Source organism: Seriola dumerili, unplaced genomic scaffold (assembly GCF_002260705.1).
Source record: "Seriola dumerili isolate Sdu_G_001 unplaced genomic scaffold, Sdu_1.0 BDQW01000138.1, whole genome shotgun sequence".
NCBI classification, from domain to species: Eukaryota; Metazoa; Chordata; class Actinopteri; order Carangiformes; family Carangidae; genus Seriola; species Seriola dumerili.
Genome location: NW_019174393.1, coordinates 6,993,044 through 7,281,401, shown reverse-complemented (window position 1 = coordinate 7,281,401; position 288,358 = coordinate 6,993,044). Strand labels below are relative to the sequence as shown.

At 40.3% G+C, this 288,358-nt stretch overlaps 12 protein-coding genes across 15 annotated transcripts; 6 read left to right on the top strand and 6 right to left on the bottom strand.

Moving 5' to 3' along the window:
- Window positions 1–7,500: 7,500 nt before the first annotated feature.
- iqsec3 (IQ motif and Sec7 domain 3) lies at window positions 7,501–85,545 on the top strand. Its single transcript, XM_022749119.1, has 12 exons — window positions 7,501–7,547; window positions 46,382–47,676; window positions 58,212–58,373; window positions 62,617–62,739; window positions 67,175–67,341; window positions 69,987–70,126; window positions 74,309–74,434; window positions 75,788–75,887; window positions 76,054–76,212; window positions 78,380–78,472; window positions 79,449–79,492; window positions 85,304–85,545. Exons 2-12 carry the CDS (start codon window positions 46,388–46,390, stop codon window positions 85,361–85,363), a joined length of 2,463 nt encoding a protein of 820 aa, XP_022604840.1. The 5' UTR covers window positions 7,501–7,547; window positions 46,382–46,387; the 3' UTR covers window positions 85,364–85,545.
- A 4,213-nt stretch (window positions 85,546–89,758) lies between these two features.
- Window positions 89,759–103,518, bottom strand: LOC111224638 (sodium- and chloride-dependent GABA transporter 1-like). Its single transcript, XM_022749194.1, has 16 exons — window positions 103,468–103,518; window positions 102,227–102,293; window positions 100,012–100,390; window positions 99,011–99,142; window positions 97,742–97,842; window positions 96,269–96,378; window positions 95,997–96,129; window positions 93,702–93,836; window positions 93,495–93,598; window positions 93,277–93,401; window positions 92,714–92,826; window positions 92,255–92,386; window positions 91,776–91,878; window positions 91,371–91,471; window positions 90,641–90,808; window positions 89,759–90,466 (listed from the first exon to the last, which is right to left on the bottom strand). The coding sequence occupies exons 3-16, from the start codon at window positions 100,250–100,252 to the stop codon at window positions 90,371–90,373; spliced, it is 1,794 nt and encodes a 597-aa protein (XP_022604915.1). The 5' UTR covers window positions 100,253–100,390; window positions 102,227–102,293; window positions 103,468–103,518; the 3' UTR covers window positions 89,759–90,370.
- An 8,681-nt stretch (window positions 103,519–112,199) lies between these two features.
- On the bottom strand, window positions 112,200–127,444 carry LOC111224637 (sodium- and chloride-dependent GABA transporter 2-like). The gene is made up of 16 exons (XM_022749193.1): window positions 127,384–127,444; window positions 126,935–127,138; window positions 126,159–126,293; window positions 125,575–125,715; window positions 125,253–125,373; window positions 124,045–124,098; window positions 123,185–123,314; window positions 122,143–122,277; window positions 120,123–120,226; window positions 119,887–120,011; window positions 119,001–119,113; window positions 118,780–118,917; window positions 117,405–117,507; window positions 114,919–115,019; window positions 113,468–113,614; window positions 112,200–113,320 (listed from the first exon to the last, which is right to left on the bottom strand). Exons 2-16 carry the CDS (start codon window positions 127,122–127,124, stop codon window positions 113,153–113,155), a joined length of 1,905 nt encoding a protein of 634 aa, XP_022604914.1. The 5' UTR covers window positions 127,125–127,138; window positions 127,384–127,444; the 3' UTR covers window positions 112,200–113,152.
- Window positions 127,445–128,106: 662 nt separating this feature from the next.
- On the top strand, window positions 128,107–133,157 carry LOC111224852 (poly [ADP-ribose] polymerase 11-like). Of its 2 annotated transcripts, XM_022749535.1 has the most exons (9): window positions 128,107–128,381; window positions 128,533–128,657; window positions 129,367–129,487; window positions 129,708–129,783; window positions 130,053–130,125; window positions 130,510–130,637; window positions 131,473–131,624; window positions 131,722–131,984; window positions 132,071–133,157. In XM_022749535.1, exons 1-9 carry the CDS (start codon window positions 128,339–128,341, stop codon window positions 132,269–132,271), a joined length of 1,182 nt encoding a protein of 393 aa, XP_022605256.1. In that variant the 5' UTR covers window positions 128,107–128,338; the 3' UTR covers window positions 132,272–133,157. The 2 variants fall into 2 exon arrangements, with proteins under 2 accessions (XP_022605256.1, XP_022605257.1); XM_022749536.1 differs by having other exon boundaries at window positions 131,722–132,160.
- A 212-nt stretch (window positions 133,158–133,369) lies between these two features.
- On the top strand, window positions 133,370–145,519 carry LOC111224943 (poly [ADP-ribose] polymerase 11-like). Its single transcript, XM_022749649.1, has 7 exons — window positions 133,370–133,555; window positions 133,665–133,779; window positions 133,863–133,932; window positions 134,071–134,134; window positions 144,393–144,526; window positions 144,619–144,770; window positions 144,897–145,519. Exons 1-7 carry the CDS (start codon window positions 133,460–133,462, stop codon window positions 145,190–145,192), a joined length of 927 nt encoding a protein of 308 aa, XP_022605370.1. The 5' UTR covers window positions 133,370–133,459; the 3' UTR covers window positions 145,193–145,519.
- Window positions 145,520–149,900: 4,381 nt separating this feature from the next.
- On the bottom strand, window positions 149,901–206,309 carry tmtc2 (transmembrane and tetratricopeptide repeat containing 2). Its single transcript, XM_022749481.1, is given in 12 exon segments — window positions 149,901–151,741; window positions 155,289–155,352; window positions 157,498–157,612; window positions 159,476–159,557; window positions 162,242–162,363; window positions 163,458–163,536; window positions 163,779–163,963; window positions 164,802–164,887; window positions 165,779–165,893; window positions 166,472–167,306; window positions 177,200–177,815; window positions 206,043–206,309. Coding segments are annotated over 12 exon segments (2,586 nt in total). The 5' UTR covers window positions 206,126–206,309; the 3' UTR covers window positions 149,901–151,537.
- A 6,630-nt stretch (window positions 206,310–212,939) lies between these two features.
- On the bottom strand, window positions 212,940–225,098 carry mettl25 (methyltransferase like 25). Of its 2 annotated transcripts, none has more exons than XM_022749586.1 (12): window positions 224,847–225,098; window positions 223,418–223,612; window positions 223,152–223,258; window positions 222,444–223,025; window positions 221,977–222,124; window positions 219,352–219,446; window positions 219,155–219,184; window positions 218,502–218,575; window positions 216,637–216,730; window positions 216,305–216,379; window positions 215,716–215,787; window positions 212,940–213,442 (listed from the first exon to the last, which is right to left on the bottom strand). In XM_022749586.1, exons 1-12 carry the CDS (start codon window positions 225,061–225,063, stop codon window positions 213,335–213,337), a joined length of 1,797 nt encoding a protein of 598 aa, XP_022605307.1. In that variant the 5' UTR covers window positions 225,064–225,098; the 3' UTR covers window positions 212,940–213,334. The 2 variants fall into 2 exon arrangements, with proteins under 2 accessions (XP_022605307.1, XP_022605308.1); XM_022749587.1 differs by having other exon boundaries at window positions 223,430–223,612.
- Window positions 225,099–225,563: 465 nt separating this feature from the next.
- Window positions 225,564–227,996, top strand: ccdc59 (coiled-coil domain containing 59). The gene is made up of 4 exons (XM_022749635.1): window positions 225,564–225,785; window positions 226,167–226,527; window positions 227,189–227,297; window positions 227,450–227,996. The coding sequence occupies exons 1-4, from the start codon at window positions 225,638–225,640 to the stop codon at window positions 227,612–227,614; spliced, it is 783 nt and encodes a 260-aa protein (XP_022605356.1). The 5' UTR covers window positions 225,564–225,637; the 3' UTR covers window positions 227,615–227,996.
- A 1,377-nt stretch (window positions 227,997–229,373) lies between these two features.
- LOC111224743 (ras and EF-hand domain-containing protein-like) lies at window positions 229,374–238,002 on the top strand. Its single transcript, XM_022749366.1, has 17 exons — window positions 229,374–229,643; window positions 231,012–231,123; window positions 231,571–231,760; window positions 231,920–232,066; window positions 232,961–233,051; window positions 233,165–233,260; window positions 233,538–233,725; window positions 233,999–234,070; window positions 234,303–234,351; window positions 234,467–234,549; window positions 234,836–235,520; window positions 235,670–235,805; window positions 236,330–236,411; window positions 236,751–236,865; window positions 237,282–237,383; window positions 237,634–237,710; window positions 237,904–238,002. The coding sequence occupies exons 1-17, from the start codon at window positions 229,440–229,442 to the stop codon at window positions 237,989–237,991; spliced, it is 2,517 nt and encodes an 838-aa protein (XP_022605087.1). The 5' UTR covers window positions 229,374–229,439; the 3' UTR covers window positions 237,992–238,002.
- A 1,275-nt stretch (window positions 238,003–239,277) lies between these two features.
- Window positions 239,278–249,678, bottom strand: LOC111224745 (protein arginine N-methyltransferase 8-B-like). Its single transcript, XM_022749368.1, has 10 exons — window positions 249,610–249,678; window positions 248,721–248,945; window positions 247,233–247,388; window positions 246,523–246,586; window positions 245,414–245,556; window positions 244,976–245,063; window positions 243,675–243,790; window positions 241,762–241,912; window positions 240,168–240,289; window positions 239,278–239,381 (listed from the first exon to the last, which is right to left on the bottom strand). The coding sequence occupies exons 1-10, from the start codon at window positions 249,676–249,678 to the stop codon at window positions 239,298–239,300; spliced, it is 1,218 nt and encodes a 405-aa protein (XP_022605089.1). The 3' UTR covers window positions 239,278–239,297.
- A 2,568-nt stretch (window positions 249,679–252,246) lies between these two features.
- Window positions 252,247–254,551, bottom strand: LOC111224744 (E3 ubiquitin-protein ligase TRIM39-like). The gene is made up of 2 exons (XM_022749367.1): window positions 254,461–254,551; window positions 252,247–254,313 (listed from the first exon to the last, which is right to left on the bottom strand). The coding sequence occupies exon 2, from the start codon at window positions 254,309–254,311 to the stop codon at window positions 252,689–252,691; it is 1,623 nt and encodes a 540-aa protein (XP_022605088.1). The 5' UTR covers window positions 254,312–254,313; window positions 254,461–254,551; the 3' UTR covers window positions 252,247–252,688.
- Window positions 254,552–258,193: 3,642 nt separating this feature from the next.
- LOC111225051 (tetraspanin-11-like) lies at window positions 258,194–273,054 on the top strand. 2 transcript variants are annotated; one of them, XM_022749811.1, is made up of 9 exons: window positions 258,194–258,332; window positions 260,896–261,003; window positions 262,868–263,059; window positions 265,136–265,210; window positions 266,963–267,067; window positions 267,572–267,730; window positions 268,165–268,251; window positions 269,434–269,558; window positions 271,223–273,054. In XM_022749811.1, the coding sequence occupies exons 2-8, from the start codon at window positions 260,917–260,919 to the stop codon at window positions 269,509–269,511; spliced, it is 783 nt and encodes a 260-aa protein (XP_022605532.1). In that variant the 5' UTR covers window positions 258,194–258,332; window positions 260,896–260,916; the 3' UTR covers window positions 269,512–269,558; window positions 271,223–273,054. The 2 variants fall into 2 exon arrangements, with proteins under 2 accessions (XP_022605532.1, XP_022605533.1); XM_022749812.1 differs by lacking the exon at window positions 269,434–269,558 and having other exon boundaries at window positions 271,223–273,051.
- The last annotated feature ends 15,304 nt before the right edge of the window (window positions 273,055–288,358 follow it).

Genomic DNA, 288,358 nt, shown 5'->3' with positions numbered 1-288,358 from the left:
ATCAGATCTCTGCTGTAAAATTGTAGCTACCATACTTCCCCCTCCTGTCGCACACAACTTGGCAGAAAATCAGTGAAGTATATGCCATTATATGGCTGGTGCAGCTGCCCAAGAGATTGCAGCCTCACTTTATCATTGATAATAGCTATTCGTTGTACAATATTCTGTAATTAAAATAAATACTAATGATTCTGCACTGTGGTGTCTTTGAAACGTTTTTATTCATGAAAATAAATCATGAACCACAGTGGGCCTATAGAGACTGTGAAGCCTGCATTCTTAATGCACTTTTAAGATGAGATATGGGCACCTTCAGGCAACGCTTTACTATTGTAGTGGTGTAAACTGTCTTTGAGTGGGAACATGGCTAAAAGCCATTTAAGCCATTTGTTGACTAACCTGACTGTTTAGTTGTTCGGAAAAAGGCAGACGCTTTCAGAAGAATACTTGGCACGAGATTGGACGAACCATCTTACATCACCGTCTATCAAGGGCTAACTTCAACCAATCAGATTCTGCATCCTTCCCACCTTTTTTCACTACCAGCAGAACCAATTGGTAAATCAAATGGGAGAGAAGCAAAAACATCTTTTCCATTAAGAAAAGCCTTCAGTGCTGTTCTTTGCTCTTTTTCTTTCAATGAAGAAATACTCTCCAGTTCTAACTGATGCTATAGCAGCATCTATGCTAATCTTGCTAACAGTCTCTTCTCGCTGTCATCACACCTGAGGTACACCCGTAGCTGCCAGTAGTTACCATCTCATAGGACGTTGATTGGTCCAAACCACTGTGGTTTAGCCACAAGAGAATAGCTCAGTGGCAAGATGCATTCTCGCTTCCAGCTGCCTCGCAAGGTTATTTGTTGACAACAGTGACAAAGATTTCTGCCAACTCACATGATGATATTAGCTAAAAGTCAAGCTAAATTCGTTTTCTAGCTTGGTTACACTGAGTAAAACTTGCCCAGTAGAAAAAAATGCCAACGCAATGTCAGTCTAAAAACCCCTCAGCTGACAGATCTCTCTCTGACAAACGAACGCCAGGAAATGGTTTACTCCTGTCGCCCCCCCCCCCGGGCTCAACTCTCTCCTTCTATGCCTGATTTTCCTCCTCTACCAAAAGACTTCTCTTTTAAGTTTTATTGGAGGGGGACCAACAGTTGGGAGTTGAGTTGAAGAAACTCAGATGAAAAATGTTGAGAGCCAAGAAAGAACTTCTTTGATTTTAAGTGGATGACATCAAAACCTGACATTTACCATTGATATTTTAGATAAATGTTTCTTTCACAGAACTTGTGTAGTTGCTGAAAATATCTCAAAACTGTTGACACCCTGTTTACCCTTCTATACATTCAAACACAATCTTCAAAAGCACTCAATGCATTTATAGTACACCTGAGATCTCAAGAGGTGAGGTGTTTCTTGTCCAGACAGACATGATGCAGCATAAAGGCAGAGCCTGATAGGGAAATCCAATAGTGTGTGCCGCAGCGGAATCAAGTAGGCCACAGTGAGAGGGAGAGAGTGTGAATAAACTTCAAATGTTACAGCTTTCCTGACACTGGCCCAGTCAGGAGTTTTTTTTAAGGGATTGAATACAAGGACGAAATTCCCCCCCTCCTTTGTTAGCTTTCTCTTGGGAGAATTGGTCTTGCTTTCTTGTCCATCTCCAGCTCTCTCAGTTTCTCCTGCAGAAGGCGAGCTAAGCCGTTTGGGACGGCCCAAGAGTCCATGCTGACGTCAACCCTTTTTTTTTTTTTTCTTTTCTTTAGTTCACTGCGTGTGTGTTAAATTGATATGGTCGGCTTTTAGGGCAGAAAGATGAGGTGTGTTTGTTTGTGTGGAAGATTGCTGCAGCGCTCACACGAGGGATGTTTGATTTCGTTCAAGGATATTTTTTGGCTAATAATCCTCTGCACAATCATGTTTAAAACATCCTCTTCACCTCCCGAAAATATGCGCCCACCACAACAAAGCACTGTGTATGTGTGTGTTGGATTTATTTCTCTCAGAATGCCTTACAGACTTTTAGCCTGTAAAACACAGTGATAAACTAGCACTTACAGCGACTGCCAGTTTGCCAAACGAAAGTGAAGTATTACAGAAACATTCGGAGTGTCTTTTTTTTTTTTTGATTTAACATGATGAAAGTGCTTCTAGTAATACTGCCATCAGATGTGTTGACTTGTGGAATGCATATATTATCCGACCTAAATTAATCTGAAGGATTGTGGTGCCAGTGTCGAGGGCTTTTTTCCCTTTTTTCCTTTTTCTAGGTGTGAAATGAGTTGCTTGGTTTTGAACCTTTTATCAGTGGAAGGTTATTGTGCACATAATTTTCCTTCCAACCCATCTTAGCAGTGCTATATATAAATGTTTTTTTCCCTTTCAAAAGTCTCCTTGTGTATTTGACTTTGACCTCGACTCTAAAATGCATTTAGTCCAAAATGCTGCATCAGAACAAACATGGTAATGAAATAGTGGCAACAAACACTGAGAATCCCTTTTTAAATAAGCAGCCGTGCAACCTAAAACGCCTCCTTTCACCACTACTGTTAATATGTTTGCTTCCTCCAAGGTCAATTGTCTTTGTATTTACCATGTTTGGCCTTCAGGGGCAGACTCTAACACAGCATATTTTTTTATTTCACTGAGCGAACTGTTTTTTTTTTTTCTGTTTGCAAAAGAAATGGTCTGTGAAAACTAATCCGTCAATTATTGTGAGCCCCCCCCCCCCTTTTCTTCTCTCTGTCTGTCCCATGCTTCAAAGTGCATCACTTCAGTGTGCACAGATTTTTTTTTCTGCCTTGAGCGGAGTTGAATCAGCCGGAGAGCTATTGACACTGTAAAGCTGAATTCAACACTAGGAGGAGCGCATCGACAAACACATTAGACACGAGAAGTTAAAACAAAATACAATGACACCATGGCGCGCAGATTATACTCTCCCTCAAACAGACCCAGTGTGTGGAGGGGCTTATAAAAGCTTATCGATTTTTTTATAGGAGGTATTAGCACAGTTAGGCCACGAAGGGAACCGAGTCACTGGTGTGGAAGATCAGAAAGCAGGTCATATGAGTTCAGTTTAATCTTCAGTGCCCGCACTGATCAAGTGGGAGCACTGTTCAAGAGAGGTCTGTGTGTGTGTGTGTGCGTATGCCTGTGTGTGTGTGGGAGAAAGGAAGACGGAGATCAATTAGGAAATTATCAGTGCAACTTGTGTCCAGCATGAACAGATTCATGATATATGGCACGATAGTTGACTTTTATGCAGTTCTTGTCAGGCCTGTGCTATCTCTGTGGCACAGCTGTGCCATTTTTTTGTTTTAAAAAGGTCCCCCCCCATAAACCAAAATTGTTGTAAAGTGCTTGCAAGCTGTTTTTGAGCACAGAGATAGAAGTGATAGTAAAGCTGTGAAGAGAGATGGGAAAAATAATGTGGAGAAAATTGTGAGAAGTCAGAGATGAAAGCAGACAAAGATAGATGGTTAGGATGAATCAGAAGGAAGGCACTTTAAAAGATAAAGCGTTCATTCTCTTTCCAGCCCACTTTATTTTCCTGTGAGGTGTTTTTCTGCTTATGTGGACGTATGTCAGTCGTGTGTGTGTGTGTGTGTGTGTGTGTGTGTGCACGGGCACATTGTCTATAAGTTTTCATCATCAGAGGCAACTAACCCTGCCGCACTGTGCCTCCTCACTAATAATACCCCGTGATTAAATTCAAATGAGCGCTGCCTTTTTTTTTCTCCTCCATACTGAAAAAAAAGCTGACTCAGCAGTTTTGCAGAGTCAGGTTTTTAATCATATACATATACATATATATATATATATATAAACATATATATACATCAGTCAGCACATAAAGTCAGAGGCATTTCCAACCAAGTGGTATGCACACTATTATGATGCAGCAGCTTTTGTACAGTGAATTAAGCAAAAGAATGATCCATAAGCAGCCATGTGATTATCACAGAAGCACAATAACAGAGGATTTTATTAAACGTAATGTAGGTCGGCTGCTGGAGCACTCAGACAGAAACCAGGATACTGTGGCATGTTAACTCAGACTGTAAATTATGTAATGATGATAAAAAAATGGGGAAAGTTTGTCTTTGGTGATGGAGGAGGGTAAACTGTACTGTCACAGAGAGCTGATTTTACATGTGTTGCGTTTGTTTGAAATTAGAACAGTAAAAACTAATGACTTTCAATCTGAATGTTCTTTTATTTTACTGACCTGCGGAATATCCCCCCCGTTATCTGTGTGAACAAGTGGCTGGCCTGTTCCAACGCTCGCACTAATCTGTGTCCCCTCAGAGACCGCCTGTGTTCTCGACCTATTAAAAATGGCCACAGTGGTGTCATGGTTGTTAAGGCAAACACAATTAGAGGAGCCATTAACAATTGAAATTAATTTGCTGTCACACCCTCCCTCCACTGTCTGCTATTGTTGCCTTCAAATAACCAAATACCCCTCCCCCCCAGCATACCTCTCTAAATCCTTCTTTTTTCTGTCCAGAAAGAGACTAAACAATCTTTGCTTTCATGGGTGAGTCATGTTGAGGTTTAAAAAGAATAAAAATAATTCTAACTTCAGTTTCTCAAAGGAGCCTGTGTTATCATGTGAGAAAGTATTGCACTTCAAAGCAGAGAGGTTAGAGAGAACATACTGAAGTGTTCTTGAGGTTTATAAGAAGATATACAGGTCCACTTGTTTTCTCTGTCCTCTCCCAGGGGACAGACAGGAGGGGAAATAGAGAGAAATGAGGGCAGGAAGATTGACTACAGGGCGGGAGATCAAGAAGCAACAGAGGGGTGATAAGAGATGGAGGGGTGGTTGCAGTTGGGAATACTAGCCTTGCTTTCTCATCTTTATGTCTCACCTCTCTCCACTCCGTCCTTCTCCGTGTCCCGTATCCCGTGTCCAGGGATAGGTCGCGCCGTATTGAAAGTGGCCGCTCTCTTTCCTCGCAACATCTTCTGACAGCAAGAATAATTGAGCAAATTCCTCTCTAGCACAACACACCATGCCTGAAGGACCAGGGGGTAGGGGGATGGGAAGTTGTAGAGGATGATGGAAAAATCTTTGTAAAAGGGAGAGAGGGAGAGGAGGTAAGTGGGGGTGGGGTGGGGGATGATGTTGAAGGACGAGATGGATGAAGCCTTGTGAAATCAAGGATGGGAAGAATGTGAGACAGTGTCCAAGTGAAAGAGAGGACATGATGGAGGGAGAAAAGCCGAGGCACTCATGGATTTCTCACATGAACATTAAAATTTTACATCCTTGCTCTTCCCTTGCTCCATTTCACCATCACCTTCCCCTGTGACTGTATACAATATTTTCCAGTAAAATAGGGAACGTGCATTATTAGTAGACTTGCTGCAACCACTCTCTCACTGTCTTGTAAATTGCACTTATTTCTCATATGCCAAACAGAGGCTAAGTTGCTATTAGCTTTGCCCTTTTTCCCATTAAATTTGTGTAAAAGCACTTTTATAGCCGGTGACTGGAAAGACAAAAACTGGACGATTAGAAGACCAGGCTTAAATCAACCCTAGTCTCCTCCTCTGTCTCTGTCCGTGGTGCTGAAACACTTCAACCCTGTGTCTGTCTGAGCAGCCTCTACCTTCTGAGGTAGCTCAGATCTTTTCAGTGTGTGCAGCAAAATGCTGGAGATCTTCTACCAATCTGTGGTAGCAAGTGCCATCTACTGTGCTGTGGTCTCCTCTGGGAGCAGCATCTGTGCCAGACACACCAGTAGGATCAATACACTCATTCACAAGGCCAGGACTGTCATTGGTCGGAACCTGGAGATGTATGAATCAGTGAGGAGCAGGAAGTCACTGAACACTCTGCTCTCCATCATGGACAGTTCATCCCATCCCCTTCACAACACTGCAGAGAAAGAAGGGCTGGGTGGAATATTGAAAATATCAATATTTTCAATACTATTTTATTGAAGATATAAGAAATGACCATTTGTTATATTGAATATGTGTAATATTGGCTAAGCAGGTTACCATCTAGGTACATTTTAAACTGAACACATTTGAACAGGAAAGCTGTGCAGCTCTCTCTCTCTCTCTCTTTTTCTTTCTCTTCAGTGTCACAATGCCTGCCTTGTCAGTGCATGTCGCTGTAGCAAATTTCACCACTTTCCTACACTCAGCCTTACCTCTGAGCATCATGTTCCCAAAGCTCAGCCATTTGGCAAAGAAATACCTCTGTGTCCCAGCCACTAGTTTCCCTTCTGAAAGGGTGTTTATCACCAGTGGTAACATTGAGACATGCCACAGGGCGTCCCTGAAACCAGACACTGTTGACAGGCTCGTGTTCCTGCAGTACAGTCTAGAGAGGCGCAGTGCACATCTATCTGTCTATCTATCCGTCCATCTATCCATCTATTTACTGACAAAATTTTCTCTCAGGTCTGTGGCACAGAATAAGGGGTTTTAAAAGTAAAAAGCTGAATTTTAGATTGAATTCACTACATCTAGTGTTTGTAAGAAGTCGTCCTGGTGCATTCTGCACCAGCTTTACATAGACAACTGCTGCATCATTCCATCAAGTACATAATGAATTGCAGTAGTCTAGGTGAGAGGAATTTAAAGTGTTCAACTAGTATTGACAAACTTCAATAGAAAGGAAGGAAAAAACATCTTATTTGTGTCTTGACCTGTATTGATAGTCTACGGTACCTTGAGGTGCTGCATTTGCTGACAAAATCTGGCATCATCAGTGGCAGCTGTGACTACTTGAGAATGTTAATGAGCACTCTTGCCAACGTCAGAACTCTGTTGGCCCAACTTTGGCCTGATTGTTAAAGACATCTGGTTGTAACCAAGGTCCAGTGTTAGTAGGACTGCTGTAAATTGTGCACCAAAGCTTCCAGTGGCTCAAATCCAGGCTTCAATTGTCTTGTTTTTTGCCAACCTAACCAACACTGGCCCAGCGATTTCATGCTACTAGGGTAATCCTGAAAGTCTCCCTATAAATAAACCCTGTGTTGGGGTTGAGTAAGGTTGTCTGAGGGCTGCTCTGAAACATGGACTCAAAACCCACAGACACGGCATGCTGTGGTTGTAAGACAATAAGTAAAGTTTTCTGTTCTTGTATGGCACTTACTTTCATCAGCAGTTTGCAACTATAACAGTGGCAGATTTACCGAATGAAAATCTTAGTAATTTCTGAAAAAATAAGTCCTTGATTCCAGACAGAGGTAGAATAGGTGAGGTTAGATATGCAGGGTTTCTAGAGTGTAAACCTCCCTCCAATTTAATAAGGAGAAGGACTGACCTGCTAATGTTAGCCCTGCCTGACCTGGCTGAACTATGATTACACAATCGTGGTTCAGGGTACTGGCCAGGAAAATCAGACATAAATACAATATGTGGAACTAATAGAATCAGATTTCAGCTCAGATAGATCTTTTCTATTTACTCTATTATTCTGTTTTCATCACACAGAAACCAAACAGTGCTACACCAGTTCTGCTGCCCGGCCCCAGAGGCCCCAGAGGGGGAGACATCGACTGCCTGTGTCCCCAGGTAAGACGACTGCATCCTTGTAACATCTGCACAATATATTTATTTTTAATATTTATTTATTTTTTATTTACTTTGAACAAATTTATTTTTTATTTTCTGTAAATTTTAATTGCAGCCACTTAATCATGCATCCTGTTAGTAGCGGTGCTGCAGTAGCTACTTTAAGGCAACACAACTACCCCAGTAGTGTCATCTAAGTTGAAGTGGTTGTAAATGCTTCAGGTTCTTCCAGGGGACAATCTCAATTTATCCCGAATAAGATTAGACTCCTACAATCTTAAAATAGCCGCCTCAGTGATTGAGAGGTAGTCACTCCACACAGTTTTAAATGTCATTTGTCAAATCAGCTTGGGTCTTGGGTCTAGTTGAGGCTGTTGTTTCCTGTGTGACTCTAAGATACACTGGATGTGATTTGGTATTTCCACACACGGCGTTTGTCGGACTATCAAGATAAATCCACTGGAACACAGTAGTAATATCCAAATCAATCACATCAAGATCCCATTTACTGGACAGTGTGGTCAAGTCCTTGGCCTGGCTGTCTGTGTGAACACCGAACAAGAGGAAAAATATTACACTGAGTTTAGCAGGCAAAGCAGGGTGATGATGCTGTTATCTTTTTATGTCAGATTGGCATATGACAGCAATAGAGCTGATGCTGCCAGCTGGAAATCTAACTGTGTACAAATACTCGTATATGAATTACAAATAGTCTTTTTTATTTTCCAATAAAAGTTTTTCAAATCGGTCAATTTAAAAGCTCTAATGTTAGTTTGATGTGGTAATTTGCACCCACTGTCCTGGGGAATATGAAAAATGGAACAACTAATAATTAGCTGCCGTAATTACTGTACTTTTGCACAACTACTGGCTTGCCAGGCAGATTTGAGGGAGTGTAATAATTAATAGTGCTGAATAGGCATTCTATAAAATATAGACTTAGATAAGCATGAACAAAAAGAAATAATAAACAGCTATGACATGGTATTATCTTGCCTCTTTCAAGCAGATTTGAAAGCACGACATTTGTTTGCCTCCTGCTTGTATTTACTAAAGTGTGCTCTACCATCAGAGTTTCACTGAAAATTATAGCATTCATCTGGCCAAGGCGTATCAATAGCAATTAAGCGTTCTGGCCCAAAATGGCCTGTTTGTTGTGGACTGCACTTTTCACAGGATTGTTTTGCTGCATTGTCTGAGCTTGGCAGAAAACAGCAGATAAGAAAACACGTATTGATGGTAAATCACAGCCCCCGTTGTGCTGGACAAATGGAAGAAGGCTGCAGACCAACAAGCGCCGACAACCATGCTTTAAACACCTCAGAGGCCTGTGTGGTGTTAAATCAGCCACATGGATAGACTGAAGGATAGACATGTAGGAGGAACTTTGTTTGCTGCTTTAAGACCCAAAAACCAAAATCTTCGTAACAATTTTTATCAGATAAGTTGTAAGACGGCCAAGTGATTAACTCAAAACCCAAGTCTCTTACAATATCTGTTGTCACAAAACTCACTTCACAGCTTAAGTACAAGTGGATATTGCAGTAGCAGAGGTTAAAACTGGACAGGAGTGACTTTCGTAAGATCAGAGCTGGAGGGGAAATTCGAAAAGGCAGGAAAAAAAGACAAGAATCTATCGGAGCACAGCGGCTTGAACTTGATAGAAGCCGTTTGGCTCTGTTGTATTTTGTGATTGCTTTGTGCTAAGGGACCATTAGCTAAAGGTACAAACAAAGTGCACAACAGAAGCTCCCCCACCCCTCCAACTCCTCAAAAACACCCCCACCCCCACCCCCTGACAAATCTCTGAAGCAAACCACTTCAACACAGGACTCTCTGGGGCCAAGACAGAAAGCAGCTTGTGGTTTTGTCCCCCCCTTTTTTTTCTTCTTGTTGCGTCTTATCTCTTTTTGAGAGCTGTATTCTGTTGTTGTTGATTTCTGTATTTCCGCATTGTTGTCAGTGATTTGTTGATCATTTACTCACGTGGCATCACCACATCACATCACAGCGACATAACTCCACACAGCACCCACACCTCATTGCATCCATCATCATTCATGGTCACTTCATTTCGGGCTTGTCTCTCCACTGTGGTCACGTTAAGTTTGAAAGAGTCATGTATGAGTATTACCATGTAACTAAAGTGTAATTATGCAATGTAAAAACTACCATAATGCATTGATGTGTGTACTGTAGGGTCTTTCCCATGCTGGAAACTGGTGAGCCTTCTTGTTGACACATGTAATGCATCTGTGTTCATGTGAAAAAAAAAGTTCTTATCATGTTGCATGCTTTGGCTTGGCAGTGATCAGAACATAGCTCCCTGTCTATCTGTGTGTGTGTTAATGTACATGTGTGTGTGTGTGTGTGTGTGCCAATGTGTCACTACGGTACACACGGCATACAGTAGATAATTTACATACACCAAGAAATCACACAACACTGTGCACAACACCAGATCAGCAGGGAAATCCGTAATGATTGACTCGCTAAAAAGATGAGTGAGTCACAGCACTTTTACTAAAGCCTTTGAATCCTAGACTTTTATTTTTTGCTTGTTTTTATTTCTCTCTTTATTTACAGGCTTTTAGCACAGTCACTACATGTCTTAGCTGGGCATGTAAAATATTATTATTTTGAAATTTGTATATGAATGGATTGAGGAGTGTATTGGGAATGTAAGAACCATGCAACCTTATTAATGTTAAAAAAATATGTATAATGATGATCCAACACTATTTTCACAAAGTTTCTTTAAGTTCTGGAACTACTCCCCTTAATACTTACTACTAGGGGATGTAAACAATGTTGCCATGGAGTCATTGAGTTGCGCTGTGGGCTTTAACTTAAGCCCCATTTTTTAGCCTTTATATGTTTACATTTTGAATTTGATTTTGAATGAACTATTAGATGTTCCTGTTTGCAATGCAACCATGGATGTACAGACAACCCATCAATAGTTTACTTTAGTAATGAAGCACACTTAAAAACAGCACAATTCTTAAGCAAGTGGTGGTGTTAGCAGGAGGGTCTTTTTTTCTTTGACTTCAAAGCAGAGTTACGGACATTTATTCATGATGGACATAATATAATTATATCCCTGGAAAGTGTGAGTCACCCCGAATCTAAGAATACATGAATCGTGTCTCGGTTTAGAGTTTAGAGTTATGACTCTGAAGAGGAGTGCAACTTCTGATGAAAACAGCACAAATTACTTCAAAAAAAAAATTCTACAAAAGCCTCCTATAAAAATGAGAGTGGGTGAATTCTGTTATCTTGAGTGACTGAGGGGCTCCACTTGCCACCAAACAAGGCTTGATTAACATATGAAAAGGACGATTTATTGCTTCTGTGCAGCATCTCCACTTCAGGATGTAATAAAGCCTTACTTCACACACCACACCTGACAGACAAAGTGCAATCACTGATATTTCCTCTGCACTGCTCTTTCTACTGAGAGTACGCCGAGCCTTGGTGTCAGTGGGGGGTCAGCTCAGAAAAGGGCACCCGTGTCATTCGACTAATTTGAAGCTATGCATGCTCTTGGTTTGTATCTGTCTGCACCTGAGGAGCTTTATCCGATCAGTTAGGAAGTGGAAAACAGTGCAGTAATAAGGCTGTGTATGCAGGATCATTTAAATAAGCAGATATCAGGAAGTCGTGAGCTGCGAGGAGAAGTGAGGATTTCACTGTCACTGTATAATGAGGACCCTACGGAGGCTGGAAACTCACCCTGACAGCCTGGTCACTCTTGCCAGGATTTAAGGAGGCACCAGAGGTTTTGGAGACTACGGGGGATTAGTATTCGGGGTCACAAAGTCAGATCTATAATCACTCGTGGAAGGGGCTGATAGCGCGGGATGGCCACAGCCTTTCAATTAGCAGTGAGGGCCATCTTCTGCTGCAGTGTGCTAAAATTGCACTCAGGAGTTTTGTTTGCTACTTTTACAGTTCCATAGAGGACCTTAGTTTAAACTTTCTGCTTTGCAGCAAAACTGAGAAGTGCTGTGGTCATCACACAGGGCCCCAGAAACCTAATAAACGGAGGGAAAACATTACTAGAATATCCTAGCATGGAGAATGGCACAAGAGAAGAACTATAAACAATGGCACACAGGAAGATACCCTGTGGTTACGTCCTCCTTTTGGAGCAAAATAAAGTTTCTCCAGCCTTCAGGGTGAACAGGAGGATGATGGTTTAACTGTATTTGAGTATTTGAGTGTATTCACAAACACGTGCTCATTCATGCACAGTCATTCAGGAAATCTCTGAATGTGACTGCCAGAGTTTCCAAGTAACAAACTGCAGTCTCAACCGCCTTGATTTGAAGTGGAGCACGAATTTATGTTCACACCTTGATGTCACTGTGTGAAGTTTGCCCGGGTGTTTGGGATGACATCCAAATGATTTCTCAAGTGTTACTGGGAAACTGTGGCCTATGCACTCCTGCTTTTTTTTTCCCCAGATGGTGATAACTGCAGTGTTGTTCCATCAACAAATACTGATGTGTACGATATGTGTAAACAAGTGCAAGTACAACACAGGAGACATCTGCTTTCTCAGCTATCTTGTCCAGTAAAATAGTCAATAAATTGTTGGCCAGGGTTGGTTAGAGTTGTCACATAAAATTTATAAGGTCACTGGTGCAATATTTGGCACTGATGCAGCAGCGATGCCCCAGACAAAGAGTAGATATCCACCATGTTTTTTTTCAGTATGATAAGGTGTATATAGGTTATATCTGATGTTTTTACATGTCAGATGCTACTTCTGAAGATAAAGCAATCACATATGGTCAAACCTGTGCCACCTTTAAGGCCTGGTCATACCAGCATTCAATTTTGCTGGAATATCAATTTTCTTTACAGACTGACTTTTGACAGGATGGTAGTATATATTAGTATGCAATGGTGTCCAAAAGTCTAAATGTGATCTCAGACTTTTGGATCTCACAGACACACAGATGATTTTTGCTGAACCACTTTCTGGTGTGACCAGTCCTTCAGACATGAAAAGCAGCAGCAGCAGCAGCAGCAGCAGCAGCAGCAGTAGTTTAGACCTGCAGATTAGAGGGTGGATACGGTGGATACAGTTTTGGTCATGTTGGCTCTTTGACGGTCATTTGCAAGGTGCCCACGCATGTGTAATCAGCGTAAACAGGCAAGCTGTGACCATGGCAACAACTGCGTGACAGGGTAACACAAACTCAGTGCTTTAGCTTACATTAACTGCATCGGACTCGGGTCAGGTTCAGACAGAAATACTCTACTGCAGATGTTCCCATGTAGCCAGTTTGTACCATCCACAAACAACAAAAAGAGGAGCTTCTGCAATTTTAAAACTCACATCACCTGCAGGGAATTCAAAATCAAATTACAGCAGCATCAACATCAGTCATCACTCTGCTGCTACAAATTTTTTGGTTGTTGGCAAGTGTAAAACAATTTTGACAATGACTTAACAGCCTGCCTTATAGAAAATCTGCAGCCTGCTAAATGTAGAGGAGTATGAGAGGAGTTCAGTGAGATGCTTTCCATCTAGACAAAGAAATGCAGCTATAGCACCACCAGTGGGAACCTTATAGATAGGAGCACATTTCTGGAATGAATCACACACATTGGAGACAGAATAGAATAATGTCTTTAATCAAAGACTTTTCTGTCTCAAGTGAGAGCCAGTATGTGTTGCAGTACATCACAATTTGCATAAAAAAGACTTGTGCTGAGTCTTCATACTTGCAGTATAAATTTAGCTTAAACTTTTTAGCACAAAGACAGAAAGTCTGGCATGATATATTGTTTGCACACTTTGAAAGTATGTCTTCATGAAGAAAATGACACAACTTGGGTAAAACGGCTTCCCTTCACGGCTGAGTCATCCCGGACACACAACGATGGGAGCCGATGGGACAGTAAACGCTCACTCTTTTGGTCGCAGAGTTAAATATAAACCTTTGGCAGGTGACGGCACACATTTTTGGCATGAAACTACAGCCTGTCGGCAAATCAGCTGCCAAACCGACCACTTTCCCCCCACCAGCTTCGCAGTGTGCACAGAAAGACTAACATCTTGCTCACCATCTAAAAACCCCTTTAAATGAGTCCTCCTGCTGTGCTCCTGACAAATGACTTGCATACACACAAACCAACACCTTAATGAGGTATGAGCGCACAATCTGCCACAATGACTTACCTTGTCAGAGATGTAATTACTTATAAAGTTCATGAGCTTCTGCTACTTTTTTTTGTTTGTCAGAGAATAAGTTTCACCTTAATGAACAAATGATAATCAAGATCAAGTCATGAAGTTCATTTTTGGGGGTGACAGATTGTTGCTGGGCAGTATATCCACTCATCTAAAAGTTAAAAGTAAGATTTGTATGCAAAATTAGGCTCATTTAATCAGAGTAAATTAGTGGAGACCTGCACTTTTGAACTCCCAGTGTAATTAAAGTTTAGAACCTTATCTTTTATGATGGGCTATAAAGAATGCTGAAGTAGACGAGATGAAGGATTACACACTGTGCTTGGTGAAGCATATGACTTTAGAGAAATATAAAAAAAAAAAAAAAAAAGGACACCTTGGGTCATTGCCAGATCCCATTTATGAGGCTTGTGTCATAATTTTTAATCCGCACCTCAAAAATGTCCTTGATTGTAAACAGGAATAAAATGTCAATAAATGAGACGAGTGGTTAAGATGAAGCTGACACCTTGAGAGATCGCATCGGGAAGAATTATGGCGTTTCTGCAGGAGATTAATTCACCTCTGCTCGTGGCACAAGTGGACAGCTGTGTCATCTCGCCAAGACACCTCTTTCTCTAATTAATCACTGGAATTAATAATAAACTGCGCTAATTAGCAGAGTCATGCTGTCTGCCAAATGGAAAGGTGACGTGGGATGACTAAGGACACAGCTGGAAATACTTTGTCACTTTGGGTAGCAACCGAGACAAATAGAGGTTGCGTGTGTGTGTGTGTGTGTTTGTGGTGTGGGATCATGATGCATTGAAGCAGACGGAGGAGCTGATGGAATGATTGATCCGTTTTGTTGGAGGACATTCAGGGGCATGTTGGAGCTTTTTTTAGGCATTCAGACTTGCCTTTGAGTTGCGTGACAGCCGCACACACACGCACACATTGTACTGTCCTGAACTTGTTGAAGTGCAAGATCACCTCCGCTTTTGTCCTCACGCCAGCTTTAGCCTCACCTGTGCGGGGCCGCAAATGAAATCTCAGACATGTGGGATCCTCAATCACAGTTCGCCAAATTTCTTTCACCCCTTCACCCTGTAATTTAATATTTGTCCTCATCTCCCTGTCTGTGTCTGCGTCTCTCTGGGTGGCGTGCTGTGGTTGTGCTGTGGCGCTGCCGCAGCTGGAGAAAGTGACCTTGTTGGCTTGCTGTTGTGTTGTCATGGGAACAGAGGGCACAGCAGGAGAATACGCCATAACAACCACAGACTGGAGTTAGGAGTGTCTGAGTGAGTGAATCCCCCTCCCCAGATTTTCTTTTATTGTAATAATCGCAGACTGTCATATTCCTATTGGCTCAAAGGGTTATGCCTCTTGGCCAATCAGATATGCGCTCGGTGTCATCCTCCTCAAGGGGTCCATCCATTCAGCTGTTGGTTTTTGTTCTAGCTTATTCCTCTTTAAACACATCCTCTGGGATTTGAGTAGCCTAAATTCACTTGAAATTGAAATCAGCACTCAGCAGCATTGTGAACGACTGAAAGGAGCTTTTAAAGAGTGCGAGTGCTCGGAGTAGCTTCTAATTAAAGTGATGCTCCCACTAATTTATTTTCACCCTAAGGCCCGCTTTGTGCAAGACAGCTACAACTGAACACTGATACCAGATCTGCTCATGCTCAGTTGCATGATCATAGACGTCATTTACCATTTTTTTTTTTTCTTTTGATGTGTTTGAATGCATGTAGACACTGATGAGACAAGACATGCTATATGTAAAGAAGACCTCAACACTCTAATACTTCATGTGTGGCTCTGCTGCATTGCCGCACGGCTTTCCGTCGGCCCGTCTCTCTCTCTCTCTCTCTTTTTAGTGTTTCAGTGTTGAGCGTCAAATGTTCAGATCTGAGAGTTTCTCCTCCTCTTTTCTCTCCGTTCTGCAGCTTATCTCAGCATTGTGAAGCAAGCGGAGGGTTTTATTACAGAGGAGATTTAATAAAAGCACAACGTTTTGATGACTTTGCTGCAGCATCTCCTGTGTGTACGCGATCTGTTGTGCGTATACGCTTTCAAATGATTGTGTGTGTGTGTGTGTGTGTGTGTGCATGTGTCTCAGAATCAGCAGTCTTTCAAGTTTCAGCTGCTTTATAAATGCCAGGGCCTGGTCCTTAGATCTTCTTTAACACATACAAACTGCTGTGAAAGGCAGAATGAAAGCTGTTGATAGAGATGTAGTAGGTTAATATTTTTAAAGGGCCCCTCCAAAGATTTTTACATGTCAAAGTCAGTTTACCAGTCCTGTGAAAACTGATGTATAATGTCCTCTGTGGCCTGTGGCTCTGGAGGATTAGAAACCGAACCCCTGTTATGAGTTTTCGCCCAGCAGGGAGGGTTTAATGAAGAAATGCTATTGGGTTGCATCGTGGGAAATAAAAATCTGTCTCTTCTATTGGTGAAATTTAAGTATAAATACAATTTTTTCTTGTACTTTAGTTTACTTGAGTATTTCCATTATTTAATGATTTTTACATCTACATTTCAGAGGGAAATATTGTACTTTTCACTTCACTGCGCCTGTTTGACAGTAGTTACATTACAGGTTAAGATTTTACATAAAAAACATGATCAACTTACAAAAAATAGTTGTCAAAGATCCCAAAGATCCCAGTTCCCAGCCTTTTTGATTTGTGACCCGCACTGTCTCCCCGTTGGGCCCTTCACCACAGAAACGTTTCCCCTCTAAACTTCCCAGATGGTTTCATCTCAGAAAATGAATGTAAATGTTTACTTTTCTTTCCTCTCCCATTAATCATCTCACAATCCCTAAGCTTTATCTTGTCACCCTCTGAGGGGGCCCAGTCTGTTGCTTGGTAGTTAAAACTAGCTTCACCTCAAGCAGCTAAAATGCTGGTTTACACACTGATGCATCAGTATTAACAGTAATAGTCGCAGATCATAATAGAGGAGCTAGCACTTTTCATTTTGATACTTTAAGTACATTTTGGTGTCAATATACTTCCACCGCAGGTCTCCACAATACCAAGTACATTTTATACTATTTGTAATTCTGATGGTACAAATTGGGATTATGCTGTGCATATGTTTTGAGGTAAAGCCAAGTAAAGCACAGTGACTTTTATTCTGTGAAAAGTGAAAAGCTACAAGCAATACCTAATGCATTCAGTTTTTCTTACTCATTTCTGTTTTTTTTTTTTTTGTTTTTATCCCTGACCACAATATATTAAATGATGTTTTTTGTCATTTAGCTCACTCACTTGTCCCCAGAGGAACAGCTACGGCCATAATATCCGCTGAAATACGCTGCATTGTAATAGTAAGAGTTCATAACTATGCTGCTTTATGCGCTATATTTTTTAAGCAAGGGCAAAATCATAAATACAGCACAGTCATTCTTGATTTTCTGCAAAGGCAGACAGTGAAAAAAAAACTACACAATAGGCCGAATGCATGCAGTTTTTCTGACTCTGTCGGGGATTTCTGATCATTTTTTATCCCTCACTGCACCATGTTAAACAATGGTTTTGGTCATTTCTAGGAACCAGCTCACTTGTCCCTGGAGGCACAGCTACTGCCATAATATCCACTGAAGTAGTGTATGCTGCAGGGAGGCTTATTGTGCAGTAATAACCATTCTGCACTGGCAGACTTACTGCAAGAAATAAAGCAGTAAATGTACATTTTCTGTAATGTTTTCTATTTTTTCAGTGAACAATGAGCTGATCATTGCAAGCTGAAGTTCTATTCTGATTATGGCGCTCTTTGTTCTCAGCCTGAATACAGATCTTTTGATTTGCTAACAGCTCAGATGAATGCTGTACTCTGGCTACAGCCAGCTCGTATGATGATTTCAGATAATAAAGATCTTGAGGCTCGTTGGCCCAAGCATCCTTCTCTCTCTCTCTCGCTATCTCACTCATTCCCTCACAGACACACCTGCAAGCACACATACACACAATGTGCCAAGGTAGTATTAATGCTCCCCCCTTTGTTCCTTTCTCTGGCCGTCTTTAATGGTCTGCCATCTTATTAGTCTCCATCATCTCAGGGGTCCCAGAATACCCATAGACCCGTTCTGCAGGCTGGTCAATTGCTCACCTCCTGCCTGAGTGTGCTGCGATAAAATGTCCCCTGTGTGGAGGTGAGTGTTTACGTATGCAAGAGAGAGAGTGGACTAAGAAAAAAGACAGAGCACAATGTCCAGGGATGTGTTTCTGTTCTTTGTGTGTAGCTGTCCCTCAGTCTAGATTGCCTGAAGCTCCAAAAACGAACAAAATAACTCCCCTTTGAGCAGCAGGGGGAGCTAATGAGGAGCACTGACAGTCAGAGACATCTGTCTGTTCTCATGCTGGCTGCACATTTTGTTCTAACCTTTTTGCTTTGGCACTCAACCATTATTTTCAGCCTCCACCTAGGCATCTTTGCTTTTCCTATTAAACAGTTAAGAAGTCAATGACTGCAGTTTTACGATTGAAGCCCAATGACCTTACTTTTCACACATACAATAAAGTCATGTCAGCTACTGCCAACTTGCTATAGCATGCTTCATTGTGCAAAAAAAAAAAAAAAAAAATGGAGCCAAATGCCATACAGGCAGGCATCTGGTGCCCTCAGCTGCTCTACCCATTAGCTCCAGAGGTTGTAGAGAGGGCAGAGTGTGAGCTGTAAATCTCCTATGGGTTCAAATGGAGGGAAGAAGTAATAGTCTGCTTCAGTCTGCAGTGCACTGCAGGCAACAGAAGAGTTTCTGAGAGCCTGGAAAAATGATATCCGACCTGGTAATACAGTTGATCCAGATCTTTATCACGTAGGAGTTATTTTATGCTGATGTGGGGTTTTACAAGAAAAAAACGTCCTCTGCCAAACAAACAATAGCAAACACAGACAGTGCACTGGTTAAATCAAGCTAGCTTTCAAGAGTGTTTTTTTTTTTTTTTTTTTTTTTGGGTCAGTGTCGGTGATTGAGTGCACACCCTTGTTAATACAACAGCACATGGCTTTGGTAAACAGGCCAATTCAAATGACTTGTGTTGACTGCACCTAGCTATAACTTCGTGCCAGAGGGAGAGAGAGAGAGAGAGAGAGTGAGAGAGCATTATTGGGGAAGATTGGTTTTGAAAGCCATATTGATTTTTTTTTTCTAATTTAATGTGAATTTGGTTTGTATCCGTGGCTCAATTTCTGACTCTTGTATCCATTTTCCGCTACGTATCGGTTCCACCTTACATCCCTACTTGCCCCTGAAATCACAATGTGCTCTATTCAATTATTTGTCAATTCCTGACGCATCATATTTTGTTAAAAAAGTAATTTATTACATGATGGTTTAAAATATCTGTTTGACATTTTGGGAAATACGTCTGCCTGCTAAAAATGTAGCTGGAGCCGGAGTGTTTGGTGAAAAGAAAAAAAAAGATATAATTGTTAATTAGTGAGATTCAGAGGTGCAGGTAGCTGGATTTTGTTACCTTTGGACCAAGCCAGACTAGCTGTTTCCCCCGTTTCCAGTCTTTGTGCTAACCAGATAAGCTAACCAGCTGCTAACCACTCCTTCAAGACAATCACCTCACTCAATAATTACCTGGCTATTTCTGTGTGGTACTGCTTGTTTTCCCTGAGGTTTCATAAATAATATGAACGTATTTCATAAAAAATGTTCCTCTGATGTTTCAGGCAAAGCAGGATCCCGCCACTAGAAAAATATAGACAGTTCATAACAGTTTTCCAGCTGGTACGCCAAATCTTTGATGATTAAATCTTGAGCTCCACTCAAACACAACCATAATTGTGTATTGCCTGTGCTCAGCTTGGTGCAATATACTACATCTGGGTTTGCTGGTGGTGCCACATCAACATTTAAATAAATAACTGCAGGGGTGTGAGAGGTTCAGGGACAGGTGTCACAAGAGAAAAATGGAAAAATGTGTTACCTGCCTTACCTCCTAGTCATGCACAAACTGAACCAGGTAGCGAGCTTACTAGTACAGGTTGTTCCCTAGTGTTCTCTGTGAAGGGACATTAGGTGTCCTGAGCGTGGGGTGACACTGTCAGGTTCAGTGTACATCAGCAGGTAGAGTCCTTGACGTGACAGCTCGCCGACAGCCTCACGACGGTAGATCAACCAGGAAATGAGTGGAGAGGAGGAGGAGGAGGAGGAGGAGGATGAGGTGGTGGTGGTGGTGGAGGAGGAGAAGACGTGAAAAACTGCTGACAAGGCGACCTGCTCTGCTGTCGCCTCGCCCGCTGTAATGAGAGACAGGGATGACGGCGAGGAGAGTGAGGGGGGGTGAAGGAAGAAAGGAAGGAGCGTGGTTGAGGTTTAGATTAGACAATGAAGAAGAAAGACGGAGGGAGCGGTGAGATTTAATGATGTAGGCTGGTAAAAGAGGTATTATCTTCTGTAAATGTCATACATATTATTGTGAAATGTGTATATGTATGATAACAGATTTACATGAGGAAGATATACCTACTAAGAATTGGCTTTTATGTTTCCTCATGACACTAAAATAACTGTCCCACCTACAGACCACTGAATGCTGACGAAAGGAAGGGCTTCATGCCTTTTTACTCTGTCATGCTTTTGTGCACAGCATGCAGCCGTTACCATGACTTCAGCTGTGTGTGTGTGTGTGTGTGTTTTTGTGATGAGTCATCCTTGCAGTGTATGTCAGGCTGTGTCATTCCTTGTCAGCTCCAGCCTTGTTTTGAAGAGGTGAAGGGTGGTCAGAAGGAGTTACTTGTTATAGCAGGCCAGTGGTGCCAGTCCAATACAGATCTTTCCTGTTGAACTGAACCATCGAGAAATCTTCGATTGAAGATGCCTCATGAAACCTTGGACGGAAAGAAAGATAAAAGAAGCTGAAAATTCTGTCACTGACTCATGATCACTCAAAGTTAATGTAGCTTCTCTTTGCAGAGCTTAGATTTGACCTTTTAATGTAAATGAGATTGCCGGTAAGTGAAGTCAGATCTGTTGTTGTGCCTTTGTTGCAGCCCAGGTGTCCTTCTCCACTCTTTCACCTCATTTGGTAACCATAAAACGCACCATTAGTTAGCGTCTGCGGGAGCCCGCTAAACCCATTTGTGATAAACCTGCTTTGACATTGCAAACCACTCTGGTTGCCTTCTTAAGGCCCACACCACCTCCAAAGAGGACCAATGTCAGAGAAAAAAATTAAACGTGAAGGTCCACACAGGCATGGATGGGCTCGCACTCTGGAAGAAAAACCTTTCACATTTCGCTGAGAGCTAATTGAATTTCCCCTGCTCTTATCAGCCCTCGTGATGGGATAACATCTCACCACTTTCTCGTACAGAGTCACTGGAAACACAACGCCGGTCACTGCCTGGCTTAACTTTATTTTTTGCCATAGAATGAACACAGGGAAACATTTTTTTTTTTTTTCACCCTTCCCTTGAAAGCAATTTCACCGATGAGGGGAGAGTGATTTGGAGTATATAAGTGTGTGTGTGTGTGTGTGTGTGTGTGTGTGTGTATCTGAGAACAGTGACTGATAATAGAGAACGTGCCAAAGAGTGAATAGCGTGCCTGATGGCAGACCATGCCTCTCCAGCCTCGGCTCCATCGTTACAATAAACAGCCTCCTCTCTGTAGCACCAAGCGCTGCTGACAAATAAACCCTGTTGGAAGGAGAATAAATAACGTCTGTGCACATAATCTGGAGGCTGTCTCCTCCAGAGAAATTGACAGCATTATTTGTTCGTTCAAACAGTTTAAAATGACTTGTGTCTTACATTCATTGCCAAGGTTGGTAGTAGTGTGATGTTCTTATAGTTCAGTGAAATAAAAGGCTTAGGAAGCTTAAGTAGTGGTGGGCACTGCATATATTTTTGATTGATCGCCACTACAGACTGGGATTTGCATCCTGTCATTTATCAGCTGTTGAATTTGGTTTTCTTTTAACACAAGGCTTTGTTTTTGTAACCTTAAAGGTCGGGGTGGGTGATCTGACAATCTTTTTGGATAGAATCACAATCCACAACCTTAATCACAATCTCCTTCCTGTTTTCTGCTCAGATTTTATTGTGGAAGTCCTTACTGGAAGTTCCGATTGGTATCTTTCTTGTCTCAGATGTTTGCCCACTGGCAGCTACTCTGTGCCGACAGTCTATTACAAATTGTGTCACAACCAATCACACTTTCTGCTTAGTTCAAACTGATTAACTTTTTGGGCAGTGCTGTTATTTATTTATGAGGTGCTATATGTAAGTGTTCTGATTTGAAAGTTCAGTTGCTGCAGACCAGCTCACCACAGGTTACCCACTAACCACACCTAGGGTTACCCTTCCTGCAGGCCGGTCTCTCGTCCCAGACTGCAACTCCACCATCTTGGATGGCAGTGATTGAACTTTCAAAATGAAATATCTAAATATAGCATCTTTTAATGACGCCATCTGTATGATTGGTCTGAAATGAAGATCATATGCTAAAGTAAGATTGTGCACAATATAAGATTGGCAGATCACTCACCCCTTAGAGGACTAGTCTGCCATTTTGCAAGACCTCATTTGCTTTCTTGCCGAGAGTTAGGAAAGCAAATGGGGAAGCTGGCACGGCCAGAGGGACGACAAGAGTTTTGTAAACTGGTTTCATAAGGATTAAACTAACTAGATATACAGTGACATTGGCAGATTTATCGTAATCTGCCGCAGCTTCGAATTTATCATAGAGAGATGAGAGTAGAGAACGACCCTGTCATCTAACACTCAGCATGAAAGCTAATTTTCTATAATATTTCCTTTAGCAAGTGTTGTAGTTCGGCACGGCTCTGCTCATGTGTTCTCACAAACAAATCCTAGTAAGCTTGACGCAGACTGTCCTTGAGCTCAGCAATCCCCCACAAAGCCTGAGCTACACAACATTTAGGTTCATTTGGTGAACATGAACACACACAGTGTTTAGAATAGGAGGCTATAGGTGAGAGGGAGGGAGTTAATTAAATTTCTGAAAGCAGGCAGTGGTGTAGCTGTAAGGTTTATAGAGATAGAATAAACAGCAAATATGTATATGTGTTAGTGTATATATGATTGGTTGGTACATGGTACATAAGACTATAGAACAACTGCCATACCTGCCTGAACCTCCATAAGATTTGTCTCAACTTGGTTCGAGAACTTACTGTAATTTTCACACATACTTCCCCTAATAAACTAGCATTTTTTAACATTTAAGAAAAACGTGATAAATCGAGCAGACTCTTGGTGTAAAGTTGATGCATCATATCATATTCAAGGGCTATTGCTTTATATTGTATTTGGCATAATGGAGTTTACGTAGAGGCTGTGTGGTTGGTGGTACAATACAACTTGTAGTTTCTTTATCAAATGTGTATGTGTGTTTGTCTCATGGTCTCACCGTATTATTATTTGACAAGTCTTGAGCCCCCACGATGTTTGGCAGCATTAAGTATCCTGCTGTGCTGTGTCTGTGTATGAGAGTGTGTATGTGTTGATACACTAAAGAGCTTACAATGTGTTTTTATCAGATGCCAAATGTGCTGTCTTGTCCCTTTATATCCTCTTCAAACTCGGATCAAACAGATCATCCTGTATGTACAGCTTTCACCCTGACAGTGTTATGCATACTTCCTTCACTGACAGAAAAGTGTGTGTGTGTGTGTGTGTGTGTGTGTGTGTGTGTGTGTGTGTGTGTGTGTGTGTGTGTGTGTGTGTGTGCGCACAGCAGCCTTTTAAGGTTGTTGAAGGTGAATTGCAGTGTAGGAGGGTGGATTGATGTACCATACTGCAGTATAAATGTCTTAAACTGTATCAGATTTTACCTTGAATATCACAGTGTATAATTTTTCATGAAGGATTTTATTTCAGTTTAGATATATGGTTTTTGCACACTCACTTTTTATCACTGTGTTTGCTACATCCATTAATATAGTGGGAAAATAAGACTATTCAAACTATAACTATGTATTGCCGGTGCCAGCCACAACCACAATAAATGCCTTACAGCCAGTATATATAATCTTCTCTTGGTTGGCTTTGTGCAGTATAATAAACAAGGACAGCAGATCCCTTTATAAAGTAGAGAAAGAGAAGAGAAAACTGATATTAATACAGTTCTAGCTCATATACTGACCAGAAGAGTCAAGCCTTGGTTGAGCATGGAGTAAGGACAGACTTAAAGCTGCACTAATCAATATTTGTATAATAACAATGCGTCAAATGACCATGTGTAAAGTGAAGAGGGTTGCTTGTAGTGATTAACCCACGTGGATTTGATATTTGTCTCTGCCATCTGCAGCTCTGTGGAGCATTATAGCATTTTTCAGCTTATTGTTATGGTTTTATGTTATTCTCTTTCAACGCTCTGATCAACCTTGTATCCAGCTCTGATAAACGAATGTATTCTACCTGCTCACCACCAAACAGTTAGTAGACAAGGTTAACAACTAGATGGTAAACATAGTGGAGCATTTAGCGACTAAGAAGCCAAATATTTCCTACAGGAGTTGGTGGAGTCCAAAAGAGAGTTATAAGGAGAGTAAATTGGACTAACATTTACCAGGTGTGCAGAAATGATTTAAATGATGGTTATGTAAATAGGCAACTGTTCGCCATATTGAATTCACATGGTAAGCCAGTGTTGTGTTTACAGCTTGTTGGCCACACGCACACAAAAATTATTTAATGCAGGTTTAAAACATCATCTTTAATGACTTGTCCCCCATTAGTATTTTATCTATGTCATATGACAACAAATAGTCAATCAATCCAACATTACAGCGAAAACTAATGGGATCTCCATTAGTATAGTGAGGAAGTACAACAAATTCTATATCAAATCCTTGCTTTTGTCTTTCATTTATATTTTTCACTGGTTTTCTGTTAGAATCTGGTAGAATCTGTCCATATCCTCAAGTAAATAACTGCACTTGATATTTCATGTCAGTGTTTCAATCCTTACATCATTTCTAAATCATTCTGGAAATTGGTGTATTTACATTCCCTGCACTTGCCTGTCCTCTGTTTGTTTTGGATATTATCTCTTTGACAATCCGTTTCAGTGCTGTATTGATAATCCTCTCAAAACTCGTCTTTATCCTCCGTAAAGCAAAGTCATTCCTCAACACCAGGGAAATTTCTCACTCGCATCTTGTTTGGTGCTAATACTTCGGCTGTCGCACCGCCACACTGAGCAGTTTCATTTTCATTTCATTTTCCACGACATGTCTGTGAGCCTTTCTGTTCTATTTGTGAATCTGTCTTTTCTGCTCCGGAGAAGCTTTCATCCTCTCACTGTCCCATTCTGAAATATTACAGTTAGTTTGTGGATATTGTTAAGCAACTTTCAGTGCCTAACATAAATTTGGACACTCATTCCCTCTCTCCTCTTGGATGTAATGAAAGTCTAGATTTATTTCCATGTCAGCAGCTGCCTCTGATTCCCCTGAATTGTCTGACAGCTTCCTTCCATTCGTAGAGTCAGTCTGTATGGGTATTTGTTTTCTGTCAACCAGACCATGTAATATACCCAGTTCATCTCCTTGTCCTTGTGTCCTTCCATGTTTTCATCCTGGTAAAGGTTTATTCTTCCTCTGTTAACTCTTTATCTGTTGTCTGTTCTCCATCACCGCCATATTTGCTGATCTTTTCTCCCTTCGCAAACCTCTATTCCTGTTGGCTACAGCTGCTAAACCTAATAAAGCAATAAAATTGGCAGATTCACCACTTGAAATCATAGTAATGTTCTTTTAAACAGTGGCTCTTCAATTGCACACAGAAAATAAACAAAAGCTGGCAATTTCTAGCTAACAACCTCAGACTTTGTCATTTGAAATGGCGATTATAGCTAGCAGATTTTAGAAGCTGTTGCTAGCACGTGTAAGATTATGCTAACGCTAAAAATCCATGACTAAAATTTTTTTTTTTTTAATGTATCCAGCTGAAATGTTTTAAAATTAGAAGTATGTCAACTCTATTCTTGGCGCCTACAGCTCCTGAACAAGTACTCCTAACCTGTAACCTGTAAGTAAGCTAGTTAGTCAGGCAATGCTAACATTTATAGCTTACGTTTGAGCAAAAGCAGTTTTCAGTTCCTTACATTGTTGCTCTTGTTGGTTTTAAAAATGTAAAACAAAAAAGAAAAAAGACCCTACAAACTCTTCAGATACTGAGTATTTAGCAAACACACATTTCTGATGTCGACTTTCATACAGATTTTTTGAATGCAAGCCTTTACTTCTAATAATATTATTAAGAACTCAAGCAGGATTAAAATGGCTTGCATAAACACTTAATCAGAATAAACTTGCCAATTCCAAGAGGAATTTCATCACATTTGAAAGTGTAATATCTGTTCATGCTCGCCCACATGACTTAAAGTAGCTCCTGGGAGATTCCAGGTCACGGTGAGCGCCGTGGGTGGCTCGTCATCTTCCATTTAATAAATGTATGAGTAAGAAAAGAGTCACTTCAGTAGAAAGCACGGAAGCGTTTGTAGTTAAGAGTTCAATCTTTCTCAAAACTGACTGTGGGGCATAACAGCAAAGCAAAGACTGTTTATTTATGTAAAAAAATTGGATTTGGAAAGACTGGAATTTTTCATTTAGGGTAAATTCATTTACAGAAAGCAAACCGGCTGAACAACATCACTCTCTTGTACCAGCCTTCGTCTTCCTCTGTCTTTCCCTTCTATTTATCTGACACTATATTTTCTACAGATATACAAAACACAACAGTGAATAATTACATAAAGTATACTACCAGTCTTAAAACTTCAATACACATGTACATTATTCCCTTAACTTTTCATAAGTGAGGTCAAATTTGCAGTTAACTCACCACGTCATTTCACAGCAGTGACTTTTTCAACTCTTTTGTTGCACTTAAACGCTTCTAACCTTCTTGAGCGTGAAACCAACATGGACCTGGGGCTGTAAAAGTGGGGTTGACAACCTGCACTTTGATCATAACCACTGTGCCATGAATTACAATGAATCAAATACTATACTGGCTGAATCATCTGACACTTATATGATATTACCCCCTTTTCCTCTCCATAGAGTAACACAGCGGTGGCAGGGACTACTATTTCTTTCTGTCTCTTAGACTCACTTAGACACGTGGCAGTTTGCCATTACCTCTGCAATGTCAAGTTTTATTATCACATTCAGCCTAAAACTTAAGACTTGTGGTGTCCTCTTTTCAGCACAAATATATCAATGCCAAAAAGAGAAGTTTCTTTTGGTGAAGGCAGTTTTAGTTTTTCTTATCTTTCAGGCAGTAATGTTATATCTGAAGCTACCAAGTGAAGTTACCAAACAGAGCAGTTGAATGAATGCCCTCTGTGTGCATAATAGCTTGATTGGCTTTAGATTTTTTGTTGAAGACCTTCTGTATATTTAAAAAATAGTAAATATTAAAAAGAAATCTGTGTTACTTAAAAGAGACAAATTCAAACGAGATTTGTGCATCGGGAAACTGCCCGAGGCAGAATATGTGAAAAAGGAAGAGAGTCAAATAAGGAAGAAACACAGTTATTTCCCCCTGATGGGCCACATAATAGGCAATTAGCTTGTGAAATCATCAGGGTAGGGGGACGGCTCAATTGTTTGTTCCACTCACAACGAGGCGAAGCAGCAGCTAAATCCTTTCTCGAGGCATTGTTGTTCTTGAACACACCCTTCCTTTTTTCCCTCTCTGTCAGGCGCCCATTAAAAGCTGCTTTTGCTACGAGGTATAAAAATAGCATTGTGATTCTTATGTGTAAGAAGATGGGAATAAGAAGCAGGGGAAGTAAGCATGAAAGGACAATGACAATCTAACGCAGGCTTTAGGTACTGGACACAGACTCACTGTACGTGGCAATGTGAGGTTTGACCTCAGCAAGAAGTACTCTGGCGAAACAACCACTACAGAGTCTGCTTTCCAGATTTTCAATTCAGGGTTTTGTATGAGCTTTAATGTCTTACTACTGCAGAGTACTGCAGAAGTGGCAGATGAGCTGTCACTATATCCTTTGCATGCCGAGCACACCATGCTGAACTCCTCTTCAGCCTTTGAACTTGAGTTCAATGACTGGAAATCCTCCCCAAGTTATAAAAAAAAAGTGTGCAGCCAAGAAACTCTTCCTTTTCCTGACAACAGATGTACAGCGCAGCCAATCACATTGGTAGGAAAAAAAAATCATTAAAATTGGTGAAGGGTCCATAATGACTTGGTCTTCAAGACAGCCAAGACTTGAGAGTTACTTGGTCAATGAATGTAATGCAGAGAGTGGTTTTCTTATCTACAAAATATGGCAAAATAGTTGTATAGAAACTTTTTTTTTTTTTTTTTTTTTTTTACAAGGAAGAGTTTATACCCAACAGCACCAGATTTATAGATGTGACACTGAATGATGCTGTGTCTGTCATTTTCCATCCCTGAAGTGCTGCCTATGAGTCTTCGCCGGTGTATATATCTGTTTCCCCGCAGTGCGTCGACCATACGTCTACGATGCAATTTCCCCTTCTACTGTCTCTCTCTCTCTTTTTCTCTCTGCCTCTCGCTGTCTCTCTCTCTCTCCATTTTACCCACATCCCGGGGCATCAGCTTTTGAAGAGATTCAATTTGAAATCCTGTCTTGCATATTTCACGAGCCCAACCTGTTTTTCTACCCTGTGCTCTGTTGTTGCTTTAAAGATGTTTCATTGACATTGCATGGGAATGCCTGTGGTTATGCTGGTCTGTGTGTATATACCTGCTATACTGTATGTGCAAGCAGTTTGTCCCTGAACCCGTTTGGGTGAACATCCTCGTTCAATCTTAAAACTCAACACGATAAATAAAAACCTACACTTTTTATAGCAGGAGGCCAGAAACTGTTTCTGCCATGTCTTGTTTTGTTGTCTGACCTCACACTGAACCCGCTCACCCTGTGATACCAGTCCCTGGCCCTTTATAAAAGAACCAAGTGCCTGCATGGGATTTTAACAAGAGCTGAAAGACTGATTCTCTGCTTTTCAGAGACATAAACCGGTCGACATTGATCTCAGTCGACTCCCGGTGTTCAGAATATATAGATTACATATAAAAATACAGAATTACAAACTGCACCTCTTTCATCCCAGGTTTCTTCTCCTCTCTTTGCCTGCGTCTTGTTAAATAGTGTTATTTATGAGCTATGTCGTCCCGCCCAAGTGAGCGCGGTATTGATTGGCATCTCCATAACCGATCCATCATTTCAGGATTGATCACGCGAGGCGAGCAGAAAGCACAAAGAGGATGCCACCCACCATGCATCACTTCATGTCTGGTCAAGGTGAATTTCACAGGGTGGAGGTAGCCATGTTTGGTATTCTCATTCTTCCAGAGAAGGGATTATTCCATTTTGGACCATTTCCATTAATAATTTGTAAGAGCACACATCACTTTTATGATTGTTTCAAAATGACCTTTCCTCTTGCATGCTGTGAGTCAAGTTTCATGCAGAAGCTTTAACTTTTTTTCCTCAGGGAAAGAAAAAAAAACGCACAGATACAGTCAACCATGTGACTCACCCAGCGCCTGTCTCATGATTTAAACATGTCATGGTTATGTTTGTTAACCATTCCACACTAAAGCTTCTGCCGACGTGGCAAAGTGCTGCTGTGTGGCTCTCTGGAGATTATGCAATATGCAGCAAGCATGTGAAGTGGTTCCTCTGTCCCTCTCTGGACATTATTGTCTGCTTTTAAACAAAATGACAGCTCCTATGGGAGTGATTGCGCTGCATATGTGTGTGTGTAGCTGATATATGTTTCAATTTGACCTTGATCATGGAAAACAGAGACTCAAAGACAGGACATATGGCTTTTCATCTGTTGATGAAGGGAGGCCCAGATGGATATGTTTGATCCTAGAGGGAGAGTGCGCTATCTATTTTATATTTGAGGCTTTTATGCCACAGCTAAGGGTAATTATTTTTCTGTTCTTTGCAGTTCTCTCGTCACGAACAAAGGAAGGAAAGACTCTTTAAAGACTCTTTAAAGTAAAATACATTTATTTAAAGTGCCTCTCCAGACATGTTTTAAACTATGTAAAAAATACTCTGCTATGATTAATATTTTGTTTAACATGGTTTCCCCACAGGAAAAGTAAAAAAAAAAAAAAAATCCACTTACTTCCTCATTGAGAAATACTTGGTCATTCCTTGTGCCCCGCTCGCCACCGCTGCTTGCGCTAGGTTGACCGCTGAAAGAGCGGGAGCGTATCAAGATGGTTAGTGTTAGAGGAAACGTCAGAGAGACTCAGCCACATGTTTGAGCCTCAGTCAGACCCAGACTCAGTGAGGAGTCTGTTGTGACCAAAATCGGCAACTAGCAGACGTGTCGGAATGGTTAGCGTAGTTAGCATCTTTTATTTATTCATGTTGTTTGTTAGCTTGTAACTGGCAGTGGCTGACACAGTCTTATTGGTTGTGCTAATGCAAACTCTCTCTCTCTCTATACTTAAAGGGTTCTGGTTTACCTTTACTGCCTCCATCCCCACATGTTGACAGGATTGGTTCCTTAGTAATATGAAGTATGAATTCCTGACTGTCTGAATCAGTTTTTATGAGAGTGCTATTGGTTCCTGCAGCTCCAAGATGAAATTAATCATGCCGTTGACTGGTTATTTTGCTGATGAATATGTCTTGTATTATATAGAAAATACCATATGGACACGTTAACAAGGTTAAAATTTTGAGGTCTTTAAGAAAGCTAAATCAAGTATGCAGTCAGTTTGTCAGTAATGTGCATAAGTGCGTGGGAGTGTGAACATGTACAGGCGTAAGAAAACCAAAAAATAAATCAACCATAGTCCAACCAAACCAAGAAACCAGCCAAGAGAGGAGCGAGACTGACTGCTCAGGCACCTTTATTCATTCAACCATTCAAAACAAAACAAAAAAAAGTCAGCATCGTCTCTGTGCCTGTCACCCTGGTGCTCTTCCTCATCTCCTCATCCCTACTGCGACACACATCTCACAACCACACACAGTCATACCACATCTCCCACCAGACAGTTCACTCTCCTTACTCACACTCAGGGTCTCTTGCTGTAGCCCTGACCCCTCATGATGTATTTTAAAAGTGACACAAAATAAGTGGAAGTCAGTGGAGTGTCCCTTCCTGAACTACAGTAAATACATGTTCACTGGAAGGTTAACAAGGGGTGAGGTCGCAGATTAGACAGACAGAGAGCGAGAAGGAGGGAATTATTGTACGTACTCTTTTTGATCGCTAACAATGAAGAAAAATGACTCAAATTGACCTGGTGATTAAAGAGAGCTGCTCTTTTTGATGCTAATGTGCTCAAGGCTGACATTGTGCATTTTAATAGCTGGTGTGTCTTTATCAGGGTTGAGAAGTTTTTAAATGAGCTGGAATGAAAATGATTTGTAGCCTGAAAAGAAATGGCGACAGTGCAAAACTGAACTTGTGTCACTGTCAGGGCAGCTGAGTTTTATTGTATCTGAATTTTTTCTTGTGGCTTGGAAATTGAGTAAGATTGAAGTGAATTGACTATACCGCACAATGTTTTTTTTGTAAAATCACACACAGATATTCAAAACCTCCATTCACAATCTGACATCCTTTTCTCCATGGTGCCCCTCACAGTCTGAATCCTCTGGTGTGCATGTGGCACTAAGCCACGTTTTTCCCGCTTGCAGAGACTGAGATGAATTTCAAATACACTCGGGTGATGTATCCAGAAAACTTACCTCCGTATATTACCCTCTACATGCATTGGAGGAAGGAAATATGCTTATTTATGCAGAAGCTTCTGCTCTCCAGTCTGCCCTTGTGTTCTGCCTGATGAAATGATTAATTCTCTATGAGGGATATGAGAAACAGATATAGGGGAGGCGGGAAAGGAAGAGGGATTTAGTGTAAGTGACAAGGTGACTGATTCCTGCATAGTTTAAAAGAGGAATGATTTTGAGAGCAAAAAATAGAAAAGAAAGTGAAATAAATGCTTTTCAGTGACAAATATTTTATATATTTCTATATGGGAAAAACGTGTCTAACACTGAAAGAGTACGACTTTCTCGAGTGAGAAATAAAAGCAGCGAGCAGCTCCTTCAGGGATCTCATTGACTATGACTTCTGCTGATGCAGTTCTCCTCACATAATGCCCTCTTCAGCAACTCCTTGGCTGCAGTCCACCAGAGGAATGACCCTGTGAACCCCACTGGTCACACGGCCCGATATCTCATCACCGCTGTGGCACACCTCCACAGTGATGATGCAGCAAAAGCTGCACGATCAAGGTGAACAAAGGTCGAAGCAGCCCACAGCACCTTAGCACATGATCAGTGGACCTCCTGTATAAAGATAGGTGTCTTCATGTTTGATCTCCTAACCTCACACACTGTGTTGTAACAGATGCTCAGTGGCTGTAGTCAGCACTGGGACTGGATATTGTCATTATTTATTTTATCCTCACTTACTGAAATCACCAAATGAAATAGTTGTACTTCTTTTTTTTTATTTTAGGGTTCCAGCAAATAACCAAAACGCTGGTAAATGTTAAACCCACATCAAAACATCCCTTCAGAAACCTGTGGGTGACAGCAGAGATGTTTTCTACAGTCTTTGATGCTTCATGCCAGACGAACTGAATGACGTCTTTGTCAGATGTCTGTGCCGCTGCCCCGCTGCGCCCTCTCTGCATCAGAAGTCACGGATAAGAATGAGGAGAATTCACACGTCTCCAAAATGCTTCTCCTTGTTGTTGTTCTTTTTTTGCTGGGACTCAAAAATTGGAGCACAACTGCTCCTGAACCACTCAGGGGGCTTTTTAGAGAGAAATAAAAGATGATCACAAAGCCAAAAGAACTGAGGACGTAGATTCTCCGAAAAACAGTGTTTCTTAAAATGATTATTGTCTTATTATTTATTGGCAGTAGCTGGAGAAAGTGATTGTGGAGGAGGCTTGTGTACTTATTTTCCATTTTTTTTGCTGTTCCATACATCCACATCTCAGAGGGAAATATAGCACTTCTAACCCCACCACATTTATCTGACAGCTGTAATTATAAATCACTTGTCAGATTGAAAATTTTCATTAAAAAACATGTATTAACCTTATAAAATGCAACATACTGTTAAAGATTAAACCAGCGGTCTCCAACCTTTTTGGTTTGACCCTTACAGTGTACACTCAAGGTCCCTTGTCTTTTGTTATCTGTAACAAAGTGACATTTCTCCTCTAAATCTCTCATTTGATTTAAACAATTGTTTGATGCCCAGAGAGATAAAACTATCCCATATTATACAAGAAGGAAACATTAGCATGAAGTCAAAAAAAAAAGGCAAACAGATTTATGAAGCAGAACCTTGTTTTTCTTTCTTACCATATTTATCATTTCACAACCCCCCAGATTTATCTTGTGACTCTTTGGAGGGGGTCCAACCTCAAGGCTGGGAACCACTGGACTGAAATACTCAACTGAATCTAAAGTAATTGAAACCAGCTTCACCTCGACAAGCAGCCGTACAACAGTAAAACGCTGCCGACACATCGATGCATCAGTATTAAGAACCTAACAATGTCATAAAGAAGAATCACATAGGGGACATTTTTCTGCAGAGCAAGTACCTTTAAGTACATTTTGCTGATAAGGACTTTTCATGAATTAAGTATTTTTTACATTATTGCATACTTGTGTTGGCCTGTGCATATATACTCATGCATACAGAGAGAGCAGATCAAAAACTGCACACGAGCACTAACCATGTTCATGCATACAGTCATCAGAACAAATGCAGCATTCCATCCCTGAAATGCTGCAAAATGACTCACATGATTTAAAGGCTACATGCATGGAAATCTAGTGCTGCTGCAGGCATAATGAACCCTCTTCTCTCAGGCGTCCTTATTCAATTTAATATTTATGTCCAGTATATATTGCCTGTCTTTATATTCTTAGTGTGCAATAGAAAAACTTTACAAAACTGGGCTTCAATCCACTCCAGTGGACATTTGCTCTGCTGGTATTGTGAGTTGTTGTCCAGCTGATAGACAACATAAATAACACACGGACCTGGACTCATGTCATGCCGTAGTACCAGCTTGTTAGTAATCATGGCAGCGGGAGCAGGAGACGTCAGCGGACACTGTAATTATATTCTGGATGGAACGCACGGAGGCCACTGTGCTCATCCATCTTCAAAACTGACGTATGGAAAAATGAGAGGAGAGGGAGGCAGCATCCAGGGCTTGTCTCCGCCTCGTCAGTCACGATGACACCTGGAACCGCTCAATCTCCTTACCTGGTGGAGGACAGAATGGCAGGAAGACCGTGTGTGCGCGTGTGCATATGTGTGTGTGTGAAGAGAGAGAGGGAGAGAGAGAGAGAGAGAGGGAGACAGTCAGGCAGGAAGCTTGACAAAATGGATGAGAGGAATGAGGATGAGAGAAGTTGATATGCAGCAAGAGTTACAGACTTAGAGGTTGGAGGAAAGTGAAGCTGGCGTTGAGCTGATACACTCATGCTGCACATAAGTACACATATTATTTTATCAGTGACTGCGTTCATTTTACATGGTGATTTATTTATGTTTCCTCTTGCAAATGATCCCCTTTGAACACCTTATCCACAGTGTGTGGAACTTTTTTTTTTCTTTTTTCTTTTTTGGTCCCTTTATCAGAATTTGACTTAAATCCAGCTGCATGTAGCCTATTGGATGTCAGATTATCTCTCACTATAACAAGTGCTCCAGCAAAATGCAAATAGGGAAGACTACATTTAGATACACAACAATGGGCGGAAGCGTTGTGAAGCACAGATGGCTGGGCTACACAACAACTCTCTTCCCTAAAAGAAGTCTTCTGTTTTTCCAGGCAGGTCTATTTTTCGCTCAAGAAAAAGCTCACCTGCAGCTGAGTGTCGAAGCACCAGACTTTATTTCTCTATTCATTATTCATTACTCATACGAGCTCTATTTTAGAAGTAGCAGACCCAGCTATATCCCTGCTAAAGATACTTTCTCAAGCTTATGTGCTGCCATGTGTGATGAAAATGAGAACTGAGCCTCCTGTGCAGGAAGGCGAAGCAGACGGGATTTTGCTGCGCGCAAATCTGTTTGAATCTTTTTTGCAGATTTCTGTCTGTGTACGTGCACACTCTGGGCTGGAACAGGGAATAAGCAGACATATGGACTGATACACACACACTTTTATATAAGACAGCTAATTTTTAGCTACAGCTACACACAGGCATTGGGCTGGGATGTAGGGGTTATATATTTCCTCCCCCCTTTGACTCTCTCCACTTGTCTCTACAACTCTGGCAAATACACAGATTTATGCTGTTTAGACTAAAAGTTTGTTGTCGCTGTGAAGCCTCCTCCTCCTCTGGGGGGAATCATGCTGATTTTCTTCTGCGGCGCTCTGCATATGGCAGACTGAATGTCCTGATTTTATGCTCACTGACTCCAGTCTTATCACCGTATCCAATAAGAGGGGGGAAAAAAAAACTCTTATCTTAATCTGGGTAATAACATGCCCAGCTGTTATCACAACCACTGTCAACTAGTGTGTAAACCTGGCTCGGATTCAAAGGATCTTTCAGGAAAATCTGCTGATACTTGTAATCGGCTGATACTCGCCCTTGCAATACGTGTGTATTAGCAAAACACAGAAAGTGTGACAACACTAGCACGGAAACAGAGGCAGGACTTTATATGTGTACTTTATATGCTTTATATGGGAAAACTGACTTAGACGGTATATAGCCTTTATAAACTTTCCATTCTGCTTCTCAAACTTTTCTGTATCATTTCCACACGAGGATGACGCTGTGCATTTTCACACAGTCTCTCCTGGAAGCTGTAGTCTTGTGCTCTTTTGTACACATGACAAAAGTGGCAGAAATAGAGAGCTTCAAGGAGAAGTTCAAGCCCCGCTTACTTCATCACCTCTGCACAGAGCGTTGGTTTCAGAAAGTTACAGTAATGATCCCCGCCCCAGCGTGGGAAATGAGCGGAGGGAGGGGGTTTCCAGAAGCCGTTCGACCATCTGACAGACACTTCTGATGAAGCCTACTGGCAGCTTAAGTACAACCTTACAGCTCCTGCTAACATGGCCGTAGACTCTTAATCTTGTTCTTGTGGCTGTCAGCTGACAAGTAGGAAAGGACAATATTGCAAATGGTTTACAAGATGCTGACAAACTGGAGATGAGAAATGACAGTTAAACAAGTCAATAGATCAAGATGCTCCCAAACAGCTGACATTTGTTGTCTCTAAAGCTTTGGGCTAGAAAAGATTTGTTGATTTCATACTTCTCTTGTGACGGGCTTTCCTCACTGAAATCACACTTTATATCCCTCCATTGTAGCATCTATAGGTAATTTAACAAACACATGTTTTGGTTGAAAGATGTACAGGCAATTTTGCTCTAATTTGTCACTGCCGCATTCTAATGGCAGAATAACAAGAGACACTGAAAGAGAGAGAGAGCGATCGATGGGACTACAACATCCTTCTTGCACTAAAAACTACAACAAAAGAAAGAAAAAAAGGGGCGTATAAAAGAAAGTAGAGAAGAAGAATCTCTCCAGAAGCAGACCTGCCAGCTCCCACATTAACACTCATACATGCAACCATTCACAAACATGCACATATACAGCCTAAAGGACAGAGACATTTGTATTAGTGCATGACTGTCCCCATGTCTTTGTGTGTATGTGTGCGTGTGTGCGTGTGTGTATGTGTGTAGGCGTGTGTCACTATGGGCTGTCAACTTTCTTGTTTTTTCACATTTTCTCTTCCGAAGATTTTGCTGAAATAAATAATCACTTTTGATTTTTTTTTTCTTTTCTTTTTTTGCTCTCGTACACTGTGGTTTTGTTAGCTGTTCTGTGCTGTATATTCCCCTCGTTTTCATTGTCTGTCAGTGTCTAGACAGACAAGAGAGGCAGACAGAAGAGAGCAGGTAGACAGGTGAACTGGCCCTGCACACAGCTGGTAGCAGAGTGAGTGAGATCATACAAAAAAAAAAAAAGGGTCAACTTCTTACCACTAACCCAGGCAGCCTGGAGAAGAGGTCAGAGCTCACCACGGATGCAGCAGCACCCTCACTCTGCATTTTCTCCTCCTTTCTGCAGCGATGACCTTTCTCCTGACTCGTCTATGGGGGAGGAAGGGAAGGGAGGAGAGGGGGAGCTGCAGAGTGAGGCCCAATCACAGCCACAGCCAGAACCACAGCCAGAACCACAGCCCCAGCAACAGCAGCAAGAGACTCAGCCACAGACTCAACCACCACAGCCACAGGCCCAGTCTGAGCCCCAACCACAGACTCAACCTCAGCCCCAGCCCGAAAGCAAACCTCAGCCAGAACCAGAACCAGAACCCAAACCCCAGCCCGTGCCAGAGCCGGAGCCTCAGCCAGAGGCCGAGCCAGAGCCAGAGCCAGAGCCCGAGCCTGAGCCGGAGCCAGAGGCCGAGGCCGAGCCTCAGCCCCAAGTGGAGGCTCCGAGTGAGGAAGCAGCACAGGACGCCCCTAAAGCCCCCTCGCCTTGCAGAGAGGAGCAGACAGTGGAGGAGCAAGAGAATGAAAAGTCGGAAGAAATTGTGGATGCAAAGAGAAAGCAAGAGGGAGAGGAGACCGAGCGGCGTGAGGGCGAGGCAGCTCAGGAGGAAGAGGAGGAGGAGGAGGAGGAGGAAGGGGGAGGAGCTAAAGGAGGTGGTGCGGGGAGGAGAGCCAGCCTGCACCACACGGCCTCGCCCTTGAGGGTGCAGCGCAACGGGGCCGGCTCGCACTCCGCCACCTCCGACTATGAGCTCTCGCTTGACCTCAAAAATAAGCAGGTAGGGTTGTGTTGGGGATGTGGGACGGGTGGGGGGGGATTGGTGTGTTGTTTGGATGAGGGGAGGGGGAGGGCGGAAAGTACAGTAACTTGGCTTGTGTGTATTGTACGTCTTGTGGTCTGACATGTTTGTGATGTTTAGATTTGTGTCTGAGGAGGAGGACGTTTGGTTTGGAGGAAAAGCTGCTGTTTGATGAGATTTTTATTTTTGTTTTTGGCGTATTGATCCCTATTGGCTCTTTTGGACTACCCAAACTGTATCTAATTCCTTTTCTTCATTATCATAAACCACCATTATCATTGCCATGCCATCATATCATCATCATCCTCACTTGGTTTTGTCTTCCACCAAATTTGGATTGTGAAAGTATGTTTTCTGAAACTTAATCTAACTATCCCCCAGGTATTTTACTGCTGTGTTGTACTTTAGGTTCAGGGCACTGTTGTTTTGACAGTGATGCATAATCACACACACACACACACACATACACACATCAGAATAAACACAATGTACAAGCAAGTTGCATTTGTATCTGCATGAATGAAAATAATTTGTCTTTTCTTTGCTGCCTTATAAAAACACACTGGATGATGAAAAGCTCCCATTTCCATGGAGAATAAAAGCATGTGACTGTTATCTCTTCTCACCTTATTATAGCCACTTAAACTGATTCTGTCCGAAACTGGTGTGTCCATGAACTGTGACTGTATTTGTACGTGTGTCTCCATGTTCTCATGTCTGTGTTCTCATCATTGCTGTTTCATCAGGGGCTCGGAAATCATCTGCATTACATTATCGTCTCCATTTCGAGAACCATCAAACATTTCGCCATCCATTTTCATTACCATCCTTTTAACCGACATCCTTCAGTCCCTGGATCTTCGACCAGGTAAGGCAGCAGAGGTTGTGTGCAAATTGTGGGGCTCCTGATGTGCTCCCAGTCAGTTTTTCACAACAGCAAACTTAGATTTCTATCAAGGTGAATAACATGATTACATTTTAATAATGGATTAATGGTTTAAAGGGGCACTGCACTGATTTTATACCTTCAATTCAGTTTACTCATAGCGAGGAGTAGGATGCAGCCTGAATAAACAGTTGTCCATTTTCTTCTTTGACTCTGGAGGGAGCTTTCTGATGTTGGAAAATAAAATAATCCTGATGCTGTCATAGTGATGTCATCAGGGTTATCTCAGTTTGGGCTTAGGAGCTAAAAGTTTTAACAGAAAGATTGCATCACAAACTGGAGATGTGAGGCTTGAGAAACGGTGCTTTTTAGGAGGGCATGGAGCATCGAATGAAAGACAGATATTAAGTTGCATTATGGGAATTGTAGGATCCAGTGTTTGTGGGACTAAAAGTATATCTCGGCCTCTGCTGCTTCAGTTTTGACAGTTTAGTTTTTAAATTCTGTTCCTAGTGAGTTCCCCAACTTTATGAAAGAGCAATAATGAATCATTGGAGTCATTTTTTAAGGAGAAATCCCAAAGTTTTGCGTGTGAGTCCAGCGCCTCAAATTCTATGACTTGTAACATGTATCTCTGTTTTGTAACACTGTGAATTGGTTATTTGTGCTATGGTATGTTGTTTGGACAAAACAAGACATTGGAAGACATCACACTGAGCTCTTGGAAACTGCAATTAGCGTTTTTAACTCCAGGCAATTACTATTATATCAATTGACAATAGGAGTTATCGTTAGTTGCAGCTGTGAATGTAATAATTGCTCATCATGCAGGTATTTTTCTTAGATAGTTAAATGCTCAGGGATTAATTGTTATGTATAAGGCACAAATGTTGCTGACCTCGCTCCCTCAAATCTCGACTTCCCTTACCATCACTGTAAGTACGGTGCGGCACACTTGACCACACTTAATCAATAACCCAGAACAATCAGTAAACATAGTCACCCTACTGTTAAGTGTGTCTCTGCCTCAAGGCACCAACCACAGACTGTGAAGCTAAATTTATGCAGAGGTGACACGGTCGGTGTAATTTGGATTTTATCCCTCTGTGTCTATATTTGTTTAAAGTCAGTGAATGAGAAGAAAACATACAAATTTGCCGGATTAGCTGCAGGAGCATTATGGTGGATGTTTACTAGGATTCATCTTCCAGGTGACAAACCACTGAAATTTATGCATTTGAGTGAGATGCTTGCTTTATTTCACTCTGTCAGCTCCAGTTTCACTCAGCTTTGACATTTCCTCACGCATCACTCCCCCATTCGAAACTCAAGGTTCTTTGAACCTCAGCTCCTAACACGTGTCTCCCTCTCACCTCCATTTTCACTCCTTTAATCTCGCACCTAAAAGTTCTCCCTCTTTCACTATCTCCCTGTCAACGATGCTGGAGATACGCGATCAGCTAGATTGATCTTCTGTCTGTACAGCCGGGGATGCAGGGGTTTGATGGATCTACAGATCAATGTCAGGGTAATTGGATCTGCAGGGCGATACCTTGATTGCTGGGGAAGAACCTCATGACAAAGTATTTCAGCTTTAACTTTAACTGTAACGTTCAACCTCCAGAAACCCCTGTTACTTTTATTCTAAACTGGTTTAAATTTAGATACTCATTAAATTTTAAATAATGTCTTCAATTAGAATGCTGATAAATCACTGCATTAACATTTTGTTCTTACGCCACAGGGCAGTGTTGTACATTACATGAATATGTATTTCTGTCTGTGAACATTCACGACAAATCCACTAGCTGCTTTCAATGTGGTGGCAGAGTTGAACCGAACACATTCACACTGTAAAAGCAGAAATGTCTGGGTTGTTCACAATTGGCAGTCACACCCTTCCTACAGATAAAGGTTGCATTTTTGACCATGGAAGTTATTCAGTCTTGAGACAGATGTGTGAAATTGAACATGACACAGTCCTCCGGGAAATTGTAAAATGAACATACAGCTTGTGTAAAGCCTCCACATTGAGCACGTAAACTAAACTAGAGTAACTAAATGCAACAGGAATTACTTTCTAGCTTACCATACTAAATCATCAAAAATGAAATCCAAAGAAATACATCATTTAAAAAAAGATACAAAACACGATAGTGTTAGCAGATTACTTGGTCTTTAAAAGGTCCCTGGTTGGTCCTTTGTTGATATGCCTTTGCTTTTCAAAAATGTCCATTTCAGTCCACAGAAAAATGCACACAGCCTGTATTCAGAAACTGAGCCTTAAAACGAGCCATCAGGACTTATGTAACTTTGTGATGTCACAACAAAGCAGTCACCGACCTCAGCCATACCCCAAGCCCCGCCCATCTGGACCCATGGATAAACCTTGCAGCATTTGGTTTGGTTTACCTGAAATCGGCTTTGTTTTTATTTGATCACTCAGAAAACAGTCAGCCAATCAGAGGAGAGGCTCATAGCCTCTCTTCGGATTGGCTCACCGACCGGTTGTTGCTAGATACATATGTCAAAGTTCAGACAAATTCCTATCAAACCCACCAGTCGACAACAGACGAAAATTATATCATTGACTAATGCAATATCAGTACGCTGAAGTTTCCTTTAAATTGTGCGTAAGGGAATCAGTGTTTCTCAGACTCATTTGCAATCTGTACTTTGATTTTCGGAGTCTATTTAAGCTCTCTCAGCCACAGCTTTAGGAACACATCACTGTGTGTTTTCCCTTGTTTATATAGCACCGACAGATTTGTTAAAAAGTTCTTCATCAAATCGAGCGGTAGGTATTGGAAAAGTAAGTAATTGATGCAGACTGCAAAGCCTTTTGTTTAGGATGATGAAGTGATAGGTGATGAGACCTGACTTTGAACAACTGCTCCTGCTCTGTAATTGCTGCTAATCTCTGCTTGAGTAATTTAAGTGCCCAGGAATCAAAAGGCATTTATCTCCTCAAAGTGGAACATTCAGCAGTGAAAAGTTAAATCCAGCAGCTTGTATTCACTCATAATTAAGTGAAATGTGCAAGTTATGTGCAAGAAATATCAAACAAGGCCCGGTGTAGGGTTCAGATCGTCTTTTCTGTCGCACATTAAGGAATTCATTGTGTTTAGTAGCTTGTCTTAAAACTGCTGATGCAAATAAAGGGGAATGGATTAGCAAATGCGATGACTTGGTTCAATAGGTTGCTGCTGTGAGAACAGTAGAAATGTGTCATTCTGATGAGACTGTAGTTTTTTTTGTTGGCGACTGAGACCGGTCAATATAATCCTATTTTTTCATTAATTTTAACTTTATTCTGCGTCAGAATTTGTCTTGAAGTAACTACTGACCTTTTCTCGGTCACTGACTTTGGCCAAGGATGTATCAGCTAAACAGATCTCTATCCTCTGATGACATCAAGTCTTTTATTGTCATCCTCATTCTGTAATACAGTCAGCATTAGTGTCCCAGTTTTGCCGTTATATAATCATCTCATTAATCATGCAGATGTTTCTGTGCTGTAAGACAGTGTGCATGAGCATGAAAGCTAATAATTGCAGCTTTGCATCTTGCCCCTTATTTTTCTGCAGCATGTGAGATCTGATAATCTGCTGTTTTACTTACGCTCATCAGTATTTTCTTGCACATTTAAGAATGAAACCCCATAAATCAGTATTTTAATTTTGATCTATGTATGGGGACAAATTAAGACAGAGGACAGTATGTAATCTCAGTATGGCTGATGTTTAACAGTTAGATGACATTTTCAAGATACACACATCTAACATATCTTGTCCCTGTTATTTCTCTGTAATAATCACTGTACATAACTATCTTCTCTGTTGTCTTCTTCTCTGGCATCAAACAAATAAGCATATTTCTCAGAATTTTGAACCATTTAAATACAATGAAATTTCCTCAAAGTGTCCCATACTTAACCACTTAGCGTGGCTAATATTGTAGCTAGCTCCTGAATGGAGAAATTCTAAACATTGACAGAAGGCAGACGTGTACTGCAAGGTTATTAGGAAATCTCAAAATGCCCTGAAAGAAGAGGAAGGACATAATAATAATGGCACAAACAGCAAAATTGGCTCCCGAAATCACAAAAGAAAAGCTGCCATGTATTGTACTTTTGGTTGACCTTTCATTTTGAGACGTGTCCATTTGAAGCACAACCAGTTCCAGACTAAAATATTTCTTTCCCAAAACCTGAGGGTATAAATATTTCATATGTATACAAAGTCACATATTTCATGCCAAGCTATCCACTGTCACATCTGATGCAGCCGGAGCTCCTGCAAATCAAAAATACTTGAAATGACCCTGGATTTGAGTTCAAGTTTCTTTTAAAATGTGATCATTACCTCAAATTTCTATGGTACCTAAATCCTCTTTTTGTGGCTGTATAGCCTCTTTCTATGTTTACTTTCAAGCCTCATACTTTGAGTTGAATCTCTCATCACATGCTCCAGCTTTTTCAACACATACTGCAGTGTCGTACCACTTTGCACTGCTTTGTTTTCCATCTTTTTCCCCCCTTCATTCATAGAGGAACATGAGGTCAGCATGGTGCTGATCTGCCTGTCAAAATGGATTTAGAGACCCTGGTGGAATAGAGCAGTGCCATCACTGTTCTCTCAAACCACTGCGTCTCCAGAATAATCTCTCTCCATCAGCGCTTAGTGAAGTGATCAGAGGTAGAACTGACAGTTGGCTAATGGGGGGGATACTCAGCAGGGCCACTCGTAGTGCGGTCATCCATCTCGCCACCTCTTTCTATATCTTACCTTCTCCCGACATCCAGAGTCACCTGTTTTCTTGTGTCTTCAGTGCTCTGCTCATCTGTCTTTTTGCTTTTTCTTGACCTTCCCCTTTTCTACATGTACAGATGCTACAGTGGTCGAGTTTAAGATAGTTGATTGGATATCAGACCCACTTCATATGTTTCTTTTCTATGCATCCATTGTTTTCATACATGTTCTGATTTTTTGGGTGTTAATTATTGTGGAAAAACCCCCAAAAATCTATCACCTGCATTCCCTTTATCACACATCAGTCATCAGACTTCTGTGAAGTATTTAGGTAATTTTAGTGTGTGTTCTTTCAAGTTTATGATTCAATCCGCTTGGCTTTAGAGCAAGTATAATGAATATTTTTTTAGATAATGTATCAAATGTTTGGGTTCCAAAAGTTCTAACAACTCACTGTATGCTACCGTCAGCATGCAACACTAGACAAAGTTCGTGAGTAGCTGGAGAACATGGTGGAATATTTCAAAACCAGATATTTCCCATAGGAGTTGGTAGAGAGCAAAAACAGAGCTAAAACATAATAAGTATTTGACTTACTTTTGACTTTTATTTTTATTTTTCTTGAAAAAAGAAATCTCTCTCTAACTGAACTTTACGATACAGCAACCATAAACCTGTCGCGCTTCAGTAGGTCGACTACTAATGTTAGCATAGCGAGTCACGGACACTTAGCCTCTGTCTGAGTGGTAGACAGGTGCTCCTTTGTGGCTAATTAGAATAAGATTGCTAATGAAGACAGGAGGGGAGTGTGCTGTGTTTGTGGTGCCCTCTGAAAACATTGACAATCATGTTAATGACTATAATAGAAGTTGCTGGCATTGTCATCACTAGAAAAACTGGTATAGTGGCACATCTCTTGCTCCAACACAATCCTTGCTAGCCTAGCATCAAATCAAGTTTACATTCCCTACTTTCTTCTTCTTCTCCATTCTTCTTTCCTCCATCTATCGTGTCCCAGCTCGTCACGGTTCCTGTAATTCTATCTGAATGGCAAAGTGTATCAAATACACACACTGATAAAGAAAGCAACGTGACCCAAATGCTTTATTCATCATCCCCAACCCAGCTTACAGAGAAGTCAAAACAAACAAGCTCGACTGCCACATTTAATCAAACGCAGCCTGACTGACGGCCCTTTCTCACATCCAAGGGCACCTCTGCAGTGCAACTCTTTGCAGAATGTGTTTTGATGAGGGACACCTTTCTGAGTAATGAAGTCAATCATATTAGCTCTGTGCCTAAACCTGAACAGCATCTATTTTGGTGTGCAGTCATGGTGATAAGGCTAACCTTGTAATTTCAAGAGTGCACACAGTATATAGTCACAGAACAATCCAGATTAAAAAGTGATGAATATTCAGATTGAGTTCGACCATTCTGCAAGAGCTGTCGGCTGCTGAGAAGTCGCCATCAGCAGATACAGTAGAGCCCCAAACCAGCGTCCTATTCAGGAACCATCTTAATATTCTCAGTACGTCTCACTTTGCTCGCAGAGGCTCTGCAGTGAAATGTAAATGGAGTAGATAAGATGGATTTTCAGTGTCATTCCACTTTTCTAAAGAGCTTTGTATGTGATTCCGTTCCTCCAATGACAACCAGAGAAACTGCATCTTGTTGAACCAACCACTTATCACAAATTGCAAACCCTCGAGGCATTACAGCCTATCAGTGCCTCTGTGCAGGAGTCTGTCCGAGGTGGTTGGGTGACTTTGTCCAGGACTAAAGCAAAAGGAGATTAGCGGTTGAAAGTCACATTTTGATCCTTCGTGGCCACAGGAACCATTTGCTCAATTGCATTTGAATTTATAGGATGGATATTTTACTTGGACCAAATTAATCCTCATGTACACATCACCCTGATACAAGACCCCAGCTCAAATCTTTAAGAGAACACTGAGGGAGGGAGCAGCAAGGATTTCTATTTCATAGAATTAAATGCCGTGCTATTTTTAATTTGCATTTATACGCAGTATATTTAGAACATGTCCGTTTTTTCATGTTTGTTAAATGACAGAATGTGACACTGCTGTTCTTTCAAAGCTCAAACCTGCTCCTCACTCGTGCCCTTGATAAAGTTAGAACAGAAACAGAATTATATTCATTGATTTAGCCTGAATGAAAAGGATTTCAGAGTGACTCGAGAAGATAAGCGCTCTTTCTGGGCTCTTCCAAAGATACCCACACCCTGATTGTTCTGGGAAACTCAATGAGGTTTCATCTAGTGTTCGAGCTGCTGCCAGATGAGGCTGGCTATATTACATCTCTATCTATTTCCCACAGCATTTGAGCAATTTTTCACAGGCAAGATTAATGGCTTGTTCAGTTTCAGACAATTTAAAGTTGTGTGGAGGACCTCTCTATGGAATTCGCAGAGATTATGAGTTCTATTTGCTGAGGAAATGAACAGTTTGTCCAAATACCATGAGTCAGCCTTCACTGGGTTCTCTTTCAAACTGTGGCTTTGACCAGACTGTGTATAGTTTCACTACACACATCACAGGGGCGGTTTGCAAAATACAATTACAGAGCCATCTGAGAATATTATTATTTGAATTTCGAGTACTATAATATCTGAATTTTGCCTGCTCCTCCCAGAAATTGGACTTTACAACCTCTTCCATCTCCTGGGAGCTGCAATTATTTTCTCTTATTTTCCACCACAATTATCCCATTCCTCTTTTACTGTCCAGCCCGTTCATTCCACCTACACTCCACTTGTTTTCTCACATTGCTATTCAACTCATTCACGATATTCATCTTTCATGCACCACAGCGACCAGCAAGAGATTAAACATGGCATGCATGGGCCCCTTTAATAAATATAACTGTCCATGATACAGGGTATTGTGGGAGTCACCAGAGAAGAGCCATCTTTGAGATTGGCAACTTTTTTTCCTAACCCAACTGTGTGTATTTTGTATTTGTTCTTAACTATGTTTTTAATATGCAACTGTCATATATGATTGAGTCCAGACAGTGATGTTTTCACAGTAATTGCAGATTGCTCTGATAGGTTATAAGACGTTATCTAAGTCTTGTGAATTTAAAGATACAACAGAAGTTCACCACCAATTCATTATGTTGTTCTTTCTCGTATTTTCTAGATCGAAATGCTAGAGCACAAATACGGTGGCCACCTCATCTCCCGCCGTGCTGCCTGCAAGATCCAGACTGCCTTCCGCCAGTACCAGCTCAGCAAGAACTTCGAGAAGATCCGTAATTCACTGCTGGAGAGTCGCCTGCCTCGACGCATCTCCCTGCGCAAGGTCCGTGTCCAAAACACGGAGGGTTTCTCTGCTGAACGGGCCCTGGCAGAAGGCTGTAACTTGGCAGGCATCCCATTGGTGCGCTCACCATCTCTGCCTGCCACAGTCGGTGGCACCCTGACCGACCTGGAAGACTCATTCACTGAACAGGTCCAGTCACTGGCAAAGTCCATAGACGATGCACTCAGCAACTGGAGCCTGAAGACCATGTGTTCACTGCAAGAAGGCGGCACTTATCAGTTCAGTGCCGACTCCTTCAGTGCAGCAGCAGCAGCCGCAGCGGCTGCAGGAGTAGGAGGTGGCGGAGAAGGAGGTGGTGTGGGAGAGTCAACAATTCATCAAGGCGTGGTGGACCCAAGTGACCTGTCGAGAAGTGCAAGCAAGCTGATGATGGCGTTTCGAGATGTGACCGTGCAGATCGACAGCCAGAACTTTTGTGTTTCATCCTCAGTCATGGAATCGTCCACTTCTGTCACACTCGGCAGCTGCGTCCAACAAGACCAAGCCTCCACCACTGTCACGACCACCTCCACAACAGCAAACTCCACCCCAGTCTTTGTCCCAGCTGGCCCCTCACAAGAACCCCCTCCTCCCCCTGCAGAGGTCCCAGCTGAACCCATAGATCCCCCACCGCCCCCCCAAGAACCCCCACCACCCCCCCTAGATTCAGATTTTGAAGTAGGCGACCAGGATGATGAATTCCCTGCTCCTCCTCCAAGTGAGGAAGAGCTAGTGGAGGAGGATCAACCCCCCCTAACCCCTCTGGAAAAGATGGCTGCCCTTCAAAGCCCAGAGAAAATTGTGGTGTTGGCCCCACCACCCACAGAACCCCCTCAAGCCCCTCCACCGCAGGAGGCCATGCCGTTGGAGAGCTCTCCTGTGGTGGTGCCCCTGGGAGTGAAGAGATGTGGCTCTGAGACGGCAGATAACAGCTCAGAGCAGATGAGCAGCAGCAGCACGTCCACAGAGGCACGCTCCACATCTGAGGCCTCGTCCAAGGAGGCACTGCAGGCTATGATCCTCAGCCTGCCACGCTACCACTGTGAGAACCCCGCCAGCTGTAAATCACCCACGTTGTCCACTGATGTCATGCGAAAACGCCTCTACCGCATCGGCCTCAACCTCTTCAATGTGTGAGTAGCCACTACATTTTAATTCCTTTGTGTTTAGACAATTCTAATTGAGTTTGAACTCAGGCTGAGTATTGTGTTATCAGTTCTGAATCATTGCTGACTGTTAAGCCATGATTAACTGCACTGGAACACACAATGAATGCTCCCAAAGAGATTTGGGGGTGTGACAGAACAGCGGTTTTTGGTCTAGTAATTTGTTTTTCTTAATTAAGTTTTAGAAGAGTGAAATTAGCTGCTCCTTTTCTTCCTTCTTTCCAAAACTGTAAAGGTAGTACAGCACCCCTGAGAAGGATTTCAAAATTCATTCATTCAGGAAATTTCATGGCATTTGGGAATAATTGGGGAGTTGTCATTTTAGCATTACCCTCAGAGAATTAAAAGTGCTAGTGTTGTCAGCAAATCAGGGTCCAGTGATGTAATTGTTCTATTTTTAAGTTTTCAAATTAATTAACATTTTGAAATTCAAATCTGCTCATATGGACATAGATGAAGAAATTTATTCTGAAGAACATTACAGTTGGGAAGGGTGAGAGAAAAAGGATATATTGGAAAGACTATAATACTGTACAGCCAGATTTATGACACAATCTGTACCTCATGCCGTCCTCAAGGTGTACCTAAAGTTTGATGGCACCCACTGGACTCAAAAGAGCAAAGAAAAGCACTTTCCTCACATGTCCCCATTGTGCCGAAAGAACAAACAGACTGAAGCCCAGGTCCCAAGCTGGATCTGAGGTGTCTTCTGTCTCCTCAGAAAGACAAATTAGCACAGGGGCAAGAGAGAGAGGGTGAATTATTGAGACAGGGAAGATTGAAGATTGATTTGTAGGAGGAAGGAAATGAAGGGAATGTGAGTACCAAGCTGAGATGCACTGAGAGAATTAGGAATAACCTAACATTGGTAGTTACACACCCAGACATGATGTAAATGTCAGTTGGCTGAGCCCCATGCCTTGTACTGTTGCTACGCCTGTCATGCTTTTCTTTCAGTACATGTGCAGTTTACAATGATAACAGGCAGATTTATCACTTGAAGGTCAAACGAGTCTTTGATTTCAGACAGAGGCGGACAAAATCATACTGCTCATTTTTGTCCAGCCACAGCCAGCTGAAATAACCGTTGCTGACAGATTTGATCAGCTCGCTAGCTATTAACGTAAGCTCAGTTTTGAATGTTTTCAGATGACTCATTTGAAAACAAGACTCTCAAAAACGGGGTCTTAAATATGCGCTTGATGGTTACAGATGTCAAGCCTGTTTGAACGTGCTAATTTAACTAGCTTACATGTTCAGATATCATGTATCAATATCATTAACTAATGATATTAGGGGTTACTTCTGTAGACAGTAAGCTAGTTAACTGTAGCTAATGATTGACTGATGAGCCAGTGATCACTCACAGATTATGCAAATTACATTGATTAATTCATAATGACGGCACATGTCAAGGTGTGGGATATATTAGATGATAAATGAACAGTTGGTTCTCGTCATTGTATTAGTTGCAGGAGAAACGGACAGGTTTAAAGACCTGAACAACCATAACGATTGGGTAACAGGGTGACGAGGGACGTCTGAACCCGCAACTCCACCTCACAATTTACAGGACCTAAAGGATCTGCTGGTAACAACTTGGTGCCAGATACATACAGTCTTACATACTCCATTCCTTGGCAGGTTGGAGCAAAGGACCAACAGCACATAGGCAGGGGTGGTCTCATCAGTAGCTCATCGGCGTATTGAGAAATCTAAAGCTTGCAGCCCTGGCATGTGTAGTTATTGCTAAGCTTGTTTAATTACTTTTTTATTTTTACAGTTCTTTTGACATTTGTATCAGTAATAACGTCTCTATCATCTGCTCAAAGTGTGTCTTTAATGTCAAGAACCAAAGTTGTTGATGTAAAACCTATACAGGTAACTCTTGTATTCGTACCACAGCCCAATTACCGCTGCATTTTCCTCTGTGGCTTCACAAATAGTCGGCAGAAGAAAAACATGCTCTCTGTTTTGAGAAGCTTGTTTGTTTGCCGGTTGCGGCTTTTCAGTCATTGTGAATTCAGTTCCCCTCTCCGCCTAGTGAAGAGTGACAAAGTCAAAACCAGATAAGAACTTCCCAAGACGCACTCCAGACAGGTGCAAGGTGGTTACATGGCAGCAAAAGATAAGGGGAAAAGGGGTTGCCATGGCGACAGGAGTGAATGGGGCCAGCGCTGACTGAATCTGTTGATTTGCTGAGACAAACGCTGAATCCTGGAGACGAGTTTGAAGTAGAAACCTTGGTGAATTATGACCTCCAGTCAGTTCTTCGTTGAAATAATCAATTACACAGTCAGAGAAGAACTAAAAAACTTTTTCTTACATGATTCACAAAAAACATGATTGCATTTGTTCAACATTTTGCATTCCCCTTTATAGAAATGTTTGTAACCACATAACTCCTGAAAATGTGCTAAGCAGCCCACAGCGCGCTTGGAAGGAATGATTAAATAGGGAGATTTGCCATATGCTGTATTAGCTTTCCCCCCCAGAGCATACCCTAAAGCACCTAAACACCCCACATATTCTAATAAATGAGCTAGACTCACTCATATATATTACAAGTTGAGCTCAACCGCTGATGGACTAGCTGGGTAACAATTAGTCAGAATACACAAGGGGTGAATCTCAAAATAATGGAAACGATCCACAAGGCCTAAAATTCTCATCAGTCATTCTGCTGTGAGTTGTGATTAAAAGTTCCTTCAGCACCGTATGAACCGCCACCATGGGAACTGGGATAAAAAATTTGTTAACATTTCAATCCGAGCAAGTTTTTTTTTTTTTTTTTTTTTTACACTTGCCACCTCACCCATTTTGGTGAAAGCTTGCCTTTCTTTCTCAGAGTGAAGGAAAATACACCACGTTCCCTTGGGTGCAAAACCACCATAAGATTTTGTTAAGATATTGCCCCAATTAAGCCATCTCACACAAATTTAGACGACTGGAACTCATAAACAGACATTATCTTTTTGCTCACTGCCAAACTCTGCAGCGCCATAAAAGTGCAAAATAAAGCCGATTAACTTTGACTCAATGCTGGAGCATGACAATGAAAACAAGGGAAGCAGGAACGAGCTCTACATATAGCGGAGGGAGGACCTAGAGGGAATAATCACAAAGGGAAAAGTTCAAAGTAGAGGAAATGGAGGAGTTTGGGGCCTAAAAGAGTATTGTCGAGAACATTTGAGTATGGTGTATTTTTTCCATTTTTAGAGACATGGAGGGAGGTCCAAGTGCAATATGGTGTATTAATGCTTATTGCTTTTTATGTATCACACATCAACAGAATTGTTTGGGGAAAAAAGTATTAGAGGTTTATTCCCCAGTGTCAGTCCTGCCCCATGTTGCGGGCATCTCACTCAAACTGTGTAATGTTCTGTAGATCTATGGGTTTAACTGGTGCTGGGGTAACATGAGGTGTTAACATCATCAGCTATTTTAATCCTCTGAAAGAGGTTAGCTTTATCTCCAATTGTATGGGTCCGTACAGTTAATGAATATTGTGGAAGGACAGAGAGTAACTGCAAATGTCAGTGGCCATGCCTACGAAAAGGCAGCCAGCTGTGACCAGATAACACGGGTCCATTAATAAAGTGAGCACAGAACAATCTCCTCACCTGCGAATAAGTGTTACAGGCTGGACACGAAAGTTTACTGTGTCTTCCTTCGCCACGAAAAGATGTGCATGTGACATGTTACCTGTAGTAATATATTATGAGTCGTTTTGTCAAATATAAAGGGGTTTGGTCAGATAAAGGTTTTAATTGTGCTTCAATGAGGAAATTTAAATTAAGAATTTATATAAAAATATTAAACATATTAATAAAGATAAAACTGAAATGTCAGAGTAAACAATCCAAGGTATTTTTATTTGAGACTTAGCCCCAGTTGTTAAAGTTTTCATCACATTTCAGTCGTCAGACTTTTTACCCCATTTTACTTTTAACTGTCGCTGTCCAGTGATAACCACGTATCTCCAAATTGAATTATTTTCAATTTTCCAGATAAAGAAAAACACTTCATTTTTCATTTTGTGTGTTGAGAACATTCTCCTACTTCTTAAGATAAATAAACCATTAAAAGAAACCCATTTAATTATTTGAAAAATTCATTGGTCTCCGAGCTTAAATCGGAGCTAATGAAAAGTGGTTTGAATGTTTTTATGGATGGGTGAGATTCGGGTATAATGGTGCTTCAGCCCTATTGCTGGCCAAGAAAGTCTATTTTGGGTAATTCTGCAAAATCATGAATTTTGTTCAATGTAATCTTTTTTTTTTTTTAAATCCAATGCCAATGTCTTTCAAAGTATCTGGCCTTGGGGTAAGGTTCAGGAAAGTTTGTGGTAACAATTAATTTTAAAAAGGTAAACATTAAATGTAGCCATGTGTAGGGATGCATAGTCATTTAGACTTAGAAAGTCTATCCTCAAAACCCTAACTAGTTACAATAAAGACAATCTATCTGTCATATACCCTGTACATTTAATTACTCAAAATATGCATGCTGTGATAGTGTCTGTCTGAGCGCCAGAGAAAAATTGGACATTTATCTAATTGTTCATATTTTATTTGAAACACTCAGCAGTTTTTTAATACATATTTCTTCAGCAAGGAAGTGAGGATACACACATTTGTAGTGACTGTTAAATGGAAGCTCTCGGTTTGATTACGAGGCTCTGTTACTTTTTTCATAAAGTGACAGGTTTCATTGCAATTTCTGTCTATTTGCAATCCCCTCTTCTCATTCCCCTGATCAAACACCTTGAAAGATAAGCTGACTTTTAATAAATTGGCTGCAAGGGAAGGGAGACATAGAATGAGGAAGAGAGAGAAAAAATGTTTTAAAAAAAGATAGAGAGAGAGAGAGAGAGAGGGCAATCGAGCTTGAGGCTCATTAGTTCCACCAGTTCATATCCTCCCTCTAATACCTGCGCTGTTGTATCCTTTGCATCTTAAACAGGGCTGTTTGCTTTGGGCTAAAACTTGGGTATTGCTTGATCATGCGGTCAAAAAAACCCCACGCATATTCACACGGTTTGGTAATGTAATGTGCAAGTGTGTATGTGAGTCTTGCAGCAGGTGGTCTATGCACCACCTTAGCAGGAGGAATGAGGAAGGAAGCGGAGAAAGTAATTTAAAGAGAGGAAAAGTCAGAAGTTTTGGGTGTGTGTGTATGCGTGTGTATGTGTGTATGCATGCACCAGCCTGCACAAGAATAAAAAAGGTAGAACACCTGAGTGATGGAAATGGAGTGCAAAAGCAAGAGAGAAGAACTGAAAAGAGACACAGAAAGGTTGGGAGGGGGTCAGGTAGGTGGGGGGGTTGAGGGACAGACCACTTGATAAAGTTTCCACCTTGAGAGTGTGGCGGGAATGACAATGACTCCATTATGTGAGAGAGTGTGTTCGGGACACTGCCATCACACAGGGGAGCTGGTACCAAACCTTCAACAGGGAGCAGGGCAAAGAGAGAGGGGAGGACGTGAGGGAGGTGGGACATTAATGACAGATCCCTGAGTAGAGTTCTCTTTCTCTATGCATGACTTTTCCATTTCATTAGCCATGCCCTTGTTTCACTTTTCTCCCTCTCTTATTCTAGTGTGGTGAAGGCATTGATTAGACATCAGAGTGGCTCGTGGTGAACTCCCCATCATGCATGAAAATGGAGCACGATCAGAGCTTTATGAATTAAAGAAAAAGGTGGCATAAGACATGTATAGGTGCTGGTATAAGTGTTAAGAGAGAGAGGGAGAAATCTGAATATATACAGTATGTCAGGGAAGGCTAATTAACACAGTAGATCAACAAAGCTCCTCAGGAGGAGAGAGCTCTATAAAAAAAACTCAGTGTGTGTGTATATATATATATTGGTATGTTCGTGTGGGCTTTCTTATGCAAACACACACGCACTTCCTTCCCTGTATTAACATTCTGCCTTCAGTGCTGAATGACCCGGTACATAATTACAGACTCTGAAATCCAGATGGCAAACAGAGGAAGCATTTCTCACAGAACGCAACACCCTTTTATCCTCACCTGCTCTTGTTAGCTAAAGGATGAGGCTGACCATATTGTACATTATTCATATTATGAACCAGTTCTAACCAGAAAAGACCAAAACCAACAATGAACTGATCCTTGTACTGCCTGTGTAGCCTGAATAGCCTCCATTTGTTGCCCTTATTAAAAAGGCATCAGAGAGCCACGCTCCAGCACTGTGGCATGTTCTTTCATGAACATGGCTACTGTAGTTCATTTTGAGTCAATCCCAGATCAGCAGACACCATCATGCTGCTGTGAATACTCTTTAAATGTGCATTAATCTGCAATTGCCCCAAAATAAATAAAAGCACTATTTCCTGTTTCCTCCTTAAAACTACGGTAATCAGCTGTTAGGAAATTACTGCACTTTTTAGGCAGATCTATCTATTTGTGACATGTTTATGTCTTCAGTAGGAAAGAATGCACTTTTGGCTGGGAGCCACAGACAATGTTAAGTATCGAGAAAAAGACTAACATTGTAACACACTGCTGGCTTTAGTCTTTTCATGAGCTTTGTTGACAACAAGAAAAATATAAAACAACACCGAGTTTCCCAACTGGTACGGTTACCCTGTGGTGTGGTTTTGCAGTTGCCAGGTGGTACATAGAAAAGTTGTAGAGTAGCTCAACTGATTTGAAAGAATGGAAATTACAATTTGATTAAATTATAGATGTAAGCGGTAATACCTGAATACTATGTCTTGCAACTGGGTTAAATTAAGGAGAGTTGAAATAGTGTGGTAATGAAATGAAATTGTGAAATAGCCAAGAATAATGGATTAAAAGTTGAAGTAGTTAGCTTAAAGTCACATTTAAAATAGACAACAACCATATATATTTGGAACATGAGGGCTGGTTCTGATGAAGGGGTTCATCTGAAAAGGTCATGTCACCACTGCTCTAAAAGAAAATGCGAACCTAAGAAAAGGAGCCATCGCAGCCATATCAGTAAATTCTCCCCTCAGTTGCCTTATCAGCAAAAACACACTTGATGGACACGAGCAACGCTTTGCAACAGCAGCTCCACATCAGTGTAATGATTCTGGGTTTGGAAGCATTTACAGTTACACCACACAATCGTGTTTCCACTCAGAAAATTGCACAGGGGCGCGAACCGCCCATCAATCTATCACCGGTTAGTAATGGAAACAGAAATGTGTACATCCGGAGAAATAGGCAACATGCAGTTCTGACAGTAAAGCACTTGTAAGGGCCATAAAACACAGTTCTGAGGTAGGGACACTGAGCACATCTGTCCATTAGCAATAAAATAGAGGGCCAATAAAAGGGGCAGGTGTTCCTGGAAGAGGTGCGGTACGGGGTTGAGTCGAGGTTTGTGAGGGGGGGGGGGGGGGGGGGGGGGGGGGGTGTATTTATGATGCGAGTCCAATATGAGACAAAAAATAAAAAACATAGGTGTGTGTGCAACATGGAGGCAAGAAATGTGTGTGAGGCGGAGAAAGATATCTGGGCATGTAGCAGTGTATTTGGGAGTTGTTATTTTAGCATGACATCTGGGTCCTGTCTGGCACTGCCTCATCCCATCCCTTTCATGTTTGTGTGTGTGTGTGTGTGTGTGTGTGTGTTTGTGTGTGTGTATGTTTGTGTGCATGCGTGTGTGTTTGTGTACGTGTGTGTGTGCGTGCGTGCGTGTGTGTCACCATGTGGTACTCTAGTTCTCTTTTCACACTTTAACTTTGCTCCATTTTTGAATCACATGCTCCATCCATCCTGCACAAATCCTGAAACCTAATGACAAAATAGGTGTATGGTATAAACTGTAGACTGACTGTAAGCAACCCTGTCTGTCAGACATGAGGTTTATACTGTAAACTACCGATATACAACAGCAGTTTTTTAGAGTTTTTTATATACATCTTGAGGAAATGTTGTTAATGAGCATATCTACACTGAATGTAAATGTTCACTGACAACGTATTTTAGTTTTTCACTAACCATATTATCCATTCTTGCAATTCAACACCTGCTCGTTGCAGCTAAAGCATCATTGTATGGCTATGTTTAGGCACTCACAGTACTTGGTTAGGTTCACAGCATAATTGTGATCTCGGCTGAAGCACAAGGCATTACTTGTTTACCTTGTTTACATTTTAACCCAAACCACAATCTTTACCTAAACTCAGCCACAGTGTTTTTGTTACCTAATCCTATTCACAGCCTGGTTGCACAGTGCAAACCCTCATCTCCGGTGTTGTTGAGGTTTGTATAGCAACCATTTACCCCAACTCTCTCCATAGGATTTGCTTGCTGTAGCACATCCTATCCCCAAAAACATGTTGCCTGTGGACATAATCCAGGTGACAGTCACATTACCCATCAAAAAAGAACTGGCCAAAACAACTATTTAGTTTATTGGGGGTTGCAGTATGGGGTAGGTCAGAGATGGGATGCAAACTCAGCCTCCCGAGTTGAAGTTGGTTGACAGTGCTTCCACCTTTGCTCCTGAGAAAGGACAGCCATTATCTGCACAATTACAAGAGGCCATTGTCATTGAAAATGTAAACAGATCAGCATTTGAACAAACAATCCATGCTTGTTATTATCTGATGAGGACTCTCGTCTCGGTCGGACTCTCATCCGAATCTACCCATCTTGCATCCCCTGCATCATTTCCTCCCTTCCCGTCCTGATTTTCACTCCTCCGTCCACTTCTAATTACAAATAATAATCTCCATGTGTGATCCATCTGTTTTTGGGCAAACATCAAATGAGTGATATCTGCCAAATTTGTTTGGCGAGACATCGCCTTCAGCTGAGAGGGTGAGCTAGAAGCTGAGAGTGTGCTGAGGCTGTCACAGCAGATGCTTTCTGGCAGCCCAGCCTGCGCTCATCGTCCTCCCTCTCTGTCCTCACACTCTCATTCCCGCACATCTGCTCTGTCTGGTCCTCTTCCAGCCTCCTCCCTCTATCCTGCCCTTTATCCTTCCCTCCCCTTTGTCCCACCCTCGCCTTACTAAACCCATTAGCTGTGGTACACACACACACACACACACACACATACACAAACACCGCTCGGTTACGTAAAGGTTGTGGTTTAAACACTGTATAGAGACTAGAGAGGGAGAGCTGTGGCAATAATGCAGTAGCCACCCTACAGCAACTTATCTCTGTGTCTAATAGGGTTATAAATAGTTAAGATATTACTCCCGTGTTCATACATAAGTAACTTCTGCCATTCATCTTTTGATAGGCAGGGAGAACAATGATCCATGGAAACCAATGAGATGTTAAGATAACTTTTCTGAAGGAATGAGCATAGAAAAACACCTCATTTCCCCAGACAAACAGATGTTCACAAAGACCACTCACCCGTCACAAGTGAGATTGTAGGTCTCTTGTAGGATCCTACCAATGGTTTTGTAAAGCTTGTAGTCTCTTCTGCTCTCACTATGAGTGTAGGTGCACAGCTATGCAGCAAGCTAGTCACATTTCCAATTAAGGTTGAAGACGGCAGTTGCCCTGTGAAGTTTTTACTAGGAGCGATTATGAAGCTGTGAACGGTATTGAACAACAAAGGATAGTGATTGCTAATCAGCCGACAATGAGATACCATAAACTATAAAAGAGCTTAATCAAGGGAACTGCAAAACGAGTTAATAAAAATGAATTAGGACTGCAACAACGAAACTAGATTCATTCAACTAGCTGGCAACATGAAGTCCACATAAGAAATGCAAGGCAGTAACGAATCTACTAAACATACATACAAGTCAACAAGAGTAAAAAAAAAAAAGAGTCAAATGCATAACACTTAATAACAAGCTACATATCAGAACAAGTTTATGGCAGCAAAAGCTCTGGGTGTATTAAGTTGGGCAAGTTCTGAATTAAACTTGTTGTTTGTTAGAGAGAGGATGTAATTTCTTCTTTCAGAAGTTACATATTCTTGCTGCTTACATTACTGACTGTGTTCAAAACCAGATCACAATTTTTTTAAGGTTGATTTACAGTCTTCAGGCAGCCACTGGCTTCTATTAATTTTGGTACACCAGTAGAATCTACTGGAGAGACTTGGCATAGGTAATGCATCACAGTCACAAAGTTTGCCTCGAGCTAATCTTAGACCTGCTCCAGTCCAACAAAGTCTACTTGAGACTTGAGCTCAAAGTCTGCACATTCAAGCAGGGATTTAGAGCTGCATCCCAAATCAGCCATTATGATTCCAGCAGTATCCTCTGAATTTAGCACAGTGTTGAGCTCTTTAGTAGTTGTTAATGAATGTTGAAATTCAGCATGGGAATGAATACAAATGAGGTTCTGCCCTGTGTCTCCAACCCCACTGTGCAGGTATGTACAGTAAACATCTAGCCTACTGATTTTGAGACAAATAACCTCATCACCACAGTTTGTAATTTTTTTATTTGACTGTCCGTACTGCTCTCTAAGCATTAATTTTCGTTCTTTTTTTTTTTTTTTTTTGTCTTATTTGTCTCAGAAACCCCGACAAGGGCCTTCAGTTCCTGATCTCACGAGGCTTCATTCCAGACACACCCATCGGCGTGGCCCACTTCCTGCTCCAGAGGAAGGGACTGAGTCGACAGATGATTGGAGAGTTCCTCGGCAACAGCAAGAAGCCCTTCAACAGAGATGTTCTAGAGTGAGTAGCAGATGTTATTTCTTGAAACCATTTTAACACACCCTATCACTGCTCATGAAGTTATTCTCTCTGGTAATCCTTCTATTTTCTGGGAGATCAGGTGTCGGGGTAAACTAAAGGACTGGAACTTATAGCACCAGGACAATCCTTAGCTCTATTACTCACAAAATGGTTGGTGGTTGTGGCTGTTCATACAGCCAAGTGTGTACAGGTTTTGTAGTTGACAAATTTTCCAACTCTGGCTCTGAATCAGATGATTCCCTGAAATCTAAATGTGAAACCATAATTATAACATCACTATCTGTTTATGTGGTAGCTGTTAATTTTGCAGACATTGATATTTCGGTCTGTTTTTCATCACAGTAAACAAACTGAAAATAAGATGAATTTGAAGTGTCATGGTCCAACAAATTTATCCTCATCTGATTCTTCAAATTGTAAATCTAGGTTGACTTGCAAGACAGAATTATAGGAAGAATAAAAGAAGCTGATAAGACAAAAATATAATAAAAACCTTTCCTGCCCTTTATTGTTTCTCTGCTTCTTTTATCATATTAATATTAAAACTACAGTTGCTGTAATGTTGACTTTATTTTGTCACTAAAGAAGTAAAAAACAAGCAATTTGATAATGTAAATAATATTTTTGAGCTATAATAATCCATCTCAGCAGAATAGAGGCGCTGCAACTCCTGCTCTTGGTATTCTGCCTGTGGGTTTGGCTGGTGCCATCTTTACTTTATCTCAGTAATTGTCTTTTTTATTCAATTACATTCTCCCCTTCACCAATTAACTCTGAATTTGCATATCAACCAGAGGACGAACCGCAGATCTTTCTTTCATCCTGCCTTTTGTCCAAGTTATCAAACCGAGAACACCCTTTTAGTCTTTGCAAGGTCAGACAAACACAGCACAGCACTTTACCAACTTGTTCACTCTAGGTCCGGCCTCATCTAATATCCATATTTTCTTAAACGGACACAGTCACGTTCCAAATACATTTTAATAACAGGATTATGCTTTTAGGCCTTCAGACTCCAATTCACAGCAGAGATATACCCTGGTGACATTGGGAGAGATGTATATTTTCTCTATTTTACTAAAGAGCAGTCGTAGAGCGGCACTTGGGGTGGAAGCGACGCTGAGGAGGAGCATCATAGGAGAGTGTAAAGTGTGTGAGAGCACTTTGGATAAAGTGTAGTCATGGGAGAGCGGGTGAGGGATTGCAGTCTAATGTGAAAATCACTCATGGTGATTTACTGAGCCTTGTGCATGTGTGTGTCTGGGGAGGGAGTGTATGCATGTGTGTTTTGTTTGTGTTGTATTTGTCAGTTTTCCTGTATTCCTGAATCTTCCTCCTTTCCTTATAAAGCTAATGGTACCTCATTCTCTTCACATTTCTTCCAGCATACATAACAATAATCAAAGTGTCTCAAGTCAATTAAGCCAAATTGTGGATATAGATTTAGGTTCCAAGAAATGTGGCACCCTGAGGACTCACTTGCTGATAATATAGTGAACTTGTTTAGCAGGAAAAATGGGATCTGCTTTCATCCTGTCATCTACTCATTGGCTGCTCAAAATATGGTTCCATCTGGCCTGCTGTTTCTTTTTATTTGCGCGTGTGTGTGTGTGTGCGCGCGCGTGCGTGCGCATCACGGCATTGTAAGTGTACGATTTAAGTAGCACTATGCTCACAGATCAACAAAGTGTATGCATGATAACAGTATGTATGTGTGTTGATGCGTGTTCGCCCATGCGTGTGTGTTATTATGTTTTGAGTGTGTATGGGGAAGAGATGAGAGGGGAAGGAGAGCGCTGATGTACTTAGGGCTAGAGAGCATCTCGTCTGACGTTACATAAACAAGGAGTGACAGCCGGGGAAGAAGGGAGAGAGAGGTGGTGGAGCGAGGAAGTGAGTCATGAAGAGGGCGATCAGAGAGGCTCGACAGTCGAGAGAGTTGATCAAAAAGGGGATCAAGTCAGACTCATTGCGTAGTATAAGCTTTGGCTTTATTATGTCTAAATCTAATCACTGCTAGGAAATAATACACAGTTTACCTCTCTAAGCTGCCAGTGATGTTACAAATACTACTAATTGTAGCAGTTGCATTAATGTGTAATGTGTAATCCACCGGTGACTGAGACCTTGCTGGAGTGAGGCCCTGCCCCCCTGCAACACTGTACAGAATAAACAATGTGGAGTGGATGGATAGTTGTGCAGTATTAGTATTTTAAGTGGTAGAAGTGGAAATAGTAATAACTGTAGAGCCTGTAGCAGCAAAAGATGGAGCAGAAGTAATAATCACAGTGCAAATAGCAGCAGAAGAGAAGTAGTTTCTGTTGTAGACATAGGCCAAGTGGCATTAGTTTCATCCTATTAGCAGCAGTACTGAGCTGAGTCATAGTAATAACAGACATAGGACAATTAGAAGTGTTAGTACTTGTGGTAATTGTAGTAATAGTGCCTCAATTAGTAGTAATAGGAGACACAGGACAAATACTAGTAGTAGCTGTAATAGTATACTGTAGCTGCAGTGGTGGTAGTAGTAGACATGATAAAGCAGAAGGTAGTACTTGTAGCATAGTTATAATAATATATCATGAGTAGGCTGTGCAATAGGAGCTATAGCAGTAACAGCAGTACTAGTTAAAGTAATAGTGACTGGTGTATAGGAATAAGTAGTACACATAGGACAAGTAGTAGAAATGCAAGTAATAGTAGCTATGGTAGTACTTGTAGTATAGCTGTAGTAGCACTGCTGTTACTATGTCTACCAATAGAAGTAGCAGCAGCAACAGCAATGGTGTAGAACTACTACTAGTAATAGTGGTAGTAGTAACACATACAGGACTAGTAGCAGTAGTAGGTGAAGCAGTGACAGTAGTTGTAAAATTCAATGTACTAGTAGCAGTGGTAGTAGTAGTAACAGTGGCAGTAGACCAGAGGGTTGCAGTAGAAGTCAAAGCAGCAGCAGAAGTTCTTGTGAAGTAGTGGCAGCTGTAATAATATAAATTAGACATGTAGTAGTTTAAATAGTAGTAAATGTAGTAGTTATAGCTGTAGACGTAGGATAATTAGTAGTTATACAGTAGTAGGGAATAGTAGCAATAATAATAGGCACAGGACTACTGGTAGTCTTAGCAGTAGTAGTAGTTGAAGTAGTGGTAGTAGTGCTAGTAGCAGACTTATAAGGGGGTTGTAATATTAGTGTTGGTAATGCTAGTACTAAATGTATTAGTACACAGTTCATGGTGTTGTTACTGTGAGCAGGTTTTGCTGTGATCTCATGTTGGGGTACACGGTGCGTCAGGCAGTACTGTAGAGTCAGCTATCTGACTCTTTTCTGCTGGAGCAGCACATGTCACAGTCAAGTACTCACCTCATTAACTCGCTTTGTTCACAGTAATCCATCTTAATGTAGTGTGTGTGTGTGTGTACGTGCATGTACACCAGCGTTGTACAAAACACAGAAAAGATCAGAAGCAAAAGGCGAAATCTTAACACCACTACATATTTTATGTATTAAAGATTTCGAGATCAACAGCATCTTTGTTGCCGTCCATAACCATCAATAGACTCATAGGAACAGAGGCAATGGTTATGTTTATCTTGAACTAGTGTGGATAGGTAAATCACATGAAAGCCAGTGGGAGTGTTAAAAAAGTCCTTTAACTTTATAGTTTGATTATCATTCTGTTTTGTACCTCAACAGAACACTTCACATGAAAGTGAGGGAAACTTTAAAACCTCCCAACTAGTTTTCAAAGTCACCTTTCACTTCAAAACCTCATTTCACCTCCAAATTGCCCACGTTGTATTTATCCCCCCTGAACTCACCGGACAGGATATTTTGCTTTTTTAATTAAAGTCATTAAGCTGGGGTTGTCAGGTAATAGGAGGATTTTCTGCTCGGAGGGATTGCATGTGTGTGTGTGTGTGTAAGTCTCAGCTACTGTGGCACTGAGGAGATAGCCGGGCCCTGTCTTATCCCTGGTGTCTTGTGCGTGGCTAATACCTGCAGCAAGTACAGTGGTGCTGTGCCCGGGAAGCAGATGGGTGGACTTCATCTTTTATCTTGGGTGTTCATCAACAGGTTTACCCATCCCATCACTGAAGAGGCAGCCACTACTATCATCTTGATGTATTGCAGCGAACATATTGCTATAGATTTTCCTTTTTTCTTCCCTACTACTGCTTCTGCTCTTTCCATATCTCATCCCTCCCGCTATGTGCTCCACAGCTGTGTCGTGGATGAGATGGACTTCTCCGGCATGGAGCTGGACGAAGCACTGAGAAAGTTTCAGGCCCACATTCGTGTCCAGGGAGAAGCCCAGAAGGTGGAACGTCTCATTGAAGCCTTCAGGTAATTAGAAAAGTTGCAGTTGCTGTGAGAGTCTAGGTTTATCTTGCAGTGTTCTCACTTGTATTTTACGGGGAGAACATTCACTGCAGTTTCTACAGATTTCCAAAAACTTTGCTTTTCCTGTTCAGATGACCATGTAAGATGCAAAAGTTAGCATGTCCCGTTAACTAGCTAACTACTACAGACAGTAACCCCACTTTACTTCCAAGGTCAAGGGCATTTCATTATTTTGTAGGTCATATTAAAAAAAAAGGACATTCACAACTAGGACATCTTTGTAGAATTTCCCCAGTCAAAGCAGATGTTATCATACCAGAGTTGCGCTAACATTAGCAGCTCTGTTCTGCTCTAGTGGACTTGGGGAAGTTTGAACTCCAAAAACCCCAGCCAAACTCAACTGAGATGGCATTACATGTTGGTTTCTCAACCCCTAAAGCTTTTAACATTAAAAGTGAAGAGTTCTGTTTGAACAATAATGCATAAATCTGTTTTGTTTGTTGTGAGCTAACAAGGTAAACAGGGTTATGTTAGAATGATTAACAGTCTGATCTTACATTTTTTCTTATTGTACAAACAAGTCAGCCTGAAATATTAAAATGTCATATAGAGACGGAATTTTTAACCAACTCATGAGGCTAACATAGCTTAAATAGTTAGCTAGCTACGGCTGATAAAGTAAATTACAGAAATGAGAAGCATGCTTTTGTCTCATCTTTTCAAAGATTACATGATAGGCAAACCTGCCGCCATTCTCACTGTTAAATGCATATGTGCATGAGATTTGACTGTGAATGACAAATATTCAGAGACAGTGATGTGTAGAGAGAATAGATGCCATAAAGGAGGTTGAAATGAATATTTATCATATTGTAGGTTATGCAAAATAACCCTCATTTGTCCTACTGTTGTCATTTATTTTCTGCTGTAATGTCATTTGGGTGTGTTGATACTTGAGTGGGTGTAAAAAAAAAAGAAAAGTGAAATGAAATACTGTCACTCAAAGAATTAGCTCTGGGCCAAATTTGTCTTGCAGTGCTTTAAGATGCAATTCACAGGTTTTTTGATCATTAAATATGCCGACATCAAGTTATGAAGGCGTGCAGAGAGATACAGATGTGAATCTTTGATATTTTTCCATGAGTTGTGAGATCAGCCCTCTGTGTTTTTTTTTTTTTTCCCTGGACGTGAAAGAAAGAGGGAAAAATGAAAACATGCTAGTGTGACAAAATTTAATCAGATGAAACTGACAGGTGGCCGTACACACAGAAAGAGACACGTGTTAACAGCATACTCTATTTCAAAGGTGTAATGGATAAAGCATGGACTGTTAACCTATATAAACATAATATGCACGAGTGCATGAACATTATGTCACTTCTGTAATGTCAGCAGCTGAGTCACACTGCCTCACTCCACCAAACACACATACACACTCTCTTCTTTCCTTTCTGCTTGGCTACAATAAAATGTTGACAATGCAGCCCCCATGTGAATAGCCGAGCAGCATGTAATTTCAGTCCACAATTTGCGACAAGAAGACAATTTGCAGTGCAGCTGTGGCACTGTGCGTTAATGCTAACTGTTTGCTGTAGCCCCTCTGGGGTAACAACCACCTGTCACAGAGGTTGAGGTGCCCAATGAGGAGAAAAACGGCAACATTGTCATAGTCAGTGGGCAGAAAGGTTGGCACTGTTAATGTTTGGACATCAGGCTGACTCTGCGTGTTATCAGGAGCGGGAGAGGGGAGGAGTGAGGGAGAGGGCGAGGAGACACGAACAGGGATAGGAAGGAGGGAAGGAAGGAAGGAAGGAAAGGGGAGAAAAAGGAAAGAGGGAGGAAGGTTTATAAATAACCAGCGTTGCATAACCGCCACTGCCTCTCTGTGCCTGCCTCCTCTGCTCCTGGGCTTTGATATGCCTCCAAACACACACAGACACACACACACACGCACACACATGCACAGAAAGAGAGAAATCTCCAAAGTAAGTGAAGGGGATTTGAAGCAGCAGTGAAAAAGAGCGAGGGGGAAAAGTGAAAAGCAGCCAGCAGCCTCAGTATCTGCTGCGTCAGTGTACTAATGAATGAGCCAGAGAATATGAGAATATGAGCCAGCTCCCAATGCTGCAGATACATTCAGTTTATGTTTTCATTTCTTCATTACAGTGTAGTAACCAGATATCCTTATTTACTCATCCTGCAGTCACAGACAATTGCTGGGTTTTCTGTGTTTGCCCCATATATTATAGTTATTATAGATAAAGATCATGACACTTGCTTCTTGCACCTAAATCCTCCAGGAGTGCATAATTACTGATGGATTACACCATCTTTAGCAATCTGTACAAAAGCTAAATTGGTTTGGAAGACAGCAGCAAATGCCAAATTTGAAGACTGCCAAATCCATTCAGGGAAAAGCATCATGTGCCATTTTTACCCTCTTCTTTTTGTTTTTTCTCCCTGGTTAGTCATTTTTCCGCCTCTTTCTGTGTGAGCGTAAGGGCACACTCAGATAAAAAGCAGCATAAATTAAGGTTTTTCACCGCATGGTGCTGCATTAGGATTCACAGACAAGGGTATAATTACTGGTTGCTGTCGAGTCACGGTTTTCATACACTGAGATGTGAATAAGCATCTGTGTGCAGCCCTGTGATTATCATGCTAAAACAAATACTGTATGGGGGAAGTCACGAACACACATGTATATACACGAAAATAAATGTTATTCTTTTCATTTATATGCATTTATAATAATTACTAATAACTAACTAATTTCTAATAACTAATAATTTCCTTGATTGAAATCTGATACTTTGATAGATATTTTTATTATGTTAGTAGTTTGACAAGAAACCGTGAACCTTTTTAAACTTTATAAAAAAAATGTTAAATGATAATAATGACACCCTGAGTGGTGACGGCAGACTTCCTCCACCTCCACCATGAAGGCAAAATCCAGCGCAAATAAAAAGGTCCCGCAAATCACTTGCCACCACTTGCGTGAGCACATTTTAATAACTGAAGTCAACTTATATGAGCATTTTAATATTTTCATTTTCCAGATCAACTCAAGGGTTTCTTCCGTCTGGATTTCGGTGGTTGGACAGCAGGAGGACAGTTTAGTGGTCTGTTAATGAATGAATCAAACCGAGACAGTAAAAGTACGAGGGACACAAATAGGATTTTAAATAGCGGAAATTACGCCATTGTAAAGTCATATTAAAAAAATGTTTGTCTGAGAAGATGTGGACCTGCTGTTTGCATACCAATATGTGTCTGCCCTCAGTCCCACTGAGACATTAGGTTCCAATCATGCAGCTCAGTGGGTCTGCACAATGGTGCTGCAGCCCCAACCTGGAAATGATGACTGATTAAAGTAACGATTACAATATACACTCCAATACATAGCCCACAGGGTCCACACACACACACAGACACACACACACATATGCAAACACCCAAAGTAGGTGTCCACAGATAGATTCATGACTTCCATAACCACACGACACAGCTTCATTTCCATTCTCCGCCACTTATATTTAGGGGTGTTTTTTTGGGGACTACATCAAATTGAGCTTGGCCTCTGTCACGTTCTTTTACACGGGAAAAAAAGTGCCTGAGTAAGGTTTTCATATTTCAAACTTCATATTTCTTCTCTCCGGCACAGTAACAACCCTCATAAATCCAGCAACCAGGCCCATAAATGTGGGAGAATGTTTGATTATGGCTAAGGACTCGGTGGACTTTTGTGTCTGCAAATAAACAGCACGGGGATTGAATTTTGGAGATTATTTCTTAAACAAAACATGTAGAAAATGATGGTAAATCACAGGAGACAAAGTGTTTTGCTTTTCGCACCAACACTCCCTTTATTTTCTGTGTAGTTCATGATCCATGCAAGCATCCAGTCCAGGGGGACAAATGTGTTTATGCAGAGAGACAGTGTTTCGGCAGAGCACCTGCTGTGAGGTTCAGTGGTGCTGAGGGGCAGCTAACTGCTTCCGATGAAGCCACGAGCAAAATTAAAGCCATAAGTCTTGTTTGGGTGCGACACTCTCATGCTCAGCTTGTGTCAAGGCGTTTACGAGCATGATGTGTGTTGAAGGATAACACATTATCTATGTCTTTTCTTCCATGTATCATCCCTCCCCATCTTTCCTCCTCTTCCTGTCCCTTATATTTTTCTAATCCATCTCTCTCTCTGTACCTATCATCCCCTCTAACTATTTTTTTTAACACCCTATCTTCCTCCTCCTCCCCCTTTGTCATCCCTCCATGTTTGTGTCCTCTGTCATGACCCACATCTTTTACTACTTGAATCTATCCCCCTCGCTTCTACCTTCTTTACCCTCCACCTTTATCACCCCATCTCTTTCTCCTCCCATTTTTTCCTCCCAATCTTCACACTCTTCTTTCTCTGCCTCCTTTAAACCAACAGCCAGCGCTACTGCATGTGTAACCCCGACGTGGTGCAGCAGTTTCACAACCCGGACACCATCTTCATCCTGGCCTTCGCCATCATTCTGCTCAACACCGACATGTACAGTCCCAACATCAAGCCCGACCGCAAGATGTTGTTGGAGGACTTCATACGCAACCTGCGAGGTAAGGGACGCGGCACTGCATTTGCCTGTGTGTGCAGAGGCACATTAATGAAGTTAAAGTGACATAAATTAATTGATTTAATTAGCTCAAGCAGGTAGGTTTGTACTTTAGATGCATGCGTGTCACCTGAGAAAGTGTTTTTTTGAGGTATTTTTTAGAGCCAAGATAATAAAGCATACAGTAAACTGACCCAGCAAATATAAAAAGTACTGTCAACATCAATCTCAGATGTAGAACATATACAAATCCATTGTATTTAACCACTAGTCTCTCACCCTCACCGCTGAGGTGTTTATTACTTATGCCAGTTGATTGTATCAAATTGACTGCTGGTCAAAAGTGGTGTTTCATTAGTTACGACTATTTTCCAATAGTTCCAATAGAATTTTGATAGATGAGACAATACATGGGATTCCTCTCCCTCATGAATATCTCCTGTTGTGGCGGCAGATCCTCACATGAGTCAGTGGAAGTGAGTCAGTTTCCGACAGTGTGTGGATCTGTATTCAAGTCAAACCCTCCCTGCATAAATACAGATGATAAAGATATGGTTACATTTCTATCCCTGCCCGCCGTGCTTTACACATTCACAGCTCATAGCGACACCAACAGAAAGCCGCCGTAATTCTTGTCTCCCACAGTCAAACAGATGCTCGTTCGACAGGAGAACCGTAGTTTTGCTCTCCCTCTGCGGAATCAGTCGGGGAGCACTGAGGTCGATGCAGAACAACTTTAATAGATTCATCCAGACTGTTCCCCACAATTAAATTAAGTGGGAAAATCAATTTCGGCATCTTACGCAAATTAAAATATGCCACTCTCTCTTGGCCTTTGTATTTGTCTTCTGCTCAGTTTACTGTCTCTGTATCCATTCTCTTATGTTTTGTCTCAGTCAGAACATTATGCTGTTTATTCATCTGCCTGTCCTTGTTTATATTCTCCCCGTTTCTCTCTCCTCTTTTCTCCTCACTCATGTCTCTCTCACCCAGTGACAGAAGAATAGTTCACTCCACTAATTGGCTGAGGTGAAATGCAATTATGCACCAGAAACCAATAGTAATGAAGAACCATAGAGCATTCATTATCGCAATTAAAACAGACTGGCAGACTCTGAGCTATTTCACAATGGGCAAACATAATATAAACCAGCTTCCGCCATAAATTAATCAAGGATGCCGGCTCACTGAAAAATGAAAATTGTACTGTCTTAGTCACTGGATCCTTTATTTGTTTTTAGAGAGGATGATGTCAAAGTTGCACAGTGACTTCCCTTTCCCTTTTTTAAGTTCTCTTTGCGGGCAGGCATTCATCAATAGAACTTGTGACAAGCCAACTTTACACTCAGAGATGATGAAAATAAGAGGAGACAGAAAGTATCTCAAGCTACAGGGGAAACGTGGGGAAAACAAGACTGTGGACAAGAGTCTACATCCATGCCAGCGGCTCTGTGAGGCTGCTTTTAGGCACAGCGACGCTTTGAGCTAAATGCTGAATGTCAGCATGCTAACAGTGACAATGCAAGCATGTTGATGTTATGCAGGTGTACTGTCACCATCTTAGTTTGCTAATTTGCACTAAAAACAAAGTACAGCTGAGGCTAATGGTGATGTCATTGGATAAAATGTAATTTCAACCTAATGATGCTGCTACATAAAAAGTTGAGGCATCGCCAGATAATACAATTACATAAAAATAATAATAATACAACAAAAAAATTACATTCATCCATTTCATATAATGAATTCCTAGCATGGATAAAAAATGATAACTCATGGTTACATTAGATTACATAATACTCCCATGACACATCTATATCATTCTGCTATGTCATGCTCGTATGTCATGTGGGAAGAACATTTATGTAAGGACATTTTCACAGTCTTATGCAATTTACTTTCACACCCCGTAACTACTTAATGTGCAACAATGTCTCAGCAGTGTCCCAGGGTGCCTCACTGTCACCGCCATCACTTGTGGCGGCTTCATTTTCTCCAAACACACCCTGCCCCATTGAAAGCTCAATGTACCACGCCGCGCGGTACAGCTGCACAGATATAATGGGGAGCATCTCGAGGGCAACCTTTCAGCCTAATGACATGCAGCTCTACCTGCGTCGAAATGCCACGGCCTTGAACAAGCACTGTGTTCCAGACAGAAAATCTTCTAAGAGCGAGGCGGGGCATTAACCTTTCACTCGCCAATTAACCTCCTTTCACATTGTTCTCTGTCATTACTTAATGGCGACAGTGAAAGACAGAAAGTCAAAGAGGCACGGACAAGGAGACTGAGAGAACGAGCTCTCTTCTGCTCTGACTGCTGAGTTTTTTCCGCTCCCTGCATGTCAAATAATGCAAAAACAAATGTGTGCAGCACAAGCCTGTGCACAGTGTGATGTATTTGAATTTTTTTGTGCTTGCATATTTGTGTGTGTCTCCTCCTGTGGCAGTGACACATCTCCTGCTGTATTAAAGCCAGAGTAGACGCACTTTGGCTGCTCTGCCACTGTTAAAACAGCAGTCACTCCATATTCTGCCAGACGGACAGAACTGTCTGGTAAAATTAAAAGCAACCACCCTGTTATGTGTGTGTGTGCGTGTGTGTGTGTGTGTGTGTATTTGTGTGTAATCAGCCTATTCTCGTCTTAGGCGTGGATGATGGAGCAGATATCCCACGAGACATGGTGGTGGGAATCTATGAAAGAATACAACAGAGGGAGTTGCGGTCCAATGAAGACCACGTCACCTACGTCTCCAAGGTTGAACAGTCCATTGTAGGCATGAAAACGGTAAGCACAGGACCTTCACTGAGATGTTACATTCTTAAGCCCTTAACCACAACTACACTGCAAACCACAACCCTTGCTTAACTTTAACCTAAATCATATAAACCTGCTTAAATCGATGTTTTGGCCACTTAGGGCACCACAACAAGTTTTAAACACGACACCTATCGCCTTTTATACACCCAGCAGATCATTTGGAGTTGTCTTTTCCAGCTGCCGGGCCAAGATTCATTCTTTTTCACCAACTCTCTACCAACTGTACCAATATGTTTGTTGAGTAGCTAAATGCTCCACAATATTTACCAGCTAGTTGCTAAGTCTGTCCGTCTGCCATTTGGTGCAGGGCGGGTAGAGTAGAGTGGGTTTATATTAAATTTTTCTCTGAAAGCAGCTGCATGCTGCGTCTCGAAACTACGCTGAGATCAGTGAGAGTGAACCAAAACAGTAAAGCTGCGGGGCATAAAACCAAAACAATGAGCTAAAAGACGCTAAAAGTGTAGAGCTGTGGGGAACTGGAGCATTGGGTAATATTTGCATGGGTTTGCTTATTATGAGCAGTCCTTTTCACATTACACACAGAAATTTAATCCACTGTTAGAGCAGATTTAACCCTACTGTGAAACCAGATCTAAACCCGAGTCAGCCCTTTGAGGAAGAGAGGACACACACACCTTGAAGCTCAATCCCAGATGGAGCTAAGTTGATGGTACAATAACTTTTTTCCTTATGAGACACTGTAAAACTTTCAACAGCTGTTAGATATAAATCAGTACACAAGTCTTCTAGTACACAGTTTTAAACAGCAGTTGTAATACGTCCAGTGGCCAATTGTCCTTCAACCCTACACTATATTTTTTACAACACATCTCAGGAGATGAGTGAGTTTCCAGAAACCCTGCATGCTGTATTTAATGGGTTTTGTGGAGTAGACAGGAAGAATTTGTCACACAAAAACAGGAATATGAGTAAGTGCACACACACACACACACACACACACACACACACACACACACACACACACACACACACACAGCTGATTTTTGCTAAAGCCGTGCCAAGTCACTCACTCATTATTCAAGGCCTCATCACTATCACCTAGCCTTCGTAGCATTAGCAGAACACATTTATTAGCCATTAAATGTCTCATCAGCGGCTCGATCATTACCTCAGGTCATTACTCCAGCTCGATACGTCATTAACCGCTGCCATCATTAGACTCGTTTTTTTTTTTTTTTTTTTTTTAACTGTTTAAGCTGAAGAGACTTGGTCAGTGCACATGAGTGGTGTAAAGTCTAATACTGGGATGTTTTTTAGTTGAGAGTGAACATGAAAAATGCTTGCTCATACATCCACTTGTTGCTACAGTGTTCATTTGTTGTGTTAATATCTCTGTGCAAAGTTGTCTGTGCTTCAGACTTAACTCTGAGACAGACACACAGGCAGAAGTATTTAGAATTATAATTGACTGATTACACTGATTCATGTGGGAATGTGCTGTCTGTGCCCACTCATAGCACTGAAAGGCTTTTTAAAATACTTAAACAGTTCAGGGAATTCTACTTGAATCTTATCAGCACACCAAGGCCCTCCAATCCTTTATTTATGAAATATAGATAAAAGTTGCAGAGTTTTTCTTCCCATAGACTCTTCGATATTCAACACTGTAACATATTACATCCACATAGATTTCTTGAAACTGAATTATAGAGTTAACATTAATAGTCGTTTGAGATGTTTAGTCATGCTTGCTCTATATGGACGGTGATGTTGGTCAGTCAATTGATCAGTCCTCTACTTTAGCCCTTAAGATTTCAGCAGTTGAATTGAATGGATGGCCATACAATTTTGTATAGATATTCATGTTCCCCAGAGGATATGGAGGAGTTCTAAATAATTAACTTCATGTTTAGTGTTTTCCCAAAATACACAGTTTATTATCTCTCTTCATCGTACCCGAGTTCCACAGGTTGTACAAAGATTTTGAAATTAGAGCTTGATTTAGATGCATAACGATGAGATAATAGCAGCTTGAAAATTACTAATAGCTGGCTGATGTAACGACTTTTTTAGCTACTTTCCATTTGAAAAAAGTTGGCGAAGTGTAATTAAATACCTGCAAAACTAATGACATTCCCATCAGCCACAGCTGCACTTTGTAAGAGTGGTAATAAAAAAACGTCGGCATGCTAGATGTGACACATTGCGTAACTGACCAACTCTTAGCCTTGTTCAACTTGTCACATGCTGCTCCTTGTCCATCCACAATATGAAAGTACTTTTGAATTTCAGTATAAAACTACTTTTTAAATACTCCATAAATGTAATCTCAGTTAACTTCCAGAATGACATTGAAACTCTGACATTGAAAGGGTTGCCAATGTCTCTTTTTTTTTTTGCCCTGTGCCTTTAAGTGTCTCTCAGTGATGGATGAATCGCCATAGGACGGCAGAGGGAGCGTTGTCATAACCAAAACAATGATGGATTGTTGTGACAGGAAGTGACTATTGCTGCCCATGGGAGCTGTCTGCCATAAAAAGAAAGACTTAGTATTTCTAAGGAAGAACTTTATCCATCATAGCAGGAGCAGGTGTCACAGTCCCTGTATTGTGGATTATAAACTTCTTATCTATTATGCTTAGAGGACGTCATCCACATAAGAATGATTTTTCTATAATGGGTTTCTTAATAACAGAGGTTTGGTTGGTGTAAATATTTGATGACTTGATGAAAGCCAAATAACAATTCTTCTTGAATGTGATGAAGTAGCTTTATATCCAAATGTTTCCCCCTGTTCAAAGTCCCTTAAATATTTGATATGGATTGCATTTGTATAATCAGTTTTTCTTTAGTCCAGCAATTAATTTGTTAATGAATACGTTGGCAAACTCTCTCCTGTCAAACTGTTTCTTAACAATCCTGTCAGAACAGGACTGGTTTTTTTGGGGGGGGGTTTTTTGGAATGAGCAGAAGGCATTTCAGGCTAATGATGTCTTTACATGTTTCTGACATTAGTGTAATGAGAAAGCAGGCTGGCTGTGGCAGGCTGGGCGGGAGTCTGTGTACCCTGCAGTGATAAGCGACGAGAGAGCGAGAGAGAAAGAGACAGAGTCTATGCGTGTACTCACTGCATTGCAAATCGACCACAGGGAGCAGAGGGAATAAAAATCATATAGTGAAAACTGAACAGAGGCCGTGTATATTTGTTTTGTATCACAAAAAGCAGGGTTCAAATCCTCATCTACCGACTGCCATTCAGCTCCTGCTTGGATTTCTGCAGTGATCGAACACGGAAAAGCTGGACAAGACAAGGCAGAGAGTGCGAAGAGGGCGAAACCCTGATTAGATCACTTTCTGAAGGCATGAGGCAGTTTCTGCAGTGTAATCTGCTTAAACTTGGAAAAGCACTTAAGTCCAAAAAGGAGACGCCAGGCCTTCAGGGACACAACTGCAGCATTTTGTAAACTTCCAAGAGGAACCCACAGAAACAAAATTCATCATTAGGACACTCTAAAATAAGGTATACAATCATTGAACACCAATACTGATGGGATACTGAAGAGGAACGGCTTGTCGCAGACTATGGCAGCATGCTGGAAGATGAAACAACAGCCAAAGGAAATGGAAATACATAGCTTCTCCTCCATTTCCCATGTACTATCAATACAAAAGAGCGTATTCATCGTTATGCTTGATCTACTGCATCTTTATTATAGTTGAGGACATGTCTATAATCACTGGGAGACTCCAGACATGGTGTAAGACATATACATATAATTGTGTCCAATATCGTTTTTCCACAAGAAAGTTTAAATACCTTGTTAAAGTTGTTGACAGTGAGGTGAAAAAGTACATTTTATGTGCTCTGAAACCAGAATCAATTTATGCCCATCACTGTTATCTGTTGCTCTGATGAACATTTGAAGATCTGCTTAAGACTACTGAGTCTAATGAGCACCTGTCAGCCTTTAGCCCCAGTGAACAATGTGTACTTTAAAACTCAAGCCAGAAGTCATTTGCATTCAAAGTCTCTCTGTTTTCTTACCGTACTTTTCCTCCCACTTTCTCTGGGGGGGAAAGTCGCTTTGTGTCTTCATCTGGTCTTGAATGATTTTTAAGCCTCTCAGTCATTTAATCTGAGTGACTCAAGGTCTCCTTTTACCTGGATGTGTGCTTCTGTCTCTGCAGGTTCTCTCTGTCCCTCACAGAAGACTGGTGTGCTGCAGTCGACTGTTTGAGGTGACAGACGTCAACAAGGCCCAAAAACAGGCAGCACACCAGAGAGAAGTCTTCCTCTTCAATGATCTCATTGTGGTGAGTTAACAAAAACGCCTTCACACCTTCATTAAGTTGAGAAATCGTCATGAGAGATTCAGTGTGATAATTCATATTTGTCTCTGTTGTTTTCCACGTGTTTACAGTTTCTTTTTAAACCAACACTCAAATGTTATTTCTGCTGCACACGTTCCAGTTTTAAAGCTGCTTATTTTGTTGTGACAGCTGCAATGCGCCATCACCTACTTCGACTGTGAGCCATTTCTCAAGGCTCCCTCTCTTCTTTTATGTTGTTTCATAACTCGGGCCCATCCGGCCATTTCTTTTAATAATAGATAGTAGCAAACACAGCGTTGCAGTGCACTCATAAGCAAAGATCTGTCCCCTACAGAGCAGCTTGAAAGGACAGTGATAAAGTGTGTTTTCACTTGGGCCACAGTACAGATAAGTTGTTCAATTGGCCCAAAGTCGTGTAGTTTGGGGAATTATCAAAGGTTTAATGTTGGGTAAATGAATGGGCTCATTAAGAGCCACATAGGGGTCATCTATCCAAAACGTTTAACTACTCTCATAATTATGTCAAATGATGATCTCATGCCAACAAAACACAGCAAAGGGAAAAGCAACATGGCCACCACCCTCCTTCCCTTTCCTGCGGAAGCGTAAAAGTAATTGGTAGCTGCAGGAAAAGGAGGTTAAAAGGCTGATTTTGAAGTAGGAGGCAATAGAAGTTATCTTCCAACATCACAGTGGAATTCTGTTCATTTGGCACTTAAAGTCAGCGGTGCGATACACTCCGGCGAGACGTTTTCTCCTGACAGCTTTGAAAGTGGGGCAGAAATTGTCTTTGAAAAATTTTACTATGGAATTAAAGTGACGGGGACTTTTCTTTGAATTTGGCCCCTGTTCTTGCAGCTCGAACATGTTGAGAAGTGTTTAAAGTGCCGATGTGATGTACTGGTTTAATATGCCTTGCCTGGTAAATTATGCCCCACAGTGGGGCCGCAAAACAGACCTGCCTCATCTTTCTCTGTCTGGAAGGTCATTCAGTGAAAAAGCTCCAGAACATCTTTAATCCATCCCGGTATAACGCCTTGACAAGGTGTTTTTCCTACAAATTAGAGCACTATGCACAACCCAAAACACTTTGAAGATTGTAGTGTACATCAATGTTGACTCCATTGGCTTTTTGAATGTGTTTTAAATTATCAAAGAGTCGCTCTTTCCGAGCTTCCTTTGAGGTTCTTCTGTGATATGTAAATCTCAGTGACAATCAAAAAGATCTCTGAGAAGTATCGAGAAAATAAACCAAAAATAATTTAATGGGCACTGCTGTCGTTCAAAGTTGTTATTTTCACTATAGGTTTCTAATTGCTTTCTCATTGTTTGCAGATCTTGAAGCTTTGTCCAAAGAAGAAGAGTTCTGCAGCCTACACTTTCTGCAAAGCTATGGGCCTACTTGGCATGCAGTTCCACCTGTTTGAAAATGAATGTAAGTCGCGATGTCTTAACTGCAGACGGCTGGCATGAAAAAGATAATACACCCCGAGTTAACAACCCGTTCTGAGGACTGAATAAAGGATCAAACTGCACAACTTTTAAGTATATTTCAAATAACTTTTGTCTCAATAACTCAATGTCCTCTGCGCTCCCCCCAGACTACCCTCACGGCATCACCATCCTCTCACCTTTCGGCTCAGACAAGAAGCAGGTACTTAACTTCTGCGCCCAAAGTGCTGAGGAGCTGCTCAAGTTTGTAGAAGACCTAAAGGAATCAATCGCAGAGGTGTCGGAGATGGAGCAGATACGCATTGAATGTAAGTATCAGCCATGAACCACGTTGTTTTTATCCCCGGGGTAAGACAATGAAAAACTCTTAACATCACTGTTTGTATTTGCCCATGTCCTCTAGGACCTTCCATACACTGTAGTGTTATTAAACAAAGCAGAGATTTTCACAATGAACAAACTGATTCTGTGCCTCTAAGTGGGTGAAGGCAATCAAATGCTACAATTATGGGGTCTCAGTTATGAGTATATCTGACCCCAAATACAAGACAAAAGAATTAGCTAATAATTCTTGTTATTTTTGTCACTCCTAGGGTTTGATTGGTTTATTAACTTGATGATGTCAAGCTCTTCAGTTTCTATTTGACGCAAGTCTTGTGGCTGAATGCATGTATACTTTGCATGTACACAGGTTTGCATGTACTCCACTTGTGGCAGTGCATCATGAAACAGAAGAAGAGTCGACATCCTACAGCATTTTGGACCAAATCAATAATCTCATATCTTGGAAAGTGGGGGACTACATTGAACTCTGTGTGGGAATCAATAGGTCCCTCAGATGGTAGAGGAGTCAGGAGTCGTCCTTTGTTTTGTATCATTTGCTAACTCATAGTCAGCATCCCCTTCGTGTCGGTGCAGACTGGCTTTTGCATTTTGCTTTGGTGCACTGCAGCTCGAACAGACTGCAGGAGGGCAGTGAATTAGAGGTGAAAAGAGGCCAGTTTTCCTCAAAGCAGCCAGGCATCTGAGTTGTTTTTGGTTTCGTGTGCATATGAAATTCTCCAGACAATAAGACGTGCGCATACTTAGACACACATGGAAAACCTGAGTATCCAGAGCCCTGGCTCCTGCCAGTGGGCATCAAAGAGAGCATCCCTGCTGGGATTTGACGCAACTGCTCTACCCTTCACAGAGAGAGAGCGAGCCAGCAGCTCGGGGAGGGCAGCCAACAACATATGGAGACAGGCAGGAGTTGACAGAAGGAAGTTATTTCTCTCTCTCTAGAGTGGAGCGACGACAGACAGCGACTGTGCACAAAACACACACAAACCGACACACATATACAAATAAGAATGCATGTTGGGACATATTAGTTAAAAGACAGACAAACACAAATACAGCTCACAAATGTTCTCAAGACATAATATAGGAACAAAATTTGGAAGAAGAAAGAGGCACGTGCACAGACAAACAGCGCATCTTCCTTTCTCATCTAAGGGCTCTTTTATTCTTATTGTTGTAAACATGCCTGCGGCACTCTCACTTATGTATGGGCTTCCCCTCTTTAGAGGTTGGAAGGAGAAATTACAGTTTCTGTTTATCTGGAGGAGCTTGTTTTCTTTTGCATCTGGCTATTCATATCGAGGAAACGCCATAATGGAACTGATCATTTTAATTCAGCCCAAACTCACTCTTCATCACCAGAAAAACATCTCTCTATTCTGCTCCCTGTAGTATGTGTTTGTAATATAGCTTTAGACATTAACCGTGAGTTCTACAGAGCCAGGGCCAAGTAACTTTCATCAATTCCCATTTAAACAAAATTATTGGAAACTTTATTCTTCATATCACCGTTCTGCAGCTGACTTGTGCACTGACTAAAAATCTCTGTACTCAAGGTTATACTAGCAATTGATTGGAAATCAATACCAGTTGCACACTTCTTTTCTTTTTAATCACCAAAACACATAATTATTGCCAGTAAATTTCCAAATAAATTGGCAAATTATTAGGAAGACAAACCTGTGTCTCACATGCACCAAAATCAATCAGAGGACATCGTGTACTGAAGCCTTAAGGTCTCACCTGGCAGTTTTGAGGTTCAGTATCAAAATTAGAGCGCAGCCTATTCCAATTTTTTCATTTCTAATCACGATGACTAAAACAACATTTAGTCATCAGGACTGGAAATGACATGCAATTACCATCAAGTGTGGAGTTTAATTAGGGAGATGGAAAGTCATGTTTTCAGCTTAGAGAAGAGAGTGGGAGGGGAAGATGCTAAGAGTGTGTGTATGTGTGTGTGTGTGTGTGTGTGTGTGTGTGTGTGTGTGTGTGTGTGCACGCTTTTGAAAGAAATAATTATGCTGGTTAATTTTGTCACTCTTACCTTCACCATCTATCTTATCTATCTACCTCTTTTGCCCTCTGTCACGGTGATTATGATGCATCATCTCTGTCTTCTCTTCTCTGCAGGGGAGCTGGAAAAGCAGCAGGGAGCCAAGACACACTCAGTAAAGAACAATGGCACACAGCTAGAGCTGCGTGGCAAACAGGGCTCCCCATCAGGTGTGTGTGTGTGTGAGTGTGTGTGTGTGTGTGAGAGATCTTGTCCCCAGTAGCATTAATGTGCCCGCTGTTGAAAACAAAGTATGCCCCGCTGCTGTTTTTATGAATCGATCAATAGGAAAAAGGAAACATTTTTAAAAAGGGAGCTACCTCGCATTTTAACATGAAAAAAAAATGCTAGATCACTGAAGCTCTGGAGCCAGTTGCAGTAAATATGACACTTAAGGTTTGACTTCTCCTTAGCTGTGGGAGTTACTTAAGGGTGTTGCACAAAATCTTTTAAAGTTAAGGAAAAAAGTTAAGGCATTTGCAACAGCATTTGCAAAGAGACTGTACAGTGGCAAAATTCTACTGTTTCCATGGAAAATGTTGATTTGCTGATACCCGTGATCACTTTTGGGAAAGCAGGTAACATCAAAGAAGCACTAAGTGATTTCTGAAGTTCAAGACTAAGATAAGGAGAAAACCTTAAATATTTAAGTGAACATCTTAAGGAAACGTTAAAGGGAAGACTTAAGGGTGTTCTGTGTAACTCTTTTTATTTGAAGGAAACTCTGACTCACACTTTAAGGAAAATCTTAACATAAGGTGTTTTGTGCAACCAGCCCCTGTGGTATAGTTGTGAATATTGTAAATTCACTGTTTGCGAAAAACAGCTTCATTTTAATCAAGTGTCACTACCTAGATAGCCAAAGCTGATTCCATGAGTTGGCTGGAAACCATCTTGGGCTGACTTGTTTTGAAATAGAGGCATAAAGCATAAAAAAGTAGGTCTTAAATATGCATGGGATAGCCACGTACATGATATTGTGCTAAATGACTGAGGCTGGAGGCTGAAAGTCAGTATCCCCCATTTGATAAACTGTATTTTTTATTCATAAAAACATTTTATGATGCACTAACAGGAAATTACTGTTTAACACAGATATTTTGCTGCCACTTTTGTCCCCTTTTCTTTCGTTTTTCCTGCCTTCAGGAAACCAGGAGGTAGATGAGAGAAGTGGACACAATGCAGTAGAGGTAAGTGCTTAGTGCTAGGGCCATGTCCCAAACAAAAGGTAAGTCAGAGCAGCGAGAGTCAGTACAGTGTGTTGTTATCAAGGCAGGATGAGATAGGAATCCCCAGGACTAGTGTCATACTGTATATTTAGCACTAGAGGCGTCAAGCAGGAGTGGGTGAAGAGTGCGTGAGAGAACGAGTGCTGCTGGGTAAAATGCTGTGGGCATGTGACGTAAGCCGGCCAAACTAAATATTAGATGAAATGACTCCTTTGTCGGATAAAAAAATGAAAGATGGTGGTTTGGGGAAATTAATAAAATCATAATCAGAACAGGTTCTCCACACTGAAAATGCATCAGACTCAGAAGCTTATTTATTTTCTACGAGCCTAAAAAGGAACAGGTTGTAATTAGTTTCACAGGCTCAGGCAAAAATTGTGACTCCTTTAGGGCCTCCCGAGAAAAAAAGAGAACGCAGCCATTGCTAAAAGTAGATGAAGACATGTGTGGAATACATATACTGTGTGTGTGTGTGTGTGTGTGTGTGTGTGTGTGTGTGTGTGTGTGTGTGTGTGTGTGCCGACATCCAGCACTGAGACCTTAATTAACACAGTAACATGCAGGCGGATAAATTTAACGCTCATTTGACCCGGAGTTGTCACCTCCCCACCCCTTGCCAGACCTCCTGGGGGAGAGGGGGCAGACTTCTCGTGCGAACATTTCGTGCAAGCAAGAGAGCAAGCTGAACTACAGTACCCATGGGGCTTTGCAGTTACAATTCTGGAGGCAACAGACGACCTTTCCTAGTCCTTTCTGTGGCAGCAGAGTTGGGGGCTGAAGTGAAAAGCCAAATACACAGGGTCAATTTGACATAATAAGTGGCTTTTTAATTCCACATAGCTCACTGGTAAGATGTAAGGCTGTAAATCTTTACTCAGGAGCTGGTTAGAGCAGAAGTAATTACATGTACTTCACTTCAACTCAAAGGTTTCATGGCCATTTCATCTTCATAGCCATAAATGCCTGGAGAATGACAATAATTACAGCAGCGCAAACATGCCAAGAGACATTTAAAGACATAAAAATAAAAAGAATCTTTATTGTGCAATGGAATATCTATTTTATGCATACAAGCTCTCCCTCTTTTATCGCTTTGGGTGCTGATAATAGGGAGCTGTGATCAACTTTAATGTGAAAGAGCTTGATAGCCTCTTACACTGTACAATAAGATTGGAGGTTTATAGATCTTAGGGTGTACTGCTTAATACGAAAAGCCACTAACCACAAAATAAAAATGTTATATCTTAGTCTGCATTATAGGTTTAATCAATTCCTAATCAAAAGAGGATTTTTATCTCTCACTTATGTGGGGCTGACTTGAGGGCTTTCCCTCATCACTATTTATTTCACCCATGTTTGCACTTCAGGTCAGTCTTCATGGTTGTCTGAGTTACCTTCACCAGTCATCTTCTCCTCTGCCATGCAGCCCAGAGTAAATGTCAGTGGCTGGTGGGGAGCCATTAGCTGTCGAAACCCATTTATCTTGGAAACCAGGAGGGTCACGCAGAGAAATCCTGCTCACACTAGAGACTTGATTACAGGGATGTCTGAAGATTCGATAAGTTAAGGTGTTGTTATGTTAGATTCTGGCTCAGAGCAGTAACAATGATACGCTGATAGTTTGTGCTGAAGTTTCAGAATGGCTGGTTAGTTGTAATGATTCCTAAGAAAATTAAAAGACAGCCAAAGGTGTCATTTACATGACCTCCTTCATTTTTTTGGCCCCACCAGTTTTTGTAAGTCATCATGATTTTGTTAGGGTTCTAACCCTGAAGTGTTGAGACACACCGCTATCAATCAGAAAACATTGCCAAGGGCGGGGCTTAACTTAATGAGGGCTCATCTCATGAAATGATTTGTCCAATCACCATAAATCTTGGGAGATATTTTCAGGCCATGATTGGGAACAGGCCTACCAAAGAATATTGAGCCCGACTCAAAGGGCGGGGCTTAGCAGGAAATTGGCCATAACTCAAGTTGTTTTAGAACTGGTTAAACTCAGTGGGGACATCCAGTACTGTGTCCTGAACACACACACCAAAGATATACACTTTGGTGTGTGTGTATGGGTAAGCATCATAATGGCATCTTCCATTACATTACTCCTTTTCTCTTTTCCTCATGAACTCCAGTCAAAGTATTTATTTTTGTTAATCCTTTTTGGAGGGAAAAATTAATAAACAGCAATGAAGTAGATTTTTTTTCGTTGTTTTGATTGAGCTGCTTTCCTTCCATTTCGTTGAACAACAAGGTTTGAACCTGCAAATTGCTCCTTGCAGCTATATTTTAAATTGTGATTCATTTAGCATTTTATTTGTGATTCATCTCCGAGTCGCCTTTGATTATTACTGTGAGCTCAGAGCAATTACGATTTATGGGCAGCAATGATTTGGAGGCTTTGTTTGCCTTGGGTTTTGTCTCCCAGGCTACATAGGTTCTACACCCTACTCTGTAATTGGTGGAACCTGAGAGGAGGACTGAAGGTACTGGTCCACGCTAAAAAAAAAAAAATACTGCATTTTACTGCAAAAAAAAAATTCTTCTGCATGTTTATTGGATGGAAATTAAACCATTTCACTCGAATTCTTATTTACAGTCAATATTCTCCTAAATGAATGTTAAAATTAAACATGACAGATAGGATCATGCTCAGTGAAGATGCAAATGCAGTTTTTATCTATAATGAAGTCTCTATCAACAAAAACTAAGTGATTTTTTTCGGTGGAGTTGGAGTGTATATTTTAAGCTTAAGAACCTCTGAATTCATTGTGTCCACCACCTCACTTCTGAAAACCATCTACACACCCATTTAGACTGTTAGTCAAAAATACCATGGTGACATGGTGGAGCGCATGATTTTTTGTTGGTTTATGGAGTGAAAAAAAGCCAAAACCAAACATGAAACAAGCCGTCTTCACAGAAAAGGTAAGGTAGGCAAGCTGAGGCTGCTGTACACTGCAGTGCACCTGACAGATTCTTTCCAGGTGCGACCAATCCTGCTAACGGTCCACCCACTCTGTCCACGAGCGTCACAAGGCAGGAGAGGTGGGTGGCCTCGTCAGAGTAAAGTAATATCAGCTGGTTTCCCAGCTCCACTTCCCAGTCCAAATCTCATGTAGTGGATGTGATTCGTAACCAAAATAATATAAGATAAGAAAATGAGGAAGGCTGAAACTAATAATTATTTTTGTTAGTGATTATTCTGCCGATTATTTTCTCAAATAATTGATCAGTCGTTTTCTATAAGATGTCAGAAAAATTGTGAAAATGTGTCCATCACAATTTCCCAGAGCCCAATATGACTGATCATTTTTGCTTGTTTTTACCTCTCATTAGTCCAAAACCTCCATTTCATATAAAACACAGAACAGCATCAAATCATCACATTTGAGAAACGGCAGTGAGTAATTTTTTGCTAAAAAAGATGAAACACTCAATTATCAAAATTGCTGCTGGTTAATTTTCTGTTGTCACACACACACATAAGACATTTGAAGATGCTGCCTTTGGGCTCTGATGAAATATAATGGGAATTTTTTACCTTTGTCTGATATTTTATTTACAAAACAATTTATTGAGAATAATCTAGAAAATGAACGGTAGATTAATCAACAAGGAAACTGTTGGTTAGCTGCAGCCCTATTATGAAGCCTGACTTAATTAATATCTTCCAGGTTTGACTGTTAGCCAAGATCTGTTTTTGTGGTTAAACTGCTTGACTTAGAGCTCCGTTACTAATGGTATGCCATTTGATTAGCATGCCATTCATTGACAGTCAGCTTAAAGGTATTTTAAAAAATACCAGTTGCTCAGAAAGGATGAAATAGCGTATGGGTTTTTGATGAATTTTAGGAACCAAATAACCAAGTCTGGCTAACTAGACACTGTTTACTGTGAAGGACACTTCATAACCAGCAGTGAATTTCTTTTGATCATCTGTGGAACAAAGTTAGTCTCTATACTCAGAAAATCAAACTTTTGAAAGGCACCAGAATGTCTCAAATATTCCTCAGTCTCTATCTAAAGTGCTTCAGAACTCAGAGATACTGTTCTAAGTATTTGTGCTAAGTTGTCAAGGAGAAATAGTGGTTGGCAGATTGAATAAGAGCAAATGTTAATGGAGTCCTTTCACACAAGCATTACATCGGCTGCTGTAAGAGAATGGGACTGCTGTAAGCCCTTTCGTACTTCAGATACTTCACATTAAAAGTCTATTATAATGCAGGAGAATTAGCGTTGACCCTATTCATACAGTCACCAGTTTGAAGAGCTATGGTGGGAAAATATCTTTTTACGTACACTTGCTGTATAGCAGATCACAATTTAAAACCAAGATCTTTAGTCAGAAATTTGCAGCAGTCTGAGGAACAACCTCGACTGCTTTAAAGTATGGCGTTAGCACACAGTAACAATAACCTACCTAGCTTGTACTGAAGCTAGCTTGTATAGCTATAGCTAGCTTCACCCAACAGAACACTAACTAACAAGAAGATTAATATCATTAATAATCTTAATTTGTTAGAATTTGTTTTGACAACCCAATTGTTAAACATGGCTGCTGTGTGAATGTTAATGTAATATGTAGCTTGAATTCACAAAGTTCTGGGAAATAAGCACAGTGTGTTAAAATGAAGACAAGAGCATCATGTATGAAAAGTAAAAAAAAATGTTTTAATGTTTTCCACCAGGAAAAAATGTATGTGCAGCAAAATGGAAACAGCTCCTGGGGTCAAAATGGTGGATAAATATTTGCCTTTGCCTGATCATAAGCCCCCTAATGCTGAGAATTTTCCACATAAAGTTTGAATTTGAGTATATTTTTAGTTGTATAATTTAACCTAAATTTAACCTTGTTTAAAGTGACAAACCCTAATGCTAACCATAGCTAGCCGTTAACATTTGATAAAAGTAAAAATAGCATGCCCACATGTGCTGTGGTTGCACGTTTCTTACAATTTTTACATTACTTTTGTCTCCCACACACACATGCATTTCACATTGTGCTCATTCCATGAATTTTGATGATACTCCCTGTATTTTTGTTTTGACATATGCTTTCTGAGAAATACAGTGTAAGGTAAGGTAGAAGAGGCTTCAAAAAAAGATTTAAAGGAAAGATACAATAAAGGAGCACAGACAGCAGGAAAAAAAAAACGTTGAAGGAAGGGAACAGAAAATAGAGAGATGAAACAAATGTGACATCTGGAGGTTTGCATTCTGATGAGTGTTGCCTGTGGACGTCTGTGGTTGTCAGTCTGCTCACCTCCACTCCTCCTCTTCTTCCACTTCTCCCTCTTCTTCGTATGACCTTCGTCTATGTTCTGGTTATCCCGACTCCCAAGCCTCCTCGTGTCTGCTGTCACCATAGCGCCACACAGTGGTTTGGAAGGGAGACACAGGGGCCCTCAGTGTCCCCTTTGGAACCACCGGGCCCCTTCTGTAGCGTCGCACCAATTCTCTTATCCCCATTCCCCACCACTGTCCTCCTGACCCCGGTCTAACACTGGTGTTCCCAGCATCCAATCTACACTGTTCCCACTCCCTGTGGGGGTGGAGGGAGGGGAGTGTACAGTAGTCACAATGAATTTACACCTCCACCGACCCCCAACACCTAAGCCCCCACGCATGCCCTGTGTGTGTGTGCTGTGCATTCACCACCCCCCCAAAAAAAAGAAAAAGAGGGCTTGACGGCTTGTAGAGGAGGAACCAGTTTTATAACATTTGATGCTGTTCTCTTGGCTGTTTTCTAAACTAGGTGTCAATTCACAACAGGCTTCAGACGTACCAGCTCAGCAGCACGGCTCGGAGTCCCGAGAGCGTGGCCCTTCTTAACCACCGGGGGGAGCTGCTTTTCCAGCAGGGGCCCCAGGGGCTAATCCAGGGGCCGGCGCCTCCACCTCAGCACCCGCAGCTGCAGTCAGCGGCGAGCACCCCCGCCCACCACCTCCACCTCCAGCAGCACCACCAGCCCGCTGTCAGCATGGCTGATCTGCGGCCTGAGACACTCATCCAGTGTCAACAGATCGTCAAGGTCATCATGCTCGACAACAGCGGCCACGGACGCATGGAGGCATTCCTCAGCCAAACGCCCACACACCACCACTACCAGCATCACCACCACAGCCACCACCAGCTCAGTCAGTCGGCCATGTCCACCCCAGTCCGCTCCCCGGACGGCTCCCACGGCAGCGACGGTCACCAGCCACCGCTGCCTCCCCCACCCCCACCTTATAACCACCCACACCAGTATATACCCCCAGACCCCCGCCTCAGTCTACACCGGACCCCAAGTGGCTCTCGGAGCATGGTGTAAATAGATCAATTAGTATTATTTCCCTAAAACACTCACACACCCACATCGAACCCCACCCCTTCTCTACCTATTTAACAGTACATAATGTACATATATACATACTGAAGAAAGAGCTATAATGAAAAAATGAAATCACACTTATATGCATATATTTAAAGAAAAAATAACTAAATGAAAAATCAAGGTTTTAAAAGAGATAAGGAGAAATAAAGTGCATATATAAAGTTTTACTTGATTCCACATGTATTTTGAAATATTATGTAGTTTTAACAAATTTCTATAACTTTTTGTCAGTTTTAACTCTTGCTAGAGAAAAACTCACAGATGTTCAGTTTCTGGATGGATTCCTTGTAGTTCCAGTATTCTCCACCAACAACAACAACAACAACAACAACAACAACAACAACAACAAGAGAAATAACGTGAATCCTTGAAACCTGTTTTTTTTTTTTTTTAATTGCTCCAGTAATGGATGGACACGCTCCAAGGACCTTCCGCTTCTGTTCGCTTTTATCATCCCAAAGCTCATGCCTACTGTGCTGTATGTGCGCGTGCGTGCATAGCTGACACTTACTGAAAAACATGTGCCAAAATACATACGCCTCCACTAAACACTGACTTCTTTGCACTTGACTAAACGCTAGGGCTAGAAGAAAAGAGAGAAAAAAAAAAAACTCCTCCTTTGCTTTGAGAAATAGTCATTTCACGCTTTTCCCTCAAGGAGCACAAAAAAAATGAATAACAAAACTGATATTTCATTTAAAAAAAAAAAAAGCTATCTCCCCATTTGCTCTGTTGCTGATTTATTTATGTGATGGAGAGCCGTCTCTCTTCTTCTCTGCTCCCCTGGATAAAGAAAAAAAAACAAACAAAAACGACATCCTCCGATAAGCTGTGTTTGTCATCTGCCCCTCTGTTGTGTTGTGGCTCTCTATCATCAGAAAACACTCTCACTCAGTTGTCACTCTCCATAGATCACTCTACAGTGAAGGATGACAGGAAACAAAAGGCAACCAATCACACGGATTGTTGCCAGACCAAAACATCAACCCAGGATGGTTCTGTTTATTGTTGTTTGTCTTTTACTCTTCATATTTAATATTGTTAACGCTTCCCATGACTTCTTGCCTCATTAATCTGCAGATGGAGGGAAAGTTTCCCATATTTTGAAATTTGTTTGAGCTGCTGAAACTGCTGTTGGACTTTTCTAAAACTACTACAATTCAGCGTTTAGATGTAATATATGTGCAACACACAGTGCGGTCATCTGTTGTTTATGAAATGCTTCTTCACTTTTTCAGGAAATCACCATGAATTTCCATGAAGATGCTCCTGCTACAAACGTTAAATGTCAAGATCTGTGTTTGTTTTAATTTGTGTGAAGCATTATTCCACTTTTGTGTGTTTCCCCATCAGTGGATAAACGCAGGACTGAGTCCGCCCACAAGACATCCAAGACGCTGTCTCTGTTATGTCGCTACAACTCCCAGGTTTTGTTCCAGCTCCTTGCTTCCCTCCTAACCTTTCTGTCTGACATTTTCAAAAAGGCAAAAACTACAAAGGCACACACACAGCTTATATTGCAAATGCTGGCATAAATGGTATTGTTTGTGCTGTTGGCTAGCCTGCTTTAAATAAGAATGGGACAAAAAAGAATTCATTATCTGATCTTTCTCTGTCACCCAAGCCTAGATTGTAAATATCACATTCAAGCAGTGTCGGAAAAGAGAAGCGAGCTACCTTTAGCCCCTTCAAAATGCTATTGCCCCGTCATGCGTCCTTCATTCTGTAATAGGTCAACTGCCGCCCCAGCCTGAATGCGTCCATCTTTTAAACATAAGCCCCACCAGGTACTGTGGAATGGATGTTCGGTTAACTCTGCTCCCATCTGACCCCCATCTGTCTGATTTGTTGATTTATAATCACAGAGCCACTGTGGGGAGGTCTCTATCTCATCTCTCTGTCCTTTTCCACTCACGATTTCACCCAGTGGAAAGACACAGGTTGCAGAAAAGAATCAGTCTGTTGTTCTGGCTGGCAGAGACAATGAGTGTGTGTGTGTGTGTGTGTGTGTGTGTGGGGGTGTGTGTGTGTGTGGGGGTGTGTGTGTGTGTGGGGGTGTGTGTGTGTGTGTGTGTGTGTGTGTGTGACCTGCTCACAGTAGAATCTTTATTTACCCTTGAACAAATCCGACCTCTTTTCTTTTTCCTCCCAGTAATTGCTTTTCTCAGTATTATATTACACAATAAGAATTTCAAAATGAATGAAGATGACATTATGATTACTGTCATATTTTTACTGGCTATGAACAAACTTTTGAAGGTTAATAAATTTTAGCACACAACAGTTATGGATTTTACATCATGATGGATGATGATTGCTCGATTATTTCTTTAAATTAACTTTCTGATAAAAAGTTATTCTTTCTTTCATGCATGACATCAGCTCGGAGGCCGATGCTGATTCGCAGAAGTCTTGAATTTATTTGTGCATGACTGATTTTGATGCGAGCTCACTAGTCGGAGATGAAGATAAAAATAATAAGAATAATAGAACGAATAATAAATATATTAATTCATGATAGCAAACACCCGTTCAGGAACAGGAAGTGGATATGTTTCTGTGCCTCATGGTGGCAAATTCGACACATCGTGGCCATTTTTATTCCCCTGTCTTTCATTGCCCTTTGTATGATTGCACAGTTTTTCCTACTTGACAATGTGTTTTTGGGAGATAGACATGCTGTGTGTGCAATAAAGAAAAACATACGAGGCACACTGAAAGTCACAGGTTTATGCTTGAAAGGAAAACCAATGTAGCATTTCTGGAGTGCAGCGTATGAGATGGAAGCGCAGTAGTGGCTAACTTTCATAAAGAAGTCGACAAAAGGGCTCTGCCATACCAGTGCACTGCTTCATGAATGACATGTGGATCTTGTCTGGCTCTTCAACACTGTGTTTGCTCATACTAGTTTAAAAAAAAAAAAAAAGGAAAAAAAAGTCAAAAAGTGGACATATTTAGGGATGGACAAATGGAAACTGAGTGTAACAGATATGATCCATCGCTTCCCTCAGTTGACTTTGAATCCCTCTCTACCTGTCTTTGCAGTATATCAACATGCTATTAAAGATGATTTAAGTCTATTCACCACAACAATTTGCTTTGGTTCTTGGATTTAATCGGTTCTGTGAGGTCTCAAAGCTGCCATCACTAAATATTATTTAGAGCTGAGTGAGAATGATGTTCATTTTGAGGCGGGACGTTCTTATGCATCACAACATTTTAATTTCATACCAGCAAGTATGATCAAAATTTACCGTAAAAACAGCAAGTGAACATTTGAACATGTGGTTCTAAAAGAGTACATTTGTCATGTAACTTTGTCATGGTTAAAGCGGCTGTAATCAGTATTTTTACAGTTGAATCACATGACTACTTGTAACCTGATGAGCCAAAACATGTGACGCAGATGCACTGTGTTTTGACACATTCCTCCCATATCTATCATAGACATTTTCTGCAACTTCGCACCAGCGGTAGGTACTCACTCCTGCTCCGACCCAGTCACCATATGTAATATGTCAATGTTGTGTTCCCAGCCGGTTTCTGCTGCCCCCAAGTGGCCAAAAAAATCTCTTTTTTTGCAGATTTAATGGACTATTCTTTTTTTATTCTTAGCCTATCCTATAATGCTAAATGGTTCACGACATTTTGATGGAGATACTGAAATTGTTTTGAATTTAAGCCTCATAGAAAGAACATGGCATCTTATAAAGTAACTTTAGAGAGAAAAATGTACTGCTCCCTGCCGCAAGAAGCTGATGGAGAATGGAGTTATTAGATATAGATTTGTGTACATTTGTTTTTATTGACATGAGGCAATCTTACATACATGTCATTTTGCATATTCCCCAAACTGACATAACTTTTACACTTTCTCATCATCCACTGTATGAAAAATGCTCATTTCATTTAATTAAAAAAAACATATAATATACTTACTATAGTGACACAATTATATTTACATTTTTTTAATCGTTGAATTAAACAAACCACCATGAAGGCTAATACTTGAGATTATGCAACATCATTTATAACTTGAAGTATCTCAAAGCGGTGTTAACTGAGAAACAGTCAATGTTAAATAGCCTGTACAGCTTTCATCACATTCACAATCACAGTGATTTTGTTGAGAGGTAAAGAAAATTTACAAGTAGGGGGGAAGATTTACATTCACAGTGGTATATGTACACAGATTCAGTGCTAATCTATAGAATAAAATTTGTGGTTAGAGGTTTTACTACAAAAGGATGTACTCTATCTAAATTTATCAAAAATGCCTCCTCATCCTCCTCCTTTAGTCGCCAAATTTTTTTTTGGCACAATGTAAGATGGAGGAAAACGTCATCGTAAAACACTGTACAAGACTCCCATCTGCTCAATTGTCAAATTTCAATGTCAACCACAGTAAATCCTGGCAGACAGGGGAAATGGCAATCAGATTATTTCGACCTGAACAATCCTGGCTAGACCGGAGCTTCGCCCACGCTCCCTGTGTGTGTAAATTCTTCATGCCCCGATGGCTTTTCATCCTCCTGGGCAGTTGTCATCCTCCGCCAACGCTGGTCAAGTGAGGAGAGGTACATCAGTGTCAGATTATATATATATATCGTCTTACGTGCTTAACATTAGTTATTCTTGAAGGCAAGTCTGGAAGTGGACAGTACAAATATCCTTGGTAGATACTTTTTTTTTTACCTGGAATGACTACACATTAAGAACGGGGAGGTTAGTACCTGTTTGATGCTGCCCTTGGTGGTGCAGAACATGAAGATGACGTAGCCTGGGATCAGTACCATAGAGGACAAAGCCATGAGCCAGCCAATCACTTGGCCCCACATTGGGTAGACATACTTCCCCAAGGTCAGAGGGGTCATCTCGATGGCACTGAAGGTAAACACCCCCTATAGTATACAAACATGTCATTAGTAGTCCATTTCAAGTCTGGCAATCAAGGATTTGAATTGTACTAAATGTTATGGCAGTCCATTCAATAGCTCCCAGGATGTTTAAAAATGTGTCTACAAAATTTCAAAGCCATGCATCCAGTGGTTGTTGAAATATTTTAGTCTGGATTGAAGCAGTTGACAGAGCAACTGACTAGGTGTCTGGACGTAATCACTGCTCTATGGGAATGAACTGTACTTCGTCATTTTGGCAGAATACCCTTAATTTTCCATTTATAAAGCTTACTTTAACATTACACTTCCTCTATCACTACAGTAGTGGGGATATAGACGTTTCCATGATTTCCCGGAGGGCCTGACAGTCCATGAGATGAGGTACAAATCACCACGTGGCAGAGGAAGCCAATTCAGCAATGTCATCAATCCTCTACCTATTGGCACCTGCTGAAGCCTGATGGGTTCATAGATCTCCATGAGAGAGAGGGAAGCACATGTGAGAGAGCTTGACCTAGAAAAACGCCTATCGTGCAGGTCAAATCGATAATCATTCCCTGCCTACCAGGCAGATCATCGGCGTGAAAAACATCCAGCAGAGCTTCCACCAGCCACATGGCCGATAGCCGATCATGTCCTCGATGTTCTTATAAAACCTTTCAGCTCCTGTGGCACAAAGAGAGGAGGACAAAGAGGGAGAGATAAGAACTGCGAGAAGAAAGCCGTACGGGGTGAATGAGAGGGAAAGGCGATCGGATGGAGAGTGTTATCACAGAAAGCGGAGCAGATAGATGTAATTTCCTGTTGGACAGCTATACAGGAAAATCTACATGCATGATTCATTTGGTGACTTGGCACAATACAGAGCAGCCCCTTTTTTATCCCATTTCAGCTTTTGTTTCACTCGGTTTCAATCTGCACTGTTTGGTTTCACTCGGCCAGCGTAGACGGTAAAAAATTGATTTCCTACCATAAAACCAGGCTATGGAGATGGTTTCGAAGAAGACCAGGAAGAGAAGACACATCCCACTGGCGGAGTAGTAATCAAAGAGCTTGAACACGTACAGACCTCCCTGGGAGACACACACACACACACACACACACACACACACACCTGCTTGAATGATACTGAATATTAATATTCCTCCCTTTATTGAATAAAATATGCATGATGAGTATACACCGCAGGTTGTTGTGAGATCGTTTTGTCATTATGTATAATGCAGGACTGAATTCTTTTCCTTAGTGTCAGAAAAATGTTTATGTGTGTACTGTATGTGTGTGTTGGGTTTTAAGACAACCTTCTTCAGTCCAGTCTGAATTAGCTGCAGCGATTTAAAACTCATAAAAATCAAACACACAGCGCACATAGTGTAAACAGCTGAGATCGTCTAAATACTGTGTTATGATAATCAACTGGGTTTACGGGCATTTTATCTATAGGAGCACCTGTGTGATGTTGGAGAAGCCGATGATGAAGGAGATGAAGCAGACGATGAGGATGAAGACCTTTTTCCTCTTCCTCAGCACCAGGGGGTATTCATCCATCAGAGCTGTGATGAAGCCTTCTACTGTGCAGAACTAATACATGACATTATGAAGAGCCACAGGTCAGAATGTAACTGCAGGCTGTTATTAAAAGAGGACTTCACAGTTTTAGGTCTAACTCTCACACCCACATACAAGAGTTAGTTTTTAATATCCATTCCTAGGAAAGAAGCAGTCGACATTACTGTAATCTTGGCACACAACATTATAAACAGGACTCATTCTTAATGGACAGTGTACCTCAGTTATACATCAGAGTTTGTTGGTTCAGAGTAATTAATGTCTACATCATCTATTAGGAAGAAATGTAATAAATTACACCATCTGCTCAGCAACAGATAATGTGTGTGCTGTTCATACCTGGCTGTCCAGGCCCAGCATCATGAGCATGGAGAAGAAGAGGATGGCCCATAGAGAGGACATGGGCAGCTGGGTGACAGCCTGAGGGTAAGCCAAAAAAGCCAGACCTGGCCCTAACGATCACGAACAAGACACACGTTTTAATTAATTATATTTTAGCCTCCTGAATTTTAACATATTTATATATCTAGAATACACACAAACAGACACAGACACAAACAAACCTCCAACATTTGAAAGCATTTCCACCGCTGCCAGATAAGTTCACTTAAATGTGCAGTGAAGGACTGAGAGCAGGTCAATTTGTCTGAGAGGACTTGTTCCACATAAAGGTCAAATACGCAATCTGTCTAAAAGCTTAAGAACTTTTCTGTGTTGTTTATGAAAAAGGACATTTCCCCCGGGAGAAGATGATAAATAAACTCCTTTGTCCATCAGAGTACAATCCAAATTATGCCAATCAGTTTGAAGATTTGCATCTTATTTCAGTACGTTCTGAGATAATATATTAAAGACTGTACACAGACAATTTTCACTGTCCTGCTTAACAAATGGGAACATACCTGATGCTGCTAATTCCTGCACAGGTTTCTTAGTGATGTATGACATGAAGCCTACGATGGAGAAGATGACGAAACCAGCAAACATGCTCGTGCAGGAGTTGATGCAGCACACTATGATGGAGTCCCTGAAGAGAGAGGAACAACATGAACAGTTATGAATGAAAGGAGGGGGAAAAAAAGAAAAAGATAGATAAAGCTTGTGATTTTGTGTCCCTAACTTGTAGACGTCGTTGTTGTAAGAGTTGTAGCTTCCCAGTGCGATGAGCGAGCCCAGGCCCAGGCCGTAGGAAAAGAAGATTTGGGTTGCTGCATCCAGCCACACCTGTGAGACAGCAGATACATGGGTGCCCGTGTTTGCGTCTGTTCGTCCGTGACCTGAACATGTTGATGTTGATGTTGTGATTGCATGTGTCCAAACTGTCTACCTCAGATCGGATGAGTTTTTTGAAGTCTGGAGTGATGTAGAAGCGGATCCCATCAATGGCTCCGGGCAGAGTGACCCCTCGAAAGAACAGGATGAACAGCATGAAGTAAGGATAAGTGGCGGAGAAATACACCACCTGAGAGAAAGAGAGAGAGAGCAACCTCTTTTTTTATGTATTCAAATGAGCTTCTATTGAAGTTCTATTGAAGCCAAAAACCCATGTTTGAGCTGCACGCAATTCCAAATTTTTTTCACTGCGTCTGTGTTGGAATTTCATTTTAAAGCTAATCACAACTGCAAACAACTCAAAGCAATCAAGCGAAAAAGAGATGCAGAACGCCTTGTTGTCTCTGTATACAGGAAACGAAAAAGTCCTCAGCTGCTGTTCCATGGCTTTTCTTTGCCTGAAGATCTTACCGGAGCCTTTACAATATGGACAGCAGTTCTGTAGCATAATGTTTATGCTTAATTGGTAATGTCCGTCAAGGCTGGGCCCCAGGGGGAATTCATATTTCTCACCACTCTCAGATACTACACATTAAAATCCAATTATCCCTGACAGTGAATGTGTGAATGTGTTTTCTGCTCACATACATCTCTTGGACTTGCGGTAATCTAAAAATCTTAGGCAGCAGACAGAATAATTTTTTATTCTTTTTCTTTCCTATCAACTCGTTCTGCAGTTTGGAATTCAAATAACACCTTTTAAACTTTTTACACATCTCTACCTTAGTGAAATGTTGAGAGCGAAATGGGATGTGGACAGCTAAATGACAGGAGATATAAACAAAGTTTATATAAATAAATACTAAAAACATGTTTCTATTAAACTGAACAAAACAAAAAAAAAAATAGAATGCAATTTTACTTTAGATTATCGTTGGAGTCAGTTAATTTGTCATCTATTACACTTGTTGATACAACTTTGTTATCAGTAAATACCAATCAAAATTGCCAATGAATGAGTAAAATGAATAAATTATATATTCTAATACATTACATTATAATATCAAATTATGCAATGTGGGTGAAGGACTTAAATGTTATCACCACTTGATTGAAAGCTCTCCCCAGAGTCTGATAAACCATCATTCTTGGACAGGTGAATAGGCTGAGAACAGTGCAAACACATCCAGCTGAGTTACACTTTAAGACCTGTGACTCATCAATTCACTTTCTAACTATTTTTAATCATTTATCCGGAGTCGGGTCACAGTGGCGGCAGGTTAAACAAGGTAGTCCAGCCCGTCTAGCCCTCCGGCATTCATCTCACTTGACAGCTCTGCTCCTCTCTTCACTCAAGTGCCTAAGACATACGGCCTCAATCTGATGACATGACCACAAAGTCAATCATCAATGTCAGGCCTAGAGTGTTCTGGTACCAAGTACACCTTGTTTGTTATGGCCAATCCATGACGAGGGCAGAAGTCCAATAACAAAAAAACATTACATGGGTTCCGATCAAGCACACCCATTTTTCTAACCCTGCAGGTGGTTGGACCCACAAGATGGCAGCCCCATGTTATTTTTTTGGGCTGTGCCTGACAGGGTCTCATGGGTCGACGCCCTGCCACCAGTTGCTCGACTGCGAGACTTGTGTCCCAAGTCTGGATCCCAGAGGGGGGCCCCGCTTTCCTTGGTCTGGGTGCGATGACACAGATGTATGAATACTCTTCACTTTGTGATCAATAAATATATGGCCCATCAAAAAAATGAAAAGGAGAAGGGGTTTAAATGATTTAGTTAGTGATTGAAAATGCACTCTCATCAAGCCTGCGATTTTATTTTCTTGTCTAAGGAGAGACATCTTGACAAAACAGACCCAGTAGAAGCTCATTATTCATGTCAACCATTGGGAGGCCCAATGGACTGATGAGTTGATGGATAAAGGAACTGACAGATAAACCCGTGCTTACTACTTGTAATGGAAAAACAAGGTGCGGTTGAGCTTAATCTAAATTCTAGTGTGGCACCAATCTCACAGTGACAAACGCTTAAATGCTGATGTTTAGCAGGTAGAATGTTTATCATGTTCACCCTGACATTGAAGAATGTCATTGTTTCCCATTTGTCTCTTTAATTAGCTCCACCCATTGACAACTAAACAGGCAACAACATCAGTTCTCTCCTGAGCAGCTTTGTGTCTAGTAATGTTTGTGTGATTAAAACTTTAATATCCAAGAAGATGAGAAAGGGGCTTAGATAAAGCAGACCGTGTAATGTAGCAGAGCCAGTCTGAGGCCAGAGAGAGTAGAGAAAAAAGAAATAGAAGAAAAACTGGAGCACAGAGTCTGACCTTCCCCGTCCACTCGACTCCTTTCCAGATTGAGAAGTAGACAAGGACCCACGCCAGCGCCAGAGTGCCCACTAAGGGCCAGCGTAGCTCTCCTGGCTCCTCTAGACCACCAGACAGCTGGTGCATGTTACGCCTGCAGGAACACACACACACACACACACACACACACACACACACAGAGAAATCAGACGCAGATAAGCACAGATAGCTTCCACAAATAGCTTTGATATTTACTTACACATTGTTATACAGAACATATCTTGCTGACTTACTCCCAGAACTCAGTGACAGCGCTGGTCAAATTGGTGGTGTCTGTCAGACTGTAGTTTGAAAAACATTTCTCCGTGTTCCAGGGGTTATCACAGCTTTGCCAAGGCAGCTCCTGCACACACAGATATACGCATAAACAAAACAGGCTGCAGTAGAAAAAAATATGACGAAATCTCTCTCAGTCTTGCATTCTGTGTTTTAGCAAAAAAAAAAACAAACAATGTGGGATTTATCAGCTGTATCATTTTCCTAAAAAAGATGAAACCAACAAGATTAACAAGAAAAAGAACAACAACATTTGGAATTTTCTTCACACTCAATGAAACAACTTCATGTGTCTCCTTGACTCTCCACAGTCGACTGTTTTGTGTGACTCAACAGCTTCAAAGACCACAAAGACTCTTCAGAACAAAGGACACAGAGACAGAGAGACAACCCATCCAACAGTGAAAATGACATTTAATGAACCCACCATGTTTTTGGCCTTCAGATAAAAACATCGCACAACAATGAACACTAGACTTTTTTCCGAGTCTTTTTGATGCCTGCTTCTCAATCCTCCCATTTCCCCACCACAAGAGCCTCTTGCACAATGCCTGCAAAGTCTTTGAATTTCTGTCACCAGGCTTCTTTGAGCCGACTGGTCACGCAGAGCACTACAAAAGCAGAGGGGGAGAAGCTGAGACAGATAAAGAAAAGGATTGTAGATTGGGATTGGGTGTTTTTCTTCTGTTATTGGTCCATAATCACAACCACCGTAATGAATTTTGTTAAACAAAACGTGAATTTCTCTCTAACGGCAGTTGTAACTCACTCAAAGTGGGAAGTGGTGGCATTTAAATATACAAACTTTTACATTTTTGTTTTTTGAATATTTTTATTTGTTTCATGTTGCACTCGGTAATATGTAGCAGCATTGTAACCACAATTTTAGGAATACTGTGATGAGCCGAAGTTACCCTAACACCAACAACCATCGCAGTCACTGGGAAACAGTTGGACTTTCTGCAGGGTGTGTTTCATGAAAGGAAACTGCTTATAGGGTCAGCGTTAATAAACTCTGACTGTCTAAATGTCTCAGAACTCTAATTAGTACCAGATTGAATATTTCTTTAGGAAACCTGCTGGGGAAGAGGATATAATGACCCTAAGAAATAAATTGGTACCATTTTATTTTGGTAAGGCTGTTTCAAAGTTTCTCCATGGAGCCAGGAATAAAATTCTAAAAGAGACTAACAAAATAATGTTTTTATTTATTTTTATTAGTCTGAAATTTTAAAATAACAATTTAAAAAACCTTTAAATTTCCAGTGAAAATACTGAGGTCATGACCTTAGTGTCCTTGGTGTTAGCTATGGCCATAGTTGGTAGTCAAAAAGGAAAAAGGTAAGCAATGCACACTAACTAGAGCCATAACAAAATGTCTGAAGTGCTTCATGCAGATTATGATCATGATTACTGAATATTCAACGTACCGAACCAAAGGAGTTGAATAAGTAGTAGAGCGCCCAGGCAATGATGATAATGTAGTAGATGTTGAGCCAGAAGGACAGCACCACTGCAGCCAGACCAACACCTGAAGGAGACATCAACATTTTACAGCACAATGCCTTACAGGTCAGCTGACATGCTCAGTGACATGTAATATGTATGTAAGAGGCAGAGTACAAATGCGGGAGCCATGATGTGACACAGAGAAGATTTCACTTAACAGAGAACTAACAGTAGCACGGTGTCACTCAGCATGTTCATTATAATCTTAATCCTCTTCATCATTGTTATCTTGCTATTTGGAATGTTTACTTGGCCTTGGTTTTGAGTATCCGTTGGCACAGAAGCACACTCACTATCACAGTTACTATCACAGTTGCTGTCTGAGCCGGCAGGAGATAAAATCTGCTTCACTCGAGCTCTTTGAGTGCAGAGGCAGTGGTATAATTGCTACCATCGAGCACTAGAGCAGGAAAAGATTCTTAGATGAAAAAAGTATTCTTCTTTTTTTTTTCTCCCTCTTGCTTATGTGTTTCTGCTACTCCTTGCCATTTTTGTTTAAATATTTTTTCAAGACATCAACAAGTGTGATGGCGTATCAAGTGGAAATATTGAACAAAAAGTCAAGTGGATATAGTGGAGAGATCACTGGGCACAAACATGTAAAAGTCCCTTCCACCACAGGCTGAATGGGATACAGAATGACTAGTTATTTGTGGTCTCTTTGTAGTTGCCTTGTCTGTTTGTAGTCATTTTGGATCTCTTTGTTGTCATTTTGGATCTATTTGTGGGCATATTGGATCTCTTTGTGGACATTTTGTGTCTCTTTGTTGTCATTTTGCATGTTTTTTGGGGGTTTTTTTGCAGCTTTTGTCTGGTTTTGGCCATTTTGCATTCCATTGTAGTTGTTTCATTGACTTTCCAGCAAGAAAGAAATAATGACGTCATGCAGAGGCTGAGGTCCAGGGGCCCCTGATTCCTTGAACTCCTGGGGCTTTGCCATGTAGGTCCATTCAGTATTCCATCCATGCCTTCAGGTACCAAGGTCATATCAAGGTGGGTTTTGAATTAACTGTGCCAGACTAAGAAGAGATTCAGCCACTAAAGCAAATGATACTTACTAGTTGTCAAAATGAAGCTTTTTCATGACGCATAATGCTCAGAAAGGGAATCATATCACTCAACTTGTATATGTAAATCTATATCAGACAATATCCAGTACATCCATATCTTCCCATTTATATCAACATTACCTTTCATCATAGGCATGAGTTTCCATACACCCAGCCCTCCCACCGAGGTGAACTGTCCCAGAGACGTCTCCAGGAGGAAGAGAGGTATCCCAGCAAACACCAGCGTCATAAAGTACGGGATCAGGAAGGCTCCTGATACACCACCACACAGCAGATAACAAACAAAAGATGTTAGGACAATGTAGATTGTGCATTGCAAAAGATTTTCAGGTTTTTATGTATTTATTCATTTATTTATTAATTTTTACCATATCTGTTGAGAACTCATTTTAATGTGTCAGTGTAGTAATCATATTGATTTAACTTGGACTGACAGCTCATAATATCATTTCACTTTGCACTGAATTTTCCTTTACCATATTAGAAACTTTATGGAACCTAATATTCGATTTGAACAAATTACATTTCTTTTGCTTCATTTTACACTGAAAAAGAAATGAAATATCAATGTAATATTGCGGTAAGAATGACATTCCTTTCTCCAATTTGTTAAACCATGGCTCCTGCCTGAAGATCTACTTTATTATTAGCATTTTATGAAAAATGCTAGAGGACAGTCTTGTTTAAAATATTATACAATCGACATGCAGGAGATACACACTGATTTAAAAACTTCCCATAAATCTTTATATGTTGCTAAATACCTTATTGCTATGATAAAACGTATTCTTAAAGAGAGGTTTCAGTCAAATCACCTATGAAACTAGGTGGCAGTGCTTTGGGTCAAAGGAAAATATTTTATCATGGTGGTCGCTGCATAAAATGACTCTGCTTTACCACCAAGCACATCATCATTAAAGCAGATAGCCATAAAACTGATTCCCAATTGTACCGTGTATTGTTACCACTATGGTGTACTGTAAGCAGTACTGAACATTTCATTTTCCTTTATCTAACCCAGTAAAAATGTTGTATATCTGCAAAGTATATCATAACAACGGACTTTAAACTGACTGGACCCATGCATACTATAAGATCTTTTGCTTCTGTCAGTCACTTACCTCCTCCATTCTTGCCACACAGATAAGGGAATCTCCAGACATTTCCTAAACCAATGGCGTATCCCACGCATGACAGCAGGAAATCAAACTTGCCCTTCCAGCTTCCCCTGTCAGGTGGCTCCTCTTTTGTCTTCTTTTCGTCTGCAGGTGGTGCCACACCATCCAGTTCCTCAAAGGGAATTGCTTGTTTGACCTCTGTTGGGGAGTTTAAGTCCACCGTACTCTGCCCAGTTTTCCCCATTATGGGAACACTACGGACCAGTGGGGTCAGAAAATCACTTGGTCCTCACAGCCTGTTCAAACTTAAAGTCTCTGCTGTCCGGCTGATTCTCTCACCCTGGGTTTGGATCTTGGCCGGACGAATGAATGTGCAGAAAAGCTGTTGAGGAAGATAGAATACAGGTGTTACAACAATTATCTATGGGTCATATTTCAAGCTTTTTTGTTGTGTTTGACAGTATTTTGTAGCAAAATACTATTGAAATTACAATTTATAGTTGTTGAGACATTTTTATGGTCTTTTACAGCCTTTTTATAGACTTGGGGCAAGTGAGTCCCAAAAGTAAACTTAACATCTGCCTCATAAACCTGCGAGAAAATATAACAATCAAGAGTTCCTGCACAGGCAAAAAGGAGCTAGTAAGGTGTACACAGTTTTCTTGTTTAAAAGGTGATGGTATGATACAAAGAGGATCCAAGTGGACCTCTTGATAAGTAAGACCTTCAGTGAAAGAACTCTCCCAGAGGCCAAAGTAATGTCTTCAAATGTGTTCTTTTATTTAACCAAACCACCAACATCAAAAGTTATTCAGTTTACGCTGAGTTTCTCAGTTTACAAAACGGAGAACCATTGGCCACCTGCCTGCGCCTGATGTGAGCAGGCAGGTGGCACAATCCAGGTCATCCTTTAGACCATGGCACCCTAATCACTACTGACACACCTCCTACCGCACCTTCCTCTCCAGTCCACCACATGCAAGTTTACGGTGAGTCACCAAAACACCACAAGAAACAGGAAAAAGAAAGGAACAACACCACTAAAGTTTCACCACATGCTTCACCACAACTCCAAGTCACGCACCTACCTGTCCTCCTAACACATTGTTGCTATCTATGAAGAATATAATCAGCTTCAGAGCAAGAGTTGGCCTCCAGTTTTACTGTAAGAAAAATCATATTTGCAATAATAATTATTAAACTTTTAAGTCTCTGTGATATTAATCCCATTTCCCACGCCTGGATGGCATCACGTGGTCAGGAAGTCCGGGGCATTGGGAGGAAGTTGCTCATTGATTAACCCAGAAACTGTCCAAATCACTTCACACCAATGCTTGAGGTTATGTACCGACTTTTCCCTGACAAGTTTCCTGAAACAACAACTCAACTCAAATGTGACGTTTTCAAGGAAATTTCCCTGCTTACTTTCTCACACACAGCAGCTTTGAAGCAGCAGGCTCACGCTGAGCTTTCTAACTGTGTTATTCTCTTGCATTCTTAATTGTCAACCATGTTACACTGATTTAAAAACCCTGCTGCACTTAATTTTTTGTGCCTTTTCTGTCTGATCTATTGTTCTCACTGTGTTTTTCAAAATATTCAAATGTATATTAATGTTTAATTGCAATTTCTCATGATGAAAAGCCTTTCTGCCATTTAATAGATGCATCATTTATGCCTTACTAGCTTTTGATGCTGTTGATAAAAAGACGTATTGGGAAAGTCTGCTGTGTGTATATGCAATAGACACACAATCCACATTCAAAATACGAAAAGGAAGTGCAGTGTAATAACAAAAGTTACGAGTCAGACTGACCATTTTAAAACAGTGACTGTGAGCTTTAGTATCATCAATATTGATCAAACAAATTCTCCCCTGTTGTGAAATAACTTCAATTCCATGCTGTGTAAAATGTAATCATCTTCAATTGTGCATAATACTGTGAAATGATCAAAAATACTGTCAAATTGTTGTCTAGGTGAGTACGTGTATCTGTCTCAAAAGCAAACCAATAACATGAAACACATCAGAGATTCTCTTTGAGCATGACATCCATTTAGATTCAAAGTAAATCTCTTTTTGACAATCTAAACTTTTTGGAAAAGTTTTGTCTCTCTCAACAACTACTAACAAAGACTTCAGTCAGGTAATGAAGTATTACTTTTAATGCTCTATTTAAAGCAAAGGAAAGAGGAGGGAGAAGAAGGTGCATCCTACCCGACAAACTTCCAAGTCCTTCGTCAAGTCATCAGCTTCAGTTCACCACACCGGCATCACAAAAGCCCTGGAATTACAATTTAGCCAAAGGAAAAAAATATCTTCTTGTGTCAACTGTGGAAAGCTTAAAGCCAACTCTCCAGGCCCAGAGGAAGCCACAGTGTTCCAGCTGCCCTAAAAGCTGTTTTTGATTTTGCAGCTCTTTCCTGTACACTGTATTTGGAGGACCTGTGGCTGTTCACGCAGCTGCTATCGAATGGTTGATAATAAAGTTCGACCTGTGTGTCTGCTTTGATTACTGCTCAGTTCTGACTACTGAGGCCCCGAGGCCATGAGGGGTACAGTATGTCAATCGCCCAGTTCTGGTGGGGAACTCTAGCGACAGCAGCGGTGTGTGTGTGTGTGTTTGTGCATTATGCATAAATGTTTGTTGTGATGGCTGAGGTCAGCTCTTGCCAACACTGTTGCCATGGTATTTCCCAACAGAGAAGGGCCTGATCAGTGAAAGGGCTCATGGAGTTTTGGAAAATGAAACAAGCAATGACTGCTGGCAAAGACTCTGGAAATGTTTGACCACAAGTGCGATCATGCCAGTATCACACTCTGACAAAATCAACATATAAAGGGATCTAATATTCTTCCTCAGTGTCCTTACTAAAATCATTGATCTGTTCTATATTTCCTTCTAAAGTGTAAGTACATTATTTTCATTTCTCTGTCAAACTTTAAAGATTATCAGTGAAATTGTGATATGCAGTAGGCACGTGGGTGTATATACACAGACACACACACACACACACACATACACACACACACACACACACACCATATGCCTGCTGCTGTGTTCCACTCTACTGTATCAGCTCTGTCTTAAGCAGACAACTGCCTGGCATTTCCAGTTGGTGGCTTTTTGCCTTTAAATTTCCCTTTATTTCCTTAAATTTTTTCTGATGGAGACCCTGGGCAAGAACAGTCTGACACATTATCCCTGTAAAACCACAACGTATTGTTACACTTTGGTTTTAAATGGATTAAGCAAACGAGGTACAACAAGTTAATCAGTGAGCTTCCCGTTTGTAGTCTTTGTGCTAAGCTATATGACCATTCTGGTAGACAGGGCATGCGCAAACCAGTGTAAACAGGAAGCAGATTGTTAACTCTTACTACTGCAGTTGATTAGTTGCAGAAAATACTAAACGAGGAACACCAAAGGCAGCAAAATGCAGAATTTAGCTGCACACCATCTGCTAGGAAAAACATCAAGGTCAGTGACGCTTGTAAGTCATTATCCATGTTGCTTTCATCGCTGGTAGTTGAAGCTGATAAGACCGTGGGTGTCTGCGTCATCGTTTCCAAAAGTCTCAATTTCTGTACATCCAGGCTACAACGTAACCCGGGAGATTTTTCAAAGTAAAACGGGGACAGCAGCGTTTCTAAAAGTTTTTAGGCGCTCGAAAACTTGAGAGTCGTTTGAACGGCAGGCATAAACGTAGCACAGGTGGTGCGTTTTAAAACTAAAACGTAGTAGTGTGGACGTAGCCTAAGACAACCAGCTGCTGGTGGTAGCTTCATAATTACTGTACAGACAAGAGAGTGGTAATAATGTTCTCATGTAACAACAAAATGTCAAGTTGTTGCATTAAGTACATTCCCTCAAATTAAAATTAAGATCATATTTGAAATATTTAAATTCTTCCTAAGATGTTTTGCTCTTTAAATTTATTTCCCCACGAGATTAAGATCAAAGAATTATCTTAAAACACATTATTAAACGACCACTTGCAGGAAACATGTCTTCTATGTGATAAAAACATCATAGTTTTGGTCTGTGACTTGATGAAAAGTGGCTCAAGTAAAAAGTCAACAAATGATTCAGTTAATAGTTACAGCACAAAGCAACGTCTATTGCTCAGTTTGCCAACATTAGCTGTCAGTAGCCACCGTAAGCAACTGGTAGTTTGGTAATGGGCTAATTCACACACCATGCAACCATGTTCTTAATATAAAAACATGTGCACTTGACATACAAAATGTTACACCCATAGTGCATACAGTGGAGCTATCAGTGTTCTCTTTTTAATTACCCTAGTGACAGTAAAACAATGGCTTCATTAATATTAATGGAATTAGATATGAGACAGGAAGCCCTTGTGTTTCTCGTGGCAGGTAACCTCCTAACATTAATATCTGCTCCAGATATTCTATCACCAGCCAATTAGAAAGACTAATGAACATTCCCACAATGGCCTGCCAGCCCCGTTCTCGGTGTCCATTGGTTTGCTGATAGGTGTGGCACTTGGTAGATAGGGGGTTTCAAAAGTGAGAGATTAAATCATATTAGAAGCTTAATTACACCCATAGCAAATCATTCATATCAAGAGCAGATTCAGTGTAATCTCTACTGAGGTTTATTTTCCCTGTGGACCCAAAAGTTGATAGCTGGCCGGATTGGAGTTGTCAAAGCTGGTTTTCATCAATCTGTTTAGAGCGTCCCCCCCAATCAGTGCAGCCTAATTATGATTCCAGAGCATCCACAGCCAAGAATAATAGGAAGCAATAATGTAAATGACAGAGGTAGAATGTCATAGAAGCAAAAGTTCAGTTTGCCAAAGTTATGAAGCTCATGTCAAAATTTGGTTGGTCGGCCTTTCTTTCTTCTTTCTCTCTTGAACAAATGGAAATCATCATATATAATGCAGAGAGTAAAACAAGAAAAATAAAGAATATTTAGAATGAAGAAAATTAGAGGAAAACACTTGATAAAAAAATTGAAGATGATAATATTTCATGCTCTGTCCAAAAGTCCTTTTTAGGAGCTTTAAAGGAGCTTTAAAGGAGCTTTAAATTCTTGAAGTAATTGTTGTTTTCTTGCCAGAACATGGTGATAATTTAAGATCGTCTTTGTAGCAGATCTCTAGTCTCCTGCAGATTTCTTAATACAAAGTGTTTAGGGCTCTGAGACTAAACATACAACAACAGAAACGAACCCATAACGTTTCATCACCGTGACATATAGCTCATTTAGCTGTTTATCCAACATATTTGGACATTTACTGTATATAAATCCCTTTGTGAGGTACGACACGTAACTCCACTGTGATATCTTGTTTGCTTTACTTTGTAACAGCAGCTTAACTTGATATGGATACTTCTGAGATTTGCTGAGTCTGCATGCCCAGAGATTAACTTTAGCAGCATAGTCATTTGTATGCATGAGCTCTGGTCCTGTCACTTCGTAATGAGTGCCTGTAGCAACAACAAAATAATTTCTCAGAAAGCAGAGTAATGGCTCATATTTAAAGTAAATCATGTGTGCAAATTTATAAATGTTAAATTCTGTAAATTATCAATATGCCTTTGGACTTATGTCTCCAAAATAACCTATACGTTTTCTCTACATTTATTGTGGTTGACGTATAATGTGAGTCAAATATATTCCATTTTAATGTTCATCTTCATGATGCTGTATGTTGATAGTGATAATGTCAAATGGGCAAAGCCTTGTTCTGCAGGCACCCTGTTGCCACTGAAGAAAACTGTATTTGATGCATTACATTAGTTCAGGAGTTTAACTGAATTATGATATGAATAATGACTCAGCAAATGTTGTTTTGGTGCAGAAAAACAAGAAAATCATGACATTGGTGAAAAAGCTGAGTAATAGCTTAGAGATGACATACAAAATAAACTTTGTGCACTTTTTAAATTAAAGCCTGGGAGGATTTTTAGCTACCCTATAGCTCTACAACTGTCAGATGGATTGCCATGAAACTTTGTACAGACTTTCATGTTTCCCAGAATGATGAATCCTAACCTCTGACTTTTCATCCAGCATCAGCAGTGAAATATCTCAACATCGACTGGATGGATTGGTACAGAAATTTGAACTGACATTCATGGTGCCGGCAGGATAATAATTCTGACATTTCCTCCCATGCCTCCAGCAGGTTAAAATGTTACTTTGTCCAATACTTTGGTTTATGAAAAAATACATATAGTATTGCATTTGCTCATTTTGGGAGATGTGTTTGTCAGCCTCAGCTATATTTTGTGTTTTGTGTTCTTTATCAGATGCTAGCATTCTAATGTGCAAAACTAAAATGGTGAACATGGTGCGAACCTGCGAAACATTAGCATTGTCAGTGTTAGCATGTTATGCCATGTTCACGTCATTACTGAGTTACTGTAATTACGAGTTTCCTAATTCTTCCTCACATGAATCATCAAGTAATTATAACAGGAAAAGCTCCAAAATACCTGACTTGGTGCTAAAAGTACAGGGCTGCCAAGTCTGTTGTCGAAGCGAATTAAATGCTGGTTTCACACACAGCATTTTTAACCATAACACGTCCAACTCTTCACACTTTGATCACACTTTGTTCAGGTTGAATCAGGCCATATAGTGGCCATTAAGTGTTTCTTAGCAAACAGTTGCTTTCTAGGTATCATGACACTGTTTGAAAAAGCGCAGCTCACGCATGTGTATTTCTGTTTTGTTTTGTCTGTGTTTATTGAATGAGACAGCTAGAATACCCAGTCAGTAAGGCTGACAGCTGCCATCTTGCAAGTCATAAACATGGGAATCTTTACCATTGCTACCTCCCGCATGATGTGAACGTGGCATACTAGTGTAATTTAACTTACGTTTTCTTCTACAAAAGCTTTTCGTCTTACAAAGTTAGTAATAGTTTGCAAAAGTACAACAAAACTGTCAAAGCGGACTGGTGAGTAGACCTGTTTTCATGTTCAGTGTGATGACGTTTAATGTCAACCGATAACCTCTGCAGTCTCATTTAGCCACTTGTCAGCAAACGCCTTCTTAAGACACAAACAAGCGTTAAAGAGTAGGGTATTTACTGATGTATTTTATGCTGTAGAATAACACAACATGCTTCCTGCAGCTCTCTATTAGCATGCTGACATTAGCATTTAGCTCAGAACACCACAGTGCCCAAGTGGGCTACAGCCTCACAGAACCACATGACTGCAATGCAATGAGGCAATTAAAACCGACGAAATGTACAGCACACTATACAGTAACATAAGCTAATGGTGAGTCATTACATCATGAAAGTAGATTTGCTTTTTTAAATTCAGGTTATTAATTTGAAAAATATTCCTCAGTAATCTCAATAACAACAACAACAACAACAAAAAACTGTTGCCTTTGAGACCTCCTTGTGAGCTTCCTTTAATTCACAGCACGTGTCCTGGTCTGTGGATCAAAGCGGTGGTTATTATAAAGCAAAGAACGCCTAAAGGCGATAGGCATGCATAGATAGGAGGCTAATATGACCAACATTTTCGATCAGTAATGCAGCAGGACAGTGCACGCCGCATGAATTTCCACAGGTTAAGGAAAAACGCGGGGTGCACAGCAGAGAGAGTATGATTGTGTTAATGAGAAAGAAAGTGAAAAGATGATGAGAGAGGAAGGGACAGAGAAAATCTCTGCAAAGAATGAGAGAGGGCAGGAAAGGTATAGATATGAGTTCAGTGGCAGAGTGAAAAGATAGTGAGATAAAAATGGGAAATGGTGCTATGTAGTGAGTAGTGCCTGGGTAGATGAGAGGGGAATGAGATGAAAAGATACATAGAAATGGGGAAAAAGATTGTAGGAAACCGAGAAAGATTGTTACATCGCTGGCGATAGAGAGAAAGACAGAAAGGGAGAGCGAAAAACATCAGATAAAAGAAGTGACAGAGGGCATTGAAATGTCTCCATTTTTAGTTTGCCTGATACACGAATCCGGTAGTGTTTCACTGGCGTCACTGCAGAGTGTGTCATTCCTCCCTGGAGATCTAACAACAGCCTCATTCTCCATTTCATTCTGCTCTCCTTCCATTACCCCTGAGTCACGTTTTATCATCATAAGTGTCTCAAATCCTTGCGACCTTGTTATATGCAAAGTCATAGCGCTTTATGTGTCCCAAAATAAATTACGTCAAGGCATTGTCACCATAAAAGCCCCTAAAGAAGCAATCAGGCAGAAATATAATCTATTTAATGTGGAACTTTCTGCAATCTGTTACTCTGATGCATTCAGTGCCTTCATCCAAGTGATTTTGATCAAATGGTTGGCTGAACGATAAGGTCAGACATTTTTCTTTTTCTCAACTCATGCCCTGTGGGAATATTTGCTAAGCGCAGCAGACGGTCAGAGGCTTCATTAAACATTGATGAAGACATACTGTAGGCAGGTACTGACGAGCATAAATGCAACACTGAGTGATGCATGTCCTGTATTCAACAAGAAATGGTCCAGACAGAAGTGTGTTTTTATCTGCCTGTTTTTGTGTATTTTCGATTTGGTCATACAAAAAGTTGATTGGAAACACAGCAAAAAAAAAAAAAAAAAGTTAAAATATTGCAAAAAAATTTTACATCTAGGTGAAGTATTGATAAAAAGAAAATGCAACAAAGTGCAACAGAATCAGACTTAAATGATGTATGAATGTAAATAAATGATGTGCATGAATCACATGTCCACGGCAGCTTCTGTGCCACTGGAGAGACTAAAAATAGAAGTTGAGAAAACATCAGATGATTGTGGAGCAAGAAATTAATACATGAAACAAACAAATTGCATTTCCATAACGTTTTCGTTGTTCATTGGACTGGTGCTGCCTCTGTTAATCACGTCATCTCGTTCTGTTCCCTGATTATTGTCCAAAAACCAAAAGTGTCTTGACCAAATAATCTTTATCTGAATGCTAAACATCTGTTAATGCATAGATATGTTCAACATTCAGTTTCCTTAAATCAGACTGCCTTCTGTATATACACAATTAAAACGGTCTGGTTAAGACATCAATAATTACCTGACAAGATAACGATTACCATTCAATCACAATAATGAGCCTGTGATATGACATTGCCCTTAGAAAATCCATCATCTGATTATGAGGAACACGAAGCCAGTGTGATTTTCTTATATTATAAGCCCTTTACCAAAAAGGGGGAAATAGTTAGTATATAAATCATATATAAATATAAACCAGACAAAGCCTGACATCAGTATCAGAGTAGAATTTACACTGTAAAAATCAGATACAGTACATATGTGATACAATATTGTTAGGTGGTCTCACACCACTTTAGAATAACCATCTTTTTACTTTAAATGTAACTTTTTTCAAGCAATGTTTGTTAATCTGTAATCCAATAATGTGACATACCCAAGAGAAAAAGTAGTATTTTATTTCATTTCATTTTCAATTTTAATTTTTCTTCTATTAAAAAAAAGTGTTATATTTATATAGGACTGAATATTTGAAAAAGAAGAATTAAAAAAGAAAAAAATTATTTGCCTAAGTAGAATTATGTATAGTTCACAGTGGTTCCTGCAGGAAGCTTTTAGCCTTCTATGAGAGGGCAGAAACTACTCTACATCTGTCAGGTTGTAGGGATCATCAGCAGCAGAGGTAGTCCAGTGGTCAAGATTGTTGTTTATAGAGTTGCTGGAAATCATGAAAAAGTGTGGTCAAGTCCTTTTGTCTTTTGGTTATAATAAGGACTTCTGGCTCATATGGCTTGATGCTTGGTTTCTCAGCTTTTAGATTCACAATGTTTTAGTAATTGATCAAATTATAATTACACGGAGGATGTTCTAGCTGACTCAATAACAGAGACAATCTGGTATTCAAATTAAAATACATCTGTTACGTAGAATGTTCAGGGAAGAGTATAGAGATCTACAGATTCATACAGATACATTTTTTCATGTTCAGTGTGCTCCTCTTTCTCTGGTTTCATTCATTCATCTGCACTGAAGATAATTGAGACATTGTCGCAACATGGCTTTACAAAGACAACATATGAATTGTAATGTGTAATTGTAAATTAATCTTACTTAATTAAAAGACAAACTAGACTAGTTTCAGATTACATCCCTGTTCATCCAGAATCATATAAAGTATTAACCATTAGTGAGAAATTTTGTCATAATTGTTTTGTCAAGTGCTAAAAAGTATTTTGTGCAGTCACACTGACCCTGACCTTTGACCACCAAAATGAATTCATCCTCGAGTCCAAGTGAACGTTTGTGCCAAATTCGAAGAGGTTCTGTCAAGGCGTTATTGAGATATTGCATTGACGAGAATAGGACAGCTGTACATACCGTCACACATCACACATACTCAATCACCCTAATGAATCCACCCTCCAGGCTCTGGCAGGGAAAGTTGAGGGAAACCTGTTAAGAGGGTTGTTACAGTTTAAATTATGTTGCATGACATGAAAGCATGTCAAGCAACACACTAATAATACCAGAAAAATGGTATGTGGCTGGAAACATCATCTCAGTCTTATTTAACTTACTTGAACGCGGGCTTTAGATTGCAGATTTACACACTTCGTCGTCTTCCTCTCACATTTAACTTAATAGATGAAATGTCCCTCCAGTCTTGAGAAATATCTTCTCAGTTCCTTTACAGGCTCATTTTTCAAATATTCATTTATTCTCCAGCAGTGTTAGCATCACTCCTGCTCCTTTCACTTTCCACTTTCGTGAGACAGAATGAGGGAAGGTAATACAAAGGGAAAGTATCATTTAGGGGGATCCCAGCTCATTACGGAAGTGAACTAATGATTAACTCTGTGCAATATCCCAGCATGCTCAGATATGCCAGTTGATATTAAATCTTCGCCCAAAACACTGACTGTCGGTCCAACTGCAAATGTGTTCACCTGCTAAATCTGATCTTCAGTGACATTTGATCATTTTCTGTCATATTGTTGTTGCTTTTGAGAGGCCAAGTGATAGAGGCTATCAAGTTGCATTAAGGGAAATGTAGGCTCCGGTGTTTTAGGGACTACAAGTCAGGATTTCTCTGCTTCTGCCGTTACGATTTTGATCGCTCTTTCTCTAATCTGTCTTGTGCGAGTCCCCTAACTTTCAGTGTGATTCTACATTGTTGGAGAAGCCCTTTAATGTAGAGGCAGAAACAACTCTTAAGGTATTGTTGGGTAAAAGCATAAGTTAAAAATGACTGCGTCAAAACTGCCCATTGGTAGAAAACCATCTAACCGGGTTCTTTTGACCCAGTGCTGGTGTTATTTTGAATATTTCTGTTGGGTTATTAATCTTTAACTACAATTTGATATTATAGTCTACGCTAGCTGTTGTTATACTTACTAATGTGGTCGAAGCAACCCATTGGTTCTGGGTGGAGTAACTTAGTACTGTGTTTGTTTTAACCCTGTCATTTTAAGTGCAAAGAATGAACGAACCTAAAAAACCTACAGTATATTATTTATTTATGTCATATCATTACTGTTTCCATGATGACTGTTAACAGCCTACTGGGCTTATTTTGCTCATCTGTATTTGTGTGATATGTCAATTGTTGGTACCCGAGCCAGTGGTTAGGGTTTTCCATTACAGTAACTCTGGCTGTGGCTGGTTATGTAAAGGCTGATGGATACATCACTCTAATTATAAATACGGGACATGTTGCACCCCTTGTTAAACCTATAGTTCTTTACCCTCGGGAAACCTGCAGCTTCTAATATAAGCACAGAGCCATCAATATACAAAATGGGGTCGTGACCTTACATATTCCTGCCACTATTCTCCAGCACTTGTGGAACATTAAACTGCCAGCAGCTTCTTAATGTTGGTTTTTATTTTCTCATTAAGATTAAAACATACACCAGTGTTAATTTCCTTTCGCACTTTGACCCACCTGATCCTGCGGCGGGCTTTTTGGCTTTTAAGGCCATATGTGTTCAGTGCTGAGGGTCATTCTGTGTTGTTGAGGGAAAGGTGGAGGGAGTTGGGGGTGAAGGGAGCTGGGAGGCTACTGGGTGGAATTGCCTGTTAATTGAATGCCGGTTTGGATTACACAGATGACTGAGCTTGACATTACAATGGAGCAAGTTCATGTTCACCAACCACATGTATCCTGTGACACCTTTTCATGTTTGTGTATGTATGCCTTTATTTAAAATTATTATTATTAGCATGTATGACAAAAAGAAAGCAGGAGACACACAGAGCTGTGGAATATTTTTGTTTTCCTGCTACAAAACAGGAAACAGGAGATCCATTCACTGAACTGACAAGCTGACCATCATGGACTTTTATTGAATGTTGATCCTCTCTGGTCAGAAATCAATATGGACAGAGTCAAAAGAGGCATATTGCAACAGCATATTTAGCATATTGATTCATAAAATTTATCATCATCCGTACATGGTATAGACACATAATGGATTGAAGATATTGGGCACATTCTGAAACAAAAAAGTGGTTGTATACAACAGAGATATATCATTCATAAACACGATATTTATCTCAGTAACAAAAGAAGCGAGCTAGCTTGTTCGATGTAACATCGCAGTAAAACAACATAATTCAGCAACCCATATTTACATTTGATGCTAACTGAGATTAACATTGTAGTTTTGGCTGCTTTGATTTGATGGCAAACAGCGACTACAATTTAGAATTGCAAGTAAAATATCGTAATAACCCAAATGTGCCAGATTTATGACCTTATAAGCATTTCAAAGGGAAACGCAATTGATTTCATACCTCAAAGTTGTTTAAAGGCTTTTGTGTCTCCAGAAGGAGCTGCGTAACATCTGATGTCAGTTTTAGTTCATCAATTTTTCCATTGAAACTGTTAAACGATGTTAAAGGGGTGTTAAACCAGAGGAGTACTCTTTAAAGTACTTATGAAGGATTATAGATGTATAGGCGTATGTGCATTATATTGGATTTTTTTTCTTTATTATTCATTATAAACAATAGTAAGGTAAAGACTAATGTACTAACAACAACAACAAAAAAGTTCCTGATTCATCAATTTTGTAAACATTTGTAAAATTAAAATGTGTCTTTGATGTCACCGATTTGGAAAATTTTGATGCCATCATGCACCATACTTTGCTGCAGGTCTATAAAGTGTTAAAAGTAACCATCACACCCTACAGCGTTCCGCCATCATCAGTTTCTCGTCTCTTTCCTCCACACTCCTGATTGGCGGCCCTTGTGCCTTGTAAATGACGTATTTACACAGTGTCAGCACTGGCTTGTGTGGCTGAGCCTGACGCAGGTCGCTGGATGGTGTAGTCATGTTTTGGGGATTCTGATTGGTTAGAGGAAAATACATTGTAAACGTAGCCACATACACATCACAGTATAATAATACGAGCTGAGAGAAAAGGTGAAATTTAGCTTTATCTTATTAAATTATATTTGAAACTGACCAAATATAAGTTTTGAATTCACTCACCCTCCACAGTGCTACCAAAATGAATGCTGGGATGCATATCAGTGGAGCGGCAATTAGTACACTGCACAATGTGGTGGCCGAGGTGCTGGGTACATAATCATACAGGTAAAAAGTGTCTGGGTATGCCAGGTGATACAGCACTGTGAGCTAGGGGACAAGAAATGGTACAGTTAGAGAAAAAAAGAGGAATGAAAGCTGACAGTGAGAAAAAACACTCAAATAGTAGATAAAAAGAATTGACTGACTGAAATGACAAATGTACAATTGACTGGATTTTGTACTATATTTATGTATTTTTGGCCACTTTGGGGTAATGAAACAACCTTAAAACACAACACTGATTTCAAATTAAACAGTTGATATGCACATACATATGCATATGGCAAAAGTGTTAGCAAACAGTTGCCTATTTAGACGTCCAGAAGACACAGAACAACACTGGGAATTATTTCTGGGAGTTGTGTTTCTGGCCAGTTGGCAAGTTCATTCGGTTTATTCCCTCTTAATTTAGCTTTGTTTTGGTTTTTGGTAACTGCCATTTGTTGGTGGGCACTGTGGGTTTATTAGGGTTTTAATAGGTTTTTTTTGGGGTGGTCAGGGTGGATGGAGGAATATCACACAGGAGAGCAGTGATCGATTCCCATGTGAAAGTAGCAATTTATGTTGTTTCTTTTATCCATGAGCTATTGACAAACCATGTTGTTATTGCTGTAACCATGACAACAAAGATTGTCTAATGTTAAGGAAGTACTTTTTTTTAACCCAAACCACAAATTTGTCCTAACCCTAACCAAGTAGTTTTTGTGCCTAAACCTAACCAAGCCATGAGTATGTTTATTATTGTAACCATGACAACGAAGGTTTGGTATGCTGTTGAAGGTATGCTGCTGACGGTAGTCTGCGTGTTTATTATTGTACCCATGACAACCAAGGTCCGCAGCCCCTGGTGCCGGAGGGGCACTATTTTAGGAGACTCTTTGGGTTCTTATAGTGTATGTGGTCTCTGTACATACAAGAACACCAATATAGTCCTTTAACTGACACCTTGCAAGAATTAATGTGCCTACTGTACTTTTTGTTCCTGTACTGATCATGTCTGCAGTGAAGTACGTTTAAAAGAGATGAGTCCACATTTTCAGGTAAAGGCAGCTTCTCTCTTCTTCATTCCCATATGTGAGCTGAAGAATAATTACTGATATGGCAAAATGAAATATGTTAAAAACTCAGTAAAGATGAAAGGCCTGAGAGAGGGAAACGGAGAAGTAAAGATAAGTGGCGATGAAGGGCAGCAAAAGATCTGTGCTCAGACGTAATATGAAGAAAATAATGAATACAAATGAAAACATGAGAGGAAATAGGTATTAAAGCAGAGAGCCAGCGTGAAAGCAAGAAAGAGACACAAGGTGAGAAGAATCAAGTGAGAGAGATGCGACCCAGGTGTGAGGACTCACCCCGCAGATGAGCGGCGTGACGAACATCCAGCAGTACTTCAGCACAGGGAATGGCTTGTACCCGATCATGTCCTCAATGTTGTCATAGAAACGGTCCGCACCTGCATGGAAGTTGTGGACAGGAGGTGCTGGTCAATAAAAGGGGTTGTTTTGTTCTTGCAGAGAATACAATCAAATGGCATTTATTTAACAGCTATAGTTACTTTTTAGATTAAGATTCCACATATAAATCTAATGTCAATCTAATGACCAGACCTACTGTCACATATGGTGCTGATTTATTGTTGGGAAACATGTCTATGTTATGTTCTTATACACAGTGGAGGATACCCAAGCTGTTAGTGAGGAGAAGGGGGAGAGGGGGAAGAACAACCTGCATATAAAACAAATAGGTAAAAGGTGTACAGGGAAATAAAACTCAAAACTTAGTCTCAGGAATACAAAAGGAAGACTGGTGAGGCACCAGATGTGGGCAGATGTGTGGAATGGGAGATGAAGATGACAAAGCTGTTCACCTTCACCTGCCAAAGAGAGGAGGAGAAGAAGAGAGGAACTGTAGAAAATACAATAAGGAAACTAATGTGAGATTGGTAAAGTGCATGGCCTGACTAACGGAACAACAGCCACAGCTTGCTCTCTGCAAATGTATAACAGCAAAGTAAGTTGCAGAACCTATTTAGGAAAGCAGCTCCATAAATGATACAGAAAATCGACTCTGAAAACTAACTACATGTTTGTGGAGGAGGTAAGTGAGTGGCCTCATTTAAATATGGGTGAGGACACATCCTCACACCTTACACAGACTCAGTTTGAAGAGGCAGAGAGGTTGAACGAATGGCTTAACAACTCAAAATGGGAGGAGGAAGCAGCTGCAGAAACTGATCATTATCTTACTCTGCATCACTTTGCAGTAGAAGATGTGTGGTTGGATTGTTACGTGGAAATGGAAATGTGCTTGTCGAGTCACAGAAACGAATTATGTACACATGGCCAGGATGTTTGTGAGAAAACGTCTAAGGAATATGTTTCTGCAAGTGACACATAGCGTCAGTTTCATTTAAGAAAATAATTTTTTTTGGGAAAAGTATCAATACTAATATGAGAACAGAGGAACTCGCCACCCACATGATGTAATTTAGCCAGTAATACTGCTGATAATGAAGGTGTATTTAATGGTGGAAGAAGACTCGTATATGGACATGAGGGATTAATATTTGTGGTATAGGTAATGGTTGACAGACAGACACATTTATGGTAAAGAAATGTCCAATGAAAAGGGCATTACATACTGACATATATATATAGAGTGAGAAAAGGACAGGAGTTGAACATCAAAAGAAAAAAAGAAAAAGAAAAAAAAAGAAAATGTAAGGTGGTTTGTGCTTTAATGGGACAGGAAAGGCCTGTTCCAGATCTTTGACTTACAGCTGAAGCTGCTGGTTTCAGGCCAGTAGGTGGAGCACTGAGCCTTCTGGTTTGAGATAAACTCTATAAACCAACTGCTCTCAGTTGAGAGAAAAGCCCTCAGTTGAAGCACTGAATGATTTGTGCTGGTAATACGCTGACAGTGTAACACCTAATTTCTTGTCTACTGAACTCTCCCGACTCTCCCGGGTTTTGTAACAAATACAGATATCAATACTGACAAAGGTCAACAGAAATCGAACAAAGAGAGTTTGTAATAACTGTACAATACCTTGCTTTATGATCAAATTACTGCAACCTTTGTAAACATTAATGCAATAGTTTGAAATTTTCTGAAATAGATTTTACTGACTTTTTTTTTTAACCTTTGAACAGAGCAAGGCTTGTTGTTACCCCTGTTTCTTGTCTTTTTGCTAAGCTAAGATGACTCTGCTGCTGTCTGGAGCCTTATGTTTATGTGTATGCTTTTAGTACTCAAAAAATATCAAAGGTTCACACAGAGCAAGGGCCCAATGTATTTCAAAATTGTTACATCTATAAATGAATGCAAGCTAAATATTCTCAAACATAAATTGAGACACAGTCCTGTCATCCTTTCAATCTCATCAAGCATCTCTTTTCATGTTGTTGGTGGAGCTGTTTTAATTTTACTCAGGATAAAAATAAATCGACTCTGGATTTCAAAGTTTTTTTTATCTGAAGCTTTTTTACAGATAAGATTACACAGATACAGATTAATTGATTATACTGATTAAAAAATGCTGCAGTAGGAATCACATAAAATGAGGAAAAACAATGAAGCTCATTTTGGCAGCTGCTGTGAATGTAGTGCACCACTGATGATGCTGATATTGTGAGGATAACAGACTACATAATTCATACACTAAAGGTTATCCAATATGACTGGCATCATACTAATTTAGAGCTGAATTAGTATACCTTATTGTAAGAGCAGTCTGTTATTTAGAAGAAACTCATTTTCAGAAACGTTTTAGAAAATATTGGAGGTTAGTAAATCACTTTAGTGTTGGTCGTGTAATGCACTAGCCATACATACTTACCATACACCCAGCCAATGACAATAGTCTCAACACAAACAATGATGAGGAGAGTGATATGACTGGCACCGTAGGCATCAATCAGATGGAAGAGGAGTATCCCTCCCTGAAACATGAGCAGAAATAAAACATGTGGAACAAAAGTCAGGTAGAAAGAGAGATGTAGCTGTCAGAAGTCCAGACAGGCTGTGCTTTTCTACCTTAATGTTTGATCAATAACCTTTACTTTTGGTTTCCCGCAGCCCAGGGCCTGAAAGCAGGGCACAACATTCTCGTATCTGAAATACCATGATATGAAATTAAATGTTTTTAATTAACAAGACAAATTATTTACGGGCAGGTTAGCGGGTCTGCAGGGGTTGTAGATACTTAGGCTTTGAGCTAAATGCTAACATCAGTATGCTAACATGCTCACAATGGCAATGCTAACAATCTGATATAATGCTTATTATGTTCACCATCTAAATTCAGTGTGTAAGCATCCTTTTTTAGCACTAAATACAAAGTATAGCTGTGGAATTTTAAAGGTAGGTACTACTATGCTAACATTTTAGCACCAAACACAAAGTATAGCTGAGGAGTTCCAAAGGTACTATCATGCTAACATTTTGGCACCACCAAGAGTTCTAAAGGTACTGGCATATATTACTACAGTATAGTTTTAAAGGTATTTGATAAAAAAACACAACAAAGTAAACTATTACACAAAATTCTGACCAGCTAATGGTGTCAATTGAGAAGTACAATTCATTCTGAACATGAATTTCTGTACCAAATTTTATGGTAATTCATCAAAAAATGTTGAAACATACCATCAAATTCACAAATGTCATTAAAATACATCATAGAAACCAACCACGAATCTGTAGTAAATTTGTGCCAACCCAAGACATATTTCACAGGATAAGTGAAAACTTTGACCTGCTAGTGGCACTAGAGGAAACATCAGTGGATCACCAGACAGATTTATCCTCTGGGAACCATGAATGTAAATACAAAATTTAATAGAAACCAAATAACCCTTTATTCCACTCTGTAGCAATAGTGGACTGACAGACAGACCAACACTGCCATTTGTAGACAGCAGGCTTCTGCTTTTTTGAGCAATCATTGCAGAATCTCTTTTAGTATAGATGAGTTACAGGAGTGATTTAAGTCAGGTTGTAGGAAAGTAGTTTGGCTGGAGTTGGGAAAACATAATTACATATATTATTTTCCATAATAATGTACAAATACATCTACCTGTTGTCACCTGACAGTTAAGTTGATTTTCACCACTGAAACAGCCAAGTGGTTATGTTTTTTACAATTGCATAACTTGATTTTATATTATCTACCTTCACAACAGCCTTTTTCTGTCTGTCTTCTTGCACTTTACCTCAGAGATGAACGGCAGCCCCAGCAGGAAGCAAATGATAGCAATGACCAGGACCAGTATCTCTCTGCCTTTAGGCCTTCTCAGGTAATGTGGGAACAGGTCTGTGATGGCTGTGGCCAGGCTCTCCACACACACAAACTGTGGGCACAGACTTGGATATATTTGTAACTAGAATATAATCCTGAGATGCTGTATACTGTATGATGTATTACCTACAGTACCTGAGTGTCTAGGCACAAGAGGATGACCATGATGAAGAAGAGCAAAGCCCAAAAAGATGAGCCGGGCAGCAATGACAAAACCCTAGGAATGGCTATGAAGATCAGATGAGGACCTGTAGAAAGCCCATGAATACATCTGTTAATATATTTTTCTGTTCATTAGTCTTGAAGTCAAGGGGTTCAAAGTCCTTTTAACACAGTGATTCCCGATTCACATTTTGGCATGTGATCCCTTAAATTGAAACTTCAAAGGCTTCAGGATGGGCATGATTTGTGAAGAATGGGGCTTAAAAGTGTTTTTATTTTTCTTATCTGGGTCTTTCATTTGAAGGAGAGACAGGAAGAGTTAAAACAATACAGCATTCCACAAGAAGAAATAATAAATGATAGGAAAGTCAGAAAGAAATAAACATAATTTTGTGTAGGATTATTTTTTTCTTATACCCTTAATGATTTGCTGACCTCTCAAAATTTCCTATGACTATTAATAATTAGTTTAATAACTTGCAACCTTTAACTGTATAGTACTTTCCCACAGCGATGCACTACAAGATGCTTTCCAAGTGTTAAAAGGAAACAACAAACTCAGGCAGAAAATTAGAACACAGAATAATAAAAAATAAATTAAATAAAACTAACAGCAATAAAACATGAAAAAGAAGGTTCTAGAAGGTCAACATAATTTATCATCATATCACTGGCAACAGTAACTGAAAAGTGAAATGCTTTCAGCTGTATCTAAACACAAGATGCCATCTTGTGGACATTGGTGGTTGTTGTCAACACTGCCAGCATTAAACTCACAGTGCATAAAAATTAATACAGCAACTGTTTTAGGACCTGAGCAAAAAAGTGCTGAGGGAGAACAAGTGGGGAGTTAACTCACCACTAGAAGCAACGTCTGCAATCGGTAAGCCAAGATCTTGAGCCATGAATCCCAGCACTGAGAACACAACGAAACCAGCAAAGATACCAGTACCAGTGTTCAGACAACATAGTGCCAGACAATCCCTGCAACAGAACAAGAAGGCAAGCCTGTACTGTCAAAGAGGACACAAATGAAAGACTGTATGTGTAATGATGAACCGAGAGAGCGACACGTCTGTGAGTAAGGACACTGACCTGTAGCAGTTGTTGTTGTATTTGTTGTAGCTTCCCAGAGCGGTCAGTACTCCCAGACCCAGAGCATAGGAAAAGAGTACCTCATTCCCTGCATCAACCCATACCTAGAGAGGGCCACATATGACAGTTTCAGGACCTTCATTGTTGAAATAACCTAAAGCATATTCTTTCCATCAACTCCTTTCCTAACAAAGCAACAGAAAAACTATTTGTCAGCTCGATACATACCTACATGATTTTTTTGTGTTTGTTGTGTCGTTGTGTTAACAACTATGTGAGTGTCCCCCATATGTGTGTTTGTATTTGTGCGCATTCAGGCCTGGGAGGGTGTTGGCGGGTTTGTTTACATGACTGTGTGTCTGCAGGCCATCGTCCTGACAACATCTGGTTAACATTAGAGGCGCCACAGCGCTGTGAGTTGGCAAGGCTCCAAAGCAATATACAGTCCCCTCCTCAGGCCCCCGCGATGGGTCTGACTGACACCCAGCCTCGGGTCAGAAATGGAAGCTTCAAGTTCGTGGCAAAGGGTTATCACTTCTGAAACTGGACAAAGAGGAAGCTGTTGTGTCCTTAGAAGCATGCATTCTATTTTGAAAGTCGTCTTGGAATGCTCTGCACACATATCATTCATGCACACTGACACACAGACAAAATAAGACACGTTAAATAGAGCCCAGAACTACGCCAGAACTCCATTATGATTTCCTGTCAGTTTGAACAAAGAACACAAACTTGCACGCTAAAGCAAGACTCATTAGAAACAGATCTGTTGTCAGTTTTTAAGAGCATCTGGCATTGCATAACTCTGCTCTGGCCCATAACTGCTTTCACCTGCTTTCGACATTACTCCAAAATATATTCTCACAGCTTTTCCCTTTGCGTTTATCCACGAGTATGGCGTAAGGTTCCCACTGTGTTTCATAGTTGTTTTGCAGAGGATACAAGACATCAGTGTCTGATAAGAGCAGCCACATTTTGTCTTCCAACTCTAACAGGCAAAAGTAATATGATCAGATGTTTCAATTGAGTGGCATGTTGCATCCAAATGAGATAGTAACAAAGGAATCCAGTTATCAGACGAAGACTGGAGAAGAAACAAATAAAGCAAATATCAAGGGGCTTCTTCTGATCTTTGTGCAACATCATCCCAGATAAACCTAGAATATTTTCATGTGGACACTTCTCACAGGAATATTCATACAAACATATGCATACATGCAAATATACATGCCAACATGGGAAGAGGAAGTGACTCCGCTCCACCCATAGACAAATGTTGAGGCTTAACCCCTCAGTGATAACATTTGACTCCTGAAGCTAAGAGTCTTGCTGTGAACTGTCAAGAGGAAGAAAGACAGACAAAAGCAGATAGAGGAGGATGTGGGGAGAGGAGTGAGGTGGGGTCCATCCATTTTTGTTCCCCTTTTTTAAGTCATTGCTGGACAGATGCTGTCGTTGTGCAAAAGCATTCCAACCAGAATCCATTGATTGATTGAAAGATCTATTGTAAGAACGTAATGCAGTGTGTTGTTTTTTTATGTAACTAAAAATCAATAGTTTGCAAAAGTCAGCTAAAAGCTAATTATATTGGCTTTTTTGAGTATACCCTCAAAATGTGTTAGAAATTCCCCATCGGAGAGCACAGTCAACATTTTTTTGGACAAACTTCTGAAAACGGATCTTAGTTTGCTTTTCTTGTTAAGTCTCTGTCTTGTGATCGGAAACAAGAGTCAGCGCAAAGAAAAATGGGGGGTGGTGGGGTAACTGGACACTGAATTCATCCTGTTAGAAAACAGAGGAATCTAACAGAGAGAGAAGTGTTAAGGAATAAATAGAGAGAGGATGTTCTTGTTGGTTGTGAGGCTAACACTCTGAGTTGCAACGAAAGAGCACTGACTATTGATTTGAGAGTCACATACTGAATTTCAGATGGCAGCACAGTGGCCGCACGGTGCATTGTGTATGTAAAGCAAAGAAAACATTGTCACAAAAACACTTAATTATGACTTTAAGTTCTTACTGTAGGCACAGCAAGTTTTTCGCAGTCAGGGTAGAGGTAATAAAACAGGCCATCTGCAGCGCCTGGAAGTGTTATTCCACGGAAGAAAAGGATGACCAGTAACAGGTAAGGGAATGTAGCTGTGAAGTACACCACCTACAAACCCCAAAATGCAACAGGTTATGGTTTCATATGTATTTACAGCACATGTCTTTTGTTATAGATACTATACATACTCTCTTTTTCTGCATCAATTAAATTCGTCCCCTTGGTGCTTTAGAAAATGTAAACACAACATTGGTATATTATCACCCTAGAAAGTTGTCATGACTTACATATTTACAAACAGTTGCCAATGACATATCAAGCAAATAAGAGCAACATAATTGTTCAGGGTTCTGGTCACTTGGTGAGTGTAAGTCCAATATTCACTCTCTTTTAGCTTTGGTCTCCGCCAACTCCTGAGGGAGATATCTGTCTTTTAGCTTCTAAACACTAACATCGCAAACTTTGTCTGTCTGCCTTTTGGTGCTGGGCAAGTAGCGTACTGTGGGTTTATCCGACTTAATTTCAAAAACGTGTGCATGCTGCAGTTTGAAACACAGTGAAGTTATGGGCTGTAAAACCAAAACAATTGGCTGAAAGATGCTAAAACAGTATGTAGAGATGAGGAGGAGAATCAGATGATAATTCTCTGTGGGTTTATCACTACAAAAGACCCCTTTCACATAATACAGTCATTTCATCGATTGTATTAAAAGTGTATTAAAAATGATTAACGCAAGAATCATTTACTATGAATCTTTAGTATGGGAATCCCAGAAAGCAAATACATCGAATGGCTATTGCTGCATAAATAAATATAATCAAAAATAAGTAGTTTGATACAGCAAAAATAAGGATAACTTTGAGTGCACCAAATTCTCACTTTGTTACATCTATACCACTAAAAAAGAAGTGAATACAGATACAAAGAGGGGGAGATGAGCTAAAGACAGCTGACATAACAACTATAAATGAAGGGACTGCAACCTAGTTTCCTGTATCCAAACGGAGTACTCGCCTTTCCTGTGGATTTGATTCCCTTCCAGATGCAGAAGTAACATATAACCCAGGCAAGCAGGAGACACAGAGCCAGGTCCCAGTGTACCTTACCCAGGGACATGTCCTCTGACATTCTTAACACACGGTTACTGTGAGAAAGAGATCAGACCCGTTAACACACATATACAAACACAAGCTCTGCAAATAACAAGCAGAATGATGGATGTACAGATGTGCAATGTTCAATGTGTCTTGACTCTGTTACAAGTGTATATGTATATATATATATATATATATATATATATATATATATATACGTATACAGCAAAAATGCCCAAACATCTGCATCTCGAATACAGTTGACTTTGGATGACGTCAGTTCACATTATAAAAGCTGCGAGGAAGAGAGCTCACATTGTTCTCATGATGCAGCACAGATGTATATACAGAGTGATTTGCCAATATCTCCTCTCACACCAAATCAGGAGATTATCATGTGAAGCGAAGCAGTCATTTCGAAATGGCTAAAAAAAAGGGGAGGCAAACAACTTTCTATCAAAGTTGGAAGTTGAATATGGTGGTGTGAGCGGTCTTTCGTGGCCTCTAAGGAATGTAACTAGCTTGTTTTCCCTGCTGTGTGTGGGTGGCCCCAGTTCACCTTTTGTTGATTAACTATTAGCATCATGCTCACTAGGCACCCCAAGAGTAAAGATGTCGACTTGGTATCTGGGAAGCATTAAGAGCTATTGCTGAGGAATGTTCCACCCAAAGATAATCTCACTGGGGACGATGATATTACTGTCAAAGTTTTATTTTATTTATACATTTTTTTTTATGTTTAAAGATGATAACTGCAAGTGAAGCGGGTGTGTTTCTTACAGCCAAAACTCCTGTTCCGGATTCTTCATTATCATGAATGGATCCGTCATATTCCTGGAAAAATGACAGGCAGGTAAGTAAAGTGAGTTGAAATCATAATAATTTTAAATACTTCTTAACCATTTTTTTTTTTATTATTGATAGGCTTAAACTATTATCAGTCAAGTTCTTTCCAATGCAGTCTTTCTAAACAGTCAGACAATATAATCAATATTGTTTTAAGGGATGTTAAATCTGCAGTGCGGAACTTTTGATTCCCCCATGTGGCAGTGAAAGTAGTTACACAAAAACTGTCAAGAGCATGCTTAAGACGTACAAGTTGATCGCCTTCTTTTTTAGACTGTAATCCTTCCTCTGAACGCTGAGTTTCTTTCTTATGTGGAGCACCAGAAATTTTTCTTGGATGCTTCCTAGGTTTTTCAGCCATACTCCTAGTTGCTGTAGCCAACTCCATCTCTGTCACTACGGATGATATTAATATTTGGCAGGTGTTTTTTATGTCTGTGGACAAATTTTGTCAGTATGATAGCATCACAACTGTGTAAGATACAGTCACGAAACTTTACACTGAGGTCTTTACTGAGATCAAAATGAAGGCCGAGTTCGAAGAGTTCAGGTGTGGTCTGAGTACTAAGTCAAGAACATCAATATGTTGTCTCGGCAGGAGTGATCGCAAGGCGAGATGGTCCTTTGGTTTCTTTACATATTATACAAAATGAATGACTTGTTAATAATAAGATTCAGAGTTGCTGGTTTGGGTATTCTATTCTATTATATTAGACAAAGAAAGGCTAGCTGTTTCCCCCTGTTTCCAGTCTTTATGCTAAGCTAAGCTGACCGGCCTCTGGCTGTAGCTTCATACTTATGTATGAGAATTGGTATCAGTTTTCTCACTTAACTCTTGCTTGACGCCCTACTTTTATTACTGGGTGTACTTTTCACCCCTCAACTGTCCCATGGCAGCAATTAATAGTGTTTGTTTTTATTACAGAAACAGATGTAAGACTCTCCACCTCGGAACACATAAAAGCATGGGTGTGTCCTGAAGATGCTAAATCTATGGAAGCCAAGACTAATCACATATTTCTTATTATTCTTTTTATGTATCACATCATCATGATGAATCCCTGCTATGAATTCAGTATGTGTGACAAAATTATACACTGATAGTTCACCAGGCACAGCTCAATAATGAAGATGCAACTTACTCATAACCGCTGTTAAACTGAAAGTCGCTGGGTGAGGTGATGTTGTATAGAAATGACCAGTTGAAGTCAGGGCGAAACAAATCAGGGTTGGCAAAGATGCCAGCATGAGTGTGACATGAATCTACACGGTTGAGGAAAGAGAGATAAAGATGAGATTGATGGTGCACACTTCACAATGCTAAAATGTGTGGGAGGATTCACTTGTGTTTCTTCTGAAGCAAGATTTATAGTGTGTGTGTGTGTGTGTGTGTGTGTGTGTGTGTGTGTGTGTGTGTGTGTGTGTTCAATTCCATACTGCTAATAAAATACAGATGTGCCTTACTAGAGTTCCAAGAGTTGTCGCATGTGGACCAGGGCAGAGGACTTCGAAAGGAGTTAATCAGGTAGAAGATAGCCCAGGCCAATATCACAATAAAGTAGATGTTTATATAGGTCACAGTCACTTGGGACGCAATGCCTACCCCTGCAGGACAAAGTGAGTTTTCACATAGTTAGTGAAAGTTTCTCGCTGCTGTCTTCTTCTGTGTTATGCAACAGTGGCACCTCCCCTGTATTGGCTTGGTTCCCAGTCTCCAGCACTGTTTGTATACGTGTTATAGATGTTCTTATAGATCACTTTGATTTAACATTACAAGCATTTCATGTGAACAATGAACCACCAGAACTGCCCACAATCTACACAATGTTCCCTTTCACTTAGCGTTTATCTTAATGTATCCTCTGGCCTGTTTTTAGATTTAATCTCCTACTATTTTCACATGATTTAAGAATGTGCATGACTGCAAATGCCCATATATGTTTCAAATAACAATGAAGAAAATACAATGAAAAACAGGTATTCCCTGCATGCCGAACGACTAATTATTGCATACTACTACAAAAATCTGTCATGAGCCTTGTTTTTACCCTCAAACATGGGGCATATCTTCCTCCAGGCAGTGACCCCGCCCTCACTAGTGTACTGGCCCAATGCCGTCTCCAGGAAGAACACAGGGATGCCACAGAAGAAGAGTAATGTAAAGTATGGGATAAAGAAAACACCTGAAAAGAGACACAGATGAAGAAGTCTCTCATGTATGCGGTGTGAGGCAGGGGTTCTGCAAATACTGGCATGCAACAAATCCCCTACATATTAAAAGATACTGAGGAAATTGATTATGTAACTAGCTGCAAGTGGAATATCTAAGATCAATCTGTATAGAATGGAGTTGTAGTGAAATTACACCATGCCTACTTGTACTGTGTAAGATAGGACCCCATATACATAATTATTATGTATAATGTCAAACTTAAAGTTATCTTTTGGGGACTGGAATCTTTACAGAAGAATCAAGCTAAGATTTGATATTATTAAAAGTTTGACTATGATGACAACAATGGAAATCCAGTTAGCCATTAAGATGATGAACAATAAAATTGCCTGTTAACTGTGTTTTCATGTAACAGACTTTTAAGACTTTTGGTGCCCTTTGTCTTTAACCTCCCATGATCTAACAGTTTTCCATGTCTTATTTTGTTGCACATGCAAACATGCATATACATGTTGTGTAGTGACATGCAAAGCACATGAGCAGGCACACCCGTAGTTCCAGGATGCAAAACTATTACTCAACCTCAGCAGCCATTTATTTAATGTCTCAGCCATCAAAAGCTCCCGCACATGTCCAAAACATGTTCCTCACCTCCTCCATTCTTGTAGCACAGATAGGGAAACCTGACAACGTTTCCAAGTCCAATGATTTGCCCAGCCATGCACAATATGAATTCCGTCTTGTTGGCCCATTTCTCCCTTGGCTGAACCCCTTCATCAGGAGCCCCTTTGTCTGGCCCAGTGTTCCTAACAGGATCTCCTCTGGCAGTTTCCTCAGCCATGGTCTCTCAGTCTTCTGCATGAACATATAATAAACACTTGAGTGAAACATAAACCATGTTTGCTCCAGCTGTATGCAGATATGGAACAGAAGTCTTTACAATTTTATTGATAATTCTCATATTTATCTTAGTAGCTCCCACAACAGTAGCCTTTTTACAGTCTCTTACCCTGGTTAAAGAAAATAAATGCAAAACATATTCTAATGAGCCAATTAAAATTGTCTAGCCTTTAAAAAAGATTTGAATGCATGTAACTCACCCGTAGGTTTAGGGTGGGTGCCGACCACAAAGTCCTTGACTGAACGAAGTTTGAAGAAAAGACAAATTGTGAAGTGGGGAGTGGCCTGAAGGATGTCTGCCACACAGCCGTTTCCCCATGCACAGGAGCGCGTGCAAAGGTTTGGTGGAAGAAGTCTGCAGATGGTTAAGCAAAAGAAATTACAACATCACAATGTAAAAACAATTCAATAAAACATAAAATAGCTGAGAAGTGAAAATTGTGCACCCCCCCCCCAAAGAAAAACAAAACAAAAAAAAACAAAAAAAAAAACATCTACATCATGTGTTACACATGATTTTCACCACTCCCCAACAGTTTTTCTTTCTCTATCTCTCTCATATTAATCCCTATAATTCCAAAAACCTGTTTGAGTTGCAAGATGGAACATGTTAAATTATCATTATCATTAGGTTTTTCTATGTCCCAGTTACTTTTCTTTAATTCTAGGTATAGGCATTGCATATCATGCATCTTCTTCTCTACCAATAACCTTTTATATCACAACTACTGTACCTGTGTACGACTTAATTTTGCCTACTTCATTATAGCAGTGATTTTATGGATCGTTTCTATACCTGACAGAACAAACTGAGGGTAGTAAAGCTCGGCGTCAAAGGGAGGAGTTACATCATATTGACGCATTAACGTACAGTGCGTGACGAACCAGGAAATAAAAGTAAACAACGCACAGGAAGACGAAAATGTTATGCAGCGTTAGTCATCTATTCTCGTGCCGACTTTGCGATTTTTCTGGTGCTTTATTAATAATGCATGAAGGATTTATTTCCCAATAAGGACAGGGAGCCAATTAGAGACAGGCTGAAAACTGGTAAGACACCCGTAGAGTTGAGAGGAGTCGGGTGCGGCAGCCGCTAATGATAGCTAGCTCGATATGGCAAGTTCCTGTATTATTTGAATTTGTTAACAGGATGAAATGCCCTCACGACCATGGCTTAAAAACATCTCCTTGACGTTAGGTTTGTCCGACGAATAAAACATCATCTTGCCCCAACGCACCCACCCCCCTCACCCTCCCCACACCCCACACCCCCCTCCCCATACCTTCCTTTAATTTTTTAGCTGCGATTTGCCTAAGTGTGTTCGCGTGTTTTCACTTATTAATTGCAGATTTAGCTATGTTAGCCATCAGATCGTCAGAGGAGGAGTCCACTGAGATTGAGGAGATGGACACCTCAGAGCCCAACTGGTGCTGGTTCTACTTGGCTGAGTGTGGAGTGTGGCATATGTTTGAGGTAGTTCACGGGACATGACAATACACTTTCTAACAGTCTTTACACTGTGTATTCCCCGCCTATTGCCCCTCCCTCGGTGATCCTTTCTCCCATTACCACTGCGTACAGTTAAACATCAGCAGAGCTGCAATTTAAGAAAAAATGCCAAACATTTGATGGCTGTCTCTGCTTTTTTTGGTGTGACTTCATTTAAATTTTAATAATTGTTTGGTTTTGAACTGTTGGTCGGATAAAACATTTGAAGATGTCACCATGTACTCTAGGATGTAGTGATGGGCATTTTTTTCTCCAATTTTCAGATATTTTATCAACCATATAATTAATTGTGAGAATAATTGAAAGATTCATTGATAATGAAAATAATCATTAGTTGCCTAAACATTAGACTAGGTCTGCAATTAACAATTATTTGCATTAATTATACATAATTTAATAGATTGTTTTTAGAATGTTAGATAATAAAACTGGTTTCCTTAAGTATAAGATGACATCTTCAAATTGACCCAAATTGGAAGATAAGCAATTTACTATCACATAAAACAAAGAAACGTAGCAAACAATCATAACGGAGAAGCTGGAATGACTGAAGTGATGAACTTACGTCTAATTAGTTGCCACTTAATTTTGTCTCCATCCACTAACTGATTAATTGAATAATCATTTCCGTTCTCCAATAGACTCATTAATTTTTACTCAATTTCCCTGTCAGATTGATCCCAGTGCAGCCTGCTCTGTGACCAGTGCTCAGATTGAGCAGTGCTACAACAGAAACCAACGCGGCATTATGGAATTCTACACGGCAAAGTATACGTACAGACTGGACTTTTCAGGTATGATGATGAGAGAGCAACTTTTTGCATGACACTGCACAGTGCAAGTAGAACTAAAGCTATTTTATTTTAGAATATTCAGCCATAAAAATCTTGGGAGGAAAGTAGTAGTAGAATTTTGGTGAGGATAAGTTATATTGTATTAAAGTTAATCCTGTTTTAAAAATTGTATGTGAATATAAATTTCTGTAGGCCTTATCTGAATTAAATTCCTTGCCAGTTATGCGACAGATCAATGTCACAACTGGGAAGCAGCGGCCAATCAAACGCTCCCTCCACTCTGCGACTGGCTTCAGGTAAGATTTGGTGGTAAAAGTGAACATGCAGAGAACTTTTGCCTTGAGGAAAGCCCTAAATTCCCATCAGCTCTGCAGAGAGCTTCCCTGCTGCTGACCCTCAGTTTTGGTGAAAGAATAAAGAGGATTTCTCCATCAGATACACATACCATAGAATGTGGCTCTCTTTTTTTGCAAGCTTTTCCTAAGTGACACTTGTGCAATAACGTGACACAAATGTTCTCAGTCTTGTGTTGTTGTAACAATCTCTCTTTCACTTAATGTGTCAGGTTTATTTGTGATAATCTTGCCTTGCCTGTTCCTTGTCATTGGGAGAGAATCAATACAGATGAGCCCTATCAGGTGAGTAACATAACACAACACACAATGCTGTGACGTACACTAATTTGGTTCACATACCCGTTGTCGGAACTAGCGTTTACACATACCTTTTCATATATAAGTTTACACTAAATATTTCTATAATTACACAGTTCATGTACAGTATACTGCAACTGTATTAACATGTAAAGCTTTTCCAGTAAGTTCGCTGATCATGGGAACAAAATCTGACCATTGTGACTGGAACTAAAATAACATGAATGTTTCTATATTATATTTAAATTAACATAAAAAACATAGTCTCACTCTGCAGTTGTTTACTACTCCTACATTATTTATTTCAAATTTCCAACCAAGCTTTGGCAGTTTTTGATGTTTTACTCATGCGTGATTGTGATTTTGCAGCTCATCCAGCTTGGTAGAGACACATATGAGTTTAAAGAAGTAGCCAGACTGTATGAAAGGACAATGGACCATCCAATCAAATCCATCCAGAGGATTCAGAACCTGGACTTATGGGAGTTCTTCTGCAGGTAGCAAATTGTTGAACTATTGTGTGTGTACTGCATAGTGTCCAGAGGGCTCTTTTACTTTACTTACTTTATTTATTTATAGAGCGCATTTCATGCACAAGGCAGACACAATGCGCTTTACAGCATACAACAAAACAATAACAAACAATACAAATAGCACAGAGTAGACAAGCGCACACGCACACGCACACACATTCAATCAAACGCTGTTAAGAGGAGAAAAGTTTTTAACCTATTTTTAAAAAGATTGACTGACGGGGCAGTCTTTACTGCCTCAGGCAAACTGTTCCACCTGCGTGGGGCATAAACAGAAAATGCAGCCTCCCCTTCCTGAGTTTTGGTGCGGGGAATGACTAGTGTACTAGTGTTTGTGGACCTGAGGGTTCTTGCTGGTGTGTAGGTAATTAGCATGTCTGTTAGGTACTGAGGTGCAAGACCATTTAGTGCTTTATATTTTGGGTTAGCAGGGGATTCTGCTTTGATGCACTTGGTGATTGCAATCTGATTTGATTCTGATTTGCCGTCCATGAGACATTCTGAGAGAAATACAATGGTACTTTTCTCCAGCAGCTCCACAGTCAAAAGTCTCTCTTCCTTTAAAATAAATAAACAGCATCAAACCAAGGTCAGGGCATTCTTGTCTTTGCAGAAACATTTAATTGATTGTGCTGCAACATCTCAAACCACAAAGTGTGTCTTTGTCTATGAAAGTCAGTTATGCCGTAGTTTTGAGCACATCCCTCTAGTTCTTTGTCGCTTGAAAATGCACTCATCCAGCAACAAAGTGTTGATCAGTGCTCTGTGTTGTGTTGTCATTACTTGGTTCTCCCCTAAGGAAGAAAACACAGTTGCGAAAAGTCAAGCGCACATTGGATATTGAGGAACGAATGCTGTTTCATGGCACAGGACACAGCAACATACAAGCTATATGTACTTTTAACTTTGACTGGCGGCTGACAGGAAGCCATGGTGATGTCTATGGCAAAGGTAGATCCCTCTGTGTTGTGATGTAACATCATGAAACAATTCACTATATTTTTTTTTTGTTTGAGTCTAACATTGTCTTCACACTTCTCTCTTCCAGGGAGCTACTTTGCCCGGGATGCCAAATACTCCAGTAAGTTCTGTCACACCACAGGGAAGCACAACACAACCCTGCAAAGACATGGACTTGCCCCACCAATATTTGCTAGTGAGCCGCCGTATAAAACCATGTTCCTGGCCAGAGTGCTTGTTGGAGAATACACAGTGGGTCATCCTATGTACTGCAGACCACCCTCCAAGGATGCCAGCTTCACCAACTTTTACGACAGCTGTGTGGACGATATGGCCAACCCAAAGATTTATGTAATTTTTGACAGCAATCAGATTTACCCAGAGTATCTGATTGAGTTCTACTGACGCCTAACAAGAAGATATGTGCTTTTCTATAGAGGCTGGATCTCAAACATGGAAATATTTCGGATACAGAATCAGATGACGGGATGAAATTGAAAAGACATAACTGGAGCATGGGTCATCTAAAGTGCCTTTGGGGATATTGGATAATCGAGAAGACAATAAAGACTTTGTGCAGTTTGTATACTGTACAGTCTATTCTAAGACAGGACCTTGTGGCTGGAATGTTTCTGTGACGTAAAAAGTGTGAAAACACTGACCGAAGATGAATCTGTGTGGCAATTTTGTATTAAATGCAGAATCTGTGCTTGCTTGTTCAATATCTGTTGTTTAAACTAAGAGCGGCACTCGCAGCCTGTAGGTTATAGGTGATGTCCTGCCATCAGCCACAGCCCTTCCATTACATCCACAGTGCCACGCATGAGCTTATTTACAAGTCATGTAGACGGAATTCCAAATGACAAAAATCAAAAACACACAACATGTTCCCGCTCACTCATTTAGCACCGTGGTCTATTAGTGACATCAACATCTGTGTGTACCTAGTACAATGTATTATGTAGGCATGGATTTTTGTTTTTTGTTTTTATTCATAAAAACACTTCTACCTCTGATTTTTTTTAAACCATGCATCAGTGCACTTTTCCCCCTTTCCATGAAAGGTTTTGTGATTGTGTCACAATGACATAAACTTAAGTTTTAGCATTACATGTGGATTCATATCATCTGAGTGTGACGTCACCACCACCTGCTAACATCTTTCTATAAGGAATAAGCAGGAAATGTTTGCACCTTGTGTAAATGTATAAAAAAAGAATTAATGTAGCCAGCACATGTATAGTACTGTAATGAAAATAACCACACAATGTAATATTGCTTTGCTGTGTGCAGTTGTTGAGTTCATTGTATGATTGTGTTTGTGTGTTTTTGCGCAATCGAGTCTCTATAAGTTTACCACAAGGTATTGTAACAGTACAAGAATGGATCTTGAGAAACTCTTGCATTTCCTTATTGTAAATGCGGACAAGTGAAGAAAACAACCCAATGTCTTCAGTCATGACACTACAGCTGTGTGTGTGTTTGAGTGAGTAGGGGTGTGTGAAGCTATATGTATGTCTGTAATTTGCACATGTTTGAATTAATAAACTTTTAAACATAAGCATCATCATTTTTTTCTTGTAGAACATCTTTCAGAGAAGTTTGTTAACAATTGCCTTGCAGGTAGCAGTGTCCTCTTGCATTCATAAGTGAGAAATCCCGCCTACCTCAGAAGGCGTGGCTATGAATGATGAGTCATATGAGTAGGAAACACCACTGTCAACTTCAGTAGCTACCTGAGCAAATCAGAGAGAGTAAGGTCACTTTTAAAACGTATTTATTTAGCTTTTGTTGTGATATAATCTAATAAATTCTGTCTCGGGACTATGTGGTGCAATGAGGAAGTGGAATACATGGACACATCAGACATCCCATGGTGCTGGTATTACCTGGCAGACTGTGGAAGGTGGCACAAATTTGAGGTAAATGGTTTGGTACTTTTCTTTAGATCACATTCAAGCTGTTACTTTACAAAATGTATATAGGGCTGATTGTCTGAGAGCAGTCTATTACCTTCTGTCTACCCTGTAGGATGATCCCAATAACCCCCTTCAGAGTGAGGATATTGAAAAATATTACCTAAGAAACTCAAAAGGAGTCTTAAATACATCTTCATCTGACTGTCACAGCAAGATCGATTTCTTGGGTATTTGAGTACATTTTTTTCACATTAGGACCTTGTTTAGATATGAAGAACTTGTATGATGTGATTTATGTGTTTGTATACAGAAATGTTACAGACAGACATCCCCACAGGAAGGCAAAGACGAATCCAACGAAGCTACAACATTGAGAGAAGGTGAAATGAGGCTTAAAACGCATAAATGTAACATAATTCAAACGTACAACACAGAGTTGTGGATAGGTCTGTCTTAAGTATTGTTTCCTGTAAAATGAAAGTGAAACTGTCAGCACTATGCAAACTCTCCTCCTACAGTTGTTCCTGTTACACTGCTGCTCCTGTGTTCTGGGAGATGGTTGATCCTACATTTCCATATCAGGTGACAATGACAGAAATGTGTAAAAAACTATTTAGTAGAGCAAATCATGACCAAGGAATTATGGGGTTCTTTCTCTGGTCTGAGAGAGAAGAAGTGTCATTTAAGCATATTTCATACACAAAGTCAATACATTAGCTACAAAAAAACAAAGAAATGAATAAATAAATAATATATATAATATATAATATAATATAATATGGATATGTTATAACTTTACATCTTATAATACGTCCTCATATAGATGAAAAATTTGGTAACATCTAATTTAATAAATAAGTCATAGTATAGTTAGTCATAAATAAGTCATAGTATACTAAGTCATGAAGAAATTATATTATAGTAAAGCATAAAAATGTCATAGTATGGTGAGTCATGAACACATAATAGAATAATAAGGCATAAAACATCATTGTATTGTAAAGTAAAGCATTACAAAATCATAGTATAGCAAGGCATGAAGTGTCATAAAAACGTCATGGTATAGTCAGGAATAAAATATCATAAAAACATAATAGTATAGTGAAGCATAAAACCGCATAAAGACATCATAGTATAGTAAGGCATAAAAACATCCTAGTGTAGTCAGGCATAAATATCAGAAAAATGTCATAGTATAGTGAGGCATAAAAATGTCACATTACAGTGAAGCAAAAAAAGGTCATAAAACATTATAGTATAGTAAGGCATAAAAAGTCAAAAAGCGTCATAGTATCGTAAGGCCTAAAAAGTGAAAAATCCACCTGATATAATAAGGCCTAAGAAGTGAAAAAAATTACAAAGAATAGTAGGGCATGAAAACGTCATAAAAACATCATACTATAGTAAGGTATGAAAAGTGAAATAACTTCATAGTATAATATGGCATAAAAAGTCATAAAAACAACATACTATAGTAAAGCATTAAAATTGAAAAAACTACATAGTATAGTAGGGCATAAAAAAGTTCATAGTATAGTAAGGAATCAAGAGTGAAAAAACGACAGTATAGTAATGCATAAAAAGTGAAAAAAAATAGTATAGTATGTTATAAAAAGTGAAAAAATACATACTATAATAAGGCATGAAAAGTCAAAAAAAGACATAATATAGTAAGGCCTAAAAAGTGAAAAATACGACTTAGTGTAATATGGCATAAAAGTAAAAGTGAGTATATCAGGGCATAAAAGTCATAAAAAAAACATCCAATAGTAAGACAAAAGTCAAAGAAAAGCGTCATAGTATAGTAAGGCCTTAAAAGTGAAAAAAAAAAAACAACANCGTCATAGTATAGTAAGGCCTTAAAAGTGAAAAAAAAAACAAAAGGGGTATAGTATGGCATAAAAAGTGAAAAAACTACATAGTATAGGAGGGCATAAAAACGTCATAGGATAGTAAGGAATAAAAAGTGAAAAAAAAACGACATAGTATAGTATGGAAAAAAAAGTGAGAAAACATCATAGTATAGTAAGGCCTAAAAAGTGAAAATAAATGACATAGTATAGTATGGCAAAAACTTGAAAAAATAGCATAGTATAGGAAGGCATAAAAAGTGAAAAAAACACCATAGTATAGTATGTTTCTCACTTTTTTTTCCATTTTATACTATGACGTTTTTTTCACTTTTTTCTGGCCTTACTATACTATAACATCTTTTGACCTTCGATGCCTCACTATAGTATGTACCTTTTTTAAATTTTTTTAACATACTATACTGTGTTGTTTCTTTTCACTTTTTTTGCCTTATCATACTGTGTCGTTTTTTTTCATTTTTATGCTTACTATACTATGACGTTACTATGCCCTACTATATTATGTAGTTTTTTCATCTTTCATGCCATATTATAGTTTGTCGTTTTTTCAATTTTTTGGCCTTACTATATTATGCCGTTTTTATGCCCTAATATACTTTGTAGTTTTTTCACTTTTTATGCCATACTCTAGTATGTAGTTTTTTTTCACTCTTTCGGCCTTACTATACTTTAACGTCTTTTGACTTTCGGTACCTCACTATAGTATGTAGTTTTTTCAAATTTTATAACATACTATACTATGGTGTTTTTTTCACTTTTTATGCCTTCCTATACTATGACGTATTTCAAGTTTTTGCCATACTATACTATGTCATATTTTTTTCACTTTTTAGGCCTTTCTACATTATGACTCTTTATGCACTTTTTTTTCCATTTTATACTATGATGTTTTTTTCACTTTTTATGCCATACTATACTATGACGTTTTTTCGTTTTTCATGCCATACTATACTATGATGTTTTTCCACTTTTTATGCCTTACTATACTATGACGTTTCTATGCCCTACTATATAATGTAGTTTTTTGCACTTTTTTATGCCTTTCTACATTATGACTCTTTATGCACTTTTTTTCCATTTTATACTATGATGTTTTTTTCACTTTTTATGCCTTTCTACATTATGACTCTTTATGCATTATTATTCAATGACGTTTTCTCACTTTTTTTCCATTTTATACTATGATGCTTTTTCGTTTTTCATGCCATACTATACTATGATGTTTTTCCACTTTTTATGCCTCACTATACTATGACGTTTCTATGCCATACTATATTATGTAGTTTTTTTCACTTTTTAGGCGTAACTATACTATGGTGTTTTTTTTACTTTTAATTCCTCACTATAGTATGTCCTTTTTTCACATTTTATAACATACCATACTATGTTGTTTTTTTCACTTTTTAGGCCTTTTATACATTATGACGTTTTATGACTTTTAATGCCTTACTGCAGTATGTTGTTCATATGACTATTTATACATTAGAAACGTCATAGTATAGTAAGGCATAAAAGATGGAAAAACATCATAGTATAGTATGGTATGAAAAATGAAAAAACGTCATAGTATAGTATGGCATAAAAAGTGAAAAAAACGTCATAGTATAAAATGGCAAAAAAAATGCATAAAGAGTCATAATGTAGAAAGGCATAAAAAGTGAAAAAAACTACATTATATAGTGGGGCATAGAAACGTCATAGTATAGTAAGGCATAAAAAGTGAAAAAAACATCATATTATAAACTACATACTACAGTGAGGTATCGAAGGTCAAAAGATGTTAAAGTATAGTAAGGCCGAAAGAGTGAAAAAAAACTACATACTAGAGTATGGCATAAAAAGTGAAAAAACTACAAAGTATATTAGGGCATAAAAATGGCATAATATAGTAAGTCCAAAAAATTGAAAAAACGACATACTATAGTATGGCATGAAAGATGAAAAAAACTACATAATATAGTAGGGCATAGAAACGTCATAGTATAGTAAGGCATAAAAAGTGGAAAAACATCATAGTATAGTATGGCATAAAAAACGAAAAAACGTCATAGTATAGTATGGCATAAAAAGTGAAAAAAACGTCATAGTATAAAATGGAAAAAAAGTGAGAAAATGGCATTGTATAATAATGCATAAAGAGTCATAATGTAGAAAAGCATAAAAAGTGAAAAAAACTACATAATATAGTAGGGCATAGAAACGTCATAGTATAGTGAGGCATAAAAAGTGGAAAAACATCATAGTATAGTATGGCATAAAAAACGAAAAAACGTCATAGTATAGTATGGCATAAAAAGTGAAAAAAACGTCATAGTATAAAATGGAAAAAAAGTGAGAAAATGGCATTGTATAATAATGCATAAAGAGTCATAATGTAGAAAAGCATAAAAAGTGAAAAAAATGACATAGTATAGTATGGCAAAAACTTGAAAAAACGTCATAGTATAGTAAGGCCTCAAAAGTGAAAAAACGACATACTATAGTATGGCATAGAAACGTCATAGTATAGTAAGGCATAAAAAGTGGAAAAACATCATAGTATAGTATGGCATGAAAAACGAAAAAACGTCATAGTATAGTATGGCATAAAAAGTGAAAAAAACGTCATAGTATAAAATGGCAAAAAAAGTGAGAAAACGTCATTGTATAATAATGCATAAAGAGTCATAATGTAGAAAAGCATAAAAAGTGAAAAAAACTACATAATATAGTAGGGCATAGAAACGTCATAGTATAGTGAGGCATAAAAAGTGGAAAAACATCATAGTATAGTATGGCATAAAAAACGAAAAAACGTCATAGTATAGTATGGCATAAAAAGTGAAAAAAACGTCATAGTATAAAATGGAAAAAAAGTGAGAAAATGGCATTGTATAATAATGCATAAAGAGTCATAATGTAGAAAAGCATAAAAAGTGAAAAAAATGACATAGTATAGTATGGCAAAAACTTGAAAAAACGTCATAGTATAGTAAGGCCTCAAAAGTGAAAAAACGACATACTATAGTATGGCATAGAAACGTCATAGTATAGTAAGGCATAAAAAGTGGAAAAACATCATAGTATAGTATGGTGTGAAAAACGAAAAAACGTCATAGTATAGTATGGCATAAAAAGTGAAAAAAAACGTCATAGTATAAAATGGCAAAAAAAGTGAGAAAACGTCATTGTATAATAATGTATAAAGAGTCATAATGTAGAAAGGCATAAAAAGTGAAAAAAACTACATAATATAGTAGGGCATAGAAAATGTCATTGTATAATAATGCATAAAAAGTGAAAAAACGTCATAGTATAAAACGGAAAAAAAGTGAGAAAATGGCATTGTATAATAATGCATAAAGAGTCATAATGTAGAAAAGCATAAAAAGTGAAAAAAATGACATAGTATAGTATGGCAAAAACTTGAAAAAACGTCATAGTATAGTAAGGCCTCAAAAGTGAAAAAACGACATACTATAGTATGGCATAGAAACGTCATAGTATAGTAAGGCATAAAAAGTGGAAAAACATCATAGTATAGTATGGCATGAAAAACGAAAAAACGTCATAGTATAGTATGGCATAAAAAGTGAAAAAAACGTCATAGTATAAAATGTCAAAAAAAGTGAGAAAACGTCATTGTATAATAATGCATAAAGAGTCATAATGGAGAAAAGCATAAAAATTGAAAAAAACTACATAATATAGTAGGGCATAGAAACGTCATAGTATAGTGAGGCATAAAAAGTGGAAAAACATCATAGTATAGTATGGCATAAAAAACGAAAAAACGTCATAGTATAGTATGGCATAAAAAGTGAAAAAAACGTCATAGTATAAAATGGAAAAAAAGTGAGAAAATGGCATTGTATAATAATGCATAAAGAGTCATAATGTAGAAAAGCATAAAAAGTNCTATTTATACATTAGAAACGTCATAGTATAGTAAGGCATAAAAGATGGAAAAACATCATAGTATAGTATGGTATGAAAAATGAAAAAACGTCATAGTATAGTATGGCATAAAAAGTGAAAAAAACGTCATAGTATAAAATGGAAAAAAAGTGAGAAAATGGCATTGTATAATAATGCATAAAGAGTCATAATGTAGAAAAGCATAAAAAGTGAAAAAAATGACATAGTATAGTATGGCAAAAACTTGAAAAAACGTCATAGTATAGTAAGGCCTCAAAAGTGAAAAAACGACATACTATAGTATGGCATAGAAACGTCATAGTATAGTAAGGCATAAAAAGTGGAAAAACATCATAGTATAGTATGGTGTGAAAAACGAAAAAACGTCATAGTATAGTATGGCATAAAAAGTGAAAAAAAACGTCATCAAATGGCAAAAACAGTGAGAAAACGTCATTGTATAATAATGTATAAAGAGTCATAATGTAGAAAGGCATAAAAAGTGAAAAAAACTACATAATATAGTAGGGCATAGAAACGTCATAGTATAGTAAGCCATAAAAAGTGAAAAAATGTCATAGTATAAAATGGAAGAAAAGTGAGAAAATGGCATTGTATAATAATGCATAAAGAGTCATAATGTAGAAAAGCATAAAAAGTGAAAAAAATGACATAGTATAGTATGGCAAAAACTTGAAAAAACGTCATAGTATAGTAAGGCCTCAAAAGTGAAAAAACGACATACTATAGTATGGCATAGAAACGTCATTGTATAGTAAGGCATAAAAAGTGGAAAAACATCATAGTATAGTATGGCATGAAAAACGAAAAAACGTCATAGTATAGTATGACATAAAAAGTGAAAAAACGTCATAGTATAAAATGGCAAAAAAAGTGAGAAAACGTCATTGTATAATAATGCATAAAGAGTCATAATGTAGAAAGACCTAAAAAGTGAAAAAAATGACATAGTATAGTATGGCAAAAACTTGAAAAAACCATAGTATAGGAAGGCATAAAAAGTGAAAAAAAACACCATAGTATTGTATGTTATAAAATTTGAAAAAACTACATACTACAGTGAGGTATCGAAGGTCAAAAGACGTTAAAGTATAGTAAGGCCGAAAGTGTAAAAAAAAACTACATACTAGAGTATGACATAAAAAGTGAAAAAACTACAAAGTATATTAGGGCATAAAAATGGCATAATATAGTAAGGCCAAAAAACTGAAAAAAACGACATACTATAATATGGCATGAAAGATGAAAAAACTACATAATATAGTAGGGCATAGTAACGTCATAGTATAGTAAGCATAAAAATTAAAAAAAACGACAGTATGATAAGGCAAAAAAAGTGAAAAGAAACAACACAGTATAGTATGTTATAAAATTTGAAAAAACTACATACTACAGTGAGGTATCGAAGGTCAAAAGATGTTAAAGTATAGTAAGGCCGAAAGAGTGAAAAAAAACTACATACTAGAGTATGGCATAAAAAGTGAAAAAACTACAAAGTATATTAGGGCATAAAAATGGCATAATATAGTAAGGCCAAAAAATTGAAAAAACGACATACTATAGTATGGCATGAAAGATGAAAAAAACTACATAATATAGTAGGGCATAGAAACGTCATAGTATAGTAAGGCATAAAAAGTGGAAAAACATCATAGTATAGTATGGCATGAAAAACGAAAAAACGTCATAGTATAGTATGGCATAAAATGTGAAAAAAACGTCATAGTATAAAATGGAAAAAAGTGAGAAAATGGCATTGTATAATAATGCATGAAGAGTCATAATGTAGAAAGGCCTAAAAAGTGAAAAAAATGACATAGTATAGTATGGCAAAAACTTGAAAAAACGTCATAGTATAGTAAGGCCTCAAAAGTGAAAAAACGTCATACTATAGTATGGCATAGAAACGTCATAGTATAGTAAGGCATAAAAAGTGGAAAAACATCATAGTATAGTATGGTGTGAAAAACGAAAAAACGTCATAGTATAGTATGGCATAAAAAGTGAAAAAAACGTCATCGTATAAAATGGCAAAAAAAAGTGAGAAAACGTCATTGTATAATAATGCATAAAGAGTCATAATGTAGAAAGGCATAAAAAGTGAAAAAAACTACATAATATAGTAGGGCATAGAAACGTCATAGTATAGTAAGGCATAAAAAGTGGAAAAACATCATAGTATAGTATGGCATGAAAAACGAAAAAACGTCATAGTATAGTATGGCATAAAAAGTGAAAAAAACGTCATAGTATAAAATGGCAAAAAAAGTGAGAAAACGTCATTGTATAATAATGCATAAAGAGTCATAATGTAGAAAGGCATAAAAAGTGAAAAAAACTACATAATATAGTAGGGCATAGAAACGTCATAGTATAGTAAGGCATAAAAAGTGGAAAAACATCATAGTATAGTATGGCATGAAAAACGAAAAAACGTCATAGTATAGTATGGAAAAAAAGGGAGAAAATGGCATTGTATAATAATGCATAAAGAGTCATAATGTAGAAAGGCCTAAAAAGTGAAAAAAATGACATAGTATAGTATGGCATAAAAAGTGAAAAAAACGTCATTGTATAATAATGCATAAAGAGTCATAATATAGAAAGGCATAAAAAGTGAAAAAAAACACCATAGTATAGTAGGGCATAGAAACGTCATAGTATAGTAAGGCATAAAAAATGGAAAAACATCATAGTATAGTATGGCAAAAACTTGAAAAAACGTCATAGTACAGTAAGGCCTAAAAAGTGAAAAAATGACATACTATAGTATGGCATAGAAACTTCATAGTATAGTAAGGCATAAAAAGTGAAAAAACATCATAGTATAGTATGGTATGAAAAACGAAAAAACATCATAGTATAGTATGGCATAAAAAGTGAAAAAAACGTCATAGTATAAAATGGCAAAAAAAGTGAGAAAACGTCATTGTATAATAATGCATAAAGAGTCATAATGTAGAAAAGCATAAAAAGTGAAAAAAACTACATAATATAGTAGGGCATAGAAACATCATAGTATAGTAAGGCATAAAAAGTGGGAAAACATCACAGTATAGTATGGCATGAAAAACAAAAAACGTCATAGTATAGTATGGCATAAAAAGTGAAAAAAACATCATAGTATAAAATGGAAAAAAAGTGAGAAAATGGCATTGTATAATAATGCATAAAGAGTCATAATGTAGAAAAGCATAAAAAGTGAAAAAAATGACATAGTATAGTATGGCAAAAACTTGAAAAAACATCATAGTATAGTACGGCCTCAAAAGTGAAAAAACGTCATACTATAGTACGGCATAGAAACGTCATAGTATAGTAAGGCATAAAAAGTGGAAAAACATCATAGTATAAAATGGCAAAAAAAGTGAGAAAACGTCATTGTATAATAATGCATAAAGAGTCATAATGTAGAAAGACCTAAAAAGTGAAAAAAATGACATAGTATAGTATGGCAAAAACTTGAAAAAACCATAGTATAGGAAGGCATAAAAAGTGAAAAAAAACACCATAGTATTGTATGTTATAAAATTTGAAAAAACTACATACTACAGTGAGGTATCGAAGGTCAAAAGACGTTAAAGTATAGTAAGGCCGAAAGAGTGAAAAAAAAATACATAGTATAGTATGGCATAAAAAGTGAAAAAACTACAAAGTATATTAGGGCATAAAAATGGCATAATATAGTAAGGCCAAAAAATTGAAAAAAACGACATACTATAATATGGCATGAAAGATGAATAAACTACATAATGTAGTAGGGCATAGAAACGTCATAGTATAGTAAGCATAAGAATTAAAAAAAACGACACAGCATGATAAGGCAATGATAAGGCAGTATGATATGGCATAAAAAGTGAAAAAACATCATAGTATAAAATGGCAAAAAAAGTGAGTAAATGTCATTGTATAATAATGCATAAAGAGTTATAATTTAGAAAGGCCTAAAACGTGAAAAAAATTACATTGTACAGTATGGCATAAAAAGTGAAAAAAACGTCATAGTATAAAATGGCCTAAAAAGTGAGAAAACGGCATTGTATAATAATGCATAAAGAGTCATAATGTAGAAAGGCCTAAAAAGTGAAAAAAATGACATAGTATAGTATAGCAAAAATGTGAAAAAACGTCATAGTATAGGAAGGCATAAAAAGTGAAAAAAACACCACAGTATAGTATGTTATAAAATTTAAAAAACGACATACTATAGTAAGGCCTAAAAAGTGAAAAAAACAACATACTATAGGATGGCTAAAAAAAGTGAGAAAACGTCATTGTATAATAGTGCATAAAGAGTTATATAAACAACATGCTGCAGTACGGCATAAAAGGTCAAAAAACATCATAATGTAGAAAGGCCTAAAAAGTGAAAAGAACCACATAGTATAGTATGGCAAAAAAGTGAAAAAACGTCATAGTATAGTAAGGCATTGAAGGTCAAGAGATGTTATAGTATAGTAAGGCCTAAAAAGTGAAAAAAACGACATACAATAGTATGGTATGAAAAGTGAAAAAACACCATAATAAAGTATGGCATAGAAATGTCAAGGTAGAAAATGTGAAAAAAATGTTATAGTATAGTAAGGTATAAAAACATCACCGTATATTAAGGTAAAAAACATCATAGTATAGTATGGCATAAAAACGTCACCGTATATTAAGGTAAAAAACATCATAGTATAGTATGGCATAAAAAGTCATAAAAACATCATAGTATAGTGAGGCATAAAAACGTCATTGTATAGTAAGGCATAAAAAGTCATTAAATTGTCATATTACATTAAGGCATACAAAGTCATAAAAACGTCATAGTAAAGTAAGGCAGAAAAAACTTCATAAAAACATCATAGTTCAGTCAGGCAAGGTAAGGCTGTAAGATGTATTAGCATCACCGTTGAGCCAGCTAAACCAATTTCTCAGGAAGAAGTATGTTCATATTCATAAAAAATTAGACACAGGCTTTGCAATTCAAAATATATACCATATGTTTTCATGTTTGTTCTTTTCAACTGAAGACTTTATTAAATGTGTATTCTTAATTTATCTTACAGTTAATCCCTTTGAATGACCTCACCCCTGAGTACAACACTGTGGCAGGTTATGTTAGGGAAGATGGGCTTTTGGACAGATCCATCGTATCAATCAGCAGGATACAGAATTTGGACCTCTGGGAAATGTATTGTTGGTAAGAAGGTCTTTAACATGACCTCTTTCCATTCCTTTCATCATTCCCCTCTTTTGTCACTAAAATTGTATTTTTCTTTGTTTGTGTCAAAGCAAAAAGAAACAGTTAATGAGGATTCAAGGTGTCAAAGAAATTCAAGAGCGGAGACTCTTTCATGGGACGGATATCAAAAATGTCGACAGCATTTGCAAGTATAACTTTGATGTACGGCTAGCTGGACAACATGGCAACGTATATGGCAAAGGTAGATTTAATTATTCAGTAACAACTGTCTGTTCAACAATAAACAGAATATACAATATAAATGATTATTTAAGTTGGTCTCACCAGAATTCCCTCAGCTGATCTGACTTTCCTTGTTTTTATTTAGGAGTATATTTTGCAAAACATGCAACATATGCAGATAAATACAGCAAGAGCAGCACGGATCCATTGCCACTGTATGTCGGAGGAACTGGAAGTGTACTCAGAGACACTAAAATAGTATTTTTGGCTCGGGTGATGATCGGAAAATCAATTGTTGGACAATCTGATTTCCGAAAACCTGATGATCGAAGTCCTGAAAACTCTCACGACAGCTGTGTGGATGTTAAAAAGCATCCAAATATTTTTGTTATTTTTGATTCAAATCAAATATATCCTGAGTATTTGATTCAGTACAGATGAAGTCAGGACAGGATCATGAGGATCTGTGCAATACCAACATGTTTACCTCAGTCTGGTTGAAAATTTTACCAGCAACTCCTGATGGAAGAAGTTTTTGCTGCATTTTTACTGGTTAAAAATAAAACCATTATATCGGAGAAGATTTTTAAAAACAATGAATGACGTACATTTCACTATTTTAAAAAAGGAAGTAGTGCTACAAATGTTACTAGTACTGTTTTTAATGCATTATGATCAGCTAACTTTTCTACATTTGTTTACAAGATTTAAGATCTTATCAAGCACATTTATATTTACTCTCAAAACAGAAGAATTCAATAAATTAGTTAAAAAGCAAACCAACGTCTACATGTGTTTATTCCTACTCCAATTTTTCTACATCTATATTGTTACTGTGGATAAAAGGGCATACAATTACAGAATGTCAGAGAAAACACAACACTTATTAAGATATTAAGCAATTGAAAATAATATTTTTACAAATACAATCAAAGGGTTATGTGTTTTGGTCACTCCCCGTTAACAGGAATGGAATGGAGTTAACTGTACTTGAGTGAAATGGTCAGCAGGGGTCACTGTTGACAAAGGGAACATTTTAGAAAAAGTGGTTGTTCTCTTGGCACAGACCAACATTGGCTGGTTCACATTATGTGCAGCGGTTTCTAATGGCACATTTTTGCCATTATTCCTGCACAAAACTCCTTCAGAGTGAGTCAGCAGCTCATCAAAATATTTTCAGGGGGCTAGCAGTCCAACTCCATGCTGGCATCATAATTATTAGTTCATTTATTCAAGCACTTTATTGCTGTTTTGAGGTACTTGTACTTTACTTGAGTAATTTGATTTCATGCTACTTTATACTTCTACTCCACTTCATTAAGATTTTGCATTGTAACACGTTGCTAAAGATTAAACCAGTGGGTCCCAACCTTTCTGGCTTGTGACCCCTCACAAAAAAGCAGATGTCTGAGGAGTTCCACCAAAGAGACATTTCCCCACTAAACTTCTCATGATGGTTTAATCCAGATTTCAGTTTGAGGCTCAAAGAGGTAAAAGTATGCAATATGTCACAAAACAAGATGACAAAAAAGTTCAAGGAAATTAAAACAGATTTGTGCGGTAGAACCTTGTATTTTCTTCTTTTCAACACCATTAATCAGATTTAATTTGTTATACTTTGGAGGGGCTGGTTGTGAACCACATGACTAAACCACTCAACTGTACATAAAGAAGTTAAAACTAGCTCAGTAAAATGCTTTTCATGTGTTGATGCATCAGTATTAACAATAATTTCATATATAACAGTATATCAGTCACAGGGGCTATTTTCCTTCAGACTCCTTTTCACTTTTACTAGATTTTGATAATACTTCTGTACTTTTACTTCTAATATATAGCATGTAGTATTTTTACATTGTTGCACTGGTACTTTTACTGAAGAAGAAGATCAGAACAATTCTTCCTCCAGTGGTTATTCTAAAATCTTCACTGTCTTTCATGCCCATCTTCTGAATGAAACAGCCATTTCAGATGCCACATAATTACTATTTTAAAAGGTCAAATAAAAGCTGATACCTTTGGTGATAACTATTTAAGGACTTCACATAAGTGAGGCAGCGCTAAATGCTACAGCTTTCAGTCGCTTACCAAAGTTAATGTTTCACCTTGGCATTTCAGAATATTTGTATAGTTATATAATGTTAAGTTATATAGTTATAAAGTTATATAATGACCATTATAACTATCTCACTTGATGCACTTTAATAGCATGTTGAACTATTGATAGCCTCTTTTTCTTGTTTTTGTTTCATACCCAGTTGTATGATCCATAGGGTGAGTGATCGACTGCATGTGGGAAAAGTATCTAAATGTGAACTTCACTACATCTGACGGAAGCCTACAACCATCAGTTCAGAGTTGTTTGTTTGTGTGCCCAGCTGTTCATTTAAACCACATCTAATGTCCCTGAACTTCACTTTGCTAAAACACCAAGACTTAAGGCACCAGCCATATGGTTCCCCTATTCCCTCATGCTTACCTTGCCAGCGTAGTGAAAGGAAGTCTTTCATCTGTCCTGGGCCTGCCTGACTTCCTTCCCTATTGTCTAGTTTTAGTATTTTACTTTACCATGTTAGGTGCAGGTGTTGCTCCCACCATTAGAGGTCATTTCTGCCGGATATGGAACGCCCATTCACAGATGTGGCCACGTGCGACAAACTTTGATCTCCTGAATAACAGAGGCACATTACAGTTAAGTTGGGTGTAAGGTTGAGTAACAAGAATACGACGGATTTCATTAGTTTTCTAGAACAGAGGATCCTGCAGGCTGTTTACCCCTGGGCACCACTCCCTGGCAAGAAGAAGAAGGTTATCAAAGTGTTTCCTTATTGGGTGTCAAGCTAATGTGACCTGGGAAATACAGATGAAAGATGGGGTCGTGTGTATGACTATAGAGGCTCTGTGTCTTTTTCTCCAACAATAGACAATAGTTGTAAAATTGTGGTTGTAGAATTCCTTTCCGAAATGTTATAATCCAGGTTTTATGAATTTTAGTTTATTATAATATTTTTTTTAATTATGAAAGGAGGTAATGATTTTTGTAATTAAGTTAAATATTATATTATTTATTATTCCAGTGAAATTTCCACCAGGAAAAAGATGCAATATTTTGATACATATTTTGTATCATTATATCATACTTCATTGTATTAAAGCTAAGAAAATCAAAATGACTTGCACAAACTCACATAGAGTGCAACATTTAATAGCCCAGTGTACATTCAGTGTATGTGGCTTTTTATTGGCATGATATTGGTAGTTTTTGTCGATGGAACTGTTTTCCAGAGCCAGGCCATCATTTCTCAGTAAACTACTTGAGATATTTGAATTGGTCCTATGGGCGAGATGGACAGATTTGTGATGAGACTTGCAGATGGTGTCTCAAAGTACGCTTCTTTCTATGCATAACAAACACATTTTTTTGAGACAGAGTTGTTATTATCATTACATAACAAAATATGCCTTTGCGGACATATGCCAAGCTCCACCGCAAACTTTGAAATGTTTGAAACTGGGACTTGGAGTTCTTGCAAGTCAATAAGTGAGTCAAGTTTGATATCTTCTTAAATATTCCCGGCCTGGTGTGCTCAAAGTCTGGCGTGTCATTAGAAACTCTTTGATCTCTGCTTGATCAGATGATGTCAACATGTTGAGTTTGTGAATCGACCAAGTCTAATTAGTGGATCCTCCCAGAAAACTGAGTGCGTGTGTGTCACATAGAGAGAGAAGGCGAGAGATAGGCCTGCTATTCTGTTACGTTCAGTATCTGACACAGATGCCCCCAAATGAAACCAAGACTAGGTAACAGGACTGGAAAGAGATTGGTTCCTTTATAAACATGTTTAACATTTGACACGAAAAAATATATTTGGTAATCTCAGTTCAGGAAATCAACTAGACTGCTGCTACAGTACACACACATGACACTATTCTCACTGCAACATACTACATATCCAAAGCAGTCAAACATGCTCTTCCTGCTCTATTGCACTAATTTTATGCCAAATTTAACTTCATGCTGCTCATGTTGCTATGGTGTTTTATATCCCAGATTGCCTGCAAATAGCACTATAAATAGTACTGTACCTTGCCCTGCTCCTAGTAACTCTGTTTGCCATTCATATCAGCTGTTTGTCACATCTGTACAAATCAGTTGCAGGCAGTGTGGGACCTCAGCCGTACTTAGATCCTGAGAACCTGCTCCTCTACAAATTTGTCACTTGTTCTAGCATTAATATCCTGAGTTCATATTTAGGTTCAAGCTCAAGTTTGTGTCCTGTAAGCTATTAGGGCTGCAAAGTTAGTTTATATTAGCTCTTAGGCATGTAAACAACTACTCTCTTGAACACAGTCTATTGAAGCAAATCTGTCTCACCAGATTTTTACATTTAAAAGCCTGTGACATTTTTCGACTCTGAATTAAACTCTTGAAATCTTCAATAATCATCATTTCACTGTTTTTTTTAATGTTCATAAATTTAATGTGAATGTGAATTATACATATTCAAGTTGTTCAAATTTGATAGGCCAAAATCAGATCCCAAAAGTTGGGTAAAAAAATCAGATTCAACATCTGGGATACCAAGGATAAGCAATCGATTCTGTCTCAAATCAAACCAGCCAATCAAGTTACACTCCACTGGTCATGTGACATGTTGAATTGATGAATTTTTTTTTTGAATTTGTGAATATTTAAAAATAACAGTGAAATGAGTAATTGAAAATTTTAAGAGTTGAATTCAGTCGAATTCACACTATTTCAAATTTCAAAATCTGGTGAGACATTTTTGCTTCCATACAGTCCCAATATTTTCCCGTGACATATGGAGACTCTATGCCGTACCTTTGTATTATTTGGCATTACCATCACTCCCCAAGTATCTTTTGGGCATTTACAGAGAGAGGAGAGATGACAGGAAATGAGGGAGAGAGACAGACTCAGACTAAGCCACGGGGTCACCCTGTCACTCCCCAGTCAATGGAGTGACTGGATCACAGCCAAATGTCAAGTCTGTACATACACTGTATTCACATATACAGTATATACATATATGTATGGGCTGGTTGATATTGGATGACATCACTCTGGACGCATCACACAGCTGAGAGCAAAAATCATGTTTTTATTATGGAAAAAGTTTCACTTTTCTTTACAAAACACGACACATTTTCAGCTACACATTTTCTATAATTTAACCAAACATCACAATCATCAAAAACATCTAATATCATTTTAAGAAGCTCTCTCTGTGTCACAAAACCCTTTATGTGACAGGAATCACAACCTGATGTCCCTGAGCAGAGAGAAAAAAATAACAACACATATAATAAAAAACATTTTTAATGTCATTGTCATGTTGCCTATTTTAGCCTATCTATTCGGAGGAACGAGAGTGGGTGGGCTAATATGACAGTGAAACGGCACAGTGTTGGCTTTTTCACATAAAATAACATTTTTTTAAACGTATTAATAAATTAAATTTGATCATTTGATCACATGAAATGAAACATCTTCATTTGACACAAGAAACACAACACATAAGTGACAACACTTCTTGCTTGGCACGAGAGGCGTAAAGACTCAGTACAAGCTTTGGCACCGCTGAGGAGTTTTCTTATGATCTGTTTACATTTTTACAGTCACAAGCGTCTAAAATGCACCTGGTGCAAACCATCTTCAGTGACTCAGACAACAGAATGCGACTGGATACGCGTTATGATTTAACCTGTTCTTGGTACTTGGTGGGAGAAATGTACTATAGAGCACTGTGTTAGAGGGTAGTACCTGAAGATGTCTCAGCACTGGCATGCCTTTAATGCTAAGTATTTACTATGTTAAGAGTAAAGGTTCAAGGCTAGATCACCCTGACAGAAATTAATCAGGGATTTCATTTTCATTTTTTTTTTTAAAAAAGAGGACTCCACCGATTTTGCAATCAACAGTTCAGCAAAAGAAGTTCTTCCTTTCTTCCTTGTAAAAACCTGGTGTCTACATCACCAGTAATACAACTCGACCACCAGCCGTTCGGTGGGATATTCATGTGTTTTATGCTCGCAGTGGCTAATGTAGCCTTGAGCTGTGAACCTCAAGCAGAGATGAGGAGCGGGCTGCAGAGGTCTGGTAAGCTCTTTCTAACCTCCCCAGATTTTTTTGTCATCTTCAGACCAAACTGATGCTGATTGAAGTGACATCACTTGAGGTTTTTGCAGAGCTCTGTCTGGAGCCACAGAAGACTTTACACAACTCTTTTCACATATGCAGCAGTTCTCCCCAAGACCTGCAAACAGACTGATGTGTAAAATCGGAGGAGTTCTCGTCAGTGTTGACAACTTCAAAACCCATTCATCAGAAATAATTTAAATACTTTTGCTACATCCTCATTCAGATTAAGTGCTCTAAAACCCAAGATTTTCATCATAGCTCATATTTAAGATCTTCAATCTCAACGTATTTTTTTTGGACGTTGCAGTTACTTGCCTTTGACTTCACTGTATAATTTAACTGAGCATCACATGATAAAATGCTATACAAAAGATGACATTAGTTTTAGTAGTTTGAGCCATCGTATAGTACCAATGTTGACGCATTGTTTGGCAGAACCTGCCCCTTCAATCCCAAACGTGCCGAGCCTCAAACTGTCTTCCACAAGCATCACAGGCCACAACTCTAAAGGAGTTGTCTTTCCTGTCTTGTACAGAGAGCTTTTAGCTTCCAGCTCTTTCCTGCTTCATTCTCTGCAGGACGCTTCATCACCACTGAGGGAACAGTGCAGTGACTCTCTCTGTTCAAAGGTCGCTCTTGTGCGTCCCAAGCCCATGCTTAGTCCTGAGTCCCTGCCTCTCCATGATGTTCCACAGCTTGCGCAGGTTGGACTGGGTAATGACATCATCTGGTTTGAGCTGGAGTGCACGCAGGTAGTTGGCCTCCGCTTCGGGAAGTTTCCCATTCAGGTGGAGGATGGCACCAAGGTTCATCAGAGCAGCCGGGTACTACGAGAGGGCAAAGGGACAAAACAGTAGAAAAGGAGACTGAGTGGTGCATAATGCTATAATTATAGAGATGTGAGGTGTTGAGTAACAGGATCACTTGTGGCAACTGTGTCGACCTTGAATTTATCCATTCGGGAACTATTTTAAACTTGCCCTTCAGTTCGACATTGAACACAGTAATGTGAGACATTAATGCATTTTAGCTAAGTCTCCAGGTTTCCTACGATTAAGAGAATCAAATATGCATCAATTTTTGCCCCAATGAAATCTCACAGTACAGTAGCAGGCATGGCCAAAGACAAAGTACATCCTTTGACATTGCCGCAGTGAACAAAGAGGTAGCTACAGGTTGTGTGTGGCTGAGTGTTAAGTATTTTCTATCATATGAATGAACAAACCCATTTAGAGTTGTGTTTCTGGGGTTCTATTTAACAAAATACCATCTGGTCCTGAATACTTTACCAGCTATCAAATCCAGGTCATACACATGACTCCCAGCAAGACATAACAAACACACCCAAATGTCATCCTAAAAGTCATCTGCATCTCATCCCCCAGACCTGGCCTTGTTCCCAGCCCTGCGTCCTCACTGCATGACATATGCTTAGCAACTTGGCAACTAATTCACAGATTTTGTCTTCACAAACGCAAGTGTTCGTCTCTTCTTAACCCTGATGTTTCACTCGTCTACATTCCACTTCTTAAGCAGTGTTAAAAGACAAGCCGTGAGGGTGGGAGTTTGTTTTTTTTTTCATCTAATGTTACAAATGAATGCTTTTGGAGATGGAAGATTTCCAGCAAAAGATGCTGGAAAATTAATGAATTAATGCAGTTTTACAGTGGGAGGAGCTGCAGCACAGGACTATCATTCCTTTTTCATTTTTTTTTCTCACCTAGTGCAACAAATTAATGTATTAAGCAGTTTCATTTCAAAGCACTTCAAAACCTTGCTCTGATTTTTTTTTTTTAAACCACTGAGGAGCTTTGTTAGCAGTAGAGACATATTAAGCCAGATAAATGAAGGTCCCTTTGTCATTCTAAACAACTGGGTGAGACACAATACACAATCTGGACTAAATCACACCAGAAGGGATCAGGGGACATTAAAAATGGAGATGTGTTTACATGTGTTCTGTGTATATAAGAAGGCAGCCAGCATAAGTCAGTAATTCCTTTTTTGTGTGTGTGTCTCGTCTGACTGAGATTACTTCTGAGGTTGGGTCGGGCTTGTTCGCAGAGATGAAACAGATGTAAGCTCTTGACCTTCAGCGAGTTGGATATACAGTATTTCTATGTATTATTTAGTGTTTTTATGATAAGATCTGCCTCTGATCTTCAGCTTTTGAGATGCACCCTGCCCTATGAGCCAGTGTGGACCATAAACACACCGGCTTAAGTTAGAATAAAAATATTGGTAGTAATAATGGTCATGTATTTACATTCTGGAATTACCTCTTTGTATTGTAGTTATCATTGTTAGTGGTGGAGTCTGTATATAATCCAGAATTATTTTGTTTATTGCTTTCTCTCTTGACACTGTACTAAGTTACTGATGCTGCTTCAAATTAAAAGCTTGCAACTGATTGTTAGATGATGAGCTGCAGGTGACAGTCTGCACACCTGCACACTCCTCAGCGCAGGAACCAACATTACCATGCCCTGCTGTTGTGTAACAAACTTGCCGTTGTGTGCTGCATGACTCCAGATCTCAGTTGCAATTACTTTTGACTGACTTCATTAAAATGTTTTTTTTTTCTGCTCTGTAAACAGAGACACACCCATTTACTCTTCTACTGTTTTGCTACTGTATTAAACCACACTTGCTGTTACCACGGTAACCACAGGTGTTGCTTAATCAACCAGGACTAAAATCTTTAGCATTAATAACTTTAAACTAAAAATAAAAATGTTATTCCAATGTGAGCTCATCGTGACCAACTGCTCATTTTCCACATTGCCTCTTCTGCTCAGACGACACAGTTATATGTGGGATGAAGCTCTGAGTGCTGTCAATAAAGTGTTTCAGTCTGTGTAAAATGAAAAACTCCCTGGCACCTTCCTCTGGAGGCACAAGATTATTGCCTTTCTCAGCACGTAGAGCCAGCGCTGAATCTTTCATGACCTGAAAGCTGCTGGATTAAGTTGATATTTGAGAGACTGTCATTCACTAAGCAGACGTGTGCGGGGAAAATGTCAAAGACAAGAGGCGCTTTACTTGTTACAAATGACAAGAGAAACCTTCAGAGTGTCTGAATGTGCACATGAAGCCTTCCAGACTGAATTATAATGACTTTGAGGTAGCTTATTTTTCACAGAAGTAAATATAAACACAGCGCTTTCCAAATTAAAATGGACAACCAGCATTCTTCTCCTCTATGTTTTACTCTGCTTTTAAGGCTTAAACGGGATATGAACAGACAGGCAGACCTTATCTAAAAAGAGCCAGATGCTATAAAGCAGTGATCCCAACCAGCATTTATCCCCAGGGGGATACTCGCAGTGTAGTTGGGGGTACGTGGAGAAATTGTAGAATAGCTCCACTAATTTGAAGAAAATTGAAATAAATGCCAGAACACAGTGTGTAGCATTGAGAGTGTGGGAAAGCTAGTTAGCAAGCTAGAAAGGAAGGCTAAACTGTTAAAGCTAGCTAGCAAAGTAATGGATAAATGATTGAAATAATCCTTAAGATCATTTCTTAATTCATAAACTTTAATGGTGTTAAATAACATCCAGTTTAGAATAAATTTGAAAAGAACACATTGGAAGATGAGGGCTGTGAAGGGGTGCTTGAGTTCATCTGACAGGATGGCTGTGGGGTTACGTCAGACAAAAAAAAAAAAAAAGTTTGGAAACGCTGCTATACAGGGTGTGGCAATATAACACTGGTTACCCCAGTGAAGGGCATGAAGATGAAAGTCTAATTCTCTCTCCTGACTGAACTGGCAACATAAATCACAGAGCAGACCGTCACTAGGCAGATTAACATGACAAATGAGTGCAGGAAGCTCCTTCTCAGTCTTGTCTGAAAACACAGGGGTTTCTATGACTCTAAATTAGCCGCTCCCAGACCGGTCCACGCACCCTTTTTCTTTCAAGTGACTGATTCATACAAGGCAGAAACAGGACATAATAGCCCCCCAACTTCCTCAACTGCATGTGTTGACATGGTATCGCATAAGGCTCTGTCTGTTTAACTACACTGTGATGATCAAGTGTGTACTCTGAAGCCGAATGTGTGACAGTAACCACATTTCTCTTTGGGATGTTGGTGTTTGCATAAGCACATCAAGGCTCCGGTTCACAGCCATGAACTATGCACAGTTTCCATTTTATATTCAGTTCAGCTCTATCACTGTTCGCCAGGAACAACAGCACTATAACATAATGTCAGAATGATGGGTAATACATAGTATGTTGTAAATGGAATTTACAGTGAAGGCGTGCGTGTGTGTGTGTGCGTGCATGTGTGCGTGTGTGCATGCGTGTGCGTGTGTGTGTGTGCATTTCCATGATAAGTGCTAACAGGCTCACCAGTCCAGGTACTTACATCTGGTCTGAGGCTGGCTGCTCGCTCATACTGCTTCTCTGCTGCCTCATTTAGACTGGCCTGCCTGAAGAGACAGAAGAACAGAGGGCAGGCAGGGAGAGTAAAAAATCTGCACGTAATAACTCAATTTATATGAATAATACTGCACTACTAAAAACGAGTGATAATTGTACTCATTCATTTTGTACAGTACAACTAATCACATGAATTACTGTAATTACAGTTAGCCGTTCACTAACCGTTAATTGGTGATGTTACTTTTCATTTTCATTGGAATAGTCAGATTCACTGCATGTTAACCAAAGTTATAAAAAGCATATTGTTTTCATTTAAAGCCTCTTCCCTACAGTGCATTACGCTTTATCACAGGAGATAAATTTCTGACTCACCAGTGTGTCTTGTATGTGAAGGTGGCTCTACTGGAAAAAAGAACTGCCTGACTACTTCACACTGCCACATTTTCTTTCACTTGAAACCATCTCTCTTGTGTGTTTTGCATTTCTGTGTGTTTGTCAATATCAATGGGACTAACTCTTTAAATAACAGATTACATAACATAATATAGCTAAACATAATATAAAAAAATAGCATCTTATTTAGCAGGTAACTGCAACAATCAACAAGACTCAACAAGAAAATGTGCAAGAGTAATCCTAGAAGGCATATTCATGTCCAAAATAATTATACTTTACACACTATGATGCATGGATAGTGACAGATTATTTTCTTTAAATCATGATATTATTTTTATTGCATATTTATTGACTAGCTAATGAAATTCTAAGAGTTATTATTACTATTAACATACAACTGTTTCACATCAAACCGTTTAAATCTTCACAGATTTCATATCCTTTTGGCCAATTTGTGTCTAATTTCTAATTAACAACAATAATTCATGACATTATCTTACTCTTTGTTCCTGCAGACAAAGCTAAAAACATGGACTTATTTTATTCAGTAGTCTCTGAGTAAACTAGCAGGTACACACTGTAATACGGTAGCCAATGGGTGGTACAGCTCATTTTTTGACTGCAGCAATGTTTAAATGTTTTTGATATGAGCTTGTAAAATACTTTAGCTCCTAACAGAACCATTAGGAAACAGCGTCAAGTGATTCATTTCTTTGGTAAGTAGCTGTGAAATAGCTGATAATGCAGTTTACAGTTCATTTTGGGGCAACGATTCACCACATTAGGCAACAGTTAATCTGCTCCGTACATTAGATTTGATCAAATCTAAACAAAGAGTCAGGAAGTCAGGTTAAAAGAAATCTTAAACATCTTAAACATGTGATAAAAAATAAATAGATATTGTTGAATCACTCAGCACATCACCATCACTGTATTTACATGGCCCATTACATTTTCATCCTGTTTGTGGGCAGTCAATGTACAAATTTGCACTTAAAAAGAAGCCAAGATTTCTAGCTCCCTTTATTATCAGTGAAGCAGCTTTATCCTTAAATCCAGTTAATGACAGGTGTGTGTCGCATTTATTAAACCCTAATCCTAATCCATTTGGATTCATGTCACAGAGATTCTCAGCAGTCAGACCAGAACACAGCGGAATAATCTGTCATTTAGATTTACTCCTAACGTTTCCAAGAGCAGACCTCAGCCAAACCCCGAGACTTTTAACTTTTTACAAATCCTCTGTGGTGTTGCTTTCATGGTGGATGCTAGAGAGCAGTAATGACTTTTCCAGATATGTAGAGCAAAAAGGAATTAAGGCATATTGCTCCAATATTCCCCTCAGTTGCCGGGAGTGGAGGACATTTCCAGTCTCTTTTGACACCTTTTAAGACTTATAAGATGTCTGCGCACGTGCTTGCCAAACTTTAAGGGAAAATTCTCCTATGGTTTCTTTACAATCCCCACAGTGAAACATCACCATGATGGACTGAAACTGTATTTCTGTTTATATATGTAATACATATTAGCTTTTATGGCAGCTATTTCCAAGGAGAGGATATTTACTATATTTTATAATGCTAGTATAATTTATATTTCAAAGATGGTTATGAAATGGCAGAGGTACAGGATAAACCCCACAAATGGTGAAGCAGCACAGCAGCAAACTCTGGATTTCAAGAACCACAACAATTTCTTGAAGTAAACGCTCAGTCAATTTTCTGCACTGCATGCTTTTTGAAGTAGGGAAACTCCATTTGTAAGCAGTGTTGTTGTATGTCAGCGGTTTAGCCAACCTTAGCATGTGAGCAGCACTGAAGACCACATCAAACTCTGAGCTGTCCAGCTCCGCAGCTCTCTCTGCCATCTCTGCAGCCTCGCCAAGACGAGACTGCTCCAGCAGAAACTGACCTGGAGAAACAGGAAGTGTGCATGTTACCAGGGTAGTAGTAGTAGTTTAGTAGTTTGTTTGTTTTTTAGCCATGCTAGTTATATGGTTTTAGGGCTGGCAGTGCCGATCTGTTGGCCTATTGGTTTGTTGGTCAGTCCACCACTTTAGTCCAGACCGAAATATCTCAACATTAGCTTTAGCAACATACTAACACACTAAACTAAGATGGTAAATACTATGCTTCCTGAAAATCAGCATGTTAGCATTGACATTGTGAGAATATTAGCATGCGGATATTAGCATTTAGTTCAAAGATAGAGGTGCTAGCATGGCCATAGACTCACAGTCTTAGTTCCTTATAAATAGAGGTGTTTTGTTTGCTTTTTTTGTGCTAAGAAACTGATTCATAAAAAATATTAAACATATTAGTTTTAGACTTGTGTTATAACAAACTGACAGAAGTGGTATTCAAGGGAACAAAAGCAACGACAGGCAAAGATGGAGACTGACAGGAAAACAAAGGGAGATGAATGGAAGTGGTGAAAGGGATGAGCACCACAGGAAATGCAAAAAAGGAGGCAGAGAAAGCGAGGGAGAAGTGAGACAGTCAGAGAGCGAAGGATTGTTGTTTTGTTGGGCAGCGGCTGCGAACACAGAGGAGACGGAGGTATTTTCATGTGTTTTCCTGTGGGAGTCTGGCCACCTGGTGTGGCACCCATGAGTGCCTGCCGCAGTGGCTATAAATTAACAGGCGAGCCCGGCCGCAGATGTAACTGAATGTGGGATGAGGGGAATGTGGGGAGGCTCCACTGAGGTGTGTGTCCGTTGGCTTTCTTATACTGAAAGCTTTTGACTGGGTGCAGCCAAAGCCGACTATTTAGAACCGGGTCGTATGAGGGACAGTTTGTATTAAAATGTGTTACTGTGAACAATGGCAGGAAAGGGGGCCTTGCCTCAGCTATCACCCTCAGTGTCCTCACTTCCTTGCACGATCTCATGTGTACCTCTTTGTGTGCGCATCCGCTGTGTTGTAATGTGGACAGATATCATCGCTCTTTACACACTCACACCTGGAGCTCATCCAGTGAACCTAGTGTAGCTAAAGCAGCCAGATTTGCGATAAAAGGAGAGGACCAGACCAAATAAACATCACCTATAGCAAGAAGCTACAAGATAACACAGAAAAACAGAAAATAGTCAGATAGGCAGAGAGAGGGAGAGACTGTAAGAAGGGGAAACAGCTCGGTCCAAAAACAGCAACGCACCCCTCGCCAGGGAGAAAACTAAACTCCAAACCCAAGATATGAGCGCAGAGAAAGCACCAGGAGGAATGGAGAGAGATAAGGAAGAAGAGAAAGGGACAACGCACAATAGTGCTTTCAGCAAGAGAGGACAGATTTCATTTCCTATGAATATCCTGGAGATAGCGACATGGAGCAGCAAGAAGCCTGTTCCTCCTCACTGATATGAAACGCAGCATTAACAACGGCGCAGGAGGAACGTGGTATCATGTGTTACGAATGGTAAACAGTGTACCCTGATCCTGCCTCCTCACTCAGATAAACATAGCATACATGCCTGTTTGTACGTGTGTCTGCCGCCATCTGCAAAGCGTGAGACAGCTCCGACACTCCCAGCACCGATACCAACAGTAAATTAAATGACAGGGCATTTCCAAAATCATTTTTTTTAGGAAACGTGATAAAGGCAGTGACAGGTTTACATAATACATATATTTAATGACTTTAAATTAAATTTTCATTGCTCTGTAAATCACATGAGACATTCCTGAGGATAGAGACGTCCCAATTTTTCAGATTTGAACGTCATTTTCAAACGGGCTTTGTTAAAAAGGGTTTACAATGTCTATAATCTCTTCTTACCATAGTGCATGTAGCAGTTTCCTTTTGTCGGGTCTAGTTGAACAGCTCTCAGAAAGTACTTCTCTGCTTCTGTCTTCTGCCCCTGAATGAAAAAGGAAATCACTGTTTACACCTGATATTTCACTTTTGTGAGAAGATTTTTATGGATGACACATGGCACTTTTTTGACCCACACATTTTTCTTGAACACTCAATCCATGCACAATAGAGATATACCAGATTCAAAGCACCCATCACAACTCAGAACCAGATGCTTGGATGACAAGGAGGGGAAGGCCAACACTGAGTAGGGCTAGAGAGGTGGTGTAGGACCTCAAGTTGAGACCTCCACCAATCTTGGACCGAAAGGGATGTGGAGTCCGGGTGTGCACCAGGACTGCTCTCAATAAACAACTTTGCACCTAATTCTCAGGCGTTAAAGTGTTTCTTAGATTCAGGACCGTTTCTGCAAATATATGTATATGTATAGTTGTAGTAGTAAACTCCTGAGCCAAGTTTGACAATGAAATAATACTGGAAATTATACTGTATAACATAAGAAGAACATATTGTATGGCTGGATACTGTAAAGCTGAGCATCTTGCGACACCTGATATTTTACTGTATCTGCTATGAATTGTGCACCGACATGCATCAGTTGAGACATGGTAACCCTGCTGTTAAGTCTCAGCAGGAACCTGATGCTCATAAAGAACACAGTACCCCTCCTCCCATGCCTGTCCTTTAAAGAAAAAACCTCTAAGGTGTAGGTGGGTGTGTGTGTGTGTGTGTGTGTGTGTGTGTGTGTGTGTGTGTGCGCGTGCACCTGCAACCAACCTGAGCAAGATATTGCTTCTATGCATGAGGCTCAGTTTTCTCCACCTCTTTTCTTTCATGCTTCATCACTGATTGCTTCCACATTGCCATATTGGACTCGCCATGCAACAAGAAATGAGAGGACTGGGCATATTAGGTTTGCTTGATTACCTTTTTCCCGTGCCCACAATCGCTCTAAATGAGTGAGGGAATATTGGGCCTGTATGGCTTATTTCACATTTTCTTTGGCTCTTTTCTCTTTACATTCAATTAAACCTTTTCCCCCGGCTATCCATTAGAACTGAGAGTAGAGTTGTTCAGTCCAGTTCGGCTGGTGCAAGTCCTCATTTAACAGACTCATGAAAAGTCAGATTCAGTTTTTTTAAAGCCCTATGTAGTCTTCTGTTTTTGAATTACTAAGCAGTCCTCCACAATGAGAGGCAGCGATTAGCATTAGTTCTGAGTGTATCTAGATACAAAGCTGAGGTTAAACGCATAAATCAGCTTACTGTTGACTGACCAAACAGCACTACAGCACATGTTGGGGTGAACCACAGTACAAGACTTCAGTTTGACCTTTCCTCCCCATGCCTGTGCTGTTGATTGACTTCGGCAGGACAGCCAAAAACGTAGCTGATGGGGTTATTCAATAAGGAAGCAGAGTAATTGCATTATAAGTCTGTCCACTGGCCCATTGTCCAGGGTCCATCCAATCTCCTGTTCCTTAAGCCCTGTAGTAGTGGAGGGGGGCCTCTCTGTGAGTCAGGGCCCTGCATGGATCTGGAGCCCCGAGCCTGAGGGAGCACAGCAGATGTCCAGCCACACCGGGCGACTCTAATCTGAGCCTGTGCTTTAGGCTTGTGTGTGTGTGTGTGTGTGTGTGTGTGTGTGTGTGTGTGTGTGTGTGTGTGTGCTATGTATATCTTCAAATCTTTCAACAAAGACGGGAAATGATCAGAACTAAGGTTTAAAGCCCATGAAGGTTGCAGCTGCGAGTGTGTCACAGGACAGCGCAGCAGGTTGGTTGCGTCTTCCCCTCAGTACCCGAGGCTGTGGAAGCAAAGGGGTCAAACATCTCTAGAGAGGTTGCAAAAGGGCACGCGGTTCAGCTCCCACATCTAAACTTGACTCAGCTGTGAACACATCTGCTGTCACATAAATGTGTTTTTGTTTTTATGGAAAGGGAGAGGCGGTGGGTGGACAGGAAGTGTGAGTTTTTCCTGCAGAAAAAAAAAAGAAGAAAAAAACATTTGGGAGAAGTTGGGCAAACTTGTGTGCCCTTGATGTTCTCTGACACTCACACGTATATACATATACAGACACAGTGAGGGACAGAAAAACACACACATAACCTGGAACTCATCCAATCGCAGAGAGATAGCTTTCATCTACACCAGACAAAACTCCCCATGACCGCGACCTTCAGACATCAGACATGAATTTATGAAGCTCCTTTCTAGCTGTTTGGCGTCAGTCCTGGATCAGGGTCGATCCAAGGTCACCCAAGAGGTGTTTAATGCAACATTTCTGTCTTAATTTCTCATTTCACACCGAGTGATCCTCCTCTCATCTATTCGAATAGTGGTGCTAGAGGTCAAACACTTTATTCATGAATGCAGCAGAGTTCCTGCTTGACGTCTGATCAGGGGAGAGGGGCGTTTGTTTAGCATGCACCTTTCAGAGTCAGAAGCTCACACCTCATAACAATTATCGCAGGTCTTCAGGCTCCGCTGGGGAATCGATAGGATTGCTTCACCTTGCTGCAATGTCCCATAAGTCACTCAATATGCATTATTCATCACTCCACTCTGCCACTTCAGGCCCCCTTTAATTACACTCCACCAGGTAGTTAACCACTGCAATCGTTAATAAGACAATGCTCAGTCTGGTTTCATGCTTCTTCTTCTGTGTGTGTGTGTGTGTGTGTGTGTGTGTGTGTGTGTGTGTGTATGTGTGTGTAATTGGACTTACAATGATGGACAGGAGTTTGCCATAAGTGAGGTGGGCAGGGATGTGGTCAGGCTTGGCCCTGAGGGACTCTCTGTACCAGTGGCCTGCTTCCTCCAGCCTGTTCAGCCTCATGTAGGCCTCTCCTGAAACAGACCGCACATCAGGAGTTTTTTTTTTTCTTGTAATAATGATTAAAAAACCAAAAGACTAAATTTGCAATATCCTGTTTAAAATTGTGAACTATGGCTGTTTTTCTTTATGCATTTTATTATCGGCATACTGATCACTGACATAATTTTTTCTTATCTTTTAATTAAGAAAAAATGTTTATTCATGTTAAAATATTTGATTTTCTTATTTGACTCTCCCTTCCCTGGTGCACGGACAAATAGTTATTATTAACAGTGTATTTTCTAACAGGTGCAGGACAGATAAAGTGCCTTGAACTCTGCATTCCTCACATGCTGAATAAACCCCAAACACCGTTTTCTCTGAAAGAACAATTGTTGTGTTTGAAACCCTGTGAGATTTTGTTTGATCTAACGACACGCTGTTAGCCCCTGGGGTAAAAACGACACGAGCTTTAACAAAGTATCCCCCTGGACATCACTCTGATATAAACACTGCCCTCCTCCAACCCCTCCCTCCATCTGACAAAACACACTTCCTCTTCTCCTTCGGCTTGTCCGAGGAGTCCATGCAGACATCTCCCTGCAATCTCAACTATGCCATCAGGATGAGCTTCCAATAATGTAATTAGCGTTACAATAACAAAGAGAGGGATGTGATTTATTACATGGATTAGCTTCAATTCTCCTCAAGAGGACACAAAGTCTGTCCACACATTTCTGAGCTTCGGTGCTGAAATCCAACAGGTGGTTCAAGTCCTCTGAAGGTTTTGTTTGGCAGCGAGTTCATGTCAATTTGTTTAATTCAATTCAAAGCTCAGATAAAGTGGAAGAGCAACATCTGAAATGGAAACAAACATGTAAGATTCATCACTGAAGCTCAGGCCAAACTTGACCCAGGACCACACTGTTGTTATAAAAGCACAACGCTCACAGCTGATGCAAATTTAATTACATGCACCATGTGTTCGTATTACCTCATCAAAATACATCAAATTAACATTTCAAAGCAGGTATCAACAAGGTAGTGAATTTTTAATCGTGCAATTGCAGCAGGGGTATTTCAAACAAACAGATTCAGGGTGAAACAGGCTCTGACAGTGACTTACCCATCATGTTGAAAAGGCTGTGTGGTGCAAACTGTCTGGGCATTTTCTGCACCGCTTCCTTATAAACAGACAGGGCCTCCTGCAGTAGGGGAAAAACGGTGAACTTAGCAAGTCCAGTTTTGGTTTAGTGTCAGCATAATGCGGGCCTTGACTTTTATTTTGTGCAAAATAGGCCTCACTATTTACACAGTTGCGTTCTCAGACCTAAATCGCAGAGGTTTTAGTCTGACATCAGAGATAAGTGGTTAAATCATGGAGTATTTTGTTCCCAGTCTGACACTTTCATTTCAGCTGCTGGTCCTGCGAACTACAAACACTAACCTCCTGCTGGCCCTGTTCATGGAGCAGTTTTCCCAGGTTGTACAGGCAGCTGGTGACGGAGCTCTTGTGGGCGTGGGGGTCCTTCAAGTTCTCATCAGGAATGTCGGCACAAGTAAGGAAGGTGCGTTTGGCCTCTTCCAGGTTGCCCTGGTTCATCAGGATGATTCCTGTGTTCAAGTAGGCCTCTGTGACGGAGAGAGAGAGAGAGAGAGAGAGAGAGATGATGGTAAAGCATGATGGGTAAAAAAAAATTCAAAACATAGACACAAGCACATTAGAACCTGCTGTTGCTTGCACATTCACTGACAGGTCTGTTAACACAAACACACTAACACCAGACACCAACTAAATCTAGCTTTATGAGGCTGTTAAAGGTTTTTTTTTATTGAATTATGGTCAGTTGATTAACACTTAACTTATTGATAAATATCAATATATGATATATCAATAAAAATGTTTAATTGAGTATTTAAGAACGGGGAGAGGGTTTATACAGTGGATAGTTGGGGAAGACGGACATGCAATAATATAGCCAAAAGGAAGAAGACAAAGGGCAAAGGCAGATAAAATTACCACGAGAAAAGTAAGTAAGAAAAAGAAATAGAAAATAAATCAGGCCGAAGAGAGATTAAGCTATAGGGAAGCCAGGAAGAATTGAAGGTTATCAAGCAGAGTGGAGACCTGCCCTCTCACAGAAAATTCTCCTTGCTACAGTAAATGACATGTGAGCACTCAAGTGTTACAGTGAATCTCATCATTTCCCCTTCAAGCTGAAATGGCCTGAATACGGCCCTCCGAATGTCCGCGTGACAAAAGAACATGTAATTCAGCATCAAAATTGGAGCACGATGGTGATCCAATAAAAGATCCTTAGCTCATATCTAATTAATCCAAACAAAAACTCAGCCAAACCAGAGTAACATGTGAGAACATCTAATCGCCGATTACTCTTTCCCTCTTCCTGACCACTTGATGTATCAGCTACAAAATCTCTCTCTCTTTTGTTTTTTGGAGTTTACTTACATGCCAGTGTTGGCCGACTCCCAATGGCCAGTTTGTAATAATGCAGCGCTTCAGCAGGACGCTCATTCTCCTGCAGCAGCAAACCTCTGATACACATACACACACACACACACACACACACACACACACACACACACACACACACACACACACACACACACACACACACACACACACACACAAAAATAAAAGCAAAAATATGAGACATTTTACAACACCACCGATGGCAGAGCAGAGGATTTGTCTTGCTGTTTTAAAGCTGTGAAGGCAAAAGCAAGATTTGACCAAAATTACAGCACGTCAAATTGATGAGAGGAATTTGGGTGAAAGCTAAGAAATAAAAACACAGCAGTTTCTACATCCCTTACCAAAAATACCAAAGCATTACCTCAATATACCCAACCATCCATCATGTTCAAATAGCAACTTCGTTTTTTAAAGAACACCAAAAAAAAAAAAACACCATCATTCGGTTTTTCTTTCTCTCTATGTTGCTCTGCCAGCTTCCTGACACTCGTAACTTGAGAGGGAAGAGAGGACTGGGGAGAAAAACAGTGTCAGCATGAGAGCAGGGGACACGGGTCTGCTGTGAGGGTTTGGTGCTTTTGACACCTTGCGTTGCAGGATTGGAAGTGGCTTTGTGTTCTCCCACAAGCCCTTCAAACCACGACTAATCAAATAAGTAGCAGAAGGTAGAAGGAGAGCCACCTGGGACACACAAAGTTACTTCCTCTTTGCCACACTCTTGCATCATGCCTTGCACTGTGTCTCACTTGCGTCTTTCCTCCTGTATTAGATCTTGTTTTTTGTTTTTCGCCTTCTCGTCTGTCACTCTCCTCTCTCCGTTCTTTCTCTCGGCCTTTCTTGTTCTGCCGCTGCCATCTCAAGTGATAGATGGGAGGAATCAGAACTCGTTTGTGTCAAGACTTTGCAAACAGGAGGAAGGAGGAGGCGGAACGGGCATCTTCAACACTTACAGGTTATACAGCATGTCAGCCATGTTCCCTCGGTAGTGCAGAGCGTTTCTGTACGCCTTCTCCGCCTCTGCCATCTTGCCTTGGTTCTTCAGTACGTTCCCCAAGTTTCCCCAGGCTACAGGAGAGGTGTCAGTCAAAAGTTGCACTTTCAGTGGAAAAACACAATGTTGGTTTTCATTTAAAAAAATACTGTTGTTGCTGTCATTTAGCCAAAATAATCTGTAACCAGCTATCTAAATCATAAATAATTGCCATTTACTTGTATACATGCTTTTACTGCTTTACATGCTTTTACTGTCAGTGAAATAATGTGAAACCACCATAGAGATTGTCTATAGTGTTGTGTGTCCTCACAAAGCAAAGCCAGTAATCACTCATAAAGACATTACTAGCGGTCAAAACCTCCACAGGGCACCTTAAATTAGGGAATTAAAGAACATTTTTGGTAATGCCGTCACTGTGGCAACAAGTGACACGAGATAATGGCACATGATGCAGTAGCACAACTAAAGACAAGTCGGCAAACTGACACCCTAATATCAGCTGTACAGGAATATCTAAAAGTTTACCAAAATTAGCCACTATAAGCTAGCTACTGGTCATACCAGTCCAAGAAAGGCTGTTGCAGCAAAACCCCTGTACGTATCAGACAAAGAATTCACTCCCCATTGACACCTGGAGCCCTTCTCTTACCTTTGGCAGGATTTACACTGATCCCAGACTTGTAGAGATTCTCCTCATCGCTCCAGTCCCTGTTTCTTTGAACAGTTCGGAGTCCATTCAGCAGCACTAGTCCCATACAGAGACACAACAGTAAGGCCTTGCAGCCTCTAGTCCTCAGTCTGACATATAAGGTTCTTGCACCAGCAGCAACCAGTAAACAAAAGCCTATACTGGGAATGTATAGGACCCTCTCTGCAATTACAAAACCTACATAAAAGAATAGGTTGGTAGCTGGGATGAAAGGCATTGACAGGATGCTTAATGAAAATAGCACTAGGTTTTCTGTAGGGGGCAGGGATGTCCGTGGAGGGCAGTGGTGAAGTCCAGCTGACCCGTTCAGGGTGGTCTTTGGCGGCCCCTGGTCTGTGTTATGGTTTGTGTCAGGAGCATGGAAACCATTCCCGTTAGTGATTGATTTCCCATTAGTAATATGGGCTTTCCCATTGGTTTCCTTGGCTTTGGAGGTGTGACCACGAAGGCCAAACAAAGCCAGAAGGATAAATCCACCATAGAAGGCAACAGTGTGAAGGTTCCTCCAGTCAGCCAAGGATCTGACCAAGGGCACGGCGTCCATGGACCAATCGAAACTGAGTTTGTCGGGGGAAAGCAGGAGCCAGGCGTTGGCGGCGGGCAGGTGGAGGAACGTTAGTGTTCTCGTGAGGAAGTGTGGCGAGTCAGCTGCAGGGTTGTCAGAGTTGGAGAAGTTGGGAGGCTTGTTGCCCATCCAATAGAGACGAGCTGACAGCAGAATCACTCCCCAGGAAGCCAGCATGCCGAGACTCAGCAAAACACTGATGTTCTTTTTCTGGAAGTGAGGAGAGAAAAAAAAAAAAAAAAAAAAACTCAGGAAAACATTTCAGTCAAAGCTACAGCATTTTGTCTGTGTTCCAGAGCACCTGATGTTGTTTTCATTTAGAGAGCTATTTTTAATTTTTTTTTTATCTCTGTAGACTGCAAGATATTAATACACACATTCCTTTCTTTGTGATATTGCACATCAGTATGAGCATTTTGGGTCTGATTTATCCGCCTCCGCAAAAGAAAAAAAAAAAACTCCCTGATTTATCATTTTGCTGCTACAGTATATAGAAAAAGAAACTAGAAATCTCTGGAATGTTTTTGATAGCTGTCTGGGGCTTAAACCGCACTCATGTACAATTATACAGTTCTCTGTAACACTGGCATACTTCTCAAAATTAAAATACACCACAGCCAGAAACAACACAGCTCTGTTTACACGAAAATAGTAAAATCTGACATGTTCAGACTGGTGAAAGACACACTGGGATTTGCACAGCTGTGCACTGTAATGGATTGTCACTTTCGGTCAGCAACAATACGACTGTTTATATCAAGAAATAATCATTTTAAATGTAATATGTCATATTGAAAGTGATGAAAGATGCATCGTTTTGAATTTTACTTTTGGTTTGCCAGTAAATTCTTAGATGTCAAGAACGTTTTATTAAGTATAACAAGGGAAAATCCCAAAGTTAAAAATCAAAGATAATAGCAGAGCAAAATCAACACATTTCCATATGGATGTGAAGTAAGGATTATTTCTTTAATTTTCCATACATAAGTAATCCTCACTCCCTTCAGTTCTGACCTAGTTGGGGTCAACTTTGAAGTAAATTTGAAGCATGAGAGGCTTTCGTCCTAAGACTTTCCTCGCTGCCTGTCAGGGTTGCAGTGAGTGTGACTTGTAATCAGCTTAGGCTTCATTGTGTTGGTATGTAGATGCTGTTTACATCTCATAAGAGCATTAATTCTGTAGCATGATCACCATTAGGTCCTCTGTCACGCAACACCTTTCACCGAACTGTCACAAGCCACCCGGGCCCTGGCTGCAACTTAAACTGAATGGTCTCTTTATAAACTTCCAAGTTTAAATAGCAAAAGTTCAGAATTATGTTAAACTCCTAATGGCTGTATTGATAGATACTTGGAAGCAAATATAAAGAGCGTTCGGTGGGTGACTGTTTATAAAAAAAAAAAAAGGGAGGAAAATGTCTTTGATGCATAAATTTAATTCAGGAACTATGTGGTATTTTCCAGGGCCAAAAGTATAATTCATTTCAGTTGCTTCACCATGGCTGTGTAGATGTCTGCAAGCCTGGAAGTTGCGTTACGGTTGCTAAGATGTGACAAGATTATATGATGATTTCCTTGACCTGTTGACCTTTGGACACCGACTTGTGAAATTACATGGGAGAGAAATGGGAGGGCGTAGCTGTTGAGACCGATGACAGCGAGACATTTTTTTTTGTTAGGTTTCCTGTCCGTCAGATGCTCTGATGTCATACTTCTTCAATACCACGTTTTGATGATACTTTCTGAAATCAATTACTGCTTCAATCTGATTTAGTGGTGTGTTTTTTGCCCAGATTAAGTAAATTTGATTTCATTTTTTTCATTTAAGACTGATTAAACTGGAATGTCACATCAGCACAGACTTATGGACAGAGACAGCCTGGCGAAGCCTTGACCAAAGAAAAAAAAGTGCTTGTTAATCATGTTCCTCCCAGAGTTTACCAAGTGGACTAAATACAACATAACATCATGAGTGCTGATCACAGAGATGCTGCTCACTTCCTATTTTCTGAGCCCATTTATTCTTTCCGAGCACCACTGTAATATGAACTCTATTTGAACTTGTCCCAGGGGTATTAGAGCTATGCGTGTGTGTGCATGCTTGGGTACAGTAAGTGCTGTTTATACTGTGTAGTATCATTACGCAGGACAGAAGTTTACATATTGGTGGTCAAGTAGTTGTGTTATCAGTATTGGGTTTGATATAACTGATAATCACCACCAGAGCCTCTATAACTCAAAGTGTTGATCCAGCGTAGCCCTACTTTTGCTTTTATCTCTCAAGTGAGTTTACTCTACTATGGTTATAATTTAGACTCTGTATAATCCTCTTTAAATGAATTGCACAATAGGCAGATAAAATCTTTTTTAAGAGCCACACAGCGCACAAAGAACAAGGTTTCATTTGTCTCATTAATAAACTTTTGACTGCAATATTCCCTCTCTTACAATGCATGAATAAGCTCACGTGAGCACTTTGAGGAACCATAATGGAAAACACAAGTTATCCATAACAAACCATATGTTAGGATTAGAATAAGAGGTTTAGCATTGACTCGCCTGACCCTCTGGCTCCAGCTCAGTTATTGATTTCTCCAGATCTGACATGGAACAGCATGTTCCTTGAGGTGGAGGTGGGAAGTTCAGCTAGTTACAGAAAGCCACTTGTAAGTAATAAAATGGAAAAAGACCAGTTCAAGGAGCAACCCTGAGAGGTAGTGAGGAACTGAGAGTGGAAAAAAAAATTGGATATTGATTTGTAAGCTGAAAGGTGGTACACAAAGGATAAGAGAGAGTGTCTTTTACACAAAGAAGGGGGATGGGTGGAGGGGGGTGCGTATTGATGGATGAGCCCATACTGTCTGTCAAGGGAGGAAACTGTCTGAGAAATCCAATTTTGCTTGGTATCAGAGGATAAGCCAATTCCAGCAAGAGAGTCATTTGTGGTATTTAGGTGAATGAGCTTCATTTTACCCCTCGCTGCCTTGTCTATTTCTAAATCGTTCCTTAATTGACTTCCCGATCAATCACACACACACACACACACACGTACGCACACACAAACACTTCAAACCGCAGAGCATAGGCTGGTTCAGCTTTTCAAAGATGTATGACCATGAATTCACAAACTCAGCAGTACAGTTTCCCAGCCAACCTAACACAAGCTTTTTTTTCAATAAGCTTGTTTTTAGAGGCAACAGGTTGCAGGTTGGTCATTTGAAGCAGCCATGAAATGGAAAGATTTCTGTAAGAGTGGAAACCAATACTGCTGAAGTCTGGTGTGACCTTTCCTCTCCACTCAGTAGAGTCTTCTGTGGTCTGTTGAAAATAGGTCTTCAATGATCCAGCATTACTCTTTTATTCCCTACTCAACTGCAGCCTCTAATTGCTCCAAAAAGGTCCTTCAAGTTCTCTACTTAGCTGTTGATTTATTGATTTTCCAAACAATTCCAGCTTTCGTTGTGATTCTACAGTAAAAGGAATATTGGCAGGGCGCTATCCTGACTAATACAACTATTAATATTAGCTGTTTTGTGCTTTTGTGGCAATTCAAAACTGTAGTAATCTCCAACTGTTCATACATTTTGTACAGAAAAGTGACTTAATATCCAAAAATGAAAAATAAAAAGCTACCTCAGGATCTATGAATCTGCTCTGGGAATTCAGTTTGGAAAACAGCTAAACTTTGACAAAATACCGGACACTGCTTAGACCTTTCTAATGGCGTGTACTGGCGGGAGGAGCACAGGTGTAACTAATCACAGTAACGACGGCTCTGCCACTACGCCAGCATGCACAGCAGCCAGGGCAGAGCTAATCAAGGTTATGAGTTACACCTGCGTTTGACAAGCCACGCTGCAAAGAGAAAATATGCTCTGCTTCCTCATGTAAGTGAAAAGAAAAGAAAATTATTTTCCTTATTTCTTCGCTTCAACCACAGAACTTCAATTGAGAAATATTTCTAGTATTTTTCAGGCATTTGTGGACGCTCTGAGACTGAGGGCCATGCTAAGGAAAAATCCAAGTAGGTACCTATGTTGTGAGCAACAATGGCTAATACAGGGAGCTCTACCTTCTGTGCTTACTTTCAGACGGGTGTTTGAAATGATTTAAATTTTATGTGGAAACCTTTATGAGGCTCACTCTGCTTTCTATGACACTTTATTTTATTGTTGATTTTACTTTGTGTGAATGCGCAAACTTAGTGTGAACCATAAGCTGCATCCCAAATCCATACATAATAATTCTATACAGTATGTACTGCATACTAATAATAAAAAATACTAAAACACTTAATACTAATAGAATAAGACATAATATGTGCAGATTTCCTTTGAAGTAAACAGTCCTGGATTTCAATGTCGCATCATATTTACAAACAATTTTAACAGTGGGAAAAATGAAGAATGCATCACTGAAACACAAAACGGCAGAGATGAGAGATTTCACCATTTTCAGCATGACTGGTGTCTGACTTAAATTCCTGGGAACTAGTTCCAGCTATGATTGATTGACCTTCATGAAATCACTGTGTATCCATGGAGGATGGCTGGCATAATCCCCAGCCAGCTGTCAAACGTAACATCCCGTTCGCTCCAAGCCTTTGAACCTAACTCTCTTCCACATATCTCCTCCACTTTGGATCCTCATTTGGAAATTCAGTGTCAATTTCTGTGGCTTTCCCTCAACTACTTCTTATTCTCTTTTTAGTTTATTATCCACTTTCTTTCTCGAATTAACCCCTCTCTTATTCTCCCCATCTCTCTCTTTCCACACATAAACATACACTCTTAAGCTCCCAAGCCTTCATCTTTTAACCGTGCTATTCATCATTAGCTCGTATTTTATTAATCCCAGAAGTGTGTGGTCTGCCTGTTGACACTGTAGCATGCAGAGTGTTTAAAACATGTCTGAAGAAACAGCGGGACATGGCTGAATTCATGTGTGCACTGTTTAAAGCTGCTGTGGACTGACGCAAGACAGCAGGGGAACAATCTTCCGGACTTTCCTTGTTAAAGTCATGTCTAATTTAAACTGCTCATAACTCTTTCCAACATACGAGGCTGATCATGCATGGGATTTTTTTCGACTACTTGTTTGAGAAATTTAAATTAAAATGTTATTCGCCAAAAAAACATGATGGTGATTGATTATAGATGTCTTGGAAAGAAGCTCCAAAATAAAACTTCAACTGCCAACTATTCTTTCAGTTAAAGTTGCACTGGGAGCCACATCAGCCTACTGTGGGGTAATTCTTTCTCATTGACATGTGTATGGAAAGGTCTTTCAGCGTTTGGACACAGTGTGTTTGCACAACACGCATCCAGCAGTGCTCATATTTGATGCATTACCAGTGACATGCTAAACTGTGATGAAAGGTACAATGAGGCATGCAAGCAGTTCTTTTTCCAGCTTTCTAATGTGCTCTCGATTCTGCTGACTTGGCGCAACTCACCCAAGCCATCAGACGGCAGCATGGCCGGCACTAACTTTGATAGACTGACCTAATTACCCCATAGTTCTGCCCATGAAAGCCCTGCTGCTGCAGGCACAGAGACTTGTAATGAGATGGGTCACAGGTTGAAGCCTTGCATGCTGGACAGCTGATCAAAGCAGCGGAGCTGTCTGTGTTTTAATGTGACATTTTAAGAGCATCCTGTTGGAGTAATGTAGGGACATCAGAATCAGAGGGGGTTTAGTGGAACACGAGGATCCTTAATGCTCTTGGTGAGATGTCGTGCATCTGATTTAGCTTAGCTAACCCAATTTTTGGTTACTTGAAAGATTCCATCAATTTTTTATCATATTGAACTATGAACAGCTTCAATGCCTGCTCCAAGTATAGAAACACAATGGGCCTCATGCAAGAGCCAGCGGTACGAACAGATTTAATTAGCACATTCAAGTGATTCAAGGCCCTGTTTACACTCACTCACCTGCTGCCTCACTCATACAGATCATTCAGTAGACAATCAACAGACAAACAGCCTGGCACACCTTCTCTACGATCGCATGTGTTTAAATTGCAGGAGCATTTAGTCACGGAGTTAATCTCTGGAGGAGTAAATACAAGAATCTTGGAGAAAACAGATGCATTTACACCTTTTCAACAACTGGCTAGAATGCAAGCAGTCAGATTTCAATCTATCTCTAAGGCTTCTTGGAACCATTTACACTTGGCTATGGTACACAGGTGACAACGTGTAAACAGGGTCTAAGGGAGCTTGTTGCATTCACCAACTTTGCTTGGGCAAAATGTTTATTGGCACCTAGCTTCAATATTACTGTGGTACATTTCTGGTCCACTAATACCACCTCTGGCACTGCTAAATTTGTTATGTTTTTGTCTGTTGGTTTTCGAGAGCAGGACTCTAATCTCTGCAGTCCTGTTTTACACTCTGCTGACATTTTTGTGAATGAAACTTCCCACAAATTGGCTAAAATCAGGCAGCCTTACATTGGGTGTTGTGGACTATGCTAATGATCAAATCTTACACACTTTTTGGTAACTTATTATTATGACCAAATCTCACAGCGAAAAGTAGGTGGTTTAAGATAAGAATACACGTTTTTTTCGCATGAGACCCAATGTTTTGATATGTCAGACAGAATGAAGACACGTCTTTCTGGCTGGCCAACATGCACATGAATACAAGCTAACTAAAGAGCATCCTGCAGAAGTTGCAACAGAGGGCATCATTTCACAGCCGACTGCTTCTGCTACAGGATAATTGGCACAACATTCATCAAGCTGTCAGCTGGTTACCCTGAACTTAATCTGCGTGCCTGCAGCGCTCATTGAGACAAACGATGACGAGGAGTCTGTAACACTTTAATTGCAAACTGGTAAGGACACTATCAAATCCCTTCATTGTCCGTGTGCCTCCGGTAGAACTGTCATCTTTCATTTGGCTCCAGGTTCACACAATGAAGTGACAAAAATCCAAAAGGTGTGAATGATGGAGGATTAGAAGGAGTGATCTAATCCAGTCTAGTTTTTCTTTGAGGAAGTATATTTAATTTCACACCTTTGATTAAAAGCTTTTCATGCAGGACTTCTGAAAGTTATCATCACTTACATCTCTGTTTTCCAATCAAGTAAATGCTTAAAATCCCAGCGCTCCATTGAAACAAAGGCCTTCTAATGAAATCAATCTTGCCCGCCAAGGTTTCACGGTTTACCTCAGGCAAAGCAGAGATCTTTGACTTTTCCTCATGCAAGCTATTTCCCTGGGCCCTGTCTAAAGCCTGGAGCCTCTTTCATCAAGCAGTTTGTTTTTGCCGCTGACTAAAAGTGAAAAGAACAAAGACATTATGCTCTTATGATCCTGGCGTATAAGACTCATTTTGCTTTCTCAATAGACTGCAGCGCTAACACCACACCTTCCTTTGTCTCCATCTATCACTTTCTAACTCTCCCTCCGTCCTACCTTGTCTCATTTGAAATCTCATCTTGGTCTGATTAGGGCGTTAATAGGATGAGAAATGGAGTGCTGGTCGAAGCGCAGCTGTCCCCCTGCTACACCGGAGCCAATTTGCATTTCCTTATTGTTTGTGGCTTGCTGTGCGGCAGCGGTCGGGTTATGTGATGTGGAGGATTTTTCATTCTTTTGCTTCATCTTCGAATAAATGGAAAATTTTGGATAGAAAAAAAATTCACATGTTGCATTGTTCTCTACTATGAATGTTTGCAATCTCTCCACCGGCTATCCAATTCAATAGCAACTGATAGTGCCTCAGTGGCAGAGTGTGATACAGGAGAAGACAAGTGGTCCAAGGGCTTTCAGGGCACAGTGGGTGAGAAAGACCAAGAGCAGATAAAGGAAAGGAAGTGAGAGCATAGTTTCCCTCTCTCTCACTTATTCTCTCTAGATATCCCTCTCCCTTTTGTGTTCCCATGCGTCCCGAGACGTCTGGCTCATAATCGAGGAAATGATTGCCCTCATGGCTGGCCCCGGCACATAACGAGCTCCCTGCCAAGATAACCGTGACCGGGGCAACAGAGGAGGGCATTGCCAGAGTGATAAACGAGCCAGATGTGTTGGTGGTGGCGGGAGGTGCTGGGGCTGGGGGTGGGGTTGGCACCAGGCTGGCACAGGGATTCTGGCCAGGGCTATTGTGTCTGAGCAGAGAGGTGGAGGCTGCTGATTATATCCCTGCTCTACTGCGTAATAAATACACAGAGAAGTGTGATTTTTCATAAGGGCTTCTGACAAGCGCTGAGGGTGATGAAATCTTTCAGACTGTAATGCAACAGACGGGAGCACGTAGTGCTCCATGTCTTTCAGGTTGTGGTTTCATTTCCAAGGTTTTGTCTTTACTTAGTTTGTGTTTACAGAGGCTGACACAATCATGGGAACCTGTGATAATACAATACAATCCCATCATCCCTATTAAGAGTTAGTAAGAGTTTAATAAGAGTTATAGTTCATTTGATTTTTTTAATCTTTTTCATAATTTTTTGTTGATAATGTGGAGCCTAACTTAAACTGACAAAACTTTACCTTTCACTTATCTAGAAAACAAAGACCTTTATTTGGTACTCTCCATACGTGCTACAGTGATGAAGTAGAAAGTATCAAAAGTATTTTGATGTGTTCAAGTTTTAAGTGTGTCTTTCTTATCTCTGGTTTACAACATGTATTATACATTTGTCTGTCTCCCCATCAGAAAATGAGTTACATCCGCTTTCCTGCTGCGTAGCTACTCTAACATGATTTAGCAGCTTTACTAGACGGCCGAGTACAATTTGAAAGACAGGTGTTGTTTTGCATCTGCTAAGGTCTAGCGGTTGTGAAAGCACACACGTGTGAGTCATTCCTGCCAAGCGCAGAGAAGAAAAAACATCATAACTCCCTCTTGCTCCCCGCTCTGATCTCTCTGGGCTGCTCACTGCAAGCCCTTTAATAAGAGTAGTGGGTTATCACTCTGCCAGAAACAACTACTGGAGAAGCTGCCCCACAGGTACGGTAAAGCCTCGAACATCTGAAGGTAGAACGTGTTTTCATTTGGATGCTGACAGCACGAATACGACAGCCACACATGGACTGGAGTTTGTATACAACAGAAACTTCAATAGGACACTGGTGATGCACAATATAAGGTTATATTGCAAACAGGGGTATTCATAGATGTTTCCACAAACCACTACGTAAAGATCCTGTTGAACAGATACACGCACGCACACACACACACACACACACACACAGCCAGAGTGTCCTTGCTCCGTAAATCCAAGGGGACTTTTTATTACGCTAGTTATGCATTTTACGAGGGCCATCATGTTGGCTAAGGAGCTGTTTCTCTAATCAAATGTGGAGTGCCTGTGCAAGGCTTTCCAGTCAAATACTGATTCCCATAATCAGATGAGTCACTGCAGCAAGGTTGTCCTCCTCAAATAACTTTAGTTTGGAGGAGAAAATGGAGTCCTGCAGAGTCCTCCTGCAGAGGAAGCATAAGGTGTGTGTGTGTGTGTGTGTGTGTGTGTGTGTGTACATTCGTGTATGTTTGGACAGCTTACATGACAAGTGGACCAAATCATTTACCAGAGTAGGCTGTGTTATTGTTTTTCTACACATACCTTTTTGTCACCTTAAAATGAAAAAACAAGTCACCCTGAAAATAGCTTTTCCTGCTCAGCGTCAGTGGCTATGAACGCACATACGTACACATAATGAGGCTGAGATCCTAATCTAGATTTCCTTGCATTAATGTGCATCTATTTACTGCTGCAAATTGAAGTTGGTGGCAGTGTTGCGAGGAAGTGGAAAACTTCCCCGTCTGCATATAGTTTCTTCCTGTTTGCAGATGACAAATGAGAACAGCTTACTTTCCATGCACCAACTGTGTGGTTTGCATGTGCAAACAGCTTTTCTAATTACACTCCTAATGAAAAGCAAACACACGCCATTTCCACACAAACAAAACCATAAGTACACACAAAAAAAAAAAAAAAAAAAAAACTTAATCCACCACACAGGAACCATTAAAAGCTGGCTGGCTGTGGTTTGCCTCTGAGGTAAGGAAGAGGAAACTGGATACGTAGAGACTCCAAAACAAGAGTCAGTGAACACACACCGGCCTCGGCAGCATGCATTCATTTACCTTTCCCAACAGGAGGAGAAGTGCTTGGCGAAATCGAAGTCTCTGGAACACGAAGAGGTCATAAATAGCCGACACCGCCAGCACCGTCACCCCCTGTTCCTTCCACAGCATGCTGGCTGCTGCACACCACAGGCTTCCAAGCATCCAGCCCCAGCACCAGGTGACTGAGCCGCTTCCACATCTCCTTGTCTCGAAGGCCCCGTGCGGATCCCTACGAAGTCCACAGTGTCTCGCATAACAGAGAAGAGACAGCAAGAAAAACAAAGCAGCGCCGACGTCCGCCCTCCCCACCACACCAGCCACTGCTTCGGTGTGAACCGGATGAGAAGCAAAAAGAAGACCAGCCAGCAGGCTCCACAATCCTCCACCCAGGAGCGGGCGACTGAAGGCCGTGAAGAGGGCGGTGACCAGGCCGTGCAGCACCACGTTCAGCAGGTGGTAGCCCCACGGACGCAGGCCGTGCAGGGTGTAGTTGAGGCGGAAGGAGAGGGTGCAGAGTGGACGGAAGGACTTATGGCTGCCGCTGTGGGTGAGCAGGGTGCCCCAGAAGTCGTCATACAGGATGTTGGTCCACGGAGTCTCAGGAAGAAGGTCCTGGTTGGTCTTGATGGCTCGGCTGGAAGAGCAGAAGAAATAAATTATTGTTGACCATACACATCATCAGATACAATATTTCATTATAAGAGAATGAATGGTTTCATTTCTTTGATTGTTTTTCTTAAACATTTCTGCTGATTCACTCCATCCTTTTCATGTTAGTTTTTTTTTGTAATATTGTGTTGTGTTGACAGATTGTTGGGATCTGGTCGGGGACAAATGTAGCTGTTATTTTATAAGGGAGTTATTTGCATATTTAGTGTGTTTTTATGTTTTTAAACCCATAAAGACTGACTAGCTGGACACTTGGGGGCTGCAGGAGAACGCTGTGAACACTGACATGTTTACACAATAAACACCTTCAAAGTCAACTCGCATATTTACAGATCCGGGAGATACAAACCCACATTAGCATTCGTTTGAATTTGTGTCTCTGTATTGGGCAGGAAGCATCTGTTTGCTGAGGATGAAAATGATCAGGGGAACTGCACAGGCAAATGATCATTTCTTTTAAGTCACAATAAGCGACCCCTTTCTTATACAAGTGGTCATGTGATCAATTGGTATTATAAAAAAATAGATACTTTAAGTACTTTAAGTTCAATAAAGAATATATTATAAAATTGAGTATTTTACCATATGTCCACAACAAATTTGTTATTTCCAAATGGCTCATCATCTTGCATCTTGACACACACATGCTGGATGTATATTACAGCCTCATATGGAATAATGTTTTCCACCCTCCTGATCATCCACTCATAAGCAAAATTTAATAGACAAATGCAATGAGCGTGCCAAATGTAATAAACAGGCCACAGAGTATATGATTGAATCCACAAACATGTGCTCTCAATCACTCACACACACACACAGCATGTACATATGTCACAGGTACCCGTGCACACACAAATGGACAGGTGGCTTCACACCCCTGAGGCTGCTGTGGATTCTCATAATTAGCGGATCATTACCGGGGACACGAGCTGCATTCGTGTACACTCACTGACTGCAACAAATGAGTTCACCACAGGGATCGAGAGTGATGAATGGGATGGCAGCTACAACAACGCAGAGCCATACAAGAGAATCCCTCTACAAGATGAAGTTTTTTTTTTAAAAAAAAAAAAAAGGAAAGTCATATCCGAAATTTGATTAACGATAAAGCTGGCATACATATTACACTGTCTGTCAAAGCTAAAAATATCTCTGCTCATATTATTTTCCTGACTCTAGGTCGCCTGTCGGAAGCCAGTGCCAGCGAGAACACTAACAAACACGAAACAAAACAAAGCTAAAGGGAAGTGGACGCAAGGAAAAACAGTCTGCAGTGAAACCAGTGTTTCCCATACATTGTTGATATGTGGGGTTCATTTTTAACACAATATATAAAGCATGTGTTTTCTCACTATTCAAGACAATTTCAGATTTATTTGGGGGGAAAAAACTGGGTGGGTCATAGGCTGAAGATGAAATTCATTAGCTTTAGAGATTTAAAGGCCTGAAAAAGAACAGCATGTCTCTCAGCGGCTGGATGGAAAACACTGGCCTCAGGCTTTATAAAAACTACACTCAGCTGTAGGCAATGCCCCCTAACAAGCCGACACCAGGCTTCAGCACTGAAGTCAAACTGAAATCATCACAAATGACCTTTTGACTATTATGACTATTCTTTTTTATTGTTTAAATTTTTCAATAAGGAAATAAACAGGAGCTTGTAGTTTTCTAAATTTGTGTTTTTCATTTGTCAATGTTTTTTTCAATGTTCTGCAATTTGATTGTTGACTGACAGTGAGACAAAGGATCTCATATCAGTTTCTAGCAGGTATCAGGCCACTCAGCTCCATCAGATTAACTCTTTGGAAGCCTGGTCATTGTAGCAGTTGAAGTATTGGCTGTGCTTAAGCCTGTAGCCCGAGGGTGGCAAACCAGTCAAATATTAATTGCTAAAAAATAAAAAAATAAAGAGCCACATTACATTATGCATAAGCTAGGAGCATGCGATCATCCGCGGCCACAAAATACAAAATTGCAATGCAAAAGCTGAATGTCAATCAAAGGACTATTGTAAATTTTATTTTCCTGAAGCCATGCAGCCCCGTGGAAGAAAATAAGAAGACAAACAAACAATGACAAAACAAAGAAAACAATGGGCTGGGTTCAGTGGTGAAAATGTGTTCTGCATACAACAGCTCATTTTTGACCAACAAGTTCCACAACTATGGAATCACAGGAGCCACTCTCAGGAACTAAAAAGTCATTGATTGTATTTGCTGTTGCAAGACTCAACCACTGTGTCTCCTGCTTCGTCAGAATAACCTAATCACTGCACTGAGTCAATACCTGGGCTTCATTTTGAATGCTGCAATTAATGAAGTCAGTTACAAGTGCAGTTTAAACAAAACAACTGTAACAAACTGGAAGAAGAATTGTTAATAAACTTTCATTTGTGGGCTTCACAGTCGCATTAACAGAAGATAATAGTAACTTGATGCAATGAGATGTATCACAGGCTTTGTAAAGATGACACTAATGAGTACCTTCATGCTCACTCAAGCACCAGGGCAAACAAAGAAAAATCTTCTTTTAAATCACAGTGAAAGTAGAATCCTCTCTCGGGTTCTGATTATCATTAGGAACCGGTTCTGTGTTTGTGCACGTCACACCAGAGAGGGAAAAGGACAGCGACGGGGGGGGGGGGGGGGGGGGGGGGGGGCTAGACGAGGACTTCCTTTGTCTGGAGATTGCAACTTAGAGCTGAGTGCATAGAGCGAGGGAGAGAGACGGAGACTGAGCTACAGCCTGTACATTAAACGAGCAGGCGAGGTAAAAGCAAAAGATTGACAGAGACAAAAAAAAAAAAAAGGAGGAAGATTAAAAAATAAAAAGGACAGAAAGTGGCTCATACAGGTGGAGATCTGCTGTCAAAGTGCTAACTGCTCAATGAATTATTCCTAATTTAATTTCAATGTTTTTTCCTTCAAGCCTGCAGCCCTGTCATCGCGTGAGCAATCATAAATTCCTCCATTTCCCAGGATTGTTCTCTATCGGAGAAAGGCAAGTGTGTGTTTCTCAGGCTCTGAAGCCAAAGTGGAACTCTCCCTTGTCGGATATTTCTAAGGACCTAGCGCATTACATCATTCAGTTTACAAACCTCTTCCTTTTTTTTTTTTACTGAGGTTCCACAGTGAGCTATTATTTATAAAAATGTTTTACGGTCCCAGCGCAGCACATGGGTATGACATGAGGGTGGGAGGACTCGGGATACAAGAGCAATAAACACAAACTGAAATGTAATGATTATCAACATTGAGAGTTTTATTAATACTGGATTTACACTGAGTGTAATGTCTTGAGAGTATGAAAGCCAGGCCAGTCTCACATTACTACACAGGCTCTGTGATTATCCTCAGAATTCACATAAAGATTTTGACCTTTTACTAAAAACATAAATCTTGTGTCCATCAAAATCTGTAACTGTGGCCTTGTTTATTTTTCCCCACTCTCCTGTCCCCACTGGCAATAACATTATCAAATCCAAAACATGGCTAGATTCACCCTGACCCAGCTCCCTCGTGTCCCTTGGCATGCGTTGGCTCTCAATACTCTCTAGTGATAAATAATTTAAATATTCAAATCAGCGCCAGCCACTCATCTCCCTCCCTGTTCCTGCCCAGCACTGGAGGATGAAAAGAATGCATTAGCCATGAGGGTTTGGGAATGGATTGAAAGTACTGGTGTGTGTGTGTGTGTGTGTGTGTGTGTGTGTGAATAAATACTTACATGCAAGGTGTCTGTCTTTGTGTTTGCGAGTGTGTGCACATGTGCGAGAGTGTGTGACAACAGAGCCTGTGCTGATGGCTCCATTGAGGCCCGTCGCTGCAGCGGTGCAGATAGAGTGGTCTCCCGGAGTGATTGCTCTTACAGAAGGGGGTCTTTTGTATTCAGCCATCGTATATGGGGCAGGCAGGCAGGCAGGCTGCGGGGCACTCCATTCACAATCCTCAAAGTACAGGACGGGTTTGAAATCTTTTCAAATTTTTTTTCTTTTTTTTTTTTTATGGGGGTTGGTGTGGGGGGGTGGGGGGTGGGGGGGTAAAATCTGAGGGATTTCCATCAGAGGCTGAAAAGAGACATTAGCGGTTAGGAATTTCTTTCTTCTTTTTGAGGTCCATTTGTAAAAGGGTGAGGTCTTCTTTCACCTGTCCACTGCTTTTAGAGAGGAGAAAATTGGCCGTCTTTCAGTGTTTGGGTATGTGTCTTTTCAGTATGCAAATGCGGCACTCCACCGCCTCCCCAACAGTGATCTCACCACCAGTGATTTGCTTTTTCATGTGCTGTGGCCGCCTATAGAAGCACACTGGGCCTCTTTAAGGGACAGTAGGCCAATATTCCCGCACACAATGTGATGGAAGGGATAGACTGAGATTTTCTCTACACTGTTTAAGTGAATCCACGATGTATTTAATCCATTCCATTATTAAATTTTCAATTAATCAATGAATTGTTTAGTCTAGACAGATAGATGCAGATATTGCACTGTTGTTTGAGAGGTTTTTTTTGTGGTGCAACAGGAGCACAGTCATGTAGCTTCAGCCCGCCACCAACAATTAATGTTAATGAGCTCGTCAGCAGCAGTGAATCAAGCGGTCATCTCTGGGATCACTCCCTGACATATTTTCCTCGTCCAGCATTTTGACTGTGAGTGATGGGATCCCACATAAAAGCACTGTCTTCTGTGTCGTTCCGCTGGTTTGTAGGAGGGTGGAGCTCGGTTAGAAAAAAGCTGATGTCAAGTATATTTCCGTGCGCAAATCAGGTTTTAGCAACATCAGAATGAAAAATCTGGTGATAGTTTTGTGGTTGTTTGCTTATGTTGCCAGGCCACTGTGAGTCACATCTGCTCCAACCACACCCACACAGTGCTGATAAACAGAACGAGACGAATTCTGAGTGTTGAAACCCTTAATAAATAACAACTGGGGAGGCCATTTTTCAAAACTTCAACTTTGATTGTTACTGATTTAGACATAGAATATTTGTTATATATTAAAAAACAAGTTGATTTGAAACCCAGTTCTCGGGGGCTTTAAATCTGAAAACAAGAGTAAAGACACAGTCACAAAAGATTATGTGACCATACTTTGTTGTAGTGCAATTCCTATCCACACACAAGCAAATCTATCTACACATATTAATAAATACCAATGTAGGTCTAAAACAATCCCTAACCAATATAGAAAGCTAAAACAAACAACAACAAAACACTGTGTATTTGTTGTTATTTCAAATTACAAAATCAGGAAACCATGACACTTCCAGAGGACATCCCCTGTTTGCAGATTCTGCCCATTAATGCTCCTAAACACACAACAACATCATGATTTTATTTTCCTAATAAATGTAAGTTCTCAATTAGATGGAATTATAGGCCACTCAAGTGTATCCATGTTTGAAATGTACACGTCACTTTATGGACATTAGTGCAAAACATCACTGCACTCTTTTTATAAAATCTCTCTGGCCTTTTAATCAAATGCATTAAGTTGTTTATGAAATACTCCAGCTGTAGTTTCAATCAGTCAGGCCCTGCTCATTATTCCTCTAATCAACCCTCATGAGGCAGCGGGGCCATAGAGACATCTTAACACACACTCTCTCTCTCTCTCACTCTCTCTCTCTCTCTCTCTCTCTCTCTCTCAGCTAAAAGCTTGAATCGCCTGAGTCAGAAACTGCATCCTATAAAACGAGTTGTTTCCTTAATTGCATCCTTGAGAAGTTCAGTTTACAGATTTCAGATGACACACAAAACTCTACACTACACTCTCCAACTCTCTGTGGTCTTACTGAGTAAACCTACCTCTAGTTGAAATGTTTTGGTGTGCACTTGAGTCTGTTTTTAAATGTCTGGAGCAGCCTGTCTGTCTATGCGCACCGGCCGGTCTGCTCCACTCTAATAAACATCTGCAGTCTAAACTGCCTCACTTAACGTAATCAGCACTGGCTGAATTACAACCTTTTCTAGCAGAGTGCATCTTCCTGCTCCCTGACAGCAGTAATGAGATGGATTAGCCAATCATCATGAAAAAAAAAGAGCGCTATTAATGGATAGTGGCCTTCGCATTATTTCATGTATATCATCACCTCTTTGTTCACTTCGCTCTGTTTCCTCTTCCGTCTGCTCGGGTTCTAGCCATCCACTTCCCCACCTCCATCCATTCTTTGATCTTAATTTCTGGCTTTTATGAAGTTCATCATTTTGTTCTTCTCCTCCACTGCTCGTTCTTCCTTTCTGCTCTCTCTCTTTACCATCTCCCTGACTAACTGCATCAGCTCCAGAAGTCTGCTTCAGCGCCACGCTCTTTAGAGTACACCTCATATGGCCAAGATCTATTAAATTTCCATCTCCTTGCTGAGCAATCTGAGTGCTTAATTAGCATAGCACAGAGCTGTGGCAGACAGGCCTATTCACACAATGCTAATCTCTGGCTGGCGCACTGCTGAAGTAAACACACCGCTGATGCTGCTGGCTTTGTGCAAGAGTAACAGGAACGCAGATGATTAAGACTGTGAGAGGAAAAAGCCTCCGTGCTGAAGGGACAAAACAAATCCATATCACAGCAGCACAGAGGAAAATGTGTTGAGGTGGAGCCACTAAAGATCAATGTGATCACAGAGCTGACACCTTTTTATAAATAAGTAAAATCTTCATGAAGAAAAAACAACCAACAGCGACTGAAGACTTGAGAATAAAGGGTGTCCTGATGTGTATTAGAGTTGGTTGGATGATGCAGTAGACTGGGGTCACAGTGGCAGTCAAGTTCGAACTTACGAAACCCAAAACAATGCTGCGTACGGGTCTTTACAACTCGCTGCACAAACAACAGAACCAGGTCTGTAGGAGGAGCTGTCTAAGGAGAAGCAGGGAGGAGGAGCCGCCTGGTTGTTAAATTGTGATGGACTCTTTTCGGACATTATCTGGACCAAACAATCAATTGATTAATGAAGAGAATAATCTCCACATGAATCAATAATGAAAATCATCAGCTGCTATATTAGTCCTAGACAAATAATGATCAATGTGTTTAAATGTGTTATTTGAAGTACAGCAGCAATGATTAGTTGATCAATTTTCTGTTGATTAATCAAAATCATTAATGCTGTGGTGGTGTGATGGAAAAAACGCCATTGTTTGCCAAACGCTGATTGCAGCCTCTCCAATGCAAAGATTCAATACTTTTCTTGTATACTGAATATCTTCCAGCTTTGGATCCATCCATCTCCTTGGGCTGTTTTCAGTTTTCTGATAATTTACCAAATGATTAATCAAGAAAATAATCATTAGATTAATTGATAATGAAAGTAATTGTTAGTCACTGCCCTAACTTGAAACCATCTAAATGCGAATTCTCTCTGTTCTCCCTCGTTATTTCTGCTAAGCTATAAGACAGCACCAGGGCTTCATCAGACCATGACAACCAGCACACACTGGGACGGTTTGCGGCCGAGAGTCAGCACCTCCGTGTCTGAGACCACGGTTCTCTGTCAGAAAATGGTGGATTGCTCCCTTCGGGTTGGGAACGAGTTGCTGCCTTAAGTGAGGGATTTTCCTAGTATCTCGGGGTCTTGTGTAAAACGGAGCGCGAGTTTGACAGGCAGATTGGTGCAACGTCAGCAGTAACGCAGGCATCGTACCGGACTATTGTGGTGAAGCGGGAGCTGAGCGGGAAGCTTTCAATTTAACAGTAGATCTACGTTCCAACCCCCGGCTATGGTCATGAGCTTTGGATTACCCGGAAGAATGAGATCGCGAATACAAGCTGCCGAAATGAGTTTACTTATAGATAGGGTAAGGAGCTCAGACATCCAGGAGGTGCTGGGATGCCTCCTGGGCTCCTTCCACTGGAGGTTTTCCAGACACATCCAACTGGTAGGAGGCCCCAGGGCAGATCCAGAACCTGGCGAGACTGTATATCTCATCTGGCCAGGGAACGCCTCTGGGTCCCCCAGGAGGAGCTGGAAAACGTTGCTGGGGAGAGGGACGTCTGGACTGACTTGCTTAACCTGCTGCCACCAAAACCCAACTCCCGATGGATGGAGGGAGGGACGCCAGCCACCAATTATTGACTTCACCTTCATTAAGATTCAGTCTCAGCAGCCCTCGCAGTGGGATAAGGGGCAGTGTATTAGCGAGAGAGGGAGTGCATGTGTGGGTGGGTGTCAGGGTCCAGATCACCTCTGTGTTAATCCAACGATAACAGGATTAGAAAGTGATCATAGAGTGCATAGAGTTTCTGAGACATGCATGGAGGTCGGGGGTCGAAGAGTAATCAGATTTAAGGTTCAGTGTGTGTGTGTGTGTGTGTGTGTGTGCGTGTGTGCATGTGTGTGTGTGTGTGTGTGTGTGTGTGTATGCACGCGCGCTCAGGGCTCCACACTCATACTGCGCATGTAAAAGGACACAACATGTAATCTATACGATGCAGCGTCCTAATTCCGTGTGGTGTTGCAGTTGGCAGGAAAACACTGTTCAGGGCTTTGTTCCCAGCGCACGCCACAGCTGGTTGAGGATGAAGAAAAAAAAAAAAAATGGCATAAATTTCACCTCGGCGTTCACTCTAGCAGGGAGCATATTGTACTGCGCCACATGAGGCAACTGAACACGTGGAGATCTGGTCCTGTTTTCAGTCCTAGAGGTATACCTACCCATCCATCATAATGCGAGGTTGAATAATCATGCGTAAAGCCATTACACTTGCTGGCTGGGCCTGAGTGATTCATTCATTGGCTCATTATCAGCTTCTATAATCCTGCCAGTATGTGGCCGCAGCACAATGGCAGGCAATGAGAAGATAGTGATGATGAAAGACAGAGATGTTGAAAGGGACCAGAGCTCTAGCTTTATGATTTCATATCGTCAACCTCAGCTTTACTGTAGGCTACCCGCAGACACAGACCACCGATATCATATTTCCTTTTTTATCAACTCCTTGAATCTGTTTAGTTTGTGTATCTGTAATAGGCTGAAAGGCCAGGAAGTGAGCATTAAGGGTGTGTTCAAACATCATACGTCAACAACACCACTGCAGAACAATACCCCCGACCACAAGTGGCACTGCTACTTTCCCACACTCCATTCCACGCCAAACTGGCAGGAATAAGGGAGGAGAGGAAAAATGCATAAATGTCCAGATAGCATTCATAAAGCCCTGTCATACTGCCAGTGGACTGACTGTGAAAGATTTATGCTCAGTCGTGCTCTTCCCGTTCCTGGTGTGTAAGACGAAATTTGACATTAATTTGGCAGGTTTTATGCACAGCTCAGATGCATTTATTTGTTTCTTTCCACATCATTTCAAATGTGTGAACAGTGATAAACTGCTGCTGGATGGTGTTCAACATAGTTGGGCACTGATGATATGAAAAAAAGAAGGAAAAAGCTGGCAAGATTTTCATCTTCTTTTATATATTACTGAAAATAAACCTGAGACACAGAGGATGAAACTTGCTTTGTATTCAAAGCACTAACCTACATTTTTTTTCCCTCTCTCCTGCTCAGTTCACTGGATCCATCTTTTCATTGATTAAAAATAGCCCATCCTGCAGCTCCCAGCAGTTCTCCCAAGGGTGCGGAATAACCAGCGAGAAGTTTGGGGAAATGAATAGACCAGTTAAATGACTTACTTTAAGTCCTCATGCAGAGATTAGTGTGCAGCACACTAAATTACACAAAGCAGTCTATTTTAGATGGTGGATTTTTCGCTAAACAGCTGCAGCTAATGTAGCAAATGTTAATATTTACAGTTATTTTATTTGTTGCTCACAGATCCATGCACTGGATGCTCGTCTCCTCTGAGGAAACGCTTGTTGATCAAGTGTTTATTGTGAGAATATTTACTGTATAAATGAAGCTGACTTTCCTATTGTAGTAAATATACAAAACTTGCACAAACATTGTCCACAACAGGACAGACTGCCTCTATCTGAAATTCTGCATGATAATGAAAATACTAATGCAATGACCTGAGGTGACCCCCATCATGTCACATTGCCTGCAGTACAAAATTAAAGTGCACAATAATCGATAATGACTTTTGTCATTATCGATTAACCAATTATTCAATTAACCAATTAATCATTTTGTCTATAAAATGCCATAAAAGACTGAAAATATATAGTAATATATCTTGTTTTGTCCAAGCAACAGTCCAAAATCCAAAGATGTTCAGCTCAGTATCATGTGACAAAGATAAACATCAAATTGGAGCTTTTGTATATAATGAGAGGAGGTCTAGATGAATGAGAAGTTACTCTGAATGGTGAAAAATGAGAAAGCTATTGATAGAAATCAGTTTCCTGTCATTGTTAAGCTGCACAAGAGCAACTAAAAAATACACAATGCTCCAAAAATGCAAAATAACATTATTCAACGTGATGAAAGACTGAGGATAATTATGTAAGGCAGTAGTCTACACTGCTAGGTTGTGCTGTTGTGCGTCCAGTTAATCTGTTTAACTACTGTGTTTACTGAGTGGTGAGCGCATGTGTTTTGTATTGTGATGTTGGCTAGTTAGCTGTGCATTGGTCGAGCATTTGTACAGAGGGGTTGAAGCATTAGTTTGTATATTTCAGCTGGTAATTTATTGTCACACAGTAAATCGTCTGCCAAGTGCTGTGGTAACCTAAGCATACACTCATCTTTATTTTAAGGATATATGTTATTTTCAGTTTCTTTTTTATTTTTGCAGTGGAATATGTTTTGTTTACTTTACTATCCCATAAGGTTTTGGAGCCACAGTGCAGCACAGCTGCAGAGATGAGATTTGTCTTTCAGCCAATTTATTGCTACCAAGGTCTCAACCACAATCCAGAACCCCTGTGTCCTTTTGTGTGTTCTTACATACAAAACCCCACCACTCACACATCAGAAACACAAGAGAGTCCCAGAGTGTGTGGAGAGGTGCCTGCAGGCAGAGGCCACGCAGAGCGAGCGGCTTACAATTACAAACATTCCTATGTTCCACTCGCATCAATATCTGGCCCGAGTCCAACTAAGTAATATAAGAATATATGCATTTAATTGCAGTGATCAAAGGGGCACGCTTCTGGATAGTTACTCCTCATCACTGAAATCCAGCTGTTTTACCTTCATCATCAACGGAACCAACAGCTTCAACTCCGAGCTGATTAAGATAAAGCCTCCTCTACATCCTCAGTCCCAATCGAGACAAACAGGTTTCTTCCGGGGGCTCTCGGCTTCAAAGAGGCTGAAACAGTCTGAACTAAGCGTCAGGAAGTTGGCTGTCTCTCTTTTGTCAGGCCATGGACTCGCTTTCATGTCCCCTGTGAAGCTGGTTTCCTGATTAGCCGAACAGCTAACTCCAAAAGGGCCAGAGACAACTCACTGTGCTTACGGTCAATGTGTAATGTGCTTTTTAACAGACATCGAACATGAGTTGAAATCAATAGTTAGATAAATAAATGATATTTATACGCATTTGACGTCCCTTAAGTGAATATCAAACATGGTCTCACTCTCATTAGTCTGAAAAGCATTGACTGAGAGGCAGGAGTTTAGCAGCTGGAGGCCGCAACAATCAGTGAATGGAGAGTAGTTTAAAAGATGTGCAGTGCTGTATTGGGAATTTGTAATGGTCACTGACTCACATCTCTGGACTTCCAAATATTAGGACTGTTGCAGGTCTAAAAATTAGACAAGACTCAATTTCTGTGGGTACTTGACAAATACTTAACAAATACTTAACAAATAATACTTACTTAATAAATCACAGAACAGAAATTTTGCATGTTTATCCTGCAGGAAGGGTTTACACTTCTACAAAGCACAGTACTCCTCAATAACCTGCCGAGTTGCAAACAAATTAGCAGTTCTTAGCCGACTGATGACATCACAAACCCAAGCTACAACCGCTCCAGAAATGCTGGGAATTGCATTCATCCCTTTTCTTGCTGAAAATGAGACGACAAGATTTACGCCAGTCTCATGTCTGTCCGTTTAGCTGGAGCCTGGAGGCGCTTGGCTTAGCTTAAACCTGGGAGCAGATGCAAACACGTTGCCTGGCTCTGTCCAAAGTTCACAATTTTTCCTCACACCTTTAAAGTTCATTAATTAACACGTTATATCCCATTTGTTTTTAACCATCACAAAAACAGCAATGTAAAATCAACAGTGTTTAGCTTTCACCAAGAATTACTTCCCCCCAGCAACCTGTCTTTATGCTAAGCTAAGCTAAACGACCGTCTAGCTCTAGCTCCATGCTTAATGAAACAGACATGAGAGTGGTATCAGTATTTCTAATACCTAATTATCAGTAAGATAATCGTCAGTTGGCTGATCAACTGAGACAATACTTAGTGGAAGTCATTCCAGATCCTACCAGATCTGGAATCAAGTCCACTGTCATTAGGTGAAATATTTTTTACAGAGACATTTTTAGTACTCTGCATTTCAAGTGGTTAAAAAATTATGAACCCAATCATTGAGAGTGCGACTCCTTCATCTATTTTTCAGCAGATTGATTGCAGAGTCTTTATCTCCATCTAAGTGATTGATTGATCACTTCCCATTAGCTACTCGCACAAAATAGAGGTGATCTGACGACTATGCCGACACTGCCGCCTCAGCTAAAAAAAAAAAAAAGAAAAAAGAAAAAAAGAGGGTGACCAAGCCCACCACAGCATTCCCTGAGTGATGGTGTCGATAAAAAGGCTCCGATGAATCCTCAGCTCCACCAGGGGGAAGGCTACGGGAAATCAATGGCTAATAAAACAAATGCTTTACATTCCCCCAGGGCATAAATATAACAGACACAGTGAAGGGGAAACTGGGTTGGAATATAAGGGATTTAACTTGCACTTCAAAAAAAAAAAAAAAAAAATCTATCAGAAAAATGAATTGGAATGACTTTAATTTGATGAACATGACAACTTACTGTACAACTGCAGAGGAACAGTAAGTTGTGCAACTGTTCATGTGAGTATTTGTACCATTGAAAAAAAAAAAAAAAAAAAAAAACTGTGAATGCAGTCAAATTGAAAAACACTAGAAACTTGGGGTTGGGGGGTGTAACAGTTCAATTCAACAGCAAGTTACAGTTTCACACCTCCACGAACACCCCAAAGACCACCGGGAACTGCTTCGGAAAAAGGGTCTTACATACAGATGTTTCCCCCCCACATGCATTAAGATAGGAGCCCTTAATGTGAAATTTATAGGTATTTTAAAAAATGTCTCACCCAGTAAATATGCCTTATGCCTACAGTATGGTACTGTGCCAGGCAGAATTCATAGTGAGAAACACATTCAAATGAGCCAATAACCAGGAGCAGTGGATGCTGAGAGTTTTACAGGGTTTCTTAAATCCGCGTGGCTTTCTCACACATCCAGCTCTTATCAGTGAAACAGCAGCCAACTTTAACACCATCCATCCATCCATCCATGAATCCCACCAGTGGGATCCAGCCAGAAAACCACCTCCAGCGCGTTACAGGAAAACAAATGAGCAGCCAATCAATCTGTCCAAATTCTGCATCTAGAATGGTCTCTGCAGTTAATTACAGTGTCTGACTGTGGACGGGTAATTAGGGTGGCCTCCTTGAGTCGTCTGCATCCACGGTGATAAATGTGATGCTTGATTAAAAGCGGGCTGAGTGCTGTTCTCTGACTTAGCCAAACAATACAAAACTCACAGCTGTGTGCAGGCTGGGGATATGATTTTAAATTCCAGACAGATGTTGCTGTATCTCAGCTCTCTGCTGCAGATGCAACACTGTTGCTTCTACAGGAATTTAAAAAGAATTATGCTATTTTAGTGTGGTCTTAATCTGCTGCTTCCCCGTTTATCTATCTAATCATAATATGCAAAAATATAATATGCACCATATTTCAATTTAAATTCGAAGTGTGAATTTAGGAAATAACTAAATATTAATTCTATAATTGTCTATTGACTATCTGACCCTATCAGGAAACTAGGTTTGTAGTTCCCAAATCAAAGAATAAAATATATCACAGAAAATCAAAGTACATATATACACATATACATATACTGTACACGTGGTGAATAGGGAGTGATTTCAGACAGGTCATAGTTTAGTTTTATGCCACACGTAAAAGTAATTTAAACAAATTCTTTGTTGGTTCTCATTCACTTACGAGATCTCGATCACAATGTAAAATCTTGATTATATAAAGTGTAAATAAAATAAAATAAAAAAATTGAAACTTAATTTTTGGAAAAGGTGGCAGCTCACATGAGCAATCATTTTTCTGTCCAAATATTCTGCCGAGGTTGCTATTACAGCTCGTGGCATGGGTATTTCACCATCAAGCATGTGACCATGATCATGTCTCTTCTTAGCGACAGGTACAACTCCCTCTCCCTTACCTCCTTAATTCATTCTACCTTCTGCCCCTACAATCAATTCAACTGGCCTAGTTCCAGAGAAGCTGCGGGTATTGGCACACTGACCTATAAAAACGCTTAAACTCATGATTATGGAAGCCTGCTCCTTCCTTCCTTGAATTAAAATGGGGGGGGGGGACTCCAGCACTTGGGGACAAATACGGTGCCTGGCATTGATTTATCTCTACAGGGAATAGCTGAATGTCGATGGGTCGTGAAGAGTCACGGCTCAGGAAGGACTGCCAATGTTCTCTGCTCACTTTTCACCTCAGTCCAGCAGTAATAATTTGCATGAGCACATGTTCGAATTTACGCTCACACATGCAGAGCACCAGGTGTGGACCAGAGCATCAACAATACCCTCCCAGTGCAGTATATTCACTGGAATCAACAGCATGGCAGACCTGGACACACCTTGACACACCTTGACTTGTCCCTTTCCCAGGAAAAATGTTCCTTTTATCAGTCTTCATCAAACATCTATGTATCCCTGAAAACAAATTGAACTTCAAGAACTGAATTGTAGTGCTCCCTTGACACACAGGAATAAAAAAGTAAAGAGTACTTTTGAATTGCTGAAGGCTAATCAAATGCGAATATGAGTGCTCCATACTTTGTGGTACAGGTCTGTTCCGCGGTGAGCGAACAACAGCTCAAACTCCGACACTCCTTTGAGAAACCGGATCATTTTTGATCTGCTGCGGAGATTATAATGAGGACAACTTTAATTGCTGATGACAAATCACGGAGCCAGTGGAGGATCTGAGCGGTGCAGTGCGGCCAAGGGAGCAGCTGGAGAAACAAAGCAGCATTCTGTTTCTGCTCAAAAGCCTTCTGTCTCCGATTAAAAAAAAAAAATCACTTTAATGCTCCCAGAATTGGTCTGTAATCCGATCACAAATTAAAAAATGCAGCTATTTTGAGAATGTAGAGGATTTGTGCCTTTGCGTTGTATGTAAAGACTGGCTGCAGGTTGTACAGAAAACACAACACCCTGCAGTGGCACATTCTGGAGCAGTTAGGCTTCTTTTCTGCTTTGAAAGCCTTCAGTGGTCAGATTCACACGCAGCATTTGTAATGGCCAAGTACGCCGCGCTAACAGACCGTACAGGACTGTATCCAATCCAGAATAGGCCTTCCTTTCTTCTGCCGTGACCAGTTGTCACATTCCAGCATTAGCCAGAGAGAAACGGCAGCTATAGAGTGTTACCACGGGGGCCAACCCAGACCAAATCTGTCTTCTTTTCAATGATCCCTGCTAATTATCTAAGATCTTTTCAAATTCTGATCTGTGATCTGTTGAACACGGCTGGTACAACGAAACCATTTGCCTCAACTCGACTTTCACATTGGAACTAATGAAGTCATCCCAAAAGTTCAAACCCCATCCATTTGACCCTTAAATCACGACAAAGCAAAAGTTGGCTGAAGTGATTCAAAGGTACTTTAACTCAAGCCATGTTTTCATTCAACTCTGAAACAACTTAGCAATACAAACTATATCAATGGCACAAAGGCAGGCATAAATAATTATTGCCTATGAATTATGAGACCAACAGAATCCAGTGCAATAATAAAATATGTGAAATGCACTTCCCCACAGGAGGTTTAATATAATCCAAGTTTGTCAAACTATCAGCATGAGTCCCAAAATATATGGCTCTGTTTAAAATGCAGCAGGAAACTCCATTATGAAACCATAAAACGCATCGTATAACATCATAAAAGTACCATATTCCCTTAAGAGATAGACTGGAGGGACAAGCAGACATGATGTCATGCTACAACATCATGACATTTGCATGGAGGACTGGGTTACAAGTGTTTGTAGCCAAGTTGTTCTTCTTGTTTTTCAATACATACATATAAATCACAGCCATAGAAAAGCATTGATGGAAAGAAAGTGAACGCTTCCCTCTTGTTTCCACAGTTAAAAAGGAGTGACATGAGGCTTTGCTCACAGGAACACTTTAATACCCAGTTAGAAAAATCCACATACGATACGACATGAGAGTGGCATCAATCTCCTCATCCGACTCCCTGCAAGAAAGTAGGTGTTGTCCTTTTCCTTTAACTTTCTCCACAGCTGCAAAACAAATAGTTGTGAGCGAAACACACTAGGAAGCCATTTCACTAGAACACAAAAATAATAGCATCCTGCATCCTGCATCCTCACATCTGTGTGTGACGAGAGAGAGAGAGTGTGGGAGGATGGGTCTTTTCATTTCCCGGACGAATGTCTTTTCCCTGTCTGCAACAGCGATGTCACATGGTATACGTTTCTCCTGCTGATAACGCTATCAGTAAGAAGATGCTGCTGGTCATAGCAGGGACACAAAAAAAAGAAGAAAAAAAAGCAAGGCCAAGGAGTGTAGATTAAATTGTCGTTGTCAGACTGCTCAGTAATGGATGGACTGGATGTGGTATCACGGTAATGAGCGAGCCTTGAGGGAAAATGTCTGTCTGTGTGGATTTTTTGATGAGATGTACCCAGTGTGGTGGATGAGCTGGCACCGTGGCACTCAGTGGTGACCTCTAATCTGTGGGTTGCCTCGTCTACTGAGCAGAGATACAAATCTACAACAGGCCAGCGCCTTTGGATGTTTCCTTGGTTCAGTTTCACATCAAAAAGAATGATTGATTGCCCTGGCTACTGAATTCCTTTTAGGCAAGGGGCAACCAATCACAGTATTGACATAGTCTGAGCTCCCTGCTGCATGTTTCTCATCAAAATGAAAGTGAAAATGCACCACAGAGCTCAAACAAACTGGTTATGTTCTTATTAAAAGCAGAACATGCATAATTCAGTGACCTTCAGTACAGTCCACCAGATTAAAAGATGAAAATAATAAATTGAAAGGGTAAACTGTGGAGGAGATAAAAAACTGTGTGATGCATCAAAAATAAATTACAGTGTTGTCACAGCTCTTCATAAAAGCAGTGTAACCATAACATTTCCATGGCCATTGATCCATGAATATCAATATGATGGTGTGAAACAAATTACATTCTGCAGAGAGATAAATACGGCGGCTGGTCTATCTCGGGTATGACTGAGGCAGGAGAACGGCTATTATCAAATGCAGATTTCTCCCATTTATCAAGGCTGCTTTCCAGTACGGGTTTGCCTGCAGCCAGAACTGCCATGTTTACTTAAACTGCGATTCACCTTATCTCCAGCAAACTCCAGGTACTGGCAAAAACCAGACACTCATCCCATGGCGAGACTAGCTGAGTTCAGAGTATTGAGCAGTGCTTAAAAGGGCAGTGCATCAAAATGGGAAAATTGGCTTAAATATTTCCTGACCCTGCCTAGATAATTAAGGAGGATAGTTAACTTGAAGGATGATGTGCTTTATGGTTCTAAACACAGAATAATGACCTTCCAACTGAGCCAATCCTGAATGAACTGGTGTTTCGATTGGGCAGGAAATGATGTACCGCAAAACAAAAAACTGCGGCTATATGGTTAAGCAGGAAATTACAGTCCACTTTCCAACTCAGTGCAGCTTAGCATCAAGCCATGCAGATTCCCTCTAATTGAACAAAGTTAAATTTTTTTTCAACAGAAATTGCCAGTTACTTCCATTGTGCCACAATGTGAAACAACTCTAAACTGGAATTACCACCTCACGGTTGTATGCCTCCACCACTCTAGACTAGTTTCAGGTTACATCCCTGTTAATCAAGAGTCATATAAAATATTAACCATTTGTGTAAAACTTTGTCATAATTGCTGTGTGAATTCTTGAGTTGTGGCTAAAAACATATTGGTGAGGTAACCATCAACTCAACCTTTGACCACCAAAATCGAATCAGTTCATGCTTGAGCCCAAGTGAAATTGCCCCAAGAGGTTACTGAGATATCATGTTCCTGAGAATGGGACTGATGGTCATACCGATTTGTGGCCATATTCTGATTGGTTAGTTGGCCAACCAATCAAAATATAGCTGAACACCAACTAAGAAATAAGAATACAACTACATACCAACCAAACAATCAGAATAGAGCTGCAAACTATCACCATGACCTTGACCTTTGACCTTTATCCACCAAAAGCTAATCAGTTTTTTCTTGAAACCAGGTGAATGTTTGTAACAAATCTGTAAAATTCCCTCAAGGCACTACTAAGATATCCCATTCACAAGGCCAAAACTGTGTTTTGTGAGGTCACCATGACCTTGACCTTTGACCACCAAAATCAAAATCAGTTCATCCTTGAGTCCAAGTGAATGTTTGTGCCAAATTTGAAGAAATTCCCTCACGGCATTACTGAGATATCACATTCAAGAGAATGGGATGGACGGACAGCACGAAACCTTACTGGCTCCGGCCCTGGCTGTTGCCAGCACTGAGGCATAACAACGCAGCTGTACAGAGACTTCCACACTTCCTCTATCTGTATTATCTATTGTGGTTGTCCACTTTTAGGCGCTTATCAGGAGGAAACAGGAAAAGGAGAAAGGCTATCTCTCTCTGCAGAGTACATCAAGTGGATGGGAATGAAATATGAACACAGTATATGACTTTTAAACATTTATAAATCCAGAAACAGTGAATTTGGACAGATTACAAAAAATCTGTATTGAAACTTGAGACATTTTATACATGTACAAATGAGGATTTTGATTGTTGTTGTTCAGTGGCTGAATTATACCCATCTAAAATCTGTACTTTCCATGTCCTCCTACAGGTTCTGTTTCGGCAAACTCCTTTAAAGAATGTCTGATATCATGCTACGAAGACATTGAAGGCAAACAAATACCAACTGTAGCACACTTGAGCGACAAAGCTTCCAGTATAATCACTTCACTCCTCCTACATCACAATAGCAAACAGTATAACTGTACCCTTGAGTAAAGCCAGCAGGGCTGTCATCTGATCTCTCCTGAACCCTAAATCCCTAAAGCCCTCACACCAACTCTCTCAATCTCCGCCTCTCAGGTTTTTATGAGGTGAGAAGCACAAACTGATTTTCCCCCACACACTCTACAGTTGGCCCAATTCTGACCCAGAAAGACTTATGCATATTAGTATATTTTACAAGAGTTAGCTGAAGTAGCCATGCATGAAGATGGAAAGAGTGTGTGTAGTGCTCAGCTAGGGTTCATCACCAAGGCTGCCGAGCTAATGAATCTCTATTGGTTTTGTGAAGCGCCTGGCACTTAAAATTATAATTAACACAGCACAGTCTCAGTATCCCATGGTGAGATGAATGGGAGTTTCATCATGTTGCAAAATGATTTTTACCTCGTCATATTATAGCTATATACCAAAAAATTGTTTGGCAGTACAATAACATGTATTTCTTATTTTATGGAGCAATTTATTCCAACTCAGCTAAATGCACGAGGCTTGTGGAAAAAGTTATTGCTTCAGGTGATAATAAGTACTCTGCTTAAAATGTTAGCGGAGCTCAAACAGCCCTTATCTGCAGACTTTATTCATCATTTGTGAAACTTTAGGAATGGTATGCATTAGCAAAAATTAAAAGAATTGTTTGTATTTTGGGAGTTATGCTTTTTTAACTTAGTTGAGAGGACAGATACCAGTCTCATGTTTGTGTGGTAATCTGGTATCTTAGCATAAAGATTGGAAACAGGCAGAAACCGCTATCTTAGCTCAGCCCAACAAAATTTATTTTATTTTTATCAAAATTATATTTTGTTTAATTCATTCATTCAAAAATTGAGGTGTTAAAACAACAAATTGTGGTTTTATGGGAGTTATGTGTTTGTGGAGCTATAACGGAGTCATTTAGCTTAGCTTAGCATAGAGACTGAAAGCAGGGGGAACAGCTAGCCTGGCTCTGTTCATAGTTAAATGACACAAGCTTCCGACCTCTAAAGCCCACTAACTGAAATTTTCTTGTCTGTTTAATTTGTATACTAAACAAAAATGTAAAAATAACAAGTTGTGGTTTAACAGGGTGTTCCAGTACATGTTGCAACTATTTCTTTGCAACCAATGACTAGCTGGAGCCTTTGCTGGTTTTACAGTGACAACAAGACTCAAGGAAGTCACTATGCCAGTTTTCCCCCTGCTTCCAGCCTTTATGCTAAGCTAAGCTAATAATCACCTTGTGGCTCGAACTCAATAGTTACTATAAGAATGGTATCTATCTTCTCATCAACCTCTCTGCAAAAAAGCAAATATGGTCATTTCCCTAAATGTCAAACTAGTGCAGCCTAAGCAAAACGAATCAGCATCCCATGTCAAAAGTTTCCTGGACCACCTCAAAACCTCAGCTTCCAACCCACAAACACCTTCCAATAACTTCATGAAAGATGCATGCACAACACAGAGGTCATACAAACCACAGACACAAGAGCCTCATCAACCTGATCATTTACACGAACAACTACTGACAGCTTCACCATCACAGAGGAAAGGCTGTCGGTGCACACACACCTCCTCATGTACAAACAGACCACTCAAGATTCAGATCCAGAGTGGCAAATGAAAGTCAGTACTCACTTTAGAGTGCTGTTAACAGTCACAACTGATGCCGGCTGTAGTGAAATATGAGCGCTTTGTCAAGTGTAGCAAAAAAAAAAAAAAAAAAACACGTTTGATTTTCTGTCCTGACAGCTGTTCTGGGCTACAGACAAAAAAAAACTTCACAGTCACTGAAAAATGATACTCAATGGATATTGATTACAAAAGGCAGAAAGGGTAACTGCTTGAGATTCGTGTGATCACCAGCTTGGGCTTGGTTTTATATTACGCCCCAACTGCTCTAAGTTGTTTTAGTCCACCTTGTAGTTTAAAGAGGGAAAGTGGATGCCAGCTTCTAAACGTAATCTAACGCCACAAAAAGGAGCTTTGCTTACAAAGTGAGTTTAGTGTGCTGTGGTAGAAATTCAACCCCATGCTGCTGAAGACAGTTATGAAGGGTCTCAGTTAGAGACGGGCATAATGAACACACATGTACTTTTATCTGCGGTTCTGAGGATTTCACTCTCCCAAATCTAACATGGGTGTTACATGACAAATGTACAGCTTTGGCCTGTGTATCATACAGGATGCTGGCAATGCTGTCTGTGGATACCAGTGTTTTGGGATCCACATATGGTGTGTATACAGGGAGGGTCGTGGGACTGAGGTTTGGCGGTCATGTCTTGGCAGACGGGCGGGTCGACTGTGGCCTGCTAAGCATAAGGGCCAGCCAAGGGTTAGCAACAGCCTCAACCAGCCTCATGCACCGCTGGGACCCAGTGGGACAAAGAGGGACAACCTAAAAATAAACGAACCCGTCTCTCCTCCATGTTGTGTAGAGGGTCCTGAGGAAAATGTTCTATGAAGTATTACATTTATTAAGTCTGTCAGAGGACTGTGGAATTCATCAAAGCTCTCAAACTATGCAACTAACAATTACTATCAATCAATTAATTGATTAAACTCCATTTCAAACACCAGGTGCTATGTATTCTTTAAATTTTTTTTTTGCAGTTTCTTGGTCTTTCTGCCATTCATACACCAAGCTGACAATAATTGAGAGTGCTGTCAAATAACCACTTTGACTAAAATTAACATTATGTTGCCATTCATTTTGGACTTATACATAGATATATAGCAGGCCTTGCTTCAGTTGAACTAAGCATATATCTACAGAGAAACCCTGTGCCTAACCCTTGAAGCTTTTCTGATAATCTGACTATTTCAAAACATTCAAAAACTCCCTGAAAGTAACTGTAGTAAGTGCTAGGAAAGAAGATGCCTCAAAATCAGAATATAAATCCCTAGCCCCATCAGCCTGCATCACTAAAGCAGGGATAGTGAGTGGGAGGAAACCTCAAATCCTCAGCATGTTCTTAAGTCAAAAGTTCAAGGTGGCAGACCTTAGAACTGTACAAGGAGAAGATTCATCTTATTAATAAAAGGGATTCAACTTATGACAGTACCTTTCATAAAATGTTTCTGATAAAGACAAAAAAACTGCCTAGTGTGTGCCTCACTACCCTTTCATTATGAGGAACAAGCCATGCAGGCAGTTCTGTTTGCCAGAGGACTGTTTTTCCTGCCTCTTTAAGGATTGCAGAAGCTGGAGCACATCCCAGCGCAAGGAGATAGGCTTTAACATTTCATCCTGTCTTCAGCACAACTGCTGCCATTTCTTTCCTTAAGCACCGAACTGGACACCATTATAAACCCAAAGAGAACTTCTAATTCACTCTATTCAACATACTGGTTTCTCAAGCCTTCATTTGTGGCTTCCAAAGCAGTTTCAAAGCCACATCTGCAGAGTTGACCACTAAGTGCTCATGTGAATTAAATCTGCTACTAATCAAGACAAGACTCTTTCCTCCCGCCTTCCTATTGTTTGAATGGTAGCCCGAGCCCTCCATCCCAAACCTAAGGAGGCTACAGACAGCAAAAACAAGGCATCAATAGCAACACTCTTTTTATGGCCAATGAATAAAAACATATGTTAATTCTTAAATACATACTATTGCATACAATGGTGACAGATCACCAGATAAGTTTTCACCACCAAACCACATTTTTCATGAGGTTTGCCTGTTTCTCCTCGAAAACACATAATCCTTTATGTACGCAAATCTGGTTAAAAGCCTCTTGCCTCAAAACCATCTCAAATTACTATTCATAAACACTTTTTTTCATTGGTTATCCTCACCACTTTGTTCATTTTAACTTTCTGCTTGTCTTGAGGCGATGTTACTCATTTGTAAAACGCTTACAGTAAAAAATTCCTCCTGACAGGCACAAGCTTTTACACCTCAACAGTATTACTCACTGCACACACAACTCAGTCAAAGACATTTTGCTCGCTCATTTCATTAGCCTACTTCTTCCCTCAATATTTATCTGCTCCAAGCACATAGTGTAACTTAAACAGCCTCAACACAACTAGGGCACATGTTTTAGATAATTATTCCGCAAGAGTCACAGAAATTTCTCCACCATTTCTCTTCTCTGAACCCAACCGGTCGAGGCAGATGGCCACCCACCCTGAGCCCGGTTCTGTCAGAGGTCCTTCATGTTAAAAGGGTTTTTTTCCTCTCCATTGTACCTAAGTGCTTGCTTGCAAGGTCCTAACCTTACTGTGTAAAGTGCCTTGAAACAATGTATGTTACGATTTATAAATATAAGTGGAATTGTATTGAATTCCTGGCAACATTTACTAGAGTGGGCCAAAACGTATCACAGTGAGCCTTGGAAGCGCCAGCCCATTAAAGATAACATGAGCTGTAATCAATCACAGACATGATATAGAGATTACATGGGTGCTTTTGGTGGAACCTGATCAAATACAAGCATCAAATGTACAAAGTGATGTTTGCTAAACTAACAAATTGAAAATTAAATAAAAATCGATTTTGAGGAACATTAAAGTTTATATTAATGTTTTCAATAAAAATGTCATGTAACACTGTCTTGGTCAGTGTTAAGCAGCAGTACATTACTTCTAGTATTAAGTAGTGTAAAAGATTTAAATGTACATGTTTTAAAAAATTAAGTAAATTGAGTAATTGTTCTACTAATCCCTTTAAACCTCAGTTACTTTGAGATTTTGGGGGCAGAAATGTTAGCTTGGCGCAGGAAATCAGCTAGCCGGCCAAAATAAGTGGAACATGCCTTCTGGTAACTCCAAAGTAACCTTGTTTACATGTTACATGATTTTTAGCTAGCTACTGGTAAGCCTATAGTCAGGACAATTCATTTGTCTTTTGTTGAATTTAAGTTCAATGTTCCCTCCCCTTTTAGCCCTATTTTAGTCAACTCCCAAAGGAAATATCTGTCTCTGTAGCTGCTAAATGCTCCATTATGCTCACAAGCTAGCTGCTACCTTTCTCTCTCTGTGGTCAGATGCTGGGAGGGTAGCGTCCAGTTTTATCAGAGCTTTATAGGTAAAAACACAGATTGAGAGCAGTTAGACTAAACCAAAACAGTAAAGTTACGGGCCTGCTTTAAACCAATTAAATGCACTCCTTCTCTTATCTGAGTGGCTGTTGATACAAGCATATATGAACATTCCTGACAACAATGCTCCTTATTAACTGAGGGTACTTCCACATAGGCTACTTGTTAGATTTATTTGTGGGACAAATGGAGGTTGCATACATAACCAAAATAAGGAAGCAAGAAAACAGTTCTTCCCATGTTTTTTACACGCCCTGGGCAGCTTCATAGAGATATTGTTTGTACTTATAGTTACATATTGTCATATGTGTGTTCCAAAGGGTTAAACAATGTGTGCCCCATTAACATTCATACAGGCAGTTGATTAGCACTTCAATTCTAAGCATTATGTTTTGAACTATGATGAAAGGGCACTTCTTTAAGACAATCCCATATTGATGCATTTATCGGTTAACCCCAGAAACCAAGCTAGAGGAGTAACAGATGTTGCAACCAACAGACTCTGTGATCCTCTGCTTCATTGTGGCACTTCTCTTGAGTCACTACTCCATGGCATATTTAATTGTTTAATCCCTGGTTTGGGTCGACCATTTTCTGTTTTAACAATGAGGATATTTCAGATACAGAATGAATCTAAATTTCATGGTGCTTATTAAAGGGAATGTGCCAGCCAGTGAAATCCAAGCTTCACCAATCTCCTCTACACCCAGAGCTTCACCCAGTGATTAAATTGTTTTGCTCTTCTGAAACAAAGAGGGAAGATGTTTTCACTTCAATCCCCTTGGGGACCATAATGCATTTCTGAGTTGCGCGGAGAGACTATGACGTGATTTGGGGTCACAGATTTCTCAGGATACACAACTCTGAAAGCTGAAAACCACTTAGGATGCATTTCATTTCACAATGTCACCCTTTTTTTATCTCTTCTCCTTGCTTCACTTTTTGTGTCTATTGAATAATGCCCTAGTCTTCCAGTGAAGACATCCATTACGGAGTCGATTTGCCAAAAGGTGTTGTTAAAAACCAATATCACTGAAATGTCTGCATCATGCAAAGTCTCATTTGTTAACCTGTCAAAAGCCTCGATGACGGGTTTTCAAAGGCGAGTTGAGAGGTTATGGTAAATACATTTTCCAATCTATAACCACAGTGCCAAAGCAATCAATCTAACAGGCTGAACAAACATATCAACACTGTGAGAAGATTGTTTAAAAAAGGAGCCTGCTTTTACATTTGACTAAACCCAAGAAAAGCCTGACGGTAAACCAGCAGATCACATCTTGATTTTTTTTCCCCCCAAATCAAAAAATGGCCTGGCTCAAGTTCTTTCCCAGCTCCCGTAAAACTTAGTCATCGGCTTTTCATTGGGATTACCATTGGCCAAGACAGTGCCTGGCCAGGCCCTGAGCAGTGCCCAGGAAAAACACTTGACATGATTGAAAAAGCAGAGAGCAGCCAGAACATCCCCACAAGTCAGACTGCACAGACATAGAGGACTTATCAGCTTCGCCATCTCGTCTAGGATGTGAAGAACTGCATGTGACGTGTAACGCAAATTTGATTACAGGGTGAAAGGTCAAATAAGTCTCAGTTCACAGCAAAGGATAAATGTGGAAAAACAAATCTGTCTACAACCAACAACTCCAGAGCAGAATGATGAGTGCAGCTCTCCTCTACTCCAATCTTTCTCTCGCCTTAACCTTTTGCTCATAACTCTCATCTAATCCCCACAGGAAGAGACTGGGAGCACACGACTCTTGACCCCAAGCGAGGACACCGTTTGATGAACGACCATGAAAGGTCAGACCTCTGATTGGTATTCAACCCCCTCCATCTGAGAGCGCTGAACCAAAACCCCACATTTCTGTCCCCCAGAGTGTAAATTACCAGCGTGACGTTGATAGATACACAGCATTGGCAGATACTGAACTTTCACTGAGGGGATGGAGTGCAAGCGTAGGCTGAAGCGGGCAGGGCAGTGCGGCGGGTAATCTGTCACCTAAGGGCTTTTTGACAACCGCGCAGTGTCACGGTCACATGTTCGGATGAGGCTGATGGATGAATAACCACTGGCCGCTTCACGGGGACACTTGGTGAGGTGTGATGTAACTGGAGACGGCATACAAAGCTCATTCCTCCCAGCACTCTATGTTTCTCCACTACATCTCCTCCTCCTTCACCTCCACACACACTCGATCTTGCTCACACACAACACACAGAGGGATCACCGATGGTGCTGAAAAGTAAAGTGTGGGGGGGGGGCTCTTTGACCTTTAAGTGTCTGGAGATGCTTACCAGACTGAATTGTGGATGAGAGGGAGGCGACCTGTTCACTGTCTGTTCATTCTTTTAATCTACAGAAAAATTTACCACATACCTAGCATATCAGTAGTTTTTACTCTGTGATTTAATACTTGATAACGGAAGACCAATTAATACCAGTTTTGACAGAGCCAAAACCCCTTATGCCCATATACAGTACTTTAAAGTCAATGAAGAACTACCTGTCTAGCTCCTCTTTTCAAAAGGGGAACAGCTGTGGTGATGTAAGGCAGATATATGATATATATATATATATATATATATATATCATATATCTCAACAGCCTATTTTTCTATACTTGTAAGACAAAGCACAATGAAGCATCATCTAATCCTCTAATCTCCAAGAGTCAGAACATTTGGAATATTTCACACAAAAATCAGAAAAAAAGAAATATAATTTTATGTCATATTATTATTTTGAATGCAAGAATATTAAAGTTTAGTAGTAGTAAAGTTAAAGCAGTTTCTCCAATGTGGGTTCTATCATTGCAAACTGATTATCTTTGGCTTTTGGACTGTTGGTCTGACGAAAGTAGAGTTTGTAGAAACCAGGGTGGACATTTTTCACTGTTTTCTAACATTCTATCAACAACAATTAATGCTTATTTGATTAAGTGATAAAATAATCAGATAGATAACTGGATAATGACCATACTTTTAGTTGTACATTCTTCTCTTTTACCCTTTAGTCATCTTGTGATCGCCTCAGATTTCTCTTGGGACCCCTCAGATGGTCCCAACCCACTGGCCCTTATGAATCTTACTGATATACATTATATTCACAGTAGCATATCTTAGTAACTCAACTGTATTTTTTTTTTCCTTATGATGATCAATACTTCCCACAGGACCATCACTGTCCTTCAGAGCAGCAGAGGTTTTCTCTAAATGCCCCTCCACAGCATGATGGTGCGTTCACATGTTTATTCAGCAGTTTGCAAAATTAAACTCCTCATCTAAATGAGCTGGATTCCCCTCAGGCCAGGGCATTGTTATAGCAGGCAAGAGTGCTTCATCAACACAAAGAGCATCTGAGGCACATCATGTGCGCAGCAGGCTAAGGGACCCTGGCTGCTCTCAGTTCACAACATGTTGAACTTCACCTCTTTTGCTGTTAGGCACCATAGCAATGAACCATGTGCTGATGTGGACATGCTTTAACTATGCCAGTAAAATAAAATATGGATTCTCTGCGAGCTTTGCAAAAATCTTAAGCATGTGAATGAATATGGGCAATGCAGGATACAAGATATTGAAATGTCGAGTAAAAGCAACGTGAAGTCAATGAGCTGCAAAAGAGCAGTGCAAGTTACAGGACTACACCACTGCTGGCATATTTTGGTTCTATTACTACACTTTCACCCTCCAGCTCTCCCCTGCACTCCCCTTCTCTCCCCCCGTCTCTGTGCCTTTCACTACAGCCTACAAATAAGCAGTGATTTATTACCGGCTACGGACAAAAGCACATGCAAACAAGCGGCCAGGCACAACGTCCCGTCCCCCTCCGCTTCCGTGCGGAGGTAACAAGGAGATGACAAGTGGAGGAGCGGGTGGTGGTGGTGGTGGTGGTGTTGGCAGCAGCACTGCCGGGCTCTGTGGGCGAAACCTACCTGTCATCGTAGCAGAAATCAGCGTCCAGCGTGTTCAGATAGAGACCCACTGCCACGGCGGTGCACACCAGCTCCGTGATCATCTCTCAAAAGCAAAGTGGGAGAGGAGCTGGGATAGAAATGACTGGAATCAGGTCCCCTCCTCTCTCTCTCTCTCTTTCTCTCTCTCTCAAGTCTCTATGTTATTGTGTTCTCAATTCAGCCGCTCGGCAGCGCAGCTTTCCAGACAACGCGAGGCATTTCCCATGTCATGCAAAGTGTGTCAAAGTTTGCCATGTTCCCTCTAACCCATTGTGTTGAGGGACGGGTCAGGGGTGTTGGGACGTGGAGCTAACGCCGGCTCAGGCTCGGAGCTGTGCGCATTTCTGTGCTGCGGTGTCCTCAGTGTGCGCATCTCTCTGCCTTGGCACCGGAGAGAGCAGAGTGGCGAGACGCATGTGGTTTTCAGGGAGGCGGAGCATGCGCACTGGGCGCTGCACTGGAGAGCAAGGTGGAGAGAGTTGGAAGTAAGTAATACTGCTTTCATGCTTACTGATAGGAGCGGAAATGAGGACTGATTGTGAACAGGAAGTCAGGTATAACTTAATGTTTTATTTTTGATATAACAGCAACAGAAGTGATTTACATAAAAGAAAACCACTGTCTGTGCACAGTAATGGTTGCATAGTGACTTTTATGAGTGTATGTTATTGTATAGAATATAAATACAGTCACTTAAATGCGCCTTAGGCAATAATGAATTTATAATCACCTTTGAAGTTTTAGTTAGTTTGAAGTTAGTTTCGAGTTTTATTCATTCACACAAAATCAAAGAAATGACAGAAAATAACAGCTGGAAGTGTTCAGACAGAGGAACAAAGCCCAACCAAAATAATATCAAATAATATGCAAAATGTCAAAATATGTCGAGTATGCTGTTCAAATAAATATAAAACATTTGTCGACGTCTTTTTTAAAACATGTTCTGTAGTACTTCAGGGAAGATGGAATTTTAACCAAATGAGAAAGAGGAGTTTCATAGGCAAGGACCTTTATGTTGCAACAGTTAATCAACAGTTAAATTAATTAGTGTGAAAATGAGATATGAAATAATATGTAAAATGTGCCACACACCTCATATATGAAAGCACATATTCATTGATGATATCATAATTTGTGAAATAAAAGAGCTGATGGGTTGAAATTCTGACAAAACATGAACTTTATTGTTCTTCATGAGCTGATATTGGACTGAATTTCAGTTATTGCTATTATCTTAAATGAAATTGAGACTAGATTGTATTTATTTTTCTTTTCTTTTTTTACTGACTTTGATATCTGACGATCTCATATGTTATAGAAATAAATAATATCCACATCTTCCCTGTGTGGAAACCTTTCTGTGATATTGACACAGCATTCTTCTACAGGAAGAGCTAAGCTGAGTTGGTAACTCAAGTTACTCCTGACTGCAGACCATGTAACGTGAGAGAAATCTGGTGCTTGGTATTCAGTTTACACTTCATGCTGAGGAATCAGCTGGTGCTGCAGGTATCACATGATCTCATTCTAACCCCAAATTAAAAAATATTGATTGATTTGCCATACACCAACACACACACACCCCCCTACTGTGTCCATGGAGAGGCCAAACTGAGGGAGTGGATGTGATTGATGAACTGCCGTACCTCACCCTATGGCGAGGACGCATATGGGTGTCAGTTCGGAAACATGCAGCCTGGTCCCGCTGACTACCAGCTGGACCGACGCCTGTCCCACAGCCAGGGCTCCGAGAGGATAAATCCAGTGCAGAGCAGCAGGGAAAGAAAAACAGATGGTGGGAGAAGGATGTATGGAGCGTAAAGGCCTCGGCTGCCGATGGGTGAGACAGTGACAGAGCTTTACGGAGCTGAGGTTAGAGAGTCATTTGTTACAGTGACCCTGATTCCGAACAAGACATGACCTTGACCTTGTGGAACCTGTTGGAATATTTAGGAAAGCAGGCGGATGTGTTTTTGTCCCTGAGACTTATGCTGGGGTGCTTCCTCTTCTATAGCATTCATCAGGGTTGAGCGGTAACAAATCAGAGTCTTTGTTTGGGTTGTAAGAAGAAACTCTCTTGACAGTTTATCTGTAAGATGACCTTAAAACGTGGCCGCCTTGTTGTTGCTTTTGTTAGATTATGACACCAAAATGATCACAACATGTACCCAAACAAACGCATACTCACAGCCCACAAGATGAACACCGTGCCCTGGCTCTGCCCCGTGGGGACAAGGGGTGCTCTGTCTTGCAGCAGAACAGCGCAAGTGATTAAAGGATTAGCTCAGGAAAAGCAGGACAAATATTCCCGTAGTATAAACAGGCCCAGGGCAAAACAAACACATTACAAGAGAAGAAGTGTTTACTCCCTCTGACTGATTACCTGCTGCGTCCCCACCATGGAGCAGCGTAATGAATCTGCTGCTTGCTCTTTAGGTGTAAACAGGTAGCAGTCCCAAATAAAAACATCCTTAGTTTTTGGTTTTAGATGCAAGTTTAAATTGCACGTGAAGGGGAAGCCGAGGGCTTTGACGAGATGTGGAGAAATCAGCAGGCCTGCGTGCACTGTTTGCCCTTTTTTTATCGACATGTTTCAAAAATAAAGTCTAAATATTTGTCATATTGGATGAATGTATTTTTCTTTTGTCATTTCCTGTTTGGTTTCTTCTGTTTTAGGAAGTGACAATCATTTATAGAGCTTGTAATTGAAAGCACATGGGTTTTCTCATATAAACCACATTTTGTTTTTCCCATCGACAAAGCTAATGCTTGTGTATTTTACTTGAAATGTGTCCAATCTCTTCTCAGCACAAGAGGCAGAACTGACCAACAGGACTACCTTTAATGACAAAGTATATTTCCATTAACTCATATTAAGAGATTTCCTCTGCCTTTTAAGCCATTCTAAGCGAGTAATGGTAATTTCCTCGTGCTATTTACTCCGGAAACACTGCCTCTTCACCCCAGCAGATAAACATCACACAGGAAACAGATAATCACAGCTGGAAGGACCAGGCCCTGGGTACTGCCTTCACATAAATAGCTCACTGATGGTATTAATATCAACACTGAAGCTCAACAACCTAAAGTCAGGAGCCAAATCAAATCCACCCTGGTTTTATGGAACATCCGCATGGGTGTCACCTCCTGATTCTGCCCAGGAAGATCAGAAATATAAATCTGTGTGGAAAAAGATTTGGGTTTGGCGCTCTACTAAGATGGATAAGATAATGAGTGTTTGTTATTTTACATTCGCTGTTCAACCACACTAATGATGAACTGTCAAGTGGTGTGAATGGGGGTTAAAAGGGTCAGTGGATTAAACTGTTTGAGAGAAGAAAACAGAACAAACTGTGAAAATTAAATCAAACCAAAAAGAGATGAAATAAAACACAATGTAAGATACGAATTAAAACGCCTGGATGCATAAAGTGCAGCAGCTCATGACACTATGTATAATAAATTTGATGTGTCTGAAGTTTCCCCTGTAGAGGAGGCAATAAATGCAGAGAGATACTAAACTTGACTGGTGAAATTACCTCAGAGGCTTTTCTACTGAAACTATATGCTTCCTCATTTAGAACCAACAATGAAATAAATCCAGTTTATACAACTAAAAGCATTTTCTTACACCAAGGAACCCAGCGAGGCTTATTCTACACCAAGATTCATATAAATTCACAATCTGAGTGATGTTCCATTTCAGTTTCCCTCCGTCACATCCATTAAACTCAGTTTGTACCATCATGCTGTGACAGGAAATGTGCCTTACAGTATGTTTGGACTGTATGAGTCTTAATGACCCTTAAATCACAGCTCACTGAAGATAATCTACAGACTCTGGATTTATATTCTTCCAACAGGTTATCAGATTTAGCTATCTGTCGCACCATGTCAGTTTAATGACCAACACAAAGCAAGTTCGGTGCTTTAATGACACAGAAATAAAGAGAAATAAAGCGTTACATTCGTTTTCTGATAGCGTTAGAAGTTGGAGTTGTACTTTCTATGAGCCACACATAACAATGTTTCTAGTTTACTCTGGCTGTTTCCTATGACTTGTCAGATGTTTTAGATTTGATATTAATCTGGATAACATTACAGGAGAATGGGCAAGATTAATGGAAAATATGAATCAGAGGGACAAGCCTTGTTCTTCAAAATACATGATGATGTTTCGCATTGAAAGCAGCGGTTGTCCATTCTCAGTCGAGCGCTTCCCCCACAGGGTGACATTGCTTGAGGCTCAGACTCACATATTTTTCTGCACGTGACTTGACGTAGCTGTTTACACCTCCCACCCTGACAGGTGTAAAAAAAAAGGCATTTTTGTCCACGTCCCACTTCAGAGAGTAAATCTGCGGTGACTCGAGGTGATAAGAGTGATTTTTTTTGTTTTTTGTCTTTAATCTAAAACAAGCAGTGTGTGCTCAACGTGACGTGACGTCCAGCCAGATCCCCTCTTTCTCACAAGCAGGGCATCTGGCAGAGAAATGGCACACTGTTCATGGGCATGATGGCAGCAGCCAGGGCGCCCTTCTCTCCGATGGCGGTCTGCCCACCCCTCCTTACCCCCCCAAGAAAAACAAAAAAAAAAAAACATTCGACTTTGTGCTTGGGACAACATGATGATTATGCTCAGATGGAAGACATTAGGATGGAGGTAGAGGTAAAGGTTTGTTTGTAGAGTGTGTGTGAATGTGATGCTGTAACAGACCTTTAAAAGGCTTTTTCACCTCCCTGCTTCCTGACATTCAACAAATGATCACTTAAACCAGCCCGTGTCTTTCTCCAGCTCCTCTCCCTCATTTTCAAGCTGTTCAACCTCATTGACGCTGGAGAAAGCCTGCCACTTCCCTTCCAAATTTTACCCTTTGATTATGTCGGAGGGGATCATTGAGAGCCAGTTTCCCCATTCACATGAAAGGCCATTCTTTCAGTCCAACACATCACATTCACCAGCAGTGAACTCATTACGCAGACGTTATTGGATGAAGTTTAAATGTACCCCCCCCCCCCCCTTCCTGTTTGTGAAGCTGAGATGATTTTTCACATTTAGGAGGGTAAGCAGGAACTTGTCTCATGTCCAAACACCACCGTGAGAAACAGTGATCGCAGCTATGGGGCCCGAGCGTTTGACGTACTCTCCTCGCTTCCCTCCGCTGCGTCTCATTCCTACCTTGCAATGAAAAGTCATCTGAGGTGGGAATGCCTCGCATGATTCCCCACACAGACTATTTCTGTCTCCCAGCATTCATCACATCCTGCAAAACCTTTTTCCTGCCGTCTGTTAAGTGCAAAGTCAGGAAACTGTAGTTTACCTACTGCATTGCTTGGACTGCTTTTTGCTGATTTCTTTCCTGAGTGCGAGTCTGAGTTTGCGTGTTTGTTTGTGTGTGCTGAAAGCAGGCCTTTTATCATGTCATTTTCCCTTGTCCTTCTTCATGTGGGCACATGAAAGACACCGTGCCAGGGTGTGTTTATATACACATACATGCACGCAAAACATGCGTGCAGGCATCAAGAACAGGACGGGTCGGCGGGATGTGACTCACTCAGCCACAACAAAACCCAGTAACATTTATATCCCCCAAAACAAGCTTCAGTCGCATCTTGAACCGGTTGCATTCGTGTCAGTCCGGTTTGGCCACTGCAGTAAGATGTCAGTGCAAAACACGGTGCCGGATCCAAACAGGGTCCAGACACAGCAGAGAGCGTCACCATCTGTCTTTAGCGGGATAAAAATAAAGCCCCGGGACACGGTTTCACCAAGTTGACGTTGACAGCTCTATGGATGGCCTACAGATGTGCAAGCTGCTGCAGTAACAAATAGAAACGGTAGAAGAGGAGATAGCAGGAAGCGCCTTGCACCAGTGTAACATATTCCCTCTGTTTCATTTTTAGTTCCAACACAGTCTCAATAATTTTGTAGCGTGTTTGTTCCTGCGGAGCTCTAATCAGAACTGTTCACACGCACAGCTGCAGTGACTATTACCGACTCAGTGGCAGGTACATTTGGACACATACGTCACAACATGACAGAATTCATGCTCATTATGAAAGAGAGAACCCAACGGTTTTTTTTATCAGGCATATCAACGCAGCCAGATTGCCGCCATCACGCCTCATCATGTTCTAAATGTTCACTTGAACAGATTTTAAACTGAATATTATTTCAAAGTTGATATCGGAAAATATAAAAGCTATTTCAGCAGTTTACTTTTGGTTCATTATTTCAACCATTTATCCATTGCTTCTAGCTAGTTAGACATTCATCCATTACTTTAAATAAACTATTTCAGACATTAATCTTTAAGTTTTAGCCAGCTATGTCTAGTCATCCATTATTCATTTCTGTTGGCTATAATTTATCTTCTACTTTAGCTGGCTTTGCTTTTCTATTTCAACTTCAACTTTTTATCTGTTTGGCTGCTTTTGGCTAACAATTTCATTTTCTTTTTTTTTTTTTAAATAACCTTATCTTTCTACATCCCCCCCCCCCAACAGTTAAAAAAACAAACTTACTGAAACACAATTTAACAATATTGGTCCAAGAAATGCTGCATTCACCACCTCGTGTCTGCTTTCTATCAGTTTGAGTGTAATTCCCACAACGATATGACTAATGTGTGAACTCAAAACTCTAACATTTGTTTTGAAACATATAAAAAGAGCATGATTTATTAAATGACCAAAGACAGAGCAGAGCAGAAGTCAAGATTAAAAAGGGGGATCAAGGGTGTTTCTTGCCTTGTCCCCCAAGCCCCCCACACCCCCATCCGCCCCCCCCCCCCAACTGCCTCTGGCGTGGGAGCCTGGGAGCAATGGGGTTTCCAGACCTGTCAACAGGGTTGATCCCACAATGCCCCAGCATCCCTGGATGGTCCTTAAAAACAAGTGTTTTCTCAAGAGTCGCTCAAACACAAAGACAAAAGGCTGAGATGGATATAATTCAATCAAACGCAGCGGACAGTTTTTCCAGGTGTGTGAACCATGTGTTTTCATGAGTCGTCCTCCGAGCAGACCACAAGGTCAAGGACTGAGCACCGAAAAACATTTCAGATTTGTTTTTCACCAAAATCGCATAAAACAAAGCAAGATGTTAGTGAAAGTGATACAGAGACCACATAAATAAATCACACAATTTAGATGAAATCATACATATGATTAAACAAGCAGGAAATAATACAAACATAATACAACCACGTTTAAAGTATAACTTCTGATCGTGTGTCATCATCACCTCCGCAGTGAGCGCATGTATAAGTTCATCAGCTTGTAACTCTGTTCCCGTACCTCTTCAGTCCGACGACAGCGTAGCATCTCGGCGACAGCAGAGGATCAAAGAGTTGCACCAGTGCAGAGAGAGAGACGTCGTCCTGCAGAGACACACGGAGACACACGGAGACACACACCCATAAAACAAAGAGACACAATAGAACTGAATAAAAAACACATGCACATAAAAAAATAAATAAAATAAAAAATCTTGCTTCTCCTCCCAGTTTGGCTTTGTGACCCTTTGGCATCCTTTGCTGTATGATGTTCTTGCTAAAACAGATTTCTCTACTGAATCCCCCGGAGAAGAAACATCTGTACAAATATTGAGTCAGGTGGACTCCCGTTCATGCGTAAAACAAGTTTGTCTTCCTTGATGGCGTGATGCTTAGTCGAAGATCTACAGCCACGCTACCGGCTCTGTACAGCTTGTGCTTCTGCTGCGCTCATACAATGTCATCATGATGGGAAGAATAGGAAACACTGTTATTCTGCATTATTCCAAGACGGTTACCCCACTGCTCGCCTTGTCGTCACACCATTTAAATAGATTATGTTCTATACTTTTGCTTTGGAGGGGGTCTTTAACAAGTGAAAACAGACACAAACAGTGTATAGTTGCATGTAAATCAATTCAATTGTATTAGTGTTAATATTAAACTGTATTTAGATGCCATTTCTTTTCACCAAGTGGGAGATATCGCCACCGTCAGAACAGATATCTGACTCAAAATTACATGTCAAAGTACAGCTGAGGCTGATGGGAATGTCATAAGTTTTGCAGTTTTGAACTTAAACAACCGGATGTGTGTGTGTGTGTGTGTGTGTGTGTGTGTGTGTGTGTGTGTGTGTGTATGTGCGCTTATATCGGTCAGCACACTTATCATCACATGGATCACATTCACATGCATCAACCACCTCCTCTTTTTCCTCCTCGAGGGAGATCTCTCAAAGACGACCAGCGCTCTTGACGTTGTGTATACTCTGATTGCACGACCCTATTAAGGAAGTCCATCTGACACACAATCTCACATGTAATCAGAACTTCAAAGCCACCGGTGCGTACGTATCTCATCACAGTGACTCAGACCAAAAAATTAGCATGTTGTGCTTGGCTGCAGAGGCAGAAGACGTTAAACTGCGGGCTGGCTTCAATTTAGCCGACACCTATATTATTGTCAATGATTTGAATCAAAACAAGGTTTCCTGATTTCAGCTGAGATTTACACGTGTTCGCTTTCATCATCTGGGATGCAAGACTTCAAATCCCAAACAACAATCTGTCCAAGCAAATCACGGAGACGAGTCCAGCTGACAGAGGAGAGTAAGCGAGCCCTGTGTGCCATATGGCTGCTGGGTGACGGAGTTATGACAGCATGAGTCGCTTCACTGAAAACAGTGAAGCGAGTGCCGACTCGTTTTCAGAGTGGGGTTGAGAGTTTCATTTTTTCCATTACAGTCAAAGTATCTTTTTAAGCAATGATGAAAGTTTGGAATATGTATTTTATTTATTTCCAAAAGATGTTCAAACAAACAAAAATCACATTACTTCAATGCATTTCCACTAATTGCTCAGTTACTAAATTTTAGTGCAAGTAGACAAAACAAACTTTCCCTTTTTTGTTTTTCCATGTTCATTCATATTTTTCCTTTACACATAATACAATAATAACTAAAACTAGTACCTTATATTTTAGTTTCACTGAAATAAGTAGAACACAACAATAGCTTTAATTCTATTTTTTATTATTCCACATGCAGGGTAGATTTTATTTCATTTTAAGTCAGTTTACAGACTTTTATGAAATAAACCTGAAAAAATCTTTAGGCCAATATGTGTGATGAGATGATGAGATGATGAAGATCATATATGATATGATCAAAAGCTCCACAACATCTAAATGAACCTTGTGATAAGACTGTGTTTATCAAAATATTGATGATTGATTATTTATTTCCACTAACTTTTCATAGTTAGTTTTTTTTAAAGCAGCCAAACTAGCTTTCACATTTTTTTCTCATATAAATAATGAACAAAAAGCAAAAACTAGAAGCAGTTCACCTCCTTTTTACTTTTTTTGATATTCTTAATAAAAAAAAAAAAAAAGTTTTGATTTATAATTGCAAGTCAGTTTTAAATGATAACTGTGTTTTCCTATTTAAAACTTGCCACGTTTCTATCATCCGCATGCAAACAGCACCATGTGGCTGCGGAGCCAAATAGTAGTTTATGCCACCACCGATGTTTAATGTCAGACGTTCCATAAACTTCCCACGTAGACACGGCCACAACATAACAACTCAGTGATCCGTGTAAACACATTTGTTTTTTTCCCCTGGCATTCCCCCCCCCGCCTCGATGAAATGATTTTACCTGTTCTTTCAGATAGCACAGGCGGTCCAGGAGAATCAGACCTTCGATACAGGGGGCCAGGGTCACCTTCAACTACACAAACAGGAAAGATTTATTTGTCTTAACGAAATAAATATTCATTCGTATCAATGTTTTTTCACAGTAACAACCGACCTGGTACAAAATGGCACTTTTCCTGTAAGTTGTTCCTTTCAGCTTTCTCCCAGTACTAAGACCACATACCAAAAAACCCACCATGACTAGTGTCTTCTCAGTGACTGGCGAGCAAGAAACCATTCCACTGTTTTATGTCTTGAAGGAAAATTGGTCTGTTGGTTGACACCACAATTAGCGGCCAGAGCTGAAACCAGAGGCTGCTTTTCTTCCTCTTCTGTACAGCCATTCCTGCGTTTCTTTCCCCCCGCAGACTGCAATGACCTCACTTAATGGTCTGCAATTTATTGGCATTATACATCTCATTTTACAGGGTTGAAAATGTTTTACACAAAGCAGAGTTGAAACAGGTTGTTGTGGTGTAACGATATGTTAAGTATAGGATTAAGGATTTAAAGTCTTCTTTCATTTGTGAGAAGATAAAGAAAGAACTCACCATGTTGAAGGCGCGCATCTCGCCCATTCGTGTTCTGTATGTGTCACGGTAACCCTGGATGTCGTCATCGGAGAGCTGAGGAAAAAAAAAAAAAAAGGAAAGGTGTCATCCTTGTTGAAAAGGAGGGCGCTTGGTGTGAAGAGGAGTGTCTGGAAACATCCTGGGTACCGAGCACCTGTTTCATTTATCAACCCCACATGAATTTGGAGATTTTCTAAATAAACACTAGGGAGGAAACATTTTCCCTCTCATCGGACAGAAATAATGAGCATTTTTCAGAGCACTTCCCACAGTTTGTTTCTGGAAGGTGTTGTAAGACGACTGGCCCTGACCTTTGATTCATCCAGTTCCAGCCTGCGTAGAGCTCGACGAACGTAGTCCACAAACGATTTAGCCTTGGAGTACACGTTCCCAACTCGCTTCTCACTGTGGAGCAAACACACGTACATATATATCATTTCTCAGGCCTTGAACGTCTCATTTCTGCCTGATGAGATAAACAACATTCGCTCTTTTAGTCTCATGCGTGTCGCCTGTTTTTGTTTTGTTTTTTGTTTTAAATCAAGCCTTAGCAACCAGAAGCAAACCATTAAACACTTGTAAAGGACTAAACGGTGATGAATAGGTGCTGCTTGGAGAAAACTAATGAATATTCGATCCTGATCTGATGTTAGCCATTAAACTGAAGGTCACAGAGCAGTGACCAGCGGTGCTCAGTGTCTGTTAGGAGCCTTTGATCGTGTCTGCACCGAGCACATCTGATAAGGGCTAATTGAAATCTGTAGCATTTCTTTCTTTCGTTTGTTCGGATGAGGAGAGCGATGACCATCCTCCGCCAAAGAGCCTGAAAGTCTTCAGTCATTAGAAATGCAAAATAACAAACGACCCCAGAAGTGAAGGTTTTATGGGTGTAAAAGCAGCAGGTTTAAACTTTTGAGAGCCAGCAGTTGCTCATGTTTGGAAAGCATCACATAGCAAGTGAACCAAGGCCAAACTGCAGTCTGACTGATGCTGTATTCCGCCTTTTCCTCTGGTTTTTAACTTGTACTGCACAAGAAGAAAATGTTCAGTTATATAAAAGCAAAGACAAGTCCAGTAGGGCTGCCTGCAACTACTGATTATCTTCATTATGAATGTATGTATTGATTTTGTTTTTTTTTTTTTAAAGCTTTGTCTATAAAATACCAGATGAATACCAGTGATAAATGTTCAACAGAATTTGCCAAAGCCCAACGTAACAACTTCAACTTGCATGTTTTTTTTTTTTGCGTCCAACAGCCATAACCCAAAGATATTCAAGATCAATATTCAATTTAGAATCATACAAAAAATGGCCACATTTGAGAAGCTAAAACCAGCATTTTTTTTTTTTCACCTGTCTTGCTCTAGGAATGGCTGTGTCCATCTGTCGGTCCACAGACAGAAATATCTCAACGACTGCTGGATGGGTTGCCATGACATTTCGTGCAGACATTCATGGTCCCCAGAGGATGAATCCTACTGACTTTGGTGATCCCCTGCCCTTTCCCCTAGCGCCAGCATGAGGATGACATTTGGCATTTTGAGTGAAATGTCTCGACAACAATTGGATGGATTGACATCAAATCTGACATCAATCAAACGTTCCCCAGAAGATGAATGGTAATAATACTGATCCCTTCAGCTTTTATCTTCCACCATCACCCTCGGATAAAATTTTCAGTTTGTTCAATACTCTGGTTGTTAGCATGCTAACACGCCATAACGGTGCGCATGATAAATCTGTGAAAAGCTGCGACAATGCTTGCAGTGACCCTGTTAGCGCTAGTCTTGACTTAAATGACTGATTATCACAATTCTCGTCAATTAATTTTCTGTACAAGAACTCATTTCAGCTCTCAAGCCTATAATGCATATGACTTTTGTTGCAGGTCTTGGTTCATTTGTAACCCAAATAAACCAGGAACAAAAACATTTCCGTTCTGGTTCAGAACAAAGAGAAACAAACAGTGAGTGAGATTTCACCCTTTAGATTCCTACTGTTCTGTTCTACCTCATTCCCACAGAAGACACTTGTTACTGTGTGTGGACACTGGGACATACCGTGTAATTCACATTTTGAAACACACAGTGATGGAGCTAAATGTCATGAATAATTGAATGTGGGCTGTAATTTCTCAGAGTGGAGTAATTCCAGATGTTAATGCCTGCATATTACCTTTTATAGGAGCTGTAGTGGTCCCTCAGAATCACATGAAGGACTGCGCGGTAGAACAGAGACTCCATCTGAATCTATAGAAAAGGTCAAAGATAACTTGATTCAGCATAATGCAAGTTATTGCATCTTTCACATGAAATCTTTGCTATTCCTTTGTGGCCCTTCCAGCATGTGTACGAACACTTGATGAATATTTCTGACACTTTCCAAGCCTGATGCAACGCAAGCAGGCAATCAAGCCTGTTTTTGGATTCAGACGCCAGTTCCAAAAAAGTAATCAATCTTTCCGTGATTGCATTAATATTTATAAACATTCCATATTAATGGCTGCTGGTATCGTGTATCAGCTTTGGCCTGGAGCTCTGCGTTCTACATTTCAAATAAATACACTGTGAGTCAATCACGGACTAAAAACAAAAGCAGAATTAACGAGCTGATTGTTTGAATGCATGCAGGAGATCTACGGTGAAGATAAAACAGTCTGGGGTGATTGTGAGCACCCATGTTTGTGGTTTGAAGGAATTTGATGGATTTGTTTTGATGGGCGCGAAGTAATGACAGTGTAGAGAAAAACGTTTAACTCCCATTCTTGTGCAATGATGACTATTGGTTTATTATAGTGATTACAGTGAGTCTGCAGGCCCCCTACTTACCCCCTGGCCGAGTGAGACTCTCTCCAGCGCCTGTTTTTGTTAGAAGAACAGTAAAGCGTTAAAGATGAGTAAAAACTGAGCTGTTGCTGAAGTTGCAAAAAAAAAAAAGGCCACTGCAGTCTAAACACCACATGTTTATGTCAGAAAGATGCTGCTGTGCACATTTTTTTTTTTTTTGTGGTGTCACCCAAACTTACCAAACACGCAGACATCCTGGCGTTTCTGCCGCAGAACCAGGACTGGTCGCGGAGGTACTGACTCAGTGGGAAACCACACACGCCGTGTGAACACTCTGCGAAGAAACGCACACAGATAATAGGAGCGCAGTGATGTATCAGTTTGGTTGAGTAATGCTTTCTTTCTTTTTTCACACAGCTGCAGTCAGTGGATATAAATTTTAAATATTTACTGGGGAATGTTGAAGTTACTTTGATTTATAAAGACATTGATAAAATATTCCATCTGTTCATCTTTATCTTCTAAACTTGACTGACGTGACTGGAATGACTAAATAATTTACCGGCTGTTCGTGTGTTCAGCGTCAGAAGGATTGTTTGACATTATAGGAAATACGCTTGTTTGCTTTCTCGCCTAGAGTTGGATGAGAAGATCAACACCACTCTCGCATCTGTCCATTAAATCTGAAACTACAGCCAGTTAGCTGTTAGCTCAGCATAAGGACAGAAATTGTCCAGAATCTCTTTTGCCTGTTCGCAGTGGATTCCTAGCTAGCTTAGCAATAACATTCATTGTTATTGGTTTTTGTATGGTTCAGACAAACAAGTTTATAGCATCTGTTTCCCCCTGTTCCGAGTTGTTATTCTAATCTAAGAATAAGTCTAAATCTCAGCAATAAAGGAAATAAATATATTAGACTCTAAGCAGAGGAATTGAGAAAAAACAACTTCCCTCTTAAATATTTTGCCTTAAAAAGTCAGAACTGCTGACCTCTGATTGCTGCTGAAAACACCAACATCAATCACATATTTCTTACTGTAGCAGTTCTTTGCATGCGCGCGCACACACACACACACACACACACACACACACACACACACACACACACACACACACACACACACACACACACACACAAAGACAGATTCCCAGTGGGAGGGTACTGAGTGTGACTACTTGACAGCCTGCCATCCTTTTCATGTCACTTCTAAAAGGGTCAGTGACTGAGGCCAAGGCGCAGTGAATCCAGAGGGATACGGTCAAAAGAAGCACTAATAACATGTGCAGCTGGGGCCGGTCGGGCTCTCGCAAAACTGCTCTGGACACGCTAACACGTTAGCAGTCAGGTTAGCTTCCCCTCCGCCCAGGCACGGGCCATCGGGCAGGCGATTGAAGTGGACAAGTCTTTCCTCGGTCTGACGGGTGGATTACAGTGTGCACGCAGAGCTGTTTATAGTCTCTAGCTTCATGTTGACCACAGAGTTGACATCTGAAGTGGCCGTGTACATGCACTGCAATTCAGAAAGACAAATATTTCTGATGTCCTTGTGCGCAAGTGGACACGTACACTTGAATACACGCTGGTTCCCAGACCTCAGACGCCAGAATATACTCACCTCTGAGAAGTTGTTTTTCTTTGTGAGTAAATAGCAGGAGATTGGAAACCTAATGTACAAGAAATTTAAGGAATTGCTTAATTCCTAAATAAGTAGATCATATAAATGTATCACTGCCTTCTATAATGGAACTTTTCAGCTATTTAGCTCCATTCTAGGGTGAGGCAGGCCACCACCGGAGCTGGCCTGCATCCCAGACTGCACTGTAAGGCCAACAGGGGGAGAGAAAATGTGTGTGTGTGTGTGTGTGTGTGTGTGTGTGTGTGTGTGTATGCCTTTGTTCCCTTCCTTAAAAGACGGAGCTGGAGTTTGAGAAACAAGCATGGAAAGGAGTGTTTTCAATCAGCCATCGTGATATCATTTTCCGCTCTTGGCTGAAGCTACGTCGGACCTGATGATGCGAGAGTCGAAGGTCACGCTGTTAACAAGAGATGACGCGATTCCGTATCAACTTCAGCGAGGGATCCTTCGTATAGATGCGAAGAGGCTCCAGTCACAGCATGCGGACACATGTAGACGATTTCATACCTCATAAACTGTGGAGTGAATGGGGATGAAACGGGGATGATATCAGTCCGTTGTCCTGCATTCTGGGACCTGAGCTAACCGTCAAGTTGAGGCGGCAGCAGAGAACGGCAGTGCGGAAGCCAACGCTAACTAAAATAACAGCAAAGATGAAATACTACACACTAGATGCAGATTCAGTCTCTTCCAATTGATTCTCTTCTAAATTGAAAGGTCAAAAAAAAATCTCATTTTCAGCGGCCTTACACAGCCATTCTAAATCCATAAATCCACTCTAATGGCTCTAACAGCGGGTTACTGAAGTCAACTCAATCTCCAGAGGGGTAGCTTGGCTGCGTCTCCAGACTCCAGACGGAACATCTGACTTGTTTACTATAAAATATGAATATGAGTGTTAATGTGGGAAGATGAGATTTCATTTCAGGTTGGAACAAAGCGATGACTTGGACGATGCAGGTGTCTGAGGTGTGAGTGAAAAACAAGGAGAGAGATAGAAATAGAAAGAAAGACTGTGATCTTTGTGTAGAACAGAAACCATATGTGCTCTGTGTGTGTGTGTGTGTGTGTGTGTGTGTGAGGACTCACGGCTTTACGACACACAGAGAGACAGACAGAAAGCACACTAATCCGTATCTGATTGTTTTACTGTCTGTGTGTGTGTGTGTGTTAGTGTGTGTGTGTGTGTGTGTGTGTGTGTGTGTGTGTGTGTGTGTGTGTGTGTACCCTGTTGGGCATGGTCAAACTCCTCAGACAGCAGGTGATAGCAGCAGCCCACGCTGCAGACTGCAGCCAGCTCCGGTTTAGCCACAAACATCCTCAGGGTGCTGGGAGCCAAGTCGCCACACGTGTGCAGGCCGACCATGACAGCATCCTGGAGTCGGGAGAAAGTATGCAGAGAGCAGGAGAAGAAGAGGAGGAGGAGGGGTTTGGAGATCGATGGTGAAATTTATTGATGATGACGCCCTGCACATTTGGCACCGCACTCACATCCCACACTCGCCCCAGTAATGCAAACTCCAGCCCACTGCGACAGACGTGTAATTTTAGGAGCCGCTGTGGGAATCGTGCTTCGCTACTATGCGGCTGGACTCCTATCTGCACCACCACCGCACACGCAGTAAATCTATTTTCAACATTTACTTTTGGCTTTTTTTTTTGTGTGTGTGTGTGTGACTTTTGGATCTGCTCACCTCCAGCTCACTGATGAGCTCTCGCAGCTCCGTTTCCGCAGTAACGTAAGATGTGAGGGGTGAAAACACGACGCTGGCGCTGTGAGTTCTGTTCAGAGCCTTCCTCTCCAGGTTCTCCCTTTTCCTCCTCTCCTTCTCCTCAGCGCTCAGCTGGCTGGGGGGAATTCTGGGGGGTGTAGTCTGTATCACATCCACTGATAGGGCGCTAAGGAAGTGCTCCTCTGTTTCTGGATTTGCCTCCGAATGCCTTTCAACTGTGGGGCTGACATCTGATAACACAGTTGACACCTTCTCCTCTTCCTGTGTCACAATTCCTCCCCCAGCACATAAGACATCACTGTCTCCATTCGGTCCAGACTTTATTTCTACTAGCTCCTCCTGAGGTGAATGTGTTGCCTCTCCCTGTGCCCTCTCTGCCTTGGTGTATTTCTGGTACACCCTGGAGAACTTCTTCAGCTTCCTGTTCCTCTCCTGGGCTCCATGGGTGTTGGTGCTGGAGGAATCGATGCCATAGACCCGGAGACCATACTGCAGAGACAGGAAAGAACTGAGGTAGCCTTTCCCCGAGCCCACGTCTATCACCTGGGTAGGAGAGAAAAGATGGAAGGACCAATTAAATCCAAAATCAGGATACAAAAACAAAACTTCCCTCTGTTCACAGAAGCCTTTAAGGCATTCATAGCAACTTAAAAAAATGTTTAACTCTACCTGTTTGACTCCACAGTGCTGGGCCAAACAAGCCACCACCTCAGACATGGACTGGACCTCGTGAGATTTCTTAGAGTTCATGAACTCATCTGGCTCCAGCTCAGCACCTGGGTTACACAGAACATACGTATAACATATTTACTAGTACTGTTCCTTTAAATAAATCCCACATCAATCCTATGACAGCACCCGAGTTATGGTCATAATGTGAGCTGGACAATCCTTGACTGGTTTCCTATTCTCAACATGAAACATTGTGTTCTTACACTGTTCTTTACCCATGTCTGCTGTTGGAGCTCCAGGCTCAGACCTGTTCTCTCTGAGGGCCTGCAGTAGCTCATCCCTGCTCCAGCAGACTCCAAGGCCTGGAAGTGAGTGGGCCTTGGCTGCGTGTAAAAGTTCATGGATATCAACCAGCCGGTTTGTATCACTGCAAAACCCAAATGTGGTCTTGGATTGCTCTGTTTGGGGAGACAGGCAAAGAAATATTAGTAAAATTGCACAAAACTAGCTTTAATTAGTAGAACTTTGTATTTATTTCTATGTATGTGTAAGTAGATATTAAATTGTAATACATCCATTCGAATTTTGAAACCACTGAAAGGCTTTGTTTAAAACCCAATACAAGGAAGGTGAATACAATTTCATTTGTTGTGCTTTCAGCATTGAAAAATGACATTTATAGATTGAAGAGCAACAACACTTTCCAGAAACAATGTTCTGGTTACAGCTGGATAATCCACAGACCTCACTGTAAATGTGTTTTCATTGGAACTACTTTCTCCCAAAAAATGAGTGCCCATGAAAACTGCTGACTGTGTGTTCTCAAAAAAATAAGATCAAATCAAAAAAGATGGCGAATAATGCCAAAACCCATACACTTGGCTTGATACCACTGGAGGTAGAGAATGTTTTTTTCATGTTAGACAATTTTTAAATCAACGCATTAAAAATATTTGACTATGAAAGGAAGAAAATGAATTAATTAGAGCTTTTGGGTTGCAAGAAATATATTTGGCTAGTGTTTAGCACTAGCACAACAATGCACTTACAAATGTTGGTTATCTATTTAAAATTTAATAAGCAGGTACAGTAGGGCTGCAACTAATGATTATTTTCATATTCAATTAACCTGCCAGTTATGTTCTTAAGTAATGAATTAATTGATTGGTCTTTAAAACTTCAAATAAAGGTGAAACATGTCCATCACAATTTCCAAAAGCCAAAAGTGAAGTCAACAAATCAATTGTTTTGTCCAACCAACTTTTCAAACCCCAAAGATATTTCATTTACATTCATATTAAGGCAACAAATCATCTCATTGTGGAAGCTGACACAACCAAATGTTGACTAAGAACATTAATTGATTATCAAAATAGCTTATAATGATTTTTCTTTGCATAAGTTAACCGATCAATTGACGAATCATTGTATCTCTAATCATGAGCAATCGTTGCAGGTAAAGGGGCTTTTTCGCAACCTGGCAACCCAAGAATTGTTCTAATTAAGAGCAATCGTTGCAGGTAAAGGGGCTTTTAACAGCCTGGCAACCAAAAAATTGTTGTAATTAATGTCGTATGAGCATATTTTAAATAATTCATGAACCATTTATTAAAAATATCCTATTGTAAAGTGGTACCAACAAGAGTACTCTCAAAACTTTCCCATATTTAAGGCCAGACTGAATTTGTTCACCTTTTCCTTTGGACTCTGGCTCTCTCTGCTGGTCACCACCGCAGCTAACAGCTGACAGGATTTCCTCCGGTGGCACGGCCACGAACCGTTTCCACACGTCATGAGTGTAAAACTCCACCGTGTGAGCGTTGGCAATGCTCAAAGTTACAGACAGAAACCGCCTGACTTCATCTATCTGTCGCTGAATTTCTGTCAGACTGAATGAGGAGGACAACATGTTAAACAGCTCTCTGAAGCAGACCTGGCTGCAGCATGGAGGAAGTCTTCCGCTGCTGATGTACGCCCAGGCATTAGCAGTCGAACATGCTAATCGATGATTAGGTGGGATTACTGCAAACGATATCCCAACTACTTTTTCTTCTCAGGTAAAAAAAAAAAAAAATCTTTATTCGCCATTTTTTGATTCGTAATCTATCTCCTTCTAGACACTTCAGCAAAGAAACTCCATTCAAACTTTAAACGTAGGGTTAAATTCGTAACTTTTACCTGTCAGCTCAATTAAGATCTGAAGTATTCAGTTTTTTGATATATTTCATACTTTAGAAAATATTCAGCGTTTTTATGACATTTTCTCCCAAAGGACTAAAAGCCATGAACAATGCTTGGATTTTACAGTGCAAGTTTTTACTGAAAACTAACAATAAATACTTGTAGAATCTGTGTTAATCAGTGGTGGCAGCAAACCGATCCATAATCGATTTGTCACGTCTGCTGTGTTTTACGTCATCTCCCCGCGCCGGCCGACCCCCCACATGTAAACATTTCACGTTTCTTGAGAATATTTACCTCAAATGGCACCGACGGATCAGAAAATGAAAAGTAATAAGTTTACAGCGAAAGATGGCAACTGGAAGAAATCAAAAAATAATGCACAGGGTGTCAAGAAAAAGAGGAAATGGATCCCGGAGCACAAAGTATTCGAAGGCAGCGTTAAAGAGGGTAAGGTTTAGTTTTTTTCTAAACTCAATCAACAGCTTCTCTGTTAAAGTAGTTGAAGTAGTTAGATACTGGATGGGAGGATGGTTAAATCACACAGCTGCATTTACAGAGAAAGATAGCCAACAGTGAGGCACAGCCTATCTAACCTTGTATGTAATTTACCCTCTAGAAATGCACGTTGCCAAACTCAGTAAAGAAATATAATGATTTAATTTTGCCTTTTTGTTTGTCAAAATTTGATACTAGCTAAAACGTTTTAAAACATGTTTATTTAAACAGCGTCTTCTATTAAATTTGGCAGATAATATATCCACCAATGATGGAGCTTTTATTTAAACATAATATTAACTTGAACTTGTGGTATGCATTTTTACTCTTCAGGTCAGGGGTTTGCATTCAAGAGGAAGGAGAAAGTCAGACATGAGTACAACAAGCTGCTGCGAAAGGAGAAGAGGAAGAACCCTGAGTCTAAACCGCTATACAAGGAGGAGTATCCAGAACACCTCAGGCACCTTTACATGGCTGAGGCAGAGAAACTGCAACAGGAGGCCTGGATGAACAGAATGAACAGGAGTAAACTGAGAATGAAGGGGAAGGAGAAGGGAAAGGAGACAGCTGAAAATGATGCTGTTGCACAACAGAGTGAAGCTGCTGATCCAGATCCAGAAGTTACTGGTGGATCTGAACTGACAGATTCTGTGACTGGAAACCCTGACCCGACTGCAGCCTCAGAGAGAGAAAGGTAAGAACTAACTTTTTTTTTTTTTTTTGCGTGAAGTTTAAAACAATAAAATAAACATTTCTTTTCAGGCACCACTGTCCACCTCTGTGTGGACATTTTTCAGAATTTGTAAGACTGTTTTGAATGACTATTTAAATGAAATAGAGAAAACACACTTCAACCTAAAAGTAAGGTGTTTGATGAAGTTTCCACTGGCTTACATTTCAAAATTTTTCATTACACACATTGTATATAGAAGTAAAATTGTGCAAGTTTTTAAGTTGTTTTAAATTTCATAAAGAAGAAAAATTACCACTACAAGATCCGAGTCATTGTATTTATCAAATTATTACTGCTTTGTACATACAGTATCATGTTGATGTGTTAGATGCTCATTATTTGTTTTTGGGAAAACAATTCAACTCCAAGTTAAAGTGAAAAGTGTTTCAGGGCCCATAAAACAAAGCCTTGAATTGGTTTAGCTTGAGGACAGCTCATCTAATATGATTCTCTGTGAAACTCCAGAAATGTTTGCATCTATAGTCAAACCCAGAATTCCTTCTGTTAAAGTGGAAACATTAAAATTTGGTTGGAGTTTGGTTTTGTCATTCACTATTTTTCTTAATTTTCATTTGCTGATTAGGAAATATAGTAATATTGCCTTTCTGACGTTCTCTTCCAGTCTTCCAATAAGCAACCGCATGAGGAAGAAAATGCTGAAGAAGACGTCATACCAGAGGACAAAAGAGGAATTTGAGAGTGTCAAAGAAAAACGGAAAAAAAAGAAAGAGGTGAGCTAATTTAGGTTACAGGTTATTATATTATTAACATTCATTCATGGGAAAAAAATAAGGCCTCCTCTGTTTTTTGACACTTTTTTTTATGTCAAATCAAAATACAGTCTTTCGTTCCACTGACAGGTTGTCTTGTTCTTTTTCCTCAGGAGTACCTGAAGAACAAGCAGCAGAAAGAAGAAGCCATTCAGAAATACAAACAGAAAAAGATGGAGACTTTCCAGATGCTGAGCAAAAAGACCAAGAAAGGACAACCCAATCTCAACCTCCAGATGGAGTATTTGCTTCAGAGGATCCAAGGAACCGAGAAATGACTCCAGGGTCAAAGCTGATCCTGTGGAATGAATGAACAAAAGAACGGACCTTCCCTGTATTTGACTATGTTGTTAAACAGCCTGTCGAGGTGCATTGGAATCATGCTTCCACTTGCGTCTTTTCAGTACTGATTTATATGTAGAGTGACAATGTGAGTCTAGTTTGCCTCTACACTAAACACAGAGTGAAAGCTTGTGGTTGTTTAATTTGATCTGTGCTTTTACTTTTATATTGTAATTTTGCAGCTGCAGCCCATCTTTAGTCTCAGACCACAAGATGGCATTGTAAGATATGAAGAGGTTGGAAACATGCTCATGTAAGAGATCTATTAATCAATAAATGTTTGAGTTTCCTGTAAATTATTTTGAAATGGGAAATAAATACCAGCTTTAGTAAATTGCCGTGACTCAATCATTTAGCAACAGTCTGATCGTTTTGTTTAAAAAGTTACTCAAAAAGCTGTTTTCCTTTAGATCCTTAAACCCCCTGTCAATAACACATTAACATTCAAGATACTGTGGTCTTGAGCCTGCTGTTGTCATAGTTACAGACGATGTAAACATGTTGCATGCATGTAGCCCGCATAAAGAGAGTTCACTCTGCAGCCCTCTCTCTCTCTCTCAGTGTGGGAGCAGCGTGCGGACGCAGGCTGAAAAGCCTCAGGCCGCTTCCTCATGACATCACATGGTTGCAGAATGACTTGTCTGACATTCATCTGTGAAGCAAGACTTCCTAAACACAGAGCGCGGTCACTGCTCTGTTGATACTGAGGGCGGAAAAAAGGCTTCATTTTCTTGTGCGTATCATTTGTAAAAGGTAAGTTTCTGGGTTATTTAAAGAAGCAATTTTTAATTTTAAAGCTGAAAGGAACTGAAAGAATTTGCCATGAGTTTCTTTTTACATGTAAAGCAAGGCCTGAAACTTTTTGTATCTATCACACTTGTTATTTAGAAGAGTGTGTTTTACTGCACAGGGTGAAATACACATGATACTTCTTGTAAAAGTTTTTATTTGTACTCAAGAAGAAAAAACCCCCATGAGGAAACAAAGATGAGTGTTTTTAACCATTGCCATTTCTTAATAGTTTTGTCTGAATTGTGCCATCCAGTCTCTTAGCCACCACTAGAACAAACTTTACCATCTCGAGAGTTTAGGCAACTTTCAAAATCACTCATCTGCCTCTCAGATTTCACTGACTGCAGTTGTTTGCTACATACTGTATTTAGAATCTCTGACAAGACGGGCTGCGCTCCAGATCGGAACAGAACAAACAAGACAAGTACTTCAAAACCTTGTTTGAGTTATGCAGTTGTGATGGAGACAAAGAACCGCTGCAAAAGCACAAAAAGCAGAGACATTGTACAGTCTGGAATTCAGCCTCTTGGTGACGGCTCTTGCAGGCATTATGCCATCATGTGTTCTGTATGGTGGGGTATTAAGATAATCCTTTTCACTGTGTTTACATACCTTTGTGAGTTGCTTGTTCCGGGCTTACTAGAATTAGAAAAGGGAAGTACTGTATAGTTGTAACAAGTGTGGTACTGTTGCATTAATGTTCTGATTACTTAGGAAACTCACCAGTTTTCTCCCCCTTCCCAGTGCTGCAGTAAGTTTTAAGTTTGACTGCTGTATTTGTAATATTTCTCTCTGCCTCACAGGAGCCTGCAAGCAGTTTTGAGTGTATTTACGTTATCAGTGATCTCAACATCTGATGCTACTTCCTGTCTCTGTCGTCATGGCGACTGTGAGAGCCCCAGAGCACAGGATACAGGGTCAGTGAGGAGGCCTGATGTCTGATTCCACTCCTGACTGCCGCTGAAGTACATGCTACTTACGCACCGTGTCACTCAAGTGTCCTTAAAAAGAGCCACAGACATGGAGGAGGAGAGCAGGGTGAATGGCTTTGAACTGAACCCAGAGAGGAGGAGTTCAGACTGGGGTCGCATCACCCTGCTGGACAAGACCAAGGAGTTCTTCCAGACCTGCGACGTGGAGGGCAAAGGCTTCATTACCCGCACTGATATGAGGGTTAGAAAAGGAGTGTGTGTGTGTGTATGTTTCCGGGGTTTGAGAGGGGAATGGGGTGACTAAAGCTTACTAGGACATTTGTAAAGTCTGCACACTGTTGGAGCTCCAGGCGGTCCAGAATATAAAGAGGGATGTACTGATGGCTTGATTTTAGGGCAGAAACTACGGATCTATGCAGTCATTTTCAAACTTGTAGTCTTCAGCCCCAGGTAGCACTGACTCAAATGACATCACTTGAGGCAATTTATCATAATACCACACTGCTCCTTAGTGAGCCACAAAAGGCTCTATACACATTTGACCTCATAAAAATAGTTTGATGTGTACAATAAGTAGATCTCCCCTTTAGTCATTTGGTTTAAAAACTTGTAGACAATCGTAAAAATAAATGTCCATCACAAGTTCATGGAGCTCAAGGCTGCGTCTTCACAATGCTCATTTTGTTGAAGTTCTGAAGGCGAAGATATTCCGGTTATAAGGTTTTCCTTGACAAATTGAATCGTCTGATCAAATAATTGTTTCAGCGCCACGTGATTCTAAACTGCCTTTAAAGCATAAGACCTTTTCTTTTTTTAGGTTTGTTTTTCCTAAACCAACTCATCCTTTAATGTCTCTCGTTCTTTGTCTGAAAATGCATGGCCGCTCTGCGAATTCATTAAGCCTCCGCTGAGAACAATAGGTCAAGAGGACACGCTTTTACCTTTAATGACAGTGAATGGCAAGCAGGAAACACTTAGTGTCATGGTTGTCTTTCAATTCTGAGATTTTTTTTTTTTTTTTTTTTTTTTTTAAATGTTATATCACCATTGTAAAAGAAGCACTTCACCCACTCACACACACTGAAACAGGCGCTGAGGCGACTGTGTAGCACCATTGATGGAAATGTTTACGAGTATAGGTACAGCTCACTCTTGCACACATCATTTCACTGGCTGAAATGAGGGACACAGGCAGGAACAATGCGCAGAAACCCTCTTCAAAGCACTAACAACATCCGAGCTGTGCTGTCAGTTAATTAGGACAGGGCTCTTTTGAGCTTTGCGCCTTTTGTTGCTGTTGTTGGTGTTGAGGGCTTCCAAAAAAGGCTCTGTACAGTGACACATGAAACAGCCATTTTGTGCTAGTGTTTATCCTATGGAGGGTGTGCTTGAGTTATAACCACACAGAGTCAGATATGGCAGATTTAAGGCCCTAGTTTTTTTTTTATGTGACATTTATTGATTTATATACTAATGGTAGTATCATAAAAGTTACTTTAAATTCTTTCTAATCCAACTCCTAAACGTGTCAGTCAACTATGTGTCATATTTTTGTACAGTCCAGCTCAGTGAAATAGCATTTAAATATGTCTTTGTGTTTTCCTGGCAGAGGCTGCACAGAGAGCTGCCTCTGTCTGCAGAGGAGCTGGAGGATGTGTTTGTCTCTCTGGATACGGGCCGCACTGGTTACCTCACACTGGAGGCATTCTCCTCTGGATTCAGTAGGTTTTCCTGCAGTGCGAGGGCTTTAGCTTGCTTCATATAGCTTATCTCAATCTACAGTTTAAACTGCATTCTGTCTGTCAAAGCTGGAACGAACAACATTCAAATATGGCGTATTAGCCAATTTCAAGGGAAATAACACATGTCATACGAGGGCTCTGTGTTTGAAGCCTTTAAATGCTTAAAGCAAGACTATATAATTTTAGCTACTGTTTTAGCTTTAGTAAAAGTAACAGGATGGTAATACATGCTAAATGCAGTATAACTGTAACAAGACTAGAGTCATACAGTCAATGATTGTGTTGCGGTTATTACTTAAATTTTCATGTTAAACAAGAAAGATAATAGCATGATACGCTTTGGAAATTTACTTTTAAGCTAAAGCTAAAGCTAAAGCTAATATGCGTCTGTGGTGTTCATTTAAAAGTCCTTCTGCTTCCCCTCAGGTCAGTTCCTGCACGGCCGGAGGATCTCTGTCACAGACGACCAAAATCAGACCCCCAGCCCCATCTTAAGAACCAAGGAAGCCCTTTATCAGAGCCAATGGGAAGCCAAGCTGTCAGGAGTTGAAGATGAGGAGGAAGGGCACTTCTGTATGCTGCTGGAGAGCCTGGGAGCCAGTAATGTGTTTGAGGAGTGAGTGTGAACACTGGAAACCCTTATCGGGCGTATATGTATTTTTTCTTACATGCTGTATGACCTCAGTGGTCCATATGTGACAAGAGGAAGCCGTGAGATGTGGTTCTACTTGACTCATCTCCCTCAATGTGTCTTCTGCGCTTTCTTGTTCTTCAGTCCAGACGAGGTGCGCAGTCTCTGGGCCCAGCTCAGGCGAGATGAGCCGCACCTCCTCTCCAATTTCGAGGAGTTCCTGGCCCGGGTCACCCACCAAATAAAAGAGGCCCACCAGGAAAAGAAGGAAATGGAGAGCGCCCTCCAGAGGTAGGTAGACAGAACACACACGCACTCATGCATGTGTGTGTGTGGGGGGGGGGGGGGGGGGGGGGGGGTCAAATAGAAACACAGGGATTAAAGGAACCGGGTGTTTATTTACTGAGGTGACAAAAGGTCACATTTAAAGCATTTAAGTGCTGTGCTTCTTTAGCCACCTAAAGAATGGGTGACATAATGGTGGATTTGTGGGTGTGTGTTTGTGTTTATATTACTGCCTGTAGCCTGAGAGTGTTTTTATGGATTTACCTGTAATTCTCTATAGAACAACCTCTTTATCCGTGTCAAATGACCTCTAATCTGGAGGCACACTCTGAAGTCCGACCACCTTCTGCTGGTGTGGAAACACATTAAGATCACTAGTCTGAGGGGACATGAAAAGCAGTGAGAAGTGTTATATATCTCGGTCAGTATATTCATAGCTTTACTTTAATAATATGCAGTGCAACATGCTTTATGATTATTGAGATAGTGTCAAATTGCAGGCGTGCACGGGGTTTGTTGATGTGATGTCAAACATGCATATGGAAGTTTTCCCATGGCACTGCATGGTACTGTGTAACAGCTTGTTATTCCTCTAGACTAATACTAAGTGGCTGATTTGGGTCTTAACAATTGTCAGAGGGAATGTAAATACCACTCAGTATTCTTTTGAAAAATGAAGCTCAGTGTGTGTGTGTGTGTGTGCGTGTGTGTGCGTGTATGTGCATGTGTGTGTGAGTTTTTACATGTAATTACAGTTACAGAGGGAATAATACAACCTTAAGCTCAGCCTAGACAACAATGCCAGTCTGTTCCTACATGTCGGGGGTATTATGTCATACTGTGTGTGCCTGTTTTAACAGTGTTAACATCCCTAATGTTTAGTACTGTCCCTCTTTGCAGGAAGGCTGCGACACATGACAGTGAGATCCGTCATTTATATGAAGAGATGGAGGCACAGATCAAAAATGAGAAAGACCGGCTGCTGCTTCAGGTGCTCAAAACGAAAACTCAATTGTTTTCCGTTTCATATTGCTGCTGTTTTGGCAAGATGTTAAACCTTAATCACATGCCGCTCTTTAACCTTTTCTTCTCCTGGCCACACAGGACTCTGAGCGTCTTCAGCTGCGCAGCCAGGACCTGGAGCACCAGCTGTTTTCAAAGGAAAGAGAGCTGGAGCAGCTTTTCAAGAAACAGAAAAGGGTGAGTGGATATGCACAGCACGTCCTGACACAAGTTTAACCACAACAACATCCACTCACACAAGATTTAGATTCTATATTCAATTGGAAAACGACTTGTAAGATCAAATAGATCCATTACTATAAAAAAAAAGTCCATGTAATGTTCATAATGTTTGTGGTAATAATCTTCACCTCCTCATCATGTGTTGTGGGGAGGGGATTTAACCTGCTCCCTTTGCTCCAGACACACTCTAAGCACACTCACCCAGCGTTAGTGCATTTTCATCCCTCTCCAGTTAGAGCTCCAGTGCCACGAGCTGAGCAGCGAGAAGCAGGAGAGCCATGTGGAGAACGTCAAGCTGAAGATGACCAACGACGAGCTGTCCCGAGCGCTGGAGAGCACCAGCCAGGAGCTGACGCTGGCCCAGGAACAGCTGGCCATACTGCAGGAGCAGGCCGCCCGGCTGCACCGGGAGAAAGAGATGTGAGTATATACACACACACACACACACACACACACACTCACTACACAGATCTATCTCTAGTATTGTTTGTATTAACATTTATCTAAGAGTGTTTCCTCACCACAGTTAGTTCCTAACTATATCGGAGATATTCCTAATCCTATTCATTACCCTACACCAAGCTTTAACTTTAAACAAACCCTTAAAGAAGTGACCACATTTGGTTTGCGAGATTACAAACACACACTCACTTGTACTTTTACTGAGAATTGAGTGTTTCTGTCTTGTTTCAGGGAAATGTACAGAGTAACAGAGGGACTGCAGAGAGAAAAGCAGAGTCTCATGAAGCAGCTTGATCTCCTCAGGTATGATGAGGACATCCCATGAGCTCTTGTCAAACCCGGCTAGTAGCTGCTTTTAATCTTTTTAGTGTCTGGTTGAGCTCCTAATTGGCAAACTTTACAAATCAGATTCCAAAGTAAGTTCAAGGATTTTCAAAGACTTAACTTGGGGGCAGGTTTAAAACACTTTTTAGACTTTTCAGTGCATGTTTTCATTGAAAAGATTCAAACTTTCTTCTCCTCTCTTTCATTTCAGAGAGATGAACAAACATTTGAAGGATGAGCGAGACATATGCTGCGGTGTAGTAAGTGGATGCTGTTTTATGTCTCAGTGGTTATCTATTATGGCATTACCTGACTGATTTAAAAAAAAAAAACAAAAAAAAAACTTTTTAACACGTCCCCTTTTGTTTAAACAAGCCTCGAACTTCACTCAGAAAGAAGCAGAAGCAGAGAGCGGGCCTCGCCAACATATTTGATGACACCAGCCAGCCGACAAAAAGGTGATTCATTTGTCATCCCTGTACTCTTTTAACACAAATCACCCCCGTCAGATTGTTTCCTGTGTGTCAAAGAAGAATTTCCTCTTCAGTGTGTTGTGAAAATCATGTATCAAAGGAGGAAAAACAGAGGATATCTGATTCTATACACTTCCAAAAATCAATTAAATTAACATTTTAGTTTAATAACACTCAAATCAGACACATTTGAGCACTTTGGCCTCCAGATTTTCACCTAACTCAAGTGAATTGATCCAGTATATCCTCTGTTTCTCCTCTGTTTCCAAAGAGCCCCACTGTTGGTGGATGGGTCCTACCAGTCTCTGGAGGCCTTGCCTATAGAGCACCTTCAAATCGTGTTTGTTGCTTCCTCCTCCTGTAGTGAGGATGATACCACCACCACCACCGCTACCACCTCCTCCACCACTGTTAGCGCCCCTGTGTGTCAACAGCGCCCTGCAGCAAAGAAGAACTCTGGCTTAGCCAACGGCTGCGCTAACCCTGCTCCCCCCAAAGTGCACGATGTGAAGGCGAAGGCCAGAAAAGCGCCCAGCAAGATGGCTGCCCCCAAGAGGGTGACAGGCAGAAGCAGAGAAAGAGGGAAGAAGGTGGAAATTGAGAAGAAGACGGGGGTAGAAGAGGAGGTGTTGGACGCCCCTCCAGATGGGTGGCCCCTCCGTCGAGTCATCTCCATCGAGGAGGATCACCTACCCCACCTGCTCCACGGTGGGCCCCAGCCCTTAATGCACCAGCTCAGTGAGGAGGAAGACGAGGAGGATGAAGAGGAGGAAGAAGGAGCACAGAGTGACACAGAATCTACTGTTGTCACAGCAACAGCCCGTTCTGCCACCCAAACTTCTAGTTACATTCCAGTGTTGGCGGAAGCTCCTTCAGTGAGGAAATCCCGCATTGCCCGAGCAAAAAAGACGCCCACGGCCCCAAGAGGACAGCCTCTCGGGAAGGACACTCAGCAAGTTCGTCCACAGCTTTGGTGCTTTAAAGCGACACAAAAAAAAAAATCTTGAATTTATGTGTACAGACAAAGAGCAATTCATTTACAGAGTGTGATCTGAACAAAAATGTTGATCAGTCTCCCTTGCCTGTGTTTTATCATCATCAGAAGTTGACAGAAGGAGCACTGTTCGCCCCGGACCGTCTCTTTAAGGTGGTCCTGGTTGGCAACTCCAGCGTAGGGAAGACATCCCTGCTGCGTTCTTTCTGTGAGGGCTGTTTCCACCCTTCCACCACTGCTACTGTGGGTGAGAAGAAAGACACTGTAATTTTTTCATTGTACAGAAAAGTGTCAGAGGCTGTGTTTGAACAAATGTGAATGGCACGTTAGCGTGTGTGTGTTTGTGGATGCTAACACAGCAGAGGGAGACTTAGCATCACATGAAAGGGCTTGTGAAGTCACACTGGCTGTCTAAGAGCCCTGGCACACATTGTACCGCAGCTTATGTCAGTTCTGATGAATTTTTCCCTTCGCTTTCATCTTTCCCAATCCTCACTCCAGCCTTGTTATCTCCACGTTGTTCAGGCCTTCCTGTCTGAAATGAGGCCCAGTCAATGTCACAGCTCGCTGGGCCCCCTAGTGGCCATTTTTTGTCGCCATTGCTCTGTCAAAAGCTATTACTTTATCTAAACAATCAAAAGTTAAATACAAAAAATGTAGCAACATATTTAATCATTCAAAACAATGACACTAAACAAAATCCCTTCTACTAAGAAAATTTTCATTAATCCTGGTTATATTATGCTGATCTTTGTTGTGTCTTGATCTCAGGTATTGACTACAGTGTGAAGACATTAACCCTGGACAATATGCAGGTAGCCATGCAGCTCTGGGACACAGCTGGTCAAGAGAGGTGAATTTCCTCTTATTATATAGATATAAAACAACTGGAGCTGTTGGATATTTTAACCTAAAACACAGAGAAAATAAAGTCAAAATCAACAAATAATCATTGAAATTCGTAATTAATCATTGTTTATCAATTGTCTGTTTGGGTCTGTAACCCAAAGAGACAGATTATGAATAATGTAATGTATGCTTTAATATATTTTTACTATACTTACATTTTTCAGTGTAATTTTAAATAGTATAATTATAGGTAATACTACTTCAAGTGTATGTTAGCGTATCTTTAGTGTTACTGTATACAGTCATCAGTGTGCTGACATTTGAGCCCTGTTGTTTGACGCAGGTACCGCAGTATAACCAAGCAGTTCTTTCGCAAAGCAGACGGCGTGGTGGTGATGTACGACGTCACCGTGGAGGAGAGCTTCAGGGCCGTGCAACCCTGGCTCACCAATGTCCAGGTCTGACCTTTGACCCAACCCTCGTCCTTTTCATGAGTAGAGTTCGGATATAATAGTTATATTTATATTTATTTATCAAACACAAACCACAAATATCTTTTATTAGCGGTCTTTTTTCCACTTGTAGCGAACATTAGTAGTGAACATTAGTTTTTTAGATTTTTAATTAGCCAATATAGATTTAAATTCTTACTCTTAAATTCTGACTTTACATGTTAAAGCTGTTGCTGTTGAGTGGTATTATAGGAAGTGTAGGGTCCAATGATTTTGGAGCTTGACCCACAGTACAGAAATAAAGTCAGGATATATAAACCTTTAACCTTTGCTTTCTCTTTTGTTTTTTTCTATCTCTTGCATATCCCCCAACTTCCTGGAAGCACAATACTACATCATTTTTTTGGACATTTCTTTTTCAGGAAGCTGCAGGAGAGGGCATCCCCGTCCTCCTTCTAGGCAACAAAATGGACATGGATGTGGAGAGGGAGGTGCCATTTAAAGAAGCTGAGCAACTGGCTTATGTGAGTTTAACTCAAAGCTCATGGATGAGTGAATAAAATGTGTTTTTATTGCTTTCTGCTTTCACACAAAATCATGTCAAGTACAATGGATTACTGGTTCTTTCTCAGTTCTATTCGAAAATGACTGCAACACCGCTGACATTGCTCATGTTGTTGATTCAGGTCATCTTGTCATATTCAGTTGTAATCCCAACACAAAGATGTAGCTATTGACAGCTCTAACTTGTCTTTGTCTACATATCCTGTGCAGGAAAACAAAGTGATGTTCTTTGAGGTCAGTGCCTACACAGGCAAGAATGTGATCGAGTCCCTCACGCACCTGGCCAGGTAAGATCATGGCTGTGAATCAAGTCAGTGCATAATGTAACAGCAGCTGTCAAGGAACAAAAGTCATCAGATACATGATAAAACCACTTGGCAGTAGATGTTCTTTTGTACTTACAACCTTTAGTGAGGAAATTGATTTGTGGTGGTAACACTGTTGGCTCCTCTCCTTTCGTTTCTCTGTGTCTTTGCTCAGAGTGTTAATGGAGCAGGAGGACACAGTGAGAGACCCAACAGTCATCCTCAGTGCTCAGCCCATAAGGAGGAAAGCCTGTTGCAAGTGAAGACACACTGACCGGCGAGAATAAGCTAAAAACTTTGGAAGAAATCTTTCAATGTCTCCTGGACACTGGATTTGCAGTGTTTGAGAACAACGGTGAAATCAGTATTGAAATCGTGTCTTCACTTTGGCACAGACATGCGGTGCAAATTGAAGTGGACATTGAAGGATGGTGCTGCGCCTGTGAACAAACTGCTGTCAGGCCTAAATGATGACGCTCAGAGGATGAGCTTATCTAAAGTGGAAATGAGGCGCTGCACCATTTCCTGTGAGCAATGCTGTGTTGCCAAATCCCAGTAGTGCTGTCTTTAAGATTTAAACATTTTCTGTCATATAATTACTTTCAATAAAAACCTTCACCCAAGAGAAAAAAATCATAAATGTACTACAGGCTTTGCATAACTGAATGTTAGCTTTAAAGTCTTAATTCCTCTGTATTTCTCTGTGTCTGGTGTAGTGTATGTTATGTAGTTATATTTTATTGAACTATACTGAAATAAATTATTTGGAATTCATTGAAATAGTAGTTCTAAATGAAAATCATGTGAGAAAAATCCAACTTGATTCTTTGAAATTTTATTCATCATCACGTTCTTTTTTCATATTCTTTGTCTGGTCCCGAAAACAAAGTGGTTCATGACATATTGCATCTGTGTTTGTTACTGTTTTGAGGCATTGTTCTGTTTTTACTCTGGCACCAAAGTACAGTTGTTCTGATTTATCCTCAATTAAAGAAATAAATAAATCACATTTCATCTTTCTGCAATCAATGAGGCGAAAAACTTTCACATGCAACTAAATAATGAAATAAAACAACTATTGATTACTGTACCTTCAATACAATTATACAGTGTGTAAATCATGAATCTTAACAAATGACCATAGGAAAAACAGTTAATGACTGTGCTGTAACCCTCTCAACATCACACAGATCAATGCTTCTCCATTAGCTGCACTAACAATATAAAGACTGGTAAATGCTTTTCATTTTATACTCAAAATAATTCAATTCCCAGAAACTAGTGACAGAAAAAAAAATCAAGTTCATTTAGGAGGTTACATTCAACGATGTGCCCGAGTTGATCAAGTTGGTACACGTGATGGCACTATTGCTGACAGATACTTGCCTACTCTGATGACATCACTCAAGTGCTGGCTTAATGGCATCCAATCAGATGCGTCGGGGTCGCCCTCGCAGGCCAACTGGAATGCTTGTTGGAGAGCCTGTGCCCCCCTCCCCTCTCTAGGATGTGTCCAAAGGGGCTGAGGGACGGTTCGCACCAGGGGCGCCGTTGTTGTAGTTGTTGTTCCTAACGCATTTTATAGTCGTGGGAAATCGCGGCCTCACATAGTTGTCCTTTAAAGTCGAGCTCGAGGGTGAACTCCAGGTCACGCTACAAAAGATAAAACAATAACCAAGAAATGAACGGCAGGAATATCTATCTAATATCTAATAGCACCTTCACACACAGCAACAGATGCACTTAATATTGTTAAATCCACTAGTGGAAAAAGCTAAATACATTTACCCAGGCACTTCAGGATTCTCTGCTACTTTATACTTTTACTTCACTTATTTCCAGAGACAATTAATGTACTCCACTACATTTATTTGAGAGCTGTAGTTACTAGTTACCCTGCAGATTAAGATTTTACACACAAGACATATGATAAGCTTATGAAACGTGATGCTTTTTAATTCAAGACTAAATAAATGGTTAAAATTAGACCCAATTCTACTCACTGCAACAGTAAAATGCCATCTACAGATGAACATATCAGTAATAATAATCTGGTAACATAATGGAGAATAGTATAATACTCTCAGCAGCCACTTCCTGCACTATGTGTACTTTTACTTTTAGTAGAATAAAAAAAGTGCTATTTGCTAATACTTAACACTTTTACTGACACTTATTCTCTCTAAGGAGAAGAGTCAGATCGATACCACTCTCATCTCTGTCTGTTAAATATGAGGCTACAGCCAGCAGTCACTTAGCTTAGATTAGCACAAAGGCTGGAAAGTGAAGGAAACAGCTAGCCTGACTCTTTCCATAGGTAATTTAATTTTTTACCTTGTGGTATTGCTACTTTACATTTAAGTATATCTGAATAATTTCTCTAACACTGTTTAAATCTAAACTATTGAGAATTTTGTTCTGATCTTTGATTAGTCTTACCACATTCTTCTCATTGGGCCTGACAGCAATACTGCCAAAGATCTCCTCTCCTTTCTTGACAGTTAAGTAGTCCTCTAAGTAAAACACTGTCTGCTTCCAGTGTGTGCTGGGAGCATCTGGAGCTAAGGATAGGATGGAAATAGTGGGAGGGAGAAGAAGAGAAGCGAAAGGGAGGAATATATGTGCATGGAAAAAGAAAGAAATTGAAAAATGATTTAAAAAGATGACCATATTAGAGAGGAGAGGAGGGAAGGTGAAAGGTGTTTAAACAGGAGAGGGGGAAAGCAGAGAGGAGAGGAAATGAGGAAAGAGGTAGGAAAGAGTCATTAAGGGGGAAAGATTTACAAAACAGTTCCGGTAGGCACTGAAGTGCCGTGGGCATGTTAACGTGGAATAAATTGAACAACAAAGCAACTGAAATTTACTCAGCCAGTGGGAGAAACACAGAGGCTTATAGGACAGAACTCCTTCAGTGATGCTCAGCCTCAGGCCCAACAGACTCAGCCAAACATAGAACCTCCTCTACACAGTATTATGTAAGCACTGGATGTATGAATGTATTAACATAAGCTTACATAACAGCTTTGCTACTCTCTCTATTATAGACGTCCTCGACACCATGTTACCAAAAGTGCTTGGTGATTCCGTCGCTGCAAACACGGGGTTGACTCATGTAACACCAGCAGAGTGTAGCCAAGAGCTAAGATGCTGAAGTGCAGGCGCTTCCTTTTAATAGACGCTGATTTATTGCTCAAAATACTTGTGCTCGAGAAATTTGGAAGCTTACAGGACATCAGGAATGTGAAAACGAAATTTACCAGTTCCTCCCTTCATGTACTTTTATGTACCGTTTTATAAATGCCTGCATTTTCTTTGTCTTCTGAGGACATCAGAGCTTCGAGTTAGCCAAAATTATATAGGATTTTTTATTCTTATTATTTTCTCACTTACCGTCAGTGGTAGCCATGAAGATACTTTGTTTTATTTGCTGAGGTTTTGATATTTCTGTCTCATTGAACACATTGCCACTTTCAGACACCATTTCTTTCAAAGAAAGTAGTTCCAGTTGAAATGATTATTTTGAAAGGTACATGTTTCCAGTAATACACTTATTTTCCACATTTCCTATTTTTGTTTTTTTTTTGCTGCAGCAGTAGATGTTTTAAGCAATGTTCTGTGTTTTCACAGTGAATTTAGATTTAAACTGACTGTGTTGGAACCTCTGCTTCTGCTTTGCTTCTGCTTTTCATCCTGGACGTTATCCCAGGAGGGCACAGAGAGTATTTCTGTAAGAGTGACCCTGTGAATGTTGTGTTTCTCTACAATTGCAGGAAGGTTATGCTGTTGCAGTAAAGTGCTGAAAGACAAACCTGGGAAGTGTGAGCGTCTTCCATTAGACAGTATAGTACAATGCACAGTTGAACCTCCATTGTGTGAGGGTGGTGGCAGAAATATCAGAGACAACGTGAGAAATTCCGTGGCTTTATATTACGAGTAGGGATTAGTGAAGAAATATGCTTTTTATGATTTGTGTGAACCAAACCTTTAGGATAGGAAACAGTGGTTATGAGTTATGACTCTGGTGTAGCCTCACCCGTGGAGAAGCCAGTCTTCTTGTGACACTTGGTGAACTCGATGTTGAAATAGGTGACCAGGGCATGGACATAATCGTTGCGTTGAATCTGCAGACAGAAGGCTGAGGTGAAGGACAGGTCCTCTGGCTTCACAGTGTAGATGTCCACTTCCTGGAAAAAAAAACACCCAGTTATTTTATTTTATTTTAAAGACTGCTCTCAAGACATCTCTGCTCTTTTCAATTCATGAATTTACCCTGATGGAATAGCAGCACTGTAATGTAAAACCACATATACACACACAAACACAAGTTGTTACCCCCCACTTGCCATCTCTCACACACATGCAGTGCATGTATATGTCAATCCTTCTTGATTATTCATCATGATTATTCTACGTGTGTGTGTTTGTGTGTGTGTCTCTGTGTGTGTGTGTACGTGTGTGTGTGTGTGTGTGAAAGCCCACAGGTTGAATCACGGCTGGCAAATGAAGCCTGCTCACAGTACACATGCTGTGTGGGTGTCCTCCCTCAAGCCTACAAGGGAGGGAGTATTTGTGTGCGTGTGTGTGTTTGTGTGTGTGTGTGTGTGTGTGTGTGTGTGTGTGACTGAACACAGCATCTGTGTGTTTGCTCATGCTACATCATGAATATGGCCACAATTTTAAGTATCACATTTTGCTACCTGCCAAGTATCACACTGGGTACAAAATAGAGGAGGGGCAGATGTGTCTCTGCTCTGCATGTAGATGATGTCGTATTTAAGAGGATGATTGGGGGGGGGGGGTTACACTGCAACCTGTTCATCTTGCCTTTCCTATTGCGCTGTGGATTGCTTGGCCATGTGGCATCAGCATGACAGATTGTGATTTAACACCTCTGTCCTTTCCAATGATACCAGGCCAGTGTCATATACAGCAAATTGTGGGAGGAGAGGGAAAAAAAAGTCCCTGGGAGTGACTTTGTAATTTTAGCGTGATAGGAATGAGTGGCAGTTTGATTTAAGACGGGGTGAAGTGGCTGGCAGCGAGGGGAAAGGGTGGATAAGCCCTGAATACATGCATGTGAAAGAAATTGAGGCGGTGAAAATTAATTTTCAGGCAGTGTGTCACTAACTAATGAGTAACCCGCCCTCCAACCTGACAAATAAGTCACCTTTTCGAACACAAAAGGAAACCCTCCTTTTTATGTTCTGCGCTTATCCAAGTGATGGAGAGCCCATTTCATTCTCGCTGGTGACTCAATGCCTGCTCTCATGTGACATTTCACCATCGCACAGAGGGAGAGACAGAGTGAGACCACCCCGTTCGCTCAGACCAGTGAGGCCTGACACTGTTCAAATCAGAGAACGTGACAGAGGATGAAGGGTAAGAAGTGAGTGAGAAGGAAATGGTGAGAACTGAGATGACAAAAATGACGTGAGAAAGAAATAAGAAGCGGTGCGGACTGAAGATATCTTATACTCAAAATAGGACAGAGTGAAGTAAAGCAGAGAGAAGGAACAGCGAGAGAGGAAAAGCAATGGAAAGAGAGTTAAAGGTAGAGGGGGACAAACAAAAAAGCTATCACCTCCCTGAATGCTCTTATCCTCTGTTCATTTGTGAGATAAAAGGCAAGCCACTGCTGTATTTTCAAGCATGGAAGCAGAGCCGCAGACTATTACAGCTCTCCAGAGACCTCTATTATGTACTAGAAAATAGTCTCAGCAGACAGGGAATGCTCAGAGGTTTGGGGATTGATAGCTGTCTCTGAATTCTTCTGGTAGGGGGAGTTCATGTACTCGGTGGGGGAACACAAAAGATGAGAAACTTTGCTTGTTTGGATGTGTGCCTCAAATATGTACATTTTTCAAAATATAAAACCAGATGGCATGAAAGACAAATGCTTGAGGTATGCCCACACCCCCTCCATCATGCATGTACACACAGACTAACCTTCAGGAGGCAGGCATTAGTCACCACCTGCTTGGGATCTACCACATCCACCAGAGGCTCTTTGATGGCCACGTTGCGAATGCAGCTCATGTCGAAGCCGTACACGTTTTCCCACCCTGTGCACACACAATCATAAACATCTGAGGCACGGCTACCCATGAAAATACACATGCAAACAGCATGTGTTTTATGGGTTTTTACTTTTTAATTTTTTGATTTTATTTGCAAAGCTCTGTTCTCTCTGTTCCTGCCAAGCTGTCAGAACAAAAAAGGTAGCAGAGAAAATAAAACAGAACGCTTAACCCCTGCCAAGAAGAGCAGTCCCGCACTCATGCTGTCTTTCTGTCTATTCAGGCCCTGCTGAAAATAGACTCCGGCCTCCTCCACCTCCTCCACCATGTCTGGCAGGCTTTTTTTATTATAATTTGGGCTGAAAAACACACCAAGCAAGCCTTCCCTCCCCCATTCCCTCTGTCCCTCCACTCCACCTTGCTTTGTCAGGGGGCCAAACGCTAAGTCTGTACGATGAGAAGGTGGAATATGCCACCAACGCTGAGAGAAACTAAAAATAAGAGCGTGAGGGTTTGAGTAGTCTGAATGCTTTTGGTATTCATGTGAAAGTATACACCTTTGTGTGAATGCCTACATTTTATGGAACAGGGAAGGCCACCTGTGCAGTGAAAGGAAACTCAGTAGAAGTTATTGACCCAGATTCTGTGTCCATGCACCTTTAATTTTGGTGCTTTGATCTGGATCGCAAGGTTAAGCTCAGCGCTCCTGCTGTGACGGTTATTTGAACGCATGGAGGGAGTTTAGAGCAAAGAATGCACTGTAGATGTAGAATAACTTGTTTAAACACGTTTGATGCTACTTTCAAAAGGGAATGTTTACACTGGGCTTCTATGTTGAAATTAATGGCTTTATTAATGGTTAGGCAGTTGGTGGAGAGTGAAATAGAGCTAACAGAAGCGTGAATATTGGACTTAGATTCATCAGGTGGACAGAAACACAACTGCTTGTGTTGGTCTCTGTCTGCTGCAAACCCACCAAATCAACTTTATAAAGTGATATCATCCAGTTAAAATATCTGCTGACCTTAATAAATCCATTAGTTACAGCTTATGTAACTCTTTATCAAGTGTGACTTATTAGAAAGTGGAGCCATTCTTCTCTGTATGATGATTTCACTTCATCTGCACAATGATCATCAATTATGCACACAGAGAGACGGAGACAGAGGAAGGTAATAACTTAGCAAAAACTTGAAAGCAAACAGCAACAAATCTACCATTACTACTTACAATGAATCTTGAAGTCCTTGTATTGCCTGTCTTCAATGGCTACCACATAGAGAGCAGCCCTGTCAGGGAACATCAGGCCTCCAGGTTTCTGAATGAGAAAAGCTTCAGATATCAATGCCGCACTATACAGTGGCCATCCATCATCTTTACTGTTCACACACCTGGAGTGTAATATAAGATCACATGTGCTGAGGTTATAGCCTGCAGGCGGCTACTGAGCTCAGAAACCCGATCATTCATGTATGACCTCAGCATCTGGGCAGCAGACACATGCACGCAGGCAGTACAGTAAATCCTCTACTTAATCACTGTCTGGTGTGTTTACGTATCAAAAGCCTTATTTGTCCAACCAGCTGCACACACACACACACACACACACACACACACACACAGAGCGAGCCCAGCACCCTCCCCAAACCTCCAGCAGGAATATCATACCAGCCATTTGTCCCTGGCAAAAATGACAGTGTTGAGCATGGACTCGTAGAAGAGGCAGTAACCCATCCACTCCGAGATGATAATGTCCACCTTCTCCACGGGAAGCTCCACCTCCTCCACCTTGCCCTTGAAGATGGTAATGACTGCGATGTGGAGAGCCACAAAACAGCAGGCACCAAATTACTTCACGGCATCTTCATCACATTAATGGAAATTGTACAATGACTCTATTCTCAGATAACAGTGTTTTTGTTCCTAGGGATTTCTGTAAATCCATACAGCTTAATTACTGCTCTTATCTTGTGCCTCAGTGTTTTATTTATGAATGCATTTCCTTTGTCTTATTTTCTGTTTGCCTCTTTGACCCATGATATGGAGATACAAGGAGGGCTGTCAAAGTAAAACAGATGCAATATGGTAGAGTTCAGCACTATCAAGTCTGGTCGTTAATGCACAATAATATACTGAAAAAACAGAATTTTTCGGACGTGGAAGTGGAAGAAAAACTGATGCAAACATTTCGCACACGCTTCTGTTGTAAAGTAGCTCATTCTCAACCTTTGACACCTTAAAGATCACTGTTTTTTTTACTTGTTGGTTGCTAATTAATAACCAGTACTGCATCTAATTTGCTTGGATATTTAGTGGATGATTATTATTTGCAGTCATCATTGTATAAATAACAGTCTGTACCTGATAAGAGTTGGCATTTGAGTTTTAATTCTTGCATGTCTTACTGAGATCATCAGCTAAATGCTTGAATTGAAAATTTAAAGAGATCAAACAAAAACCTGTCTAATGGTGAATTTTTCAGGTTATGAAACCAACCATCTGTTGCCAGTCCTCCATCTGTGAAGTTCAGGGTGGCATTTTACAATGGTAATCAGCCCCACTGAGGGGATTCTGACTGATGGCAGAGATTATGCTTATTTGACATCCAGCTGCCAGTTAACCATCAGAACTGTGACTAATGTTGTCGGGTGTGACGGTAATGATGGAAATATGAAGATTTTTCACGCTATTTCTAATCCAGACGCCATCACACTGCTCTGCATTCAGACAGATGGATATAAGATATATTGTAGTAATGGAAAACCACTTAAACTTACCATTGTGTAGGTGGTTCGACTTGATAATCTTCTCTGAATATTCTGATATACTTGAACATTCTATCTGTAGGTAAAAAAGGAAAAAGAAAATAAAGATTTCCTTGTGAACAGGGATGACCAGCAGGGTGTTATCTACCGTATTCCCTCCCCATATACAGTCAGTTCACCTTTAGGGTACTGAAGGACAAAATTTAATCAAACCCTGATAATCCATCTAAACATTTATGTCCCTGGTCGCCCATTGCAGACCGTGTGCTGCATGAAAACGAATAAATCATTTTGCTCTCCCATCCATAAGTGTAATACAGTATATGAATCATACATAACTGTGGGAGACACTGCTGGTAATGTATAACCTGTGACTTGCAGCCCTGCTCTAAGGGGGAGCCAGATGTCTCTTATTGCCTCTGTGTCAAAGATTGTCTGAGAGAGATTACCAATTTCTGGACTAGACTAGGGCCTGGCCCTTAGGAGGAGTTTTTAAAAAAAGGCAGGATATGTGCGTGTGTGCGTGTATGTGTCTGATATTGGGAAGGGAAAGCCACAGATGAGAAATAATGTGACAGCAAAGCCAGATAAGATATTATAAATAGAGACTGAATGGGTGTGTGGTTTTTTTCTCTCATAAAGATTGAAAGAAAAGCAGAGACTGACAGCTGATTACAGTGACCTATTAGTTAGTGTCCAAAGGGTGCATCTATTTGTCTCACCCCATACACATGTTTGGCACCGGCATTGGCTGCAAACATAGAGAGGATCCCCGTTCCACTACCGACATCCAGGACAATTTTATCCTTGAACACATGCTTGTTGTGGTACATCGCGTTCCGGTAGGTCAGCGTCCGCACCTCGTCTTTCAGCATCTCCTGTTCAGTAATGGAGGCAAAATTGAGATTTCAGTGCTACCCAAAGAATACACATAATACACATAATGTTACATCATAAACATACAAATGTGTATAGATTATGCAAGAAGTGGGCAGTTGCATGGTTCCCTCAACATGTACACACATTTTTGTCATATATAATGAGCTAGAAAACGCAGTATTTAGGCCAAAAGCCTCTGTGACAGTGACAGAGCTTCTTGAAATAGACAGGAGTACAACGCAAAGCCTTTGAAGCCTTTGGGGACCGCCTGATATCCATCTCCCTGAGCCCATTCACACATCCCACTTTTACTTCTTTCTTGCTTTGCACTCCTCTAATCAGGGCACTCTCTTTGTCTGCAAGCAGACAAAAACCTGACCCACATGCTAAATATGGACTCTATTTAAAAAGGTCTATATGTCCCCAAACTTTTCCACCATCAACCCTTCGCAGATCAAGGTCATTAGCTGGATTATAGCTCTACAATTTTATTTAGCAGCTGACTATAGATGACTGTAAAAGACAGACACAGCTTGCTTTCATTTATGGAGCACTGTGAAGACTGTTGCAGTACATCTGAAGTGCATAGTGCTAGTTGGTAATGAATAAGCCTCCTCTTTTGTCAGCTGGGAGACACTCTCCACCAGTGCAGATAATTCAGCAGCTTTATGTTTCCCCACAAGATATCACTCCTAAAACGTAATGTTTGGTTGTTCATAAGCAGACAGCTGCCTCTGTGGTTTATGTTTGGGGTTGTTTTTAATTTGAGGGAATAATTTGGATAGATTTTTATATTCAAATTTAAATTAAATGAGAGGTACTTTAAACTTCTGGGAGATGTTTGAGTTATGTTTTTGAAGGTGTTTGATTTCATGCTTTTTTAAAACCCATGTTTGGACAGGAGATTCGAAAGCACTGGAGGACTGACAACTCCTCATAGCTTTTATTTTTTGCTTCTCCTGGATGATTGTTTTGTTGTTTTTTTGAACTTGCTTGGGCTTTAACTTGGCTTGTGTACTCTTACTTTACAAACTGATTTTCAGATCCAGTGAACTCAAGATTTGGAATCAAATATCTGTAGGCATTAGCTTCTCAGTTATGGGTAAAATATCATCTATGCCAGTAGAAGATTTGGAACACTACCAAAATCAAAACCTGTCTGTTCATGGAAATCTGTCCCTGTTAAATCAGATGAAGTTTTTCACATATCCTGCTGCCAGACTAACCTTGGCAAAGTTAAGGAACATCAGGTTAAACAGAACAGGAAGCATCTGGTGTCATTTTTTACTCTAATCATACCAAGCTGCCACTTGTCAGCTTGGTCTGCTTACCTCATGGATGCCAAAGTGAGCATAAGAGTCGAAGTAGTAGTCCCGTGATGTCATTTCCTCCGGGCTGATGAACTTGGCAATCTTGCCTCGACCAGGACAGGTGGACAAGGCTGCTACATGAGGCGTATGGGGGACGCAGGGCACATGGTGGGTAGTAGGCACTGGTTTAGGCAGTGGGGAGGGCTGGGCAGACTGAGAGAGGGAGGACGTGACAGGCTGTTGCCGCTGTTACGGAGGAAAAAGAAAGTATAAGGGTAGAGTTTGTATCAGAATTAAGAAATTACAGACAACAATGAAACCGAAAAGAATGAGTTAAGAAAGACTGTGTTTCATGGGAGGAAATTACAAGTGAGTGGAGTGGGTGTGAGTGAGTGGACCTTGTTCCCGTTAATATGGGGCTTACAGCGAGCAGGATTAAATGCAAGTGAAAAGGGAACCATAAAATAAGCAGTCAAGAATCCATAAAAGCAATTAGCCTTTGTAATTACACAGGGGGGAGACTTGCTATAGCGGTGATGTACTAAAGGAAGAGCCGGCAAAAGATGCAGGTCCGTTTCAGCACCAGGGACAGCGGACATGACCACGTTCAATATGTCCATGCATCCTAAACTGTTCATTTAACATAACTGCACATCTTCTGCATGCATTATCACTATTATTGCTGTTATACTAGTCTGCATAGATCACCCGTAACATCTGCAGGACACGGGTATGTACTTCGCTTTGTGTGCACACCATCAGTACAACGTTGATTCTAAATGTGGCTGGCATCATTATAACGCAAATATAAATAATATTAAAGTGCAATGTGTTGTCACCATAAAAATAAGAAGACTGACAGTGGCCCGGTCCCGCTGTTACCGGGTGCAGGACACCACAAGGTCCCTACCTCCGAGCTGTCCGCCTCCGCCATCTTCCGCCGTAGCAGCAAACAACGCGACGAATGCCTCAGTCCCATGAGAGCCGACGAGATTTAGGCTACAACTCTTCTAAGTGTACGGAGGGTTCTTCTTCTTAACAGAAACGTGTGAAAAAATAACACTAAGCCACCAGATGTATGGCTTGAGTACATGTAAGGAGGAAAGTCATAATATGAAACGCGTGTAGGTATCACAGTTTCATCAAATTAAATTAATTCCCTCAGAAAAGTTGTTAAATGGATTTGCGCGAGGCGAAACGTCCAGTAATCCATACTGTAAATGTGATACAGGTTGTCTTAGTGGGAGGACTCATGGATGGCAGAGCAGTCTATTGGCTGGAGAGACCGTGTTGCGACTGAAAGGTTGCAGGTTTGATCCCAGCAGGAGTCAGTGTATCCATTAACAGCCGCGCGCTCCGTTTCGGTGTCCTCGTGTAAGACATTGAAACCCTACTTGCTCGCACATTTTAAATCAATGGTGTTAAAGAAAATGATGTGTAGTGTCACCCACGACTAAAAAAAAATGCACCCAGTTGCGCGCTGGAAACAAAACTCCACACTAGAAAATGCTTCTTCTCGTCTACTGCACCGTTTAGGAACACTTGACAACACTCAGCATCGGGTACTCGCACAATTCCTATCTTCGCTTGCGCTACGGAAAGTCCTTTGCGTAATCCCGATGGGGTTTCCATGAGAGAAAGTTAAACGGTGTTCAAACTGTGAGTATGCAATGCCATTTCACACGACCGCCCCTGCAATGACATGAAATAAATTGTGACAAAAATATTAGAATAACCTTAACAAAAAGAAATCTCTGCTTCCCAAAGACAGATGCCTCTCACACTAGACATTCCCACAAAAGCAGAAACCCAGGCTCTCCGCCAACCTGTGAGCTTCTTAGCCGCTAGCTTACATAACGCAGGTGTTTCGTGTGTTGGGGGGGGGGCACAAAGCAACTATACGTTAATGTTGGTGATATACTTTATTGAACTACGGCCAAAACTAGCTATAGGCAATTTTTGACGATTTCCGGTGATAGATTAGATACTAAATTAAATGTAACGCTTTTGGTTTAGTTTGTACAACAGCTATTTTTGAGCTGCTTAGAATGCATATCAGACTATCAGAATCTAGGACCAATTTCCTAAGTGGGTAGGTGGGTATGTAGGTAGGTAGGTAGGTATACTTAATTTGAGTATTTACACATTTGGCTACTTATACTTCCACTATTCTACATTTCAACTGCAATATTGCACTTTTTACTTCACTGCATTTATGTAACAGCTGTATTTACTAATAAGATTGGATGCTTTGTTTTGTCCTAAACTACGCAACAGCATATGGAGTAGTGATAGCTCCTCTTCCACCAGCTACAACATTAAGATACCATTTACATATTAATGAAACAATAAGGTAATATAATAACAGTCACAGGGGCCATATATCCTTAATAATTTGCACTTTTACCTATCATCAAAAAAAAAAAAACTTGTTTCAAGCATGTTGCCGTCTTACTTCATCCCAGTCAGTGAAGTCACAACAGGTTTCATTTGCTGCTTAAGTCTGATTGTGGTGTGGCTGCAAGTACAACATGCTTGCATGAGAGCAGCATGCAGAGCACATTCACTCAAATTTGACATCAACAACATTCTATTTCCATTTCCATTTCCTATCAGCTAACACAGCTGACCCTCATCTATTTGGTAGTTGGAGACAGAGGAGAAAGTGATATCACTAATGGAAAAAGGTATGCCTCAAACGTAATACACAATGGAAGCTTTTTGTTGGAATGTACTCATCTAATTGAGGAACATATTTTCTAAGAAAATATTCAGATGTATGTTATTATTCAGTTTAAATTCACAATATAATGCATTTATATTCGCACTGCATTTTTCCATTGCCTTCGTCTTGGAAAAAACTATGTCAAAATATCTCCTACTTCAGGATGTCTGATTACCATACTTTAGTGTTTACTGAGTGTACTGTTGATGTCTGCATCTCTTTCATTACTGACTCAATCACTCATTTCATACTATATCAAATTATTTGGTAGTAACCTACTTTGATCAAATAAGACAAGATATTTGTCACTAAAGAAAAAAAAAAAAAGGGCTTGTGTCCCATTAATGAAAGACAAAACACAATGAAACACACCAGGTTTTAGTCAGTTATGGATGAGCTCCATCAGCAGTGCTTAAGAACATCGGCCCACGCATCACACTCAAGGATAATGTGTGCATCCACTCATGAGCGCACAAACACACACACAGAAATCAGTGTGGGGGCAGAAGCACATAGGCAGGAGTCGGGAGTAAAAGAAGTGGGCAGACTACTATTGACTGACAATGCTGATACCATGACAAAGATGTGAGAAACAATTCTGTTGAATTCCGTTGTAAATCTAAATAGTTAAAAACTGCTAGGAGCCAGGACTCGTGTTTCTATGGCGGTACTGGACTGCCTTTAAATTGTCCTCCAACTCATACTGTTGCATTTTCATGAATTATAACCACATTTTACATTCAAGAAGTTTTCAGATGCCACAAGGTTAATATTGTGACCAAGCTTCTAGGTAGGATTAAACACAACAAAATCAATCTGGATGTGTAGTTTATTCAGCCCCAGTTGTCAAATGCACAACTGCTCTTCACTCCACACCACTGTGAATTACAAGTAAATATTTCAACAATTAAAATGTGCATATAATTCAACAACACACAAGCAACAAAATACCTTGACAAATTAAAGCTACATTATCTTATGACATTGATAACGTTATCCATTGTAATTTGACAGGATGACACAATACTATTGTACAACACTAGTATCATTACTTCACATCTAACATAACAGAACTGATGATGTAATATCATTTCTTTTGAATATCCATGCATATATCAGACAATATTTTTCCATATTAAACAGGCCAATGTCATGTAACGTTTGGCGGTTGCTGTTAATACTTTAAGGACAGATTTTGAGTGTAGTAATGGAGACCAATTTTAATTTCCCTGTGAACCCTAAAGGAGGACCAAAAAGAACAAAACTAGTATGGTTGAGGTACAGGTGTTATAATGAGAGGGGCAGAGTTTCTTCCACTGTCATTATTCCCAGGGAAGAAGTATGGATAAAGTTTCTCTGTGAAATGGCAGCCAGTGAAAGAATACACATGTGATTTAGAATCTACATCATAGAAAGAAACCACTCCCTCATTATAGTCCACAAAGATGCCCACCTTCTGAAGCTTTTCTTTCAGTGTGATTGTAGCAGTGTTTTGAGATGCTCTATATTTGCCCTCATTCAACCTAAAGGTCAAAAAACCATCTTTAACTGACAGCTTCGCGTCTCCCGTTCTATCTACAGACTCCTTGACCACTCCAACAATCCAATTAGTCTTTCCTTTCACCTGCACCTCAAAGTAAAACTTCCCAGTTGTGAATCCCTCCTTTGCCAAAACCTCTGGAAACTTTTTAAATCTCTTTGGATTGTCGGGAAGTTCCAGTTTGGTGTCTTCATCTGCGACCTGTTTTCCATCTTGACTCATGACAAGTGAGCAATGTGCTGTGTCAGGGTCAAGAGTCAAGTCCACTGCATGTTCTCTCATTCTTTTCATTTTGATCTCAGGAAGCTTTTCCATGATTTCATCAACTCTTTGTTTCAGCAGAGCCACAGCTCCTCTCACTGCCTCAAAAGACAGGTCATACTGAAGTCCAATGTTGGTGCAGTCCTTGTTTAAAGGTGAGGTCAAGGTTGGGAAACTCTGGAGAAAATGATGGTGATCCTCAGACTGTGACAGCAGCTCCAGCTGGCTACTTCTGCTTTTGAGTTCAGTCATTTCCATCCTCAGTTCTTTGAGAAAAGCTTCAGCTTTTTGCTTTGTTTCTCTGTGCCTCTCCTCAATCACCTCATCAAGCTCGGCATGGCTTCTTTGAATGGAGCGTATCAAGTCAGTGAACACCTGCATGCTGGCTTCTTTCTCCTTGTCAGTTTCTATCTGGCAGGCATTCAGTGAGTTTTCAATCTCAGCTATCCTCTCAGACCGGGATTGGATCAGCTTTTGGATATTTGCCATTGCCTCATCTTTTTTTGTCATCACCATTTCATATTCTTCCTCGAGTGGGACAACATAGTGACTCTTGTGATCGGTTCTGAGACACAAGACACAAATACAGGTCTGGTCATCCCTACAGTACAGTTCTGTTATCTTGTTGTGTGTCTTGCACATCTTATCATCAAGATTCCTCAATGGGTCTAACAATGTGTGGCTCTTGAGACCAGCAACTCTCTGATGTGGCTCAAGGTGCCTTTCACAGAAAGAAGTAAGGCACATCAGGCAAGATTTCACTGCCTTCTCCTTTATCTCAGAGCAGATATCACAAAGAACGTCTACTGCAAGTTGTGGGTCTGGAGATGAGGCTTTGACTTGAACTAACTTCTTAAACTCACCTGCTAACTCCGACACCATAGTGTTGACTTGGAGTTTAGGTCTTGTGGAAAATGTCCTTTTGCACAATGGACACAGGTGAGTGTCACTGTTGTCCCAGTACTTGTGGATACATGCACGGCAAAAGTTGTGTCCACACGGCGTTGAGACTGGCTCAGTAAACACATCCAGACAGATAGAACACAGGAACCTCTCCTCTGACAACAGATTGCTGGCAGCCGCCATATCTGGACAAGAACCAAGCAGAAATACAATTTTAACGACTCATATAATTAAACTCAATGGGCTGGATAATGTGTTATATTTTTACTTTACTTTAACACGTGTAGCAAGAAACACACAAAGGAAATGGAAAAAGGAAGAATTGAATTTACCTGTAAAGTTGCACGTTTTAAAAGCGGATGCTTAAAACGGACAAACAAATTGTTCGAGAGTTTCCACATTCAGTTTCGTTTAAGCACGTTGACGTCGCTAAGAGCCCCGCCCCTACCGTTCCTTTATTATATGCTTCCTGGTAAAGTTAACTCTTTCGATTCCATTCACTGTGGCGCCCCCAATGTGCTCAATATGAAACAAAAAATAATCTTGTAAAATCTATAAATAAAACAATACTTTATGGAATTATTTGAGAAATTATCAAAACTCAGATCATTATTATGAGATCATATTTGCTCCATCATATTTTCATAATTATTGGAGTTCTGTTTTATTTCCTCAGACTTTGAAAAAATACCTTTTAGAATAAATATCCAATAAAATTTAGTTACTATGAAAATGAACGATGAAATACCATTTCACCAGAAGTTGTTGTAATGATTTCTTCAAAATTTTCACAAGAATAATTTATTCATATGATTATTTATTTCATAATGTCCTTTCTCTTGATTGAATGATAATGTGGTCCCATATCTGGCAAGAGTGTTGTTATTTGTAAAATTAAAGATACACATTTATGTTTTATTCTTGCCAAAAATCATCCACAATTACTATTTTAGCCTACAACTAATTGATACATATCCTACAATTAGTCTTGATACTGTATATTGATTTTTTTTTTTGTAATTTATCTGAAAGGACCATGAATATTTTCTCTCAACTTTCATGTTATTTCATGAGATGAAAGGAAGAGTTTGACAAAAAAGTATCTAGCAGCCAGCTCTGACTGGAACTGTTCATGGCACAGCAAGTGATGCTAAATGCAAACATTAGCATGCTAACATGTTGACAATGACAATGTTAATGCTTATATTAGCAGATATATTTACCACATACACTATCGTCATTTACCGTGTTAGCATGCTAACAACCGCTAATCAGCACCAAACACAAAGTAGGCCGACAGGTGATGATGATGAGTTATGTTGTATAGTTTTTCAGGTATTTGGAGATAAACCCAAGTATTGGATGGATAAAATTTTCACCTAGTGATTGTGCACGATGAAAAGTAAGGGATCATAAAATTATTACAACTCATCCTGAGAGAGACAGAAATGCCTCTAGCAAGTTTTATGGCAATGCATCTAACTGTTGCTGAGATTTTTCATTCAAAACAACAAACGTGAACCTCATCGTGGTGTCAGAGGAAATCCTTACAGGCATTAGGATTTGTTCTCTGGGAAAAACGAATGTCTGTACAAAATTTCATGACAGTCCACAGATGTTGGGATATTTCTGTCTGGCCCAAAGTGCTAAAAAGCAGGGCTGAGATGTTGTGGTCTGTGAAGGCATAGTTAGTGTCTGGTGCACACACCCGTTCAAGTCTTAGCTCAGAAAAGTCAGACTCCACCTGCTAAATATAGAATTTGATAAGATTCTTGCAGTCTGTTATCTCTTTTCAGATGTTACACCTGTTATCCACCAGAATTGTGGCTACTGTGTTGTCATCTCTGCTTTATTTAGTCAAACTAGCACTGAGCTGTTGAGGTGTTGAAGAGGCCATTCTGTCATGTGGCTACCAGGTGAGTCTGACCACAAGAGGTCAGGCACAACAAGCAGGAGCTGAGTGGCACTTTGTTCAGTTGCTATTTTACTAGGAGCTGAACCTGTGGTCTGTACAAAACTACTGATTTTACTATGGAAACAAAATAGTATTATTTCCCTGTGTAATTTAGTCTGATTCATCATTTAGGCTAATTAAAAAAAAAATCTGATCATTATTTTAATTTTCTCTTTTTATCATTACATTCACTAAACTTATCTGTGCACAGTTTCACAAACATGTTAAAACTTGGCAAATATACATAACTCTGCATTAGCAAGTGTGCAGGTCTTAAAGTCCTTCTGTTGTTTTTGTCACTATTTTTACACACTGACCTCTTTTCACTTTGTCACTGATACACTCACGCTTGTTATACACCCCTGCACACCATATTTACTTTCTCCTTAACCAGTTTGTATTGGACATGCATGCTCAGTCATGCCCTATTCCTACCCTCTTGTGAGAGAAAGCATTAGAGGGCTTAGCGGGGTACAAAGCATGGTAGGCAATATAGTAACTAGCAGAATGAAACTGTGCACAGAGAGACTGGATGGGTAAATTAGCTGGCTTTAGGGGAAACCACATATGTTTGCTCCATCATGTGTCACCTATACAAATATGAGAAAATGGAAAAGTCATGCTCCAAATTCCTAGCCATTTAATGATAATTTACTGTAGTTTTTTTTTTTTTTTATACGTTCTGGTTGGATGAAGTTTATTCGGGGAAAACTTGACCTGATGGATGACATCCTCTGCTAAGTAATGTTGTTTTGGTAGACTGACTGTCGTCAGTGCAGGTGACCACTGCAGAGTTCCTCCCCCTGCAGCCATCATCTATTCCTAATGGCTTGCAAGCTTATTGAATTACTGCAGTGGAAAAATAGGCAAATACATAATGAAGAATCTGTATTGGTCAAAGAGGACGTCTTGCTGTGATGAAAAAATGTCACATTGGGCAGGGTGGTGAAACATCAGAGAGACAAGGACCAGGCCTTTCCCTTACTTTATTTAGAAGATATTAATGGCTTTTATGTCATGGATGTGGTTATACACAGATACCCCAAGAACTACATTTATATTTTATTAAAGTTTGGTGATCTTATTTCCTGTTGACTTTTATCTAATCTAATATAATCTTTTACACATTTCTTGTATAAAGTTTGTGGGTTTTGTGTATGGTAGCATTTCCTTGATGAGTAAATGCGTCTTGCATAAAAAAACAAAAACAAAACAAGTCTAGACAATCAAATCAATGTTCATCAGCTCACTGCTGAAATACCAAATTACCATCTTTCCCTCTGGGGTCACATACACGCTCTGCTCAGTCATTTTGTAGTCTACTTTACATAATGAAGAGCAATTTCAAAATTAATTGTTAGTCTTACTGGCTTCACTGGAATTCATAATGAGATGTATCCAAGTCAATGATAAGGGCTCTACTACATTTATAAATAGACATTCATTTATGTACAAACTGGCCTTGCAAAAAAAGGCTACACAGTAAGTTTGAGCCTTTGTTCACTACAGCCTGTGCTCTTTTCCCCTCTGTCTTTTATCTCTGTTTATTCACGTACACCTCAGCCTGAAAATTCTTCAGGGGGTATGTGGTTACATTGTAACCAAGGTTGTGCTGTCAATAGCAGGGTGGTATTCAGCCTGTGGTGGTGGAGCAGGGTAGCAGCTCCAGTTCCTTCTCTGTCACTCCCTACTGTGACTCTTTGCTCAAGTTCACACTGGTGCTGCCTTCAAGGACCGTTAGAAATGTTTATTTGGGTATGGGTTGGATGAATGATTAAAATGGAACTCATTGTACTTTTTTAGTTAATAATATATTGTAACTTGTATTTGTATTAATTGTATTTTGTAGTGTTTCTATCTATCTATATGTCTGGAGATTGCAGACAGAAAGTAGATAGTAGCTAAATCTGGAACATCTAATCTTTTTGAATGAGATTAATTTGCAGCCTACTTACTCCTTGGCAAATACATCTAATAAGAAAAAAATATAAATAGTTATATTTGAAGCACATAATACTGCTTGGGTTCTATGACTTGATTCCTTTCTGTTAGGCTGTTATTTGAGTGTTCAATAACATCGAAAATACGGGCTGCACTCAAAGGCAGCATCCGCAGAAACGTGCTGTCGGACACCCTGAAAGCAACAAGCTTGACTGGACCAAACGCTCCTTACTGCAGTGCCTTGCTCTCAGCACTTTGACGGGAATAGCAACAAAACGAGGTTATTCATCCTCACGAAACGTTGGTCTGGTGAGTATGTTCTCGGTTACAAGACGAAAACGTTAGTTTATCGATGTAACAATGAGATAATACGGTTAAACTTTGTTCTGCTCATCAACGTCGCAGGTGGAAGGATTTTTTTTCAGGATGCTCGAGCGTACACCCCGTCCTGCATAAGGGGGCAAGAAAGTTTGTCTTGAACCGTAAGGGACACATTTTCCCTTGATGTATGCGTTTCTTATGACGCTGAAGCACACCTGCAGTGGTCAAAGTCCAACATTTCCGAGGCAGGTCCTATCATTCTTAGAAGAAACCACGTTAGTAGGTAATTAACGTTACTAGTCAACGCATCCGGACGGGCAACGGTCATTTAACAAGCGTGGGAGGCCTTGTTACGAATAATAAACTACTAGCTTAGGTGCTGTAAAATCGCTAACTAGGCTATTAAGTGTTAAAACGGCTACATTTAAACAGTTAATTATAAAACAGCAGGACATTTCCGGCCAGTATGAGAGCTCGTTAAAAGTCTTGTTTGCTTTCTAAGTGACAGACGTTAGCTAGTAGTGACTTTTGTTTGGCGCATTAATATTTTAAATGGTGTGGAGTACTGTCACAGATGTTTTAATCAGGTGAGGCCAGGGCAGGAATTTCCCTGTAACTGTCATATATTCACCCCAACAATGTATTAGTGTCAAGTCCTGTGCAACACTGCAATTTTTTATTTCAATTCTTCTACAATGTTTTCTCTGGTCGAAAATGCTTTAGGACTGTTAATCTGCATGGTTCGAGGTCCTAGCATGGAGTAGTTATTACAATAACTTTATAGGGATGGTTTACCCAAATTACAACAATCAAATAACTAGTTCTGTCTAGATAGCTTATTTTTATGTGCCAAGGTCTTAAAAGTGTCTGAGGTTTCTGCTTTTCACCCAGGCACAATGCAGTTTCCTTTGGGTGCTCACTCAAAAATCAACAGGGCCCCTAGATAATCCACATAATGCTCTGAACAGTAAAATGTGAACTACCTTTTCTTGAAGAAACAGTGTACCTGTGGATCTTTTGGATACTTTATGGAAAGATACAACAACTTCCATTGTACCTGGGTATAGGCAGGGAAAGCATCTAAAATCCTGGGCAAATAAAACCAAAATTCAGTGTATGAAAAGAAGCCACTAGAGTTAAGTGTAGCAAGTCTTTTTAGCAAACCCACTACCCTTTTTAAGGTGTGGTTGGTTAATCTGAAATCTTTCCTCCCAAGCAAATGATTAATCCAACCCTTTACTCAGAGAAAAATACTATCCATTCTTACTGTTACAGACATGTATATGAATCCTCAGCCACAGTAGCGGCATCATTTCCTGTGGTGCTATCCACTGAAGGACACTGTAGATCAATGTTGTGGGACTAAGTGCCTCTCACCCCATGGCCTTTAATTTACAGAACAGAAACTGCAAGCTCAATTAAGACTCAGAGGTTTATGGTCTGTTCAGGGGTATGAATTATTTAAAGATGTGGTTTGTTGATATAACAAGAGGAGATAACAGTCAGAACTTGGATGCTGCATCAATGAACAACTAGTAAGATGAACCCCGGTGGACGCCTTGATAATACAAGTAAAGCAGAAGGAGATTCAATTATAAAGTAGTGTAAATTAAAAGTTTGAAGTTGCAGTGTAGTAAGAGAAATATAACATTAACTTTTAATTGATGATGATTCAGGTTTTCTCAGTCATACCCAAATGCCTTTTGAGAATGCTACCTGACAATAGTGTGTGATCAGATCGGAGTTGTGTGCAGATAGGAGTTAAATATGAAGAATACTTGAGCAGTCTTATATTTTGTAGCTTATTTGACTTGGTTAAGGATGCAAACCATAAATGCTCAAAAATGACTTAGTGTCACTGCTGGGATGTTGCTTTTATTTTGACATTTGATAAGCAGCTGTATCACTTTGGTAAACATTTTATGTAGAGCTGTCAAAAGTCACAATAAGCTGAGCTTGACATGAAAAACTTTATTTTGCCTGACTAATTTTGGACAGCTGCAGTTACCTGCTGCAAATCTTTTATTCCATTTAATTTTCCTTTCCCTCGGATAAAGACGATGGTATGTGGGGTTGCAGAGGCAAAACTTGAGGACATTCTGAAGGAAAAGAATTTAACTATATATTGACTTTTCATTTGTGGTCAGATAAGCAGTACAAAGTAGTTATTTGTTTTTCACACACTCTTTTAAATTGATAGATTACTTTGTAACCAGCTGGTTTATAAGTTTTGTATGTGATCCACAGTTCCATTTGCAATGTATTTACTGTTTTGTGCTGCTAGTGTCATGACATTTTGCTATTGAGGGGAAACCTGAGGTCAGCCAGAGAAGTGTGATGCTTGTCATTCATCTACAGTCTTGCGGTATCAAATTCTGTTACATCTGAAGCAATATTTTTTGTGATTTTTACTGAGCAGTATTTTGAGTTAACAAAATCTATTTTTTTCAATTGCAACAGCTTTTTAAGCTTGAATCCCCATATATTGCTGCAAAATGTATATTTCCCATAATCTCTTTTTGTATTGAGGAAAAAAAATCTGTACTTACAGAAGTGAACTGGAGGAAGGAAGATGTCAGCTGTTTATAAAGACGAACAGGAGGACTGGTTGACGGTGTGTCTAAAGTACCTGCTCTTTGTTTTCAACTTTCTCTTCTGGGTAAGTAGCAGCAAGTAGGAAATCATCTTTTTAAGCAACTTGCACTCACAAAAACCCTACAGGAAAAACCCTTACAATAATTTCATGTTGTCATATATGCAGTTGCATACTTACTTGCAATCTGCTGCTCAAACAACATTAAACAACCTCTTTTGACAGCCTCTGTATTGAGATGCATTGAGAGGTGCACTTACTGTACTTATCTCTATTTTTAAAATAGAGATAAATACAGCAAGCGTAATTAGAGCTGGTTAGTGAATGGAAATGATAATTTTGTACTTAAAGATGCAGGGAAAAAACGCTTTAATGCTCCTTTAAAACTGCAGGCAGAGATACATTAGAGAGATGGAGCCATGCAGAAACAGGGAGAGGATTAAGGAGAGTTCTGACTGAAAAGGCTGAGCTATGGACTTGGCCCAAAGTGAGTCATAGATTATTTAGGGCTTGTCAGTGTACAATGGGGAACAGTGTATCAAACCTGCTCTCTGGCACCGCACTTTACGATACTGCAGTTTGCTGCTAAAATGGTACGCACTTACAGCTACTGTGCAGAGTGTCTGGGGTCACTTTGAAACATTTTCAAAGTCTGAGGCAGAGTTAAAGAGAAGACTGTGAGCAGAGAGACAGATCTGTATGTGGGAGAGGGTAAAGAGAGAAAAAGGATCAAGCTTTATCTTCAGGCTTGGGTTAATGCTCTGTCATCACCTTAAACCTCATCTCTTGAGGAAACATATTGTGTCCCTCTCCTCATTGGCCTGCAGGATAACTAATATAACTAACTATAGCTACTTATTTTTTTACCTAAAATTCTTAAACCATAGCAGGAATGCAACAATCAGATTTTTTTTTCTCCCACTATCAATTCTGCTATGTACATCATTTTTATGTAAGCTAACATGTCACAAAAAACAGAGTCAGGAGCCTGCTGTGACTGAATGGGTCGGTCGTTTTATGCCTTTATTAGAGAGATTACAGAAAGCTTTGTTAGAGAGAGATGGGAAATGACAAGCAACAATGGTCCCCAGCCATTTTATTATCAGTTTATTATAATTCAGTTGGACTTAGTCTTACTAGTTAAACATAAAAGGAAAGTCCTGAATGTGCTATAGTTTGGGAAAAGTCATCTCCCACAAGACCCAATATATATCCATTGGTGCCTCCCTGGTTGGACATGTTGTTGTTGTGAATAAGAGGATCTTGCTTTTGATGGAAAGGGGTGGGAGGATGAAGGGGACAGACTTTCTGAGGCATTTCCTATCCGCCTGACTGTGAACCTGATGAGATGAGAGGAACAGATCTGGACGCCACCCTGGGTTTGTTATCCAGGATTGTTTGTCAGGAAGTGGTCATTATGCCATGGCTCGACCTCTGGAGTCCCACTGCTCCTATGACTGTTATTCTTTATGCCTGGCTGCTTCTCTCTGTTTCTCTCTTTTCTATTGCCTCTCTTTTCTTTCTGCCCTCGTTTTTCACTCCTTTTCACTGTCTTCTCATGTTGTTGCTTTTTCATATCTGTGACTCATCTAATAGGATTGAACTCTCTTCCTAGTTGTCACTTCCTGACCTGTAAAGTCCTATACTTTTTGGTCTTTTGTGTTTCTTCAAGACTGAATTGACATGGCACTCAGTGTTTTCACAGTATTTCCTTTCTCTGTTTGAGTCATCTGTATTGCCTCTGTCCCTGTTTTATGATTCATACCTTTTCACTATGCTTTTATTATGCCTTTTATCATGTGTTTTCATCTTGTTTTCTTCTCTGAAACCTTTTGCTACACCCATATCAGTTTTACAGTATCTCTTTCGTTATATTCTAAGATCTTTCTAACCCCACCACTTCCTCCCTCCTTCTCCACTTCTCTTCCAGGTGGGTGGAGCTGCTGTTTTGGGTGTTGGAATCTGGACACTAGTGGAGAAGAGTGACTACTTGAGTCTGCTGGCGTCCAGCACTTTTGCTGTCTCGGCATACATCCTAATCCTGGCTGGCGGCCTGGTGGTGGTTACAGGCTTCTTGGGGTGTTGTGCTGTCATCCGGGAACAGAGAAGCTGTCTGTCCACGGTGAGAGTGCAAGAGTGCTTATTTAAAATCTTCAAGTGTTTTATGCCTTTACAAAAATTTAGTTTCCACACAAATTTTATTGCTAAATTGGTAACAATTTAAGATTTGTCATTCAAAGGAGTGTAGTTTTCTCTGAAAAGGCCTAAATGCAGGAAACAGTTACTTCTAAAACCCCCTTACTGAAACTAAGTAGTTGCACTGTAACTGAACGGTGACCAGAAGATGCATTTTTACTGAGAAGCTATGAGATTTGAGTGTATGAGGGAAACTTAATCAACTCAACTGTGCCTTGGTCAAGAGCAATCTAGGCTGAGGACTCAATTATCATATCACCCTGTTATTTGGTGATATGACTTGAAATTTACACCATGACATATTATCCATTTATCGTTATCATTTATCTCTAATAATGAATGAGAAAATGGCTTGTTGACAAAAAATGAATCTACTGTTTTGTACTAAGAAACAAGAGGTGCACCAGTGGACCTCAGTCAAACTGCAACTTTGGAACGCTACCTTAATATAGAAAAAGGAAAATGTTTTCCAAAGAATTTAAATTTATTTTTTGTTTTCTGAGATGGTCTGCATTTCATTCTCTGCTCAACTATGTAACAACTATGCAACAACATCACATGGAAATCATCCATGCTCTCCTTGGTCTAAGGTTTATCACTGAATGCTGACAAATGACTCTATGACAGGACCTGTACTGTCCTCATTATTTTACAGAGACAGGTCCCAATGGGAGAGAAGCAGGCTGGAGGTGAACTTTCACTGCCGCAGGACTATTTATAGGTCTATCTATCTACTGTTGATGGATAGAGCAATAGGAGAGAGAATGGGTCTTGCAGGAGTTAAGAAGTGGATCTGTAGATAATTTGGAGTCTGGTGCATTTTGGTTGAATACCAAGTATTGATGGGCTATTTATAGATTAGTTTCGGGAGATTAATGAGTAATGCCAGTGCGTGCGTGTGTGTGTGTGTGTGTGTTTCTGTGTGTGAAGAAGGAGTGAAGGTAGCATTTTGTGTGGGCAGCAGACACACAGTGACTGGAGTGTTTTTTGAAATCTTGTAACCAAGAGATACAGAGCAGGCTGTGTTTCTGCATGACATAACTGTGATGACAGCAAAACAGAAGAGAACATTTGCTTAAGTGTTGTCAATATTAATTCAGTGAGATGATTTCTCCCCTGCAGCTGTTTGTTTGACTAGTAGTGTGCCATCGCTTTGTTTCTTGCATCGCGCAGGGTATGTAGTAGCATCTGCCCCGCTGTAATGGTCTTGATTGAAACAGTGCTGGTGCAGCTGTCAAACTGTTGTGTCCTGCTCTGCGACAGGTGGGCATAATTAGTTTTGTGTGTGTGCATTATGTGTAGGGTGTATGGACCATTGTCTGAACAATGAAAAGTTCCTGCCTGCTTTATTTTAGTCCGGGAAAGCTGCAGTTTTAATCCTGCTCATTCTGCAACAGTCCGTCAGAGCACTCTAAATGTGTAGGCGATCTGTTCCATACACACTTTACATAACCATGCTCTGTATTTCCCTACGTACAGTAGTGCTTATTATTGACGATGAAGCTTACAATAGGAACCACCAGTGTTTAACTGCTGAAGTATTGATTTCTAGTTTTAGTTGATTGTTGGTTGTATTTATGAAGAATACAAATGAATGTTTGTGCTGTGTTGATGGTTAATATTTAAATCACTTTAATTTAGTTTTTGCCAAGAATTTTGAAAGATTTTGAAGTTAATGATACATAATGGAACTGGTTTCAAGCAGCTTGGAGAGCTCCTTAAAAATGCCGGAGAGAAATCTGATGCTACAGTCTGTCAAATAGCTTTCAAGTTGTCTCTTTTTGTGCAACAGTGTCATCTGTGTGAGAAGTGACAGATGCAGCACAATGACAGTTGATAGAAGTTTTTATTGAGCCGTCACAAGTGTGAGCAACTTCCTCAGATGAGTTGGCACAGGCGACAACTGTGCTGATGTGTGAAATGTAGGATGAATTTAAGTCTTGTGTCTAATTTATTGAATTACTCCCTTCCTTTCTCTCTCTGTCCTCCCTCTCTTTTGCAGTATTTCTTCTGCCTGCTGTTCATCTTCTTGATTGAACTGGTGGCTGGAGTACTTGCTTATGTATACTACCAGAGGGTAAGTGGTCGCTCCTTATCATTTACTTGTAGTTAAGTGGTGATCTACTAAGAAGATCCAAATTGCCAATGCAAGTTCAGTAGTTACTGTGCTGGTTGCTTTTCCAGTAGCAGACAGAATGAAGGATGTAGACAGGTAGCAGTGAGGGCTGAAACAATGTTTTAATTGCCTTTGGGTTTGAGTGTTACAGATTGTGTTGACTCTCTGGGTGCGTGATGAAAAGCAGCACTTTCTGCAAAACAGCTACTGCTCTGCATGGAAGAAAATGTTGAACATATTTAACTGTCAAGAGTGTGTGTATGAATAATTGTCTGGCGCTTTAGCCACCTCTTGCATTTAGCTTGAACTTTTCAGGGCAACAACTGATATGGTGAGAAGGGAGACCCTGTACAAGATCAGTGACTTTAAGCATTGACTTTGGTTAAATGTCCCTGCCAAGTAATGAAATGAAAACAGCATTTCCCTACAGAAATGTAAGTACCATTATATACTTTTGATCCTGTTATAATGTCGATACAGTTTGAGATTTTCTAAGTGTTAACTTAATAACTTTTCAGAAAAGCCTCTCTATGATATTTTTCTTTTTCTTCGTGACTGAATTCAGAAACAGTAGCAATGCAGGAACACAGACTTCAGGTCATCATTACATACCCTGAGGATATCAGCAGTTCAGTTTAAATCTTGTTAATCCTGTTGTGCCGTGTGCATTAAAATTCATGTTTATGAACACCGTTTCTTGTCTTAGTTTATGTGACCCATTTGGGATTTAAGTGCAATATCTGGCCTCATTTCTCTTTTTTGTCCTATGTAGAAATATTTCCCAGAAGTCTTTGTTCTGTCCCATAGGACATGGGTGATGATGAGTCATGGAGAATCTACAGTAGATTTTTAAGCTTTACTTTTTGCTGTCCTTTTATGTGTCTGTGAGGTTTCACTGTTTACCACCTGATCTGAGCAGTAGCTTCGGTGTCTGGAGTTTATCTAACGCATAGGTCTCAGGATCTTGTTATCTTACGAACATCTGCCTGTCAGTCAGCTAGGACTGCAAAGAGCACCACGCTATCTGCGGGCAAGCTCAGAGATTTATTATAATGGAAAAGGGTTCAGCACAGGGTAGAATCACTTTAAGATAAGGGCTCTCATCCTCTCTCCGTTTCTTTTTCACTCTCCTGTGTGTGTGTGTGTGTGTGTGTGTGTGTGTGTGTGTGTGTGTGTGTGTGTGTATGTGGATGCACATCAACATATGCACTCATCAAAGGCTGTATTTAAAGTCTATTTTTTGCAGTGAGTTGTTCCTCTGTCTTTTCAATCACAGTACTTGCAGAGGCCTGGGAGTTGCTACCTGTCTATCATCACCACCACTGTCTATCACCTCAGCACTGTCACACCTTAGTCATTGCTCCTACATAATTGTCTACATGTCCGCCCCCCCCTTCTCAAGCTTGTGTTATACTTTCCCCATTTGCAAGTATGCGAGGGTCCGCAAAGGTCTGCATAATGTAAATGTTATAATTGGAGAATGCGCAGATGTCCGTGTACCCAATTTGTTGTAACTGCCCAGACTGTCTTTGAGGCCACTGCTGCAAGGGCACCAACTATGCATGTGCTCCTCCAGAAGTATAATAACTATGCGTCCGTGGTGTCTGCAGCTGTTAGTGTGTGTGTGAGGTCTCAATTATACTCCCTTGCGGATGTACATACAGTCTCTCACTTTCAGTCTGTACTGTCTATCTCTGTGTTCCTCATTTTCAGCTGAGTGAGGAGCTGAAGCAGCATCTCAACCAAACTATGACAGAGAACTATGCCCAGCCCGGGAAGGAGGACATCACATTAGCTGTGGACAGACTACAACAGGATGTATGTACTATGTTTGCAAAGGCCTCTGAGGTTTAGTTTATATAAGATTATAAGATGCACTTTTCTTCAGAAAGCATTGTCAGGTATCACCAGGCTTTGTTATAAATTTATTTTCCATGACTCATTTGGCAGCTACCATATGTGAAGGAGTTTTAAAGTATGTTTATACCCAGTAGAAGGAATTGCTAGTAGCTCTATGTTATCCAGTGAGGTTTGCGCAAAGTATTGTTCCAGAAATGTCTAGTGAAATAGCCAGAGCTACAGTAATTTTGTCTAAGTGCCTGTAAGGAAGGCAGCATCATTTTCTATAGTTGCAGGAATTGTCCCAAGTTTACAGAATACTGATTTGAGAAAGGAAGGGATTTGAGCCAAATAGATTAATAGAGTTATAGAATTAATTAGAGTTAAATGACGAAAAGAAGGGGAGGGAGGGATTTATGCTTCCCTTACACTGTGTGACATAATGAAACCAAACACTTCACTCTCTTCTTTCTGATTTTGCAGTTCAAGTGCTGTGGCAGCAACAACTCCCATGATTGGATAGTGAGTGTGTACATCTCGTCAAAGCAGGCAGAAGACAGAATTGTGCCTGACAGCTGCTGTAAAACCATCACCCCTCACTGCGGCAAGAGAGATCACCCCTCCAACATCTACAAGGTGGAGGTCAGTGGACTAAACATTTTGAGTGCTTATCCATGCTGCACATGTGAAGTTTTTTCACCTTCTTGTGTCAAACACTTCAGTTCCCCCTCTTATCACTTACAGTACACTACCTGCATCATGTGCAAAAGTATGAACCCTCAGAATTAAACACATGCTGTGGATAATGACTATAACCATGTAGTGTTTGTATCATAGGTCTGAGATGAAAAAATGTCTACTTTTGTCACTTTTAGACATTACTGTTTATCTGTGTCATCTACTATGTTTGTGCACTTCCCCTGAAATAGTATTAAAAAAATAGGTAAAGTGGTCTGAAAATGTACTTTAGATAAATAAACTGCTAAACCCACGTGTTCCCTGAAGCATGTCTTGATTGCTCAAGGGTGTGTTTATTGTCCGTTAGGATTTGTAACTGTCATCCTTTGACTCTGCAGGGTGGATGCATCACTAAGCTGGAGCAGTTTCTGGCAGACCACCTGTTGGTCATTGGTGCTGTGGGAATAGGAGTAGCCTGTCTGCAGGTAAGTAAGATATGATATGTAGTTCAGATGGTGTTTGCAGGAGCAGAATACAATTCTGCTGTTTTCATCTAAGCCCAATTATTATTTTATCAAAAAACGAGACAGTGCCTTTACTTTTGTTGAGTGAAACCTTACAAAACCCAGACAGATGGGTTTCTGTCTTTCCTTTTTTGAAAATGTACCATCGCAGGTCAACAACGGCTAAATGGACAGTTCTTTTCATCTCAACCTAGTCTCTCAGTCACCATTATCTAATTTTATTCATTCCTGTTATTTGATTTGTCCCAGATTCATGTGGAGGGGCTTTTAAGCCTTACAGCCTAAGGAGGCATACAGGGGTGCTTTTTTTTACAATTTTGTGCTGCCTGAAAGCCCTCTAAAGCTGTGCCACCTCTTTGTAAATTAACTTGAGGGAAACCTGAGACCAATTTTTTCCACTGGTTCTTGTCAGACTGATATTCCCTTTATGCCCACCATTTTCCACGCAGACAAGGGAATTGAGAATAAAACCATATGTCCTGCCGACAGAAGGCCGGGATTTCTGTGCTGTAATAATCAGGGCTTGCAACAACATAAAAATATCACTATTCATGTGATCTCTGTGATGCTTAAGATTGTTGACAAGGGAATTAAGGAATACAGCTTTCCATTACCTGTATCAGTAATGTATGAATATTTTTTTCTCATCCTCAAATTGCCTGAAGGGATAATACACATGTAAATGGGGTGCTGAATATATAAACCATACCTAGAGAAATGCATAAAAAATCCACTTTGATTAAGTGTGATTTAACATTTTTCAGTCCGCCATGTTTGTTTTCCTTCTGTACTGGAGGGTTGCTGTATGTCTTGTCTTTGTCAACTGAACCAGTCTGTCTTAATCTTGATATACTGTCCTGTCTCTAGTAACTTTTTCACTCACTGAACCAAAGTAGATTTGTTGAGATCCATGTTAAATCAAAGTAGTTGTAGTTTTAATCTCTTTTACATTTATGTTTTTTGTACCACATTAACCTGTCTTTGGTACGTTGTACTGTATGTCTTTTTGTGTGTGTGTGTGTGTGTGTGTGTGTGTGTGTGTGTGTGTGTGTGTGTGTGTGTGTGTGTTGTGTTGTGTTGTGTTGTGTTGTGTGTGTGTTGTGTGTTGTGTGTTGTGTGTGTGTGTGTGTGCTGTCACTGTAGCTGGCTGGGGCAGCCTTGACAGCCTGCTTTATCTATATGCTCTATAAAGAAGAGGAAGAGGACTTCGGTACATTGTGATTTAGCTCTAGAGCATCTTTTGTGGTTTAATCAACTGAAGAGACAAGGTTGGAGGGCATTGTGGAAATTTGGTATCTTTCTGCATGTTTGTCCTTGTGTGACTGTCTGCTGTGTGTTCCATGTGAAATCTGTGGGCTACATGTATACTAAATGAACATTTATGTTCTTTCATGATCTTTGCTGAGTGTGAAGCATGCAGCTGCCTGGCTTTGGCTGTAAATTGCAGATTGTTGCTCTGCATGTTGTGATAATGGGCTGATATGGCTGATAAGTACATAATGACTTGAGAAAGGTCAAACATCAACAACAAACATCATCAGAATGTCTTGATTAATCAAAATTAAACTGCATCTCGTCAATGATGTGGTTAGCAACAAGAAAAGAAAAACACGGTGACGCATGTATTTACAGAATATACAAAGGTTTTGTGATATATTCCTAATGGCAGATTGACTTTAAATTCAACTCTTATCATCAGGCTTCAATACATTTTTTTAGTAAGGTGGTAACTAGGTGTATAGATTGAGAGTTCTGTCTTCTTCTGATATTTGGTGTCATTTGGTAGCAGCACTACAAAGCAGCCTACCTCTATGCACCACACTTAACATTACATTTCTAAATCATTGGTGGTGTTGCTATAGTTATTTGCAATCTAAAAATAGAATACCCAGAGTTTTTTTTTGGCCACATAATGAAATATATTTCTTTACATTATTCCATCCTTGTTCATTGCTCAAGTATCAGTTACCTCAGTCTTCTCAAATTAGGCTTCAAAAAAACAAAAAGCAGGGAGGCTGTTTTTGTCACTTTTTGTTCTCATGTCAGCATCCTCAGAGCCAAAATGTCAGTCTTCCTCTGCTCCTACGTATCCATCACTGGAGGAGAAGGGGAAAAAAACAGAGTTGCCTGAAGAGAGATTGTGATGAGTCAATATACAATGCTGACTAGCTCGATAAGGCTTTCTCAGAGGGCTTTTAGAGACTCAAAGACTGAATCTGGGCACTTGACTGTTTATCCGTCAAGCCCAGCAGGCCCAGTGGCTTAGGTCAATATTTGTTCCTACTGTTCTTCCTTCATTTTTGGACCTTTTCTTTCGTAGCGTATAGTTTAGTGCTTCTGTCAATTGTGTCTCACAGATTCTGTAAGGTTTTACATGCATCCATGTGCTTACTTTAGTGCCCTACAGTTTTGTTTAATGGGACCACATGTTGGAATACCATTGAGGTGTTAAAAGCAGTTTTTCTTAAAATTTTTTAGAATGTACTTTTTTTACATTGGCACCAACTGAAGTATGGAGTTACATGGTTGGAACCCTTTTTGATTCCACAGTCCTGCAATCCAAATTTTTCAAAATGATGTAATCAGGTATTCACTCTAATCCCTAATTTCAGTAGTATTCATGTATTACAGTATTGTCAACAGATTATTTGGATTTAGTTTTAAAAAGGAATACTTAGATGAATGTTTATAAATGAATCTGCTTTTTGACCCCAGCCGAAGTGCTTTATTTTAAATTTGCTTGGACAAGCTTGTGCACACGTGTTGCTGCAATAATGGCTGCTTGAGTCCTGACATCCCCATAGTAACCACCTACATACTTTCCAGCAGTCTCTAACCCCATCACCCTTAACCCCTCTCTATCAATTCAAGCTTCCTGCAGTCCTCCATGGTGACTGAGCAGCACTCCTGACTTAACACTTCCTGTTTTCAGATCTGTGGGATGGTGTTCACCTGCTGTTTATACAGAAGGATCAAGATGGACCCTTACTGAGCAGACCTGGCCCCCAACACACCACCTTCAACAGGCAGTTGGAGCAATGACCTACTGAAACCTAACTTCAACCTCTGATTTTTGAACTCTGACCTGGTGATCTAAGCCAAATGCTCAGACATGTTTCAGGTCACCTACATTGCAGTCAGAAACTTATTGTGCCATTGAACAGCCAGGCTGATCTTTGGTTCCTTCTGTACAGTATTAGACTGAAGTTATAATGTTCTTCAATCCAGGCTTATACATTCCTGATACCTGACGGAGATCTAGGCTTCCTGGAGCATCATGTCTGGTTGCATCGTTGCCTTGGTTGAGATGCATGCTTTCGTTTGAGCAGGACTGAAGAAAGGGCAGTCCTTACTCATATTGCATTCTACTCAACTAATGATGATGCAAATTGATTTATCATGTTTTCACTATGCAGAATTATATAATAGGGTTTTCTGGCCATTCCAGTGCTTAAGTAAGCTGAGTGAGAGCACCATGTACACTGGTGTCACTGTTGAATGATCATAGGTAACTTACAGTTGTATATTTTGTAAACACAATGTGCCTCTTTCACAATTCTGCTGATAAATGATTATGTATTAATTCTGCACCTGGAATCTTTAAAGAGAGCTGGTAATACACTGTGATAAACAGCAGCAAAGGAAATATAGTTTACTATCTTTATTTTTGTAGTTATGTCTGTATTACTGACAATAGCACTAAACTTTGAACTGTATTGTGGTTGAGATTAACTGATCAATACTGGTAATATTTAGGTGAATGGCTATGAACATTAGGACATTTCCAGACAGCTCAATAACAAAACTGAAAGTCCTTTTGGTTTCTAGATTCCTGAATTTTTGACTCCACCTAGTGGCTGTCAATGAGCATATACTCTACTAAGTGCTGTATTATTACCATGTGCTGCACATTCGTTCTGATACCATATTATGAAATTCTGAATTTATGATATATAAAAAGGAGATATTTATCTTGATGTGTGATGCTAATGTATGCATTTCATATGGTAATTTTAACATGAACAGATTTCACTCTCTGTGAATATAAGATTTATTTCTACACTTTCCTCAACACACTGAGGTTTCATTCCCTGCAGTGAAGAAGTTGACCTTTCTGTTAGCCAAAGAAAGCAGGGACTATATTGTTTTCACTGCCCAATCTATCTCTTCATTCCTTTTGCCAAAGCTATTACATATGGAACAATGAGTAGCCTTGTTGCCACTATACTGTAGAGGTGAAAGGTCTCAGATTGTCTGTTGTGGAATATAAAATAGTAATATTTACTCTCTGGATGTAGATGTTTCTGTCCTAGACCAAAAAGTGAAATATGTGTTGGACATTTTTTCATCTTAATCCCTTTCAAGAACATGTCGCAGTTGCCATGACTCAGTTCTTTGTGAAGGTCCTCGTAGGATTTGTTTTTTTTCCTGATTGACATCTCAATGAAAGTTGTTAATGTATGTAGATGGTTGATGATGAGTTAATGATATAACACTGGCATGTGCTCCAACTACTGATTGTGCTATTCAAAATATTGATATGAACCTCATAAATAAACGATGAATATTGTTGCATTAAGAAATTGCATTGTGTAAATGAAAGAGAAATATTTGGAGTTGTTTTAGACAGGCAGCTACGATCCAGTGATTGTTGTTTGGCGCTCTTCAGTTGATGAGATGATGATCATTATGGGCATTATCTCGAGTTGAGTCAGTTCATTTATATAGACCAGAGTGACCGCTTTGTCCTAGAAGGCTATATACAGTTTTTTCATGCATACGACATCTTTCCATAGATTAATATACAGTGTGTAAGGGCAATGTCAATTGGAGTAGTCAACCACTAGAGGGAGACAAAGGTTTTCCTTTTGCAGTGGCGCAGTCCTCATCCTTTCGGCGTGAAATAATCCTGCTGCTTTGATAAAGCCTACCCAACGGGGCCAGTTCAGTCTCCCCCACCACTCAGTAATATTCCCAAATAATAGAGGATGGAGTTACCTGACTGTTTTGTTTTGTCATACTTTTTGCCCGAGTCAACGTGTTTGAAATAATCTGCATGTTTCTTGTGCGTAAAACATGATTAAATCTCAAACATAGTTGATAGGATAAGATAGACCCAAATCTTAACCTGCTCCTTACTGCAATAGACAAGCTGGAGAAGCACAATTCAGAAAGACCATTGTACTGATTCATGTTGTCTGGTTCACTTGTCTATTTTTCATGAACCGTGCCTGTTTATCTAAACGCGCTTCATGTCCAGTTTGCTCTTCATAATGGTACAAGCTCTACTCCGCCTCAGTTTCACGCAGAGCTTTGCAAATCTGTCTTGTTGCATTTCCTCTGTGTACACTGGAAAAGCAGCTTGTATAAATCTTTCCAGATAATGTGAGCTGGAGTAAGAGCTCAGGTCGAGGTTGTTCACTTTATCATGTAATGTGTGGGCTTTGTTGAGAGAACACTGGGAAAACACTTGTTACGTGTGGGGTCTCCCACAAATCTGCATTGGAAAATCTTGTAGGGTTCCCAGCTCAAACCACATTGATTCAGGATTCGTTGCTAGTGCAGTTCTGTGTGGTTTTAGGGTCTTGTTTAGGCAAAGTCTCCATATATTAAACACTGCCATGCACATGGATTGTTTGCGCATTACTGTTTGTGCTATATTGTTGCCATATGACCTAACTATTTGTCTTTGAAGCATGACTTTTCCCTTTTTCTTTGTTTTCCCTCGGCTCCAGATTACTTACAAGACACTGTGTCGGTTCAGAGCGATCTATCATTGTCACCCATTTAGGAAAAAGGGCACAAAGTTTTAAGAGTTTGGATTTTCTCCAACATTTTGGCTTCATTTGGCCAATGGGGTCTGTCAGTCCCTTTGTCTTCATCAGCTATAGGAGGATGGCTCTCATTTCCTGCAGATGTCTCACACACACACACACACACACACACACACACACACTGATGCAGAGCGAGGGCACACTGATACTGACAAGATAAAAACACACACACACAACTTAGAGGCTGTACACATTAGCATGCGGTCTACACCCTTTGCCAGAAAAGACCCATGAGGGAGAATTGGGAGCAGCTGGAGATTCACCACTCCCACGTGTTGAAGCCTCTTTGCATCACAAGCGCGCACACACACACACACACACACACACACACACACACACACACACACACACACACACACACACACACACACACACACACACACACTACTTACACCTTACATCCTCATCACATTGTAGCCACAAGGACGATATTTCAGTGGGACATCTCAAAAAGTAACCTAAGAACATATGTTGTAGGATCATTTATTTGTTGAATGAGTGTGACTGTGTTTGCATGTGCACAAGTGACACACATGAATACCTGCAGATTTACGTAAAGGAGAGCAAAGCATTCCAGCAATGAGCAAAAAAAAAAAATGTACTGATGTAATTTCTAAATTATGAATGAATGCATTTAATTTTATGTAGCTCTCTAGACATATGCACACAATCCCATGCTTGAGTTATGTTTTTTTTTTTTTTTTGTATGTCTATAAGGCATTTTTTGATCTCATAAAACATATTCTGGCACAACACAACTATTGTCTCACTAAATGCACCTGTGTTCAATATGTGCAGTAAAACTTAAGCGCTCAGTTGTGGTGATCAAATGCTGCTGTGCCTTTAGAATAATAGATGTGTGGGAAAAGTCTTCAGTAACACATTGTGTTGAATGTAACACGCCTGAGGGGGAAGTCTGGTTAAGGATTCATTGTGTTAGCATGGTTCTCGAATTCGCCTCTGTCTGCATTAAGATCAGGAAGACAAAAAGCGTCTTGTCCTTGAAATTAAGATTACATCATTATCCAAAGACTGGGTTTTTGTTTGGCCTTTGTAGCTCAGTACAACTGCCTGAAGCCATGTCAACATACAGACAAAACAATGTAAAGAGCGCATTGAAAAAGACTTTGAAGTTAAGTCCATCACAATTACATACACAGCTACAAAGGTAGGTCAGATTAGGCTGAATGTCAAGTTAGCATTTGTCAGCTATTAAAGGGGCACTGGAAATGGACTTCAAAGAAATGTGACAATCAACCATGGTCCAAAGAGGTTAAATAATCTGTAAACAAACTGAAGGTGCATTCACCCAAAAAATTCTGAATTTATTTAATACAAACACTACTACAGAGAGCACCTGTCCAGCATTGCCTGTATTCAACTCCTCTCTATCTAGTTGAACCAACTGCATTTTACGATTAATTCTCACTTTATAATATGAAAAGTCCAGACCAGGTTTGGTCCAGAGCAGAACCAGTTCTGTGTCAGATCTGGTCTCTGAATCTACATTGACCTTCATACTCACCTCCGAACGAATTTGTTGTCTGGCCTGCAACACATTAACTGTGACCGTAAATGTGTTTGACAGATTTCTGACAGGATCAAAGCCATAGAGACGGAGATGGCGTGTTTAGATAACTTCAGCGCTGGACGTCAAGGCTTAGAAGCCTTAACAACCAGCACGGCAACGTAAATCGAAATCTCACATTTTTCCATACTGAATCAAAAAATTTTTTATCTGGCATTTATAAATGGGTGCCAAAATGGACGTACTGTACACTTCCAGGAAAGTATGTGCAGTATTTGTAGAGGTGCTTTAGGCTGCTTTTCAACCAAAGGCCTCAGGATGCTGGTTCCAGAAATGCTCGTGATACACTCAATCAATAGGAAATTCCTCAACTTCTCCCTGGAAATACAAAGTCAGCACTACTTTTCCACAACACATTAAGGTCTGTGGTTAATTTCTCACACAAGCCAAAAAGGTTGGGAACCACTGTCTCGAGGCAGACCATATTTTGGCTTGTGTTTGTCCTGAATGGCAACCATGCTTTTTACACTCGGTTATGATAATTGCAGTTTGCTCAACTCATCTCTGCGTTGCCTTTGTTGCCCAGGATTTTGTAGCATTAGTAAGTGACAAACTTCTATTACTACTACTTTTAAACTGGTGTAGTCATTTTTTTTATATTTACAAAAATGTGCAAAACTGAAAAGAAATGATCTCATCCTACAATTACAATTCACTAATATTCAATTAATCTTCCAATTTTCACAGTCAGTTTAAAACCCTTTGACCTATTTGGGTGAATTTCATAAGACTGATGCTTAGACATAACGTAGCAGAATTTATATACAACTCTAGCATGTCACGTAATTTGAAATGGGGGGCTATGAGTTCATACCCCAGACCCCTAAATGCTTCTCACTTGCTTCCCAGTACCCCCACAGTTGAGAGAGCTGTGGTTTCTGAGGTATGTGTGTGTGTTCCACAGTGTGTGTGGGAGGGTCTTTGTCCATGGGAGAATGAGTTTAGATAGAAACAAACCTCAGAAAGTGTTTCAAGACGCTGTTTCAAAAGCCTGCTGTCTGATAATGATGATGAGCGTCATGTTGATGGGGGTGTTGACTGATACCAAACAGATTGTGGTGTGCTTGCAAGGTCACACAACCACATTGTGATGTATTGTGTTTCCAGCGCAGGTACCATAGTGGCACCTGGTGAAACTGTGATAAAGCAGGAACTTTAGAAATGAAAGTAGAAGACTGGAGTCAGAGTGATGTCGCATTGTATACTTGACCAGCATCAAACATTTTTGATAAATAGTGACAGTTAAATTAGCATGCTTACATGATCTAGGTTTGTGTATCAGCGTGTTTGTGTAACACCCATTCTTTGTATCGAACAGATTGTTGTGATTTGTGGTATGTGATCAGATTTGCTTACATTACACTCGTACTTGACTGACTAGTTTCCCAGCACGAACCAAAGAGAAGTGTCTGTTGGGTCAAAAGAATGGGTTTCAAAGTGATGGATATTGCGTCGCTTATATGTGGTAGAACGGCCCAACAAGATGGAATTTCATGCCTCAAGTATGTCAGGGGTGCTGCACTTCAACATGCCTTCTTTGACATTCACTGATGCTGTCTATACACTGTAATTTGTATAGGCTGAGTGGTGTTTCTGTTTAAAGTGAGGGTTGGAGTCTGTAAACTTTTACAAGCTGGCTGTAGTCCGTCTACACACCCTATGGATTTTTTCTGCCAGTTGCGTAGCATGCACAAACAAAAACCACATATCCAGCTTTTTAAATTTTCTGTGTAGAAAGAAACCCCATAAGAAGCAACGTTGCAGAATAAAATACATAAACTGCTATCTTTTGATTTTTTTTCTTGCAAAAGTACTCTTATTACAAAAAAGCATTATCTTGTGTGTATGCATGCTGTATTTGTGTGTTGTGTGCAGTTTTTATGCTTCCGCACTGGCGATAGCTGTGGCTGGATGCATTGTTTTTAGGTTGTTCATTTGTCTGTCCATACGTCCATACGTCCCCTACACGTGAACACGATATCTCAGGAAGGGAGGGAATTTCTTCAAATTTGGCACAACACAAACGTTCACATGGACTAAAGAATAAACTGATTAGATTTTGGTGGTCAAAGGTCAAGGCCGCTGTGACCTCACAAAACACGTTTTTGGCCATTACTCAAGAACTTCTGCACTTCTTAAAATTAAAAACACTTAGTATCTTTTAATTAAATTAAATTCGTATGTTACATGAATCTGGACAGACGTAGATGTAAACTGCAACATGACAGAGGCATCCAGCTGCAAGGTGGTAATTCTAGTTTGTCGTCATTTATGCGTACAAGTGACGCATGTATGTGGTTTTGTGAGATTTCCAGGTGATATCAATAATATCTATCCCTCTAGTCAATGAAAAACATGACTGACAGTTTTTCAGAAATTAAGAGCAACTCTGTAGATTTAAACATGGAGCTGTGAGCTGGAAAGGATATGACTTGTGTGTAAAAACAGATTAGTCTGTCCACCTGTGTTTGTTTATGCTCCAAAGATGAATGGAAGAGAAGGAAGCGGATATGATATTTGGAGGGAGAGTGTATTTATCATCTGCAAAAAAAGGGGGGTGGGGGGCATAGCCACAAAATAGCGTGAGAGGAAGTTCTGCTCTTCCCACTGAGATTGATGGCACGGAGGAGAGCATGGGAGCGACCTTGACTTCTTCATGAGAGTGGTGTGAGCTCAGAGAAAGAAACGGAGAGGGAGAGTTTGTAATCAGTAAACAGGCTCTTGAGTGCCCTTTAGGAAGTAAACACTCGAATATGAGGCACTGTGCCATTGTAGCTCATAGCCTTGAGAGTTAAGATAGAGGCAATAAAGACAGATGGAAAATTGGTTGAAAGGGAGGAGAAAGATGTTTGGACTTTGAAAATGTGCAAAAAGTGATAGGGAATTTAGACTTAATGAGCACAGACATCATAGCGTGATGCACATTCTTTTGTCTCAGAAAGCAGACTCATTTGCATTTAATGGTAGTTTTGCATTGCAGTGGCCAACTTGTGAAACAATCACCCAAAGATTCCCGCGCCGTTTATTGGTTTCATTGCATAGTATAAAGCACTTAAGAACTTTTTTTTTTTTTTTTACTGAGGCAGGACTTTTTTTAGTCTGTACTCAAATGTCAAAACACACTCACAGTGCATCTGTCCGTCCGTCCGGTTTCATTTCTGATACATCTTAGTTTCACATGTAAAATCTTAGCCCCATTATGAACCCCATTTCAGATGTGCATTACAGTAATCAAGAGTGTTATTACATCCCTCCCAACAAATTAATTTGTCTTCTCCAACATCTGTTATCACTCATATCAACCTTTACTGCCTGAAATATGCTACATGCTTTTGCCTAACTCTTACATACCTCTGGTACAGTCAGCAGCAAGCATATGGATCTCCTTGTGCCGTGGCTCACCAGGAAATGATGTGTTTACAAAAAACTACTATTCTAATTGACAGTTTTCACGGCAGCAGTGCACTGGAGGTATTTATCTTAATGTAAGCCTTGATATGAATATAGTTTTGACATTTATGAAGCTGTAATTCAGTTTTCGAAACATAAACAGTGTGTGGTATTTCACGGGAGCGTGATACTGTTGATGCCTGCAGCTCTTGGAGCGTCGGCCTTAATTTTCTTCCTCGTGGACAGAAAGGTGCACGTCAGGCCTTAAGATGTGCAGCTGTGGGAGCTTTACAGTCTATATCTGGATATCCTTTTCAACACGGCCTCGGATGAAGCATGTCTCAATAAATCAGGATTTATCCTGTGAACATGATTTTGATTGTTGTAGTTGCTGCTTCTTCCCATCTGTGAAACATATCTGCAAATTAAATCAATACAAGATGATGTGATTTATAAACAAAGACGGATTCAGGGTTTTTCCTGTAAAGGAGCTCTCCTATAGGACAAAACCTCCCGGTGTACCAGTGTGAAGAGAATCCGTATGAAGCACTGTACCCCTGATACACTACTGCTTTGAGTTTAGTCGCCTGGAAGTTTGGCCAGTAAAAATAAGTGAGCTTACCTTCAATTGCATGCACTATTAAATCTTGCAAATGTGAGTGAAATCTGCACTCACTCCACTCGTGATCCTAAAACAACATTATTTGTCCTGGAAGTGATTTCGCTGTGGGATTAAATATAGAGTGCTGGTTCTTTGTTGAGAAATTGCCTTGAAGCTGGTTTACTCATTTAAGAACACCTCCGTTTAAAACATTAAATCCTCTACCCACTTTTTGATAAAAATGTACATAGAATAAACAAATATAAACAAAATATACAACAGATGCAGAGAAAAGGCTGTGTTAGTAAGTAGTACTGAAGGACCCTCTTACAGGAGAACAAACTGCCTAAAGACCTCTTTGCATAAAATGAGTTGCTAACCACAAATGAAAAGCTCCCAAAGGTTTATTATTGTCACTCCCCGAGCTCTGCAATGCTGAACTGTTTGTGGGGAGTAACAAGCTCAGAGCCTTTAGTTAATGAAAATCAGCTCTCTACTTATAGTCCCAAGAGTCTCAATTTCTTGAAGAAAAATATGTAGCTGATCTAGAAAGTGAAGTGTGCATTGTTCATTAGTGAAACTAAGTATTATTGGCATATGTATGCTTTTGTTACGGTCAGTAGAGAAATGGGGAAGAAGAGTAATGCAACAAGGGTTCCTGGATGGACCCAAGTTTTTTTTGATATTACTGTAAATAGGATAAAGTAGCTCACTGTAGTTTTAATCAAATTTTTTGTGAATGTTGTTAGATGAAAATATAGTCTGAGCTTTCAGGTCTAAATGCAGCCTGGCCTAAAAACTTTGAGAGCGCAGACGTTTGAAAGTTCACTTTTCATTTTGGTTTTCTTTCTCAGGTGATTTGAATTCTGGACCATTTGGGCATAAGATTTATTGGTGACAGTTTGAACTTTGAGTGTGGTTTGGTGTTCAGACAGTTCAGCAGACATTGGTAAGCTGTTTCTTCTGTGTGGCAAGGAAAGTTTCACCAATACTGTGACCGCAAGTGTATGTGTGTGTGTCTCTGTGTGTAAGGGAAACTCTGGATGACTCTAGCATACCATCACACAGACACTCAAACACACACACACACACACACACACACACACACACACACACACACACACACACACACTTCTTTTCCTCTGCCAGAATAGGATCCTTGTTACACATTACATAGGCCGTCTCTGACACACATGCCTCGCATTACTCCTGGCGTCTTCTGTGCTTCTCATAGTGAGTTGTATACGTTTATGTGTGTATATCCATGCTTATCTATAGACATATGTTTGCATGAGAGATGTAGCCCATGAGAATTTGCTTCAGTTGTACTTACACTAAAGTGCTGGTTGGAGTCAGCATTAAAGATTAGAATAACAGGATTAGGATGAAGCAAAATGACACCGAAGAATCAGATGTAACCGACATGTGATTCTCTGTTTTTCCACCAGATGGACTCGGTGCTCTAAATGGCCATTTTGGCACTGATCAGGCAGGCATCCCTTTCTAGCCTCCCTCCTTGTTAGACCTGTAAACCTTCAACTTGGACTGTGTGATGATGTCTGTGATGATGGTGTGCATCAATGGCAAACATGTGAATCATGCCTTTAGTAAACCTCAGTAAAACAGGAACAGGCTTTAACAACACATCGTGTGCCTCCTAAAGAAATTAGGAACTGTTTGTTCCCTGTGCTTATTTCTTAATGTTGCATTCTGGCCAGAGTATTTATAGTTCTCATTTATGGTGCTTGGAGAATGCTGTGTAGAAAATGAAAATAGTCATGTGGTTCTGAATAAGTAATTATTGTATTTTACACAAGGAACAAACACAGAAACAGATGCAGGGGGCAAGTTCACACGGCCACTAAAATAATCACCATGGAGACCAGGATTTAAGTGTGTTCGTGTGTTTGTGTGTTCGTGTGTTCGTGTGTTCATGTGTTCGTGTGTTCGTGTGTGCTATGTGCGGTGAGCACATGCGTGCGCAGGCTCATGTGTGATGTTTCACAAAAGCTGGCCCGACGTCTATTACAGAAGTGTCTGTCTGTGTAAGGATGATCATGCCTCCATTTGGCGAGCTAAATCGGCCATGTCCGTCTCTGGCCAACTGGTGTTGTGTGATGACAGAGGAACACTGGTGTGGAGAAAAACAGGGTAGGTGTTAGTGATCATCACACAAGCAAAGAAAAGGGATCTGAAGACAGAATTGTCTTTATGAATAGAAATGGCCTTGCAAATGCTCACTTGAATGAATTCCTTAATCTTGCTATTTGACCACCATCAGAGCTCAGGTTTTAGCAGTGTTAGGGATTGATTCTACAAAGTGATGAGACTGTAACAAACACATCTAAGATACAATCAGGAAATCCTCTTTCAAGAAAAAAAGATTGCTTCTCCCAGACACTTATTGACATGCTTCCATTTTAATCCAGTATAACCACCGTGTGCCTCTTGAGACAAAGAGTGTCACCGCCTGCTGCAGATTTCTGCCAGTCCTCATTATGCAATCCTAAGCTTTGATAATTCCTCCAGTGCACCGTTCAATTAGAAACACATGGCCCTGAGATCGCAGAGGAGCACAGAGCTTCTAATGTCTATACAGCCTGCGCCATGAGTAATTGTTTCTCCCTCGCTAGCACCAAGCCATTTTTTAACCTACTGACAGCCAGCAAGCAGGAGGAGGAAAGGAGGAGGAAGGAGAGGGATGAAGGAGAGAACAGAGTAGAGATATTAGATAAGAATAAATCCATATCTGAGTTTTTATTGTCATTTTTCTTTTCTTTTTTTGGCAATAGAGGAGAGTTAGGAAAAGATATGAGAAGAAGTGAGAAGCAAAGGCTGTAGATGAGGAGGCCAGTTACATCCCCCCTTTTTCTTCCTTATTTTTTGCTCTCTCCTCTCAGCCAGGAGTTGTTAAGAGTGAGGGAGGTCCCAGGTGAGCTAGAGACCAATGGAGGCTGACATCATGACAGGACACTTCATCAAAGCCTGCGGAGGCTGTTTGGATACCTGCCCAGGCTTAGGAAGAACTGTTATAGCTTCTCCTATATACTGCTAGGTAGTGCAGGAACTTTCTGCGCTTCACCGGATATCAAGTTTGTGTTAGGTCATGTAATACGTGTGTGCGTGCGTGTGTGCGTGCGTGTGTGCGCGAGAGAAAGACAAAGTGCAGCCATTTTTTAAAAAACTCTGACCAATTGAGGATACCTTGTAGACATTCAATCTTTTTCCATTACTTCTCACCTCTTTTGCCCTTCGTCTCTGGTAATTGATTTGTTGCCATGGATGTGATGTTAGTTTTTGTCCCTTCTCACTTTTTGAGTCTGTGTTTTTGTACGTCTGCGAGAGCTGTGGCAGGAGGATTTATGTTTTAGGGTTGTCTGTCCTCCCATCCCAACACAATATCTCGGCAACACCTTGAGGGAATTTCTTCAAATTTGGCACAAACGTTTACTCGGAGTCAAAGATGAATTAATCAGATTTTGGTGGTTAAAGGTCAAAGGTGACCTCATGAAACACATTTTTGGCGGCCATAACTCAAGAATTCATATGCTCATTATAACAAATTTTTTCACAAATGTCTAATAGGATAATATGATGAAGGGATGACATTTCATATCCAAAAGGTCAAAAGTCACTATGACATCATAATGTTCTGCAAAAACACTTTTGTGGCCATTATCAACGCCATATATCGGGAACAGAAGGGGGAGATTGTGACTGTTATTTCACATTTGGTCAGATACTGAAAACACTTATCATTGGTGCCCCTCCTGTGATGGTATAGGTTTTCTTTAGTAATTCTGGCTCTCTAAAGCTTTTTGAGTCACATGCACAGAATGTACACACACACTCACAAACATGTGCTTATTGCATTGCTCTTGCAGGATTAACAATTATACAGTAAAGGATTGATTGAGTGGACATATTTAGTCTTTTACAACTTGAGGTGGTAAAGAGGAAGAGCATAAATAACACTTTTGATGCTAGCCTGTAAATGTCTTGTAGCGTCACATTTATAGTAACACATTTAGTTAGCTGTTAATGCTAAGGTTGGCTATGAAGCAATAATAAAACGTGCTGCTTTTCTCTGTTTCATATGACTGCAAATTGAATATCTTTGTGTTTCTGAGTGTTGTTCAGACAAAACAAGCAACATTCTTGTCATCTGGTTGAGTTCTGGAAAAGTTCAAGACCATTTTTTACCATTTATCTATAGACTAAATGAATGATCAATTAATCAATAACAGCACAAAAACAAAAAGACAAATCAATTGATGATGAAAATACTTGTCAGTTGCAGTCCAAAATGACATTATAGAACAGAATGAATGTAACACAATTCGGTTCTTTCACAGAATTTCACACATTTCCTCCGGTAACACTGAGGTCACGAGCTTCTATTCTCAGTGAGCGGATTTCTGCCCGTCATTCATCCCTGTGTGGAACTTTGCCACACTGTCTTCCACGCCTATCTCCTCTTTGTCAGATGTCAGTCATTCCTGGCCGGCGGGTGCTACCCTGCTGGGTGGTGTGTAAGCCGAACTCAAATACCCACAGCTGTTCACAGCCATTTTAGATGGAAAGACGAAGGGGAGAGCGGAGATGAAAGACAGAGGAGAGCGGAATTTGAGAATCGTGAAGTCGATCAGCTTCTCAAAAGCCCCAGTAGACTCTCTCTCTCCGTCTTTCTGTTTCTCTGTGCCCTGTCCAGAATAACCATTTGGCTGCTGTGGTTGGAATCCCAGCTCACATGACTCAAATCCTCCTCTGTGGGAGCTAACTGTTTGGCACCTTCCACTCGTGGGTTGGTGATGTCACCGATCCGGGGGCCCCTCGTTGTCATCGGGAGCCGGTCCCCGGGGCTGATGTCACAAAACTGGCGTTGTCGTGAGCTCGAGCCGCTGATGGACAGCTTGGTGTGTTTGTATGGCGCAGATGGTTGGGGAAGGGAGAGGATGGGGGGGGGGGACTTGGGTGCCAGCATGGAAGGTGGCAAAGACGTGTCTTATCAAGTGATGCCACATGCAGGCTCTGATGTGCCATTGTGACAGGACGTTTTTCTCCCTTTCATCTAATTTTGTCTCCCATTGTCTATTTTTTCCCTTTTGTTCCTCTTCGCCTCATTCTTCCCAGAGTCATTAATTAATTTCTCTTTGGCCTGTGTCTTTTTTTTTTTTTTTGCTCACTCTTGCTTATTCTTTGTCTTTCTCTTTCCAGCCTGCTATCTTTTTTCTATCTCTTTTAATTTGCAATTGTGTTTGTGGTGGTTTATCTAAGTCTCTCATCAGTGCTCTCTTTAGCTCCTTCCTGCGTTCTCTCCTCCATTTCTAATTGGAATGCTTTTTAATCCCTCTCTTTGTCCGTCTCTTACTTCCTCATGTGTTGTTTCCCTCTCTCCCTCTGTTCCTCTCTTCTTCCCTCCATCCCTCACGTTATTCTTTGTCTAGTATTGTGTCTTTTTCTCCTTTGTGTGCTCTGACAGGCCTCTTCCTCTCATTGAAAGTGATGGCAGGCTCAACTCCACTCCATAATGCTGCTGATATTTTTCCCACTGGAGACCCCACTGTTGCTGCTGCTGCTGCTCTCCGCTACATCTCCCTCCCTCCAATCCATACTTCTCTGTTTCCTCTAGCTCTGCCAAGCTTCTACTATTCAGCAGGGGAGCAGTTCAACAAGACTGGTTTGTTTTGGAGGGTCACTGGGCCCCAGCCTCATAGAGATTAATGCTTAGACAGACTGGGATGACATTTATGAGGCATGTGCTGGAGTTTAGGATGGAAGAAGGGGAAATAGTACAAGGTAATGGTGCTGGATCAGATGTGACCCTTTGCGGACGCACACGACCACTTCACAAGGAAACCTTTTGAAATACACAGGACTGGAGAGTGTTTGTGGGATAGAAAAAGAGAAAAAGAGGCCACATCTATGCGTCAAATAAAGTCCTCCTCCACAGTGAGCCATCGTTGCATTTGCCGCCTCAGCATCAGTCAGTGACATGCTAGTGGTCACTGACTGATAGCGACAGATTCCGAGCCAGCCAAGTGTTAAAGTAACTTAATCAAATAATTCATTTCTCAGCCGTTTGCCCAGAGTAAACATTAATACATGTATCGACGTAGCCTTCAGTGAGAAGTGATCACTGATACCGAACATACACGCACACACAGCAGTCATGAATTCATCCATAAACGTCTCCAATTATATTGGCCTTTAGCAGAACGGTGAATATTGCTCAGTGGCTAGAAAAGGCTGTTTACTCTCTTTTGCCCTCTAACATGTGCTACTCTCTGCTACAAAGGGTTTGAGGGGAGAAGTTATCAATATAGAGCCAAATTAGAATGGATCTGAGAAGAATTAGAACATGCACACTGCTCTCTCCCTGCGCCAAGCGCCATCACTCTTCACAGCCATGTGATCAATGGGGCTGAGACGGTGTAGCCAAGCTGCTATCCATTCTCATTACTGACACTGCTGTCTGCTGCTGTTGCTGCTTTTTCCTTGTTGTCCACCAGAGGCCGAGACACTGTCTGCGTCAGATGGCTGTCAGAGGCATTGTCAGAGTGGATTTGCAGTAGTGTTGAAGGGAGGTTTTAAGTTGCGATGTTCTTTGCAATGGAATTTGTGTTTTTAGCGCGCGGCCTTTGGATGAACTTGTGAACGATGTGTCATCAGCAAGTGGTGATGAACCTGTGCAGTTATATTTGCAGGAGCCTCGCTGTTGATAAACACTTTGTCTCGGTTGTATTCCTTTTTGCTGCACCAGGAGTGAAACAGACCTGTCCCTTATCTGTCCATTTCATAATATGTAATTTGCACAAAGTACCATCCTTAGGTTCTGTGTATATTCATAGTCTCAATCTATAAGAAAGTCTTTGTGTTATTGTTGCACAGTGTCTGCTACCATGAAAAGGAGTGCTGGAAAACTAGAGCGAGCATGAAGGACAGGGCATGCAATTCCATCCAAAACATGCAAGGAGCATGAATGGCATGACTTCAGTGGCCTTTTGTGCTTCCCAAGTGAAGTCCTGTGGAGTTCAGATTATCATCAGCCCGTCTATAACATTCCTCCTTCTTCTTTGAAGCTGTCTGAAGTAAGCAGAGTCCCACTGATTAAATTCTGTTTCCCTTCATTTCTTGAAGTCATCTGTGTCACATAGTGAGTAATTGGTTATGATGTACACATGTATGCATGAACACTCGCATACACACATTCATTTGTGTGTATGCACAAACAACGGCATTGAATAGTAATGAAGGCATATACATTCACAACACAAAGGGCTTTGTACAGTGAGCACATACAGTGTGTAATACGCGTACTTAAGCCTGCAGATGTTCAGATGCAGACAAGACACCAGTGTTTGCACACATGTGTGCACGTGCACTCACACTTCCATACGCAGCTTCTCTGAGGGAACATGCCAGAGCACAAGATACATCTTGTCATGTCTTAATTCAATTATTGTAGAATTCTAAATATCCATGCTTGTTTGTCTTGGTTGAGTTACATATTCATCTCAATTATGTCAACGAAAATCCCCACTCAGCTTTCTACAAACAGCTCCATTGTGAGTTGGAAGCCTTTGGGGGCAGGAGGGATCAGGGTAATTAGATTGAAAGGGTAAATTATTTTTCTACAAACACATCTGAGTGCTGTTGTCATGTATGAAGCTAATTGTTTTGGGGGCAAGAGACATACTTCTTGGGTACAAGAAGCCTTTTGTTTTACAGTGTTGTCTTGTGTAGTCCAACTCGGAGCTGTTTAAACAACCAGAGACATTTGATTTGAGTTTAAGAGCACTAGAATGACATATGGTGTGGTCCTTAGGGCTTTGTGGGTAATTCAGACATGCCAGAGGCTATGGGAATTGCCAATTTGGAATGTTCAACACTGACACATCTTTTCTCTGTTGAACTTCTTTTCTTTTTTCACTCTTGTGAAGCAGACATATATATTTTAAAGAGTGACCTTTGAAGCACCACTTGTGTGGTGATTCATATCTTATCCGTACTGCACCTGTGAATAAGGCCAATATCATTACTCACCCGAGGGAAAAAGGAAGTAATGAAATCTTGCATCTGGACCCAGCAAAACAAAGCACTGATCCTGCAGCATATACATAATATCGTACTGTGTTGTCATGTAAATATTTTCAAGTAATTCGACAGTATCCCTCCTTTATTCATCCCAAGGGAATTATGACTGAGTTATGAGTGAGAACAAGCCACAGAGGCAACAATGAGCGTGAAAGGTGATATCGATTTTGATGAATGCCAAATGCACGCTGCTGGAAATGGGAGCAATTTCACAAGGGCTGAGGGCTGCATGAAAGCACAGTGTGTCTCTGGTTTCAGCCAGTGTTCATTTGGGAAGTGTTGTATTCAATTCATTTGTCCCTGCGTGTCGTTTCATAGACAGGGCAGGTTACTGATGGCTGTGGCGGCAGAGCAGTCTTCCATCATGGCTGACGGGTGTGACAGTAATGCAGACTGTAGCTGCTAATGGGACCGCCGGGACTTTCTGCTGTGCGCGACATCAATCAGGGTCCTCAGCACACTCACTCAAATGGCCCTCCTCACTCACTCAACACATAGCAGATGTCCCACTCAGATCCTCCAGCACACATAGAAATAATGCCAAATGCATGCTAATGA

Coding starts and splice junctions, on each gene's coding strand:
- iqsec3 (XM_022749119.1), top strand. CDS start 46,388: ATGCTAGAGCACAAATACGGTGGCCACCTCATCTCCCGCCGTGCTGCC. Junction 47,677..58,211: donor GGCCTCAACCTCTTCAATGT/GTGAGTAGCCAC, acceptor TATTTGTCTCAG/AAACCCCGACAAGGGCCTTC. Junction 74,435..75,787: donor TCTTCAATGATCTCATTGTG/GTGAGTTAACAA, acceptor CATTGTTTGCAG/ATCTTGAAGCTTTGTCCAAA.
- LOC111224638 (XM_022749194.1), bottom strand. CDS start 100,252: ATGGGGAAAACTGGGCAGAGTACGGTGGACTTAAACTCCCCAACAGAG. Junction 93,837..95,996: donor GAGTCGAGTGGACGGGGAAG/GTCAGACTCTGT, acceptor TCTTTCTCTCAG/GTGGTGTATTTCTCCGCCAC. Junction 93,402..93,494: donor TACAACAACGACGTCTACAA/GTTAGGGACACA, acceptor CTCTCTCTTCAG/GGACTCCATCATAGTGTGCT.
- LOC111224637 (XM_022749193.1), bottom strand. CDS start 127,124: ATGGCTGAGGAAACTGCCAGAGGAGATCCTGTTAGGAACACTGGGCCA. Junction 118,918..119,000: donor TCTTGTGCCTAGACACTCAG/GTACTGTAGGTA, acceptor CTGTGCCCACAG/TTTGTGTGTGTGGAGAGCCT. Junction 115,020..117,404: donor TGTCATTGGCTGGGTGTATG/GTAAGTATGTAT, acceptor ACTTCCATGCAG/GTGCGGACCGTTTCTATGAC.
- LOC111224852 (XM_022749535.1), top strand. CDS start 128,339: ATGCCCTCACGACCATGGCTTAAAAACATCTCCTTGACGTTAG. Junction 130,638..131,472: donor TTATGGGAGTTCTTCTGCAG/GTAGCAAATTGT, acceptor TTCTCCCCTAAG/GAAGAAAACACAGTTGCGAA. Junction 131,985..132,070: donor TGGCCAACCCAAAGATTTAT/GTAATTTTTGAC, acceptor GCTTTTCTATAG/AGGCTGGATCTCAAACATGG.
- LOC111224943 (XM_022749649.1), top strand. CDS start 133,460: ATGTGGTGCAATGAGGAAGTGGAATACATGGACACATCAGACATCCCA. Junction 133,780..133,862: donor CAGCAAGATCGATTTCTTGG/GTATTTGAGTAC, acceptor GTTTGTATACAG/AAATGTTACAGACAGACATC. Junction 144,771..144,896: donor TGGCAACGTATATGGCAAAG/GTAGATTTAATT, acceptor GTTTTTATTTAG/GAGTATATTTTGCAAAACAT.
- mettl25 (XM_022749586.1), bottom strand. CDS start 225,063: ATGTTGTCCTCCTCATTCAGTCTGACAGAAATTCAGCGACAGATAGAT. Junction 222,125..222,443: donor AGCTCATCAGTGAGCTGGAG/GTGAGCAGATCC, acceptor TCCCGACTCCAG/GATGCTGTCATGGTCGGCCT. Junction 218,576..219,154: donor GAGTCTCACTCGGCCAGGGG/GTAAGTAGGGGG, acceptor CCTTTTCTATAG/ATTCAGATGGAGTCTCTGTT.
- ccdc59 (XM_022749635.1), top strand. CDS start 225,638: ATGGCACCGACGGATCAGAAAATGAAAAGTAATAAGTTTACAGCGAAA. Junction 226,528..227,188: donor GCAGCCTCAGAGAGAGAAAG/GTAAGAACTAAC, acceptor GTTCTCTTCCAG/TCTTCCAATAAGCAACCGCA. Junction 227,298..227,449: donor AACGGAAAAAAAAGAAAGAG/GTGAGCTAATTT, acceptor CTTTTTCCTCAG/GAGTACCTGAAGAACAAGCA.
- LOC111224743 (XM_022749366.1), top strand. CDS start 229,440: ATGCTACTTACGCACCGTGTCACTCAAGTGTCCTTAAAAAGAGCCACA. Junction 233,052..233,164: donor AAGACCGGCTGCTGCTTCAG/GTGCTCAAAACG, acceptor CTGGCCACACAG/GACTCTGAGCGTCTTCAGCT. Junction 234,071..234,302: donor AAGCAGCTTGATCTCCTCAG/GTATGATGAGGA, acceptor CTTTCATTTCAG/AGAGATGAACAAACATTTGA.
- LOC111224745 (XM_022749368.1), bottom strand. CDS start 249,678: ATGGGACTGAGGCATTCGTCGCGTTGTTTGCTGCTACGGCGGAAGATG. Junction 245,064..245,413: donor TTGCCAGGGACAAATGGCTG/GTATGATATTCC, acceptor TTTCTCATTCAG/AAACCTGGAGGCCTGATGTT. Junction 241,913..243,674: donor CTAATGCCTGCCTCCTGAAG/GTTAGTCTGTGT, acceptor TTTTTTTTCCAG/GAAGTGGACATCTACACTGT.
- LOC111224744 (XM_022749367.1), bottom strand. CDS start 254,311: ATGGCGGCTGCCAGCAATCTGTTGTCAGAGGAGAGGTTCCTGTGTTCT.
- LOC111225051 (XM_022749811.1), top strand. CDS start 260,917: ATGTCAGCTGTTTATAAAGACGAACAGGAGGACTGGTTGACGGTGTGT. Junction 261,004..262,867: donor TTTTCAACTTTCTCTTCTGG/GTAAGTAGCAGC, acceptor CTTCTCTTCCAG/GTGGGTGGAGCTGCTGTTTT. Junction 265,211..266,962: donor CTTATGTATACTACCAGAGG/GTAAGTGGTCGC, acceptor CCTCATTTTCAG/CTGAGTGAGGAGCTGAAGCA.